Source organism: Dermatophagoides farinae, chromosome 3 (assembly GCF_024713945.1).
Source record: "Dermatophagoides farinae isolate YC_2012a chromosome 3, ASM2471394v1, whole genome shotgun sequence".
Classification (NCBI taxonomy): Eukaryota; Metazoa; Arthropoda; class Arachnida; order Sarcoptiformes; family Pyroglyphidae; genus Dermatophagoides; species Dermatophagoides farinae.
The window spans coordinates 260,592-504,384 of record NC_134679.1 but is presented as its reverse complement, the minus strand read 5'-3'; the positions used below and the strand labels follow the sequence as shown (position 1 = coordinate 504,384).

At 29.8% G+C, this 243,793-nt stretch overlaps 38 protein-coding genes and 1 pseudogene across 53 annotated transcripts; 20 read left to right on the top strand and 19 right to left on the bottom strand.

Annotated features, from left to right (window-relative positions):
- Nucleotides 1-7,974: 7,974 nt before the first annotated feature.
- LOC124498613 (uncharacterized) lies at nucleotides 7,975-14,292 on the top strand. 3 transcript variants are annotated; one of them, XM_075729586.1, is made up of 3 exons: nucleotides 7,975-8,751; nucleotides 13,218-13,703; nucleotides 13,782-14,292. In XM_075729586.1, exons 2-3 carry the CDS (start codon nucleotides 13,625-13,627, stop codon nucleotides 14,042-14,044), a joined length of 342 nt encoding a protein of 113 aa, XP_075585701.1. In that variant the 5' UTR covers nucleotides 7,975-8,751; nucleotides 13,218-13,624; the 3' UTR covers nucleotides 14,045-14,292. The 3 variants fall into 3 exon arrangements, with proteins under 3 accessions (XP_075585701.1, XP_075585703.1, XP_075585702.1); XM_075729588.1 differs by lacking the exon at nucleotides 7,975-8,751 and adding an exon at nucleotides 12,593-12,718; XM_075729587.1 differs by lacking the exon at nucleotides 7,975-8,751 and adding an exon at nucleotides 12,605-13,049.
- Naam (Nicotinamide amidase) lies at nucleotides 14,254-15,780 on the bottom strand. Its single transcript, XM_047062394.2, has 2 exons — nucleotides 15,323-15,780; nucleotides 14,254-15,251 (listed from the first exon to the last, which is right to left on the bottom strand). Exons 1-2 carry the CDS (start codon nucleotides 15,343-15,345, stop codon nucleotides 14,444-14,446), a joined length of 831 nt encoding a protein of 276 aa, XP_046918350.2. The 5' UTR covers nucleotides 15,346-15,780; the 3' UTR covers nucleotides 14,254-14,443.
- A 97-nt stretch (nucleotides 15,781-15,877) lies between these two features.
- Nucleotides 15,878-17,638, top strand: LOC124498607 (lysosomal phospholipase A and acyltransferase). Its single transcript, XM_047062393.2, has 3 exons — nucleotides 15,878-16,140; nucleotides 16,225-16,602; nucleotides 16,675-17,638. Exons 1-3 carry the CDS (start codon nucleotides 16,029-16,031, stop codon nucleotides 17,454-17,456), a joined length of 1,272 nt encoding a protein of 423 aa, XP_046918349.2. The 5' UTR covers nucleotides 15,878-16,028; the 3' UTR covers nucleotides 17,457-17,638.
- On the top strand, nucleotides 17,565-19,027 carry LOC124498610 (uncharacterized). Its single transcript, XM_047062396.2, has 3 exons — nucleotides 17,565-17,816; nucleotides 17,871-18,346; nucleotides 18,410-19,027. The coding sequence occupies exons 2-3, from the start codon at nucleotides 18,128-18,130 to the stop codon at nucleotides 18,914-18,916; spliced, it is 726 nt and encodes a 241-aa protein (XP_046918352.1). The 5' UTR covers nucleotides 17,565-17,816; nucleotides 17,871-18,127; the 3' UTR covers nucleotides 18,917-19,027.
- A 1-nt stretch (nucleotide 19,028) lies between these two features.
- LOC124498612 (peptidoglycan endopeptidase RipB) lies at nucleotides 19,029-19,771 on the bottom strand. Its single transcript, XM_047062399.2, has 2 exons — nucleotides 19,619-19,771; nucleotides 19,029-19,542 (listed from the first exon to the last, which is right to left on the bottom strand). The coding sequence occupies exons 1-2, from the start codon at nucleotides 19,662-19,664 to the stop codon at nucleotides 19,136-19,138; spliced, it is 453 nt and encodes a 150-aa protein (XP_046918355.1). The 5' UTR covers nucleotides 19,665-19,771; the 3' UTR covers nucleotides 19,029-19,135.
- A 135-nt stretch (nucleotides 19,772-19,906) lies between these two features.
- On the bottom strand, nucleotides 19,907-20,702 carry LOC124498611 (uncharacterized). The gene is made up of 2 exons (XM_047062397.2): nucleotides 20,509-20,702; nucleotides 19,907-20,440 (listed from the first exon to the last, which is right to left on the bottom strand). The coding sequence occupies exons 1-2, from the start codon at nucleotides 20,700-20,702 to the stop codon at nucleotides 20,026-20,028; spliced, it is 609 nt and encodes a 202-aa protein (XP_046918353.1). The 3' UTR covers nucleotides 19,907-20,025.
- On the top strand, nucleotides 20,074-23,738 carry LOC124498368 (clotting factor G alpha subunit). Of its 2 annotated transcripts, none has more exons than XM_075729585.1 (4): nucleotides 20,074-20,856; nucleotides 21,462-21,577; nucleotides 22,246-22,754; nucleotides 22,811-23,738. In XM_075729585.1, exons 3-4 carry the CDS (start codon nucleotides 22,496-22,498, stop codon nucleotides 23,581-23,583), a joined length of 1,032 nt encoding a protein of 343 aa, XP_075585700.1. In that variant the 5' UTR covers nucleotides 20,074-20,856; nucleotides 21,462-21,577; nucleotides 22,246-22,495; the 3' UTR covers nucleotides 23,584-23,738. The 2 variants fall into 2 exon arrangements, with proteins under 2 accessions (XP_075585700.1, XP_075585699.1); XM_075729584.1 differs by lacking the exon at nucleotides 20,074-20,856 and adding an exon at nucleotides 20,889-20,951.
- Nucleotides 23,739-24,196: 458 nt separating this feature from the next.
- Nucleotides 24,197-71,818, bottom strand: LOC124498272 (uncharacterized). 4 transcript variants are annotated; one of them, XM_075729582.1, is made up of 11 exons: nucleotides 71,711-71,818; nucleotides 70,099-70,266; nucleotides 69,454-69,979; nucleotides 60,167-60,312; nucleotides 59,790-60,105; nucleotides 58,286-59,710; nucleotides 31,775-31,986; nucleotides 26,012-26,144; nucleotides 25,490-25,936; nucleotides 24,823-25,422; nucleotides 24,197-24,759 (listed from the first exon to the last, which is right to left on the bottom strand). In XM_075729582.1, the coding sequence occupies exons 6-11, from the start codon at nucleotides 59,121-59,123 to the stop codon at nucleotides 24,626-24,628; spliced, it is 2,364 nt and encodes a 787-aa protein (XP_075585697.1). In that variant the 5' UTR covers nucleotides 59,124-59,710; nucleotides 59,790-60,105; nucleotides 60,167-60,312; nucleotides 69,454-69,979; nucleotides 70,099-70,266; nucleotides 71,711-71,818; the 3' UTR covers nucleotides 24,197-24,625. The 4 variants fall into 4 exon arrangements, with proteins under 4 accessions (XP_075585697.1, XP_075585696.1, XP_075585698.1 ...); XM_075729581.1 differs by lacking the exons at nucleotides 60,167-60,312; nucleotides 70,099-70,266; nucleotides 71,711-71,818 and having other exon boundaries at nucleotides 69,454-70,048; XM_075729583.1 differs by lacking the exons at nucleotides 60,167-60,312; nucleotides 69,454-69,979; nucleotides 70,099-70,266; nucleotides 71,711-71,818 and adding an exon at nucleotides 62,637-62,757.
- A 14,778-nt stretch (nucleotides 71,819-86,596) lies between these two features.
- Nucleotides 86,597-88,775, top strand: LOC124498539 (putative spastin homolog spas-1). The gene is made up of 2 exons (XM_047062304.2): nucleotides 86,597-87,191; nucleotides 87,247-88,775. The coding sequence occupies exons 1-2, from the start codon at nucleotides 86,699-86,701 to the stop codon at nucleotides 88,632-88,634; spliced, it is 1,881 nt and encodes a 626-aa protein (XP_046918260.2). The 5' UTR covers nucleotides 86,597-86,698; the 3' UTR covers nucleotides 88,635-88,775.
- LOC124498185 (protein Skeletor, isoforms B/C) lies at nucleotides 88,738-89,219 on the bottom strand. The gene has a single exon (XM_047061905.2). It carries the CDS (start codon nucleotides 89,161-89,163, stop codon nucleotides 88,762-88,764), a length of 402 nt encoding a protein of 133 aa, XP_046917861.1. The 5' UTR covers nucleotides 89,164-89,219; the 3' UTR covers nucleotides 88,738-88,761.
- A 440-nt stretch (nucleotides 89,220-89,659) lies between these two features.
- LOC124498553 (uncharacterized) lies at nucleotides 89,660-108,050 on the bottom strand. Its single transcript, XM_075729579.1, has 10 exons — nucleotides 107,488-108,050; nucleotides 104,862-105,976; nucleotides 103,868-104,335; nucleotides 94,222-94,423; nucleotides 92,754-94,157; nucleotides 92,199-92,682; nucleotides 91,392-92,137; nucleotides 90,249-91,316; nucleotides 89,971-90,193; nucleotides 89,660-89,907 (listed from the first exon to the last, which is right to left on the bottom strand). The coding sequence occupies exons 3-10, from the start codon at nucleotides 103,911-103,913 to the stop codon at nucleotides 89,827-89,829; spliced, it is 4,254 nt and encodes a 1,417-aa protein (XP_075585694.1). The 5' UTR covers nucleotides 103,914-104,335; nucleotides 104,862-105,976; nucleotides 107,488-108,050; the 3' UTR covers nucleotides 89,660-89,826.
- Nucleotides 108,051-109,863: 1,813 nt separating this feature from the next.
- Nucleotides 109,864-110,803, bottom strand: LOC124498578 (cleavage and polyadenylation specificity factor subunit 6). Its single transcript, XM_075729580.1, has 2 exons — nucleotides 110,549-110,803; nucleotides 109,864-110,037 (listed from the first exon to the last, which is right to left on the bottom strand). The coding sequence occupies exons 1-2, from the start codon at nucleotides 110,609-110,611 to the stop codon at nucleotides 109,864-109,866; spliced, it is 237 nt and encodes a 78-aa protein (XP_075585695.1). The 5' UTR covers nucleotides 110,612-110,803.
- A 174-nt stretch (nucleotides 110,804-110,977) lies between these two features.
- Nucleotides 110,978-112,771, top strand: l(2)37Cd (general transcription factor IIIC subunit l(2)37Cd). Its single transcript, XM_047062317.2, has 2 exons — nucleotides 110,978-111,426; nucleotides 111,493-112,771. The coding sequence occupies exons 1-2, from the start codon at nucleotides 111,083-111,085 to the stop codon at nucleotides 112,499-112,501; spliced, it is 1,353 nt and encodes a 450-aa protein (XP_046918273.2). The 5' UTR covers nucleotides 110,978-111,082; the 3' UTR covers nucleotides 112,502-112,771.
- A 132-nt stretch (nucleotides 112,772-112,903) lies between these two features.
- LOC124498551 (uncharacterized) lies at nucleotides 112,904-114,203 on the top strand. The gene is made up of 2 exons (XM_047062318.2): nucleotides 112,904-113,421; nucleotides 113,491-114,203. The coding sequence occupies exons 1-2, from the start codon at nucleotides 113,210-113,212 to the stop codon at nucleotides 114,053-114,055; spliced, it is 777 nt and encodes a 258-aa protein (XP_046918274.2). The 5' UTR covers nucleotides 112,904-113,209; the 3' UTR covers nucleotides 114,056-114,203.
- Nucleotides 114,204-114,385: 182 nt separating this feature from the next.
- Nucleotides 114,386-116,335, top strand: LOC124498174 (uncharacterized). The gene is made up of 3 exons (XM_047061893.2): nucleotides 114,386-115,444; nucleotides 115,521-115,799; nucleotides 115,873-116,335. The coding sequence occupies exons 1-3, from the start codon at nucleotides 115,215-115,217 to the stop codon at nucleotides 116,153-116,155; spliced, it is 792 nt and encodes a 263-aa protein (XP_046917849.1). The 5' UTR covers nucleotides 114,386-115,214; the 3' UTR covers nucleotides 116,156-116,335.
- On the bottom strand, nucleotides 116,253-120,020 carry LOC124498523 (hexokinase type 2). Of its 2 annotated transcripts, XM_047062283.2 has the most exons (4): nucleotides 119,379-120,020; nucleotides 118,793-119,284; nucleotides 117,420-118,231; nucleotides 116,253-117,350 (listed from the first exon to the last, which is right to left on the bottom strand). In XM_047062283.2, the coding sequence occupies exons 2-4, from the start codon at nucleotides 118,823-118,825 to the stop codon at nucleotides 116,711-116,713; spliced, it is 1,485 nt and encodes a 494-aa protein (XP_046918239.1). In that variant the 5' UTR covers nucleotides 118,826-119,284; nucleotides 119,379-120,020; the 3' UTR covers nucleotides 116,253-116,710. The 2 variants fall into 2 exon arrangements, with proteins under 2 accessions (XP_046918239.1, XP_046918240.1); XM_047062284.2 differs by lacking the exons at nucleotides 118,793-119,284; nucleotides 119,379-120,020 and adding an exon at nucleotides 118,300-118,572.
- A 1,826-nt stretch (nucleotides 120,021-121,846) lies between these two features.
- On the bottom strand, nucleotides 121,847-124,420 carry Spg7 (SPG7 matrix AAA peptidase subunit, paraplegin). The gene has a single exon (XM_047062282.2). It carries the CDS (start codon nucleotides 124,365-124,367, stop codon nucleotides 121,920-121,922), a length of 2,448 nt encoding a protein of 815 aa, XP_046918238.2. The 5' UTR covers nucleotides 124,368-124,420; the 3' UTR covers nucleotides 121,847-121,919.
- A 5,276-nt stretch (nucleotides 124,421-129,696) lies between these two features.
- Nucleotides 129,697-131,980, top strand: LOC124498598 (uncharacterized). The gene is made up of 3 exons (XM_047062382.2): nucleotides 129,697-129,971; nucleotides 130,031-130,792; nucleotides 131,687-131,980. Exons 1-3 carry the CDS (start codon nucleotides 129,697-129,699, stop codon nucleotides 131,937-131,939), a joined length of 1,290 nt encoding a protein of 429 aa, XP_046918338.2. The 3' UTR covers nucleotides 131,940-131,980.
- A 469-nt stretch (nucleotides 131,981-132,449) lies between these two features.
- On the bottom strand, nucleotides 132,450-133,506 carry LOC142597398 (uncharacterized). Its single transcript, XM_075729365.1, has 2 exons — nucleotides 132,801-133,506; nucleotides 132,450-132,731 (listed from the first exon to the last, which is right to left on the bottom strand). The coding sequence occupies exon 1, from the start codon at nucleotides 133,380-133,382 to the stop codon at nucleotides 132,840-132,842; it is 543 nt and encodes a 180-aa protein (XP_075585480.1). The 5' UTR covers nucleotides 133,383-133,506; the 3' UTR covers nucleotides 132,450-132,731; nucleotides 132,801-132,839.
- A 263-nt stretch (nucleotides 133,507-133,769) lies between these two features.
- On the top strand, nucleotides 133,770-134,651 carry LOC124498548 (gamma-glutamylaminecyclotransferase). 2 transcript variants are annotated; one of them, XM_047062316.2, is made up of 4 exons: nucleotides 133,770-133,969; nucleotides 134,041-134,186; nucleotides 134,244-134,476; nucleotides 134,581-134,651. In XM_047062316.2, the coding sequence occupies exons 1-4, from the start codon at nucleotides 133,855-133,857 to the stop codon at nucleotides 134,609-134,611; spliced, it is 525 nt and encodes a 174-aa protein (XP_046918272.2). In that variant the 5' UTR covers nucleotides 133,770-133,854; the 3' UTR covers nucleotides 134,612-134,651. The 2 variants fall into 2 exon arrangements, with proteins under 2 accessions (XP_046918272.2, XP_046918271.2); XM_047062315.2 differs by having other exon boundaries at nucleotides 134,244-134,619.
- HemK2 (HemK methyltransferase 2) lies at nucleotides 134,581-135,592 on the bottom strand. Its single transcript, XM_047062314.2, has 4 exons — nucleotides 135,417-135,592; nucleotides 135,267-135,356; nucleotides 135,038-135,212; nucleotides 134,581-134,899 (listed from the first exon to the last, which is right to left on the bottom strand). Exons 1-4 carry the CDS (start codon nucleotides 135,542-135,544, stop codon nucleotides 134,648-134,650), a joined length of 645 nt encoding a protein of 214 aa, XP_046918270.2. The 5' UTR covers nucleotides 135,545-135,592; the 3' UTR covers nucleotides 134,581-134,647.
- A 263-nt stretch (nucleotides 135,593-135,855) lies between these two features.
- On the top strand, nucleotides 135,856-142,724 carry LOC124498530 (uncharacterized). Its single transcript, XM_047062295.2, has 3 exons — nucleotides 135,856-136,957; nucleotides 140,807-141,716; nucleotides 141,783-142,724. Exons 1-2 carry the CDS (start codon nucleotides 136,840-136,842, stop codon nucleotides 141,706-141,708), a joined length of 1,020 nt encoding a protein of 339 aa, XP_046918251.1. The 5' UTR covers nucleotides 135,856-136,839; the 3' UTR covers nucleotides 141,709-141,716; nucleotides 141,783-142,724.
- Nucleotides 142,725-143,975: 1,251 nt separating this feature from the next.
- Nucleotides 143,976-145,451, top strand: LOC124498529 (uncharacterized). Its single transcript, XM_047062294.2, has 3 exons — nucleotides 143,976-144,447; nucleotides 144,511-145,244; nucleotides 145,327-145,451. Exons 1-3 carry the CDS (start codon nucleotides 144,024-144,026, stop codon nucleotides 145,399-145,401), a joined length of 1,233 nt encoding a protein of 410 aa, XP_046918250.2. The 5' UTR covers nucleotides 143,976-144,023; the 3' UTR covers nucleotides 145,402-145,451.
- Nucleotides 145,404-146,526, bottom strand: LOC124498527 (sterol O-acyltransferase 1). Its single transcript, XM_075729576.1, has 3 exons — nucleotides 146,461-146,526; nucleotides 145,679-146,396; nucleotides 145,404-145,606 (listed from the first exon to the last, which is right to left on the bottom strand). Exons 1-3 carry the CDS (start codon nucleotides 146,506-146,508, stop codon nucleotides 145,404-145,406), a joined length of 969 nt encoding a protein of 322 aa, XP_075585691.1. The 5' UTR covers nucleotides 146,509-146,526.
- A 1,359-nt stretch (nucleotides 146,527-147,885) lies between these two features.
- LOC124498526 (Y+L amino acid transporter 2) lies at nucleotides 147,886-151,643 on the top strand. 3 transcript variants are annotated; one of them, XM_047062292.2, is made up of 7 exons: nucleotides 147,886-148,008; nucleotides 148,767-149,780; nucleotides 149,847-149,877; nucleotides 149,945-150,059; nucleotides 150,321-150,567; nucleotides 150,630-151,327; nucleotides 151,394-151,643. In XM_047062292.2, the coding sequence occupies exons 2-7, from the start codon at nucleotides 149,284-149,286 to the stop codon at nucleotides 151,444-151,446; spliced, it is 1,641 nt and encodes a 546-aa protein (XP_046918248.1). In that variant the 5' UTR covers nucleotides 147,886-148,008; nucleotides 148,767-149,283; the 3' UTR covers nucleotides 151,447-151,643. The 3 variants fall into 3 exon arrangements, with proteins under 3 accessions (XP_046918248.1, XP_075585689.1, XP_075585690.1); XM_075729574.1 differs by having other exon boundaries at nucleotides 147,914-148,125; XM_075729575.1 differs by lacking the exon at nucleotides 147,886-148,008 and adding an exon at nucleotides 148,200-148,542.
- A 2,071-nt stretch (nucleotides 151,644-153,714) lies between these two features.
- Nucleotides 153,715-171,792, bottom strand: LOC124498242 (uncharacterized). The gene is made up of 7 exons (XM_047061967.2): nucleotides 170,246-171,792; nucleotides 166,503-166,726; nucleotides 165,015-165,159; nucleotides 159,872-159,991; nucleotides 157,574-157,870; nucleotides 154,454-155,009; nucleotides 153,715-154,376 (listed from the first exon to the last, which is right to left on the bottom strand). The coding sequence occupies exons 1-6, from the start codon at nucleotides 170,895-170,897 to the stop codon at nucleotides 154,468-154,470; spliced, it is 1,980 nt and encodes a 659-aa protein (XP_046917923.2). The 5' UTR covers nucleotides 170,898-171,792; the 3' UTR covers nucleotides 153,715-154,376; nucleotides 154,454-154,467.
- A 1,649-nt stretch (nucleotides 171,793-173,441) lies between these two features.
- LOC124498245 (uncharacterized) lies at nucleotides 173,442-174,016 on the bottom strand. The gene is made up of 2 exons (XM_047061969.2): nucleotides 173,920-174,016; nucleotides 173,442-173,851 (listed from the first exon to the last, which is right to left on the bottom strand). Exons 1-2 carry the CDS (start codon nucleotides 173,924-173,926, stop codon nucleotides 173,553-173,555), a joined length of 306 nt encoding a protein of 101 aa, XP_046917925.1. The 5' UTR covers nucleotides 173,927-174,016; the 3' UTR covers nucleotides 173,442-173,552.
- A 2,299-nt stretch (nucleotides 174,017-176,315) lies between these two features.
- On the bottom strand, nucleotides 176,316-177,331 carry LOC124498244 (uncharacterized). Of its 3 annotated transcripts, none has more exons than XM_075729577.1 (3): nucleotides 177,193-177,331; nucleotides 176,774-177,118; nucleotides 176,316-176,721 (listed from the first exon to the last, which is right to left on the bottom strand). In XM_075729577.1, exons 1-2 carry the CDS (start codon nucleotides 177,281-177,283, stop codon nucleotides 176,778-176,780), a joined length of 432 nt encoding a protein of 143 aa, XP_075585692.1. In that variant the 5' UTR covers nucleotides 177,284-177,331; the 3' UTR covers nucleotides 176,316-176,721; nucleotides 176,774-176,777. The 3 variants fall into 3 exon arrangements, with proteins under 3 accessions (XP_075585692.1, XP_075585693.1, XP_046917924.2); XM_075729578.1 differs by having other exon boundaries at nucleotides 176,316-176,701; XM_047061968.2 differs by having other exon boundaries at nucleotides 176,711-177,118.
- Nucleotides 177,332-178,745: 1,414 nt separating this feature from the next.
- LOC124498606 (ABC transporter G family member 23-like) lies at nucleotides 178,746-181,324 on the top strand (annotated as a pseudogene).
- Nucleotides 181,325-181,621: 297 nt separating this feature from the next.
- On the top strand, nucleotides 181,622-185,973 carry LOC124498382 (uncharacterized). The gene is made up of 4 exons (XM_075729573.1): nucleotides 181,622-181,847; nucleotides 181,929-182,468; nucleotides 182,866-183,501; nucleotides 183,534-185,973. The coding sequence occupies exons 3-4, from the start codon at nucleotides 183,089-183,091 to the stop codon at nucleotides 184,477-184,479; spliced, it is 1,359 nt and encodes a 452-aa protein (XP_075585688.1). The 5' UTR covers nucleotides 181,622-181,847; nucleotides 181,929-182,468; nucleotides 182,866-183,088; the 3' UTR covers nucleotides 184,480-185,973.
- Nucleotides 185,974-186,040: 67 nt separating this feature from the next.
- LOC124498381 (carbohydrate sulfotransferase 1) lies at nucleotides 186,041-189,031 on the bottom strand. 2 transcript variants are annotated; one of them, XM_075729571.1, is made up of 3 exons: nucleotides 188,435-189,031; nucleotides 187,632-188,348; nucleotides 186,041-187,566 (listed from the first exon to the last, which is right to left on the bottom strand). In XM_075729571.1, the coding sequence occupies exons 2-3, from the start codon at nucleotides 187,873-187,875 to the stop codon at nucleotides 186,386-186,388; spliced, it is 1,425 nt and encodes a 474-aa protein (XP_075585686.1). In that variant the 5' UTR covers nucleotides 187,876-188,348; nucleotides 188,435-189,031; the 3' UTR covers nucleotides 186,041-186,385. The 2 variants fall into 2 exon arrangements, with proteins under 2 accessions (XP_075585686.1, XP_075585687.1); XM_075729572.1 differs by having other exon boundaries at nucleotides 188,762-188,800.
- Nucleotides 189,032-189,302: 271 nt separating this feature from the next.
- LOC124498380 (T-cell immunomodulatory protein) lies at nucleotides 189,303-192,310 on the top strand. The gene is made up of 2 exons (XM_047062123.2): nucleotides 189,303-189,904; nucleotides 189,957-192,310. The coding sequence occupies exon 2, from the start codon at nucleotides 190,025-190,027 to the stop codon at nucleotides 191,840-191,842; it is 1,818 nt and encodes a 605-aa protein (XP_046918079.1). The 5' UTR covers nucleotides 189,303-189,904; nucleotides 189,957-190,024; the 3' UTR covers nucleotides 191,843-192,310.
- Nucleotides 192,311-195,040: 2,730 nt separating this feature from the next.
- On the top strand, nucleotides 195,041-198,433 carry LOC124498388 (uncharacterized). Its single transcript, XM_047062130.2, has 11 exons — nucleotides 195,041-195,532; nucleotides 195,604-195,999; nucleotides 196,064-196,507; nucleotides 196,582-196,713; nucleotides 196,781-196,823; nucleotides 196,921-196,977; nucleotides 197,050-197,163; nucleotides 197,414-197,451; nucleotides 197,538-197,693; nucleotides 197,776-197,817; nucleotides 197,890-198,433. The coding sequence occupies exons 3-11, from the start codon at nucleotides 196,499-196,501 to the stop codon at nucleotides 198,172-198,174; spliced, it is 876 nt and encodes a 291-aa protein (XP_046918086.2). The 5' UTR covers nucleotides 195,041-195,532; nucleotides 195,604-195,999; nucleotides 196,064-196,498; the 3' UTR covers nucleotides 198,175-198,433.
- On the top strand, nucleotides 198,421-200,648 carry Schip1 (Schwannomin interacting protein 1). Its single transcript, XM_047062128.2, has 4 exons — nucleotides 198,421-199,609; nucleotides 199,684-199,879; nucleotides 199,947-200,046; nucleotides 200,113-200,648. Exons 1-4 carry the CDS (start codon nucleotides 198,998-199,000, stop codon nucleotides 200,123-200,125), a joined length of 921 nt encoding a protein of 306 aa, XP_046918084.1. The 5' UTR covers nucleotides 198,421-198,997; the 3' UTR covers nucleotides 200,126-200,648.
- On the bottom strand, nucleotides 200,113-200,825 carry LOC124498389 (homologous-pairing protein 2 homolog). The gene is given in 2 exon segments (XM_047062132.2): nucleotides 200,113-200,470; nucleotides 200,472-200,825. Coding segments are annotated over 2 exon segments (654 nt in total). The 3' UTR covers nucleotides 200,113-200,170.
- Nucleotides 200,826-201,039: 214 nt separating this feature from the next.
- Nucleotides 201,040-202,914, top strand: l(3)07882 (Nucleolar protein 14 homolog l(3)07882). Its single transcript, XM_047062122.2, is given in 2 exon segments — nucleotides 201,040-201,681; nucleotides 201,683-202,914. Coding segments are annotated over 2 exon segments (1,824 nt in total). The 3' UTR covers nucleotides 202,865-202,914.
- A 60-nt stretch (nucleotides 202,915-202,974) lies between these two features.
- On the top strand, nucleotides 202,975-204,564 carry mRpS22 (mitochondrial ribosomal protein S22). The gene is made up of 4 exons (XM_047062126.2): nucleotides 202,975-203,341; nucleotides 203,397-203,567; nucleotides 203,628-204,185; nucleotides 204,254-204,564. Exons 1-4 carry the CDS (start codon nucleotides 203,048-203,050, stop codon nucleotides 204,362-204,364), a joined length of 1,134 nt encoding a protein of 377 aa, XP_046918082.2. The 5' UTR covers nucleotides 202,975-203,047; the 3' UTR covers nucleotides 204,365-204,564.
- Elp5 (Elongator complex protein 5) lies at nucleotides 204,190-205,644 on the bottom strand. The gene is made up of 2 exons (XM_047062127.2): nucleotides 204,581-205,644; nucleotides 204,190-204,519 (listed from the first exon to the last, which is right to left on the bottom strand). Exons 1-2 carry the CDS (start codon nucleotides 205,477-205,479, stop codon nucleotides 204,390-204,392), a joined length of 1,029 nt encoding a protein of 342 aa, XP_046918083.2. The 5' UTR covers nucleotides 205,480-205,644; the 3' UTR covers nucleotides 204,190-204,389.
- On the bottom strand, nucleotides 205,639-208,926 carry LOC124498387 (purine nucleoside phosphorylase). Of its 3 annotated transcripts, none has more exons than XM_047062129.2 (3): nucleotides 208,674-208,926; nucleotides 206,508-206,677; nucleotides 205,639-206,444 (listed from the first exon to the last, which is right to left on the bottom strand). In XM_047062129.2, exons 1-3 carry the CDS (start codon nucleotides 208,682-208,684, stop codon nucleotides 205,747-205,749), a joined length of 879 nt encoding a protein of 292 aa, XP_046918085.1. In that variant the 5' UTR covers nucleotides 208,685-208,926; the 3' UTR covers nucleotides 205,639-205,746. The 3 variants fall into 3 exon arrangements, with proteins under 3 accessions (XP_046918085.1, XP_075585685.1, XP_075585684.1); XM_075729570.1 differs by lacking the exon at nucleotides 208,674-208,926 and adding an exon at nucleotides 206,743-207,252; XM_075729569.1 differs by lacking the exon at nucleotides 208,674-208,926 and adding an exon at nucleotides 206,740-207,050.
- Nucleotides 208,927-243,793: the final 34,867 nt, after the last annotated feature.

Below are 243,793 nucleotides of genomic sequence, written 5' to 3'. Positions count from 1 at the left end.
TCGATCGATTGATCGATTCGAAATGAAAAAAAAATTTCATCTAAGAATTTTATTTAACAAACAATTTACATTACACTTTCTGGATCAAAAAAAAAAATCATTGAAAATACGAATGAAAAAAAATTGTTTGTTTGTCGAACACACACACACACAAACACATTTTTTTTATCCATCCAAAAAAGATTCAAATATTACACTCTTCTTCTTTTTCGAATGTCCCAAGAGTGTAATTTTATTTTATCGATCTATAACGAAAAAAAAAGAAGTGAATGAATGAATGAATGATCATAATCGAATGGTAAAAAAAAAATAAATAAACACTCAGGTTTATTGGCGTACAAATATCATTTTCATTTTCACACTCTCATCATCGATTTCATTGTTCATTATTTCAACAGTTCTATCTCAGAATCAAACTATAGCATGTCAAATCAATATTGAATTTCATCAAAAAAGTAGAAAAAAAAGAATCAAAATTCTCGATAACAACAACAACAACGACAACAATCGATTGATCGATTGGCCATTATTCAATGTGCGTGTGTCTATGTAATTGTATTGAGAATCAAGTGTGGCGTGAACAAAAAAAAAAAAATTCCATTTCAATTTCAATTCAAACATAATACACACATTTGTATTTCTATTTTGTTACCATCATCAAAGTCTTAAAGTTTTCTGCAGCCAATATCGTTGTTGTTCTGTGTTTTCAATAATCTCTCTTGAGATTTTAATGAAAAAAATTGATCTGTTCCGATGTGTGTGTGTGTTTTTTTTTCTCACTCTTCACATCAATGTTTGTTTGTCATTCGATCATCGAAAAAGTAGGCAAAAAAAAAAACGCCAAATTACCTGATTACAATGGTAGATTATTATCACTTTTTTTTTGATTCAAGAAAAAAGTGAAACAGGAAAAATAAATTGAAATGAAAACAAAAAACACAAACAAAAACAAAAACAAAAGTGATTGATGAAGTAATTCTGTACTACTGAATTTCAAAAATAAAATGTAAACACGTTTTTCCTCCCCCTTCCCTCTTCTTCTTGATGCAACAAACCAAAGATCCGCATCAACAAAACAACATTGTTACAATGTTTATGAGTGTGTGTGTGTGTGTGTGTGTGTGTGGAAAATGAAAGAAAATGACATGGCTCCCAGAAACATTCATCATCACGTTTTTTTTTTCGTTTTGTTCTTCTCGATTCAATGAAAATGATTGATAATGTTCCATGATGACGGTGATGATGATGAAACATTTGTTTTTTTCAAATTTGAATAACGTTTTTCTTTTTCTTTTTCTTTCATCCAAATTCTTGATCCACTATACAACATAGACAATGATAGGCACGAATAAATTGAATGTATATGAGATGAATAATTTGAATTTTTCTTTTTTTTTTTCTCTTTCTCTCTCTCTCAACAATGACAAAGATGACAATGATGAAACATCTTTCAACATTTTGTGCAATGTAATTCCTGAATGCTGTTGTTGTTTCATGAAAATGATAATGAATGGAAGAATGAATGGAATATGGAAGAATGAAGAATAAAGAATGATGAGGAATAAAGAAACAAAATCTGTTCCAAATCATGATGAAACATTTTCTTCTTCTTCTTCTCTATATTGCAAAAAAAACAACAACAAATAATTTGCAGATTCAGTGAATGAATGAATGAATGAATGACTGATATTTATCATTATTTTTATTTGCCAGAATTTGATGATGATGATGATGATGATGAAAAAAAAAACCAAAACATTTATCAGGTATGGGCGGTAATGCTAATTTTTTCTGTTTCTCGTTCATAAATACTATGTATACACATTCATATTAATTTGCAATAATTCCACCGAAAAGAAAAAAAAACACGAGACTTATTACCATATATTGGTGGAGATGAGAAAACTTTTTCTTTTCTCCTTATTCACCATCATCGTTGACTTTTGTTTTTTTTTTGTACTTTTCCATTTATTGCTGCTCTCTGTTTTTTTTTTACGTTTTATACGTTCATCGCCTGTTTTTGATGATGACGATGTCGAAGATAATGAAATTTTCAATGTGAAAAGAAAAATACCATATGCTTTTTTGAGAAAAACAAAATGTTTGTTTGTTGATCTTTTGGTAAGTTTTTTTTTCTTATACAACAAAATAATAATAACGACGATGACAACAAATGAGAATAATCCAGAAGATTGGTGAATTTCGTGTGCGTGTGTGTGTGTGTGTGTGTGTGTGTGTGTTAGATAAGAATACCAGAAAAATAATAGAGATGCAAACTTGCCCTTTGGCATAAATTTCGACGATGATGATGCATTGAATCAAATGTAATCATCTATGCATCTATGGTTTTTTTTTTTTTTTGTATTCTATGCTATGAATGATGATGGAAATTAGTTTGCCACGTTCTTTGCTGTTGTTGTTGTTGTTTTGCAAATTTTATAATAGATCTGAAATTTAACACTTTCTTTTCCCGTCCTATTTCTCGCCGTTGTTGTTATGTTAAGATTTGAAATTAATTCAACAGGAAAAAAGAATTTTTATAATTATGATGAAATGATGATGAGTAAATATAAAATGAATTTCAGAGAAATAAAAATCCAATATCACCACTGATAATATAGTGTGTGGGTGTGTGTGTGTGTGTGTGTGTGTAGGTGGATGAATTCTCAGATTCTTTTATTGCCATTAATTTAATGAACTTTTCGTTTGGCCATCGCAATTTATGCATCTGTGGCTATTAGTCTCTATAGAGATTTTACTGTTTTTTTTTATTCTTTTTATTCTCACAATCATTTTATGAGGTCCTTAGTGTATAATGAAATAAAACAAGAGGGAAAAAAACGATGAAAAGATAGCAGTAGTAACAGGGAAAGAATATTGAAGAATTTTAGCATCCCAATAAAATTAATGCATTATATGTGTATTTATTTCTATGAGCCCGAGAATATTCTTTAGTCTGATGGATTGATGCAACATTGTCATTGCCATCGTTTAGATACACTTTATGCAATGTTTTACTCGGTGATGGTGACACATTATTTAATTTTGAAATTAAATAAAGTAAAAAAATGATGATGATGATGATGAGACCCACACAGATGATGCTATGAAGTAAAATAGAGTGAAAATTAGATAAACAACAAACAAGGCAATGAACCGATAAAAATGGACGACAATTTTCTTTTCTGGTTCTGGATTCCACCTTCTACAAAATGAATACGGAGAAAATGTCTTATGGGCAATTTTGTTTGTTCAGGATGATTAGTCTCTTCATACCAGCACACACACACTTCAACTACCCATATGAACCATTGATGATGATGATGATGACGATAATTTAAATTAATGATCAAAGATAATTTGGTCTTAACGTTTTTCTTTTCTTTTTTTTCTGGCTTACAAATGACTCTCATATCTGGAGTATACCAGAAAGTATCTGGATATACATTCATGGATCAATTTTGAAGTTTTCTGTATTCCAGAAATTATTATTACTACAGAAAGCAAGTATAAAATGACTATGCCAAACACTAATAAGCATCTGACCAAAAAAAAAAAACCAGATAGCCAAACCGATCTAACATGAATAAACATGATGAACGGCAATGACTAGAATTCTAGATTTTTTGAGAGAATTTTTTTTTTTGAAATAAAATAAAATTTATGGCCATATTTTTACCATCAAAACAGGATTCTCTCCAGAATCGATGACAACAACAACAACAACAACAACTACAACATTGATGACTTTTTCATATTGTTGTTGTTGTGTGAATGAAAAAAAAGTAATAAATAAATTTCAGATGTTAAAACTTCCGATGAAAACATTTTTCACGTTTGTTTACACATCTTTATCCGGTTGTTTTTGTTCGGTTGGTTTTCTTTTTTCTCTATTGATTCAAAAAAAAAAAAAAATTCAAGTCGTTTTTCATAAAGACATTTTTGTTTTTTTTTTTTTGTTTTTGAAAATTTCTATATTAACTCTGGCCGCATCTAACTGTGGTAACCACATCAAATGCGTCACCAAAAAAAAAAAGAAGAAGACTTGAATTCCCCAGCAAACTAATGATGATTTTTTCTTTCACATTTCCTGATTAATATGTTTATTTTTTTTTCTCCTTTCGATTTTTATCGATAAATTGTTCACCACTTTTTTTTCTGTTGTGGTATATTTTTATATATCGATTTTTTTTCCTGCTTTTCGAGCAGATCAATTTACTCTTTGATTTTTTTCTCTCTCTCTCTTGCTAATTATCAATCATTAATAATCATCATCATCATCATAAGAGATTCGTGTGGAATTTTCTTTTTCTCGCCACATGAATATTTTTTTTTTTTGGTTTAAATGGAAAATTAATGATTCAACGATATACAATCTTACAATCACATCATTCATCAATTTATATTTATTTATAATCAGAAAATCAGACAAAATTCGCATGAAAAAAAAATTTCCTTAAGTGTTATTCAATGGTAATTAAATTATCTCCAAAATGATTTTCATCACAATGAAAGTTTGTGTGAATAAACAATGTGATTAGTCACAACAAACTGAATTTTATTTTTCCATTTTGTTGTTTTTCTGAATCACGAATAACAAGAATGAAAAATCTAGATTCTTCAAAATGAATGTATGAAATCATGATTATCAAGTACGTGTGAACTATGGGTTTCAATAAAAACATTTCATTAGTGTAATTCGTGTGATCTGAAAGATGTTTAATGGTCGAATAAATGTTGATAACATTTGTTCGATTTGTGATGATTGCCTCGAGGTAAATTTTCACTATTCTTCGGCCTGCATGTGTGTGTGTGTGTGAAAGGTGTGAAAAAGTTTATTTATTTATTTTTTTTTGTTTTTGGTATTTGAAATTGCTGAAATCCAATTGTTGTTCCAAATGTGACAAAATATTTGTTTGTTTGTCTCTCTCTCTGTATTCTGTATAGTAAAATTACCAATTCAATAAAATAAAAAACCCAAGATAATTGCATTTTGTGATGTCGTTGTCGTCGTCGCCGTCGTTATTCGGTTGGTGATATACGCGGGTAGGTAGATGCATTATTCCATAAAGAGAAATCGTTAAAATTGCGTTAATCTCATTTGTCAATCATCATCATTGTTGTTGTTGTTGATTTTTTTTTCTTTTTACAAAAAAACATTCAGACGTCCTCAAAATAAAAATTGTGAGACTTTTTATGGATGATGAAAACATTTTTTTGTTGCTACTGTTGCCGTTGTGTGTTAATGTTTGAAACGCAAAATGTGAATGAATGAAAAAAAAACAAAAAGAAAACATCAACAGACTTTTTCAGACCAAAAAAAAAGAATCGCGAACCATAATGATGATGATGATTCTTGAATGAATTTTTTTTTTTTTGATTCTCCGCCGTTTGAATAATGAATGAATTTGGGAATAATTTTTTTTCTTTCTTTTTTTCATTTGGTTTGCATATGAATATAAATGCATCATGATTCACATGAATCGCGTATCTATGACTTGGTGTTTTTTTCTTTGCTTTCGTTTTCGTTTTCGGTCTTTGAATTTTCGTAGTAATCACACACACACACCCACATTCACCACACACAGAAATTTTCTTTTTTTTTTGTTCTTTCACGCATCAAATCACAAAATTATATTTGATTCATTATCATATCAAATGGCCATTTTATTCTTTTTTGATTTGATTTGATTTGATTTGATTTTCTCATCCACAGTGTACGTATGTTTATTCAAAAATGATTTTTTAGATTTCTGCCAATTTTCATGAATGAATGATATGAAACGAATTATTTAATGTGATGATTATGGTGTTTTTTTTCTACATTTGAGTTTAATCAAAATTCATCCATCACTTCAATTAACTTTTGTTCATTACAGATTTCAATTTATTTCATCCAAAAAAAAAAAAAAAAAATTCAAATTAAAGTCAGAATGGCAACAGAAAAAAAAAGAAAACAAATAAAAATTTATTGGCAAGAAAAAAAAATGCAAGGAATAAATGGATTTTGTTCATTTTTTTCCATTTTTTTTTTATTTTCGTTCATCATGATTGAACAGTAGAATAAAAATAAAACGAACCAAGATGGATATGCTGATGATGATGATGATGATGAAAAATTTATGATCTATCTATAATCAGCAACAGCAGTAGCAGCAGTATCCTTCGATACTGTTGATGTTGATGTTGATGATGCAGGTTTTTATTATGGTCTTTTTTTTTATTTCCTTGGAAAATTTTATTCATTGACTTTTTTTTTGGATGATGTGAACGGTAAAAAAAAAAATTTTCCATTTTTTATTTATTACTTTTTTCTCGATGATGTGATATTTTACTAGTAGTAGCAAAAGAAAAAAAAGTAACGGGCAAAGCACATTTTGACGGTTACCATGGTGGCGATATTAGTTGATAATGATTTGATGTGATGAACAGGAATTTTTGTTTCTTTTTTTTAAAAAAAAATTTCCATCATTTCAGACACAAAAAAGAACCATACGGGTATAGAATATATCCGGTATGAAGAGAATTACTGCTGTCTGTCTGTCTGTCTGACGACTTGTTTCCTGTTTCATATCATCTGAATAATTTGAATCCAGCCAAAATAATTCTTGGAAACAATGAAAACAAAAAACTAGATTTTCCATCAATAAATATTGATGCATGAATATTTCCAAATTACAATCACACAATCAAAACATCAGATTGTCAACATTTATTGATATGAAACAACTGCAGCTGCAACAACAACAACAACAACAACAAAATACATTTCTCTGACATGTATATTTTTGGACATAAGAATCACATTGAAACTTATTACTTTCGATGACCAAACAACCAAAAATAAAAAAAAATATCCATTTCCAATAATAATATTCTGGTGTTTTTTTTTTTTTTTTTGATTGTCATTTGTGATTTACATAGTTTAGTTATTTGGATAGAATCAAATTCTTTATTTTTTTCTGCTGATATATCATTATGATAACAAATAAAGTGATTCTGATTCTGATGGCGATTCTGTAATCATTGTCGTACAATATTAGAAAATTCTACGAAGAGAAAGAGAAAAAAATCTTTATCTTTTTTTTCTTGGCTTCAAACATTTTTCTTTTTTTTTCATTTCATGAATTTGCTTTGATTGCATTTTTTTTTCTCCATTCCATTTCTATTTTTGTTCCAATTGGAATTTATTATTATTAATCTTTTTTTTCCATCTTCTATTCACAGGTAAAAATGAATGGTTCTATGTGTGTGTGCGGTGAATTCAGATTTTTTTTTTTTTTTGGTTCCCGTTTCGAAACCAATTGATTGGTCCGATACAATTATTGTCAAATTTTCTTTTTTTTTTTTTGTTCTTTCGTGTTTGCCACCACCACCACCACCACAACCTTCCCAATTACACAATCATCATCATCATTATTTTTATTTTTATTAATAATAATTATCAATTTGGCATTTCGTTTCTTCCTTCAAAAAAAAAAAAAAAAAAAAATGTTTGATTAATCGGATAAAAAACAAATGTTAATGCCAAAAAAGAAACGAGAATCCATTATCTACAGATTAGATTCTGAATTGTTTAAAGAGAAAAAAAAAGAAACACAAAACTAAAACGACCAAAAGAATTACAGAATTAGAGAAATCGTTTAATATTATTTCTTTAAATTTTTTTTTCATGTTCTAGAAATAAAAACAAAAATCCAACCTTTTTTTTCATAATTGTAATATGCGATCTGTCTGTCTCTGTGTGTAATTGTATGAAACTGAATGAATGAATCCGTAATGCGCATGCGCATCAAGACAAGCCGAATTTTAATTTTATTCTCTTTCCATCTGTTGTAGCGGTATTCTTATGTGTGTATACTGATGTTTATGTCGGTATTATTATATACACATACATTGTTGCTGGAACAATCATCATGGAATTTTCATCATCATCATCATCATCATCATTGAGGATTGTATTCTGGAACATAATTTCTATTTGGGTTGCTTTGGGCTTGTGTGTGTGTGTGTGATATGTGGATGACTATGAAAGAAAAATTGAAAGTTTTCTACTGAAAAACAGAGAAAAAAAAAGTCACAATATGAGATTCTCTATTTAGATATATGATGAAAAAAAAGCCAGAATCGACGAAAAAAAAAAAAATAACCACCGCTTATCTACTTTTTTTTTTGCTATATTCGTCAATGTTTGAACAAGACAAATAATTTCGTCGATTAGATTCAATATATATATACATTATTATTATTATTATTATTTCGAAATGTGAAAATATAAAGCGCGCATAAAAAACATACACATTCACACACACACAAATAAAAATGATCATTGATTGAGAATATTCTTATTCATTGTTTGTTTAAACATCATCGTCATTATAAACATTTGTATCAATATATCACAAACATTGTGTTATATTAGCGATGAAATGAAAATAAAATAATTGTAAAGAGACATAAACCTTTTGTTGTCATTATTTTTATTTTGTTTTTATTTTTTGGACTCGTCCATTACTCGAAAAAAAAAACGACCATCAGCCAGCCAGCCAGCTGCAATTTTTTCTTTGTTTTTGAACGAAAATAGAAAAAAATTTTTTTTTAGTTATCATATCATTCAAATATGTGAATTTGTCGTCAGCAACAAATCCAAAATAACACAAAAAATGTAATCAACTGATTCTGCAATTCATTGTGTATATGTAACAAGGAATATTCTTCTTCGTTTTTAAATTATTCAACAACAATCAAATGGTAAGTTTTTTTTTTGTTCCTCTGAGACATATTTAGAATTTGAATTTTAAATTTTTCAATAACCAAAAAAAAAAAAAAAAAAAAAATGATTGACAACAACAAATAAAAAAAAATCCTAAATCTTGGGCCCTTGAGCACATTGATTTTTATCAATTTTTATGCATTCGTTTTGTGAGATTTGTGTGATCATTAAAAAGAAATTTGTCTTCCAGATTTATTTTTTCGTTCGTTGAACATTTTTTTTCGTTTTTCGTTTTTCAAACTCTAACGATCATCATCATTATATATATTTGGGTGAAAAAAAAGAGAATTCAAAAGTCTAACATCAACAACAACAACAACAACAACAACAACTGCTGAAAAAATATCAGAAGTCAAGTTAATCTTTTTTCAAGTGAAAAAAAACGACACTGATAACAACAATAATGTTTAGCTATAGCGAAAAACGAAAAGTAATATTCCCGGAATAGAATATTTCCAGGAAATTTTTTTTTTACTAAAGTTAATTTGAAACATTGTAAATAATGGAATTTTTTTTTTTTTTTTTTGAAAGTCAAATGATGATGATAATGATAACATGTTATTGTTGACTTAACACTTTGTCTGCTGCTTTTTCATTGCAACTATTGTTTGGTTGTTGTTGTTTTGTATATTGAAAACCAAGAAACAAAAAAACAAAAAAAAAAATCAAAATTTCCCTTCTCTGCTGTTGGTTGTTCGATGTTATTCAAGAATCAAAGCAGAAAAAAAAATTCTTTTAAAAATTTATATTCAAAACTTTCGGAAAGTTTTTTTTTCCATCCATAACAAACAATTCTTGTCGTTGTTGTTGTTGTTGTTTATTAATAATGAAGTTGGCGATGATTCTGATTCACCTATAGTGACTCTGTTGTCATCATTATTATGATGTGAATATTTTAATTTTCTAAACTTTATTCAACATCAAAAACCTATAGTCGCTGTTGGTTGTGTGTGTGTGTGTGTGAATAAAAGATGCTGCACACTCACGCACACACACACACACAAACACACAGCAGATGTTATTTGATAAAAGAGAAAAAAAATTCAAAATTTAAAAATACTGACAAAATTGAACATGAATCTACGTGAGCGAAAAAAAAATGAAAACAAATCTGTCAACATTTGGTTGTTGTTGTTGTTGTTGTTGGAAAAAAATATTGACGCCAAACAGGAAAAAAAATTGAATACTTTTGCTTCGAAAATGAATGTATCCCACACACACACACACACACCGACAGACACACGTAGACACCAAGTGTTCCAAGTGAGACTTTTAAAATTCAAATATGAAAAAAAATAGTAAATAAACAACATGGACTGAAAAAAAAGTTGTGATTTTGACTGCTGCTGAAAATAAACGATGTTGTTGTCGACGAGAGAGAAAACAATATTCATCCACATATCACACACACACACACACACATGCACCGGTATAAAAATTTCTTGGCCAATTTTTCTTCTTTTACTTACCGGAATTGCATTTCAAATTTCAATTTTTTTTTCTTGACTTTTCTCTTGTTTTATTTACTATCGTGCAATAATAATAATAATAATAAAGTGTAGGAGTGTTTGAGATTCTGTCCGTTACGTTTCTTTACAATAATGAAAACATCTGTGAATTTTTTTTTTTGGTTTGAAATAAAGAAAAAAAAATTAAATAAAATGAAAAACCAATTCATTCGTCGTTTGGTAACAAAAAAAAAATGTTTGATTTCTGCTTTCTCTCCATGTGTGTGTGTATGTTTTTTTAAAATTTTCTTCAAACAAGAATTTTTTTTTCCTTCTCTTCAACCAATTCTTTTCCATTACTGTTGTTATTTGGTTGAAATTCTATCCAACAACTTTTTTTTATTTTAAAATCATTGAATTTGCTGATTCTATTGGTGTGTGTGTATGTGTTTGTGTGTGTGTGTGTCTATGTTTACTGTGTGGATGTGATGTGAATTGAATAGTTAAAAAGTGTTGGCGGTGGTGGCGGTGGTGTTAAACAGAAATATATGTTTTTTCTCAATTTCTTAGTGTGTGTGGGGGTGTGCGTGTGTTGGAACAAATCATTTTTGTCTCTTTCATTTTTTTTTTCACATTTTGTTGGTGTGTTCAAATTTCATTGATTTACTATTCACAGAACCAAAAGAAAAAAAAAATTTTTTTTTTCATGTTTTGTGTATTGAAATTAAAAAGTTTTTTTTTATTCCCATTTCCATTCTTTCTCTTCTGCTTGATGACTTGTAATTTGATCTTGGCATCCAGTCAAGGTTATCTGGTCTTCAATTTTTTTTTCACCATCCAATATCTTTGATTATTGATCGCTTTCGATGATATATAGAGAACAAAAAAAAACAACAACAAACCAAATTCCAAACTAAATATAGAAAAAGCGAAAAAGATTAAATCAAAATCATCCAAACATTGAATGAATGGAACCAGATATATATGGTATATTGACATTATTTTTGGTTACCAATGTAATTTTTGGATGTTTTTTTTTCTTCATTTTGCAAATCGGATTCTTCTATTTTGTTCAATGATTCTGTGTGATTTGATTCTTTTCCACTTGATTACATATTTTTTTTTTTTTTTTGATGTTCATCTTATCCATTTTCTTCTTTTCATTATGTCCAATTTTTTTACGGTATTTGTAATCGATTATTCTATACATGTTTGGTCTGTGTGTGTTGTAATCGGAATTATTGCGAAAAAAAATCTAGATTCCATACACACACACACACACACACACACACAACGAGTACACTTATCCATTCATGTCATTTATTTGCTACGTCATTGTAATGAAATTTCGTGATAATAATTATTCGTACAAGCTTAATATTCTGGCATGTATTTTTTTTTTTTTAATGTATTTTTGATCTTTTAATTTTTTGGATTTGTAGTCGTTTTTTTTTTGTTACAATACAATTTTATTATGGACCGTTAACATAAATCATGATCATGGCCATGAGAATTAAGCCTATTTTCATTATCCAAGATTATAAGAATATTCTGCTCATCACAATAGCCAAAAAAAAAAAACATTCTCTTGCAATATCCACTTATTGTATAATAATAATAACAATTTAAATCGATTAATCCGATTGATTTAATTTTTATTTTCAAATTAATTTAATTATCTTTTCGCATCAATTTATTGATTAATTTTGCACGAATGAAGAAAAGAAAACAAAAACAAAATTCTCCATGTTTTCTGGTTAAACAAAACAAAACAAAAGAAATTTTGTCTGGACATTTTTGACAAGGCGAAAACTTTTTTCTTCTGCATCGATGATGATTATAATTGACCCTGTGTGTGCGTATATGATGTCCATTCAAACGTATCGAAAAGTATTGATTGACAAAAATGTAATAATAATAAAAATGGAAAAGTTTTTAGTGAATGAAAAAAAAAGAAATTAACCAAATTAGATTGCCTGGTTTTTTTTCTCATCTTTTGATGGTGGCAAATATTATATTTCCAATTTTCAATACGATGATGATGATGATCATGTGTGCCATTCAATGTGTATGGATTAATTTCATTTTTTTTTTCGTTGTTTCATCAGAATAAGAATATGAGTCATTTGTTTTACATCAGTAAAACAATGACGATGACGACGGATATCACATTACGGAATTTTTTTCGTTGTTGTTGTTGTTGTTTATTCTGTAATGTTTTTCTTTTCATTTAATAATTTCAATTCAAATATAATACATCATCATCATCATCATCGTATGAAATATCTGACTATTTCTCTCAGTCTGTGTGTCTGTTTGTGTGTTTGTTGACACTATGTACACACTAACATGTTGTGTGCTCTATAGAGCAAGAAACGAGAAAAAAAAAAAAAAAAAAAATAAAATACATTTTCCTAATAATGAAACATTCTTCTCTTGGTTCCATTTGACGTCATTCATTCATTCATCCATTCTTTAATCATCAGTGTTTCAATCGGTAGGGGCCATTAAAGAGATGATTAACCAGGCTTGTTCGAGTTTAGCCAGACAAGATTGAAACACTGGATAATCTACTACTCTCTGGTTTGTGTGGTGGTGGTGGTGTGTGTGTGTATGCAGCAGAATGGCAATAAAACAAAAATTTCATTTGGTCAATTGTATTTTGTGTTTTTTTTTTTTTTTTTTTTGGTTTCAATTTTCATTTTATTTTCGAATATATCCATTTATTCAACATTGAAGAAACAATAAAAGAAAACCAATGACAACGACATTATGAAATAGAAAAAAAACAATCGTTTCTAGATTGATTTGAAAGCATTCCGATTATTGTAATAATAATAATAATAATAATTGTCCCGAATCGGTAGTTTTCCAATACAAAATAACCACAATGAATTTAAGTCTTTTCTCCATTACCAATGAATTGATTCAGTACAGGTCCAATTTCTGCTTTGATTAATTGAATTTTTATTTCGTTTATTTCGCTCACCACAAAGATTTAGATTTTATTTTGGGCCACAGCAAAAAAAAAAAAAATAACAATTGATCTTTAAAAATCAAAACAAAAAAAGAAATGTCATACAATCAACGTATGTACACGGTGATGATGCTATTGTTTCATTGTTTGCATCATTCACTTCGTTCTCCATCATACGATTGTCCGACATAAAAAGCAAGTTCATCAACAACATTCAATTCATCAATCCATCATCAACTATACAACGACAACAGAATCGGAAAAAATTATTTAATTGAAAACAAAAAAAAAACAAATTGTAAATATCATTTTTGTATTCACAAAAAAAAAAATACATTATCAAACAATCCAATCCAATTCATCAAATTCACCAAAATCAAGAATAAAAAAAGAAAAAGAAAATCAACAATCAAATCACGATTACAAATGAATAATATGCGTGTTGTTTTTCTATTTGCCACCACTGTCATTTCATTGGTCTTGTTTATAGTCCTCGTTATGCAGGGTAATGCATTCAAATTGATCAATGTCATCAATTAATATTGATTTCATTATGTTTTTTTTTTCATTCATTCATTACTAGGTGCACCGTGGAATAATATACAAATATTTTTCTTATCGGTCATTATCATTATATTGATAGCAAGTTTAGTTGGTTTTATATTCGCTGCCATACGTAATTATTGTTGGACAACAACCATATCATATAGTAATCCAACACCAACAACGTTGTATACAAATCCACCACCAATTGGATCGGCTGAAGCTGAATTTCAGAATGAATATATACCTGTATTTCCAATGAGACAATTACAGCCACGTGTTGATCTTGATAAGCCTTATTAATGTGTAAAATCTACATACCAAATATTGAAGTCGCCGACAACAACAACAACAACAACAAAAAACCAAGCAGCACAACAACAACAACAACCACAAAAATCTGGCCAAATCGATATAATTCCAGCGTCCTCTTCTTTTTTTTTTTTTTTTTTTTTTTTTTTTATGTATGTTACCCTATCTCTATGTCTAAGATTTGTGTAAATTAATTCTTGTTATATTCATTAAAAAGCGATTTTTTTTATTCAATCAAATAATTTTTTTGTTTTGTTTTACAATCAATAAATTAATCAATTAAAAGTTTCACATAATGCAACAACAGAAATTTGAAGATATAACTACGAATGGTGATTGTGAGAGAAAATTTTAAAATCATAATCATCACCATCATCATCATCATCATCATCATATTGCGTCTAATTTCAATATTTTTTCTTTATGTATCAATACTGATTGTATTAATCGATCGGTAGTTATCATTTTAACATCTATTTCTAGAAATCTAAGCGGATGGAATGGTTTAACACCTCGACTAGCATCCACTAATACGAATGTTTCTTGTCGTTGACAAAAATTTCTTGCATCATGACATGTTTCACGTACACAATAATCGGTAGCAAGACCACAAACAAAAATTTGATCGATTTTTTCGTTCTTAATTATTTCTTGTAATGTTTGTGATGATTGATGTAATGAATGTTCGACAAGTGTGCCACGAAATGCAGAAAAACATTCTTCATCACGTTTTAAACCTTTCATGATGGAAATTTTTTTAACCGTAGGATTCAATGATTGCGGTTCTGTTATGAGTCCAGCTGCATATTGTGCTCCCCATGTATTTTCCACACAATGTTCGGGCCATTTTTGTACCGGTGCTTTCGGTGTTACCGAACTTGAAATAAATGAACAATGATCGAAAGGATGACAATCACGGCTATAAACGATAAGATCAAATTTTACATATTGTAAAAGCCGATTAATGGCTGGTATTACTTCGGCAGCTTCTTCACCATTGAAAAAATTCTTCAATGACATTGATCCATTAACAAAATCATTTTGTACATCGACAATGATCAATGCCCAACGTCGAACAGTTTGGCTAGCTTGATGGCCATTCGTAATATTTGGTTTATCCAATATAGGTGATACGGCATCCGTATCTTCAAGATAATCTGACAACACAAATGGTGTATAATAATCTTTAATATTTTTACTACATACATAACCAAATGAATCAAAAATTAGATTAATTTTATAACAAAAAAAAAAACACATCATACTTACCATTGATCGTTGGAATTTTCCATGGTGAAAAGAAATACTATTGGTAATAATAAAATAATAAAATAATACAATAATGAAGATTCAATGTTATTTTAAAAAAAAACTTGATTTGTTCGATTGATGTTGCGATCTCACTTGACCATCATCAAATACTACAGTTTGTGTGTATAAAACCGGTTGGTTTCAAATAATTTCTATTTCGATACTCGGTAGCTACACAATTAGAAAGAACCAGACAATTAATTAATTTGTTCAAAATTAATTCTTCAATATATTGAAGATATTACTGTGACAAAACATATGTCATATGATATATCGAATTATTGCTCATGTGCTGTGCATGTAAAATTAAGTGGATGCGACATCTAGTGAATACTAATAATAATAAAAAATCACCAACAGCATCGCCATCTATTCACAAAAAAATAATTTATCTGGAAATTTAAAAAATGTTTTTTCTGTTATCAAAAAATGAAAAAAAAAATCTTACATAAGCATAATTTATAAAGAAAAAAAAATTATCAAAATTACTTAAAATATGCTTTCATTTGCAGAAATAAATCATTCGATTATTCATCATTAGCTGCATTGATTTTGTTCGTTCACGATCATTTGTTTTGGACACAGCAAAAATGAATTGAATTGAAGTGGATTTGGATTGTTTGTTTGTTTATTTTTCAATTAGATAATTCTTGAAAAATCCGGAATGATTGCATTGGATAGTGAAAAATTCTTCGTTTTCACCATCATCTTCGCCTTGATATGGACCACCGCCAACGGTGGCCAATCAACAATGAATTTGACACCGATAATATTGGGCAAGTATGATGATTTATAATCATTGATCATCCATATGTAATGGTCAAGTTTTTTTTTTGCTGGTTGTGTGTTGCAATTTTTAGTTCCAGGTGATGGTGGCAGTCAATTGGAAGCTAAACTGAATAAATCAAGTGTACCACATTATTTTTGTGATCGTCAAACAATGGATTATTTTAGTGTTTGGCTGAATCTTGAGTTATTAGTACCATTCATAATTGACTGTTGGGTAGATAATATGAAATTAATTTATGATAATCGTACCCGAACAACACATGATAATGATGGTGTTCAAATACGTGTACCGGGTTTCGGCAATACGACTACAGTTGAATATGTTGATCCAAGTCGTTTACCAATTTCTGGTTATTTTGGTCGAATGGTTGAACATTTTGTAGTGGATTTTGGTTATGAACGTGGCCAAAATATACGCGGTGCACCATATGATTTTCGTAAAGCTCCAAGTTTGTTATTTAAATTTTTCATTTTTCTAATATTAAAAAAAAAATCTTAATTCAATCAATTTTTTGCTCTAGATGAACTACAAGATTACCTGAAATCGGTAAAAAAATTGATTGAACAGACATATCGTATGAATGGTGAACGACGTGTTGCAATCATATGTCATTCAATGGGATGTTTGGTCATGTTGAAATTTCTAAATGATCAGCAACAAAAGTGGAAAGATCATTATGTACAATCATTCATTACACTAGGTGGACCATGGGGTGGTTCGGTGAAATCAATCAAAGCCTTTATATCGGGTGATAATTTCGGTGTTATTGTTGCACCATCATTAACCATCCGTGATGATGAACGTACATTTCCAAGTCTTGCCTATCTTTTACCAAATGATAATGTTTTCGATACCGATCGTGTTCTAGTGGAAACAAAGCAACGAAAATATTCCATAAAAAATTATCAACAATTATTCCATGATATTGATTACAATGTTGGTTATAATATGTGGTTAGATGTACGAAATATTACCTATGATCTGACCGCTCCAGGTGTTGAAGTTTATTGTATTCACGGCATTGGTCATGATACGATAAATAAATTAATTTATGATAAAAATCAATTTCCTGATCAACAACCTGATCGTATTGAATATGGTGATGGTGATGGTACGGTGAATGAAGAAAGTTTAAGTGCATGTAAACATTGGCATCATAAACAGAAACAGCCTGTCCATTATCTACCAATTCATGATATGGATCATATGCGTTTATTAAGTGATCAAAACATTATGGCCAATTTTCATCATGCATTAAAATCGTCGAAAAAAAATTCCGAAAAAAAAGAAAAAAATCAATGATTGATTGATCACGAATCGAATTTATTTATTTATTTATTTAATTAGAAACAATAAATTATTGCTTGTTTTTCACAAATAACGTGAATGAATGTTTCGATTTTTTTTCCCATTCTCGGCATTGAAAAATTATGAGAATGTTAAAAAGCATGTTTTTTCCACATCAAATTTAATTCAATTTTAAATTGTTCCATTTTATTCATTTTCTTTAATTTGTCAACGTTTAATGATGATCCAATTTTTTTTGGACGGAAAACGATGTACTACTAACCTAATAAAATTTAGCAGAAAAAATGGATGTTTTTTTTTGTTTATTGCCAAAAATGACCGGTATTTTCTGTGGTTATTGTTGACGAGTACGATGTACGATAGACCTTGGCCCAAAAAAAAAAAAAAAAAATTAAGTTTCCATTTTAGTTTTGTGTTTCAGATTTTATTATTATTTTGGATCCCTCTTTTATCTCTACCATGTGTGTGTTTTTGGTTGTTGCCGTAGTCGTGGTAAGAACATCCTTCGATCAACAAAAAAAAAAAATGAAATTTCAAACGTTTTATTTTTGCTGCTGGAAATTCATATATAAAGACCCATGATGATGTTACAGAAATCAATCTGATCAAAACGATTCAAGAATTTAAAACAAAATTTGACAAATCAATCAATCAATCGATAAAAAATGAAATTTTTTATTGTAACCATCTTAGCCATCACCGGCACCATTGTTTTGGCCAATGAAAATCCATCACCATCTTCAACATCGGGTAAATTGAATATGCAACAAGTGGAAGCATTGCTTCAACAAATTGAAAAAGATGAAGCTCGATTAAAACCCAACGTGCCGAATGATCCAACCGTTACGGTTGCATTGCAACAACTTTTCACTCAATTTCGTCAGGTACAGGTCAATTTTTGTTTTTGTTTTAAATTAATTTTTTGAAATTTATATTTAAAATTCTAGCTAACTGGTGCCTATGTTGATGTATTGAACGCAGTGAATAAACAAATTGGCCTGCCTAAATATCCAAAATTACCCGGATTAACACGTTATCGTCGTGGTATTCGTGAAACAGCACCATTCAAACAAATTATTGAAAATGTCGAGCAATTAGGTACAAGTATTTCAGAAGTTGGCCAATTAGTTACACGTACCGTATCAAGTATTAGTGATGATTCACGTAAAACCGTGATGAAACAATTTCAACAATTCACTGATTTATGGTCCAGTCAATTGAACGAAATTTCACGTATGTTTGATCCATCAGTAATGGCAATGTATAGTGCTAATGAATTACAAGGACGTGATGATAATGCAAATTTTGTTGATGAAGTACAACGTCAAGTACAACAATTGGTTAAAGATATTCAACGTTATGTGGATAATTTTGTAAATAGTATCCGTAATCGTGTTACAGGTTTAAGTAATCAGGTTTTTCCTGGTGAACGTAGACCAGTTTTAAGCATTTAAATTAATTAATTAATTTCAATCGAATCAATCATCTGAACATTTAACACTCATATTTCCACTTTCGTTATTATCATTTGAATTTGAAATTAAAAAAAAAATTTGAACTTATTGATTGATTGATTAATTGTATCTTTTATTTATTGGCGCATTTTTTAACAATTTTTTTTTGGCCATCTGCTTTTCGTACATACAAATGTGAACATGGATAGAAAAAAAAATTTACCAACATCGAGCAACATGAGAAATATGATAACTCCAAATATTTTCTTCACGAACTTTAGTACCGGGTTTAGGTGCATTGACCATACGACCATGTGCCGATACAATACCAACATGATAGATTGGATTACCGAAAAATACCAGATCACCTGGTTGATGACTACCGTATGCAACATGATGACAATGGTTATCATTATATTGTGCTGCAGCTGTACGAGCAATTGTTTTATGTGTTCCCTGATAAATGGAATATTGTGCCAATCCAGAACAATCAAATCCAACGATATTTGCACCTTCACCAATACCTTTGGATTTTCCATGAATACCACCACCACCCCATGAATATGGTACACCAATTTGTGATCGTGCTGCCTTTACAATATGTGAACCATCACCATAAACATGGTCTATGTTTGTATCGAATAAAAAAAAAATGAAAATTATTGATTAATTCAACGACAACAAATGTATAGTAATACTTACTGATGGCCAAAGCACAGAATAAAGTTAATGTTAAAAAGAATTTCATGATTATCGGCGATTATTATGATCGAGAAATGATCGAAAATTGAATGAAAATAAATTGGAAAAAATTGTCATTTATATATCAATCACACATGATGATGATTAATGTACTTTTTTCTTTTTTGACCTATAGATCAAAAAAATCATAAACACTTGTGATTTCATTACCAGATTAATTTAGAGTTAATTAATCACATGTGGATATTTGATTACATTGTTTTTTTTTGTATTTCTTTGATTCATACCTGAGTGTCGCAAGAAATTATTATTTTCAAATAATTTATCGTAAACATAGTGTAATATATCAGTAATGATATTGATATGGATTTTTTTTCACTTGTAAAATGGCTTATTGATTAATTAATTTATCTACGACGACGATAACCTCCCATCATTTTACCGCTGCCACCACCACCACTTCGATTGTCGTGTCTTCCCATCTTATTACCACCACCGCCAATTATGTTGTCTTGATATCCACCACCACCACCACTTCGGTTGCTGTATCCTCCCATCTTATTACCACCACCGCCCATCTTGGTGTCTTGATATCCGCCACCACCACCACTTCGGTTACTGTATCCTCCCATCTTATTACCACCACCGCCCATCATGTTATCTTGATATCCACCACCACCACCCATCATGTTGTCTTGATATCCACCACCACCACCACCCATATCACCACCACCATAACTCATCATTCCTCCTCCTCCTCCACCTCCATACATCATATCACCACCATAATTATTGGCCATCATCATTGGCATTGGCATCATCCTAATTAATGAAAAATTTTATTTTTAAAATTTCTAATTTTTTTTCATAAATTTTTAAAATACAATTACATAGGCATCATCATCATACCGCCGCCACCGTAACTATTTCCGCCATAACTATCATCGCCACCACCACCACCACCACCGCCACCAATAATGATAAGATGTCCTTTATTTTTGCTACCACAATCGATTGATGATATATTCACAAGAATGATGACCATCGTAAACACAATGATAAATTGAACAAAATTTAAAGTCATGATGATTATTCAAGATGATCAGATGACATACAACACAGTGTTTACGAATCTTGTGTTTACAAACAATGGAATGTGATTTACCGATTTCGACTATTTATACTGAGGATAAATTGAGAGCAATGAAAACAAAAAATTCAATCACTCCAAGAAAATAGTGAGTATCGATTCGGTCGATTAAATTCTTTCATTTAATAATGATAATTTGTCTGATCAAAAAAAACATTTCAATCATGAGAAAACAACAATAACGTGAGTAAATCAATTAACAGAACAACAAAAAAAATTCTCACACTACATGTTAATATATCTATAGAAACCATTAATCAGATAATCAAGCTATTAATTAGAAAAAATTTCATCCAAAGAAATTTCTGGATGATGTTGGCCATTATTTTTAGTAACCCAGTTATTTGTCTGTTGTTGTTTTTTTTTTGTTGATGAAAATATTCTCATTAATTTTATTTGATTGATTTTTTATTATTGTTTTTTTTTCACCACCATCATCATCATCATAATCATCATCATCGTTCAAAGTCTTACCATTATCATCAAAAAGCCATAAATTTTATCATCATCATTGGAGATGAAATGAAATCATAATGATGATTTTTTTGATATCAACATGGAAAACCACAATGTTTTTGTTTTCCAAATGGCAAAAAAAGCCTTTGTTTTCAAATCAAATCAAATTAATTAATTATTGCATTTAATCATTAATCATCATTTTGCATTTTGTTTCCTTTTTTTTTGGTTTTTTAGTCTCATCACCACCACTACCACCAACACTACTACCGCCATCAATAATAATCATTGATTAAATGATGACAAATCAATCGATTTGAATCGATATGTCGATAATAGTGATAAGAAAAATGGTAAGTAAAATTAAGTAGGGTTTCTCACACACACACACACACAACTTGAATACGGAAGTAAATCGAGATGATTTTTTTTTCTGTTTGTTTGTTGTCCGTTTCCCATTGTGTGTGATAATAATCAAAATTGAATTTGATTCAATTCATTTCAATTGGTAATCCACAAAAAAAGAGAGAGAAAAAAGTCGTTCATCAGGATTTGCCTTTTTTCTCTCTCTAGCTCTCTAGTTTTCATTTCATCAATCCACTCGAACTTTGAATGGGAAGAAAAAAAAAATAGATGAATGAATGAGAAAAAAAATAGAGTAGCAGGGTAGTAGGGGAATAACATGATTGAATGACGCCAAATTTATACATACACATGCTTTGATGATGTTGATGATGATGAGAGAAAGATAAAAATTGTTTGACGTCCGTTTGTTGCATACACACACACACACACATAGAACAGAGAGACTACATTGGTCATGTATATTTTTTTGGTTAATTTCAGTTTGGTTCGTTATGAAATGTTTCAAGACGGATATCTATAATATATAAATCACCGGCCAATTATCATCATCATTATATGACATATATCGACGATCTATATGTCGTATTTAAATCAATTAATTAATGATATTGTTGTTGTTATTTGTGTCATTTTTTTTTTTTTTTTTTTTTGGTAGTGGTCATTTTTTTCAAAATTTAATGTTCTGTATATATGGTGTACGTGCGTAATGATGTGGAAGAAACAAAATAGTGGGAAAATTTCCCAATTTTTTTTTTGTTCTTTCATTCATTTTTTTTGATTCATAAATAACCACAAATCAAATTTGGCCAAATGTGATCTTGATGGATGATCACTACTATATATCATATTTTGATTGAAAACAAATTTTTTTTTTAAATATTCAATGTGTTGTTTGATGTTCAATAATGTCGATCGATCTCATAAATTGTGGATTTCAGTTGAGGAAATCAATGTATATCATCATAATCATCATTCTATACATATCATCATTCATAATGTACGGATGTGAAATGAAAAAAATTCCTTCAATTGATAATGATAACGATCAATGGATATTGATTGATGATTTTAATTTTGATAATTTTATTGTTGATAATCAAAAAAAATTTTGGCATCATAATTCCGATTGGCTAGTGGATGATGAACCAGAAAATCTTTGTATGGGTAAGTCAATGATGAAATGGATTTTTTTTTGTTTTGACTTTTTTTTTAAATTTCAGGCATGAATATCTATCAATATAGCTGCCATCGTAAAGAAAATGTTCAGGTGAATAAAAAAGGTTACCTGGAAATCATGGCCAATATTAATAAACATATAAAAACTGGTTCTCATGAACGTTTCCTATTTAATGGTGGCATGATTTCGACCAAGAAAAGTTGGCTTTATGGCCGTTTTGAAATGAGAGCCATATTACCTGAAGGTCGATCACTTCGTTCCGTTTTCATTCTTCGACCGGTGAAACCAAAATATTCGGGTGATTGGCTTTCGAATGGCCAAATAAATGGCCTGGTTTATGCACAACAACATAGCGCTATTATTGCCGGTATTCATTATAAAATGCCTGCTGGACAATCATATATGGGACGTAAATTATATACACAACGTAATATAACTCGTTCATTCAATCATTATACGATTGAATGGTCTGAACAATCGATTCGTTGGATGTTTAATGATTTTATATTTTTTCAACACAATGTTTCGAAACCATTTGATCAAAAATTCAATATAATACTACAATTGGGCGTTGGCGGGCCAGAATTTGATACCAGATCCGGTGCTTTGCAACAAGATGATTCAAAACATTGGCATAATAATCGTTTTATAATTGATTATGTTCGTATTTATCAACGTGCATCGAAAATTCAATTTTATTCACCATTATCATCAAGATCTTCTTCATCGTCATCATCAAGATTATCATTAGCTAGAATGTCGTGCAATTTATTATTAATTTTAATAATCATTTTACTTCGTAAATTATTTATATGAAATATAATTTTCATTATTCATTTTTTTTATTATTCAAATTAGTCACCTTGGTTTTGTTTCTTTTTTAGTGTTTTATTTTTCCACAAAAATTATTTTTTTGCTCATTAATAAATAAATTAATGATGATGATGATGATTTGTCAAAAAAAGGTAAAATTTAATCATTGGTTCATCGGTATGTTAACAGATGGCAGCACTTTCATGAATTTTGAATTTATAATATCATTTCAAAACACCACGTTTACTAAAAGAATTTCAATAGTTTGTAGCCGATCCACTGTATATATCAACAAACCATATATAGGGGCTTTGTTTTAGTTTATATACAAATGTGTAGAATAAGATTCGATTCGATCCGATCCGATTCGAGAATTATGATCCATAATCTTTCTTTTTTTTTCCTATTCATTGATTCTGATTTCTTTCCATCATCATCATCATCATCATAATTCTTTTTTCTTTTCGTTATGTTGCTATAATCATCATCCTAATCGAAAAACAAATATTCCAGAAATATTCTCTTTCTCTCGGTTGTAAGTGTGTGTGTGTGTGTGTGTTTGTGTTTGTGTGAGATGTTATTGCATGAATGAATAAATAGAAAAACGAGAAAATGATACAGAATAGATAAATTGTATTTACGTTCCGTTTTATAGTTACAATAATAATAATAATAATAATCACAAATAGAAATAGCGAAAAAATAAGTGAATGTGAAAAGGAAAAAAAACAAAAATGATGAATAAATGATTCAAACAAAGTAAAAGTAAACGTAAGTAAAAGAAAAAAAAAGAAAAATGGAATAATACAGAGAGGAGATGGATAGATGACAATAAAACAACATAAAAACAAATGGGCAGGCAGATTGATCCAGTAGAATGGTGATGCTGATGATGATGATGATGACGATGGTGAGAATTTTATTCGTATTCATATGATTTCATTGATGATAAAAGAAAGAAAAAGTTTTTCCATTCTTTGGATAACTTTATAGAAATAATAATAATAATGATGATGATACAGAATATTCTTTTTCGCATGGAATATCAATGAATGTTGAGGATACAAGGAATGGAAATTATTATCATAAAAACCAATGAATATAATTGCTGTATAAATAACAATGATGATGATGGCGATAATGTTGTTGTCGTTGCACCATTTCCAATAAAACTTTTCACTAAGAATCAACAAAAAAAAAAAGAATTAGGTAAGAAAAAAGAGTTAACACGAATACACATACCAGCTTCAACAGAATTACCATGATTTAATGATTGTTCCAATTCATGATTAGATCCACTAGAACTGGATGATGATGATGATGTACCATATAATTGTACAACTTCACTACTAACACTAATTACATTGGATAAAATTTGTATACATTCAAAATGATAGGAATCAATAGTCGATTGTTGTTGTTGTTTATCTATCGATACAACAACATTTGAATCATAATTAAGATTCGATGATGATAACTGCCGTTTATTATTCCAATTAACATTGTTGTTATTGTTGTTGTTGTTGTTCATTCGTTGTTGTCCATGTTGCCGTCGTTGATGTTGATGAGGATGACTGTGTAAATTACGTTGATGTTGATGACCATTATTGTCATTATTATTCTGTCCACCATTCAATGGATATTTTAAATCTAAACGTATGAAACCATTTTGATTGAAATCACTCTGTTTATAATCTAAATATTGAGCATCCACATGTTGTCCATTCAATAGCCAATATAATTCAGGCATTGGTTTATATTTGGATGAAATACAACGTAATGATATCGGTTCACCGAGATTATATTTTTTCTTAAAATTTTCGATTCTTGGTGCTAAACGATCTAATTGAAATGAATCAAAAGATGAAAAATCTTCATTTAACCAAAAAAAAACAATGAATAAATTTACCTTGAAGATGATTATTATTAATGTTATGATCCAATACCGGTACATATAACGTATGATTATTGATTGGATCAATTTTCCATTCAACACGTAGACTAGCCGTACGATTATAACGATGTATAATGGATGATGTACATTCAAATTGATTAATACGTTTGGTTTGTAACCATGAACCGGGAAATTGTACATTCACCGAAGTGGATGATTGACCATTTTCAAAATGACGATAATAAGTACGCATTATGACTTGATTATTTTTGATTACATCATTATCATTGACATTGACATTATTGTTACTATTGCTGGCAACCAAACTATTTCCATTCAAATTGACAACTAAACGTGCAGCTGGTGTTGACATTGGTGATGTACATGTCAAATTAACCGGTTCATTAGGTCCAAAATGTGATTTTTTACCAACAATTATTGGTTGACCATCACGTGGTATATCTATAAAAATTTGATATCAAACGAATGAATTCAACAAAAAAAAAATCAATCAATCAATCGTCACTAATAACTTACAATAGACACGAATTTTTTTGATTTGAATAGCCGTAGTAAAATCATTTTCAGCCAATACTTCACAACGGAAATTTGCTTCAGTCTTGAAATCGGCATGTAAAATGTAAAGATTTCCATAATTGGAACGAGATTCCTATTTATTTGATCAAATGAAAGCAAACCAGAAAAAAAATGAATTAATAAGTGACCAGTAAGCGAAAAAAAAATACACCACTAAACACACAGCGATCAGAAAATTTCCCAGTAAACAAAAAAAAACGTTACAGAAAAAAAAATATTGTAAATAAATCAAATTAACTTCATCATCATCATAATGTTTACTCTGATGGTTTAGTAATTCTTTCATTTTTCAATAAGAGAAATAAAAAAAAATTGCCTGAATCCTATCGAATGACTTTCGTATTCCTATTATAACAGAAAAAAGTAGAAGAATCTAAAGAAAAAAAAATTTTTTATTTTCTAAATGAAAAATGTTACACACCAAATATCACCATTCTGCTTGTATGCTGCTTTTTAAAGGCAAAACACACATACACACACACACAAAGAATCGTCGTATCGAAAATAATAAATAGTAACGAGAATCCACTACATAACAAACAGAAAATAAAAGAATTGTAAGAATGAAAAGAAATTGATATATCGAAAAATAAGAAGTTTTTCCAGAAAAAAATGTGTGTGTTTGTGTGTGTGTGTGTGTGACGGGCCAGAAAAAAGTTTCACATTCAGAGTTTATATTCAAGGCGCTACCCAGAGTTACCAGAGAGTTCCAATGTGTGTGTGTGTATTCCGTATTCGGATCCAACTAACGACATATATCGATAAACACACAGCCTATTGACATAAATGATGATCAATGTGAATTGTGTGATCATGAAATGTTGGAATGTTGGAAAGAAAAATAAACAGGAAAAAAAACGAAAAATTGAATCCGAATAAAACAGAATCATAGTAGTTGAAACGAATGGATACAAATATTGAAAGATGGACGATGATGAGCAAAAAAAAAACGAAAAAAAAATTCCAATATGATTTACATATGTGCAAAATGTTTATTTGATGATTGGTTTTAATCTAACTGTACCGAAATGACAATTATTTTTGGAAAAACACACAAAAAACAGTGGTTTGTTTGACACAGGAAAATCCGGTAAAAATACGTTTTTTTTTTTTGCTGGTAGTGGTGTTATGATTAATGATTCTATCTATCTTTTTTTTTGGTTATTTTGGGCAAAACAAAATTCTAGTGTGTCAAAACAGCAACAAGGTCAACGATATTTTGTATTTTTTTTACGTAGGAAAAAAACATGACAGGAAACGAAAAAAAAAATTGAAACGCCAAACAACGCCCAAACATAAAATTAACTTCAAAGATCATCATCATCATCATCATCCAAAATGCATACACATTTCAAATCGGATTCTGTAGGCCGTTTTTATTTCATTACATTATCCCATTGTTTCGTGTATCCAAAAAAAAAAATCCAAATCCAAATACAATAATGTCATCTTTCATTCATTCGTTATAACGTGAAATCCGAGAAAGAATCTCATCATAAAAAATAAGATTCCACACACACACACACACATTGACAAAATTCTTTTTCCTAAAGAAAAAAAAAACAGAATCGGATTAATAATACCGTTTTTTTTAGCATTTGACATTACCAAATTCTTTATATTTGTCCATTTTGTATATCAATAATTTTTTGGAGATTTCTTTTCACTCTCAACAAAAAGGACAAAACTATATTGAGAAACAATAAATCAAAAAGGAAATCCAATTGTGAAACGAATTCGAGAAAACAAATACCAAACGATCACCAGTCATATTATTATCGTTGACCGATTTCAATTAAAGTTGATATCGTAGTGAAAAAAAAAATAAAAAATAAAATATTGGACAGCGAATGAACGAAAAAAAAAATCTTAAATCAATTTTCATTTTCATTTGAAAGCAAAAAAAAAATTTCACATTAGCAGTTTTGTTGCAAAGATCCAATTATCATCATCAGTTTCATTTTCGAGTAAAGAAATGAAAAAAATTTCGATTTTAAAGTTTTCTGTTTTTTTTTCTGAAAAGAAATGTTTGGAAATTTTCTTTGAAAAAATTGATGGAAATTTATTCTTCACCAAAAAAAAAGTCGAATGAAAGAAAATTTTAAAAGTTCAATTTTTTTTTATTTGTGACCATTTGGTCATCGAATGTGAATTTTAAAATTCGAATTCCATTCCATTATTCAATGAATATCCATTTTCAGTTACAACGGAAAAAATTTGTGTTCATTCTCATCATCATCAACAACAACAACAACAAGACAATGATGATTTGATCTTAATCTTGTTTTTGTTGTTGTCAGGCAAGTGTATCAAAGAAAAAGAAATCCAAAACCAAAAAACAAAAAAAAAAACAACAACAAGAGACCTAGACAATGATGATGATTTCTTAGACAAACGATGATGACTAGTAGTAGCTAGAATGAAGAATCTTGTTTCATTTTGGATTTTTTTTTTGCTGTTTTTTTTTGTTTTTGTTTTCGTTGATAACAACCATGTTGTGATGACCAAATAACAGTAAAAGCTGAAACGATTTGTATGGAAACTTTTGTTGTTGTTGTTGTTTTTTTTTGTTTCCATGATGTTTCTTTTCTTGAAAATAAAACAACAACAAAATGAAAACAGTGGTTTTCAACCGTTTTTGGCTACAATCGATGTGGAAATTTTGAATATCGATTATATCGATATATATTAAATTTATGATGACTAATCTATAATACCAGTCAGAGATAGAAAAAAATTATCTCTTTTTTGGTCTCTATATTCATAATGATATTCTGTTTGTTTTTTTGGAGAATATATTGGAATTGAAACATAGAAAAAAAACGCATATACCGGTTCCCAAATGAACAATAAACATTGCGCCCATGTGATATGCAATACAATAATTTATGATGATAATGTGAACAAAAAAAAACAACGGCAAAAATTGAGCCATACGAAAATAAAAATGAATCTTAATATTCTTTATTATGAACCAAAAAAAAAAAACATGACCAACGATGGACAACGTTGATGATGATGACATTGGAACAATAAATGAAAAAAAAACGAGAAAAAAAGTAAACACATAAAGAATATCCAAATGTCCAGAATATTGGAATTTTTCATGTTTCATGCAAACAAAAAAAAAAACAGAGAGAATAAAAATGACAATATACATTTGTTGTTTGTTTGCTTGTCTGAATTAATTTATTTATATATTACACATAATGACAACCACGACAACCAAGGAAATTATGAGAGGGTGGAAAATGAAAAAATAAGAGATAAAGACCAAAAAAAATCTCAGGTAACAGAATCTAGAATAATGAAAAAGATGATGATGATGATGATGTTAAATACAAATGGATTTAGGTCAAAATAAAGGTCAAACATGCGTGCATTGGAATGGAAGGAAATTTGATACAATTAGTAAATTCGCAAAAAAAAGAGAAAATCTTCAACTACAATGTTATAAAATGGGACAAAAAAAAATTTTTTTTTTGTGTTAATTAAAAATATGAAAAATTCTGTTAACCCTTTCATTTCTTTGCTGTCGTCCAGAATGATTCTATATATCTGCGATTCTTGTTCTTTAAATCAAAAGTGTGGGTGGATGGTTATGTTTTTGTCTCAAAAATCGACTATTAAAAAACCTGGTTCTTTAAAAATCAGATGCATCAACGGTGTTTTGTTGCGACCTCTTTCTCCATCTCACACACATATAGTGTGTCACTAGGGTAATTAAAATTAATTGGGTTTCGCATTTTTTTCTTTCGCTTCTGCCGTTATTCTCTGATAATAATTGGTGCCCAAAAAAACACATATACATCCCTTATCCTTTGGTCGTCGACCTGAATATGAATCGAGTAAATGAAACAACAACAACAACAACAGCAGCAAAAAAAATGATAATGAGATTTTCATTTTCACAACACGATATAATATTCATGGATGTTGTGCATGATGTTCTGATCAGTATGATGATGATGATGTCGAGCACATTTGTTGTTGTTGTTGTTGTTGTTCTTGTCTGTCTGTCTGTCTGTCTATTACTTGGATGAAAATGAAAAAAAAAAAAATTTGTTCAAAACGAAAAATTTCAAAATATGCAAAATACATGAATGTGTGTGTGTGTGTGAAGGGCGATTTTCAAAATTTTTTTTTTTGGCCCCATCTTTCTTACCACACCGCCACTACCAGCTGCAGTAGCCTGGCGAAATTGATGACAAATTTTTTTTTTCGTTCATAAATTTCATGAATAAGAAAAAAAAACAGCAATTTCTGTTCACATTGAGTAAATTTTCATTTTTTTTTTTGATTGATCGATTTTTGAATATTTCATTCGATCATCAACATCATCATCATCAGGATCATCATGATCATCATCCCACCACCAACACTACATAACGAAGTGATGTTTGTAACAGGCACAAACACACACACACACACACACAAAATGTCCACATCATATAAATATTCATTGCATTTTTCATTTCTCGTATATCGATATCATCAAATGACTACACATCATAGATAGATATAATGTCATGGGATATCGAAAAGAAAAAAAAACGACGATGAAGAATCGATAACGAATCGATAAATGACAAATTTTTAAACTTTTGGACTGAAAAAAAACTTTATGATCAAAACCCATCAACGGAAACAAACAAACAAACAAACGAAAAAATTCCACATAGAATCGATCGCGGAAAACACCATTTTCCAAATCTACAGGAATGGATTTTGCATTTTTGAATTTAACGAATTGACGGCGAGGGGATTAATTAAAATTTTTTTTTCCGTTGCATTTTGTCGAGTAAATATTAATTTGAAATTTATCAACTGAACTGTAATACTATAGTGAATTTGAATGAGATGAAAAAAAAAATTTCGTAATTAAGTTTGTGAATGGTGGGTTTGTGTTGAACTTTTGGCCAGCAGAAAAAAAAATCGAAATATTCATGGCTTGATTCAGGACGTTTTTTTTTGTTGCTTCTGGAATTTTTTTCTCATGAATGAATGAGATGGTGATGGAGAAAAAAAGTCAAACAAATAACCCGTTACTTGTCGAATGTTCATTTCGGGGGGGGGGGAAGGCAAAAAAAGGTTCAATTTAAAAAATTGTAACTTTTGAAAATAAACGTAGTCGTAGTCGTTGTCGTTGTTTTGGTTGCTGTTTTTTTTTATTCACTCATGGTTTTCACAAAATTGGAATTGATTTTTTTTCTTTGTTCTGCCAGTGTGTTTATTCGTCAGAGAAGCAAAAAAAAAAAATAAATAGAGAAAAACAGAATGAAGCAAAAATCCAAGCTAATTGACTCGTACAAAAATTTTGGAACGTGAAGTGTTCCAAATACACAAACACAGAGAGACAAACAAAATGCAATCAGGTTAGAATTTGTGATTTTACATAATATTTACGTATACAATATGTGTATGGTATGCATGCTTGCACATTGCAATTAAATTTGAAATAGAAGAAGAATGGGAATATTGAATTGTTACAGAATGGAATTTATCACTATCTCTCTCTGTGCGTGTTTAAGAATATTGTCATTATCATGAGTAGAATAAAAGAATTAAAGAAAGACATTGAATACACACACTGACACTATTTGTTTCTTCTGAATTGAATCATCAATGAATAATAATAATAAATTTTCATCGGCGACAAAGAAAAAATACAGAATATTCACAACAAAATTGTGTATTACTTACATCAATAACAATACCGGGTGTATCGTAAAACGTACGTGGCGATGTTTCATCAGCCGTTATGAAACGATACATTTCATCATTATCTTTAAACCATTTGATTGAATATATTTGATTATAATCAAGATCAATTACAGAACAATTGAGCCACATTGGATCACGATAGAATATATAATCAGGTGCCATTATACGTAATGAACGGATTGCATTTACATCTACAAATTAATGAAAAAATGTAATTTTGATTAGTTTCAACATCAATCAATGAAAAAAAAAGAATAAAAAATTGTCAAAAATTGAAGATGACAAATTATTGTCCCCAGAATCGATCGTTGAGGAAAATTTTTCTGAGAAGAATTTATTTGTAAAAAAAAATTCCTCATCATCATCATTTATTATTAGGATAGCTTATTAGTACATGGACCAATTCGATTGATCATCATTCATAATTTAATTGGCGAAATCAGATTTATTTTTGTTTTCATTTTTCTGTCTTGTCTGCTCTAATTAGGCGAATGATAATCCATAAATAACGTGATGTTTCACAAGTTGATGATTGAAAAAATTGTTTATTTTTTCATCATCGTCATCATCATTAATTTCAAAAAAAAAAAAAACTAAAAACTCAACAAACAAACAAACAACAACAATATGTTGAACCAGATTTTTTCCATCATCATCATCGTCATCATTATCATGAATGTCAATTTAATCCGAATGATGAATCAAACATCGTCCAAGATGCTCATACTCGACCACCCAGAATATTTAATCGATAATCAAACAATTTATGGACCATATCAAGGAATGATTTCCATAATATTCTTGAATCAATCAATCAATAATGTTACAATGAAATGTTATCATCCAAATCAATCGAAAATCGCTGTAAATTCATTTATGGATCAAAAATTTCAATTATCAACAACAACATATCATGTCAATCAACAAAATAATCGATCAATTATAGCTGCTGTTACAATGTTGACAATAAAAAATATCAGCAACGATGATTATGGTGTTTATCAATGTAACAATGATCGAAAATTTGAATTAACGGGGCGGCCAAAAATTTCATTATTGAAAATCGATATGGGAAACATGATCAGCTGGAATGTCACATCACATACTGTGATCAAATCGCAACGTTTCATCATATGTTTAACTGGATCTGGTTGTCGAACAATTTCGATACGAAAACCAACACTGAATGATTGTAGCCTAAATTGTCAAATTATTGCTACAGCTGATTTCAGTGTGATACGAAATTCACATAATAAAACAATAAAATTATTTCTAGAATTGACGAATCGTTTTGGCCAAACAAAAAGTCAACCATTTCAAATACCAACAACAACATTGATCAGTGAAGATGATAATAATAATTCCATGTTTACAAGCATCACTGATGATAATCAAATAAAATTACAATTAATCTGGTCAAGTATAATTATCTTGATTTTGATAATTGTCGGTATACTAGCATGTCGTCAACAACAACAACAATTTGATTCGAACATCGATATTGATGATGTAATGATAACAACAACAACTTCTGTAACGAATTTGATGAATTCGATACAGAAGTCAGCGAGAAAAACATCATATCATCAAGAAGAATCAGATCGTGATGATGATTAACAAGAACAAAAACAAGAGATCCAAGATCATCATCATCATCATCATCAATGAGAATGGCCAAATAAATAGCGAAAATTTTCTTTTGTCCATCTATTGTGTGTGTTTGTGTATATTGTTGTTGTCCATTGTCATTGTCGTTAAAGTTTATGATGATGATCATTATTGTTGTTTACTGTTGTATTTTGTTGTTGTTGTTCCCAGTTGTTTATATGATATATAAATGTAACATTAGAAAAATTAATTGATAATAATAACAAGCGCGCGCGAGTCTTTGAGGAAATAAAATCGTTATATATGAATGGATAAAAGTATCACACACACATTGATAATGATAATAAAAAATTCAATTCATATTTTCTGTTGTGCTAGGTCTAGTAATCGTGAATGAATTGTTTTCATTTTGCATTGAATTCTATCATCATCATCATTATGGGAGTTATCAAAAGAATCATGTTTTTTCATTCTCGGTGAAAAAAAACGAATATTGTTGTTGAATGATATTCTGGTACCTCAAAACAGAAATGAATTCAACCAAAAGAAAAGCCGATTTTTGATTGAAAGAATCGGATTCAATGAAAAAAAAAATGTGAATGAATAAATTTCAAAATGAAAATTCACTGTTGTTGTATACAACAATAGTAAACTTTAAACAGAATTGTTCATTGACTTTGAATCATCATCATCATCATCATTTTTTTCCGAATGAAGATGGTGATGATGATCGCCACATTTGCCACAAATAACAATGATGATGATAATGATTCGTGACCTCAAAAAAAATAAACATCTTGTTGGTGGTTGGTTATTTTTTTTTTTTTTTTTTTTTGGTTGTTAATCTCATCACCATCATTATTGGTCCATTTATTTCGTTTCATTCTTTGATGGTTACCCTGATGATCTTCATGATGGTGATGAGTTCTCTGAAAAAAAGAATTACAATTGAAAATGATGATGATCATCATCATCATCGCCTATAGAATATATTCGGTGATGGAGTGAGTGAATAATAATCGAAAAAAATGAGTTTTATGTTTTGTGTTAGATGAAAATGGTAAGAAAAAAAAATGATGATAAACAACAACAAATGAAAACAAAAACAAAACGGTTTCTTCCTGCATAAGCATCCTGTCTTTTGTTCTGAACATTAATGTGCACATAGAATTTGAGACACAAAACATCTAGTTTGGTTTGAATTTTCATCACTATCCTCATCATCATCATTATCATTACCATCATCATCAACAGGGTGTGTGTGTGTGTGTGTGTTAAATGTGTTAATAATGATATTAAAAATTAAAACTTGAAACTTTGAATATAAAAATCGGTGATTTTGTTTTTTTCCGTAAGTTTGTTTCTTCTTGATGATCATCATCATTATCATCGTTTTAGTTTGATATGAGCAACATTTTTTTTTTAAATTCCGAACATATGATTTGCATTGGACAAAAAAAACTAACGTATGGTGGTGAATAAATCGCCAAGTTTTATTTGTTTTTTTTCAAATTCTACTACTGGATAATTATTCTGGATTGAAAATGACACCAAAGTTGACAACAACAACAACAAAGAATGAAAAATAAGTTTAGGACGTTTTTTTTATAATTTGAAAAAAAATAAAACAAAACAAGAAAATAATGATGATGATGACTTTTTTTTTGAAGAAAATAGAAAAAAAGTTGTTAATTTCACAGTCAAATGAATATCAACAGAAAGAAAAAGAATTCAACAAGCAATCACTAAAAAAATCATGAATCCAGAATCTAAAAGAAGAATCCAAGCAAACAAAACAATAAAGTAGAATTAAAGTTTTAAGTTTTACGTTTGTTTTTCTTTTGTTTCAAGAAAAATAATTGGAAATGAAAAAAAAAATTCAACAATACACTATGGATGGATAGAATATTCATTCTTTCAAGTGTAAACCAAAGCAATGTGATAGCAAGACGACAATTCATCATCATTATGTCAACAACAACAACAACAACGAATGAACGAAGACAAAAAAAATTGGCCATGTCTTTTTTTCAAGTCAGTTTTTCAGGAAGAATTCTGGAAAAAAATGGTTCCATTTTTTTTTGTCCCTGTACACAACACATAGAGAACACATTATGTGATCATTTCTCATTAGCGCCATACACATGATGATGATGATGACGACAACGATGGCTGCTGGAATTTGATTGATCCAGATTGCCAAAAAAAAAACCCAAACACACAGAGAGATAGAGAGAGAGATTATTATACTTGAACATTTATAATTTCCAAGTTTTATTTCGTTGAATTGAATCAACTAGAAAATGAAGAAAAAAAAAAGAAATTATCTTTTTCTTTCCAAAACAAGAAATTGGCCTATAACAATACAAAAGAAGAGAGAGAGAGACATGTTTCACATACTCACACACACACAAATAACATGAAAAGAAGAGGCCAATCAAATATAGAAAAAAAAACACTAGCACTTTATAAGAAGCTTCACGTTATATAATCACATCAACGTGATCATCGTGATGATGATGATGATGATGGCAATTATTCTCTGTGTTTTGTTTTGTTTTCACAGTCATTTCATCATCATCATCATCATCGATGTTTATACCCCAGACTAAATACATTTCCGAAACATGAGATTGTCTTGAATTCGGAAAAAAAATTCTTGAAGTAGAAAAAAAGTGTGAATAATAATAAAAAAAAAAAGAAAAAAGACCACACAAAGTATCTCTGGTGTGGAAAAACGAGAAGAAAAAAAAATTCGATCAACAATGTAATCGATCAATCTATGAACCAAATTAAGCGCCTTTTTCATCACCATCATCATCAATATTATTGAAATGAATACTAAACGAATAAGGCAAAAAGGAGAAGAAGAGCAGAATTTTTTTTCATTGCTTGTCACCTTGCTTGTTTTTTTTTTCTTTATAAGAAAAGGATCATTATCATTATTGTTTCAGATTTTTTTTCTTCGTTTTTTTTTCGTCGTTGATTGTTTGTCAACGAAACTGTTTTGTTTGGTTGTTGTTGTCATCGATAAGTAAAGATTTGCTTCATTTTTGGATCATCATCGAATGGTGAATAAATCTTTCAAGCTCATCGAGTTCGTGTTGTTTTGATTCACCAGATCGAATGGAAAAAAAAATGAAAAAACAAATTTGTGATTGATGTTTGGACATTTTTTCATTTTTTTTTTTGTTTGTTTGTTGTGAAACATGAAACGATTCATATTTGACAATCGTAACGGAGTGTTTTGTAATGAATTTCAAAATTCCTAAAAAACACCAGAATTCCATTGCCTTTTGATTCAATTTTTTTCATCATTAATCTTTCTTGCACCATTTGATTATTACCGGATTCTATAATTATGCAACACACACACACTCACAAAGTAGTCAATAAATTGACGGCCCAAAAAAAGACAAACCACTCTTTTTCTGTTTTTCAAAAAAAAAAAACGTGCGACAAACAAAATATTCATACAATTCGATTCTAGTTGATAATTTATTGATGAATAAAATGATCATTATGGCCAGGTTTTGAAAACAACAACAACAACAACAAAACGATGAGGAAAAATAGGGACAAAAATGGTAAAAAAAAATCGAAAAGGAAAAAAACAATATAATGAGGTCGTACGATCAATTCGAACCAAAAAAAAAAAAAAAAAAGAAAATGAAAACATCGAAAAAACATTTTTTTTCTCTTCGAAATCACATATGGGACATACACAAATGCATAACGATGAAACAAACAAGAATAAAACGAAGATGGAGAAATATGGTGAAAAAAGTTTTTTGTAACCAAAAAAAAAAAAAACGAAATCCAAAAAAAAGATGAATTATTAATTTTAATAGACTTTTCTCATTCTGTCCGTACGACATTAACAACTGTCTTGTCGTTTTTTTTTTGTTTCGGAAATTACCAAAAAAAATCCGTATCCAGATGACAATTTGTTTTCGTCAATATTCATCACACACACACACACCCACAACCACATTCAGAGGTTAAAAAGAATTTTATAGAAAACAAGGTGTGAATTATTCATTCACAAATTCCAATTCCAAAATTCAAATATCAAACAATTGAAAAATGTTTCCCATTCACTCACTCACTCACTCACATCAAAATTGCACCAAACTCAAAAAATTTTTGTCTTTCCACTGAAAAGTTTGAAAAAGTCCATTCCATTCATCATCGTTGCACCAAAATCATTATTGATCTCTTCATACACACAAATAGGTAATCAGTGTTTCAAAAATGGAAAGAATAATGGAACCGAAAAAAAAATCTGGCCTTTATTATTCAATAAATAGTGAAAAATTCATCACAATGAAAAAGAATGAATCTCATCATCGATAGAAAATCGTTATGGTTAGTCGGTATTACCGATTATAAATGTGTGAAAAATGTTGATATTCAGTTCAATAATAAGACACGATATATAATAGGATTAATATAATATATATCGCAACACATTGTGACTACTCAAGCGTTAGAAAAATTTCCCACTAAAAAAATGGATTGAATGAGAACAATATGGTTTTCGGGTGACAATCAGTTTGACTTTTCTTCAGCAATAACAAAAAGAAAAAAAACTATAATCCACACACACACACACATAACTTTTATATAAAGCAAGAGAATAATCAAGTGAAAAGAACAACAAAAAAAATACCGGAATGGTGTGTGTTAATTAATGATGGGGAAAGAAAAAACTTTTCATTTCCAGTGAAACAAACAAAAAAAAATGTATTAATTGGAAAAAATTTCATTCAATTCAATCGATTAAAAGAGCAAAACGAGAAAAAGTTTTCCGTAATGAAATACATACATAAAATGGAAAACAACAACAAAAATTGACAAATTCGATAATTTTCAAAATAAAAAGAGAAAATGGTTATTTCTTAACGTGAATTATTAGCTTCCATTGTTTATTGCAAACAGTTATTAATTTGTGTGTGAAAAAAAAAATTTATTGAAAAAATTCCCTAGAAAAGTTTTTCGTTTGAAGAATCAATTGATTCCAAAGTGAAAATAACTTTTAAACAACAACAGATGACACACACACACAATTTTCCAAAATATTTGCCACCATTATCATCATCATCATCATCAGAAAAAGAAGAATGAAACATTCGATTTTTGTAATATTTACAGTGACAAAAAAACAACAACAAGCGATTTAAGACAAAATTTTCTTTATTTTTTTTGTTCCTGGATCATGACGATCATCGACATTGTGTGTGTGTTGTGAATCGTTGTACAAAAAAAAAAAAAAAACTCGAAACCCTTATGATGATCATGATCATCATCTGTCTGAATGTTCTTTTTTTGTTTAGGAGCAACAACAACAACAACAACAACAAAGAAAAAACTTGAAAAATTTGCGTGACTTGCATTAATTTTGTTTCACGATTTTTTTTTTGAATCCTCGATTCTTTTTGTGGACCATCGTTTGTTTCTTTCTTTCTTTTTTCTTTTGTTTTTGCTTTTTTTTTGGTTCATTCATTGTAAGACTTTGGAATTGAAGCAATTGAGGGGCCAAATTGTTTTTCAGTCACACACACACACAAAGTGTTTCCAATTTTTCCATTTTCATTCAGATTCTTGGTTTATGATTGTTTGTCCTGTCATCATCATCATCATCATTATGATTTGTGAGATATGGTCACACACAAACACATTTTGAACATTGAAAATTAAAAATCAATTTTCAAGAACGAAAAAAAACCAGAAAAAAAGAATTTCAAATCTTTGAATATTATTGGGGTTTGTAACAGAAAAAATTTTTTTCTGGTTCCAAATTCGGCCCAATCAAAATGACCAAATAAAATATATAAGAAACGGAAACATCATCATCAAGAAGAAGAATAAAAATGCAACAGCAGCAGCAGCAATAATCAATTCAAAGTCATAAAGAATTGTTCACAATTGATCAAATCGATGATGATCTGAAATGAAATGAAGCACGAATTGGTTGAATGTTTATATACGATGTTTTCCTTTTTTTTGAAATTTGTCTTTCTCAATGTTTTTTTTTTTTATTTTGGATTTGATTTTGCAAATAATATATCCGAGCAGTAAAAGGAAAGAAATGGAAAATTTTACGATCTCAAGATCCGGGTCCGACAACGAGCATTCAAGCAATCATTTCGAATATAAATAGGTCTTTGTTTTTATTTCTGGTAGCGATTCGGGTCTTTTTGTTGATTTTTTTTCTTTTTTTATCCTCAATCAAATAGGGCAGATCAATCACATACACACACACCAACAAAATTCATTGATTCAGTAATTCAAAAGTTTATATACAAATTTTTTTTTGGATTGAACCGAAAAAAAAGTGGAAAACAAGATCACTACTCCTATAGCCAGCAATTCGATCCGTATCAAAAAAAAAACATTCAAATCGAGGACGAAATGGAAAAATATTGAAATTCTTGGATCATGTGAAACGTGGCATCAAACTTTGCCGCATTTTTTGCCCTTTTTTTCCACCACCACCACCACCACATGTTTACAGTATAAATTCAGACTGTTGAACACAACGAATTGAAATGATTGAAAAAAAGGAAAAAAAAACAAACTTTCTTTTTATTGTTTTTCTCTACGAGAAAAAAAAACATTAAGTCCATTAAAAAGAAAATTTTTTTTCTACCTCCCCAGAACAGAAATAAACCAAAGAATTTTTTGTTTCTACTTCACATTCTGATGGTTGTTGTTGTTGTTGTTGTTGTTGTTGTTGTTGTTGTTGTTCGTGTATGATAGCTTCATTGATTCAGAAAAACCAAAACGACAAAAAAAGTGACAAGAATCAATTGGCAAGTTGCAAGTGGTGGTGGTGTGTATGAGTTTTCTTCACTTGACTAACCAAAAGAAAAAAAATATACATCGATGATGGTTGAGAAAAAAAGGGGGAGGGAAGAAAATGAAATGAAAATCAACTTTTGCCAAAAAAAATCGAGATCATAAATCAAAATATAACTTTTTTTTAAAGAATTTATGTAGTGTTCACCAATGGGACCCAATTTTCTAACTCTCTCTCTCTCTTATCGTATGAATTTTTTTTGTTCAAGAAAAACTTTTCCAAGTATCAAGTTTGTTGTTATTGTTGTGGTTACACATTGCAGCTTCTTTAAATGCCCCAAAAACACACACACACACACACACACACAAATTCCTGGTTTGTTTGTTTTTGTTTATTTTTCCGATGCAAATTATTATTTTCAAACGATGACGACGAAGAAAACGTTATTTTTGTTAGATGAATGACAAGTTTGCAAAAGCAAAAAAAAAAAACTTCTGATTGAAAACAATCGATTCACACAAGCCCTTAAGACACTGTGAAATTGTGTCAAATTCAACTTTACAACAACAACAACAACAAAAAACCAAAAAATAACCATCAAGAGAGATCAAAAGCAAAAAAAAAAAAATATAGAATATCGTCACATCATCATTGATTCGATTTGATTTCGATCGAATTTGAATCGATCAAAATCGATGACGATCGAAAATTGGATTTAAAAAAATCGAAGACGAAATCGTAACACTCACAAACATAAAAAACCGTGATCGCTTTCCGGGTCATATCAGTCAAAAAAAAGCGAAAAAAAGACCCTGAAGGACTGTATTTCCTGTCTCGATCATCATCATCATCAAGTTTTTTTTATTATTTTTTTTTCTACAATAAAAAATTCAAAGAATAAAAAACAGGAAAAAAATTCAAATTCTTATGGATTAAAGTATATATGGAAAAAAAAGAAAGAAAGAATAAGACGTCATCATCAGAATCATCACCATGATCGAGATTCTGTGGTTTCCATTTCATTTCATTTCATTTTTTTTCTCTCAATCGAAATCTACAACAGTAGCAAAAACATTGCTAAATCGTAGAAATCCCCAGTTGGTTACATTCATGGAAGACGATGATGATTATGATGATCAAGATAGAAGTCTCTCTCGCTCTCTTTTCCAGTGTGCATTTAATATGAGGATATTTTAACGATTGAATCGATCACCAACAAAACAAAACCACCACCGACAACGATGAATTGGTTGATGATGATGATGATGATGATGAAGACAACAACGATCAGTAATAGAGAAAGAGAGAGAGAAAGAAAAAAATGAATGAATGAATGAATTCACTCCATATGAATTACATAAATAAATTATGATAATGAGAATTGTCATTGCAAAACAGAAGCAGCAAGAATAAAGAAGAATTGAATTGAAGATGATATTCTTTCTACAAAAAACAAATCGAGAATCGACGAAGAGAGATAGAAGTAAAGTAAATTCTGTCAACATAAACTTGGGTTTTTCTTCGCAAAGATTTCTCTCTCTGTGTGTGTGTGTGTGGGTGATTTTTGTTTTTCTAGGTCAGATAGAATATCATCATTGCATGGAAAATATTTTTTTTTCTTTTCCAATTTCCCAATTCACATTCAATTTCGTGTAAATATTTGTCCAGTGCAACAACGAAACGATAAGAAGAATTGTACGAATCAAAAGTGGAAAAGATGAAAGTTTATCAACATTGATGATAAAAAGTTTGTTTTGCCATTATAGACAACAAACAACAACCAAGACTTTGCATCCAATCTACAAAACAAAAAAAAAAACAGAGCGAAAACCAATAGATAATGTTGATGGATGGCAGAAAATTAAAATTATTGGTAGATAATTACTAGAATACAACAAGTTTCACCATTCAAAAAATGATGAATCTGACAATGATGATGATGATGATGATGAAAAATTCATTTCATTCACATTAATCAAAGTGATTGAGTGAAGTAATAATTGAGACCCGAAAAAAACGTTGGAATTCCTTGTTTTTTTTTGACATTTTTTTGTTTCATTGTCGGAAACAACAACAAAAACAACAAAAAAACAAAAAAAAAACAAAGAAAGAAGAAACAAATTATAAAATGTGCACATGATTCTTGTGAACAACAACAACAGCTCTTCGTTTTATTGAAATAAAGTAAAGTGACACGCAAGAATCAAACGAATAATAATAAAAATAACCAAAAAAAAAAAAAAAAACTGAAGAACAACAACAACGAGAAAATAATCCTCATCAATCAATTAATTAATGGCCACATAGACATTAGTGCTTTTTTTTCTTTCTCTAATGATTATATTCTCATTCTCTCTTTCTATCGTTCTTAGTTACTTTATATTTCTGTTACGAAAAGAAAAAAAAGAAAAAATCCATAAAGAAAATGCTTCATATACAGGATATGGACAACAACAACAACAACAACAACAGCAAAAAAAAAGAACAAAACAAAACAAAACAAAAAATGATTGAGAGTTTCAATATGGATGTGGCCAGCAGCAGCAGCAGAAGAACAAAAAATGTGGCGCCATGGCGTGTAAATGGGAAAATGTCACGCCATCATCATCATCATCATCGTCATCATATCAAACGGCAATAATTTTTACCACCCACTCACTTGCACACACACAGACATAAACTCAGAGACTCTTGATTCGATTATAAAGCATAACCGTAAGCGCAAAAGTATGAAAATCTTTTTCTTATTGTTGTTATTATTATGGAACAAAACAAAAAAATGAAAAAAAATGTCGCCATTTTGCCAACAACAAAATTCATTCACAGAGAATGTGAAATAAAATAAAAAAAATTTCTTCTCTTTCTCATTCTTGGATGGCAATCATCATTTCCGAAAATCCATGCGAAACAAAAATGTATTTTGACAAATCGATTTTGGATTTGTTTTTGTTTTCTCTTTCTTTTGGTCTTGGTTGTTGGTTGTTGTTTTTTTTTTTTTTTTTTGCTTTTCAAGACGCATCCGAACCAGATTCGGTAAAAAAATATAAGATGACCGGAAAAAAACTTAACAAAAAATGAAATGAAATTCAAAAAAAAAAAGAAAAAATAAAAACGAAATATCACACACCAACGCGATCATATTAATTATTGAATTTTGTAATTTTTTTTAATCATTTTCAGTGCCAAAAATAAATCGGATTTTCGGGCAAAAAACGAATCGGTTGAAACAAAGAAAAAATTTCTTTTTTTTTATTCCGGCCACCAAAAAGGCATCGAATGTTGGTATGATGCCGGTGAAAAAATAAAGAATTTTTTTTCGTTGCTTTACAAATGAGAAAAAAATATATTCTTCAGCTTCATCAACAGATAAAAATGCAGGCAGCAGTAATACATTTTCGATTCACGATTAATTTGGTTTGTTTGTATTTTTTTTTTCCATTGAAATAAAAACTGGCCACTAATGACACAGTGGACAATATTTGTCAGTGTTTATGATAAACGCTTGAATGAATCTTTTTTCTTTTGGTTCACGAATAATAATAGTTCTTCTAATCTGGTTTGACTGGAAAAAAAACTAAGAAATTAAAAATCTATGGATCCATAGATTAAATAATCATGTGTGTGTGTGTGCGATTCAATGTTTCAAACTGACCAACAATGGACACAATAATAATCTATATATGTTTTTTTTTCGTTTCATTAAATTTAATTGATTTTCACATCATCTATCCACCCACCCACACATACACATTGAGAAAATTTTCAATGTTTCTCTTTTTGTTTTCATTTCATTTCATTCATTCTGATTTTTTTTTCTGGGTGAATGCCAAACATTCCACACATAATCATCATCATCGTTGTGTGTAATGTACTGTGCCATGGCAAACATACACATACACACACACACACACACGAAACAATCAAATTTATAGAGCAAAAGTGATGAAAAAAACAAAAAAAAAAAAAACATTTTTTGTATGTATTTAATGAAGACAAGAAAAACCTAAGAATGAAAAAAAATAAGAAAATTTTAGACACACACACATTTTCACAATTGTGTTTTTCATCATCATCACGCGACAATTATTTAAGATTTGTCATCATCATCATCATTGTCAGTTGTTTTTCCACATTTTCGGTTATTCTAGCCACAAAAAGAGACCATATCAAATATCTGATAATTTTTTTTTCTGTTGGATGTGTCAATTGTCTTTACAATTTTCATTTTGTTCATTTTTGTACCATCACCATTGGCTGTTAAACTGTCATTCAAGTCAATATGAACAGAATATAGATGACTGGCTATGAAATGAACAAAAAAAAACCGATACATAATGATGATGACGATGATGTGGATGTGGATGTGAAGCAATAACAATGAATAATGAATAAATCAAAAAAGAAAAAAAAATGTCGCAACCCAAAATGATTGACAACAACAACAATGTCAATGGAAAAAAAATTCTGAATTTAATGAGCAAAGTTAATTACAGAATCTGTCCTGGCACACAGGTTTGACATGCAGAATTTTAAAAAATTTAAAATTGAAAAATCGATACAAAATGGCCATATTGAATTTGTGCGTGTGTGTGTTTGAGATTATTATCAAAAAAAAAAAAAAATTTTTGTTTGGATCATCAATTTTTGTTTTCTTCTTCTCAGTCATCATCATTATATAATAGTAGAAGCTTGTTGAAGCTTTATGATTTATGATACAGGCAAGCAGACAACGACAACTAAAAAAAAAACATAACTGAATTGTCCTAAAAGTTGATCAATGTTTTTTTTTCTTGCTCTTCTCTCCAAGTTTTTCTCCGGTTTTTTTTAGTTTGTCAATTTCATAAAACCGACAAGAAAAAAACCGAAATTGAGCATTTTCTCACCATTTGTATGTGTGGAAAACCTTCAATGATTATGATGAAGAAAATGTTATGTTTCAATGAAAATTTTCAAACGATCCAAAAAAATGTATATGAATTATGATGAAATAATCGATTATTATTTTTTTTTATTTTGTCACTCAATTCATTCGTTCACATAGAAATAATGAATAATATCGCTGTCATCAACGTCATCATGATGGTTGTTGATTCGGTTGGGTTCTAATTGATTCCTCTTTTTCACCATCGCCACCACCACCATCGACAACAAAAACAACAACAACCAGGCCCATTATCATTATCATCATCATCATCATCATCATCATCATCATCATCATCATCTTTAATTTTTATTTTCAGTCAGCATTTATTATTATCATCATCATATAATAATGACAACAACCAAAAAAAAAAAAAAATTATGAATTGTGCAAATCAATATTTGAATGAACAAAAAACATTCATATGGCAAATAAGAGAAAAAAAGAAGCGAAAACAAAAAAGAAAAAATATTGAGACAATTTTGAAAGCAAAAGCAAAATTTTAGAAATGACCATTGTCCATCCTGTATTGTAGTTAGTAGTATCGATAAAGACAAATCCGAATCCATTCATCTTGTTATTGATTTTTTTTTGTTTTTTTTTCTTTTTTTTTATTTGTTGTAATGGCGATTGAATATACCAATGTGTGGATGATGTACCGATAGTATACATACATCGGACACAAATGAAACGGAACCAAAAACGAAAAAAAAAACAAAAAAAAAGTGAACACAGAAAAAAAAGACATGAAATAATGTGCTGGTTAACAAAAATAGACAATAACAACAATAGAAAAAAAATGGTCATATTTTTTTTTACACTGATTCATTCACAATGTATGTATGTATGTATGTTGTGGCTTTTTGGTGGTTTCATCTGAAGCATAATTGATGCCTTTATTTTTTTATTTTATTTTACAGACAAAAGACATGAAAAAAAATCGACCATAATATCACATAGAAAAAAAGTATTGTAATAATAAATTAAATAAATTAATTATCGATTCTGTTGTGGAATGTGTGTGTGCGAGTTTTATTCTTCTTGTGGCTTTAGATAGACAAAAAAAAATAGCGCCTGAATTCAATGAATGACTGAATTCAAAAGAATAGCGAAAAAAGATTTGTCTCTTACAATGAAAAAGATGGAGAAAATCTTTAAATCTCATCATTATCATCATCATAATCGATTGATAGATATATAAAATGAAATTAAAAATAGCGACAGATAATGGGAAAAAATGGCAAGATTACGAAATGAATCGATGGAAAATAGATTTATTCATCAATTGAAATTGAAAAGAGTTGGCCCTTATGAACATTCGATGGATACACAAGCACTTGACTTCGATATTTTGATATATGCCGACGTAAGTTGAAGTTGTTGTTGTTGTTGTTGTTGTTGTTGCTCTTTTCAGTCAATAGTTGCTTATGTTAGCGAATCATATACATCATTGATTGGACAATAAAAAAAAAGTATCTTTACAAGTCAAACACCAACATCAATCACTTATGTTGTCATTTTTTATTTTTTTTTTCTTGGTGTGTCTTTTGATTGACCACAAATTGTGGAAAATTTAGGAATTTTTTTTCCAGAATTTCAGAAAAAAAATTTTTGAAATGGGAACAAATCGTAGTGATGGTAAAGACATCAAAAATTTGAAGAAAAAAAAAGAAATTATCTCCGGTAAAAAGAAAAAAAAACAACCGATCGGAAAAATGTGATGATCATCATCATCAGGATCATTGGTGGTGCAGCTGGTGCCCGAAAGAATCAAATTTCTTGATCAAACCAAAAAAAAAAAAAAAAAAACTACGAAATACGGCGACGGCGACAAACAGAATAAAGTTGAAACGAAATGAATTTTTTATTGTTTTTTTGCTGATTCAGCCCATACAAACAAACAAACAAACAAAGAATAACAACAATAACAACAACAAAAACAACAAAACCGAATGAAATGATTCTGTTTAGTTTTTTTTTTCACTCACTCACTCACTCAAATGATCGACATATGTGCGTTACATTTGTCGGATATTCAACTCTACAACACCCACTATTTGCAACTGAATGAATGAATGAATGAAAATTCGATTCATCATCACTTTTTCATCATCATTTGTTCGTTTGTTTTTGTTTGCCACAATGCCAAAACAAAGAAGCCACTTGACTTTGACTACTGTAGTATTTAGTTTAGTGGATGTAAAAAAGTGATGTTTTTTTTCCTCCAAAAAAACAAAAAACACAAAAACAAAGACATTTCAATTGGATAAATATGTTGAAAATGCCAAATAATCTAATAATTACATAATCAATATAAATTTTCTGGCAATAAAAAAAAATCCGTTTTTTTATTTTACCGGGAAACTTTCCCAGTGTGTGTTCACACACACACACACATAATCCATTATTTTGTCAAGATTTTGCATTTCAACCATATATATGGTCTAAATATAACCGATGAATGAAAGAAAAAAAGAAAATATTTGAAAAGAACAATTCAAGCTGAAAACAAACAAAATTTTTTTTTTCGAAATCATTGAAAAAAAAGAATAAAGAAAAACGATTCTTGACAAGATTCTTTAGATCAGAATTTTAAGCGAGAAAGAAAAAATGATAAAAATAACACCTTTTCTTCTTGATTTCCATCACCATTATCATCAACAAAGGTGTGAAAGCAATGAATGAATAAATTTGTTATTCTTGTTCTATATTATTAAATTTATTGTATGCGTTTATATAAACTATAATTTTTCGATTATTCTGTTGTAACAACAAGAATTTTTCTTCTCAGTTTTGTTTTCTTAGTGCCAAAAATTCATTCCTTTTCATTTGATTCAAACAACAACGACAACCAACCATACACAAAATGACAAACAAATCACAGTTTTTTTTCCCATATTGGGTTTTTATTTTCCGGCCAACAAAAACAAAACAAACGGCGTTTTCATGAAAAATTATGATGGAACAAGCAGAGAAAAAAATTTTCATAATTCATTTGAAAACAAAACACACACACACACACACAATAGAAAATGTGATGGATCATCATTCAGGATATAATATAGTAATAATAATGTTTGCAAGTTTTTTTTCTTTCACACTTTTCGCCACAATGATTTATCACACATTCACATAAAAAATTGTACAAAACATTTGTGAAGATGAACCTAAACCTGATAATTCATATAATTCATATATACATGATAAATGTATATTTCTTTATGGAAATAAAAGGTGCACATTTGTTTTGTTTTTTCTTTTTGTTCCATTATTATTCAACATTTGCTCAATTTTGTTATTTTTTCTCTCTCTCTCTCTCTGTGTGTGTGTGTGTTTGTGTTTGTGTTTTGAATTAGCAGGTTTTTTTTTCTATATCGTATCATCAATAAATGAATCTTTGAAGGTCTTTGTATAAATTTAATTATGTTTCTGATATCGACATGAACCGTGTTTGTCGATAATCAGTGAGCACAAAACACTATAAATTATTGATTGGAAAATTGGTTCGTTTTTCGAGTTGAAAATTGACTACATTGATAATAATTTAGCTTGTTCACTGTTCTATTATAATATATCAGTGGTGAATAAAACAATTCAATTAGCCATATAGCGTATGGATAGAATTCTTTGATTTAATTTGACAAATTATGTGTACAAAGTTTATTTGAATCATTTACGTGTAAGGTTATCACACACACACACCAAATCTGGGATTCAAACAAAAATCCATTTCAACCATAGATAAAATGGACAATTCCAGAATTTTTGACATATGAAACATCATGAAATATACACAGGGATTATTATGCCTCATCAACAACAATAGTAACATTGGCAAAAAAAGATGAAAACTTTTACAAAGCCAATCGAAACTGTAAATTATGATCAAACTAACAATTATAATTTGAAAACACATCCACACACACACACACACACACTCACAGCCATGTTGTTGTTGTTGTTGCCCAAATCGAACAAACAACGAAACGGAGATTTCAAAAGGTTTCGACTTTTGACATCTCATTACTTACACACACACACACACACAATGGATGAGTCCAAGTGTAGAACAAAGGTCAATTTCAAATTGTAGAAAAATAAGAAAACGAATACAAATACAAGAATATTATTGAATTGAAATGAAATGAAAAAAAAAATATTTTCCAGCTGGAATTTCGGTACAACAACAACAACAACAACAAACGTTTTGTGTAGAAACAAGCAAGGATGAAAAAAAAATTCCAAAATTTGTTTGATGAAAAAAAAGAAGAAATTTAATTATAACGTTCCTCATGATGATGAGCACAAGCGAAAGCTGAAAAATCAATCGATTCTCAATCCATTCTGTTCGTGTCGTACACATTCATACACACACACACACACATCGGCAACAAAGATTCTTTTTTCATCATTTCTTGGTAAAATTCGTAAATCGTGGTCAATTTTTTTCTAGATAAAACTGCAATGAAACATATGTAGAGAAAGAGAGAGAGAGTGAAAAAGAAAGATAAGGAGGTGAATTTCTTTTTCGTAGAAACAGCAAAAAAATGAGCTAATCAAGTTAAGTTTTTTCTTTCGTTTCTTCACTGCCAATTGTGGATAACTGAATTCAATTCGTATGAATGAAATGAAAACGAACAAAAAAAAAATTCTAGCTAAAAACAAGAGCGATAAAAACTAAATGAATGGATGTGATATTTATGACTGATGATGATGATGATGTTACTTTGTTAGAAACGAATGATTTTGATGAGTAAAATTAGATTAGATTACAACCTAACCTAAAAAAAATTCTTAGGTTTCAAAAAACGGCCAATGAAGATTTACAAGAAGATCATGGATTCATTCTCATTATTATCTGAAGACTTGAATTGTTTGAAATGAAAAGTTTCACAAAAAAATTGCCTGAAAAACCGGAAAAAAATTCCAAAATTCTTTGGTTATCAATTCCAAATGGGAATATCTAAAAAGGAAAAAAATGACGAATTTCAAATAAAAGTTTGCATCATCATCATCATGAAAAAATGATCAGGGTACAAATGGTCATTATAACTTGAAATGAATGAAAAGAGCCATTATTTGGATCAGTAAAATCAGATTCTGAATTGAAAAACTTTTTTTTTCATTGAAATTCATTGTTTGTACTACATGTGAATATCATACATTTATTTAATTCGATCGAATCGATCGATTATTTTCGATTGGTAATTCGAGAGAAAGAAAATAATTATCATAATGATGAAAAATAATCGAAAATTGGCAAAAAAAATTGCGATAATTATCCAATAATCACAAGGTTACAAAGGTGGTTCCAGAAATTATCATCATCACCATGTGACACATCCAACACGAACCAACAAACCATATTCATCATTAAAAATGTATTGATCGACAATTAATTTCGATTGAATTCCAAGTTTGTTTCAGGAAGCAGGATCATTTCATTTTTTCATTTTTTACGAATGGAAAAAAAAATTCAATAAATATTCTTCCAAAGACCACATGCTGATTTCGAATTGAATCGATAATAGAAAAAAAACCATATGATGACCGTCATCGAAAATGAAGACAAAGAAAAAAAAACTTTTCAGACACGTTTCCCTTTTTTTGTCAGTGTGTTCAAGTGTTCAAACAAACAGAGAGATCCGCAAAAATTCAAGTGTAAAAAAAAGAACACAGAGATCAAAGTAGATTAATCTATCATTTATTATCTTGGATTCATATATTTTCTAGAACTTTCTACATTTCCAATGTTTTTCTCTCTTCGATCGTTTGTATATTTTTTTTCTTTCTTGGTGGTTTGTGAAAAATTTTTCCCTAGAGCCTTGAAAAATTTTTCCACCGATAACTATCGATTGTCTAATGTGATAGTGTGGTGGTTTACTGGTTCATTTTCCACCAAATTCTGGGGTTTTTTTCATATTTTTCTTTCATTCAAATCAAACACGTTTTGGTGATTGAGAGAAAAAAAAAACATTGTTTCCTTCCCCTCCTCAAAGCAATGTACAGAATCGCGCTTGGCAACAAGAAAAACAAAATCCAGAATCTAGTTTGTTTGTGGTAAATTCGTGAAAAATATTTATTCAGAATTCAGAACCGTTTTTTTGTTATCAAAACCATCAGAATCAATCAGAAAAAAAGATCTACACTTGCTAAATGAACTGGATATGGGAGTAACAAAAAAATAAATATAGATAAAATTCACCAAGATTCACCAATTCTTAACATAATTTTATGCTAAGACCGCGAAAAAAACCAGAAAACTTTCCCAATGAAAAAAAAGTAAGTCTATCTTTCTCTCTCTCTCTCTCTCTCTCTCTCTCTCTCTCTCTAGCTTAATGATAATGATGATGACTTTTTTTTTGTTTGGTTTCGTTTGCCTATTTCTCACCATATTGATGATAATCATGGAGGAAAGAAAAAATATCCAGTGTTCAGTACTCGGTTAAATTAAAATGATGAGCCAAGATAAAAACAAGGAAAACTCTTTCACAGTAAACAAAGGAGAAAAAAAATCACACATTTAAAGCGAAAAAAAAAGTTGAATCATCAAGTAGAAGAAGAAATTTATTTGTGATAATTGATTCGATTCGAGAAATATTTCCAGGAAAAATTGGAAAAAAAATCTTTTTTTCTCGTTAAATTAGAAATGGTAGTCATTTTCTTTCTATTCTTGTTATTCAAAATTTTTGATGCACATACAGAAAAATCATTTGTACGGCTACGAAACAAGCACACACATTAACCACAGAATTATTATTATTGATTCCACATCAAGATCACTGTTGTGTGATTCTCTTGAGAATGAGAAAGAGAATTGAAAAACGAAACGAAACGAAACACAAACCAAAGATGATTTCCTGTTATTCTGATATATGCTCATTATTAGCATCATATTCTCAGCAACTGTAAAGAAGAGAATATGATCAAGATCATCATCATTTCGAATGAATGAATGGCTAATGGCGAATAAAAGAAAAAGAGATTCATCGATTCCCAATAATACAATAATTTTCATAGGAAAATTATCCAAATATTCAATTGAATAAAAATAAATAAATAAAATAGACATTGAAAAGTAACAGAAAAAGAAAACATTACACCTCGATATCATAGAAAGGTGGGGATATTATCAATTGTGGAGAATGTTCAGATAATAATAATAAATGAAGTAATGGTGAAAAAAAAGAATAAAGAATCGAAAACGATTCGAAATCTTTGGTCATTAATCTTGACACAAAACGAATATTATTATTTCGATATATATCGAAATCGATGATAATGATGATGATGATGGTCATCATTTATACATATAGGATAGAGTTACACCAATGAATACCACACACAGACACGCACACGCACACATGCACAGACTTAATATTAGCATCTTTTCTGTTCTCAAGGATTATCGTAAAAGTTTTTCTGTACGTTTTTCATAATACCACTGCTAATAAGAGAAAGAAATTGACGTAATGGCAACTTTTTTAAAAAAAAAGAAAAGAAAATTGATGAGCATCATCATCAAATGGTTAATTTTTTGTTTTGCTTCACCACAATTTCAAAAAAAAAACGGAACAGAAAAAAATATGGTAATGATGCATGAAAAAAAGAGCGAAAGAATTCAATTTTTTTTTCGCTGTAAAATTTCTATTTTCAGTCTTTCTCTCTTTTTTAAAATCAAATCGAATTTATTTTCTGCCACCAATTTTTTTTTTTGATAATGATGATCAAGGTACAATAATAATCATTTGCTATTGTCATGTGGATATACGGTTTATTTTGGTTCGATGAAAGGAAATAAAAATAATCCTTTCGTGTTGAGGAAAATGACAATTTTTATCCCCCCACCCCCTCCAAAAAAAGAATCCGAGAAAAAAAACTTATCAAATTTCCATCAAGATTGATAATTTCCACATTCAAATATTGACACATAATTTGTTCATAGATGATAATAATAATGACAACGGAAAGAGAGAGAGAGAGAGAAATAAATTTTCAAATATTTATCTTTCAAATTATCATCATGATCATCATTCGTTATTATTCAGCAAAGAAAAACAAAACCAAAACGAGAGAGAGAGAGAAAAAAAAAAATTAATCGATTTTCATTTCCAGAAATCAACACACCAAATGGTTTAAAATATCAGTGAAAAAAACATCCACGAGCCAATAAACCAAACATCGACCATGATACAAACACCATTCCGTGTATTCATTCATAAAAAGTGGAAAAAAATATGTCAATAAATCACAACTCGTGTTTTAGACACACACACGTATATCATCATCATCATCATCATCATTCAATGGATCATGTATGTATGTGCTGCATATGCAAAATTCATCCATACATCAAACACACACATACACACACACTAATAATGGATATAAAAAATGAATTTTTTCATTTTAACCAACAAAAAAAAAAGACATTCAGTAGTAATATGGATGGATAAATGGTTGGGAAGGATGGAAAAAAAACAAAAAAAAAAATCAAGTCAACTAGGCAACCAGGATTTTTTTTTCTCGTCTTGATCTAGTGACTAGATTCTAGTCTGATGAAAACAACAACAACAAGTCTGCTCAAATTGCAATTTCAATATGAGACACATACACAAACAATGTGAAATGCATAAATCATCATCAAAATTAACACACTTGAATGACAAACAAACAAACAAATTTTTTTTTCTTTCATTCATTTGAGTTTTTGATTTAAGTGATGCCAAAAAAAAACCAGAGAAAAATGGCGTGTTTGAGTCAATGTGGATTTCCGTTGTTGTGTTCTGGTTGTTTTTTTTGTGTTTTCCGTTGTTCATTCAATTCAATTATAGCTGAAGTAAGAAAAAAAAAGATCATAAGAATTATTATAAAAGTGTGTGCATGTGTGACAACAAAAAAAACCACAAAACCTAGAGATAAAAATGAAACATTTCCATTATTGTAATCCAAAAAAAAAATGGAGAATATCCGGAAATCAGGAAAAAAAACAGGAATCGGAAATCCAAACAAACTAAGAGAAAGAGAGAGAGAAAATGATTGTCCATCACAAAATCAAAAAAAAAATAATGAATAAATTTGATCAGATAACATCACCATGAAACAAGATCAGACTAAATTATTTTCTTCATTGTTCTTGCCTCTCTTTCTCTCTTGTAAGTAATAAAACAAAACAGGATGATTTGACCATAAAAAACAAACAACAAACCAAAAAAAAAAAAAACAGAACAAATAACAGGAATCATCATCATCATTGATCAGAATATCAAAATCTTGATTATTAGGTTAGATTCTTTGGATGTGAAGCAAACAAAACAGAAAAAAAAACAGAAAATTGGATTGTGACCATATCACTTTCCACTTTACGAACCAAGAATGAAAAAAAAGTCAATTGTAATTCAAGTTTGTTTTTTTTGTTGTTGTTGTTCTTTTTTCATCCCATCATCATCATTATTCCATCCAATTCCGGTGTGTGTGTGTGTGTTTGTTCAAATCAAATGAATGAATGAGATTGAAGAGAGCAGAATGGAATGACACAAAATGAATTCGATGAGGAGAGAGAGAGAGAGAGAGGAAAAAAAGATTGTAAAATTGTCAAATTTTTTTCCAACTGAAAAAACATCATCATCATCATCAAATGAGACAGAAAAAGATAAATAATTCAGCTGATGATCAGTGGGTCAATGAGAAAAATGAGTTTTTTTTTGTTTTGTTTTGAAAAATTGATGAAATTCTGGAACAAAAAGTTTGATAAACTAAAAATTAATCATTATCTACTACTAATACTACTACTACTGAAAATTTGACATCGAGAGCAAAAATTTTCATGTAAAAAAAAACATTGATACACCAGAAACATCAAAGAAAAATGTACATCTCCATGTCCATGTCTTTTCTTTCGGCTACAAATTGATTTTTTCTTTTTCATTGTTCCATTTGGTTTGCAATGTTTACATTACAATCTTATTATTATTGTTCATCATCATCAAAGATCATTTCATGATCAAACATGATATGGTATGGAAAGAAAAAAAAATATATGATGATGACAATGTTCAGCATTGTTTTTCTTTTCACTGTCCAAGACAATTTTCGTTCATCCAAACATGCCTTTAAGGCAATGGAATTTCAGTTATCACTGGATTTCGATTTTTGGCGTGTCATGAATTTGAATCTATAGATAAAACTATTGTGATTTGAACATCAACGAATAAAAATAACCGGCAATAATCTGAATATATAATAGTGAAAATAACTAGAAAAACAATTTGAAATTGCAGAACAAAAAAAAAATATGGACATTATGAAAACAATAAAAGTCACTGAAAATTTCAATTGAATAAAATTTCAATGAAATCACAAATGGAAAAAATTTTTGTCCATCGATTCATTACGTATTCATTCACTTTATCGATAACCAATCGAGAGCTACACAGTAAACTAAATCTACAGACTATCATCATCATCATCATGTAGAATCGCCATAAATTTCAACTTTTCCTGTTGTTGTTGTTGTTATTATCATCATCATTATTATTATTACTGTTCAACAGAATGTTACTTAAAGTGTAGACAGGAAAAAAAAGAATCGAAAGAATTCAATTTTCAACAACAAAACGAATATATATTAGTAAATGCTGCCTCACAAACAAACACGACAACAGCAGCAGAAAAAGAAATACTTGACTTTTTTTTCAAACGAAGAAATAAAAAAAAAATTCAGCAAACTTGGCATTTAATTTTCATTCATTCATCGGTAGATATAAAATGTGTATAAAACATGTAAATAAGATTTTGCCGATACACACACACACACACGGAGATAGTGTTAGAAAAACGAGACAAGAATTGATCATTGGGTATTTTTTTTTCATTTTCAAACTTTCAAAAAGAAAAAAAAAATAAACATTGAACGTTTGTTGCTAGAAATCTGAGATAAATCCGAATCTGAGTGAGTTGCTGTTTGCAAAATGTGAAATAGAATTTGAATTACTTTTTTTTTGATTCAAAGTATATCTGTGTGCGTGTGTGTGTGTGTATTTGGTGTTTGATGACCGATATCGTTATATTTGATTCAATTTTATTGTCCGAAATAATGTTTCAACGATTGTGTTATAGCCACCAACCACCACCACCACCACCATGTGTGTGCTTGATCAAATTTACAAGAGAAATGTGATTTATTTTTTTTCTTCTTCTCATCAATGATCAAACTGGAATGGTCAAACTCAAACATTCAAGTTATATTCGATAACGAATGAAAAAAAAACACATAAAAAAATTCAAATCACCAAAATCAATGAATAAATGAATCTGGGGAAAGAAAACAAGAAAAGAAAAGAAACTTTTGATTTGGATTAATCATCAGAAGAACAATTCCGAATCACAGAAATAGATAAAGTGGACAATCAAACATTATTTTTTTTTTGTTGACCATTGAACCACATCATCATTGTAAAATTATTGAGGATTGAATTTCTTGGATTCTATGGTGATGTTGACCCAATGATTATTTCATCATTTCATCATCGTAATTCGTAACAACAACAACAACAACAACGACAGCAACTCAAACATAATAATGTTGTTGATTTTTTTTTTTGACTTTTGTTTCCAAAAGAATAAACAGAATCTCTTTTTTTTCTCTTCTTGAATTCATATCAGTTTAAATGATGGTCATGGCGCCCATCATAAAGATTATTATTATTATGATGATGGTGGAATCTTATCATCACCATCATCGATTGTTCTTGTTCTTTTTTTTTATTTTGTTTGCCGTGTGGATCGACTACAAACAAAAACAAAAAAAAAAAACAGTGAGAATCGGACAAAGAATTTTTTGTACGAAAAAAAAAGTTATCCAGCCATATGAAGAATAAATATATGTGATGATATGTGATTTCATGAAAACAGAATGAAAGAAAACGAAATCATTCTATAATGAACATTGCTTATTATTATTATTATCATCATCATCATCATTGTTTTTTTTTATTTCAGAAATCTTATATAAAATGTTTGTGTGTGTAGAATAAAAGACAATGATGATGATGATGATGTTTATGACGATGACAATGACAACAGCAATGGGCAAATATCGATGAACGACAATAATAATCATCATGGTTATTATAGCCTTTCATCAACAACAACAACAATGACAACAATAATAAACGAAGAAATACACAACAACAAGAACAAAAATCGAATCGAAAATGAAATGAATAAATTTATATATGGGCGTCATACAGTGAGAAAGAGCCGCCTTTAACATCATATCGATACTGAATGATGATGATGTTGATGAGACCAGTTTGAATAGAAGCGAAACGGAAAAAACACACACACACACAAGAAAATGATCACATCTTTTAATCGTATTCATTCATTCAGTCATTTTTTTCATCACTGGTTTATTGTAATTTCCGAAAATCAAGGAAATAATAAACAATGATTATATTCATTGTCATCATTCGAAACTAAAAACACACACACTCTTACAGCCAAAAAAAACCATTAAATGATGGACCATTTTAATCATTTAATTCCTGACCAGTGAAAAAAAAATCGGACAAAATTTGAATTGCTAAAAAACAACAACAACAACGAAGACAGTAAAAATGAAATAAAAACCAAAATAAACATCTCGAATAACCAACATAGACATTTTCATAAATCAATTAAATATAACGAGAACGACACGATCGAATCAAATCGATATGATCTGATCATCAACAACAAAAAAAAGGAAGGAAAAAAATCATCATGTCTGTTAGAATAATTCACAGCAGGATATCGAATGCCGGTAACTTTTTTTTCTCCTCTTCGATTCCTAATAAACATCATCATTTATAAATAAAAAGCAAAGCAGAAAAAAAACTCAATGGTGGCCATTCTGGATTCTCACAAAAAATGTATCCACTTCTGGTAATCGTTATCATCATCATCATCATCATGATGATGATGACACATGGGGTGAGAATACACACTACAACAAAGTTATTGCTTTTTTTTCGATTGAATTTGATTGAATTTCAATTTTCACACATGTCAAAATAGTCGAACACCAATGTAGTGGAGAAAAAATAATATAACTAAACGGTATTAAAAATCAATTTACAAAAAAAAACAAATGGAAAAAAAAATTTTTTTTACTTACATTGAACATTCATAGATGTAGTTGATAATAGCGTAAATATTAATATGGTCGTATAATAAATGTATAGATTCATTGATGATGATGATGATGATGATTTTTTGAAGAATTTAGGTTTCAATGATAAATGCTTACAATGGCGATTGATTGAATGTGTATTCTGTGAATCATGAAGTTTATTTACCACCATCGTCGTTGTCGATGTTGTTGATGATGAATGACAATCACAATGTCCATCATCATTATCGATTATGGAATTATTGAAAAATATCTGATATCTTGAAAATAAATTTTTAATAATCAACATCTTCATCATGTATTTTGAATAATAATCCGATAATGGCCTCAATAGTGATGATGGTGATGACCAAATGTTTCTTAGTCTATCGATTTTGTCATCTTCATCATCATCATTATCATCGTCATAATTATCATTCCAAGATGGTGTTAAATTATTAACACCGTCATCATTATCATCATCATCATTATTTACACATTTATATAAATCATCATCAAATGTTTCATTTTCTTTCACTACTTTTGTTCGTGGTGTTAACGATGATGGTAATCGATTATCGATATTCATTTTTTTCATATTATCATTTCTATAGTTAAAAAGCTGTGAAATCAACTGTTGTCGTTGTCCATTGATGATGACGATACTATAATGATTTTTTTCCCTATGGTCATTGTCATTTGATAATAATGTTGAATCATAATCATCATTAGCTAATAAATATAAATATTTCATTTTTGAACAATAATAACCATCATGTTGTTGCTGTTCTGGTTGTTGTTCCAATTGGAACCTTGAGGTGTTGTATTCATCACAAGACTTCATTATATAATGGTGATTATGTCACTATTGTTATCATTAGAAAGTATGAAATTCGGACATCACACAAATACAAATATGAGCACGTATATAAATAATTCGTATCAATTTACACGATGATTATTAGATCGGTGGGAATAGAAGAAGAAGAAGAAGACGAAGAATCAAAACCGTAGGCGTATTGTAGTGAAGAATATTCACGCTACATACATACACAAACACACACACAGACAGAATGTATGAGAAAATGGAAAACAAGAATCAGAGAGAGAGAGAGAGAGAGAGAGAGAGAGAGAGAGAGAGAGAGAGAGAGAGAGAAAGAAAAAAGTATGAAAATGTCTTTAGGCTAAAAAAGGTTTCACATTAATATTATTTTGTTCGTTCGTTCGTTTTTCTTCTTTTCTTTCTTGTTATTATGATAATAATTCTGGTCTTTTCGACTTATTTTTTTTTCGTCTTCTTTCTTCTGGAATGACATGAGCGACAAACTTCGATTTTTTTTTCGTCGTCGTCGTTATAGTAAATTCTTTAGAACTTGGATTTTTTCGATCCAAAAACAAGTGAAATCCAAACACCAGATGAAAATGAAAATTCTATAGTGACAACAACAACAACAAGTATGGAAAAATTTTTGTTTGCCCATTTGAAATGAACACTAAATTGGATACTTACGTGGCTTGTTGTTGTCGCTGTTGGTGTTTGTGTGCGTACAAAATCGATCAATGTTTCGGAATTTTTTTTCTCGGGAAATTTTCCACCAAATGAAAAAACGACATCAAATCAAATTTTTCTTAAATTTTTTTCAAAATTTGATTCAATTGATGTGTGAAACCGAGAAGAAAAACGACCAATGGTTGAATGAACCCAAAGACCGAAATGATGCATGCAGCGAGAAAAAAAATTGATTACGAAATTCAATTTATTTGTCATCAACGACAAAAAATGAATTTTTCGTCGTTGAACAAATTTATTTTTTCCTGAAACGAATCTAAATATGAAGAAAAAAGAAATTGAAAAAAATTACCACTGTGTTTTCAAAGAATTTTCACCTATAAAAAAAAGTTTCAATTTTTTTTCGCTGTTGTTGTTGCCAATTTGATCCGATTCCAGTGTGTGTGTGTGTAGAAATTCGATCAAATTAATACACAGCAAGAGAATCAGTCACTGAGAGAGACAGAATAAATTATCATCATTACTATGGGTGTGTGTGTGTAATCATATCAGATGGGCACATTTGGTTTTGGTGGTGGTTGTAGAACATCATCATCATTGATTATATGGATATACCTTGGAGACATTATCGAACGTGATGATGATAATGTTTCAATGTTTCGTTGTGAATGAAAGTCAAAAAAAATATGACAATTTGGGTGTATGACCAACCAACCAACACGATACATAGACAAAGAAATCAAAAGAAAAATATAGCCCCTAGTAGATATGATGACGATGAGTGAAGGGCATCCATAGATAATGTAATTCAATTTTTTCCGTTCGTTCCATTTGTTCAAAATTGGGTACAGAATAAAATTCTATTCATCGCACAGACACAAAACACACACACCCACACACACATATTTTATTATTTTCAATCAATTATTGATTGATTTCATATACATTATTAGTGATGAAAATCAATTGATTTCGGATATTTGCAAAAGAAGGAGAAAAAAAACAACTTTTTCTTGTTTTTTTATTTGTCACTAAAAAAGCGGAAGTAGAAAATTCATCATAATCATCAATTTAGGATTAAAAGTTTCAAATTAATCAAACATGAAGGAAAAAAATTGAAAAGTTAAAAATTTTTCCCAGAAAAAAAATTTCAAGAACAACAAGAATGTTTGGCAAAAGTTTTAGTGCAAGTTAGTTAGTCGAATGATTCCATTGAAAATTCAGAATGGAATGCTACCATCAGATGTCAACCAGATTTTTTTTTGCCATTTCTGTCACAAATAGTTTGACCTCATAAAATTTACGGGATTTTTTTTTCTACTTTGAAATTTTTGAAAAATTCAAACGCGTGTCATTTATGTGAAATGTTAAAGGAAGAAAAATTCTATTTTTAGAGCCTACCAAAAAAAACCATTTCATCTCATTGATTTAATGACTCGTTCACACCAAACCAACTAATCCACCATCACCACCACCACCACCACCACCATAAGACAATGTGTAAGAGAATAATAAATTCATTGCATTCAAAAAACACATTTTCTATCGTCCGAGAAAAAGAAAAAACCCCATCATCATCGTAATAAAATTCGTCAACTAGATTCTAGTTTAGCTGCGCACAAGCTCAACAAGTTTTTTGGCTATTTTTAGATGGTAATAATAATGACCAACAACTCACAGACAAAAATGAAATCAAAGGATAAGACTGAGTAAAATTATCACACTAAATCATGCTATTAGGAGTGGAAACCAAAAAAAAAAAAAAAAAAACACGCTAAAACGGGATTAAAAATCATATAAATGATGATGATGATGATTTGGACCACTGCTGATTATTATTATTATATAGCCCATAATAATCCGCATATAACGGTGACCAATGGTTAATATCACAAATTTACAGGATTCAACAACAAGAAATGATAAAAATATGAAACAAACAAACAAATAAATAACAAAACAATAATCTAAATCTTTCATCTTTCAAGCAAAGCAAAAAAAAAACAAATCTTTTCCAATAATAAAACTCTGCATAATCCATCCATTCATTCATTTACACAATAGATTATTATTGCAAAGTGAACAAATAACAAATTCAATTCAAACAAAATGGAAAATAAAATAAAAAAAAACATCTTTACGATTTGCGCATCTTATTACTCAATCATATAATCACATTTTATTTTTCACACACACACACACACACACAAACACAGTGATAGATAAGAAAAAAACATTTTTTTCCGTGTATTACCCATCATCATCATCATCATCATTTGAGATTTACATTGAATTTGAGAATCAATGAAAGAAAAACAACAACAACAACAACAACTGGTGATTACCAAATCAGTGAGTGAGTGAGTGAATGAATGAATAAAAACATTTACACAAAATCTCAAACAACTTGTAACGTACTACCCAAGAAAGAAAGAACAAAAAAGAATGTAGATCATCATCAGATCACAAAAAACAGTATTTTTTTCTGGCTGTTCCATTGAAATTCAAACAACAACAACAACAACAACAAGATAATATCCTGAATATAAAGGGAGAAAAGCCACTTCAACTTCTATCTCGGTGTGTATAGTGGGGAAGTAAAAAAAAACAAGATTCCAAGAGTGAAGAGTGTATTCAATCAAAAAACACCATCATCATATTCATATTCATCAAAAGATCAAACTTTTTTTTTTGGTGGCCAAAACAAAGAAAAAATATGGGCAAATTTTTTGTTTTGTTTTTGAATACAAACACAATATTCAAGCTGTGATGATGATGGAACATGATGAAAAGAATTTTTCCCCTTGGAAAAAAAGTAGAACATTTAAATTGAAATTGGGAACATACACACTTACACACAATATCTCCAAACAACAACAAAAGAAAACGAAACTTTTGTTTTAAGTTGATTCGTTGTTCGTTGTTATTTTCCACTTTGCTAAAATTTTTTTTGGCTAGACAAAGTCATTGATGAAGATGATGTTTAGAATTTTTTTTTTTGATTTTTTCTGATTTTTTTCAGTGGAAAAAAAACATCAATAAAGTTCATTATCGTCTATCTCAAACTGCAATCAATATTGATATTGATGATGATGATCATCATCATCATCATTGTGTGTATGTGAAAAACTGTAGGTACAAGTTTTTTTTTCTGGGTACAAATCAAAAACTTTATTTTTTGGATATTGCGGAAAAAAATCGATTCAAATGATCGAATGATACACAAAGTCCAAAATTTCGAATCAAATGAATGCATGTCATCGATATATGTATAGTCACATGGACAGCGTGTTTGATTCTGGAGAAAAGAAAAAGAAATGGAATCAATAAATCAAAAATCAAAATAAAAAAAACGAATTCTATGAATGAATGAATTCAGCATCGGCAATTCATCGGAAAAAAAATTTGAGACATTCGATAACAACAACCGAACAATAACCGAACAACAAAAAAAAATTGAATAGAATGGTTATATAGAAAACTTATCGAATTATTTGAATTGAATTGATTCAAAATGAAAAGAATGGACACAAAAAAAAGAAAAGGATGAACAAAAAAAAAAATCTAAAATGGAATTCTGAATATATATCAGCTGTCTAAATAGCTTGACATTCAAGAGAATTTAGCATTCTTTTCTATAAAATTCTTTGTATATGAAGAGAGAATAATTTTGACATGTTAATTTGATCACATAAGTTGAAATGTAGTGATAAAAAAAAACGGAAATCATCAACGAAAACATTCAAACACGCACACACACACACATTGATCAAACTAACAAAAATAAAAAAAGGTGAAATATTGAAAATTGATTCGAAAAAAAACTTGAAGAATCCACAAATCACCAGTAAGCCGAGTTGGAAAAAAACTAGGTCAAAAAGAAATGGAAAAATTGAAATTTTTGATCTAACTCAAATGTTTTGTTTGCTTGTTGAAACGAAAAATTTCATCGATTTTTTTTTCGTTTTTCTTTCAACAAGGATCATCGTCTTTTTTTTCTGAGGATTGCGACCATTTCAAGTACAACCAAAATATGCTGACAACTATTGTAGAAACAAAAAATCGGTTATCGGCAAATTACAGAATTGAAGAATATGAAAAACAAAACAGAAAACGAAAATTAAATCTTCCGATGATGATTCGTATGGGAAAAACGACAATAAAACAAAATGAAACGTAAAATTCGTTGTTGTTTTAGACATTTTCTCATCAACAATATTGCTGTACGTGGGTGGTAGTGTATAGCAAACAAACAAACAAACAAATCGACCGACCGACCGACCGACCGACCCGATCGAACGAAATAAGAAATTAAGTTTCAAGAAACAGTGAAAACAAATTCTTATTATTCAGTGCAAAAAAAATTTGTCTGTCAAATTTTTTTTTGTTACACTTCGATTCTGTCAATCTATTTATTCAAACTGTTTATCGTATAGTTGAATATAAATTCTGTCCAAAATGTCAATGATCAATGCATATTATCCAGCAACGAATTGATCTATCGATTGATTTTCATTTCGTAATCTTTTTCTATCTTATCCATATGTTTCTGGCAATTGACATTTATCATCTTCAAAAAAAAAAATAATAATAAAAAAATAACACTATTCTGAGCGGCACGTATTATCAACCAACACACACACACGTCAAACATGAAAACAAAATGTGGAAATTTACAAAAAAAAAATTCAACATTATTTCATCATCATCAATAAATTCATAAGAATTCATTTTTTTCCTGTCAATAAAAAATACCAGAATTTTCACTGTGTGTGTGTGTACGTGCAAAGTGAAAAAACAAACAAAAAACTATCGTAATTCATTTTTGACTTTTGGAATAACAAAAACAACCAACACTTTTTGACCACAAGAATTGTACAAAATTCTGGTAGCAAGAAAAAAAACATTCCAAAGAATTGAATCTAATCTTTGTTCTAGTGTGAGAGGCAATCAAATATATAAAATGAATTTCCACATTTCGGGTGGTTTAAATAAAAACCAGAGGAAAAAACATATAAATATGATTCATTCATTCATTCATTCTACAAAGATGATAATCATCATCGAAAGCCACTGCCTAGATTATTTATAATGATGATGATTATCAATCACGAAATCAATGTATATTTACAATGCGAAAAAAACCCTTGAATCATTACGATGATGATGATGATGATGAGAACTTGGGCGTGTCATAACATTGAAATCAAATTAAATCGACAAGAAAAATGAAAATGATGATGATGACAAATATGGGGCTTTCAACAATATAGAAAAAAAACAAAGTTCAATGTCATGACAAATATATATAGGGTAGCGCAATTGAATAAACCAAACAACAACAACAAAAAATCGCTATTATCATCATGATCTGAATTCTCTCTCATGATGATGATGGCCATATGTCGACCACCATCACCACCACCACCACATCATCAAAGTTCAATGAATACTAATGATGATGATGATGATGAATTTTTTTCATTTTCACCATACAATTCTCACACACAAAAAAAAATGTTTACTAATTGATTAGCAAGTAATAAAAGTAACAAATTAAACATTATGATGATGATGATCATGATGATCATTAGGATGACGGGTAAAAATTCTAAAAATTCAAAATCTCAATAATGTCAGATAAAAAAAAAATTGTAAAAATCGACTAAAGAAAATAATTTATAGAGATAGACCACAATAACAAAAACAACATTGTATCATTATTGATCATCATCATCATCATTATGTGTGTTTAATGTAGAGGGAGAGAGAGACAGAAAAAAAATCGATTTGATCGATTCACCACCACCATCACCATTATCATAATCATCATCATTAGATTAGATTAGATTCAAGCTCATCATCATCATCATCTATTTGATCGATTCGATTCGGGCATCAAATTTTTTTCCATTGATTGATCATGTGAATCCATAACTCACCACTATACCACCTTTTCATCATCATCATCATCAATTCATTGAAAACAAATAAATAAAAATGAATAAAAATCAATCAAAATTTTGATTAAATGAAAAAAAAACTCTGACTGAAAAATAAATAAATGATGATTGGGTGAAAATGAAGAAAGACGAAAAAAAAAAATTTCACCATGGACTTCAATCATCATGATGATCATGGGTCAGGTATACGAATTTTTTTTTTGTTTTTCATTAAACGAGAAAAAAAATGATGATGATGATCGATAACGAAAAAATTACATACACATCAAATTTGGATATTTAATATGTCGATTATTTATTCAACAACAAAAAAAAACCTCGAATAAAAAACAAAGTAATTATTATTCAATAAAATGATGACGATGATGATAGTGGTTGAAGAGAGAGAGAAATGTAATATATTTCAGGTATGTTTCTAGGTGAGTGTTTTTTACCTTACTTATCGTAGATGATCAATTTGTTTTTTTTTTTTTGAAAAATTATGAATTATGTCGACGACAAAGACGACATGTTGTACCTGTAAATGTCTGTCTCGGTGTGTGTGTGTTGAGAGATAACACAGAAAAGTCTGTCGTTCATCAAAAAAAAAAAAAACACCAGAAAAAAATTAATCAACTAAATGGCAGCAACAGCAGCCAAAAATACACACGAATTAGACATTAACATCAACGACGACGACGATAACGACGATGACGACGACAAAGATAAAATTCTGGGACATATTGAGAGTTAGACATTGTCACCTTGTTGTCCATTTTATAGATTGGAGATGAATTTTTTTTTGGAAAAAATTGCAATTGATTTGCATCGATGAAATGAAATGAAATGACACGAACAACGAAAGAATCGTATGCTCAAATCGACAATTCGCCTACCCTCTTTCCCCTTTGACATGTCATTCATGTCATGTCAAAAAATAAAGGAGAAAATATTTGGCCATTTTTTTCTATTTTGGTTGTTGATCATTATCAACTGGCCACAAGCTGACCATTTCTGACAACAGCAAACACAATGGCCACGAAAAATGAAATCATTTTTCTTTGATCTCTCTTTCGCCAATTCATTTCAAAAAAAAACCAAATGACAACATTATCATCATTTGGTTATCGAAAACATTTTCGTTGGTTGTCGTGTCATCAACATCATCATCATCATCATCACAGATGTTAATGTCATATTTTCAACATTTGCATCAATGATTGTTGATGGTAAGAAAAATAATAAACCACAACATTATTAACAAACAAATGGAAAACCGAAAAATCAAATCAAATCTCAGAAAAGAGTTAGTTATTGTTCAAAGAAGTGATGATGATGTTATCGTTATTCTTCTTCCATTCTCTCTTTCTCTCTCTCTCTCTCTCTCTCTCTCTCTCTGTCTATAGATGTGTTTCAATTGTCTGTACACAAGAAAGAAAAAATTGCATTATCAATTGCACGAGATCTTGGATTCGTGGAGAAAAAAAGCTTTGTTTTTTTTTATTGTGAACGAACGAAATACAACAACAAAAGCTAAATATAAAAAAAAGAGGAAACAATCTCCAATCCATTGAGAAGGATGATAATAATGGGCAAAAATTCTGGCGAATGAAAAAAAAACGGAAAAAGAAAATATGTACAGAATACAATCATCATCATATTATATAAATCTTATTCACCGTAAAAATAATCACCATCTTCGTAGCCGTAGTTTTTTTTCAGATTATTATCATCATCATCAAGCATTAAGCATTTGATCTGATTGCTTCATCTTGAAAGAGATTCATGACAACAGCAAAAAAAAAATCAAGTGGGCGTTCAATAAGAACAAAAGAATTCCTTATCATCGTATTGAAAACAGAATAGCAGCAACAGAATTGAATCAAAATTAGTCAGTTCTTGATCAGATTGTTAGATCGAATAAAGAATAGGATTATAAGCAGCACCAAAATCAAAGGAAAAAATACCAATTTCCAAAAAAAATACTCGAAAACACAAAAAAAAATCATTTCGGAATTGAATTTGGTTTGTACCGATAACCGCCATCAGAAAAAAAAACATCAAAGCCAACAACAAAAAAAAATCAATTAATCGAACTGCAAAAAAAATCGGTATTTTAATATAATTAATTACTGGTTTGTTTTTGCTTGCTTGCCTGTTTGTTTGTTTGTTTGGTCCATCATCAAAATGCAATTTTAATGTGGTTCACATGTGTGTCATTCAATCACAGACAGGCAAGCCAGGCAACAAAAAAAAACGAAATATCGGTGATCGATTCAACAACAATCAAACTGGATACTTTCAAATAGTAATCAGTGATTGGATACTTTCAAAGTATTAATTATTTTAATTAAACATTGCAACAACAATCTGATTGAAAATCAGATTTTCATTGCATATCTAAAAAATCACAATCAAATGAACATAAAACACACGGAATGTGTCAATCAAAGAGAAAAAAAAACACTATTCCCATTGTATTCGACGGTAAATAGTATTGCTCATCATCAAGGAGTGGTATATAACTCGATTCGTGTCATGGCCACATCTAACAAATGCCGCATCAATTTAAAATGAGAAATCAAATGATGATGATGCTAAAATGATTACAGCATACATACACACACAATAATGGTATTCAGAATTGCAGAACAACCAAAAACAAAAAACAAAAAACGACCGAATCGGTGATGCTTGTGGTTTTTTTTTATTCACTTTTTTCATTCATTCATTTATTCATTCATTGAATGAATGGTTGGCTGAACCGAAATGTTAATTAAGAATAATTATCGTTTTTGCCTCTTTTGTTGATGGCTCCAAAAAGACAATGGAAGCCAAGAAAATTAAGAATAAAAATAAAAAATAAAATAAAATGGAAAAAACGACAATGCCTGTTTCTATAACATCTATACACTACTACCTATTGCATTTATGACATTTTCGACGAAGACAAAAAGAAAAAGAAACAAACAACACACCGAGAGACACACCCTGCTAGAATTCTAATACAATTCTCGTCTCGGGGATTAACTTACAATAAATACAAGGAATTTTCCGTTTTTTTTTCTTTTTTGTTGTTGTTGTTGTCGTTGCTATCGAATGATTATAAAAAAAAAATCAAGATGTTAATACACACACACGTATACAGAGAACATTCGTTCATTCACATTATGCCAAAGATTTGATGTCATCACTTAAACAAAATGACAAACGAGTTTGTCATCACAACAAATATAAAATGATCAAATCAATCAATCGATCAATCAATCAATGATGAAATAATCGAAAAAGTGAATTGACAAACTTTTTTTTTCTACTAGTTAAATGTTAATAAACGAACGAAAGGTATGGTTTGTTGTTGTTGATTGAACGAATGAACAAAACGAAAAAAAAATCGTTCAAAATCGATCGATCAACAGTCGTTATATTGTGGAATCAGAGAGAAAATGAAAAAAAAACAAAATTATACAGATATATGATGATGGTGATTGGTATATAAAAAAAAGATAATTTTAGGTTTTCGAAATAATGAAAAAAAAGTGTCCAAAAGAAGTACCTAATGAATGAAACTTTTGAATTTGCCAAAAAAAAAAAAAAAACAAAAAAATTGTCGATCGAATGAATGAATGAATTGTGGCAATTTTTTTTTATTTCCAATTCCTATCAATCGAATCGAATTGGAAAAATTTTCAAACGTGACAACAACAACAAAAAAAACTCACACGAATAACATAAAATATTCCACCACCAACAACAATGGCAATATGATGATGGTGATGGTGATACAACTTGTTGATGAAAGTGTCTGTTTTTGGCTTCTCATTGAAAACAACAAACACACAAATCAAGATGATGATTGATACAATTCAATCATACACACGCAATAGATTCATGATGATGATGATGATGATGAAAAGAACGGAAACATTTTTCTCACAACACTATAATCGATGATCGATAAACAATTTGTTTTTCAGTTTTTTTTACATTGATCACAACAAATATACAATGAACAAGAAAACCTGATTCACAAGTGAATTTTCAATGAATGAAAATTTTCATGTAATTCCACAGATGATTCCAAAATGAAAATGATTTTTTTTTGTTCTTCATCGAAACCAAACCAAACCAAAAAAACGGTAATCATTTGAAATTGTGGCTGATCAATGTTGTTGTTGTTGTCGGCACCATGTTTCAAACCAGACTGTTCACAGCAGCAGACACTGTTGTTGTTGGCTTTCTAAAATTCTGAACACACGCGAACAACAAAATCATATACAAAATAGTAAAATGAAAAGAGAGAAAATGATGAACAAATTTTCGTTTCGACGCACGCAATCAACACACACACACATTGGAAAATATACCGAAAAATTCACTGCTGCAGTATACAAAATTTAGCACATGTGATGCTAGCAGCTTGAATGCAAAAAAAAAAACAATCTGTTATCTCTGTTGTAGCGGTTTTTCTTCTTGTTGCCTCATCACGGATGCTAACCCAAAGGTTTGGTTGATGAAACGAAATGGATGAAAAACTTGATATGAAAATTCAAAAAACAAAGAATTAAATTTTACTTTTTCAAAATTTATAATTTCAAAAAAACTTTCTCTCTTTATTATTGTTGTCGATATTCATTCAAATTATCTGAACAGAAATCTAAAAAGGGTTCATGAGTTCTGACTGTTGACCCTAGGTCACACACATGCACATAAAATTACCAGCTGGTCATTTTAATGGCGGGTGTCGGTCAATGTGTATTTTGAATGTGAATGACCGAATATCATTGAAAAACAGCTGAATTTTTTTTCATTTTTTTCTTCATTCTCAATCATTTATTCATTCAAATTTTTTTTTATTGATTATCGATCAATCGATCGATTGAAATGAAATTTTATGAAAAAAACAAAAATTATTAAATTATCATCATAAAAACACACCGAATAAAACAATGGGCCATCATCATCATCATCATCAATGATGAAACCGCATCATCGATAATAATCGTAAAATAACAGAAGAAGCCAGAAAAAGGTTAAACATGGGAAAATCGATCAAAACAAAAAAAAAAGACAATGGACGAAAATAGGAAAATTTTATTTCCCTTTTTTTACGAAAATTGACGCCTGATCATCAACATATCATATAATTATTAGAAATCAGAATTATCATTGATGATGTCGGGGGATAATAAAGATGTTTTTGGGATTGGTCAAAAAATTAATGTGATCTAAATGATGATGATGATGATGTGAACGCATCACTTTTTTTTGCAAAGCTTCTGAAATCTTATGGGCAGATGTTTCTTCATCTTGATGATCATCATAAAAAAATCTAATGCATATCATCATGAGTGTGTGTGTTAATTACACTTATTCTTAACTTGGACAAACAAAATAACCTAAGCTCTACATTTCAAATCTAGATTATACAACAAACAGCAAAAAAAAACAAAAACAAATACTATAATTATATGTAAAGGACATTATCATTGTAATCATGAACAAAAAAAAAAGTTTCAACGTGAAAACAAAACACACACACACACAGACAGACACTGAAAATAAACTTATAAATTACAAATGGACATCATCAAAATGTACACTAATTATAAAACAATGAGTGTGCACTGTACAAACACACAAAAGTCAAAAGATTTGAAATGAAAATAATAATGTCAACTACAAAAAAAAAACTAGATGAAATTCTCTTCATCATCGTTATTATCATATCATTTTGAATTGCAAACAATCCAAAAATTAGACAAAAAAAAGATTCTGATTGTCAACGACCAGTGAATTTGAATGACAGTTAAATGGCCATCAACAATTTTGTTTGGAGCTTTATTTTAAGCGGTTCAGATCGTAAATATTTCTTATTCTCAAGGTATAGCTCTCATCAACATTATCGTCGTAAAATGATGGTTTGGGTTGAAAAAAAAATTGAATCGTCAATATGAATTAACGAAATGAATCAATCACATGTCACGAGTCGGAAAAAGTAATCGGAAATAAGTAATGCATCTTGACTAATAACACTAATCATGTGAATCAATTTTTTTTTCTTTCACTCGTTTCAATCATTTTTCATTATTAATTTCATAATATATTTCATGGTCGATTTCACATTTTTTTTAGTGTATAGAAACAGATGCTTTGGCCACCACCATCATCACCACACCACCACCACCACCACCACTACACACATGAACATTGTTAATTTTTTTTTCATTTAATTTAATGGTGATGATCCTCATCATCATCATCATCATCCAAATCCACATCCACATGGATAGAATGATGATGATGATGATGATTAAGACTCGATTAAAAATGATGATTATTATTATGATGATGATGAAATTAAGGATAAAATTATAGAGGATGTACAACAACAACGCTTAACCATCATCATTACCATTATCATCATTATTATCATCATCATAATCATTAAAATTACCGCAAGCCAAAAACAGCAACAACAACAACAACAACAACGGCGATGGTTATATAATTATCGTCTACTCGTGATAATTTGAAACAAATGAAAAATTTAAAAAAAAACTTATTTTCTAGTTTAGAAAAAAAAATTTAAATCCTTTGAAACCACCAACACCACCATAAACATTGAGTTTTTCAATCATCACCAGTGATTGTTGTTGAATAACAAAAATAGAAAATTTCGCAGGGCTTCCATCCGAGAATTATGGCATGCATTTATGCAGTAAAAAAAAGATGGAAATTCTGGCCTTTTATTTTTTTTCTGTTTGGTCCATTTTTCCATTAAAAATTATCAGAATTTTTGCTTGTTTGTTTGTTTGTAGCCACCATAAAACGATAATAATATTATCATGATGATATTTGTTGGCCATAAAAACAAAAAAAAATTGAATTTTTTTCCAGGATTATAAAAAGAAAAAGAAAAACACAAATTGAATCACGAATGAAAAAAAAATTGGGACACTGTTTTCAGTGTTCCATAAATCCATCTGATAATAATAATGATATTATGATCATTTGCAAATGTCAACCATTTGGAAAATGTGAAACCGAAAATAAAAAAAAAATCATGATAACTAAAAATCAAAAAGCAAAACAAGCTTCCGGTCAGAGAATTGCGTGGGTTCAAATGTTTTCATCATCGTATAATCGGAGGAGATAAAAAAAAAATTTTGTTTCCAATCAAATCGATAGCTAGTGATCATCATCATCATAATCATCAATTATGATTATTAAAAATAAGCAAACAACATGATATCAACGAAAAAAAAAAAATTACAAGATTGTAATTGAGAGAGGGAGATGGGAGAAAAAAAATTCAGCCATTGAACATGATAATGATGATGATCATCATGAACGAATTGGATTTATATTTTTTAAATCTGAATGTTTATGTTTTTTTTCTGGATTTTAATTTCTATATCAATGAAATCTATTTCCGAATGAAAAAAAATTTGGAACGAAAATAACTAAGTCGTCGTTGTTGTCTTATTTTCCCATCAAATAATGATCATCATCGTAATCATGGAAAAATCAGGTTTTTCGATGATTACAAAAAAAAACAAAATATGAACAAGATTCCACCATGATGCTCAGTATGTGTGTGTATGTAATAAGAAAGCCAAAAATAATCACACAAGACATGTTCTTTTTTCTTTTTATTTTACATTCAAATGGTGATAATTGTTTTGTTGATTAAAAAAGAAAGAAAATGAACATTCATGAAAACGAAATAAAATACTGAACTTTGGCCAAATCCGATAGAAATTGTGTCACACAAAAGTTTGGTTTCGGTTTTTTTTATTATTATTGAAAATGAGCTTTTCAAATTCATTTTTGGTTTCCATTTTGCAATGGGCATATAAAACAACGAAACAAAGTCTATAAGTATATGTTGTTCATTCATTCATTCATTGCCGTTATAAATAAATAAATCAATCGATTGAATTGGAAATCGTGCACAAAAAAAAACGAGAGAGATAGAGAGAAAGACAGAGTGAAAACACAATTTTCTTTCTTTTCTTTTTCTTTCTTGTTTCCCGTAAAGATGATAATTTGAAAACTTAAGAAAAAAAAAATAAAATTAAAACTCATTTTAAAACGCACACACACATAAACACAGATAGAGAGAAAAAAGTCATAAAAACCAAGAAGAAAAAAAGATCCGTTAAACATGATCAAATAAGATAATCTTGAGATTTTTTTGTTGTTATTGTGAAATTTCAAGCATAAATTAGATTTTTTTTTCTTCTAGTTTTTGGTTCAAGTAAAACTAGATTTTGTTCTCTCTCTCTAGAAACATTTTCATGACCAATAATCTTATAGATTATTCCTTAGAATCGATGATCAATTGACGATCAATGAAAAAATTTTGTAAACTGATATATGGCACACACACACACAAGATTAATCAATCAATTAAGCAATGATGATGAATATCATCAACATCGTAATTAGAAATATAATCCATGCAATGGTCAATTTGGTCATTTCCATCATCATCATAATCATCGCCTACACACATACATTTTTGGATCATCAAAAAAAAAAAAAAAAAAAAATCCAGATACACACACACTCAAAAGCAGCATTGTAAAACTTAATCTTTTTGAGTGATACTTGACCAAAGAAATAAAAAAATTATCATCCTTTCCGGGTTAATCATCAAAAACCAGCCAAAAAAAAAAAAAATTAAAACCAAAAAAATGATTATCTAATTTCTCTCTCTCTCTATCTCTCTGGCGATAATGGATATACTTCAATGAAAAAAGTCACAATTCTCATCATCATCATCATCATCATAGTAATCATCACCGAAATCCAAATCCAAATGCTTTTAACGTCTTAATTACTTGGAAGCAACACACACCATCATCACAAGGGCACAATATGGTCGAAAAAAAAATTTCTACTTTTAGATAATTTCAAAAAAAAACGACGACCCTCAAAATCCGATGGTGATGATGACATCAGTCACACACATAGACAGAGAGAAAATCGACATTAAAATCCAGTGAAAAAAAGGCGAGATAATATGCAAAACAAGACTAAAGACTAAAGATGAATGGCTATGTTTTGCACGATTGCATAATCTTGTCTAGCAAACGAAAATCTTTTCCTCATCCAGATGATGATGATGATGATGATGATGAAAACTAATTTTCAACATACGACATCATCAAAGTCGGATCGGTTATTCAAAACGGAAAAAAATTAACAAATTTTCAATCTTGAAAAAAAATTTCCCCTGAAAAAAAATCCAGCGATGATGATGAAGTTCATATCTTTGAAAGGTGGAATTTTTTTTCAATTTTCAATTTTACAAATTGAATTTTTTTTTCTTTCGATTTGTCGACAAATTTTTCTTTTTTTGCTGAAAAATTTTCATCATCATCAACGGTGATTAAATGGAGAAAAAACATTTCAAGTTTTTTTTACTGGTGGATAAAGAAGAGTTAGTTTCTGAATGATTGGATCATCAACGATAATTAACAATAATTAGCATCTTCGAAAAAAAATGTTTCCAGAAATTTGTTTTTCGTTCAAGTTTGAAAATTTTTTTTTTCACTGAACGACGATCATTAAATTCGAGGGAAAAATACTGTAAACGGTATTTTAGTTTGTTGAACAAAAAAAAAAAAAAAAATGAAAATTGCTTGAGGGCTAATAAGTCAGTGTTTTTTTTTAATCGGAGCTTCAAAAATTCTCTCAAACCAATTAATTAATCGATTTATAATTGATCGATTGATTGGAATTTTTTTTCCAATGGAAAAAAAACATTGTACCATTACAAATGGCTGGCAAAATTATGAAGAAATTTTCTCAGAGATACAAATATCAACAACGACAAAAAAAACTGATGATGACAAATTTCCAAAACGAAAAAAATAAAAATTCTGCTGACTGATTATCATCATCGTCATTTTAGAATGAAAAAAAAGTTTCGGTGAATATTTCTCACATGACATTTGCATTACCACATCATTTCAAATGTGTGAAAAAAGAATATTCACATCTTCTAAACGAATGGTGTGAATGTCCATTCACACACAAACACAAACGATGGTCATGCCTTAATTTTGATTAATGAAACCTTTATTATCATAAGACCAGCATTTAAATTTTTTTTTACTCATTTTTGCTCAATGATAATAATCCAAAATCGATTTTGAATACAAAAAATGAATCCCATCTGACCATGAGAAACATTTTCATTAACAAAAAAAAAAACACACACACACAGAATGAATGAATGAATCAAAATTGGATTTAAAAAAGAAAAGTTTTTTTTTACTCGCAAAAATTCTTTTGTATCTAACAAAAGAATACAAACTTGATCATTTAGTGTTTTTTTTTGTTGTTGGCTGTTTTCAATACCATTTATTCTATGAATGCAGAGAGAAAACTTTTTTTTCCAAATCAAAAGTGTAACGGGTCAAAATTTAGTAACAACAATGATAATGATTTTTGGCCAACACTTGAATCTTTTTTTTCATTCGCTGTTGTGTCTTGAAAATCTCATTAAATTTAGATTTAAAAAAAAAACAAGAAGATAACCAATTTATTAAAATATATGGAGAAGTTGTTGTAAATGATGACGACAAAATTTCTTTTCATCGTTTTCGTTCGGCTTTTCTTAAAATCTTTAAATTAAGATTATTATTATTACTGAAAAAATGCGGTGGATTGAAAGAATTAAACTCACACGACCTAGATACTGATTACAATATTCAGAAAACAAGATAATTATCGATTAGATGACCTATGGATAAGATTTTTTTTCCATAAAAAAAACAGAGAATTTCAATATTAAACAGCGGTTGTTGTTGTTGTTGTCGTATTGTCAATATCTCCAAATGAAATGAAAAAAAACGTTGATTCACTTTATTCATAAAGTTTGTGGTTATATATGCACAAACAAACAAGCCAGAATCAAAAAAAAAAAAGTTTATTCTCTGGAACCAACAACCAACAACAAACAAACTATCAAGATAATAATTTCCAAATCTGTTTTTGACATCGACAGAATATTCACAAGCAAACATACCGGCCGGATTTCAATAAAGCCATCGCCACCACCACCAGCAGCAACAACAACAACAATAGAGAAAAAAAATTTTTCATCAAAATTCGACCCAAACAAATAAAATTCCATGAATGTATTATGTTTGTAAATTGGGCAAAAAAAAGTTGAACTTTATTCTGTGTTTACGGTCAGTGTTTTTTTTCTGTAAAAAGAAAAAAAACCAATATAATGGCCTTTATCGATTATCGACAAAACTAAAATTCAGAATCGAATCGAATGAAGATGACATAACAATAACAAAGGCAATCTATATTTGTCACATGTGTGCGTGGGACAATCACAAAAACAGGCTGGTCGTACCCTTTTTTTTACTCAAAAAAAAATCGGTAAAAGTCAACTTTTTGTGAAAAATTGCCTACCACCACCATACGTAATTTGTTTCAAGTCAAGAAATTGCCAAAAACAAAACGAAATGAAAAACAAAAAAAAAAAAATCGAAAAAGGCGGACAAAAAATTCTGGATCGAATGGACAACAAAAACTGTGCATGTGTTTGTGTGTGAACTGAATCTATTCATTATCGAACACCAACAAAATGTAAACCAAAAAATAAAAAAAAAAAAAAAATAAAAAATATTCACTTGTCGAATACAGACTTTCAATGCGAGATATTCACATTAAACGTATACCAAAATACAATGGTAAATGGTCAACAGCAAATGTTGGTAAATTCACGAATAATGAAAGAGTTAACAAGAAAACAAAAAATAAACAAAACCATTCTCCAGATTATCATTATTTTTGGCATAAATTTAATTGAATTTCAAATTCATTACACGAAAAACGCAAAAAAAAAATTTATTTTTGATGAATTTTTCAAGAGAGAAAAAAAACGAAATTAATTAGTCAAAACACCAAGAGAGAGAGAGGAAAATTGAATTGTTGTAATTAAAAAAAAAAAATTTCAATTTGGAGAATTCAAAATGAAATAGATTGCGACACATGATTCATTTGAAAGAAAAACAAAACAAAAAAAAAAACAATAACGATTATTATAATGAATTTCTCTCGTTTTTTTTTGGGTAAATCGAATCATAATTGAAAAATCAGAGGAAATTTTTTGAATTTCTGAAAAAAAATGATGATGAGATTTGAGAGTTTTGAATATGAATTTGAATTGGATTCCCCACTGGGTATCCATCACACACACATCCATTCATTTATTCATGTGGGTTAATTTTAAGAAAAAAAATTAGCCAATTTTTTTTTCTCTCTCTCGCTCTGGAAAAAAAGGATTTAAATTGCATTGAACCACCACAAAAAAAGCCAAGTGAATTTTTTTTAACTTTCGACATACTGCCGACACTACGAAACGAAAAACATCAATCATATCACAAGTGAAGTGGAGTGAATTGATAGGAAAATGAAAAACAGCCAAGAAATTGGATTCAAATTTCAGCGAAAAATAAAAAAAATAAAATTTAAAAAACCGAAAAAAGATTTCAGCCACACACACACACACACCATTCATAGAATTGATTGATTCACTGAGGTCTTTTTTTCGTCACTAATTTGATTCAATCATTGATGATTTTGCCATTATGTTTCGTAATTTTCTTTTGATGAAGCGAACGAAAACGAAAAAAGAATTCGGCCGCTTTTCATCATCGTCATCTAGTTAGCATAATTCAACTAAAAATTCTGTTGTCGATTCTGTCGTAAATTGGCAATGGAACTCATTCACATCATCATCATCATCAACTTGGATGGAAAAAAAACCGGAAAAATCACGATATTCAAAATCGTAATGAATAATTTTGCTAATTTACACGTTTCAATTGGCCGAATGAAATCAATCGATTGATTTTCAATCATCTTGTTGTTTTGTTCGAGCATCAATTTGTCGTTTGTTTGAAAAAAACGACAAATTGACAAAACGAATCTAACCATATTATGATGATGAATGGGAATTTTTTTTCTTTTTTTGTATCAACAACAACGAAATTATCAGAAAAAAATAAATGGATAGAAAGAAACAAACAGACAGAATAAAATTTCTCCATCAAGGTCCATTTATCACCTTGTTATATCATTTTTTATTTTGTTTTTCCAACATTATAAATTACGGATTTCAACGCTGAATCTGTTTTTTTTAGTTTGCCCGAGCGAATGAACGAGAAAACAAAAAAGGTATCCATCGTATACACACACACACACGCCAATGTTCATTTCACAATCTACACACAGACACAATTAACTTGATTAAATCCCAGGTAATTATCGAAATTATTAATATCAAAACTCGCTCTCTCTCTTTGTTGCACACAGACACACAAAGCAACAACCAGTGACAATGACAAAGGCAAACATGGCAAACATTTTGACGACGACAACAAAAATTCAAAAAAAAGGTTAAGCTTTTTTGATTGAAAATTCAGGTCAAATGAATATTCTAAAAAAGAAAAAAAAATTTTGTCAGTTTGAAAAATGTAAAATAAAATTGCACACATATCAGAAACAAAAATGAATAATTTCAGACGAATTTCAGAGTGGATTTGCATGTGTGTTTTTTTTTTGCTAAAAATCAAAGTCATTCAACAACAACAGCAACAGAAAAGAGATTTACCTGGTTCATTAGACAGACAACAGAAAAAAATGAACTATTTATCTATAAGTCAGGATCATCATCAGAATCATCACTGGCCTTTTAGACACAAACACACAAATCAAATTCAAAATCAAGACAAACAAATCAAGTAGAAAAAGAAATAATGAAGATGCAACAAAAAAAAACCGAAATGTTTTTTTTTTTACTTTACAATCGCAAAAGATCAATTTGTATTCATCATCATCAGGAACAATTCATTTTTTCATCTTCTTCTTTTCTATAGAAATCACAAACATACACACAAAAAAAGTAGCCATCGGGCAATCATATTTTCTTTTTCTTTTTCTTTTTATTTTAGCCAATTTACTTCCATGTCTAAAATGAAGCAACGAAAAAAAATATGAGGAAAAAACAGCTCAAAAAAGTATAGCAGATAATAAATGAAATGAATATGATCCCGAGTAGATAAATGAAAATTAGTTTAAACCACCATCGTTTTACCATCATCGTCATCGTCATCATCATCAAGGGTCAATGACAATGACAACAACAATCATAAATATAAAAAAAAAAAAAAAATACAAAAGTCTACCACCACCAAAACCATCAAGAATCATCATCAATCAATTCATTGAAACTTTGCCTAAACAAATATAACTGGAAAACAAAACAAAACAAAACAAAACAAAACGAATGGATGTTATCTGGCCATTATTTTCATTTGGAATATAAATGAATTTATGCAAGTGTTTCATGTATGTGAAACAAATGGACAATAGTAGTGGACATACAAAATGAAACAAAACCAATCAATCGATTACGACGATCCAATCGTGTATTATAGTTTTTTTTTTAAAAAAAAAGAGAAAAAAAACAGAACACAAGCCAAGAGAGTATATAAGATAAAATACGAGTAGTATTTAGATGAATGGCTAGCAATTAATCTATTGATAAGTGTTCAGTCCATGTTCCATTTTTGCCAGGAAAATTCGTTTTTCTTTTTTTCTTGTTCCTTTCTTCTTCTGCCATTCTCTTCCCCCAACCACTTTGTGAATGAAAACTAAATATCATTGTATATTATTATTATCATCATCAAAATCATCATCAATCTGCGGTGTTTGTGCGTATTGGTGGCATATACAATCCACACGAACCAGAAAACAACAACAACAACAAAACCAGAAAAAAAACACGATAAGACAAAATACACACATGGATTGTCGTTGTTGTTGTTGTTGTTGTTTTCTGGTTTATTTTGGAACCCTTCGCAAACCATTATACTATCATACATTCATTGGTTTTATATTTGTCGATTGATAAATGGATCAAAAGAAGAAAATAACATACACACAAACACACAGGGCAATATCATTATACATCACAATGGCTCAAACATACATACAATGTATATGATGGCCAATTAACAATTTTCGACCATTTTAACTGACCATTCTGACCGATTGACCGAATGAAATTGAATCGAAAGTTTTTTTTTATTTTCGTTGGAATTTTCTTTTTGTTTTGCATTTTTCAATGTTGTTTCACACATTTTTTTTATTCTCGTTACTACCGTGTGTGTGTGATTGGGCGTTGGTTGATTTTATGAATGTGAATGAATAAAACAACCAAGTTCAGGTTTAGGATAGGGTACAGTTACACAATCAGCCGACCGAAATAAAATAAAAAAAGAAAAGAAAACAGAAGCCAGAAAAATTTTTCTTCATAAATTATTCCTATTTTATCATCAATTTTAACCCCAAATTCACCTTGAAACAAATGGAAAATCATGTTTTTTTTTGCAGAATTGCATTCATTCTGCTGGTTATTTTCCTAGCGGCAGCAGTAATGACACGTGCCACATTCATAAAAGAAACAGGAAACCAAAATCAACAAAGAATCGAATGCTGGAAGTGAAAAAAAATCCAAATCAAACAAAACAAAAAACTAAAGAAAAATCAATTTTTTTCTGGCAAGTAAAATACGAAAAACTAAACTTCCGGCCAATGACAATGACAGAAATGAAAAAACAATATATCTAAAAGTTGATAATTTTTTCACTATATATATAGTGTAGTAAAAGTCAATTCAAGTCAACCGGATCATTTGATCAGATAAAACATTGAATAATGTAAAGTTTATCATCATAATCATCATCGTCAGTCAACCAATGACATTCTGAATGCTAAAAACGATGAAATGAATAATAAAAAAGAAAACACAAAAATCAATTTGTTGCTACTACACTCTACTACCGACCAACACAGACTATTATTATAATAGGGTGTTGATAATAATAATGAAAATGATGATTATTTTATTCACACATATAAACTCGGGTGTGTTGGCACGTGTTTTTCATTATTATTTGCCCATATATAATCTATAATTATATAGCGAAAACATTCAAACATTCACGTTATTATTATTTATACAAATTGACACACACACATCATTTTTTCATTTGGATTTCTATTAATTGATTTCGATTTTGTCATTTCAGTACAACAATTTTTATAATACGATGGTTCAAAAAACTGACAAATTATCATCAATCAATTTTAACAACTTCAAATTCGTCAACTTGAAATAACGAAGAAACAAAAAATTCAAGACAAGATAATTTCTGTCAGCGAAAAAAAAAGATCAGACAAAAAAGTCAACTTTTTGTTTTGTTTTGCATATACCGTACATGTTTTTTTTTTTGATATGATATAATAATGGCCCAAGGTCAATGATTTTTTGACTATAGTAAAGTGAAGAAAAGTGACCAGGTATATCGAAATTGTCATCGCAATTATCTCATCATAATCATCATCATCATCCTAATGGCTACCCAATAATTGTTGTCATTCATAGATGATGGACATCTTCACAAACACACACACACACACAGATTATCCGTGTTGTTGATAGTGGTGGCAATTATAATCGTTTCGAAAATGACAATTTTCTTCAATCATTTTAAATTTGATAAAACAGAGAAAAAAAGGAATCGCCTTTCCGTTTCCGTAATTTTTATTATTTTTTTTTTGTTTGCAATTATTCATGAATAATGGTTCTATTTCTATAAACATAAAATGTCATTCGTTTGAGTGTCAAACATTATTGAAATGCGAATGAATTCAATTATCAACTCCAAAAAAAGTCACAAAAATGAAACAATTAAACAATTTATGACACACTGATTTCACACACACACACACACACACACACACACAAGAAATGACATCAACACCCATATCCCTAATACCAAAAAAGTATAAGAAAAACAAACAGAGAATATTGCCATTTTACGATGTTTTTTCACGACATTTTTATCTTTTTTTTCTCTCTGAGACCATATGACACTTTTTTTTATTATCAACATAGAGTGAGAAAAGAACCAAACGAAGAAAAGTTTTTTTTTCTTTCTTTCCCAAATTGTGACAATATTATATGAATGATAATCATAAATTTTCCCAAATTCGGGATCATCGTTTGAAACAAAAAAAAAAATTACTGGACATCACCATCATCATCATCATTTGTGATAAACTTTAAGGATTTCTTTCATCATAAAATATGATGATAGTGCAACATACATACACACTGTGAATGGCGATAAACATAATTAAATTTTCTTCTTATCATTGTCTCATCATCATCAACAACAATGTTGGGGACCAGTGTATCAACATAGTAAAAAATACAAAAAAAAAACCACAACAGCCATGTCCCAGTTTATTTTCATTTTTTTGCCATCTATAAATTGATGATGATCACTGAACAACAACGAGTAATAAATGGACGAAAGAAAAATTTTATAATCTTGTAAAAAATGACCATCATCTAACTATAAAGTTGGATATAGAATTTTTTATGATTATTAATAATCAGATATGATATGATATGATATGACCTGGTTCTAGAAACGAGAAATTGACTTTTGTCATTGTGGAAAAAAAAACACTAGGTTGATTTATCATTTTTGATCAGTTGTGAGGTAATATAAATGGATTTCAAGAATTTTACAACAGAATCGTGTATGTAACGTAGATGATCGTAATTGGTCAAATAAGAAAACCAAAAGGGACCAGTGTCTCTATGGTTTTTTTTATACACTATTTAGGTAATTGTGGTCAATATTTTTTCCTAATTCAATTCATCCCAGTACTAATAATGATTGTATGGATTATCATAACAAGTTTTTTTTTGTTTTTTCAGAAAAAAATTGGACAAGAAAGAATAACAGCAACAACAATTAATTAATCATCAGACAAAAAATGACATCTTTTGAAGATAAATTACACACACATACACACAGAGAATTAATAGAAGTCAAAAGTCAAAACGAAAGAAAAAGTGAAAAATTATCATCCATTGAAACAAAAAATATTAAGTTATTATAAAACATACACATACATACACACACACACACTGGCTCATATTAATTATAATGATGATGATGATGATTATCAAAAAACATTATGAATTTGTCATTTTTGTTTTTGGACACATAGTAATTCTAAAATGAAATTCATTTTTCATCATCATCATCAAATTAACCCTTTATTTTTCCATTGGTCACTTTGTGTCCACCAATTGTGTTGTAATGACATAGAAAAAAAAGACAACATGACAGCCTTCATTAGGCAATATTAATTCTAGTAATTAAGCAAACACAAAATGATGTGACATATAGGATACATTTGAAATGATTAAACAAACAAAAAGAGAATTTTTTTAAAAAAATAAAATAAAACAAATGCATTGATAATTAGACTCTAAGGATTTCAATCATATTGATGATCCCAAGTTGATTTCGAAAAGTTTCACTGAAAAATATCATGAAATTTTTTTTTTCATAAAACGAAAAAAAGAGGATCAAAATCTCACAACATTCAAGACAAGATTCAATGGAGAATATATGATATTTGTGTTGGTTAATGATAATAATAATAATTAACAACAATGGATTTTGTATTTGATTTTTTTTTTGAAATGACAGAATTGATTCGGAATCTACTTTTCGGTTCACTGGAATCGGATTGTCCAGCAGTTTGTCTTTGTTATAGCAAACAAAAGTTAAATTCAAGTTTTTTTTCAAGCTAATGATCTCTCTATCTCTGGATTAATATGGATTGATTTCGTTTTTTTCTCATGAATTGAGTGGATGTGATTGTTTTCCAATCACAAGAGCTGAAACTTTGTTCCTGTTTATAGTTATTCTGGCCATAATTATTTTTATCATTTGAAAATAATTTACCAATGATAAATGTGAATTCACAAACATAGACACACACCTGGACATTTCTATTTTCATTCATTCATAAGTTTTCAATGAAAATAGAAATTTTTTTTTGCACAACACTAACAACAACAGACAAACACGCAAACAAAAATTAATGGCAACAAATGTAAAATGTATTTAAGAGATATATTGATGGAAAATGAATGATGATAATAATGATGATCATCATTAAGTGATAGTCATGGTAGAATGGGTGAAACCTTTTTTTTCTCGACAAATACAAACACACATAGGGTACATCATCATCATCATCATCATTACCATATACATACGCCCTTTTCTGTGTGTTCAGAGGTTGTTGTTGTTCAAAAAGGACAAATTGTCTAGGCAAGCAAAAAAAAAAAAAAATTATCCATTGGTTTTTTTGGTACCAATCGAAAAAAAGCTTTGAATACGTGATTAAGTCTCGCGCGCGTAACCGAATCCATAGTTATGCTAGCTATAGTCAAGAGAACCTGGCGGTGGTGGTGGTTCAGATCAATGGGAAACCAAACAAAAAAAAAACTGGCTGAAATTTTAGATATTCATGCTGGATCGCAAATGGTAGTGCGCCGTTTACCATCCAGATGATAAGCAAAAATGAAGATAATTCAGAACACACACACACAAACACAAACGAACCGAATAGCCCCAAAATGCTAATAACAACAATACAACCAGAACACGTGCCATTTCACAGGAAAAAAGTTTCAAATTACAGCACAGCGCACACATAATAAAAAAAGACATCTAAACAAGCAAGGAAATTGTCGATGTTTGGACCATGGGTTTGCATTTTTTTTTCTTTTGATCATTTTGCATAAATTCAAAAGTGAATAAAACTGAGCTTTATGTAATGTAATGTAATGACTGATTATTATTATTATTATTTAAATCGTGCCAAGATAATCTTTCTTTCCTTCTTTTTTCGCTATTTATCAAATGGATCAATTCGCGTGTAACGGTTTTTGTTGTTGTTGTTGCTGGTTTCAAGTCATCAGTAATAATAACCAGACAACACAGATACAAACCAAACAGACAGATGATGAACAATTTGGTCTTTAGGGCAAGTTAAACAGACATACGAGTTTTATGAGGGATTCAAATATTATGACTATTTTTTTGCCTGCATCTATTTAACCGATTGGCATATGGTCATGGCCAGCAAAAAAAAAAAAAAAAACATTTGGAAATCATTGTTGTTGTTGTTGTTTTCGGTCAAAATAGATTGAAAATGTTTTTCAGGATCATGTCCCAGAGTATGCACTTACCCAAAATAATATGGTATTCCATTCATCTGGTATCCTGGTATATTTTAGGTTTGGTTTCAAACACGACACATTAATGTCTAGTTGATTTGATAGACTCATCATCATCATCATCATCATTGTTGTTGAGGCCATTGTTGAATCGTTTATTCAATATTGAATAAAAATCTTGTTGCGAAAAAAAATATCAAGTATCACCACCACCACCACCACAACAGCCAGAACATTTTGGATTTTGACTCAATTGAGTTGAAAAAATATTTTCACACACACAATAGTGTCAGATACAGAACAAAAATGTCAGTCAAATCCATCAAATACACAAACACACAATTGATTGTCTATAAATGGATTAAATTGTATTTGTAAATTGAATTATTTTATTCGATTCGAAATGACAATGACTTACTGATTCAAAATGGCGGGAAATTGTTGGCTCGTTTCAAGTTTATATGTTGATCATCATCATCATGGATAGCCAATACAAAAGAAATTCATAAATTCAATAAATATGACATTTCAAAATTTGAAATCCAAATTTTACATCGACCATTGTTTGAATGTTGACCAAAAAAAAAAAAAAAAAAAAATCATTTCCAATCAACACCACAAAACACAAAAGGAAATCATCACAATGAGCTCATCATCATCATCATCATGATCGGTATCGATTGTATCGCGATAGTTGTTTTGGTTCTACTCTTTATTTTTTTTGATGATGAAAAGGCGCGTGTATTGTTCGAATCATTTGAATTTTTGACATTTGACAAAATTGAATTTCTATTTCTGTGGATGGAAAAATGGATTTTGAATTAGAATATCGTTATGCTTTGGACTGTGAATTGAATAATTCAGAAAGAAATTGCAATAATATTCGTAATCAATTTTTACAACTTGTTGCTTTCAGACAATCATTGCCGAATGCTTCTTATCATGAACGTTTGAAAGATTTACTTCATGAATATTCGCTGGAAATCGATAAGAAAAACGGTGTGAATACATTTATTGATTCAGCATTTGAAATTGTTCAAAATGAATCGCAACATGATGAATTTTTTGTCGATAAATGGCAAAGCCGTATGAAAAAGAAACTTGACAATGGTGTCCAAATACGTTCTCGAATTTTTCATAAAATGAAAGAAATTTCCGATAAATTCCGTCAATATAATGAACAAAGAATGATACCGTTGTTAGAAGATGATGAAAATGGTCAATCCATTGTAATACCAGAGCAAGATGATGATGATGATGATGATTCAAATTTGGAAAATGTCAATTCTATAAACATTCAATGTAAGTTTTCAGTATTTAAAAAAATACAAATTTTATTTTTAAAATCCCTTTACAGCTTCTCAAGATTTCATTCAACAACTACAACCGATTATGGTAAAGAATTCACCAACACGAGTACCGGGATTATTTCGAAGAAAATCCTCAAAAACCAATGATTTTGCTCGATCATTATTCACTCGAAATTCAACAGATTCACAAGAATCGAATAAAAGTGATCAATATAGTGAATATAGTTGTAGCCAAGAATCGAATAAATCTGATCATATAATGCCTATAACCGAAGAATCGATTGATAATAATGAATGTGTTTATAATAACAATCAATCACAACAACCAAATGAAGAATCAACAAAAAAATCTGCATTCATTACCGGATTGGAAAAACATTTGGTTGACAAAGTTGTCAATAATGATTTGGCGAAAGACGAAGCAGAGGAAATTATCAAAAATGTACGCAAGGAAAAATTGAACACATTTAAAGATCCAATGATGAAGAAAAAATCACCTAATAATGTAACGAATGCAACATTATTGATCAATGATGAACGATTGAAAGGAATTGAACGAGGTATGATTGAATTGATTCAAAGTTCAATTATTGCCAATCTTGATGTTACTGATTGGTCAACTATAGCTGGTTTAGAGTCGGTAAAAACAGCCATTCGAAAATGTATCATTTTTCCATTGATGCGACCAGATTTATTCATTAGATTACGTGACCCACCAAAAGGTATACTATTGTTTGGACCACCCGGCACTGGTAAAACACTGATTGGCCGATGTATAGCATCGCAGATAAAGGCAACATTTTTCTCCATTACATCAGCTTTATTGACATCTAAATGGGTTGGTGATGGTGAAAAATCTATGAAAACTTTGTTTCAAGTTGCACGTTGTCTTCAGCCATCAGTTATTTTTATTGATGAAATTGATTCATTATTAAAATCACGATCAGATACGGAACAAGAATCGTCAAGACGAATGAAAACGGAATTTCTATCACAATTCGATGGTTTATCGAAACAAACAAACGAAGGTCTCGTTGTTATTGGTACAACAAATCGACCACATGAATTGGATGATGCTGCACGACGACGTTTTGCCGTACGATTATATATACCATTGCCAGATATATGTGCTCGTAAACAAATGATTATCAATAGTTTGAAAAATGAAAAACATTCACTTACCGATAAACAGATTGATCAAATTGCCGAGCGTACTGAATCGTTTTCTGGATCAGATATGAAAAATTTATGTCGTGATGCAGCAATGTATTCCATTTCAGAGATAACTGATCGTCTGACGGAAATCAGCCAAGAAGATATAAGGGCAATTTGTTTCGATGATTTTCATCAAGCATTACAATGTGGAAAGCCAAGTTTTTCTCGTGATGATCTAGCCAAATATGAAAGCTGGAATCAAGAATTTGGAACCAATTGATTTGAATAATGGAGAGAAAAAAAAATTTTCAATTTTCAAAAAATTTGTTTTTTAATTTCAATTTTTTTAATTGTCATTTTTCAACATATTTTTCAAATGAAACTTGTAATCATTTCATGATTAAATTTTAATGAAAATCAATTTTAACATGACCAAAATCAATCTGATAGGCGCGGCACCAAAGACCAAAATGTTTTATATCACGTAGTGTTTTACCAGCTGGCATTTGTAGCATAACAGTTGCATTACGATAACCTTTCAGTGGTTTTAGTGAACCATTTTCATCTGGAATCGGTGTACCGGTAACACCGGGTTTCGGTGTGGTTCCCACCCAGAAAAAAGCATCAGGCGCTTGTCCATCATAATTCAGATTTCGTACGACCAATGTATGATCATTTAGAGCGTAAACTTTACCACTAACACCGTGATCATAATTGGGCAGATCACCAAGAAATGTTTCTTGCTGCTTCTGTGCAATAGCAGTAGAATGGCAAATGAGTAAAATTGGTAAACAGATTTTCCACAACATTTTCAATCAATCAATAAAAACCAAATGTTGAGCAAATGATGATTTGACAACAATGAATGATTGATTTATATATAAAAATATTCATTGGCCATCAACAATCATCACTATTACACCGACCAATTGTCAACGATTCGACAATGACATAGTTGCAAGGTGCAATACTGCACGAACAAAAACATACTGTTTTTTCTTCAAAAAATTTCAATGTTGTCCATTTTTTTTCTTGAAGAACACTTGAAATTGATTGTATTTTTTTTTTGAAGAAAAAAACTTTGTTGGATTTGATTAAAAATTATCCGAGTTTATATTGATGAAAACACATGGCCACTTTTGTTGAGTAGTTTGACTTTTTTTTTTTTACTAAATCTCATTGACAATGACCAATAATGACGCATTGATAAACGAACTTGAACGACGACGATAATGATAATGATGATGATGTTTTCTTCCTTCTTCAATCAAGGATAACCAGGCCAAGAATAGAAGAAAAAAAAACTTGAAAATTTAAATTTTCTATTTATTGTTATTATTAACAGTTTGATTATATGAAAATATTTTTTCAAACATTTTTAGTGGGCGATTGGTGTATAATACAATAGCAAATTTATGGAAAAAATTCATGATGAAAAAACATTTTGTTTTTTTTTTTTGGTTTGTTCTTGGTCATTTATCACATTTACGTATGAATTCAAATTTATATTCCACAAATGATGAACCGGCCTGTGATTCGGGTAGATTACATGGCTAGATAATGAATTCAAAGACAGAGAAATTATGAAGTTTATTTCAACATAAACAAAAACATACCGAATCAGCAATAACATCACGTGCAAGTATACGGAACATATAAGAGCTACGTTGATAGATACCGATTGGTAGACGCCAATGTGGATTCGATTCCGGTAATAGGATATGATCGGCGGCTTTTTTATATGATTGTGGCAGATTCTCCACACCATAATAGCCGGATGAACATGACACGGGTTTTTCTTTCATTTCACAATGATCCACTTTCATTTCTTGATTCAATCTATGGACAACATTATTAATTAATTGATGAATTCGATATATTCCTGGAAACTTACCCAAATTGAAGTGTAACATATTCCAATTCCATATATTTTGATATAGGAATTATATAATGAAATCGATTACCAAATCCTTGTGTACATTGTAATTTTGTACAATACGAATAATCGATAGTGGCATTCAATTCTAATAATTTGATCATCTCCACCATACGTGCTAGATCTTTTTTCGGATATGCACTATACATATTATTCTGTGTGATTGATGATTTACCCGTTTCACGACGTTTGCGACGTTTACGACGAAATTTTGAATCATGAAAATCATTTAAATTATGAATATCTTGAATTGAACTCGAAGACGATGAATGTGATGAATATTTACCATCACCAAAAGACATTCTTTTATCAGTTCGTTTTTTCTTATTATTCGATGAATTTGATTCAGTTGGATTAAATTTCGAATGATTTGGATTCGATGATGAATTGATTGTTATCGTCGATTCTGAATCTGAAGAATTTGTCATGGTTGTACCATTCAAGGAATTGTTGTCCAAAATTGTTTCATTCATCAAACTAGATTCTTCTGCAGGATCATTAATTTGAAATTTATGATGATGATCAATAAAATGAGATTTATTTGTATCTTTAAGATCATTATTATTATTATTCACCAGATCAATATTGGAATTTAACTGATAAACATGATAATTTTCATCATTACAACAATGAATCGGACATAATGATGATGATGATAGATAATCGTAACAGCCATTTGGTGCACCAACTACTTGTGGCTTCAGCACAGGTATAGCTGTTGGTCTTGGATGTTGTTGGTTTCGATCCAACCTATTATCATCATCATATTGTTTATTATCATTTATCAATGAATTTGGATTATTTGAATATTGTTGTTGTTGCTGCTGCTGATGATGATGATTGTTATTTACATTCAAATATGGTGAATGTTTAAGATCAAATGATGGTTGTGATGATTGTGAATGATAATTATTATGATGATCATTAGATGATGATAATAATGTTGTTTGATGTATACTAGTTGCCGATGAAGAATGATGACGACGATGATATTCCAATATATACAATGTCGCTATCGATGCAAGGCTATTTTGAAGTGAAAGAGGAGAAAAAAACAATTAGAACTTTTGCTGAACACATTGATTTTGAAAATCAACTCACCAAAATGCCATAATAAAAATGAGAATCATGATTAATGTTTGAAAAAATCTATTATTACAACCACTGGGAACTTGTTGCGTAGAATTTGAACAAGATTTATGATGACGATGAGATTGTCGATGACTATTATTGTTGTTACGATAATTATTTGAAACACATGTAATCGTACTACCACTAGCACTGGATTTGATTGAATCAAAACGATTGAATTTACTCAATTTTGTATTCATACGTTCCAATTCATCGATACGTGTTTCAAGATTATCGGTAACTTTACACAGCTCTTTTACGGCGCCTAAATTTTCAATAAATATCCGGTCTTTGTTGACGACAAGAAAATTTTCAATTGTTTCACCATCCGATAATACGATATCACCAGTTTCTTTCACTGCTTCGGGAAGAATTTTCTGCACTTCTTGTGCCAAAACACCGGTACCCTCTAGTTCATTGTGGTCGATACCAACTTCTTTAGCGAATGATGGTTTAAATTGATAACGAACAATTCGCATGTTGGAAACATTTTTCAATTGTTCACGTGTATCCACCTCTTTGATATTGGTTTTAGCACGTTTATCTGATGGTTGCATTATGCTGCCGGTAACTTTGGCATTGCCAAACACCACCAATGATTCATCTGGCCGATCAGTATTGATTCCTACACGTCCAGTATGGAAAATGGTTTCTGGCAAGACTCCTTTTTGCCAAACTAATTCCACATCATTTTCAAATTGTCCCGGATTCGATGCCTAATTTGAGAATTTTGATTTTTAAAAAATTTTCACAAGATAAATTTCTAAATACACGTACCCGAACGATAATTCTTTCAGAAGCTTGTGCTGCAATCTGATAGATTTGATCACCAACATGTGCACAAAGTGAAACTACCAGATAAAAATATCTTTGATCCGGATTCGGTTTACCCTTTTTGCGCATATTATTCGACGTTGTTTCACTAAAATGTAAACGTCCAACGGTCATTTTGGTCACATGGTCACAACTTAGTTCGATTCGAACCGGATGAAATGCTTTTTTACTTCTATCCGATTGTGATTGTTCAACTTTTATCGTTTGTGTTGGTGATTCCACTTTTACACCGTAAAAATGGAGATAAAAATTGTCAATTTTTTGAAACACATCAGTCGCTGACAATGTTTTCACATAGAATGGATCAGCAACAATCTGTATATGGACAGTAACTTGAAAGTGATTTTTTTTCTGACAAACAAATGCATCATCTGCATTACTGAAATTGAAACCTTTATCGGCATCAACACGATAACTTATTGTTGGTCTATTCATTCATGAGAACAAAAAAAAAAACATTTGAAATGAAATTGAATTGGAAAAAAATGATAAACTTACATTTCTTTAAAATTCAAATCATACAACGGACAAGAAAGATTCGTATTGAACGGAGTGAAACGTATACACTGATAAAATGAATCCGAATACATTTGACTATCTGGTCCGTAATCACCATAGAAATCATCAGTTGATTCACATTGTTGTGTTGAATGTACATTATTGCTATTATGACTGCCCGATCCGTTTCCATTATCATTCGAGCCATTTGGATGTGAAACAGCAGCAGAATCCGGTGATAGACCATTTGGTTCTTGTTTGATATAAATATTTGTTGTGTTTGTATTATTGTTTTTCGATTCAGACATTTTACGTTTCTTCCCACTACTATTGTTATTATTGCCCATTGAAACAGTAATCGGTGTAACTGAATTGTTCGATTGTGTTGGTGGAGGTGGTGGTGGTGGTGTTGAATGAATTTGTTGCTGTTGTTGATGTGGTGTGGTCAACGTTGTATAATGATGATGATGATGATGACAATCAGGTGGTGTAATTGCGATCCGACTTAGATAGCCATTATTTGGATCAATAATCATTGGTGTGGACTGTGGATTATGTTGATTTCCATAGATGTTATTATTTTGATGATGATTTGTCGTTGGAATCATTGTAGTAGATTGATTGTTACCACCACCAGTTGTTGTAAGTGAACTAAGATTATGATGTATCATACTGACAGAATTCACTGTTAATGGGCCAGTTAATGATGGAACCACCGTTCCTGTGGCAACACCCAATGTAACCATTTGATGTGATTCCAATACCGATAATTGAGTATTTGTCGTCGTGTTTGATGACGGAATTGTTGGTTGCGGTATTGGTGGTTGATGATGAATTGAATGATGATGATGATGATTAGCTGGAATGATTGGTTCATGATGCTGTACATGATGATGTGGTGGTGGTGGTGGTCCATGATGATTATGAAATGAATGTTGTTGGTGATGCTGTTGTTGCGGTGGTTGAGGTATATGATGATTTAAGCTTGTTGTTTCAAGCTTAATATTATTATTATGCTGATGATGATGATTATTATTCAGATGATGATGATTTGAATAATCATTATTGATAAAATGTTTCATACTATTTTCCATATTGTTATCTTGCTGTTGTGAATTGTTATCATTTGTCGTTGATGTTTCTTGCGTTATTATCATTCGTTCACCATTGGATTTTGGTGAAAATGGTGGTTCGGAACCCGAATCCGGTGGTGAATCCGGTAAAGTGACAATTGAATTTGAATTATTGCAATTATTATTAACAATTGTTTCATATGATTGTTGCTGAAGATGATGATATTGCTGCTGCTGTTGCAGTATATTCGGTGGCGGAGAAGATGTTGTACATTCCGAAGATGATGATGTTGATGAAGTGATCAAAACGTTCGATTGATCTTGATAATATCTATGGATCAAGAAGCAAAAGAAAATTATCAGAAATTATTGATCTAGTGAAATAATCAACATACAAATTGTTCTCATTTTGTTGGTGATTGTGATGATGATCATCCACCTGATTAATATATTCTTCCAATTGGCTAAAATCTAATCCAGCATTATCGATACCGTTATCGACATCATCATCATCACCTACAACATTATCGACAGTGGTAGCAGTGGTGGTGGTGGTGGTGGTGATGGTATCCCCAAAATCATCTTCTGCCACACGACCTATGAAAATTAATTTGAAAAGAAAAAATTAATAACATCATTATCATTATCATCATTATAATTAAAAAATCTAAGAGTTCATAAATCATTTCATTAAACAAAACCAACAAAATTTTTTCATCCACAAAAATTCTCTCATTTCAACAACGATAATAACAATGTCAGTGAATGGGATCGATTAAAAATCAAATGATCAGAAGGGAATGAGAGAGGGAGAGTTCAGAATTCATTAATTTGAATATTTAATCTTCAAATTCAAATCATAAATCGAATGATGATCATGGTGATTATACCAATCACTAAACGATACAAGAACAATCAATTACGTGGGCGAGAATTTTTTTTTTTTTTTTTTGCTTTTGGTTCACAAAAGTATGACAACAGTGCAAACATCTGAATTCAATCAACGATATTTTTGTTTTTGATTGATTAATTGAATTTTTTTTCCATTTCCATTCAATGATGAATGATCATTTTGTGTATAGTACACACAGATTTGTGTGGGCTAATTTTTTTCAGATTGTTTAGATTGTGGATCAATCAAGAACGAGATCAACTTTTTGATTTTGAAACCAAAATGTTTGTCCTGTATTGTTGTTGTTTCTTTCTCCCATATATTGATTAAATCAATCAAACAAACAATTTTGATCAATCAAAATTGAAAAATTTTATTTTATCTCTTTTTTTTTGATTTCATTGATTCAATCAATGAATTGTGATAGTGATGATGATGATGATGATGATGTGGTTGTAGGGAATTTCGAAATTCGAATGAATTCAGCCAGAAAACTTTTTTCACTTTGAAAATCAATTGATGAAAAATCAATTCAGGCGAAACAATTTCTTTTTTTTTGAATTATAAATTGTTTTAGCATTATCAGAAAAAAAAAAAGGGAAAAAAAGTGTTTTGGGTGCGAAAACAAACACTTTTTTTTGATTATAGCCAAAGCGAAAAAATGATCTTTGATGATGTGAAATTCCAAAGTATATATGTGTGTGTGTGTCAGAAAATAATCCTTTAAAATTGAAACCCTTTGTCAACGGTTTTTTTTCTCGAAAAAAATAAGATGTTGTCTGTCCGGAACACACACACACACAGAGAGAGACAATGACAAGTTTCAAGATTCACATTATAATTCATTCCAAGTTAGAGATAAGATTAATCATCAAGGGAATGGAGAAAAATCCAAGATTTCAGCGGTGATATAATTTGCAATGAATTTACAACAACAACTACAACAAAGGAAACAGAAAACATGATAATTTTTTTTTGTGATCACAATTTTGTTTCATTTGTTGAATGAAACAAAAAAAAATCTACTAATTGGAAGAGAAGAAAAAAACAAAAATCTAAAATTGAAATCTAGATCAACCAAAATGATGATGATGATGTGTGGACAAATTTATGGAAATTACCCTACTCTGGATGAATATTTTTTTTCTATTCATAAATTTTAATAGGCAAGATTTGTTGTTTCAAATATCTGTAATATGCAAATGCATGGTTGTACATTTTTTTTTGTTTCTGTGAAATTTGAAACGCATATCGCAAAATGGTCGGTTGATTTTTTTCCCTCTTTATCCAAAACAAAACAAAAAAAAACTGCATGATTTCGCAGTAAAATGCTGAACATTCACAACAATATTAGTGGATGGACAGACAATTATTATTCTGTCTAAAAGTTTATCAATTTGGATTTGTGTAACGATTAACCGACAAGCAATGTGACGATAATGATCATTTAATTGATAACCGGGTATTATCATCAGCCATAGATAATACACACACCGATTCATTAAATAAGGTGGTACAAGCTGATTCACTGATGATTTATTTCATTTTTCAAATTCAAAATGATGAATGGACATTTCAACAAATTTCTTTCGTTCTCTTTGCCATTAAAATGATGGACAATGTACATTCCAGAAAAATCAAAACCAAAATCAAGTCTAGACAAAAATCTTGATTTTTTTCCCAAAAAAAGAATGTTGAATGACAGTTTTTTTTTGTTTGGAAATTACAAATCATTACGGCTAATGATAATGATGATGATGATGGTAATAAGATTACAGGCTAAATGAACCAATTAAGAGCGTTTAAATTTTTTTTAAAAAAAGATGTCTCAATACCAAAAAAAATTGACAATTTATTTTTCTGCCATTTTTGATTTGTTCAAAATAAATACGAGAATTCGAGCAATTTCTCATCATCAACCAAAACAAAACCATCAATTATCTATCTATGTAAATACATTGTCACACTATGAACAAAAATGTGTCTAGGTTTAGATTGATCAACAGTGTTTTTTTTCACCATTTTGATAGACATAATCATCATCTAGCAAAAAAAAAAAAAAAAAAAACAAAAAACTCCAAAATCCGTCAATCAGTCAGTTCAGTGTCACAAATCAGTGTTTTTGTTTTTGTGTAAATAATTTTTCTAGCAACCACAAAAAAAATAATTGAAAAAAATCCACATCGCATTTCCTACCATGATATCCACCTCTCTATCTTGGTTGACATGTGTTTAATTACAACCTGGAAAAAAAACACCACAAAAAATGGATAGATTCGGTTTCAGCTTTCAAATATTCAAAGTGATTCATACTGGCTAAAATAATTATAAAAGCAGCGAAAAAAAATAAGCCAAAATTTTTCAGCCTTAGTCATCATCATCATTCAAATTGGAATTTACAGAAAAAAAAATTCAAATCAACCGGACTAATAATCAACGAACCAGAAAAAAATGACCAAATTATTGTTCTGTTGGTCAATTTGGTCATTTCATCATCATCAAGTGCTAAACTTGAACAAAGATGATTGAGAATAATAAAAAACAAACAAACAAACAAGTTGAAAGAAATAAAAAAAAAAATGAAGCCATCATCACCATCTTTTATCCGTTAATTTTTTTTTATGGGAAATTGAAAAGTTTTTGTCATTTTTTTTTCATAATTTACATGTGAAACATTTCATTTTGTTCACATTTTAATTACTCTTTCTATGCATGTAAATGATTGAGAGTTAATTTTTTCATATATAAATTAAATTCATATATTCATAATATACATACGTGATACAGTTTCATATTTATCATCAAACAAACAGGCAAACGATAATAATAAATGTCATCTAATGTCGTTATGAATTATTTTTTTTGATCTTGTTTTGGCTTTGATAAACCAATTTTAAAATGAAATTAAATGAATGGGAGAAAAAAAAAGAATTCTATCTAATCTAGCCGAATCTTTTTCAGAAAAAAAAGAAAAACAAAAAAATCTGATAATCCAAAAATGAATGCAAAAATCAAACACCCGGTTTTTGGATTTTCAAATGAAAGAATTGGACATTTTTTTTCTTTAATTTTGATCGTTAATTCGTTAATCGTTAATTCATCGTCATCATAATGATGATTATTTGACAATTGAACAAACAAACAAAAATGCATGTTCGTGATGATGATGATGATGATGATTACAATTTTTCATCAGCATTTAATAACTCACTGAACAAGCGAATGTTTTGTTTTGTTTTTTTGTTTTTCATTCCGGATTTTTTTTCTCATGAAATTTTTATTTGTTTTTTTGTTGGAATCGGACACATTTCAAATATTCACGCAAACCTATTCGCGTTTTAATAAGAGGCCGGTTTTTTTCCATACAAAATGAGAACAGAAAAAAAACCTCAACCTCAAAAAAAAGGAAATGGTTTTTGAAAATTTTTTGAGCAAAAAAAAAATTCTTATCAAAATCTGAAATCAATTTTTTTGAACGAAAAAAAAAATCAAAATTCAAACTATTGGCCACCATGTAAAAAAAAATTTCTGCTATAATTACCTTGTGATTGATGATAATGATTTTTGTTGCACAAACAAACAAATAAATATTGATCACAGATAACGTAACGGACAAATGTAAACCGTTTGACCAAAGGAAAAAAAATTCAGTTAATTTCCAGTTACTGGAATCGTACACGATGATGAAAACACAAAAACAGACACACACAAGTCGAACAACAACGATGGAATAAAATGAAATGAAATGAGCAGGAAAAAAAACAAACTTTAAAATGATAGAAAATACGACACCCGGTATTTAATTTTTGTGTACTCGAATTTCATTTCAAAACATCATCAAAATGTTTAAAATTCAAAAGATTACGTAAAACTATCAACGATGACGGTTTATGGAAAAAAAATGTCAATGTAACCCTTTTTTTCAAGGAAGAAAATAAAAGAATTTGTCACATTCGAACAAACGATAAACACGCACGTAAACACACACACACACAAACATGATTAAAGATTGTCGTCATCCCGAAACGGAAAAAAGAATTCATTCATTACATCATAACATCATCATCGTATAGTGTGGGGTGACGAGAAAGAAAGAAAAAATGTCACACACACACACACAACAATGGTATACCTGTTGGTCACTTCATGACGAAAATTAGTCAAATAATTCAGTCAGTTAGTCAGTTGGTCTTTTTTTTCCACTGGATATAATATTTCAATTTTTTTTGTTACTTTTTTTCTTTTTACACAATTAACGCAAAGTGGTGGTGGTGGTGGTAGCAGTGTTAAAGTGTGCTATTATCATTCCACCATTTCATTCAGTTGACATATGTTGTTGTTTGGTGACATTATTCAAGTCTATGAATGTCTTTGTCGAAAGGGATAGAGAGCTATCTCTTTTTTTTGGATTTCTTTCTTTCTCATTTTTTTCGGGTTAAACAGAATGATTCGGAATTTTTTTCTTTTTGGATTTACCTTTTTTTTCTCTTTTTTTTTATCCATTTTGTTTCATCCTTACTGACGATTCAGTAGAGCAAAACGACAACGGCAATAACAGGGAAGAAATGAAAAAAAAGAGAGGAAAATCTGTCAAAAATCACAACGACAAATGACAAATCTTTTGGAAGAAAAGAAAAAAAAACACTGGATATATAAATTTTAATTTTCATCTTTTGGAAGTAAACAACTTTTTAGAAAGCAGATAATGCAATGTTTGAAAAAAAATTGTCATTGCTTGTCATTTCAGCATCTGAATAATTTTGAACGAAAATTTTTCTTTTTTGGAATTTGAAATTTTTTTCAAAATTGGCGCCAAAAACTAATTTTCAAATTTCCTTTATTTACCGTTTTTTTCGTTGTTCATTCGGATTGATTTGACGGTGAAATGATTTTTGTTCTCGAAATGGAAACTTGTTACTTCGAAAAAAAAAAACAAAACGACAACAACAGCAAAAAAATTGAGAAAACTAGACATTTTTTCCACTTGATCTAAAAAGTTGACAATCAATCAACAAAAAAAAAAAAAACACAGGAGAAGAGAACTTTAGCTACCACGAAACCGCAAATTAACCAACCAACCAATCGTTAAATTTTTCAAAAAAAACAAAAAAAAAATTTTTTTGTTTTTTTTTGGCAACAAGAAAGTGATTTTTTTTTCTTTCGAAAATCAAACTTGCTGTTATAACAATTTATATTATAAAAAGCATCGATTTGCAGATCCATATCGATACAACAACATATTGATACAGATATTGGCAACATTTGAAATGGAAAAAAAAATTCGGTCATATCCAATACGAACGAGTTCAACACCGAACATGAACATATTCACCAAGTTCAATCTCTGTGTGTGTGTGTGTTTTATTATCTATCGAAACTAATTAACTATTTGGTGTTGAACAACCAAACATTTCATTCATTTAGTCGAGATATTCTGATCTCTTCTTCTTCGGCTTTTTTCCAATGGAATAAAAACTTTGTAGCAAAACTTTAATTATTCGAAACAACAAAAAAAACAATGGAAAAGAATCTTTGAATAAAAAAAAGCATGAAACGAAAATTGAATTGAATTAAAAAAAAACGAAAAGAAAAATTAAAGTTTGTCAACGCAACAAAAAACAAAGTGAATACAGCACACACACACATAAGATTGACATCAAAATTAAAGTGTCTCTAGATCGATAAATGTTCCAGTTTTTTTTGTGTTTGTGTTCTGATTTTATTTTTTTTTTTGATTTGATTTTTTTTCTTTGTGTCAAAATAAAATAAGTAAAAAAAAAAATAAATCAAATAAGGAAGTGTGAACGCGTGTGCACTATATGGATTGTGAATTTTTTTTTTTTTTTTTTTGGTTGTTGGATCAATTCCAATTGGCAAATCAAAAATTGATTGATTGATTGATTGAAATGACATGACAAATAAATTAATCAATCAGTCAGTCAGTGAGTCGATGAATAATTGAAAAAACATTCTTTTTTTCTATGAAAATTTTGGAAAATTTTTTTTTCACTCGAAAAACAAAATTCAAATAACCAACCCATCTTGGCCACAATATGACAAATTGAATCATTTTTCTGAGAACAAAAAATCATTCAATTTGTCATAAGCGGCGACAACAATAACTTGTACGGCAATTTGTCGCCAATTTCGTCTAGATAGAACCGCCTAAACTATGATTATTTCATTAAAATTGGATAATTTTGTCAAAAAAATTTTTTTTTTTTTCGAAAAAAAGCCGACCATTATGATGATGATGATGATGACAATAAAATAATGGAGCCAAATTGATGTTTTGTCTGTGTGTGTGTGTGTTCAACCAACCTCACAATGAAAAAAACAAAAAAAAAAAACGAACGAACACGCGTGTTCATTTCACATTTCTCTCTATCTGAAAACATTAACTGATTCCCAGCAATGTGAAATCATTTCATTCGAGGTTTTGTGTTTTTTTTTTTTTTTTGAATAAAAATAATTTAATTTCATAATTTTTAAGAGAAAAAAAAATTTTTCTTTTTCATCTTTACATTCGATTAACATTGAAAACATTCATTCATTCATTCATTGTCGGAATAATCATCAAGAGAGCCATTAGATTATTCACCGACAAAAAAAAAGTTGAAAGAAAAAAATTTTTTTCAAGTGAAAAAAAAATCTTTGTGGAAAAAATAACCGATTCTTTTTTTTTTGGTGCACGGGAACCACTACTATACGACAAATGGAGCATAGCCAACAGCAAACAACAATCGAATAACGATTGGTGGCTGCTGATTTGAATCCAATCATCAATAGAATCGAATAGTGATCGACGAGGATTTCGCACGATTTTTCCACTCGTTGCCACTGAACAAAACAAAACAAAAAAAAAGTCAATCCAAAATTGAAAAGTGTTATTTATCTCCTCTAAATAAAGTAACAACCACAATAACCAGACGATTTTATTGTGTTTGGGTCAATCGCGGGTTTTTTTTACTTAAATTCAGATTTTTTTTCAATTCAATTGAGATGTGTGTATGTGTGTGTGTTTCAGAGCGAGTGTAAAATAAAGTCTCCGATTGAACAATATAACCGATTGATTAGAATGATTTTTGATGCGTGAAATCATACACACACACACACACACTTATCGGATCTGGAAAAAAATAGATCCAAGGGAAATTCCAATTGGATTTTTTTTTGTGAATTTCCGGAAATTTACTATACACAATAACAGTGATATAAGAATGCATAACATGATTTCAGTGGCTAAATCCAAATGAAATGAATGTCCTTTTTTGATGACATTCTAATGAGATGTTGAAGATCATAATCATCATTTGGACCTGTTTTTCAAATGTGATAAATTAGAGTGACCACGAATGTAGAAAACAACCACATTAAGATTTATGATTTTAAATCAAGTTTCATTCATCATCATGAAATGAAAAAAAAAATTCATTAACAGGTGCCATAAATTGTCATCAACCAACCAACCAACTTTCAAATGGTCGTCACTGATGATGGATATATAATTATCGTTGGAAAAAAAATTTTGTTATTTGTATCATCTTGATGATAATTATTTTGGCCAAAACATCGTACGAATTTAGCGCATATTTCCTATGTTATAAAATCAAAAGGTAAAAAACAAAAATTCAAAAATGAACAAACAATGGCGACACCCAATGGATTGGAATGTAACTACCAAAATGAACAACAACTACCTGTTGTCAAACATGAAACAGACAAATGTTTTTTTTTTCTTACAGAAAGAAATTGATTGATCAAAAAAAAAAACCTGTTGCCATCAAAATCCATACACACAAACACAATAATTAATTTATTCAAAAAAAAAAAAACCATAAACCCTTTTTCTTGGCCCGAAACTAATGAAAAATTATTTTGAGAAAAAAAATTTTTTAAAATCAAATCTTATCTTGATGGGCCGGCAAGGAAAAAAAATGCACCCAAAGCAAAACCAAAATAAAAATTCGTGAGTAAAATTGGGAAAAAAAATTCAACTGAAAACAAAAATTATACGGTCATCATCAAGATTTTTTTTTCAATGATAAACATGAAATGAAATATGAATTTCATTTCTCTGCCAAATGTTCCAATCAACCATTTGGCCATCATAGGATAACTTTCAAATAACGTTTAAATAAAGCCAACGATAGAGAAAAAAACAAGGATAACATTCATGTTGATGATGATGATGATGATGACCTTATAGAATTCAGGTAACATTCAAGCAACAGCAATATGTGTGTGTATGTGTTCATTGTGTTACATTTTGGTAACACATATCATTAAACCTTAAGAGAAAGTTGAACGAACTTTTGAACGTGAAAAATTTCAACGACTAACAACAACAACCGCCAGCCAGCCAGCTACTCACTATGGCTGAATGAATGTTTTGGTTTGCTGATGATGAAGGTAAACGAAAGAAAAAAAAATGAAGAAAATTCGATGCTATGACGATGATGACCACAGTCTGTCTAAGGACCGCAGCTGCAATAATTCGTGGTTTGGTCCATCACTGGTTGGTATATTGATCATGGTCACCTGTCATCAATTAATTATGGATTCGCGTGCAAAATGATTCATGAAAATGAAACATCTAGTCCATCATAGACATTGTAATGTTGATATTCATCCAGAATTAGCATATAAAAAAAACAAAACAAAAAAACTTGATGTCCATGGTGACGATGACCAACAATAAATGGCCATTTTGTAGCATAATGTTGAATCAAATAAAGTTTGACCTTTCGAAGGAATAAAAAACACAAAAAACAGAAATACCAAATACCTTATGATGTAACACCTACGGGCAATAAAGTAATAACATTCAATTGTGTTGAACAACATCTGTGTCAACAATGTGTGTGTACAATACAACTATCACGACCCTAGAGAGGTTGAAATCTTTAATTTTGAATGAACAGTCTAGCCCAGGTCTGGTCAGTGACCATTTGGTCAAAATAAACAGGTACACAAAGCTTAAAGAAAAAAAAGAAACCTTCACACAATAACAAGTTCAAGGTTGTTTCAAGAAGGTCATGACATGCATGTCATTTCAAAGAAAGATAGAGAAAGATGATTGAAAAAAAATTGAACTTGGATTTAAAATTTTCGAATGTGCAAAAAGAAAACAAACAGAGAAAACTTACTTAAAACAGCTTGTAATGTTTGATCTTCAATTAGAATTGTATCCATGATGATATGGCATTCATTTGGGATTAATAATAATAATCCTATCGTGGGGTCAAAGGTTGCGAGTTAATTACGATATGGCTTCATCATCATCATAAAAATTAGTAGAGCATGAGTTTGAAATTGGTTGATTATGGAATCATTGAGTGATCAAATGTCAATGTCAAATGTGAATGTGATGAAAAAGTCGATGACCGTAACTATCGATTATGTCGCAGTCGTCGTGGCCATTTCCATAAAATGTCGTATGTTTAAATTGAAATTGGTAATTTCGAGTAAAAAAAATTGATGCAAATAATGATAACACAAAAGCAGCACATCACATCACCGGTTGTCATATAATCACTCGACAATCAATCAATTTAGGTAGGGTTAATATGGTCGAAATGGTCGCACATGTAATTTGAATTCAAATGTTTTCTTTACTACAACAAGAAAAATAAAACACTTGAAAACGAGAAAATACCGGCGACGAATTTTTTAAAAATTTAGCAGAATTTTGTCACAATTTCAGAAAAAAAATTATCAATTTTTTCAATATCAAACACAATACAGATCATCATCATCATCATCATCATCGTCGATTTGGCCATTCATCAATGATGATGAACTTTATAGAAATCTGGAAAAAAGAAAATTTTTCCATTTTTTTTTCGGTAATGAAATGAAACTAAACAAAATGGAATTGTTGACTGTTGTGTGTGTGTGTGTGTATGTGTGTGGAAGAAGTAGTTTTACAACTTTCGTTCAATGCCTTCGCAAATAAAAATGATGATGATGATCGTCAAAATCTATACAACAAACTACCGCCAACAATAACGATGATAATGAACAATTTTTTTTTTATGAGCGAGAGTTTTTCTGGCTCTCTGACCAAACCCGAACACAAGGTTTGCCATTAACAAATGATAAAATAAACGGTTCCTAGCTGCTGGCTAAAGCTGGTCATACCAGTAGTGTTTTGGTTGTTGTACAACGATGGCATCAACTACCACCACGACGACCATTACCTAAACTTTCAATCATTCGTACACAGACGCACGCACAAACACATCTTGAACTTCAATGTTGATTCGGTTTTTCTTGTTCTTTATGGCTAGTGATGATGATGATGATGATGATGATGTTATGGATGGCTGATGTTTTGTATACCCAAATAACAAGCAACAAGTTATATGGCCAATTGTTCCAGCAACAAAATGACCTTTCCGATTCATTTTTTTTTCATTTCAGGTTCATTTTATGTTCGTTTTGGATCATTTGTTGTTGTTGTATTTGATAATTCCAAATGAGAAAAAAAAATGATTCATTTGATTGATTGTTATTGTTGTTTTTTTTATATACACAGCAACAATATTTATACAAATTCACAATATGGATTTTGTTTCGGAAAAGAACAAAAAAAAAATGAAATAATCATGACAGATGGATCGAAACAAACAAAATTACATGTTACAAATGTGTTTTTTTTTTATATTACACAAATTATAATAATTCAGCCAGTCAGCCAGCCGGTTTCAATCGTTTTTTGTTGGTTGATGTTACAACAAACCAAAGAGATTTTTCTTTATAACATGAAACACACACACACACAGACATATATTTGCAATTGGAAAGAAAAACCAAATCAAATAACCAGCCAAGAAAAATTGAATATTTTTTTTTATATCAATTTATGCACGCACAAATAAAATATTTCATTGTCATCGTCATCATCATCAAATCAGTGGACATTTCAATTTCATTTTCAATTTAAAGTTTAAAAAGACAAAATTTTCAGAAAAAAAATCAAGTTCAAAAATCAAAAATGTTGACAAAACGAAAAAAAATCCAATTATTATTATAGATAATAATGGTGTGTGTGTATGCATGTTATAATATCAATTGAAATGTATGAATTATCGTAATGATTATGAATAAAATTATGGTGATGATGATGATGACAAATATTCCGGATCCAAATGTGGCTCAAAATAGAATTCTAGTTGCTCTGATGATGTCCATCGGTGTCAGAAATATTCGAATCAAATTGAAAATTTGTTCCATACAATACCCATGGATTGAATCTATAGATTTAAAAACGAAACGAAAAAACAAAATCATTAGTTTAATTTGGGTTCACAATTCAAACCAAAAAGAAGAAAAAACCGGCACAGAACCAAATGCTAACCTGTATAACCAAAGATTAAATGACAAATAAATCAATTATATATACATTTGTGAATAAGATGTTTATTAAGATTTTTCTTTTCACATTTCAACGAAATTTGACAACAAAATTATCAAATTGACTATTTCATTTTTGTTTTTAAAAAAATTATCACAGCAAATGCGTTAATAGAAATAAAAAATTTTTCCAATAAAAACAAACAAAACAAAATATCAAAGATGAGATCAAAGACAGATCAGATTTTTTTTTTTTTTTTGAGTGAAATTCAATTTCAATTTGGCCATTATAATAATAAAAAGAAAACATGTGTGGCTTGACCATATAAATAGTATAATAATTTTTCCTAACAAGTAAAAGTGTAAATAGGACAAGTGTATTGTAAAATGTATCACACACACAAGCTCATGGCTTACATGGCCATCACAAACAAACCCTACGAAGAAAAAAAAATTTTTTTTGACAAGAATAAAAATCAATTAATAATAAAATGATGTGATTAAGATAATGATCATCAACAGAAAATCAAATCTTGTCAAATAAAATGAATAAAATGTCTAGAATATATATAAATGACATAGGGATAGGGCCTGTGGGTGGTGGTGGTGGTAGCAATGGTGATGATGATGGCAAGAATGGAACAAAAGCAAATGCATTTTTTTTTCTGTAGTTGTTGTTGTTGGTTTTGTTGTTGTCGTTGTTATTTTTGTATCAGAAAAAAATGGTGCATAAAAATAAATTTTTGAAATGAAAAATTTTACAAAGAAAAAAATTGAAAAATAAATAAAAACTATCTTTTTAAATGAATCATCATTCGCACACATTAATCTTGTCACAGGATGTGTTTTCGTAGTCAGGAAAAAAAATAAAGAGTAAAGGAAAATGAAAGAAATAGAGATATAGAGATTTTAAATGTCGAAATTGATAATGTACAGGAAAAAAATTTTCTGTTTGTTTGTATTCGTTATATATGGTTGACAAATTTATCATGATTGTTGATCTGACCATCATCATCATCATCATCATCATTAAAATCATCATCATTGATCATTGATCGTTAAATGTCATGTATATGAGAAAAAATGTCAATAAAAAAAATGGACAACGATATCATGGTCGTCCATAATTGTCATCAGTGGAGAAAAAAAAATTAATAAATAAAATGAATTAATTAATTGACAAGTGGAAAGAAAAAAATCATTTGCAATACCAAAAAAAACATGAGAAACATGACATGAATATATAAATTTTTGAAGAAAAAAAAATCTCAGGAAATGAATGACAACACAATAATAATTATTAAATTATAAAGTAATGATTGAGAATCACCATAAAGTGAAAAATTCAAAAAATGAAAATCGAAGTTCAAACACGAATTTTTTACAAAAAAAAAATTCGTTTTCTACTTACTTCAAACAAAATTTCACATTTGGGGGGAAAACATTGATGATTTGACAAATTTTTTTTTGCGTTGTTGTTGCTGTTTTTCAACTCTTCCATTATTTTTTTTGTTGTTGTGATTATTACATGTATAAACATCATCATTGATTGATTGATTGATTTAGTACATTGAAATTCTTTTCTTGTGGACATGGTTTGGATAAATGTTTTTTTTGGGAAACATTGAGATTATTCTGACGATGATGATGAAATAATTTGTTTTCTCGATGCAGATGATAATTGGTTGGTTGGTTGGTTGATGATGATCAATAGAATGAAGCATAGATGCTAGATATATGGAATTCAAATATAAAATCGAAAAAAACATATGCAGCCAAGAGATTAGTATTATTAATAAAATTATGACGATGATTATGAAGTTGTTGTTGTAATTGAAGATGATGATGATGATAAAGTTGGATGATCCATTGGTAAGATGATTATGTTGTTGTTGCTGGTATCCTGTTCGAGTGGTGATCCAAATTGTTTTATTCAATTTTCTCAAAGAAAAAATTAATTTGATTCATTCATCAATGTCGACCACGATGGTCTCGATCGCGATCTTTATCACGATAACGTTCTTCATAATGTGATCGATGATCGTCATGATAACGGTCACGTGATCGTTCTCGATAATCACGTTCACGCGATCGTGAACGATCACGGCCACCACCTCGTCCACGATCTTTGTGATCTCGATCTCTACTACTACCACTACCGCCACCACCACTACTACGATGTGATGAACTTCCGCCACCACCACGATGATCATCTCGATCACGTGATCTTGAACGCATTAAACGATGATCAGATTTATTTCTTGATGATCCACTACTACAACTTGAGTAGGCTTTCTGTTTGATACCTTGTAATGTATCTTGTAATGTTGATATAATGATTTTGCAACGTTCATCTTTCGATACACGTGAACCTTCAATCAACGATATGGCTGTAGATAGTTTATCAATAGCAGACGAATAATCACCTATTAATTTTTTTTCCAAAAAAGGATAAACATTATTAAATTGTTCGCTACACTAATTTCATGTAATTCCATCATAATTGAATAATTACCAGAAGCTGCATCGGATACCGCTTGTGAAATAACCGTGTTTGATAGATTTTTATTTTTATTCAATATTTCTTCAAATTCTGCTTCACTCATCTGGTGATGATGATGATGATGATGACCTATAGAAGACAATGGATCTAATGAACGATCACCAAACAATGAATGAGCTGCAGCAGCATTCTGGCCAAATGATCCAACACCTAATGATGATGATATTCGACTCGAGAATAGATCACTTGCTCCCGGTGGTAGATTCAATCCAGATTGTGATGCAAACAATGCAGCTTGTACTGGAGTCATCTGACCATGTACACCAGTAAGGCCAGCTAATGATCAAGATAAAATAAAGTAAATCGTCAATAAGCAATTGGATAAAAACAATTAGACTCACCTGATGATAATTGTGAACGAAGATCCAATGACGATTGATTACTCGGTGCATTCAATAATGGTTGGTTTGTAAGTGAACGGTGATTACCTTGATTCAAACGTAACAATGGATTCAATTGATTCGCATTAGCCGATTGTAATGGATTATTACGCGGGCCATTCGACATTAAATGATTATTCCAAGATGATTGATGATGATGATTACCGGATTGATTGGAACCACCACCACCAACAATGCCACCACCAGTATTACCGAATGATAATGTTGGATGTGGCATTGACAATCGGGGTTGAGAATGACCACCACCAACAGAACCACCGCCCGTATTCGAATGATGACTCAATAATGGTGCATTTGGACGCATCGGACGCGGTATTAATGGTGGTCTATGTGATGATTGTTGATGCATTTGATTCGAATTCTGTTGATTATAATTACGATTATTTTGCATCATAAAATTATTCTGATGATGATGACTATTCGATTGTTGTTGTTGTTGCTGCTGTTGGCTACCAAGCCCACTACTACCGCTATTACCACCAGAACTAATACCTCCACCACTATTACCCGATTGTGGTTGTCCATTCATACCAGGTTTACGGCCAGCTTTTATTTCAAAATTATTCAAATTTTGCCGATTACATAATGTTACCATTGGTGATTGATTATGGATGACACTGAAATTTGAATTTTTTTTTTCGAAAAAAAATGTTAGGTTATTGCTCTTCGAAATCATATCAGTAAAACAATGAATAATCGACTATTTTAATTAACCACAAATTAATTTTTCAATGTTATGGAAGAAATAGTTTATTGTTTTACGAAAAAAAACTATTTCTAACGAAAACATTGACATGATCACAATAGTGATTCAACAATTCACTTACGTTTGTTTCATTTTTTCCAATGCTGTACGAACAGATTGTTCGGATTGAAAATAAACCGTACAAAATCCTTTGGATTGACCATTGGCTCGATTTTCAAAAAATTTCACCTCAATCACATCATTCACATTGATGCTATTTAAACTTTTTATTACATCGTCATCGGTTGTCCACTATTGAAAAAAAATCATCAATATTTATATGGCACATGAATTGATAGAGAAATCAAAAACATACCCATGTTAGATTACCAACATAAAGAGATGGCCGTCGAATTGAGCTACTGCTATTACCACTTCCTGATGATCCATAATGATTCGATGATTCATTACCACCATGTCCAAGTAGACTAATACTTGATGTTGATTGATTATTAGTTCCGGAATTATTTGTTTGTGAATTTGACTGGTTTAAATTTGAATTATTACTGTTGTTATTGGAATTATTTCCAGTGCCATTCATATTCTGTTGTTGGCCATCATTATCGTCATCATCATCATCATTAGTATTATTAGTGTTGCCTGAAGAATTATTTTGGTCTCTTTGATTGGATGAATTACGTTTAGCAGAAGAATTTGATGTCAGAACATCATCATAAAGATCATTATCATTATATTCCTATACATTCAATGTGGGTAAAATGAGAAATGATTTTTCGGAACAAAAAAAAATCAAAAAACAAACCTGTGTAAATTCATCACCAATATCATCGGCATACAGATCTAATTCCTGTCCATCGGATGCCATTTTTATATTATTATTCAGGCGGATTTATATTACATCAAAACCAAATATGAATTTCATTCAAGAATATAATGCAGAATATTCTTGAAGAAAAAAAAATAAATTTTTGATAATTGGAAAAAATTGAAAAAACAAAATCATGAGCCACACATTGAAACACCAAACACACTCACACACACACACACACACATAACAAGAGACAAAGAGAAATGATAGTGGCGCTGATAATATATCAAGTTCGAAGCTCATCAATTTGAATGAGAAACATTCGCGATAAACACCACCACCACCACCACCACAACACTCACAAAGACAAGAAAATGGCTCCGCGGATTATTTTGCTATCACGCATGTTCACGATCACCAATCGGTGAATATTCTGCCATCTGATGGATAAATTATCCGATAGATTGTTGGAACACATTTTTTTTTGCAATCAAATTGTTTTGTTTTTTTTTCTTATTCAATTGAATAATGGATCCGAATCAAAATCTGCAGCAAATGTTTGTCATCGATAGTCCAGCGAAAATTGTTAATTTACAAAATTTTTATAAATGTTGTGGTGGACTTAATCAGATTGGTCAAACATTTAAAAATGAACGTGAACGTCTTCGTTTTCGTTTTCGTCCAGATGATCCAAATTCGATACCATTATTTTCGGATCGTAAACAATCAAAAGATTTAGTATTGAAAGTTCGACGTAAACGTCGACCTGATGGTACATTCACTGATTATCAATTCGAACCATTTGGTATTGTGAATACAACATTTCATTTTGAAAATTCGATTTGTGACATGCAATTGTTACCCACTTCAAGGTAATATATATAACTAATTGATTTGAATACAAACAAATTGTTAACTTTACATTTAAATTCATTCAGTGATCTGCGCAATGAATTCATGAAATCGGATTTCATTCTAAATTGTGATCCAGATTTATCCATTAAAAATGATGAAAGTATCACGATGATTAAACAATATTTTTATTCACGTTTTTTTCAACCTAAACAATTGATTTCAATGATGCGTAAAGATGTTGAAAAAGATGACCAACATCAAGATTTAATCCGTAGACTTCGTAAATCACGTAAAGTGAATTTCACCGTTGTACGATGGGATGATGAATCAGTACCACAGTCATTACAAGAAGAATATCGAAAGGATTTTGATAAAAATTTACTGCGTTCAGAATTGGCACCTAAAGTTAAGGAAAAATTCCAGGAAAGACCTTGTTGGTCAAGATATGGCTTGATTTGTCATCTGAAATGTTCATCACTGTTATTACGATATGTTCTGCCTTATACAACTTATTATTTTGAAAACGGGCCCTTTCGTGCCCTATGGATTCCATATGGCTATGATCCACGAAAAGATCCAAAAGCGAAAATTTATCAAACAATTGAAGCACGCGCTAATCGTAAAAGTGATAATACAATACACGCTATCAATCAAATACCTATGAATCAAAAAGGACCAATATTCAAAGATAATACAAATTCATTTCTTGATAAATTTGGTACAAAGTCTTCTGCGGACAACAACAACGAAGATAATAACATTGATCCGAGTTATTTATTTCGTCCCGGACAATTATCAACATTGAAACGTACCACATTTCAATTGTGTGATGTAGAAATTGATGAAGTACAACAAATTATACATGAAAATGATGGTCAAGAATATGAATGTACCGAAAAAGATGGATGGCTATCGAAAGGTTCTGTAGATCGTATTCGTGCTATTATGAATCGTGAATTGAATCTTATTATAAATGATACAGAGTTATTGAATGAACATCATGTACCAACACTGGATATTGTGGATGTTTTGCCTGAAAATATTGAAATTAGTGAAGTTTATGATGATGGTTTAGAGATTTATCATCGTTGAAAAATTCAACTCTTTGTGTTTACAACAATTAATCAATTATTATCGTGAAATCACAAGACACAATACAAGTAAGTGATCAACAGAAAAAACATATTAATCAAATGGTCAAAAAAACAACAACAACCAAATGTTGTATCTTCATTTCCATCCATCTCTAAACTCAAGTTCTTCTTCTTCTTCGACAATAATTAATTTTTACCGCTGAAAACATGTTTTTTTCTTGCTTTACTCTAATGATCAACGAAATAAAATCTTGTCATTTTTAATCATTATCATCATCATCACGATTATTGATTTTTTATCCAAAAAAAAAATGAATCAATTCATCAACGTCATCAACAGGTAATATGTGAGATGAATGAATGATCCGAAAATGGGATTTTCCATGATCTCTTTATTTGCATTCCACCATTCATTGGGCTTTACAATCTGTTCAAATTGATAATTCATCAATCATCATTTTTTTCCATTATGACGTCTGCTGATAAGCAAATTCAACAATAATCATTATTGATGATTCGTGATAGAGATGGTATACTTATATCGATGAATCGTATACCAGAAGTATGAAGAATTGATCATTCATTCATTTATTCATTCATTTCTTTGGAGCCAAAACAAAAAAAAATCTTTATATATAAATACTCGCTACACCTTATTTGCCATTTGCATTGATCATTGATTTTGGATTCAATTTCGGAAACATTAATGATGAGATTACAAACTATTCTGCTTCCATTGTTTTTCTTTCTTTTTGGTTTTTCAATTTGTGCGGCAAAAAAATCTTTGTTATTAGATAAGCCTGAATGTACACAGAAACGACTGCAAGAAGTTGATCGAAATTTTCTACGTTTAATTGCCATCGGTGAATTTGGACGTAAATTTCCCGAAAAACATTCGGATTTACCGAAATTTTGCAAGTAAGTTTTATATTAATTGCGTGAGATTTCAAATTTGTTGATTTTATTTTTTTTTTTGTTTTTTTCTAGAGAAACAAATCGATTAATCGATTCAATGATCAAATTCATTTCTGATTGTTATCCACCAGATGAACAGAGAATATTTAAAATTTATTTTTTCAGTGCCAAACGTACGGTTAAACCATTTTGTACGAAAAAACGAACAAAAAAATTGCAACAGTTATTAGAATTGGGTCCTTGTTTAAATACGATAATCAATCAGATTGATTGTCTCGATCAACTGACTAATAAGACACGTGAATTGATTCCCTACCAAATTGGTAGAGATAAAATCAATTATGCTTGCTGTTATTATGTGGATGCATTAAAATGTGCTGAAAATGTTCTGAATATTCAATGTATGACAAATAATGCAAAAGATGTTGTCTTGGATCTAGTACGATCGATTGGTGGTGATATGGTCAATTTTGCTTGTGGTGATTATACGGAATCTACAGATCGTTGTGATCATATTGCACCATTACCGAAAAATAAATTCGATAAATCAGTGAAAGTGGATAAAAAACTTCGATCAATTGCATTTGCACAGATTGGTATGGTGGAATCAATGGATGGTTTCAGTGCAGAACCTTGAAAATTTTTGAATTTTCGTAAAGAATTCTTTTCTAGCCATTTTAAATAATTGATAATGATGATAATGATAAATGAAAAACTTAAAATTTGAATGATTGATTCTTATCGAAGAAATTCAAAATGAAATAATAAATCATTTGACGTGATAATTTTTTCTCCATGTGTACATGAAATGTCTTGCGCTCGTGACATTCTTTGATTATCATTTTTTCTGGAATTTCAAAAAAAAATTGAATAAATTAATCAATCGTAATACACACAAATTACGCCATGTTTGTTAAACATAATTTAGAATGGAAAGAAAACAATTTTTTTTTACAAAAATAGAAGCTGTAATTTTCTCTCCATTTTTCGTTTATCTTATGGATAAACCTTGAAAAACCAACTTTACATCAAGTTTTTTTTTGTCGGTTGATCATCATCATCATCAATGTGTTTGTGTTCGTGTATGTGTGTGTGTGTGTGTGTAAAAGGAAAAAAATTGATCATTTGGAAAATTATCGTTTGAAACGAAAAAAAAACAAACAAAAATTTTCATTGTCAAACCAAACATTGGAACAATATATGGATGAAAAAAAAGGCAAACAAAATTGACCGAAAAAATAATGATTGAATGTTTGGCTTGACAATTTTTTTTTGTCAACACACCAATTGATTGTTGTTAATCACACACAAATGCTTTGAACGACCGATCGAAGTGTCGGCCATAGTCATATTTGCAATCAAGCAAACCTTGTTTTTTTTCGTTAACCATCATTATCATCATCAACATCATTATCATCGTACTACAGCCACCACCACCACCAGCAACAAAAACGATAATCTGATCAAACGAACTAATGAACGAATGAAAGTAAAATTTTTGGTTGAATGAAACACATGCACACACACACACACAAACATTGATAAAAAAAATTGATTTTAATTGCAAAATTAATACAGGTTTTCGTGTAAGCGAGAAAAGAAAAAATACAACACAAAAATCGTACATCGTAAAACGAACGTAAAAAAAAAGAAAAACGAAAAGCAATTGATCATTGGAAAATTCAAATCTTGTAACTACTGCATTTAGAAAAGTTGTTAAATTCAAAACTCTGGTGTGTGTGTATGTATGTATGTGTTTGTTTTATGTGTAGTGGTGATGCTTGTAATCCAAAAACATGTTCCAAACGAATAATGCCATTCAACTTTTCACAATTTTCGTCATCATGTTCATGATGACGATGTTTGTTGGATCGTCAATCGAACAGCAACATCTTATATTGAATAAAACGATATGCAATGATAAACGTATTGAACATGTGGATAGACAATTTATTCGTTTGATTGGTATCGGACGGGGTGGCCGTAATTATCCAACGAAAAAAGAAGATGTCGGACCATTTTGCAAGTATGATGTATTTTCAAGTTTGAAAACGAATGAATTGAATCATCTTGTTTTTTTCTTCTTATTGAATTGAATCAAGGGAAACTGATCGTATAACAAGTGATGTAGAAAAATTTCTAAATGAATGTCTTCGTGATGATGCTTCTAGTGTAAGTAAAATTTTTCTTTACAGCACTAAAAGACATTGGAAAACATTTTGTAGTAAAAAACGGCAAAAAAAACAACAAAAATTATTACAAGTTTCCAGTTGTTTCAATACGATAATCAATCAAATCGATTGTCTAGAAATATTTGCCAATCGTACACGTGATTTAATACCATATAATATTGGTACTGATAAAATTGATTACATTTGTTGGTAAGAATCTTTTTCTTTCTTTTTTTTTGACTTTGATTTTTTTTTTCATTATTCAGAATTTTCTCATTTTCAGTAATCAAGTGGAATTGATGCGTTGTGCTGACCGCTCATTAACGATACCGACTTGTATGACCGACACTGGCCATGAAACATTAATGGAACTATTTCGTTCAATAAAAGGTGATATCGTTAATTATGGTTGTGGTGATTTCAATGAATTCACTGATCTTTGTGATAAAATGAAACCATTACAAAGGAAACAATTGGATAAGACTATAGAAATTAATCGAAAATTGAAATCATTCTTTTTCGCCGTATTCATGGCAATTGATTCTATTCAAACGAAAAAAAAGTAATCACTCATCATCATTGTTTTTTTTTTCTTTGGAAATTTTAAATTTTTCAATTCATTCATTCATTCACTCAACAACAACAACAACAACAACAAATTCATTATTACACAAATTTCATTCAAATTTTTATCTTTTTCAACATAAATTCCTAAATCATTAAATAAATTTTTTTTTTAAAATGACAAATCAATAAGATTAATAAATGTCTAGAATGGAAGATTTTTTTTTTAAATTTTCCATCATCAATGGTTCAGCAAAAAGAAAATGACACCGAATGCAATGCATATGATTATTATGTTTATGAAAAATAAAAATAAAATTAAAAATTAATCAATAAATCTTGACAATAAAATGGAACAGAGGCAAATTAAATGATGACCAATGATGATGGTGATGAAGATGATGACGATGATACAGAAAGGAAAACCAATTGTTTGTCAAATATGAATTTTATAAATTGAAAAAAAAATGGTCAACAATAAATTCAAATAAATTGATTGATTCTGATTGTTGGTGAAATGAATTATGAGAAAAATACTTTGTTCCATTTTGTGTGATTCAATTCACAATTTCAGCATTATTATTATTGGTAGTTGTTGATTTATTGCCATTATTACCATTGACCAATGGTTTCATTGAATCGGGAATCGGTGTAATTTTACGAAAACGTCCTCGTTTACGTAGTTCTTCTTGTTGACGAACGGCGACAGCAGCCACCAATGCAGCACCACGACCACTACCATCTTCAGATAACATTAGCTCAAATTCTACGCCTGGATTAACTAATTCCAGAATTTTTTCATTCATCACAGTTTTGAAATTTGGATGATATTTAAACACCGAACCATCAATACCAACAGTTGTGTGTGGTCGATTCAAACGATTCAATAAAGTAGCAATTGCAGCCGATGCTAAATGAGCTGCACGTAATGAAATACGATGACAAATCATTTTGATGCCTTCATAATCTTCCTTAGTTGCATGCGATAGATTCATTTCTTCACATGCTTTAATTACATTGGTAAAATCACCATCTGGATCACCTTCGATAGCCGATACATATGCTGATTTAAATAAATGTGGTGTGAACAGTTGTGTGGATCCTTTACCACCAAACAGTAAGCCACGACGGCAAAGATCGGCGGCAATACTCCGAACTAATTCGCCCATATACATGCCGGAAATCATTTTTTCAAATCTAGATTTAAATTTAAATTTCAAAAAAATGGTAAATTCTCAAGTTGAACAGATTATTATTACAACTTACAATTGTCGTCCTTTATTCAATGAATACGTATTCACTTCATCATCCCAATCGGTACGGAAAAAATCCAAAACACCATTATCACCGAAAGCACCCCATTCAGCGTTGACAATCACCTGATCAGGACCGGGAAGATCTTCATGGAATAATTCAGCATTTTTTTTATGTTCCATATAACAAGCATTGAAACCAGTGCCAATAATAACACCGACACGACATTCACGATTTTTATGTGCACATGACATCAACGTTCCGGTAGTATCATTGACAACAGCCATTACATCGATATCAATATCACCACGACGTTTTACAGCTTGTCGTAACAGTGTGACAACATCTTCGCCTTCAACACCGGAACAACAAAAACCTTTTGTCCATGATACTAATCGGGCTTTAGTTAATCCTTCTTGACGGCATGGAAAACTAAACGTGAATCCCAATGGTAATTTCATATCTTTGATATTTCTTTTCGTCATAAATGTGGACATACAAGCAGCAATATGATCAAATAATTGTTCACCAGTACCGGTCATAATTTCCACTGGAATCGAATAGATTTCATTATCCATAGCAAATTTTTCACCATCAATATCGATGACTAATACACGAAAATTTGTACCACCAAGATCGAGAGCCATAAATTTTCCTTTCTCAGTGCCATCGGGTACATCACGGACAAATGTTGGATAACATTTAACACTTGCAATTGGATTTGTTTCACGCCGTAAACCTTCATTGATTTCATTGAGTAGAAGATTTGAAATTTTTGATATCTGATCGTTGGTCAACACCAATGAACGTGTGGCAAGATCAATCTGTTTTTTTGAAATGAAAAAAAAAATTTCAGAAAAAATTAGTAAATAATTCATGCAAACAAACATACAGCATTTGATTTGGACATTTTTATTTATTATTGCACTTTTTGAGAATAAAAACAAACAAACAGAATAAATTCCTAGAAAAATGTTTGACCACAATGTCTGGCGGTTAGTAACCGAATGCGGCAGAAACTTTCAAGAATCTAAAATCGAACCACAACCACAATAATACTAGGGGATTCCAAGGTTGGACGTTTGACATTTTAGAATACATTGGCAAACTCAGTCTACTCACTAACTAACAGTCAAAGAACCAAAGAATCTCGACACTACTACAACTACACGGAATCGATTCATTATATAAACACAATCTGTTGTATGGGCTATACAGCAGCAGTATATAGACAGTGACCGTCTGAGAATTGAATGATTTGATAAGAATTCTGTTCTGTTTTTGGAAACATAGTCCTTGACTTTGTTTTCGATTAAAAATTGGAAAATTCAAATTTGTCGGGAGAAAAATGCTAATAAATAAATTAAAAAAAAACAAAAACAAACCTTTCGTTGAGCATCGGACATTTTTCCAGGCATCAGGATATACAATTGATGAAGAAATTTTTCGAAAATAAATTAATGGATGATGATTTGTTGTTGTGGACACAAAGTATGAATAAATGAATGAATGAAAATTGCAAAATCAAAGTCAATAATTTCCTATACAATCAAGCAAACACACACAGACAGACGATTAAATAAATTTTTTTATTTGATGATGAATGAATGAATGACGAATCGTAAATGATTGTAAAAAGATGAAAAATTTTCAAATTGATTTTTTTTGTAGATGTCGTCTTTATCATATATATACCGTTACGCGTTACCAACAAAACAACGATTTTTTTTTTGAACTAAACATCCAATAAATGAATGAATGTCTTGTGACGATGATGATATGATTATATTGGGTATATGTGTGTCTTCTTTTTAATCAAAAAAAAAAAATTTTGTTTTCGAATGAATGATGATGGTACCTATGTATGAATTTTTTTTCTATACAAAAAAAATGAAGTAAAAAAAATCGTATACGTCATCATCAATCAATGTGATTGTCTTTGAATGAATATATAATGGAGAAAATTCTTACCATTTAAAAGTGATTTCTAGAATGATGATGCAATTGATCATCAATGTTACTCGAATCGAATCTAATCGAAATGATAAATGATTGAAAATAAATCAATATCTCACCATAAACACTATTGGGATTAATTTTTTTTCAGAATGAATTTAAATTATGATGATGATGATGATGATGATGACGTCAAAATTTCCTATATGCAATCATAATCATCATCAGATATGACAAAAATTGTTGCTTTGATGACGACAAAAAAAACGGAATTCAATTGTCTGTGTGATGATGATGATGATGATAAGGATGATGTGCCACAATTCAAATACAGATGATGTTGTACTCAGTTCAGTAAGATTCTCTATATAGAATCTGTGGCTCTAGAATCCTCTATATACGATAGAATTTTGTTTGAAATGACGATGCATATTTTTTTTTTGCTCGATTGTCGATGGTAAAAATGTATAGGAAAAAAAATTGGCGCCACATCAGATGCAAACAATAGATGATGATGATGAAGATGATGAAATGAAAATCAACCAAACAAACGAAAAAACAGGCTCAAAGAAAACAAACAAACAAACAAAAAAAATGATCAATGCCACAAAATGCCTTTTCTCTCATTCTCTTGCTCAAACTTAATGGTTGTTATATGTGTCTGTTGAACACATTTTTTTTCAATACCGGATTTTCAAATGATGATAATTTACAATGGTAGTAGTGGTGTGGTGTGGTTTGTTCGGTGACCACCACCATCATCATCATCATCCGTATGGCTATGGTATATGAAAATTTTTCATTTTGTTCTGTCTGTATATATTATATTGCCAATTTATTGGTTTTTTTACTTGTTTCGCTTACTATGTGTGTGTGTGTGTGTTTGGTATGAATGTCATATTCAAAGTTAAAGTTTATTGAAAATTATCGTTGGTTGTTTCAAGACAAAAAAAAACAACCATAATTACCATGTACACGCGTAAATTTTAAAAGGCATGCATGCATTTAAATAATTTCTATACATTTGTATCTTGAATCTTGATTGATTTCAATTGTCGATTGAATGGATTCGTTTTTTTCTCTTTGTTTGTTCGTTCGTTCGTTTGTTGTTATTATTTTTATTGTACAGGTAGTACACTTGACCTTTTCACTCGTGATTACGAAAACAATAACAACATTGATAATGAAAAACATGACGATAAAGCAAACAAACAAATGAATGAATGTAAACGGTAAACAACGTGAATCAGCAGAATATTTGTCTGCCTTTATTAGAAAATCAATCAAAAAAAAAAAGATTCATCAAACACGTCATTGTTACGTATCGAAATTCATCCATATCGATCAATAATGTCGAATGATCATCTGATAATCTGGATAGATTTTTCAAATTCATTTTATTAGTACCACAATTTTTAATCGATTTGAATGTTCATGCAACACATTCATTTAAATTTATAAAATCTTGGTTCTTGTTTTTAATCTAAATGATTGAAATAGTTGAAACAATTCGTTTTATATATCAAATCTATTAATAGACAGACATTTTTTTTTGTTTACGTTGCTTATATGCCGGTTTTTTTTCACTTCTCTCACTCATCATCATAATATTCGAATATTTCTTCTATAGAATCTAGATATAGAGAATGGCAACAACAACAACATTCTTGATGTTGAATTTTTTTTTTCCTAACAATAACATTGAAAAAAATCATACGATTCATTCATTCAAAATAACAATCAAATTCAGATTCTGCGCTCAAGCGAAAAGAATTTGACCCGCGAATTAATAACCGGTATTATTATTGATCCACCATAACTGACGCAATATATGGCCAATGATTGGTGCATATTTCATCATCAGCTGAAAAGAAATTTCCGCATTTTTTTTTGTTCTTGAAATATTTTCATTGAATGAAATGAAATTATTCAAAAATCAAATCGTATCATGATTTTTTTTCTATCTATCTATCTATCAGTACATTATTATCATTCGATTGCTTGTTCGGATCAATCAAATCGAATCAATGTATGACAAGTTTGATATCATATCATTATGGTGTACATATTTTCACTATCAATGTTCGGCTTTTTTTCTGATTTTAATTAGTTTCAATCTTAATATGAAATATTTTCGTTGTTTTTTTGTTGCCAATAATTGATTTGTGCCTAAATTGTACTGCAAAGTTCAATTTTTTTTTTACTTTTTTTAAATCACAAAAATCGCTTATCAATCAATTATCGATTCAGAAATCAGGCATATCGTTTGTGGGGTCATGTTTCGTCGTTACCTCATCAGAATTAAACAAACAAACGAAAAAAAAAACATTTCACTTTGGAAACCAAGGTTTCACCCTTTTTTTTATTTCCACACACACACACAGACAATTTCAACAATTTTGTTTGTCGATTTTTTTCCGTTTGATTTCCGATGAAAAAGACAGACAGACAGCCAATCGATGAGGAAGAAAAAACCGGATATATAAGATAAAATGAAAAATTTATTTACAATGAACGGAAAACGGAAATTATTTATTTATCACTATCACTATCTTGTTATGTCGAATTTGATGATGACGATGTTGGATCAGATTCAGATGATGATGATGATGATGGTGACGACGATGATGGCGGCATCTGATTTTCAGATTTTTCATCATTTTGATTTGTTGCTGATGTACCATCATCATCACCACCGCCACCACCAGATGTCGTATCAATCAATGAATTTAAATCCAATTGTTCAACAAGATTTTTTTTACCATACGGTGGTTCTCCAATCAATCGTTCGATATCAGTGTAATTTAAAACTTCTTGTTTCAATAATTCTTCAGCCATTAGCTTTAATTTATCACGATTATCTTGTACTAATTTTTCTGTATCTTTGTAAGCTTGTGCAACTAATAATCGGGCACGTTCATCAATTAATCGAGCCAATTTTCTGCTGAATGGTTTACGACCAAATTTATTCTCTTCATAATCAAAACTAACGTTTCCAACCAATGGATCCATACCGTATACCTGGATTTTTGTATAGGCTAATTTTGTCACTTTATTCAAATCATCCTGAGCACCGGAACTAACATGATTGAATGTTAGTGCTTCAGCAACACGTCCACCAAGGGCCATACACATTCGTTCATATAATTCTTGTTGTGTATAAAGTTTACGATCAGATGGTAAATAACGTGAAAATCCCAATGCATTCGTTGTACGTGGAACAATTGAAATCTTGAGCAAAGCATCTGTATTCGGCAATAGCCATCCGACCAGTGCATGGCCACATTCATGAAATGCAATGATACGTTTTTCTTGTGGTCCCATTACATCGGTACGTTTCTCTGGGCCACCAACAACACGTTCAATAGCAATTTCAAGATCATCTGATTGTACTAATTTTTTGTCAACACGTGCAGCATGTAATGCAGCTTCATTGCAAACATTAGCAATATCGGCCCCAGAAAATCCAGGTGTTAATTGTGCCATACGTGTAGCATAGAATTTGGGTTCTTTTTCCGATTTTATCGATTTAAAGTGTGAAATAAATATTTCTTTTCGTTCTTCTAGCGTTGGATAATCAATAAGAATATGACGATCAAATCTTCCCGGGCGTAATAATGCACGATCCAAAATATCGGCACGATTCGTTGATGCTAACATTATAATTTCATCACGTTGACTCATACCATCCATTTCAACTAGCAATTGATTCAATGTTTGTTCTTCTTCACCACTAGATCCACCACCAGCGATACGTTCACCGCTACGTTTACGGCCAATTGCATCGATTTCATCGATATAAACAATACATGGTGAACGTTTTCTGGCTTCAGTAAACAGATCACGTACACGAGCTGCACCTAATCCGCCGATCATTTCAATAAATTCTGAACCATTTATAGCCAAGAATGGTACCGATGCTTCAGTTGCCACAGCTTTTGCGAGCATAGTTTTACCACAACCAGGTGGTCCTAAAAGTAGTACACCTTTCGGAATTTTTGCTCCTAGCATTTTGAATCGCTCAGGTGATTTTAAATAATCAACAAATTCCATTATTTCAACTTTTGCTTCTTTCAGACCGGCTACATCGTTGAAACGAACACCTTTACCATCGCCGATTAATGGATCGACAATAGTGAATTTGGCACGTCTTAGATTGGAAAACATATTCGTTCCAATCATCTGCGATTTTGAACTATTACGCATAAACATTGACACAATTGCACCAAAAACCAACAATGAGAACAGAGCGAACCAAACATTTTCTTGATTTCGTTCATAAATAATCTGAACGGATTGATCAGGTTTAATTCCCAATCGAGCTTCAGCTTCACGTAATCGTGCTTCAAATTTTTTCACGTCAACGATATTCATATGATATTGACGAAATGGAGCCTTTTTACCCCGAATAATGGCATCTTCATGCAAGTAAATGGTAACTAAATCTAGATCCGGTTTGACAACGATTAATTCCACTTCTCCTTTCGATAACATTTGATAATAGAACTCATTCCATGATACGAAACGTAATACATCCGGTTTATTGGATGGTGGAAACATTAATGACACAAATGTTATTATCGTATAACCGAGGGCCATCCATACTAGGCCATATGCCATCAGTTTTTTATCATCACGATTCGGATCATCTTTATCGTTGTTGTTGTTGCTGCTGCTGTTGCGATTATTATCACCGCTTGATTGTTGTCGACCACTTTTATTCGATTGTCGATTGCCATCGTTGTACCGAATTAACGATTTTTGAAGATTATTTAATAATTTGATTGATTCGGGCCACAAGACACGTTTCCAGGCATTCAATTCCTGATGAATTTGTTTTTGTCGTTGTTGTTGACCATTAAAATTTGAATCGATAAATTTCATCGAATGAATCACGGCATAAAAATTTTGATTCCTTTTTGATTGCAGAATTTTCGCCGTGATTGCAAGAATTCTGTCCATTGCAGATTGTTGTCGTGATAATAAAACAAGATGATGTAACATTTTTGAAATCAAAATCACATGAATTTTCCAAAGAAAAAATCGAACTAAAAAAACAAAACAGATGATAATTCTGTGCTGCCATCTATCAGGCCAATTATTTTCAATTCGAACATCAACCATTCTTTCTACAATTAATTAGCAATTTGTATTGAATTACACGAATACGATAAATCCATCGAATGAACGACAACAAAGAAAAATGAATTTCAAAACATCACTATCATCATTAAACGGCTTAAAACATTTTTGTTCCATCATCATCATCATCGATAACAATGATCGGCAAAACTTTGATCTTCATCATCATCATCATCACTGCCATTCACAAAGCCAAGTATTTTTTTTTGTTATTTGATCATATATTACAATTAACATGGTAAAAATTACGAAATTCAAAAATTTTTCTCATCCTTTTTGATCATCATCATTATCATCAGAGTATACAGAACAGTGTTGAGCATTAATACAATTAAATAAATTCTAGTGAATTTTAATTATATAAAACACATAGATAGACATTTCATCGACACTTGCACAAGAGAAAAAAAATTATTTCCATTGAAATTTACTGTTCAAAAATTGGTGTTAGTTACAACCATGGGTGTTAGTCTCGATGTTAAGGATCAATTTTTGTTTGTTTTTTTTTCTTTTACTTTGATGATATCATTCATTTGTAATTTAATGACTATAACAAGTCTATATATATCTACTCTATATTGAAATTGAATTGGTGCTTTTTTTTCTCTCGCTCGAGATTTATTATCTATCAAATGATGATGATGATCATGATCATGATCATTATAATGGAATCTTCTAAACATAATAAGTGTGAAAAATGTTTTTGTAATTGGAACACACACATATATTGATTCTATCGATTCCAGCAACAACAACAACAGAATCAAAAGATCTTTTTGAAAAAAAAATGTAAATCTTCTTATAATGAGATGGACTTTTGAGAGTAAAAACATTTTCCTTCTTCTATTGATGCAACGTTATTCAAAAAGCTTTTCGATTCAAAATCTTTTCCTTTGTAGTTTACTTGCTTGATTCAATCATTCATCCATCGATGATGATGATAATACATCCAAGGTGTTAATGATAGTTTCACTTTTTTTTTTCTCTCTCTCTCTCTCTCTCTCTCTCTCTCTCTGTGTGTATTGGGTATCATTTTCGTTTCGCTTACACTTATACTTGATTTGTCACCAATTTGTCAATTGAACGAAAATTGAGCAATGTGACATTCTATTATTTTCATGACGATGATTGTGTGTATGTGTGTAAGTTTTTAATAATTTTTGTTGCATGCAATAAGCCAACAGATAAAAAAGTGATATATTTAATAGTTTAAAAAAATGGTCAAATTTTTTTTCTGAAAAAAGCTCTGATTTTTTTCAATTTTTTTGATCAGATTTTTTTTCTGTCTCTGGCTCACTAATTGGAACACACACACACACACACGCACAATTGTATTCAGCCTAATTGTCTGTTAATAATGGGATCGTCGTCGTTGTTGTCATTGTGAATTAATAAAAAAAAAACTACTCGACGACCAATGTCAAGTGATGATGATGAAATCCGCAATGTCAATCATCATCATCATCATATTCAAACAACAATAACAGCAAAACAATCAACAACTAATTAGAAAGTAGAGAGTGAAAACTTGTTCAATTTTTCTTTGTGATTCAGATCATCATCAAAAAAACGCTTGAGGGTAATAATTTTCAATTGTTCATTGATGATGATGATCCATATAAATCAGCAGCAATTATATGGCCCATATTACTGCAATATGGATCTTTTTTACTCATCATCATTGATGTGTTCCAGAAATAGCAAGGGGGTGGTCAGTGTGCACACTGGTGCCAGTCATTTCAATTTGTTCAGATCACTAGTGCTTGATGATGATGATATATTGCTTCAAGCATTAATCATTCTCAAATGAAATGGAAAATGGAAATTCTGAATTCAATTGACTTGAAATGAGAATGTGAAAACTTTTTGTTTTGTTTCGTCCATTATGGATATTGTTGTGTCATATGTCATCATCATCATTAGTGAATTTTTAGGGTTTTCAAACTAAATGCTGCTGTTGTTGTTGTCGTTGTTGTTGGAGACTCTTGACTCGTTGATTCACATGAATGTTTTTTTTTCCATTGCCCAGGACAGAATTTCTGGTGTTGTATCGATTTGAAATGAATTCGAATCAATTTCGTCGTTTATTAGATTGCTGATTTATTCTGTTGTCGTGATATAAATAAATTGATTTATAATACATTTCATTTCATTTTGAAATTTTCGATTCTGGAACAAAAAAAAATTTTTTTTATTTTTGTGATTCAATTTTGTTCATGGTATCACAAAAATTGAACAACCAGGATACCATTCATTCAGTTTCAGTTTTGTTTTTGTTTCAGACAAACGAACAAAAAATTGAAAATGATTGAAATCAAAATTTGATTTACTTATTATGATCATCATCATCAATTGATTATTATTGTAGCAGATATGAGTATTTTTGTTTGCAAAAAAAAACTAAATTGAATATGTTTTTTTTTTGGAAAAAAAAGTAAATTGTCTCTCTTGCTCTCTTTCCGAATACATTGTTTGCCCAATTTGATCATCATCAATTTTGATTCAATTTGTTGTTGTTGTCGTCGTCGTCGTCGTCGTATATCCAATCATCATCGTTTCGATCAAATCAATCGTTTGTAAACGTAAACGTACCCGTTTTTTTTTGTTTGTTGATACAGTTTCTCTGTTCCATTCATAGGGCCTACCAGTGACTTTTTTTTGCGTTATTATTAAACAACGACAACAATAATGATATATATGATAAAAGTGAGTGATGAAAACGTGCCTAAAGCATCGAATGATTGAAAATTGAGCAGGAGAAGAGAATCTTTGTTTTCCGGTAATTTTTTATTCTATGAAACATTGAACATTGTCTTTTTTTGACAAAATAATGTCACAACATTTGTTACCTTGACTAATAATGATGATATGAAACAAAACAAACAAAAAGAAACATGAAGAGCTTCGACAAAAAAAAGAAAGAAAAACTTGTTATCTGATTTGTCTCTTTCTCTCTCTCTTTTTCTACATTCTTGATTCTGTTGTTCGATTTTATTATAACACAACAGCATCATCATTATTATTAATAGGAGATAGAAAAGAATATTCCTGTTTACTTCATGTTATGTAATGTTAATACGATGATGATGACAATTCAATTATTTAAAAACGATTTTGAATACTCTGTTGTTGAGACTAGTGGATGATCAATTTTTTTTCTTTGGCCAAAAAATCAATAAATCACGAATTTTGTTTTTGTTGACGAAAAATGAAAAAAAAAATTCTTGGAATTTAAAACTGACAAGCTGCAACAATAAATTCATGAAAGGTCAATATTGAAAAAAGATTTGATTCTTTGTAAAAAACAAACAAAATAAAACAAATTGAGAAAAACAGACAACAAATTTATTCTTTGAACCGAATTTTGTGTTTTTGAAATTCAACACCATTTTATTTCTGTGAATGAATGAATGAATAATGATTATGATGATTATTTGTACTTAAATGGACCAATTACTGGACCAATGAATGAATGTATGTATTAGTTAGGATTATCGCCCAAAAAAAATGATGATGATGATTGTAATATATGCAAAATGGAAAATGGAATTTTCGTTTGGTTCCATGAAAAACAAACCGTTTATTGATGATGATGGAAAAAAAAGGTAATTTGAGTAGCCAAAAAATGGCAAAAAAAAAAAATACTAATGATTTCTAATAAGCTTCATCATCATCAAACTTTTTTTCTATTTTCCAAATTGAGCCATTGAGAAGATTGAGTTATTATCTCATGGATTAATATATGAAAAAAATGGATCGACAGAAAGATCAATCGTTATCGTTTATATATACTATAGATGTAAACGTAAAATCTACAATCATCATCATAATTGATTGTGTCATAATTGTGTGCCACATATAACAACATGACCCTTGACATGACCTAAAATTGACGAAAAAAAAACGATGCAATTTATACATGTGTGTAACCTGATATCAGTTTGTAAAAGATTCACATGGGCCATTTTTTTTCATTTACGATTGCATGTGTCATACAATCATTCAAAATGTCGGATAATGTGTGTGTGTGTGATTCACATCAAATGACAAATTGGCCATTTAAAAATTTCATTTCATGTTTTTTTCTTGTTTTTTTTTGTTGGTTCATTGATTGTTGTTGTTGTTGTTGTTGTTGGTTCCCGTGAATTCAAGATGTATATAATACATAGAACCATTTCATTTTTAATGGCCTAAATAATTCGTTTTGATGATTGTTAATGTTTGACACATACAAACACAGTCCATAGAGAGACAAGATTTTTGATGTTCTGGGTGCTTAGAAGAAAAAAAACCAACCACAAGTGTGTGTTTTGTGTGTGCTGACCAATTTGGATGACCACATACTGATGGCAATGTTTGTTGATCCAGAAAAATTTTGGAAAAAAAACAAACAGGGAAGAAAAAAAATCAATCAATTCCATTAAATGGGGATTATTTAAGGAATAAGCGATATTTAGTGATTCTGAAATGAAATGAAAATTCCGAATCGATTGATATTCTTGAGGATGATGATGATGATGATCATAATTTGTTCATATTTTTTCTCCAAAAAAAAAGATTCATTCGAGTAGAAAATTTTTTTATAACGCGAAACACGTTTATAGGGTAGAATTTTTTTCCATCTAAAATTGATCATGTAAAACACACAGTGACGAATGAAAATAAAACAAGGAATGAACAATGTGATAATGAGAGCCATATAGTCAGTCAATTGTCATCTTCTATATATAAAACTGACGCTGTAACAACGAGAACAAATTACATGAACAAATCATTCTCCTTAACATCTCTATTTCATTGTCATTATTATCATCATCATCATCAATGATTCAATGATTCGTCGTCATCGATTCTGTGTGTGCAATTTTGCCATCATCCAAAATCGATGATCGACCAGTTTTTTTTTCGATGGAAAATTTATTCAACAAAAAAAAACAGTTAGACGACAATGATGAACAGACGAGTTTGGGGCGGTGACGAACGATTCAATCGCAATCATGCTATATGAATCAAGTATTTTTTTTTTTTTTTGGAACTTGAAACACACACACACACAGATTAAATGATCAGTCAGTCATTTATTCTTGCTTTCATTTTCATTTTTCGATTCTTTTAGATTCAAACATTCAAACAATCATCATCATCATCATCCATGATCAATGGAATTTATCATCGTCATCATCATTTCGTAATGGATTTATTGTTGAATGATACGAATTGTAAAATTTTAAATAACACAAAGAACAATAATAAATTATCATCGACATCGCGATCATCATCGACAGCTGAATCACCACCGCCATCATCATTGATTGATCCATTGAATCGAATTGTAAATCATCATCATCATCATCATCATAATAATTATCGATTATCGAAAATGGCTGTGGCATCTACAACATCCATACCATCATCATCATCAACATCGTCATCTTTTTTTATTAAAGATATTCTTTCATCATCATGGTTTGTATTTTTGGTGCATTTTTTTACTGATTGTTTTGAATATTTTATTTCACAAATAGCAAAGCAAACAAAATTAAATTTCGTTCATATAATCATCATGAATCAATGACCAACCAAACAAACGCATCTCGGTCACCAAGTCCAGTGAACAATCAACAACAACAACAACAACAATCACAAGTATCAAAGCCATTATTATTGAAATTGGATCAAAATTGTTTGGAATCTATAACGTCAACTCAATCATCACTATCGTCGACATCACCAACACAGCAACAACAGTCGAATAATAATCGTTTTGATTCAAGTCCAATATCGAATCAGGATAGTATTGCCACGGGATCAGGTGGATCCAATGGTTATAGTCCAATATCCGGTATACAACACTTTGGTGTTCAACCATCATCATCGACATCAACGGATGCTGCTGCTTCTGCTGCTAATTCACATACACAAATAGCAGCAGCAGCTGCTGCTGCCGCATTTTTTGGTGGTAACAATTCATTAGCCGCTTTTCTTCAGCATCATCACCATCATCATAATCATCCACCACAACATACAACAGCCGGAAATGGTACACCGAATTTTTATGTTGGATCTTCAGCAGCTACCGCTGCCGGAGCTCAACATTCACATCATCCTCAACATCATCATCCGCATACACATCATGATCTAATTCTACAACAAATGCAACGTGCAGCTGTTGTTGCTGCCGCAACTGCATCACATGTAGCTGCTGCTGCGGCTGCTGCTTCTACACATCGTCGTCGTAAAGCAAGAACCGTATTCTCTGATCATCAATTACATGGATTAGAAAAAAGGTACGTCATTTTAATGAATCCAAATCGGACCACCCTTGATGATGACCATTAATACATTGAATTATTATTTAATTATTACGAATGAATATTGTCATCATCATCATCATACCCTTGAGCCAACTTGTGAATAGTTAGTACAATTCATTTATTTGTCGAAAAACTGAATTCAATTAGTTAGTCAGTTTTTTAATGATAATAATGATGAAAAAAAAAAATGAAGAGAGAGCGAGAGCGAGACAATAATGAATAATAATTGCACCGAATGTTATTTCATCATCATCATCATTATAATAGTTTTTACATTGATGAATAGATCAAGAATGCAAGAATCATTAGAGATCTTTTATATCTTTGATCATCGAATGATTCTTTTTTTCCTTTATTCTTGGGTACATTCTATTTTTTTAAAAAATTTTCAATTCCCTTGAGGCAACAAAAAATGATCAACATTTGAAATGTGGAATATAATCATCATCGTCATTTCAACTTACGAAACGAATAAACGATCATAGATGATTATTTGACTCATTCATCGATGATCCGATCATCGAATGAATATATGTTTAGATCTTTGAAAAAGAACAAAAGAAAAGAAAAGAATTATTTCTTCCATGAAAAAAAATGAAAGATTTGCTTAGAATAATTTTTTTCTCGCATGGATCAGTAAAAGAATCCATAATAATAATAATAATAATTGAACTGAAAATGATCCATAATCTTGAAGAATCGTTCTTGGCTTATTATTTTTATTATTATCATCATCATCATCATTAAACACAGAGAAAGTTTTTCACTTTTTCTCGTTTTCAATACAAATCCATATCGATTATCCCACAATAATAATCATATCCAAAACACGAGAGCTGATAATTTTGTTTTTGTTGTTGTTTCTAGATTTGAATCACAACGTTATCTATCAACACCGGAACGTTTAGAATTGGCAACAAATTTAAATCTAAGTGAAACACAGGTTAAAACATGGTTTCAAAATCGTCGTATGAAACATAAGAAATTATTACGAAAAAATAATCAATCATCATCGATTATCAATAATAGTGGACAACAACAACAATCATCAATTTCGCCCACATCATCATCATCATCATCGATATCGACAGGATCATCGAATATATTGAAAATTTCTTGATTTATTTAATTCATTTCGTTTCAGAATTTTTTTTCTTTCTTTTTTTCGACATCATAATCTATTATATAGTGTTTGTTTTCATTGTTTGTGACACCTCCAAAAATTCTTGTATTTACACTGAAATCCTATCATTTTGAATCAATTAAAATGATGTGAAATTTTTTTTTTGTCAAATTCAAATTGAACAAAACAGAATTCTATTGCAGCGATTGTCAAACTTTGAATTGAATTAATATAGACTCCACCTTTTTTGTGCTTGTTTTCCTGTTTTTCTTCACCATGTATTTGTTGACTGCATGGAACGCCCTGGGTGGGATCAAAATTCATTCATATATATGGAATGTGTTGTGCTGCTTGCTGTGTTCAGAGAGCAATTGAATTGAATTGGATGGCGCGTTTTTTTTTTTTTTTTTTTGGTTTCACGATGATTCACTTTATTTTATATATCAGGAATAAATTAAATTATTATTTGTTATGAATAGCGATTGATGGACACACACAATTGCTCAATTTATTTTTATTCTTCTATAGAATTTTTATTTCTGATTCGATTCTTCACAATTCATTCATTACAATGCATTGATTTTGGAATAGCAACTTTCTATTAATTAATGATTCATTCATTCATTCATTCATTCGTTGATTGATTTATTGATCACCAATCACAAATCACCATTGAAAAATGATCGATTGAATTGATGTTTTTCACTTGTTATCGTTTTGCCAATATTGATTTGATTAACATTGAATTGAATGTGGAAAAGATAAATGGGAAAAATAAATAAATGAAATCTTTGTGTGTTTATTGTGAAAAAAAGTTGGAAAAATTATTAAATTATTGAGACAAGTGAAAATAATTACATTATTTTTGGACTGTTCGTCATCATTTTTTTTTTAATTTCATGAAGAATAGAATCGTATTACGATCATAAAACCAGCAGCAAATGCTAATGATGATATAATGAATATAATACCAATCAATGGTAATGATAATAAATGACATTTTAATGATCTTTCGGGATAATCTGAGCACAATTCTGTAGTCACATTTTGTTGAAAATCACGATAAGCATTGCTCATTATATCACCAGTTTTTTTACCACATTGTTGACATGATTCAATGGAGATACATTGGAAAAAATCCCATAAATAACAGCAATGATCTTTACGATTATCAACATTAGTGAATATCATTTCATATAGATAATCAATCATTTTCACTGAACAATCAGGTAAATTTTCTTCCAATTGTTCCATTTTTTTCGTATGAATTATCGATTCATTCAATTTCCATTCTTGAGGCAATTCTTTGTCGATACAATTGAATATTATTTCATTCCAATGACAATCTAAATCTTCTTCGGCACATTGATTAATCATATGAATCGGACTAGTCAGCAATGAAATAAATAGCCAAAACCAAATCCAATCGTATTGTGTCATGGTTGAATATATTATGAATTGATTTTTTCCAAACAAAAATCGATGAAAAATGTTGTATTGGATCAAGGAGAAAAAACTAAAAAATCGATATTGATGATATTTTTTGTCTAAATAACATTGATTGATTTTGATGATGAATCAATTAAATTATTGTAATTGCAATCTTGATTCTCATGCTAATCAAAAAACACTTTACATGATGATCCGGGTGTTCTGATATGGATTGCAATGATAAATCCTTGACATTTATCATTAATCATCAATTGATTTTAGGAAAATTTTTATCTGAAAAAAATCAAATGAATCTCATTTAAATTCATTGCACATTATGCCATCTAGTGTGTTGAACTAGAGTTTCATCAAATTTTTTTTACAGTTGTTCGAATCGAGTATTGTTTATTATCTTCAACCATTGATTGATAATCGATGATGATGATTATGATGAATAATCCGATCATCATCATCAGCAACGATGGCTCCACCAATAATCAATTCATCAATGAAAATGATGATGGATAAATTACGAAAATCATTGGCCGATGATTGTTTGGAACATTTGGTTTTTGTTTATGGAACATTGAAAAAAAGTTTGTCAATTGTGAAATTTTTTTTTTTGCTTTCTATAAAATTTCTTTTAATTTAATTTTTCTCAAACAAGGTCAACCAAATCACCCCGTATTGGTGGAATCGAAAAATGGTCAAGCTAAATTTATATGCAATGGACAAACATTAGATCGATGGCCATTGGTCATTGCATCACAATATAATATACCGTATTTGTTGTATAAATCTGATACTGGTCATGTATGTTTATTCATTGATTTGATTCAATAAAAATTAACATGTTGTTTTATTCCATAGAAAATTCAAGGTGAAATCTATGCAATCGATGCTGAAATGTTGAAATTCCTAGACGAATTCGAAGGTCATCCATCATATTATACACGACGACAGATGCCGGTTTCAACTTTAGAACATGGAACCATTGAACCATGGATCTATTTTCTGAATCAATATAAATTAGAAATGCTTCAACTGCCAATGTATGCAGATTATAATAGCTATGGTCAACATGGTCTTCGTTATGTTGAAAGGTGCGATCGTCAAGGTCCAAATGCTAATTGTGGACATACAGAAAAATCTCAAGTGACTAATGATTGTTAGTAATTCATTTTTTTTCTATTTTCATTGATACCAGTGAAGAAACAAAATGCTTGGACGATATTTAATCATTTAATTAATTGAAATTAAAAAAAATTTATACATCAATTATGTTGAAATTTAAGAATAGACAATTTTTCGATACCACATTTACGTGACAATATTCTTTGGCAAAGAAAACCTTTTCTTCGGGCGTGATTGATAATATCATCGATTCTATTTTGTTCCAATACAACCAAATATGCCATTCCATTGGGTCGATTTAGATCATTCACTAAGGTTTCATTGATGAAACGATCAATTATTAGACGACCATTTTGACCACCTGCCCATGAAGCTTCAATATCTGATTTTATCTATGAATGATAAGAATTTAGATTTTAAATCCAATGATAAAAAGCTTTTTACATTTTTTTTTTGCTTTCAATTCAATTGTTTCAAACTTACAGATAAAAACATTCATACGGTATTATTATTACGATCATCCAACGAACCTGTTCATTTGTTGGCACGTAAGGAGGATTGAAAATGATTAAATCGGGTAAAAGTCTCGAATGATAAAAAGCTTGTGATAGATCACAACGAATTGGATGTAAATTATCGGTCCGAGTATTGTATTGGAAACATTTTCTTGTACATTCTAAAGCCTGGCTATTCAAATCGGTTGCTCTGCAAATTTTTTACATTTTTTTTTTGCTTTCAATTCAATTGTTTCAAACTTACAGATAAAAACATTCATACGGTCCAAGTGTTTTAGCCAATGATGTGATCACAGTTCCAGATCCTGAACCGATTTCCAAACAAATTAATGGCCTAGAAATGGATTAGAAAATTATTTGAAAATTTTGTTTTTAGTTCGAAAAAAAATCTCACTTTAATCTCGTGATTGATTCAAGATCCTGTTCTAATGCATCCAACAATAGAAATGTATCTTCAGCTGGTTCATAAACGTTTTGAAAATATTTTTCAAATTGTTCTAGAGGAAGTTCTGGTGTTTCCATTCTGTTATCTGGATGAATTTAAAAAGAGAAAATTCAATTTAAAATCAATTTTTTTTTGGAATATCATTTTTAATCCTTTCATAAAGAACGTAATCAAAAAAAAAATTATACATGTGTAACTTTAAATGTAGAGTAGAGGTATGAAAATCTATTGAATGACAAGAGTATAAAAGACAACTACTACCATAACAAACATAATCAAAACTACTACCACATTCAGATGAAACCTTTCCGTTGGTCAATCCAGTGTGGTAACCGCTGTTCTCATTTTCAAGTGTGTGTGTGTGTGTATATGTGGTGAGAAAAAAGTTATTCACATTTTAAATATTGCTGCTAGCACAATATATGTGAAAAATAGAGATAGCAACTAGTGTGTTCGTGTAATATATACACACTTTTTTCCTTATTCACATTTGATTTTTTTTTTTTGGCTGAAACCGTTTTTTTTTCCAAAATTGGATCGATGATGATGAATTGTTGTAGTTGAATTCATCATCATTTGATTTAATTGCTATATATCTGTTTGTGTTTGAATTTTGATATATTAGTGAACAACAGAAAAAACAAATCATTTGTAGTGTATTTTTTTTTTTGGAATTGACTAACAGACAAAAAAATGTCTCAAATCTCTCCTTATCACCATCATCACTAATTACTAATCATCATCATCATCATAGTTTATTATTGTTATCATTGTTGCCATTAGTTACAATAAAATTGAAAAAAGAATCAAGTTCAAAACTTTTCAAATATCAAACGCGTCTGTTGCCGGTTTATATTATTATTCGTTGTGTTTGTGTATATGTTCATCATCATCATATCTTTGAACAACTTTTTAATGCACGAAGTATAATAAACGAGAACACACACACCAAACACAAACACAAACATAGTCGATGACGACAACGATAACTGCAGAACGAACTACGGTGCCGCCAATACAACCATGATGATGATGATGAGCAATAATAAGCTTCATAAAACATTCACATGATTCATGGTGATTTTTTTCCAGATTTATTTTCTGTTCAAATCAAATCAAAAGAAACTTGACTAACTAAACCAAATATTCAATCATCAATCAATCAAATAAGTCAATAATCGAAACAAAAAATTGAGTTTCACATCTGGTCAAATTAAACTTTTGAAAATTTAATTTACCACCATCATTCATTCATTCATTTTCTCAACATTCTCGACAATCGAGCTTATTTTTTTTTCAACAATTACCATTTGGAATTATTTATTTTTTTTCGTTTCTTCGAGCTAAAGTGATTTTATAGAAAACAAAAACAATGACCGACGTAGCCTATTACCGGCAGATTCTTAAAGATCAAACCGAATTATTGGATTCGAATATTGAAAAATATCTGAAAATTTTAGATGAAGAGCTTGATCGATTACCAGAATCCGGTAAGTTGTCTATTTTTTTTTTGTTTCTGTATGATATGTGAATTTTTTTCGTTTGTTTTTGTTTTGGCTCATTTTCCAAAGATTCGATTTGCTACATTTTTTTCAAAGAAAAATAACACAAAATATCATTATTGACCATTGATACCACACCATTTATTCATTTCTCGGTCAAAAGTGAGCCGAGTAAGTTCATAGTTTTAAAATCTCACAAACTAATAATAACAATAACGAATATAACAAAAACAACTTGTATAAATCTTGCACACACACCATATATGTAGTCAAGTTGTTGTTTTTTCCTTCTTCCCAAATGGCTGATGAATTCAATAAAAAGCTGTGTGTGTGTGTTTGCGAGAGAAAGATGTGAAGCGGTTTTTTTTCATTCATTCACTTGTTTCCCGTTTCAATATTTTTTTTATGATGATGATGAAATGGCAGACACACACACACATTCTCTTTGTGTTCCGTGTGGATTTGTTATGGTATGAAATCGTTGGATGTAGAGAGTTTTTGAATTTTGAATTGAATAGATTGAAAATCTCGATGTGTGTGTGTGTTGGGTCGATCATAATTGATCTCGGTTGTTGGATGAGGAACTATAGTGTTTGGTTGGTTGGTTGGTCGATTTTTTTTTTTGTTGGCCACCACCACCAACACCATCATCAGATAATCATCACAATTGTTAAGAATTGAATTGACTTTCATAGGTCAGAGATAGTCTTTTTTGTTGTCTGTTTGTGAGTTTATAATAGATGGAATGGATGTGTATTCGATTGTGCCTCTATTCTCATATATCGATGATGTTTTATTTATAAAAATGTGTGTGTGTGTGTGTGTGTGTGCTGTGTTTATATTATCAATCAAAATCAATCGATCGAATAGATAGATTGTATTCGATTTATAACAAAAAAAAATGGTGTTTGTGTTTGACATGCATCATAATCATCATCATTATTATTATATCTTATCATAGACACATGACCAAAATTTTTTTTCTTTAGCTTTTTTTTCTTGTTGTTAGCTATTAAAATGTGTGAATAATAGATTCAAACAAAAAAAAAATAAAGGTGGATTACGATTGGATTTTTTCCATGTTTTCTTTGTCTGTTTATGATCATCTTTCTCATTCAACAACAACAACAACAAAAAGAATGGATTTGATTTGATTTGATCCCCTCCATTGTCTTTGGTCAATTTTTTGTTTTCGGTTCAATCTGACGATTTCTTTGTAATCATAAATCATTGAAATATGATTATAGTATGATGATGATGATGATGGTATTCTTGATCATGACATGAATGATATAACTGACTTTTTAGTCAAAAAAAAAAAATAAATGAATAATGATTCTAAATTACCTTTTTTTTAACCTAGATTTTGTTTTATCCATTTGATCTAGTTTTTCTGCTTTTATTTGTGATGAATGTCTAATGTATAATGATGAAGAATCATTTCCTCGAATGTCATTATAAATATGAAAAAAAAATGATAATAATGTACTATGATCATTTAAAAATGGACTGTGTGTTTGTGTTGTTCATGTTATGAAAATTATCATAATGTTCTTTTGATGTTGACGATGATCTCCGAATAGTTATAGTGAACAAGAAAAAAAATGAAAGTCAATTATGATGATAAAATACAAAATGTCGGTTAGATCAGAAGCAAAAGTTGTGATTTGGATTTTTTTTGTTGTTGTTGTTACATTTCATTTCAACAAACAAATCCAAATTCGGCAATTTTTTCATTTTTATTCAAAGATTTAGTTCAAATTGCCTATTTCGTTTAGTTGTTTACCATGTGTAGGTTTATCTTCTGTTTTAATTGATGTGAAATAAAATGCCAACTGCATTAATAATATCCAGATAATGATGATGATGATCGAAAAGCAAAACTGGCTAGTTTTGCTTTTCATTTATTCAGAGTTTCAAATGTGTAAGTATGAGAGAGAAAGAGAGAAAGAGTGAATAGACGAATGAAATTTTATTTTCTTTTTCTTATTCGGGCCAAAATGACGATATAATTAATAAAAACGATGTCTCTATTATCATCATCATTTAGATTTTTGACAATTAAAAAAGCTGTAAATGCCAAATTTTATCACACCCGTTGTCTGAGTGTGTTTGCAGCCACTTTTAATGGCCTGTATGGAGATAATTTGGCCGAACAACGGAAAATTTCCTGGATTTATATATGTTGGAATAAAATGGTCGTGTGTTGGTGAGAAAAATGCAATAATAATAATGTTTGTGTGTGTATGTGTGTGTTAAACGGAAATGAAATGCGTCCTCGGTTCCCTAGGTAATATCCGTTTTAATTATGATTGATTTAGGAATATCATTAAATATGAATTTCAAACACAAGCTCGAATCATATATGAATGATGAATGGTTTGGGATCAATGGCCCCGCTGTATATTATATTCTATCAATTATGTGTGTTGTGATGAACACACACATTTTCATTGACCAAACCGAAAAACGAACGAAACAAAACAAAAAATTATTGGTGTCGATAATGATTAACAAGATTGGTGGTGTTATTCTTGGTGTTTTGGTGTGTGTGTGCGGCGATACATAAACCCACTAATTTTGATTGCCAAATTACAATGTAAACAACACAATAGGAATGTTTGAGAAATAGTCACCTTTGATATATTTTTTTTTTGAATTCAATTACGATTTTTTTATGTAATAATAAAACTGGTTTTGTTTTGTTTGATTGAAATTTGGCAATTTCCTTTTTTTGCCAAATTTCAATAAAACACGCAAACATGAAATAAGTTGGATAGATCCATAAAATTTGTTGGTGTGTTTCATGACTGAAAAAAAATCAATTATCCAAATGGAATACATTTTGGTGGTTGTCATAGTGACCAAATAATAATTGTGGTTATGACTTTGGTGACATTATTGTTTTTTTCTCCCTTATTCCAGAATTATTATCATTAATAATAATGATGATGATGATAAAGAGAATCCAGGTCGTTGCCATTTTTATCATCATCATCATAATAAACATATGGTCATAATTATCATTTCTTTATTATATACATGGTAGTAGTATTTTAATTTTGACTACAACAAAAATAGAAACATTTTCATTTTGTCTTTTTTTTATTTGTCTGTTTGTGTGTGTGTATGTTTAAGATTGTTGATCATCATCATCATAATAATACTATTATGCATAATTTGTTGTCTCTTTTTCTCTTTCCCTAATTAAGAAACATTTTCATATCAAATATTGTCAATCATTATCATATATAGACAATTTGTTCTTTCAAATCATATGGTTGCCTTGGTTGAAATCTTGGTGGTATGGCCAAGGTTTTTATTTTTCATTTTGGCTTCCAGGCTTTTTTCCATTTTAGTTTTATTTTCTCTGAAAAATTGAATAAATTATGATTTTTGTTTTGTTTTGTTTTAAATTGAAGAAATGAATGAAAAGACGAAACGGGAAATTTTTTTTTCATGTCCCATCAAGTATTTCTCAAATAAATCCCACTTGATCCTAGTGATCTATATTTTTTATTTTTACTTTTGATAATTCTGAATTTTTCAAAAAGGATTTTTTCGAATAAATCCTTTTGTTAATCCAACATGCTTAACATTTAATACTTTTGACTAATCTTTTGAGGATTTAGAGGTTTTTTTTCACAGAATTTGTTTTTGTCAAGTGATACGTGACACTTTTTTTTCATAATCCCTTTTTTATTATTCAGCTATGTGAAATTCTTGATAGAGCTTTATGACCGTAGAATTTGCTCATATAGGCTATTTATTTGTAAAATTTTTTCAAAATCACTGTCTGATTCATTATTATAATAAATATTGTTCTATTTCCCACAGTGGTTGGACAAATTCGTCTGGTAATCGGACAATCCCGTTTGTTTATCAATGAACGTTTTAAACAATTTTCCGGTCTTGTTGATGACTGTGAATTGAAACGTGGCGAAAAAGAGATTAAAGTTGAAGATTTGGCCGGATTTTGGGATATGATTAATTATCAGATTGATGATCTTAAATCTAAATATGCTGAGCTTGAACAATTACAATCGAATGATTGGCAACCAATTGATGAAAAGAAACCGGTGGTTAAAAAAATAACAAAAAATCAAACACCAACGATAAGAAAACCATTACAGACAGTCATTAATAATGGTGGTGCTAATGATGGTGGGAATCGTACAACAACAACAACAACAAATGGTTTTGCAAATAAATCAAATAAAATGAATGGTCATAATAATCATCACCATAATGGTAAAGATTCAATTGATGGTGGTAGTAGTAATGCACAAGTAATGAAAAAAGCTCCAATAAAATCAAATTTTCGGGAATTTTTAAAAGCCAAAAAACAAGAAAAGCTTAATACAAAAACAATGAATTCAAATGATAACAAATTGAATAATGAAAATGGTCATCATGAAAATAATGCAACTACCTCTAAAAACCATAATGATGAAGATATTCAAATTATGATATTAGTCAACCACAACAACAACAATAATAATCATCATGATCATGATGATGAAGATGATGTTAAAAAGAATGGTCATGTTACTAATAATGTTAAATCTGATGATGATGATAATAATGATGAATGTTCAACAACAACAACAACCGAAAATAATATCGTGATAAATGGTGATGATAATGGTAATGATAACACCAAAAGTGATGAATCGAATGAATCTTCTTCTTCGGAATCAAAAGAGAATCGAAATTCAATTCAAGTATCGGTTAATTGATTCAAAAGGTTTGTGTGTGGAAATTTTTTTTGTGATAAATTTTTAATCATTTATTTTTTTACTTTTTTTTCTAGTCTATAATCATCATTTTCATTGTTCATTTTGTCGTTATTCTTGAATTCTTTTCTCCGTTGTTAATTGATTCACAGCATTCATGGCATGTGTCATCATTTTTATTATTATTATTATTGTGTTCGTTGATAATATCATCTGTATAACCAAAAAGAAAAAGAAAGATTCAAGCTTTTTATCAGAAACATCTCTGAAATGTCTTTAATTTATACATACACACACACACACACCATTTATTAAACTATGTTGTTCTTTAAAAAAAATCCATAATCAGTATTTTTTCAAGACATGTGTGTGGAAAGAATTTTTTCTTAATTTTTTTTTCTCAAAAATTCACTTTGTCACACACACACACTATACACGCCTTTAAAAATAAACTTTTTTATGTGATTGTGCATAATATGATTACACAATCATTTTAATTGCAAACAACAACAACCTGTAACATAGTAATTTGATTTACAAAATCATCACCAAATATAATTGTAAAGCAATTAGGATTGTGATTATGATGATAAAATGGAAATTTTCAAGCCAAATATTAGATGTGGGAAAAATTGGCCTAATTCTTCCTCTACTCATCCTTTCTCAAGAATGGATCAAAATCCGGTCGACCGCTATCAACATTCATCTAGACTGCTTGCAATTTCAATGGGCAATGCCATTGGCAGAGTGGCTGACGGCACATGAATTGCATGGTCGGTTATGCGATTTTCAAAATTGGAAAAAATTTGGAATTTTTCGTCAATCAAAATTTTTTGTTGATTGAAATTTTTGAATTAAAGTCTGATCATCAAAGAATAAAACGAGGTCATATACGATGTCAAAACATTAACCAAATTTTTGTGACAGTCGTTCAAAAATGTTATACAAAAAAACGACACGACTTTTTCCCAAATCTAATAAAATGAAATAAAATTTGTCAATATATTTCTCTATGTAAATGTGTGTGTGTGTTTGTTGTAAATTTTTAGAAAAAAAATGAAAATTTAATTGCCAAAAAAACAAATGTCAATCCCCTGATTATATGGTGATCACATAGGTCACCGACATTTTTTTATTGGCCATTTTAGAATAAAATTAATTTAAATTTTTAAAATTAAAAACAATGAGTTTATATCGTCGACAATATTTAGCCCACACACACACACACACACACACAGACAATTATAATCAATAAAAAAAATTAACCTTGTATTGCGGTGTACCTTGAATTCTCTTTTCATTCGATCGTTATCATCGTTTTTTTAATGCCCACCAACAATAAAAGGAAAAATCAGTTTTTAACGATAATTTTCATCAGTTTTGTCGAAAAAAGTTGACAAAAAATGTTCATTTTTCTCTTCAATGAATCGATTTTTGAACCATCATCATGGTGAGGGAATATATGTTGCTGTTGTTTTTTTCACCGAAAAAAAAGAACAAAAAATTCCCTAGAATAAATTGAATGACTATGGTTTTTTTCATTGTCATCATCACAAACCACAAGCATTAAATATTTTATTATATAATGGTTTGTGGCACACACACACACACACACTGAAATTTGTTTGTCAATAAATTTGTAGTTGCAGAAAAAAAATTCCTCGTGATGGGACGCGTACCTCATTATTAATTATTAAGTTGTTTTTCACTTTGGTTTCAAGAAGATTGTAGAAAACTATTTCTGAAAATAATTAGATTTTGATATGATAATGGAAAAATGTCATGTCAGACCAAACCAAAGAAAGAAAAAAAAATTTCACAAAAATTTGACGGATTGGTTCAATCTCGTGCTCGATGTTTAAATTGTTTTTTGATATGAAATTCCGAATTCATAGTCATACTTCAAAATTCAAATTTTCTTCACCCAAATTCAGAATTGACAAAAAAAAATGAAATAAAAAATTCGCTTTTCATACACCAAAAAAAGTACGATGAACATTTCAGTCTTTGATAATTTTTCGTTTAAACATGACCAGTATCTCTGTCGAAGACAACAATAACAATAACAACGGCATGAAAATGATGAATTTCAAAATATTTCGTCCATGTCTGTATCAGATGCGTTTAATTGTTGAAAATCATAATCATCGATACTATCGTTATAGACACCGGTTCAATATGTTTATATTGTTTTTTTTCTGTTTCGTTTATTTATAAATCTTGTTTCATATCATTTTAGTGGTTTGTTTGATGTTTGGTATTATGATCCGTTAAGTTTTTTTATTTATAATTTAAATGAAAAACTTTATACAAATTATATGATATTATTGGCAATCGTTACAATATTAGGATTACAAGTTCAATATAGTTTTCACTTTAAACCAGTGGACACTGATTCATTCATCATCATTTATGAATTGACCGTGAAAACATGGCAACATTATCTTAAATGTAAATGTTCGGATAATGAAAAATTGATGAAATTTCAAAGTTTTTTGCGAAAAAATCCACCACCACAAAAATTACCATCAATACCATTATTACGTTCAATTTGTCGTCATTATCATTGGTTATTATGTCGAATAAAATTTGAGCTGTTTTTCCATTATGTTGATAAGAAAAAATTGGAATCACAACAATTCGCATCGATTAAAACGATTCTTTCATGGCAATGTCGTTCTGCATTAGTATTGGGACAGAATATTTTTGAATTTATATTCTGTTACATCATGGTTTTTTCTTGTAAATATTGAAATTCTTATCAAATCACAATCTAATTTCAATGTGAAATTTTTTTCCCCTTAGCCTTAATATTGATTGGTTTTCCCTTCAGATTCTATCATTCGATTGGTGAAGCATTTCAATTTTATCATTGGAATCGCGTACCATTTTTTATGATTGATTCATTGTTTATTTTCTATACATTTTTCATTATGATACAATCATTTACATTTGGAGTGTATTGTAATCTGATGTTTTTCATATTTCATTGGTTTGAAATTGAACGTATGCAACGTAGTTTTATTCAGATAAGAATTGAAAGTCAAAGAACCAATCGAATCATTCTGCTAGATCGTATCGCTGTTTATCGGCCAACATTACGATATAGTTTGTTGAATCAATTAAAAAAAAATTATCGTGAATATCATCAACTGATTACATTGTATCGTACTGCATATACAGAAATATGGGGTCGTGTTACATTTGTTTATCTTGTCATTAGTGTACCATTGAATGGAATGTGTGTGCTTACATTGAATACACCGGATCTATTTTACGATCAAATGGCTACCGTATTGCTTATGCTTATCTGTCATAGTCTTAGTATCACCTTGATGATGTTTGGTATTGCTATGCAAACAGAAACCTTACATATATTTTCCAAATATCTCGTACCTATTATTCAATCGATTGGCTATCGAAATAGTCTGTCTATTAAATTTAAATATGAAGATTGGTTCAATCGTTTATTATTTGGACCTAAATATGGCCCAAATCTTACAATAGCCGGTACATTGACATATAATTCCATTGTTAAAGTAAGCCATTTGTTTTCATGAATCACTTTTATTTATTTAATTATTTTTTGAAATTACAAATAATCCATTTATTATTCTATAGGCGATAATCATTTATATTGGATTTTTAATCTACATTCTTGATCATTTCCATAATGTTTATGAATATGATCAATAAATTCATTTCAACGTTAAACAGGTGATTATTCTTGGTATGAAATATTGTAAAATTGATGATGAATTCTCCGGACATTCAATTCGTGCAAGTACTTCAACAAAATATCCTAATGTCATCAAACCGAATCCTAGATAAAATTGAAATATAAACAACATATTCTGCCATCTTTTGTATTTTAGATAATGATTTATCATGTCTAAAATGACTATATAAAAAAAGCAAAAATTTGAAAATTAATAAAAAGCTTCAAGAAAAAAAAACAAAACAAAAAACTTACAGCCACAAAAACCGAAACAAAGGAAAATCAATGGAAAACAGAATCGTAAACTTATTGCGATAATATATTCATGCGCAACGGCCGATACAAATGTCACCATAATCGTTGTAATCCAACGATTATTTGTCCATTGATTAATCGGTTTATAAGCATAATGATAGACCCAATCCTGAACGATTAGATTCCATTGTCTATAAAATTGTTTCAATGAACGTGCATTCCAAAATGCCTCGTAATAATGACGATCAGCAAATCTTAATAATTCACCAGTAATATTATGCCATAAATGAAATAATGTATAGAAAAAACAATAATAATTGAATACACCAACGATCCATAAGGTGAACAAATGGCCATACAAATCACGCCAATAATATACGTGTGAACCAATTCTATGCATATGATGTTTGACCGTACAAGACAGTATAATATATACCCAAACAACTAGAATGAAAATCATTTGACAGCAATAATTTAGAACAAAATTCCAACGAATCATTTTGGTTCGTACATATGAATTTCGATATATTAATGTTGGAGCAAAAAGAAAGTAGCAAAAAGCATTGAATTTTGGTCGTGATTGCCAAACGCTGAAAATTTTAAACCAATTTCTAGATTGTATCAATTGATTTTTGATTAATAGCTGTAATTCTTCTTCCGATATTTGTAAATCACGATTTTCCACATAAAATGAATGTGCTTTCAACGTCAGACGAAACTATTAATAAATAAATAAAATGTATGAATAGATAAAAATTTAAAAATATTTCAAATCACAATACCATTTCAGCCATAATCAATATTGATCCAATAAATTGAAAATCATACATCAATATGGATGCGGTAGAAAAAACAATCAAACCAATCAATGTAATTAACATATAAATTATATCGATCAATAATCGTTGATATAATCGTGATTGTTGTCTGGAATGAAATTGTTTATACAATTGTCCAGTACCGATTGTTTCGCCATTTTCAATTGATGATCCACTATTTTTATTTCGATTATCATCAATTATTTGAATCAATAATTGAAATTGATTAAAATTATTGATTAAAACCAATGAATAATGCAGGGAAAAAACAACGGTGTTCATAATGATCCATACAAATAAACCATTATAAATGTCCACTACGTTTCTTTGAATGATTTCCATTGCAAATTTGAATTCTTCATCATATTTTTGTGCATTGAATAAATAATCACCAATTTTTGTTGCAGCATAAACAAATGAACAAAGCCAACAAAAATTATGCAAAGTACGTACTTGTGGATCATTGTTGACTAGAATTCTAAATGGTATGTGAAGAGAAAAGAAATTTACATTCAATTATTAATCATTTTTTTTCACCATCAAGAATCTACACATACGTAACTAAAGAATCACGAATTTGAAATTGTTTCGTTGCACTAGCAAGATTATTGGCAATCATTTTTCGTTGAAAAAAAATTTTCAATTTTGTTTTCTATCAACTTATTTTGTCGACCAGTATCGAACAATTTTCGATAATCTAATGGAGACAAAATACATTTTTTTTGAAATTGTCCAGATTGAAAAGAAAACCTATAATTTTTTGATTTATTATTATTGTGGTTTTTCACTTGATGACGGCATTTGAAACATTTTTTTTTTGTTTTTCCATCGTTGTCGTTGTTGTTGGTAAAGATTGAGAAAAATCCCTGTCCATCCAATATTGTGGATATGATTATGAAAAAAAAGTACGTCATTGTTTTGATGTGATCAATTGTTTTGATTGATTATTTCATTTGAACGATGTTCATGTGTGCAATGAAATGAAATGAAATAACGAGAAGTTGATCCATCCGGTTTTTGTTTATTATGAAGAATAAAATTTTATGTAAATTAACTTGTAAATATTCAATATTAATCATCATCATCCGATCAGGAAAGTGAGTTTGTCTTTTTCTGTTCAATTAATGATTTTCCGGTATATTCTTGTTGTAAAAAAACATTTCCGGAAAATTATTATTGCAGTAAAAACATTTCACAATTTTTCTGATTCGTTAAAAAAAATAAGAATGAATTCCGACACTTGATACTAGATGGCATCGTCTAAAATCCGTTTGAAAAAATAACATGAAAATTATGGCAATAAACTCCGAATCATCATCATCATCTAAGGTTCATATTGAAACATTATTATGATGATTTGAATATCTGAATATTGATTATCATGTTACAATCAAAATATCGATGTCGATGATGATGATATGGCAATACGTACATTTTTTCGTGATTGTTTGTGGTTTGATTAGCTACCAAAAATGAAAAAGAAAAAAAATCCAAACAAAAAAATCGTCCAAGGTAATTGTAAATTGAGAAAGAAATAAAATTGTTTGTTTGTTCACATCTATTGTCCCCATTATTAATACACACACGGTGTATTTGTGAAAATAAACAAAATACTCATCCACTCATTCGGTATACAAACATGTTTGTCAATCTAATCAAACCTTTGAAAATTTGATACATAAACGAAATAAAAATGAAAATGAATTTTTTTTTTGGGTGATATTTTCGTTTTTGAAGAAAAGATGATCAAATGACACACACATGTGGTTCATATCACAAAAATAATCATGATGATCACACTTGATTGTACTTTATCGTGTTGCGACTGTGTGTGTTTATGGGCCCAAAACACTCAAGACATTGACAGCGGAAAAAAAATTCAATTCAAACCAAACCAATCAAATAAACAAATATTCCAATTTTTTTTCATTGCTGCTACTGTTTTCGTTATCACACATTCACAATCGGATAATTTTTTGTTTGTTTGTTTGTTTGTGTCTGCCTTCTATTTCGATATCTTTTCATCATCATATCTATATCTACCATGTATGCCTGAAATGTAATATATCTGACAAGAAAGAAAGAAAAAGAAAATTCAAATTCAAATCATCGTACATTTATTATTCTGTTTTCATCATCATCATTCATCATTTATTATTCATCAACATATCATTTATTACACACATACACACAGTCAATTTTTCCAACCAAATATCCCGAATCAATCAAAATTATTGAAATAATAATTTTTTCTGTTTTTTTTTCTCTAGGTGACATTTTGTACATGTTTTTGGCAATAATAATTCAATCGATTTTTCTTATTGATTTTCAATATGTCAATTGATGGTGATTCACCTTGAATTTTTTCTTTTTATTTATTGGTCTCATTCTCATTGGTCTGTCGAGGACAAGGAAAAAAAATTCTGAAATTTTTTTTATGCAAAAAAAATAATTATCGTACAAATATACATAGCTACCGAATGAAAAAAAATTTTTTTTGTGACAAAAAATTGTGCAACAAAAACAGAAAACAAAGAAGAAAAAACCGAAAATTATCGTTCGATCATCACGACGTTGATAACCGAAACGCCATCATCATCATCATCATCACCAAAAAAAAAAACACCACGACAACAGACATAAAACAGATACACCGATTGCTTTGTGAACAATTTCTTTTTTTTCTTACTACTTGTATTTAGGGGCTGGTGTCTGGTGTCTAATATTTTCTTAATATTTATTTGTCATCGTTCATATATATAAAAAAACATCACAATCATCACCATCATGACAATCATATTGTTGTCCGAAAGCAATGATCATCATCAAACACCATCATATGGTACGATGGATTTTCATTCGGATTCGTCATTAGCAAGAAAACGTACCATCATCAATGATGATGATGATTCATTCGATATGCAGAATAATAATATTCAAAGGAAGAAAAATGGTGGATCATTCATGAACAACAGCAACAACAACGATTCACCATTTTCATCATCATCGAAAAATGAACAGATTGCATTGAAAAAAGAACTTGGTCTAATGAATGGTGTTGCAATTATTGTTGGCATTATTGTTGGCAGTGGAATATTCGTTTCACCACGAGGTGTATTACAAGAAGCCGGTTCCGTTGGTTTCTCTCTGATTGTTTGGATTTTATGTGGTGTACTATCAACGATTGGTGCATTATGTTATGCTGAATTAGGAACATCCATTCCTGAATCTGGTGGTGATTATGTCTACATCCAGAAAGCATTCGGTCCCCTGCCGTCTTTTTTGTGAGTTTAGTTTGTTGAAATTTATTTCATGTTTGATTTGCTCAATTTTTTTCTCGTTCATTTTAGATTTCTATGGGTATCCATATTAATCATACAGGTTTGTTTATCCGTTTTTTTTGTTGAATATTAACTGACCGAAAAACGATTTTTTTTCGCTTTAATAGCCGGCTGGAAACGCCATTGCGGCCATGACATTTGCCAATTATATTTTACAATCCATATATCCAACATGTAGTCCACCGGCAAATGCTGTACGTTTGATTGCTGCAATCGTTATCGGTAAGTGTGTGTGTGTGTGTGATGTGTACTAAAATAATTGCAAATTCAGCCAAAAATATCATATCATATCCAATCACTATTTAACATTGGAAATTTGATATGGCGATATGTCGAGAAAATGAAAACTTGCTTAGTAAAGTAGAGAAAAAAATCTCAAGTTTGGTTATAACCTAGTAGTACTTTTAGGTCAATGTTTTTCCGTTGAAATTTATGTTTGTTTGTTTGTTGATCAATAATCGTATTTATCGTTTTTTGTTTTAGTTTTATTGATATTCATCAATTGTTTCAATGTAAAATGGTCGACTCGTGTACAAGATTCATTTACATTTGCCAAAATCATTGCCCTATTAATCATTATTGGTTGTGGTGTGATGCAATTTTTCAACAAAGATAATGCCAACCAAATCGATCAAACTTTATCGTATCCAAATTCATTTGAAAATACATCCACATCACCCGGTCATATTGCATTGGCATTCTATTCTGGTCTTTTTTCCTATGCTGGATGGTCAGTATGATTTTGTCAGAAATGAATTTTTTATTTTAAAATTTCCATTTCATTTCATCTAGGAACTATTTGAATTTTGTTGTGGAAGAATTACGTGATCCATTTCGAAATTTACCACGTGCTATTTACATATCGGTTCCATTGGTGACATTAATCTATCTATTGGCTAATATTGCATATTTCACTGTTTTGACACCTGAAGAAATATTAACATCAAATGCAGTTGCCGTTACTTTTGGTGATCGAATTCTTGGTTCATTTGCATGGATTATGCCATTATCGGTTGCATTATCAACATTTGGTGGATTGAATGGTGGTATATTTGCATCATCAAGATTATTTTTTGTCGGTGCTCGTCGTGGTCATCTACCAGATAGTTTAGCAATGATTAATGTTAAATATTTTACACCAATGCCTAGTTTAGTATTTCTTGGCCTATTATCGGTATTATATTTAACCACAACACAGGTTTATGTTCTTATTAATTATGCAACTTTTGTCGAATCATCATCGATATTGGCATCAATTGGTGCATTGCTCTATCTTCGTTATCATGAACCGGAACGCGAACGTCCAATCAAAGTTCATCTTGCATTACCTATACTATTTTTCGTTATCTGTCTATTTCTTGTATTATTACCATTCTATGTTAGCCCAATGGAAGCTGGAATGGGTATTATTATCACTTTGACCGGAATTCCTGTTTACATGTTGACTATTTATTGGAAATCTAAACCACGAACGTATAATCGTTTTATAAGTGAGTAATAATGTCATTCAATTTTATTTTATATATATATTTATTTATTCTACTTCTTTTTCACAGATGGAATAACCATTTTTATTCAAAAACTTTTTTATTGTGTCTCAGAAGACTAATGGTGTATGGATACCTGAAGTAGTAGCCTCTTGAATTTTCAAACGAATTTGATCATGTCATTAAATAAATTATTTTCTCTTCTTATCCACATTACAAATATTATAACATTTTTAAATACTATATATATAGAGAGATATAGAGATTACTTTGTGTGATAAACATTTTAAAAAAATAAAAAAAAAATTTATCTATTCCACAACGATAGATGGCGCATTTGTTTGTTTTTTTGATTATTCGAAAAAAACGAAATTAATCCATTTGATGATGAATTAGATCAAATCGTATCGGAATATTGGATGCGTTGTTTTTTCCAACAATCATTATCAGCTGTTTTTGTTTCTGCTATACACTACTAACTAACTAATAAGCTCATTAATTGCCAGCCAGTTCTAATTAATTTGTTGAATGAATAATTATATTTAGTTTGTTTCTCGTAGTATTAAAGTAAGTGATTTCTTTATGCTTGTTGATTTGTTTATTATTAACCGGATTTACTTTTCATACAAGATACATTGATTTTTTTACATATTCATTTTCGATTAATTGGTGCTGTTGTTGTTGTCGTTTTTTTTCGATACCATTGGATTAATAAAATTGATATGAATTTTTTTTTCCATAAACGAAATGTTTTCAATGGAAAATGAATGGTAAGAAAAGAAAATAATAAATAAATTTGAATTGCAAATTCAAATTGATGCCAATGATTATCATCATCATCATCATAATAATAACTCTCTTTCTTTCTCTCCATTTCTATAGATAAATGATCGATCAATCTTTATTTTAAATTTAAATGTTATTCACTTTGGAGAATTTTGTGTGTGTGTGTGTGGTGAACAATTCCACTTTCATATTCAAAAGTCTCATCTGTTTGTGTGTATGGACACTTTTTGAATTGTGCACATTCAAATATTGTCAATGTTATTGTTAAAAAAGAAGACCAAGATAAAGATAGAATGGCCAGTGAATAATTTTCTTTTTGATTCTCATTATGCATAATAATAATAATGATGACGATTTCTTCAAGAATCCAAAATGATTATGAGAGTATCAGACAGACAAGAAGATATTCCAAGATCAGCATATTCCATGAATAAAGTTTTTCACTTTCATTACGATCCATAATTTTCTAGCCAAATGAACCAAACAAACGAAAACGAATTCTTGCATATGGTGTGCATTTATATGAATAGAAAATGAAAAGAAAAAAACCATGACATTTATACCCGCATTCTTTTCCGTCGGGTTTCGCGGTTCCGGCTCCATCACATCATAATGAAAAAAGAAAATAAAGTTGAAATCAAGAACCAACAACACCATCTCAAAGTTCATTATCAGCATATGATATATTCAAAGTTTCTATATATAAAATAACTATGTGACAACAACAAAGCGAAAGCCAACCACATGAAATCACAAGTTTAGGATTTGTGAAATTCATACATCCTGAAAGGCTAAAAAAAACTAGCAAGGGAAGCGGAAATCATCAACATCATCATTGGCATCACTACATAATGTGCATTTGTTTGTTTGTTGTTTGTTGTTGTTGTTTTTTCTTTCTCCTGAATGCTTACAACACATTAATTCCAATTACCATTCCAAATGTATAACATACACACACACACACACACACACACCGTCAATATGATGCGATCCAATAACAACAACCCAAAAATAACTTGAATGAATGAACGATATATGTCGTTCGTGTTTTTGTTATTCTCATAAAGATTTTTTTTTTTTTTCACCGAATTCTGGACCATATTTATTTGTTTGTTTGTTTGTTCCTATTATGGTGTTATGATGCGGTTTTATTTGTTGTTGTTGTTGTTGTTGTTTTTTTTCGCTGTTTTGCTTGCTGCATTAGATATATGATAATTTATATGAATCGAACACAAACACATACACAAAGTGTGGTTGAAATAATAAAAACAACGAAAAAAAAACGAACGACAACGACAAGAAAATGAACATTGGACCGAAAAAAAGGAAAAAAGAAAGAAAGAAAAAAACAACGAAACTTGATGCCTTGGAAAAAAATTATTATTATCATGCATTACACTAAAACACAGATACAGACAAACAAACACATTTTGGAAAATAAACTAATAATAAACCAAAAGGCTCCTCATCTGGTGAATTGACCATGAAGTTGTTATTTTCAACGATGAATTGGACCTAACGACGAAGTGGTAAATTTGCTTATGATTTTTTTTCCTGTAGAATCGATGATTTGACAGGAATTTGATTTGAAAGAAATGATAAAATTTGTGTTTCTGGTAAATAAGTTTATTTTTGTTTTGTTTTTCTTCAAAATAACTTGGCCACTGGTCATTGCCAATATGACACGCGCTCGTAAATTAAGGACAAATTACAAAATTATATCAAAAAAAAAAATGAAGAGAAAAAAATCAAAATCAATAAATGTAAATACATTGATCTGAATGTGATTGGCAAGAAAAAAAAACGAGAAAACTGAAATGTTTTTGTTTTTAGAAAAAAAGTGTATCGCTTAATAATAACAAATATAAAAATGAACAAATTACAAATTGAAATCGGTTATTAATTACACATTTAATCGATGGATAAGGATGATTCATTTTAATTCAATTCAATGATGATGTGGATGATAATGGAATTTCACTTCCAGTAGAGCGAAAAAAAAACAAAAAAAAACTTCTGGCAAAATAAACTAAAAAAAATTGATTTTATCGATTTTTTTTGTCGTTAAAAAAACTCTAACAAACAATTAGATCATATCGTTGGTTAAATAATTGAATTTTTTGAATGATGAAACGTTTTAAATTTCACAAGATCAATTATCTGATCGATAATTGTGTCTGTCTGTGATTATAGTGGCAATTTTGATGATTTACGATTACTGTTTACTGTTTGTCTGCCAACAAATGGATAGACAATTCTGGACAATCTGATTGTGATGAGAATAAAATGAAACAAAAAAAATCAAATTATTGATCAAATCAATTGAAATTTAATTTAATCAACCTTTTTATTGATCATCATGATGAATTGGCCGTTGAAAAGTGTACTTGTTGTTGTTGTAGACCGATAGACGATGATATCGGTACTGTTGTTACATGTCCATTACCACCATTACCAGTGGCTGTAGTTACAACAGTGGCTAATCCAACGGAATTTCCATTACTCATTTGATATGTTGTTGATTGTGGTGATAATTTTGAATTATTATTTTGGCTAATTGATCCACTACGATTTGGTAATGTTCCAAATCGTACATGTTGTGTAGGTGAACCTTGTTGCTGTTGTTGTTGTCCAGGTAACATAACTTGCTGTTGATGATGATTATGATTATGATGATGATGTGGTAATGTTGAAAAATGATTTTGATTCACATTATTTGGTAATGCTGTGTGCGTATATGAATTGACTAGACCACCACCGCCGCCACCACCACCACCACCATTTCGGGTGATTAGACCACCACCACCACCACCAACGGTTGTTGTATTTGATGCACCAAATGCAGCCAATGCTGTTTGTGTTGTTGTTGTTCCAAAATCTAATGATGTAATCATTGTGCCTGTGTAAAAAAGATTTTAAAAAGAAAAAAAAATTTTATTCAATAATTCATTGAATCCAAAACAAAAAAAAAGTGAACGAAAAAGAAAACAAAAATAAAATGAAATTCAATTCAAATGAAAATGTAAATTCACTCGGGAATTTTTTCTCTGACTTGGTTTCTTTGGCTGTTTTGTCTGTTTGTGTGTGTGTGTGTGTCAAAGTTTTTGGCATCATTGGCATTCTCATGTTCAGAAAAGAAAAAAAAATTTTGAATCAAATTGAAACATGAAGATAATACAAATAAAAAAACCGACCAAATAAACACAAACAGACTTGAAGGCATTTTCTTTCTGACTGTGTTTGTGTATAAAAAACTAGAAAATTATTATTATTTTTCATTAAATAAATGATGATGATGATGATGATGACGATGATATAAAAAAAATAAAGTAAATATTGCATTGAATTTTTGAATTTTAACGTTAGGGCCAAGCAAAAGTCAAACAACGGTTAACGGGAAAAAAATTTTTTTTTTTCAAGTTTTTATATATCATATACAATACATAGTATGAATAGATGGTCACAAGAGAATTGCTTGGTTTCTTGTCAACAACAATATCTGTATCAGTCCATTCAAAAAAAAGGCCAGAATTTTATCCGATTCTTAAATCGAATTTTTATACATAAGTAAACAAAGTTTTTCTCTTTCTTTCGTTCCATGTGATAGAATTTTTTTTTTATTGCAACGATGATGTCCATGGATTATCGACAATATAAAATGGGCTTTCAACTCTATGTTTACATTATTATGGTATATCAACATCATGCTGAGAAATTTTTTTTTTTTTTTTTGAGAAAAATTTTCAGCAATTTTTTTTCGACCAAAATAGATGATGATGAGAAAAGTTTCGGTTTAAAGTTGAGAAACTAAAATCGACTTTTGAATTTTGTGAGAAAAAAAACAAACTTTTTTTTACTGAAGGAGGTTGAGAGAAAAAAAATGGGCATGACGCGTATATTTTAGAATTTCAAAGATATGAAAAATATATTTTTTTTGAACTCTTGGAACAAGCTTCTTTTCATCATTTTTTTGGTAACACAAATTGCATTCATATCAACTCAACCATTCATTGATGTGTGTGTGAAAAGTAGTGGATTCAATCAACCAAAAATCAATGTCCATATGGTATGGATAAAGGGCTCCTATGTTTTTTTTTCATACAATTCACAGTGATGTCCAAGAAAACTTTATTTATCTGCGTTTTTTTTTGTTTGTTTGTTTGTCTGTCTGTCAATTTGATGTGACGATTTTAGCTATAGAACAACCATCGTCATCATTTTCAATGAGAATATTTGTACGGACAACAAAAAAAAATTTTTGTTGTTGATGATGAGTTTCAAGTTTCAAATGAAAACAACTATAGAATCTAGAGAACAAAAAATCTTTTCATTTCTTTTCACTTTTTTTTCGTTGATTTAGTTCCCAATACAATTCTCAAGATTTTTCTATTTTATTTAACAAAAAAAGAAAAAAAAACTAAACTGGAGAACAAACATCTTCATGAGAGAAACTGTACGTCAATTTTTTCCGGAACCTGATTACGGATTTCTTCGTCAGGGTTCGGTATCGAAATTCTAGTTGAAGACGAAAAAAAAAAATTGAAAATTCTATCAATAAAATCCATTGTCAATTGAATCGAATCAATTTGTCAATTTATCTAGGCCGTTCGGCTTTTTTCTTTTTCTAGATTCTGAAGCTGAGTGTGTGTGTTTGTATTGTTCAATTGAAATGTTGAATTTGAAACTTTAAATTGGAGAGAGAGAGAGAAAATTTGTTGTTGATAAAAACAAAACACAAAACAGAAAAAAAAATTTAGCAAATCACGTCGTTCGACGAATGATGTTGACATCAGTTGAGAAAAAAGTTTTGGTTAGTTGGTCTCGTCCTTTTTTTTTCATTGGATCCAAAATGAACATTTCATTCTTTCTCCTTAAGGATATAATGATGATGATGATGATGATGTGGATCATCGATAGTTGAATAGAATGGAAAATTGAATAAAACAACAACAAAAAAAAACAATTCACTCGGTTTTTTTCTATCTTTCTTGTTTTTGTTTGTTGCATTTGCAATTATTAATTTTTTTCTGCTCGATGATCTGTGTTTTGCTATTGGTTCACATCATCACATCACATTTAAATGGGTTCAATTTCAATGATTTTTCTAATTCGGCAACAGATTCTTTGGACAAATTCATGGAATCGACTATCAGATAGACAGTTGAATAGTTTTTTTTCTGTGTGGATAATAATGATAACAACAGCAAAAAAAAAAAAAATTGATTTCCAATGGTGATGACAAAAGACAACAGCCGAAAACGACAACAACAAAACTTTCTGTTGTCGTCATCATAGATTTGTTTTGTGTCATCTTTTATGGCAATGGCAAATATTGGAAATATCAATAAATTGCCTGATCAATGGCAAGAAATAATTTTCGATAATAATTTGAAATGAAAACCGGAAACAAATAAAAAAAAATAGACAAAAAATACAGCAAACAAACAACGAAAAATTACTTACAAACACCATCTAATTTTGTTTGATAAATAGGATTGAAATTATTATTTGGATGATGATGCACTGCTGTCATCAATGGTGTTGTACCCATATGATGTCCAGTATCATGTAATTGATATTGTTGTTGTTGTAAGGCCATTTGTTGTTGTTGTTGTCGTTGTTGAATCAGAAGACGTTCACGGCGACAAAGACAGAATGCCACAGATATTACACAAGCTAAACATGATACAAATATTGATGATACGATTGCGATGAACATCATTGGATCAAGACCAATTATTGTATCTGTTACTTCATTTTCTACACACAAAAGAGAAGAAGAAAAAAGTGAAAAAAAATTAGAAATTGTTAACTAAACATTCATAAATATCGATCGATCAAGTAATAAAAAAAAGGACACAAAATACTTTATCATCATTTTGATTTCATTACATTCTGCATATGCGACAATACTTTATTCTATGAAAAAACTTTTCATCTTTTTTTTCTCTCACAATTTTAATCCGATTATCTGTATATTTTTATTATTATTATTATTATTCGGAACGAAAAGAAATATGATGATGATTATCATAATCATAATGTTCGCCAAAAAAAATGACAAAGAATATTCCGAATAGAAACAATAGGAACATATTATATATGGTTATTATCATCTGGAAAAATCATTATTATGATTATTGTCACAATAATAATAATAATAAATCATCTATGATGATCATCTTGATGGTGGTAGTGGTTCTGAGAATATATTCTGTAAATTCTAGGTTCTAGAATCAAAAAAAAAACAAAGAGAATAGTGTATGGAAAGTTAACAATAACGAAAACGAAAAGAAAAAATTGATCTGATTAAACAAGTATATTATATACTGAGAGTTTGGAAAAAAAGATTTACTGTATTATTCTCTTTTTCTATCTCTATCTCTCTCTCTCTCGTACGCTCTATCATTATATCATTATTCCGCGTTGGTTTTCTTCGTTGTTTGTTGTTTGTTGTTGTTGTTGGACTTTATCGTGTAACGTTTTATGTAACAAGACCATGAAGAGAGATATAGAGATAGAGATACCGGCAAAATATGTATTTTGTTGGGAGATGGAAAGGGCTATATTGCAATAAACAAAAAATTTGAATCAAAAAGGAAAAAAAAATAAACCTGTACTACGCCTTAAATTATTAATCAATAATGTTTTGTTCGTTTTGGGAAAGAAAAAAAAATTGGTGGATTGTTTTTTTTTCTTTCGACCATAAAATTATTTTTCATCATCAGATCGATTCAAGAAATGTTATATACCTGGAATATTACTGCAAATATAAAGTATGGGTTTAATCACGCAAACATCTGGCTGCTGATTGTGTCGGTGTTTTTTTTCCTGGAAACTTTCATCTCTCTATTTCACAATTCAATCAAATTTATTTCAAGAATCGATTAATTAATTGATTGATCCAAGATCATGGCTCTAATACATAAAGGCAAGGTAGACATTACCAGGTACAAGAAAAAAGTTCTAATTTCTTTTAGCCGAAATGATAAATCTTTAAATCTCAGCTCACTGGAAAAAAATAATCATTATTCATTCTTTTAACCATTTTCAAGCTAATTAATAAAAAGTGTGCAAGAGACTAGCGAATAAAAAAAATAATCAGGGTTTTTAAATAGATCTTCAGATCTTAATTAAAAAAGATTGATGATTTTCATCATGATCATGAAGGCTCTTTTTTTGGTGTACCGCCTATTTTTTGTGAGGGATGAATTTACATTTTTTTTCTCTTCACATTGAAAAGACATTTATTTTACATGTTCATCATGAATGAACAACGACAACAACAACAACAAATTGAATGTCAGTCAGTTATAGCTCGATGAGAAAATGTCATTTGTTTCTCTCTGTATCTAGGTGCACAATTTAATTAGATATACAACAAAGATATAGAAACAAAATGAAAGAATTTCAGTTAGAATTCACTTTTTCTTGGGAAAAAAATTCTTGATTCCATTTTCAAGAAAATCGATTGTTCATAGTGAATATAATTCGTTTTTTTTTCATTGTTATTTCTCCTAGACAACCGAATAAAAAAGAAAAGAAAAAAAAATCTCAGGACGTCAAACCGGGTAATGAGTGTAGGAAAAAATTGAGAATTTTTGAATAAATTTTCAATGAAAATGGAAATTCTCATTCATTGATCGATTTCATTTTTTTTTGATTCGGCGAACAGAAAAAAAATGTTATTAAAATCGGCAAAAATAACAGAGAATATCGTCATGTTTGTCGTGTTGTTCATGTGTTGTTGTATTTGGTTACCTTGACAATGGACATAATAATGTTCATCACTATTGTCACCACAATGATTCACTCCATCACAGACCAGATCGCGTGATACACAATATTGATTGGCGCATCGATGTTCACGGCAATAGTTTTCTAGATATAAAAAAAGACACAAGAAAAAATGATTAGTTTCAATTGGATAGAAATTGAAAAATTCCAGTGTTTCATTCAATGTCATTCCATGTTGTTGTTGTTGTTGTCGTTGACGTTTTTTTCGACACATTTTTTTTGACATATTGGAAATTAATTTAACCGAGAAAAAAAATTGTGAAGAAAGTTTTTCTCTTTTTCTTTTTGCTTGCTTGCTTGATCTCATTGATCACACAAAGTGTTGTTGTTGATTTTATAGAAAAATGACAACAACAACTACAAAATACACACATTAAACCACGATCAATGAATTATTTTCAGAAAATCAGTGAAAAAAGACGGAAACGCCTTGATTTAGAATTTTTGTGAAATTTTTTTTCTCGGTTGAAAATTGAAGACGAAAATTTCTTGGTTATTGTTGTGGTACTGGTGGCGGTGGTGGTGTAAATTGTGATTGATTAATGTAAATTTGATGATTTGGATAATTTTCAATAACAACAACCAATTATAAATAACTAGGTAGAAGAAAAAGAAAAAATTCACACATTTAAGACATTTTCTTACCCCTCTAGATTTTCAGCAACAAACAATCAAACAAAAACAAAACTTAATTTATACAAAAAGGTTTTTTTTGGCAATTACAAATTACTATATATTGCTGTATGTGTGTGTGGGTGTATGACTAATTCGAGCTTATAAAATAAAATGAAAAGAAAGAAAGAGAAAAAAAGTCAACGTTAATCAAAGTAACGAACGATATAATGATGACAGTAATAGTGTGTTTTGTGTTTTGTATGTGTGTGTGTGTGATATATACCGGAATTCATCCATAACGAACGTTATTCTTTGAGAAAAAAAAAATATCATCTCTTTCTTGTTTCAATGTCGGATTGCTTTTTTTTCGTCGTACGCTCACACACAAGGTTTATATCATATTTTCTTCGTTTCGGTTCGATTCTTTTTTCAAAAAAAAAAAAAAAAAAAAATTCTTGCCACCGGATTCTCTTTTTTTTTCTTTCTTTTCACTGTATCAATGTCTTTCTGTGTGTGTGTGTAATACTACTACTACTACTACTGCATAGATATGTTACATTTGCGTGCAAAAATATTAAAAACATTCCACGTTGATAATTTTCTGGTCTGGAATTGTTGGGGATGGTCCATAGCTTATTGCGATAAGCGAATGAATGAGCAACAAAAAAGAGGGGTAGAGAGAGAGAGAGAGATTGACTTTTACTAATGGCGTGATGGTTGTTTCCGAAAGGAAAAAATTTTTGGCTTGTGTTTTTTTTCTGGTGGTGGTTGTACAGAATACTAATCATCATCATCATCATCTGGAATGAAACTTCATATAATAGACCCTTACTGTAATGGTTTTTGATTTTAACGCGCGTTGCTTGTAATGTTGTTGTTGATGATGATCAATTGGATCATATTTTCAATATTTTTGTTCACTGTTTTGTTAAATAATAAATTGATGATGATGATGACCATTATTCATGTTGATATAACAAATATAGTCTAGTTGAGAGGTTATGACCTCGTTCCAGAATGAATGGAATCGAACTGAACTGAACCGAATTTTTATTTTTATCAGTGCCGTGGCTCTGTCGTATGGAACAATGTTGAAAAATAACAAAGATTATCTACAATTTTTTTCCCATTCAGCTCATTTATCAATGAATAAATGAATGATAATGAATATGAATGAGAACATGTCATCCGGAGTCAAGCTATAATGTTGTGAACATGGTCATTGGTGTTTTTTTTTTGCTCCATAACCTAGGCCAGAAAAAAAGCAAGTGATTACATAAAAAAAATGAAAATGGAAATGAAATTCTATTTTGAAAAAAAACCGGAAGGTAATAAGGGAAGGATTATCGCCATTTTTCAAAAAAAATTAAAATTAACCCTTTTTTCCATATCTTTAATTGCATTTATATTTTATTATCATTTTTCTCGTTTGGAAAAAGAAGAATAAAGAAAAAAAAGAATTCATTTCATTACCACATTCAACAGCAGCAACAATATGATGATAATGGTTTCATAAATTCAATCTGTCATTTATGTCAAGTGTTTTTTTTTCTTTTTCAATTTTATTTTTATTTGTTTGATCTAATAATAATCATTGCCAGAAAAAGACCATCCTGGTTCTGGTGATGATACACTAGAACCAGAACCAACAGTAGCCAACACACACACACACACACAGCAAAAGAGATGATGATGATCATGCACTATTTAGCAGGAATAAAATTTAATTATTAATCCAAATATAAATTGTATAATGAAATGTGAAAAACCACCACCACCAAAAAAAAAATATACCGCCCAAACAATAATAATGGGCGAAGAAAGAGAGAGTGAGTGGAAAAATTTTTAGCCATATAAAAAACAAAATGGACAGAAAAAAAGAACTTTGCCCGTTTCATCATTTGGACTTTGAATGATTAAAATTACACGAATTACAATTGCACACAATTGCACAACTGATCCAAAAACAACAGTATCAGACAGTGGAAAAGTTTTCATAATTTATGTTTTGTAGTGAACAATAATGATAAATCAATGATGATCATCATCATCATGAATTTTGTGAGAAAAATTACGATTTTCAGCTTGAAAGAATTTACGATGTTTTATGGTCGAATTGATTCAGTTGAGCAAGAGAAAAAAATATGGCGCCATTGAATCGAGAATTTTTTCGATGGAAATAATAAAATGAATACTGAGATTGCTTTTTTTCTCTACCACGTTTTGTGTATGTGTGTGTGTGTGTAATTCAGCCAAATCTCAAGCCACCAAAATTGAAAAATGCAAATTATTAATAAATTTGCCTTTTGATTATATGACAGCAATGATGATCATGATCATCATCATCATACAATGATAATTTCAATAGATCCATATGGATCTCTCGACTATCACTAATTCAAACACTATGTGGCCTGATCTTGAGACGCCCACCATGAACGAAAAAAAAGGAAACAAAAGTCGTTTTGCAATAGCAAAAAAAAAAAATTTTTTTTTTTCATTTCATTTCATTGAATATCGCTATTTTTATTGGTTCGCCTGATATTCACTTTTGGAATGTTCCCATTGGAATACGAAGAAGAAGAAGAAGAAGAAGAAACGAAAACCATAGTTTTACCAGTAGACACTCTATTATTATCGTTATATTCATTTTCAAATTATTTTTCTCCAATATTATTGAATTTGATTCGAGAGAAAACTAACTGAAAATGCATTAAAATCCAATGTAAATGAATGAATGAATAAAACACATTTATTTTATTATGAAGAAAGAATGAATGATGAAAAAAAAATTTGATAAAACACTCGACGAATACATTTGAATGAAGATTATTATACAGAAATTTTGCAAGAATGTGGGCTGACCCAAAAAAGGCCACTATATTTGAAGATAATGAAAGAAAGATAATGATTTATATCTAACCAAGAAAATTTTATGGCATCCAGATTTTTTTTTCATCGGAAAAGTTCTGGAATGAAAAAAATTTGTTGTCTTTGTTCGGGTTTTTTTTCAGAACCAAAAAAAAAAAAAAACGAAAGGAGTAAACCAATGGGGAATTTTCTCGCACATCCAACATTCATACGACGACGATGACAAAAAAAAACAAAAGGAATTTTGATTGCAATCGTCCATGGCCATGTTTTCTCTTTTTTTTCTCGAAAAAAATGATAATAAATTATATTTTAATAAGTTTTTGCTGTCTATCCCTCTCTAGTCTTTTCATAATATCGTCACGAATGCAAAGAAAAAACTTTCAAGTTGAAAAAACCAAAAAAAAAAAAAACAAAATTAATAATAACGTCGTTATCCTCAATCATTTCGATAATCCAAGTTACAAGAGAAAAAAACTGGCCAATTGTATCAACTTTTTCATTCTTTGCCAATTTTATCTCGTTCTCTACTCACAAGTGGAAACTTGATGCAAAACTAAATAAAAGAAAAAGATAGCCTCAAAGGATGTGAAATGAAGAAAAAAAAATTTCTGTTTGCATGAACTAAAGTTGAAGTGATCCTAAGAAAGAAAAAAAAATTCTCGATAATCGCCAGCCAAATATGATTGTTGTGGTTGTGTGGCCCTTGATTATATTGAAACCCATAGGCAACAACTACAATCGCCATCACCACCACCACCACCACTACCCATAGACACATCATACATCTCAACAAGCAAACCAAACCAAACTGTCAGTGTGATAGTCAAAATGACTGTCGACGATTTATTAGTTTGGCCATTTTTTTCCTGTTTGTTTGTTTGTTTGGTTGGTTAGAACTTGGTATGCACATTTTTTTTTGTTATCGCAATTCTACAGTAAAAAAAAGTAGAATGTGGAAAAAGTTGATTTGGCTTTTTGCAGATTTGATGATGAACGAACCAAAACAAAAAAAAAAAAAAAAAAAGAAGAGAGATCGAAAAAAAGTTTCGGACATTTTATTCGAGGAGTTATCTGAATGTTTGTTCGGTTGGTTGTTTGTGTGCACACACACACACACACAGAGAGAAAATAACTGATAATAGAATAGAAATTGAAATCTAATTGAATATCTTTTTTACTTTTCTGTTTTTTTTCAGAGTAGCCTTAACTAAACGATAAACTGAAAATGAAAATATGTCACTGCATTCAATGATAAAGAAAAAAAAAATCAAGTTGTCAGATTGTTTTGCATTTGCAGAATTTCGAAATTGATATAAACGAGAGAATCAACATAAAGAAGAAAAAAATACAAGAATCATATTGAATTTGCGAAATTAAAAAAAAATGAAAAGCATAAAAAATATTTAGATCAAATATTGAATTATCGGCTACAACGACACACACTCAATGAATAAGCAAACAATTTTTTAAGGACAAAAACACACATGGATTCAATTTGTAGATTTTTTTTTTGATTTGTCTTGCAGATACATTTATCATCCATGTGTGTCATGTTTTTTTTGTGTATCGAGAATTGTTTCATTTAATTTTTTTTCATATCAACAAACAGCACACTTACTTGAATCTTTATAGGCAGTGATGATTAAACGGAAACCATTATCAGCTTTGGAGTAGGCATCCGTTGTATATCGAAGTGTTAGAAAATTGCTCTGTATATAGATTGTGCCCACTTCGGCTCTTGTACTACGACAGGATAAATCAGCCTGTGTAAAAAAAATGATGAAATGAGATTTTAAAGAAAGTGAAAATTTAAAAAAAAACAATAATCAAATAATTAGTCAGTCAGTCAGTGAATTGAATTGTATTTGGTCGAGATTTTCATTGTTTCATTTTTTTCTGCCTATACTGCCATCGTAATGATCAGATTGATTGTAAATGGAAAACATTTTTTTTTTTGTACAACACAATCCAATATTGCCTAATCCCTGTCTATCGATGTTTGGAATCCATTTCAAATACGTTAGTAACAAACTAAACAAAACAAAAAAAAATTTCATTATCGATTCTATATCATATATGAACAGATTAAGACCAGGATTAAGCTGATCCTATTATGATTATAGTGCACCGTAGAAAAGATGAATTCATTTATTGTTTGCAATTGCACTGTACACGAAATGAATTTTTCGATTGTTCATCATAATACTATTCTCTTCTATTTGTTGGTTATCAAATTGTTTTCGGCTATTGGATCATTAATTTGAGCCAGAGAAATATAGACAAATTTTTTTTCAGAACCATTTACCGTAATCGAATTAATGGATTAGTGTGTATTTTTCATTTCATTTCATTTTTTTTTTGGACAATTTTCTTTTCCTGTTGTTTTTTCTTTAAACTTGAAAAGAAAATTTTGAAATTCAAACTCAATTTTCTCATCTCATGTTTGGAATCGTGAAGGAAAAAAAAAATTCGATAATTTTCCATTGCCATCACTACTGCAATGATGTAGATGCCTATAGGCATAGTGTTTCATGGTTTGTGGCTTACCCGAATTTGGTTTTTTTTAAGAAAAAAAAAGTTCCATTGCCACTGGTAATTCATTGATTCATTTTGGTCGATAATAAATTTTTAATATTGATTATTCTTTCGCACATACAGAAACACAAGTGGTGCAATGGTTTTTTTTTCATTCAACAAGAAACGATAAAATCGGTTATTATCGGTCGTCTTCGTCGTCGTCAAGAAGAAGAAAAAAAAAGTTTAGTGTTTGAGCCGGAACCCCCCACACACACACCGATATTTAACACTTGGACAGTTAGAATACTAGATCTTTATTATTTTCAGTGTGCACAACTGTGTTTTAGTTTTTTTTTCTTCTCTGTTCAAGCAACCAACATTCATGAACAAGAATACTTTTTCTATTCATTTCTTTCACATTCCTAAACAATTCAGATATGACGATATGAGAAACCTGAAATGAACTTTTTGGTTCCGGTCTCAAAATATTCAATCAAATAATGATTTTATTCATGACTGAACTTTGTTAAACTTTGAAGCGATAAAAGAAAAACTAAAAAAAAATGACAGAAAAAAAATGTACACATACCTTATGATTGCCGATAGTATGTGCACCATCATAAATATAGAGATGATCATTACAATCCAAGGCCAATTTTTCAAAACGTAACATAAATTTTTGTAATATTGTATCCGTTTGAAATGTAATTGTACAATCAAGATTATTTTCCGCTTTACTAGTGATGACGGCACCATCAATTTTTTTCGATAATGGATGTACACGTTCACGTAGACATAATGCTGATATGTGATCTATATATGTTGATGATGATGTATGTGGTTGTCGTATGGAAAGAAAATGAAAAAAAAAGAAAAAAAAAACAATGAATATCATTAGTAGTGAAAACAAAATCAGACAATATCAACCAATCAATCAATGAAGAATGATTGATTTTTTTTCTAGTTTTATGAGGCACAATTGAATGAAAAAAAATTGACAATAATCAATCAGTAATCATTATTGTTATTGTTATTATTATAACGGCATATCAAAAATGTCAACCTGAACAAAAATTGTCTACATTTTTTTTCGATACATATGATTATTATATAAATTGAGTCCAATAAAAAAAAGTGACAGTGAAACTGTTATAATCAAGGTGAAAAAAAATCGTATTACACCGGCGATCTAGACTAAAAATTTTTATTATTATTGTTGCTGCAAAAAAAAGATTGATGAAAGAGCTTAACCTGGTGAGCGAGAATCTACCTAGTTGATCAGAAAAAAAATTGTTCAACACTATTTATTGACGCTGAAATAATAATGATAAATAAATAAATAAACAGATTTTCATTTGAGTGATGTTGAGAAGAAGAAGAAAAAAAAATCACATTATCATTCTTACTCGATTTGATTCTATTTATGCATGAATAACAACATACTTATTTCTGATGGGAATTCTGTGTGTGTGTAGAAAAACAAAACAAAAACTAAAAACCCATTGTCTTTATCGAATGAATGGTAAGCTAATAAAAATCGTGCAAAGAAGAATAAGAATAAGAATAAGAATATGGACAGGGAAAGACGAAAAAAAACAGCCGGTTAAAGAGAAAATGCAAAAGCAAAAAGCAATTTAAAATTTGATCCATAAAAGAAGTTTTTTTTTCTGCCGATGAGAATGAATGAAAATCACAATCAAAAAAAAAATGATACAATTGCAAACGCGCAAAACACATCCGATAATAATAATTCTGAACATCAACAATGGTAATAATAATAGCAATTTTGGTTTCACAACAACAACAACAACAACAACGAGAATCGATCAACGACAATAGATTCGATCAACCATGTTTTTTTTGTTATTTTGCTGAAAAATTCGTTTATATATGTTGAACAAACACAGCTGCTAGATAGTTTTTTTGTGTGTGTGTGGCAAGTCTTGTTATTTCGAAAAATCTGAAAGTGTTTGATGATCGAGAAAGAACCTGATTGAATCGGTATTTTATTTTAGTAGAACGAATTTTCATTTTTTTGAAACAAACGATTGAATCGATTAATTTTTCTTTTTCTCGTAGATGAATTTTTTTTTCACGCCCAAACTAAATACAAGGCAATTTTTGCATCAAAATCAATATTTTGTGGTTTCAATCTGAACATTTCAGCATCATTTTGCAACATAAAAAAAGTAGATTTAGTGGAAAAAAGTCAATTAATTTTTTTTCACTTTTTTCAATTTACAAAAAGAATGTTGACTTGGCAGAAAATGCGAGAAAATTTCCGGAATTTTTTTTAAGCACCAAGTTCAAATTCAAACGAAGGAAATGTTCTGGAAATTCATTTAATTTGCTGTTCATGTTCAAGCTTCGTTGATGATGATATCTTTCTTTTTTTTTTTTTGGTTGGATTAAATTTTTGAAAACAAAACGAAAAAAAACCATTCCAATAGATGGTCAGAATGTTTATAAATTTTCATGACGAAGAAAAGAAAGAAAAAAAATTGTCAGAACAGCTAAAAAAACAATAATCCAGTAGTAGCAGCATCATTTGGGCAATTTAGTTGTGAAAAATTTTTTTTTCTGAACTAAAAAAAATGCTCGAAATTTAATTACTTTTTTCCTTGGTACATACAAGTCAATTGTTTCGACAAAAAGAAAAACAAATGCTTTTCTTTAATAATAAAAATCCGATTGCTGATAAATTCATTATTTGTGCCAAGCATCATCAACACACAGGAACCAGTAATATTGATTATTTTTCTATTGCAAAAATTTATAATCTAAACTTATTTTGGGCTATTTTTTTGCGCATTTTAATATACTAGTTATTCTATTGTCAACCGAAAAACAAGCCGAATAGAATGATGGTATGTCTAGTTGGATAGAAATAATAATGACAAACAAAAAAAAAACAAAATTGAATCAATCAATCGAAGAGAGAAAAAAAAGAACTTGAATCACTGGAATCACTAATCAAAGAGAAGAGATGAGATGATGAAAAAAAAATTGGAACCACGTTTTGTAGAGTTGCAATTCGGTTTTTTTTCATTATGTTCAATTCTTCTTCTTCTTCTTCTTTATTTCCAAGTTTAATTTGGTTCTCAACAACCGTCGATTCTTATTGATTAATTCATTGTGTGTGTGTGTATTGTACAAAGAATTGCCTATTTCCAATAGACATTTTACAATGTCTAGTAATAATAAATTCTTTTTAGTCTCATCAAATGATGAAGAATATATTCTTCACATAAACAACATATATATAACAATTATTATGATGAACATCATCGACGAAAAAAAAACCATAAAAACAACAACTTTTCATCATCATCATCCAAAAAAAAAAAAAAAAAAAAATTAAAGTGAGATGGCCACTTCAAACAAACAGAACATATATGTGTGTGGGTCATAGAAATTAGCTATAAATATTTGAAATGTCTCTGTGATGCGGGAAAAACACTTCAATTTTCAATGATATTTTAGCATCAGAAAAAAATGCCGAGAATTTACCATCGATTCACATTGCTCTGGTTGTACAGTGGTGTGGAACAGTAATTACAATTTTTCGTTTCTTTCGTTTTTGCCATTGTTATTCACGGAAAATTTTGTTTTTCAACAATTTTCTTTCCATCGTCATCATCATCTAACTGATGGCTTGATGATGGTGATGAACTTTTGTTGTTCCAATTCGACAAGGCAACGAAAAAGAAAAAAAATTCACTTCAATTCTCATCTCATTGAAGCATATAGAGAATATACACTAATAACAACAACAACACCGTTTCTGGTTTCGACAGAATTGTACTGTTGTTGTTGATGAGAATGAATTTGCGAATACTACATGTGTGTGTGTGTGCATGTGTTTCTGTATAAGTGTAAAATGAGAAAAAAAACGAATCAAAAATTGGTTTGGTTGTTCGGAGAAAAAATTGGAATCGAAAATTGAAAAAAATTCAAGAGTGTAGATATTCTCCAAAAGAAGAAGAAAAATTCTAGTGAAAATGGAATAATGATGATGATGATTATTATTATTGTTATTATTTCGTAGTATGGTTTTTGTGATTCTAGTGGTGTAGGAATACCGTTGCGAAAAAAAGAAAGAAGCAGAATTTTTTTTTCTTTGAAATAAACGAGAATCAAGAAATGATGGATGAATTCTTCATTTGGTTCAATTCTAATCATATATGATAATGCTCTGTGTATGTGTGTGGGTCCCAATACAATAACATCATCATCATCATCACCATCCATCGTTTGGATCCAAAAGAGTTTTGTCGAAACCAAAACAAAACAAAACAAAACAAAAAAATGCGAATGAAGAAAAAAACTTACAAAAACGATTTCGATCACAATGAACAAAACGATGATGTTGAACGAATAAAAAATGATCGATAATTGTCATTATAAATATTAATAAAAGGCATCTTTGTAGAAATCGTTGTAATATTGATGAACTATTTTCATGTTGATGATGATAAGAAAACATTGATGATGACGATGATGATGAATATTGTCTAGTTCTAAATTTTTTAAATAAATTTGAATCAAGTGATGATAATGTTGTTGTTGTTTCTATTGCTATTGATGGTGATGGACGAAATTTCGATGATAATGATGATGATTGATAGGCACTTTGACTATTGTTGAATTTATTACCATCATTTGTTGATGATGATAATGAATGATTTGATAGAATTGGAAGATTTGTTGTGAATGATGTTGATGATGATGATGATGATGGAGCAATTATCAAAGGTCGAGGACAACTATATCGACAGTGATAATTATTATTATTATGGTGATCATGATGATGATGTAACGAACACATTCGATATTGATATGATGTTGATGATGATGATGAACATTTCATCGTCGTTATTAATGCCGAAGATTCATCATCATCATCTGGACCAGAAGATGATGATGATGACGATTTTTGTTGTTTCAACATTTTAATATCGTGAATAGTAACCATACTATTCATGATTTATACACACCGGACACATTGAGATACACAACAAAAAAAAACCACATATTGAAAACACGTAAGCAAATATAACATTTAAACCAGAAATTGAAAAAAAGCAGCACCGAAAAAAAAATTAATAAAATTCTGGAACACACAAACACATACACACACTGAACATATTTTATGGTCAAAAAAAAAAGAACAGCAGTTTTTTATTATTTTTATTGTGGTTCTGGATCCGTTCTATTGTTTTGTTTTTGTTGTTGTTGTTTTTGTGATATTATTATTAAAATAAGCTGCTCGATGATAAATGGCTGCGGTGGTAAAAATGAACGACGACCACAACAGTGAAATAAGAATATATATGGTGGATATGATGATGATTATGTTGATAAAACAAAATAAAAATGAACTATGAAATGTCAAGTTTCTAAAAACACAAACACACACACACGCACATACACACAAAAGATGAAAATAGAGAATGGCAAAATAAATACCACATTTAGTCCATTTTTTGTGGAAGAATTTTCGTTGTTGTCGATGATGATGATGATGAATTCTAGGTTTCTATATTCCGGCTTCGAAAAAAACCATTTATTCCGTACAAGGTTTAAGCTATTAACAATTAAACAGGAATTGATGATGATTGACACACACACACAATTTGGCTGATGAAATGATGAAAATGGAATCTAAATCATTCATTCACAGTAAAGTAGTAGTGGTGAATGGCTGTTACCGAAACTGATTGTGTGTATGTGTGTGTAAAAGAGAGAAATAAAAGTGAAAAAACCGACCGACATTCGCCGATCCTAATAACGAAAACAATAACAACAACAGAAGCAGCAGTCCCCCAGAAAGAAATGAATGGCGGATCCTTTTTTTTTGATTCCAATTTTTTTTTTCATTGAGCCATCCACACCACTCTTACAATCATGAAACAAATGAAACCAAACGAATAAGACTAGACCAGACCAGAGTAACAACAACAAAAAATGGATAGTAGAATTCTACATTGAAAAACAGTAGTGGTATAGGAAAAAGGTTCGGTTGTTGTGTACTGGCTGTTTCCGATCCATTTCGGTCGTTGGCTCTACAACTAAAATGCTCGAACCAACGAAATAAACAAAAAGAAAAACACAATGAATTCCAAATCTCGAATCCTCATCAACATCAGTATTATAGAAGTGGTATATATGAATGAAATGGAATTCATTTACCAATCAATGCAACTTTGGATCCAAAGAATCCAGAGAGAGAGAGAAAATTCATTCTGGTTTTTTTTCGTAGCAGCATTTTGTATGTGTGTGTGTTTGTGAAGGTTCCAAAATGATTTTTTGCCATCATGGATAGTTGTAGCAGGTAGTAGTGGTAATAAATTCAAAATGTGGATCTTGCGTAAATATTTCAACAAAAAAAAATTTATTTTATTTGCTCCATCATTAACATCATCATCATCATCATCACCATCCGCATGTATACATCAAGTTTACAAGTCTCAGGCAAAGTTCCAGTAACCAGAAAAAAAGAGCCGCCAAAAAAAAGCGTAGGCAAAATGAATTTATTCGGCTAAAAACTACATACATACTACACGTTCAGATAGAGAGACAGGCTAAGCTAAACAGATTCAATTCAATTCAATGGAACTCACAAAAAAATCGACTTTGTCAAACTTTAATTTTTACAACAACCACTGCCACTATTATCCTACTACAATCAGAAATCATGGAATGCAGCACCTTTTTTTTCATTTTTTATAGAAATACATTTTTTTCTGTTTTTGTTGTTGTTGTTGTTGATGTTTTTTGATTCAAGTTTATTTTCACTTTCCAGTTGTAATCGATGATTCCAACTGACTGACTGAATTCACTCTTATCTATCATACCATACGATTTGAATGATGATGATAAAGATAATTCACAGACAGACAGACTTGAGGCCAATTATTATTCGCTGTTTTTTTCTGGATTCTAGATCCTTAGACACCAATGATGATGCTTTCTGATTCATTTGATTCTGATTTGATGATGATGTTGATGATGAATAATCAAATTGGTGATTGAAATTCTTGTTGTTTAGATTGATTTGAAGTTAGAAAATAAAAGAGAAACTTTTTTGCCTTCTACTTTTTTTAATGTCTGCATATTGCAAAATAGAAAGAGAGAGAGAGAGAGAGAGAGAGAGAGTGAATGAACAAATTCCGTTTCCTGTTTTATAAAAACGTATGGAATTTGTGTGTGTATTGCCTACATTAACTACTACTGCATCATCATTTGAACCAAAAAATCATTCGGTTCAGTGACACTGGGAGCGCGCAAGACGGTTTTGATTAAATAACATCAACAACAACAACACATTTCTGGATCGATCCAAAATCATTGCCGCTACTACTACTATATATACTTGGTTTTTCGATAACATGAAGGGGTGGTGTCACTTTTCGTTTATGAAATTTTCATTCATTCATTCACTACAATGACCATAGACCTCATGAATGAGAATTATTCAAATGCCACACTTTCAATCATTCTTTTTTCAACATTTTCATCATCATCGTCATCATTGGAAAACAAAAATTGAACAATTTATTATCTGATTGAACGAAAGAAACAAAGCAAATATTCAAAAAAAGAATTGATTGACATCATTCGATTCATGGAATTCGAATTACAAATGATGAACACATTTAGATGTTGATTTGCCTTCACATGCAATCACTGAAATACATCCTTTAACATTTTTCGCTGCCAAACAATTGATTGTTGGCCCTACACAATGTTTACACCAATCTTCACCCATACAAGCTAGAAAATGTTCGGCTTTTACGCCAAATTTTTTCACTAATTTATAATATTTGTGTATAGTTTCTTTCGATATTCCGACTTCCAAATCTTCTTTAGCATCAGCAATCGTCATCATCATCATTGTACCAATGATGACCAAAATGGTGGCGATGGCAATGTAAACTGGAAAATTTACAAATTTTTTTTCATCAATAAATCACACAATTTAGAAAAAAAATGACAAGACTTACTTTTCATTTTGTTTGATAGAAAAAAAAATTTTCAATGAGAAAGATATGTTTATAGCGTCGTACTTGATACAAAAAAGCATCCAAACCTCGTGATTTTATATCATTTTTATCAAATTATTTAGCAACAATTATGGTAATTAATTAGGAAATTATCATCGTACAACGAAAAAATACTTGAGATTTTTATTGAGAAAAAATCGTACGATGACGACGACGACGTCAATGATGTCGATGAGTTAAATAGTTGTAATCCACAAATGTTCCAGGAACAGCAATAATCAGCAATAAATTAATTTAAAAAACAAAGTAAATATTTAAAAAAAGAATGGATTGACATCAATCGATTGGTTCATGGATCGAATGATGAATACATTTTTAATGATTGTTATGCCTACACCTTCAATCAATGCAATACATGACAAAACAATAAAAAGGTTGTAGGTTAAAATCCCGAAAACAAAAACCCCGAAAACCGAAACGCCGAAACCAAATGACCGAAAAAAAATTATCCCGAAAACAAAAACCCCGAAAACAAAAACCCCGAAAAAAAATTATCCCGAAAAAAAATTATCCCGAAAACAAAAACCCCGAAAAAAAATTACCCCGAAAACAAAAACCCCGAAAACAAAAACGTAGAAAATGGCTTGTTCCCTTAAACTTTAAATGAACGGAGATTAACACTATTACTGTGAGAAATTTCATGTACCGGATTCTACGAAAAGAAGTCATTAGATCTAGTTTATTCATCATACAATCACCACAAGTTTTAAATTTTAAATTAATATCTAGATATTCATGATGATATTTTTTAATTTGTTGTCAATAATCCATAGATTAAATGAAATTTCATTTTTTGTTATTTGGGCCAAATTTTCTTCAAAATTTATCTTAAAACCGCCTTCAATCAATTTTCGAACAGATATCAAATTTGAACTGAAACCTCCATAGGCCACATCTTTCAATTTGGTTTTGGTTCAATAACAACATTACCAATTTTTCTCTGATGTAATTGTATTACCATTAGCCAATTCAAATTCAATCTGTTTATCTTCTTGATCCATAAGTAAATTTTTATCAATCGTTGTATAAGTACATCCAGAATCAAGTATCCAGATATCTGATAATTTTTCAGCACATTTCAACAACAACGATTTTGCAGCTTTCTTCTCTTTTTTGTTATTTGATTTCGTGAAAATGATGAGCTAGAAGAAGATTTATCATTAGATGATGTTGATGGAGAAACTTCTGTTTTATTGGAATCAATTTTTCGTTTCATCCAACATCCTTCAACTTTATGTCCAATTTTATAGCAAAATGGGCATTTTATATTATTTTTAAACTTTTTCTTAAGATTGAGATTTGGCCTTTTCATCATATACAATGAATTCATTCATGATGTTGTTCATTGTACCATTCTGGTTCATCATAATTCGATCAGCCAGTTGTTCAAATTTTGAATTTGATCGTAACATGCTCATAATAATCACGCAACGATGTTTATCAGTGTATTTACACGATTCTGATTCAATCGATTCAAATTTGACAATAACTGTTTCTAGCCTTGTTCTCAAAGAACTACTTTTATATGAACATGTTGTAGTGAGAATCAAACGAATGCAAAATGAACAATATTTAATAATAAATAAAGGTTAATCGTAGCTGAATAACGCTACTCTTATAAATATTACACAAACATAATTGTTAAGTAATTACATTACTACAACAGAACATTGGCTCGCTTCAGTAAAATCAGCATTTCGAAGTTGTGGTTAATAGATCAATAGATTTCAAACTATGTTGTAAATTTTGAACCGGAATTTTAGTTTGTCTTTGCTCAATATCCATAATCGATGTGGTTATGATAATGTTCGGTTGCTAGCTTATATTGTGGACATTCGTCACAGAAAACTGAATAATTGACATTTAATTCAGAACTAGACTAATTTTTCTTGTGTTGATTCCACCACAAACAATAAGCACAACTAAATAATTGACTAGATGAAGTGTATGTTCTTGATTCATGATTACCATGGCATTTTGAGCAGACTAGAGCATTTTTACATTTTCCAGTTTATGGTCAAAACGTAGGCATTTGTGACATTGTCCTATAGAAATATTGTTCTTTGCCGTGCAATATTTAATTGGGTACCATTTTTTCGGTCAGTAAAATGAGGGGTTGTTTTGCTCAGTTGAAAACGATCGGTAAATATATCAATTTTGGTCAGTTTTTCATGTGAATGATCAGTTAATTTAATAAATTGTCCGTTTTCAAACTTGAGGTGAAACATCCAAAATTACAAATTTCGCTCCAACACGATCTTTTTTGAGAAGGCAAATTGATGTCAATTTATCGTCAATACGATTCATTGACCGAATCAATTAGGATTCGAATTATATAATTTATATTACATTATATTATTATATTATTCATTTATATTATATAATTATCACCATTTGTTCGTTTAAAATTGGAAATTTAAATCCAAATTTCACTTATTTATCTTTGATTCTATTCAGTTTGGTCGAATAATTCTTTAAGCTTTAAAGTTTAAGGGAACAAGCCATTTTCTACGTTTTTGTTTTCGGGGTTTTTGTTTTCGGGATAATTTTTTTTCGGGATAATTTTTTTTTCGGGGTTTTTGTTTTCGGGATTTTTGTTTTCGGGATAATTTTTTTTCGGGATAATTTTTTTTCGGGGTTTTTGTTTTCGGTCATTTGGTTTCGGTGTTTCGGTTTTCGGGGTTTTTGTTTTCGGGATTTTGACCTACAACCCAATAAAAATCTGGAATAATTTTGTAATAACTAAAATTGTCATTTATTCAATAATTTTTTAATTATGTTAAAATTGAAATACATCTTCAATAAACGCTTGCCAATGTGGTTGAATTAACATTGAATTTTTCACGTAAAAGATGAACACATTCTTTGCCTTCTTTACATGCACAGACAAGTATTTCAATGCAACCGATAACATTACGTGTTGCGATACAATTCACTACTGGATCGACACAATGCTCAATAAATTCTTTACCCATACAACGTAAAAAGAATTTAGCTTTTTCACCAAATTTTTTCAACAATGGATGATATTTTCGTAAACTTGCTTCCGGTATTTCGACTTGCAAATCTTCTGCAGCCGGTGCAGCATCAGCAATCATCATCATCATTGTAGCAACGATGACCAAAATGGCAATGTAACCTGGAGAATTGACAAATTTTTTTTTTCATCAATAATTCACACAATTCATTTTGAAAAAAAATGACAAGACTTACTTTTCATTTTGTTTGATAGAAAAAAAATTTCACTTTTAAATTTCCAATGAGAAAGGTATGTTTGTAGCGTCGTAATTGAATGGAAAAGCATCCAAACCTCGTCATTTTATATCATTTTCATCAAATTATTTAATTAACAACCAAATTATGCCATATTGGCAACAGCAGCAATAATGTGATAATCAATAAAGAAAATTTGTACAACGTCGATGACTTGAGTATTTGTGATCAAATGCTCCAGGAACAGCCATAATCCTGAAATTAATCTATTTAACCCTCAAACAAAAAAGGATTATTGCCATCATTATTGTTGTTGATCCTGTGATTTGAAAATGCAATTTTTTTTGTACCCAGTTACACAATCCAGAAATTAACAAACAAAAAAAAACAAAACAAAACAAAAGAAATACCAGAAAAAATTTTCAACTCGAGTTCGAGTTCCATTAATTTTGTTGAGACACAAAATTATTATGTTCAGAATGAATGTTCAGAATTTGTAGAAATAAAAATGAATGGTAACAAATGACACAAAAAAAGATAGTGAGTAGAATCAAGAAAAAAAACATTAAAAAATCATTAAAATTATTCCACGAAATATGAAAAAAAAATTCAAAATTCTTAACAACAATCGCTTTGGATTGAAATTGAAATGAATTTTTCTTTTTTTCCCCCCACCCCCCATTTCTTCCTCATCGCTCATTTCATTGTATGAAAACCAAAACGAACTGTATAAACGGAACCAAAGAATCATTTCATTTTTTTTCTGAATCTTGAAAAGTTTGTTGTTTTTTTTTCAGCATCCTCGTTTGTTCTGAATAAAAAAAAGTTTTTTTCTTTCTTACTTTTTTTTTGTTTCACATTTATGCGTGAAAAAATTTTTCAACAAAAGTCTACCCGCATATTTGGGTTCGTTTGTTGTCGAAAAATATTTTGCCATTATTCCCCCGATCGTGAAAAAAAATGAAGAATCGATCAATTGATCAGATCAGTACATCATCAATGCGTATTTTGTGTTTCGCATCTCAATATTTAACTGTTGATAGGAACATTTTCCAAAAGAAAAAAAGAAAAAACTTTTCCAAAACTTTTTTTTTTATTTTGCCTCCCACATGCATCATATTTGGTTCCATCGGAAATATTTGGGGCCGGCCCACCAGAATACAAAAACAAGAATCATCATCACCAATGGACAGTATTTATGGTAAACCGAGTTTTTTTTTCTTTGAATTTTGTCAACAACAAAAATTCCATTTACATCACAAGAACATACCAGAAATAGAAAACCAAGAAAGAGAGAAAAAAAAATTTCTATAAAAAAAAGAATCAAAAGTAAACAAATCTTTTGGGAAGGAAAAAAATTCTTTTTTCCTCATTTTTTTTTTTTTTGATTTATATTCACTCCAAACAAGTATCTGTGTGTGTGTGTGAGTGTGTCATCATTCATATGTTGATGTTATTTGCACATCTCGCCCAATTGAAATAAAAATGATATATTTCAATCCTTTTTTTTGTCAACCAATAAAACACAGCCATAAATTTTAAAAATAAAAACTTTTCACAATCACCAGATTGATCATTTACTACTGATCCAAACTGATTGTTGATTAAATGGCCATGAATGACAAATATACAAATGACAAATATTTAATCAAATAAAGTCAATAATAAAAAAAGGTTGTAAATTGACGGTGGAAAAAAAGAAGAAGAAAAAAATTAAATTCTACTCAGTTGCAATCAAATCTATTATTCGAAAAAAACATTCAGATAAAACTCATCATCTTCATCATTCTCAAAGTGTGAATGTGAATGTTTTCGAAAAAAATGGCCATCAACATTGATTCGGTTATGTTTGGTTATGGAAAAACCACCGATACATTGAATAATGTTTCCATTCATGTTCCATATGGTATTTTTTGTCACTAAATAATTTGTGTGAATTAACTTTTTGTTTTTTGTTTTCCGGGAATAAAAGGTGAAATATATGCACTGCTGGGTCCAAGTGGTTGTGGTAAAACAACATTGATCAATATCATCAATGGTTGGTTACCGCCACGATCTGGTACGGTTCAAGTGTTTGGTAAACCACCGGGACCGGCACTTAATCATCGAATCGGTTATATGCCACAAGAATTGGGCCTAAATCCATCACTACCGATTCGTGAAACATTTTATTATTTTGCCCGCGTTAATCATGTGAACAATGACCAATTTATTCGTGAGCAAATTGATAAATATCTGAAAATTCTTGGACTAAAGAATCCGAAACGACGTATTTCACAATTAAGTATTGGACAAAAACGTCTAATCTCACTTGGTGTTTTATTGATCAGTAAACCAAGTCTTCTGTTGCTGGATGAACCAACCGTTGGCATTGATTCAATGATTCGTCAACAAATCTGGAGTCATCTACGACAATTATGTCGTATGGAAGGTGAGTTTTAGCAATTGAGACAAAATCTTTGAAAATAATGCCTCAAACAATCAATGAATCAGGAGCGACTGTATTGATAACCACACATTATATTGATGAAGCAAGAGAATCTGGTCGTGTTAGTTTTTTACGTGATGGTCATCTGTTGGCGGAAGAATCACCAGAATTATTGTTGAAAAAATTACAATGTAAAACACTGGAAGAAGTTTTTTTTACATTAAGTAGAATTAAAATTGGTGAAGAAACGTGGCAATTATTACAAAATGAGAAAACAAAAACATTAACCAATGATGCGATCGATAATTCGATTGATTCAAAAGCAACTTTGATCCAGAATCACAATGATTCAAAATGTTCAAAAGAATTTCTCAATTATGATCATCTTTATGCATTGTTTTGTCGTGATTATTTCTATTTTACACACAATCTTCATCTGTTTATGCTTTATATGTCGATACCGATTATAACATTGACACTATTCAGTATTGTATTGAATAATGGAATACGATCAATACCGATAGCAATTTATAATGGTGATCAAAGTATTTATGATCTTAATCTCGGTCAAAATCATCGTTTATCGGATTTATTTATCAACGAATTCAATACAAGTATGGTGGCATTAAATTTTTATCAAAATGAATATGAAGCAGAACGTTCCGTGAAACTTGGCCACAATTCTATGGTCATTTCATTTCGATCAAATTTTTCACATTTATTTTTAAATCGTTATTTCGAACAACAATATGATGATCATGACAATGATGATGATATCAACGGTGATGGTGAAATGCATATTTATTATGATTATACAAATTTACCAAGCATTATGAGTGTTAATAATTCAATATTGGTATCAATGAGACGAATGATACAAAAATATTGTGAAATACGAGGATTAAATCCACAAGCATTCGCCATACCAATTGAAGAACGTGAATATCTATACGGAACAATTGATGAAAATTTTTTAAATTTTATATTTCCAATGGCATTAATCTATTCACAATATCTGGTCAATGTGGCTAGATCAGCATTTGAACTGCTCTATCTTAATGATAATGGATGTATGAATCGTGATCTAATACAAGGTGTACGACCCGTCGAATTAATATTGGAATTGATTTTGGCATCAATGATATCCTTATTAGTGCAGACATGTTTGATAATGATTTTTACATTCGGAGTGCTTGGATTTTTAAATGCCGGTGATTATTTTAGTCCATTCATGATAATTTTCACAACATCCGTACAAGGTATGGCCACAGGTATTCTGTTGGCCATCGTTATTTCCGATAAAGCAACTGTTATGGTAAATAATAATCATTGATTGATTGATTACAAATCAAATTGTTTTATTTACCATCTTCAAATTTAAAGGTTCTTGCTGCCGGAATGATGCTTGCATTGGGCTTTACATCGGGTGCTTTTTGGCCAACCGAAACATGGCCAACATTTTGGCAACAAGTTTCACAATACCATCCATTAACGTTACCGCTGAAATCATTATCATCGTCAATGACTCGTGGTTGGCATTTTCATAATATCAATGTTCTCAAAAGGTCAATTGGTTGGTATCGTTTATTGTTTCATACTTATTTCTGTAGCAATAATTGTATTTCAGTTTAAAAATAGACGATTTAAATAATTTGAAAAAAAATTCCACTTTTTCATTTAAAAATAAATTAGAAAATTTTATTGAAAAAAACTTTGAAAATTAAAATAAAAAAAAATCATAGTCACCTATTACGTCCACTGTGAACAATGGCTTTGTTTTCCGCATCGATTTTCGCGGAATTTCTTTGTTCGATCTGATTCTTTGATCGAAAAACAACGCTATCAGTTAAGGTGTGAATGAATTTTTTTCCCCATTATGATGAAGTTATGAATATGAATTGAGCTAATTTAATTTAATTTTTCTCTTTTTTTGTGTTTTGAACAATGAATCAAAATTCAAAGTTTTGTGTGTGTGTGCGTGTGTTTTGCGCGCTTGAACAAATTTGAGATATTCTCTTCACCAAATATTCGCATTTTAAATGATAATGTTTCTTGTAAAGTTTATTTTTCATCTTCTTTTTTTTGTGATGTGAAAAAAAAATTTACCCGAACACACACTTGGTTAGTCACAAAAAAAAGAATAGATGAAAATCGATTCATGTAAAAAAAACGTTTTTCACTTTCATCACATCCACCACCATCGCCAATCCACTTGAAATCGATTCTGGTATGTTGTAATTTCTTTTTTTATCTTTGTTTATTATGTTTTTTTTTCGTATAAAAAAAACCTACAAAATAATAACAACAGCAGCGACTACAACGATTCTTCATCGATTCTTCTCATTCACCACGGTGTTGTAGAAAGAAAGAGAGAGAGAGAGATTGATTGATACATCGTAATGCTGCAAATTTTACATTAAAAAAACGAAAAACAATTCGTTTCATTTGTTTTGGTTAGATATTTTGCTGTGTGTAATTTTTTTTCACAGAAAAAAAATGTTGAAAAACAACCAACAAAAGTTCATTGTTGTTTGTTGTTGTTTTTTTTCATTCGATTTTGTGTGCCTGAATACAAATTCGATTGTTGTGGATATAAATGGCCATCTAGACCGTTTAGGCCATTTCGTTCTGTGCTGGACTCGGAGTCTTTTTTTTTGTTTTGGAAAAACCATCCATATTTTTTTCCCCATAAAAAAAGTCATCAGAGCAAAAAAAAGGAGAAAATACATTAATTGTTGATCAATAAATCGGTTCAATCAAATTTTTGCTGTTCAAACTTTTTCTAGTCATCATCATCGTCATCATCATTATTTTTTTCTGGGTTTCCATTCAATTTTGTTTTTCTTTGGTAGGTTCATTATTTATTATTATTGTTTGAAAATTGACTCTTTTTTCTTTTCTTTTTTTTCTGCTGTTTATCATTATTTCGGCTACCACACCGCCACCACCACCCCCGCCATCCATTCAAATATTTGCCTCAAACTAAATTCAATGAATTTTCGTGTATGGTGGGGGGATGGCAATGTACAACAACAACAACAACATTTTTTTATTGTTCATCATCATCATCATTACTGGTCCACCACCACCACACCATTTATTGATTGATTCTATTTATTGATCCATTTTTGTTTCTGTCCTAATCGAATCAAAAAAAAAATTCCAAATTTCTCATCATTTTTCCATGACCACCATCAACAACAACAATGCGAATAATTTCATTTGTTTGTTGGCAAAAAGAACAGCATTTGCAATACAAACTACTGCTACCGATAAAACGAAACAAAAAAACGAAAATCCGTCTTGATCCTGTTTCACAAGAATTCATTTGAAGGACGAAAAAAACAACAAAAACAAAGTGATTAATTGTTTTCCATTGAACCGAATCGGCTAGAAAAAAAAAACATCATCAAAAAACAACAGGAGAAAAGTTTCAGTCTTGCAGACTAATTATTCTTGATATACACCATGTATCAACAACAACAGCAGCAGCAACCAAGAAGACGATTCATCATTTATTTGATTTCTAATCATAATGACACGAATAATAATAACCAACAGAAACAACCGATTGGTTTGATTCATAGTCATGAGATTATCGGTGGTAATAATGACGAACGTAGAATTGTTAATCACAATAATTCCAATGAACACCGTCTTCATATACAACCATTTGATGAACAACATCCAACCAGTGTTGAACTTGAACAGATGATCAATCGAAATGATTTCAATGTAATTCATTTTGAATCGAAAGATGCTGATCGTAATATGCTTGAATTATCGATGGATAATGATCTTGGACATCATTTTCATTGGCTTTTACGATCACCATGTATGATATTGATCAATTCGATTATTCGTTTGCATTTGGATTCAGGGTCTATAGAAAAGCTGCTACTGCTGCCGACAGCAATGTAATAACAGGAATGAAAGAAATATTCCTCATTAATGATGCTCAATTATGCTTTGAAAGTTCTTCCTTTCATTCTCGTTGTTCATTTTCTGTTGATTCTCCGAAATTTGGTGGCATAATTAACCTATACACCAAAAGTAATTTTGTGAAACAAATCACATCGATTGAAAATAATCAACAACAACGACGGCAGCAAATTGCCTCAATATTTTATTGTTCATCAAATAATACCACAACAACGATAGCAACGAATAATAATGGTGGTGGTACTGCTGCTTCAAATGTTAAAAATATTGTAATCGGCAATATTCCAGAAAATTATCCAAAATCAACATCATCATCCGTTGGTGGTGGAAAAAATGAACCCGATTATCTCATCTATTATGATGATAAACATCAAACAAAATTGGTGGCTATTGTTTGTGGCAAAATTGAACCATTTTCACCGACAGATTCCATGAACAATAACAACATTGTGACTGAATTCAATCCTGGTCAAATTCTTCGTATGCCTGACACAACATTGGAATTACGTAATGATCTTTGTAATGAACAGAATCGAAAAGATTGGTTCTATCTATGTAAACATTCATCATTGATACGTGTACGATTTATGGCGAATGTTTATGTACATAGTTTACAACCAACAAAATGCTATTTCAAATCATCACTAACCGTACCACCGAAAAAATTTTCAATCGTAATTGCCGGATATGTAGGCATAATCGGACATCATAAACCGACAGTCCCGGATGATTATTATAATGCATCAAAAGTCATTTCCGGCGGTACTAGAGATCATTTAGTAGAAATTATTGTGGATGAAGATTGTCTCGTATTTATTGGCGATCATTTTATGTTGCTTATGGCTAAAGAATCACGAAATTCTACTACTGCTGCTGCTGATAATGTTGTATTGAAAATGGAAATGAAGAACAAATGAAATTAAATTTCCTATATTCTCCTTTGAAATTAAAGCTAAAAAAAAATTCTTTTAGAAATACTCGAAAAATCATTGAAGAATCACCGCTGTATCCTCTAAACTTTTGAACAAAACAAAAATTAAAATTCAAGATGTTTCGTCTGTGTGTGTGTGTGTATCGTTATGCAGTGGATGAAAGAAAATAAAAATCAGGTCTTCAGAAAAACCAAAACCCAAAAGAAAAAAAAATTCCGCCAACGTCAGCGCTCTTTCTCTTAACATTAGTTATTCCGTTAATGAACGTGAATTCCTTTGAAAATCTTTATTTTGCCGACCAAAAAAATAGACCACACAATTGACCGGATGTTTTCTTTCTCTCTCTCTCTCTCTCAAATAGCCAACACAAGTAATAATGACAAAAACTTGAGAAGATCAAAAGTTGAAGTGAGAGAGAAAAAATGTTTAAAATGTTCTATTAGTTTCGTAGCAATCGATGATATACCAGAATCAGACAAATTAACAAATCGTGTTATTATCACTAGAGTGAATCATTTGAAGAAACTAAATATTTTCTCCACTATTTTTAATGGCCATTTCCGAAAAAAATGATAATTGTGATATATTAGCACAGCATTCATTCCATCGAGATGAGTACTACCTCACAAGAATTGACCAATCTTCTCGATTCATTCGAAACAAGAGAAAAAAGTTTTCATCTCGAAAAAAAAGATTATGATTACAAGCGATGAAGAAAAAAAAATATAACTCAACTCCCAATGCGACAATATCGAGAAGAAAAACAACAATGCACAGTGCATTTAATAGTTGAAAATCCATTTATTTTCATTTTATCATCATCATTGTGTGTGTGTGTGTGTGTAAATGAGAGAGTGAAAAAAAAGATATCATTTCATTTGATTCGATTTGATGATCATCAATACATGAATGGCCTTTTTTTATTATTATAAACAATAATGACCGAGAAAAACGAAACGAGAAACCCGAAACGGTTATTAAGAATCGACGATGATATTTATAAAAAAAAAGAAAGTATTGATGATTCTGTTTTCTCACCGATTGTGAATAATTGATCATTGTCCAGTTTTTTTTTCTTTGGTGCCAACCGATAATTGATTCGATTTCGATTTATGAATCTCATTGCAAAGACAGCCGTAAACGAATCGTTTTATTGAATGAAATGGCTTTATATGACACACGATACACATGGCTTGAGATTTTCTTCAATCAATTTTTTTGAATTTTTTTTTCGTAGAATAAAGGAAGCCATGAAGCTTATGGGAAATCGATACGCCATATGAACCATGAATCGGAGTCGAATTCCATTGATGATTGAACTATTCGTCGTTTTTTTAAACATTCATCAATATACTTGTTCACACACACATCACGACGACGATGACGATGACGATTGTCATAAGTTCATTGATCCTGATCTAATGATTATTGATTTTGGTGATGATGGTGGCTCCTTCTCTCGATCCAGATCATCATCATCATCATCATCAATAATAGTAATCATGATTGCTCTCGTTTTCATACTTATAATGGTACATTGATTTAATTATATTACAAGTATATTTTACGTTTATTTTCATCAAAAAAAAGAAAAAAAAATTCATTTCGATAATAATAGATAGATTTTAGCAATGATCGTACCAATCGTACCAATGATAAAAAAACGTTTAAATAATAATTTGGAATAATATAACAACGTTAACTATACTATATATTTGTGTTTATCACAGTGATCAGTTATCTCCGGTTTTGGTTATGATTTCGTTTTGATTCTTTTTTCTTCTTTCGCCATCATATAATGAATTCGGAGAACCATTGGTTATGAAATGCTAAAATATTTGGATATCACAAAGAGCTTAAAATTTTGGTTTTTTTTTTGATCCAACAAATTTCATTTGGTGGTGGTTGTTTCATCATCAACAACATCATTTGAATTAGTAGTAGTAGTCATTGATGTTGTTGCTGTCGTGATCATCGAATTTTCCATGATTGGTAATATGTTATCATAATTCAAACGTACAAGAACATCATGACAAACACGTTGTGCATATGCTAATTCCTCCTTATTCAATTGTTTAGTCCATTGCCATGCCGTGGATGTGGAATTGAAACGATATGTTGAATATGGATTCTTTTTATCTTTATCACGACGATGATGAACAGCCGTACTGCTATTTGTTGTATGTGTACGTAAAAATCTTTGAATATATTGTGAGAATTCTACGTTAATATTTTCAAAAAGTTTCCGAGTCTCATTATGTGGATTGGATGTGATATCTTCATAACGTACAAGTAATAGATTATTGCCTATGTTCGATGATTTTTTTAGACGATCAAAATCATTTAGATCTTGTCGCATATCATTACAGATATTGGTGAGATTAGTACATTGATCCGTATTACACCATTCCATTGATTTACGTGAATTATAAATGCCACGTGGATCACGTACCAGATAGATTATCTTCAGATTATTCGCAGTACCCATTTTTTGGATTAATGGTTCAATATCACGTATACGTAAACGAACCGTTTTGATAATATTATATCTCGATCGTATACAAACATCACTCATGAATTCATTATCATAACAAATGGCCATTGTACGAAATTTACAAATATTCCAGAAAAAACGATTCCATCTGATTAGAAATGTATGATTACGAATCCATTGATTATAATATTGTGGAATAGTATTGTTGGAAAAATCACAATTATAAACACCACTGATTAAATTGATGGCCTCAGTAAGATTTTGATGATCGATACGTGTTTGTCTGGTCATATAATTTAATGGTTCAAATGTGTAGAAACTTTTCCAATTCTGTTGCAATAAATCACCAATAAACGATGAACCAGAACGAAAATAAGCAACGATTAAAACACGTGCCTGATCATTGCCATTGAAAATTTTAAATTTTTCAATAAAATTATATTTATGACGAATTGCACGTAAATGATCTTTTTCTTTTCGTTGTTTTGAAACATCTTTTATTTGACTTTTTGCATTTGATGATGATCCAAATGTTTTGGATAATTGTCGTACCAATTTATCGTATGACCATTTAGATTCTATTTTTGATCAATAAAAAAAATCATTACAACAAAGAATAGAAATATATGCTGAAAATATTTACCATTTTGATGATTCTTGATTATCGAAATGGAAGAATTATATGATAATGATGATATATTGTTATTGTTTGCAACAAAATGATTATTCACTGTTGTAATCTGTGAACTTTGTTGTAAAAGAATAAATATAGCACCAGCTGCAATTAGAAATAGAAAAATTTTTTGCTTTTCCATTATGAACATGTTATGATTACTATAAAATCCAGTAAAAAAACGACGACTAATGATGTATCGATGACTGATCATTGATTCAAATAGATTTGATCATCAAAAAAATTTATTGGTGAAAAAAAAGAAAGAAAATTTTTTGACCACTTGTTGATGATTATTATGTTTTCACCCAATCATTATCCATCGATGAAATGATTAGTACGAAAAAAATGCATATATTTCCATTTTGTTTTAGGATTATGGCGATGATGATGGTGATGAATGTTTAACTGGTATTTTGATGTATGGATTAAAAATGATGAAAGATGATTATGATGATTTTAATCATCGATCAGACTTCACTGTTCACATGGTAATGATGGATCATAGTAAAATAATCCCAAAATACGAATCATCATCAATTGAAAGCGAAAACGAGTAAAACAGGGAAAAATTTACTTTCCTTTGACTTGCCGCTGTCTCTGTTATTGATTATTTTTTTCAATTTTCTTTTCAACTTATCAATTTAATGATGCACATGATCATTTCATCTTTATGCGTGATGGTCACTGCAAAATATTGAAAACAAAAAATATTATCATATTTTCATGGGAATTCTCTCTCTCTCTTTCTCATACATCATTCATACACATACAATATGGCTGTCCACTATATAAATTGTTGAATGTGTGTATACAACTGTTGCTTGAATCAACAAGTGTGTGTTTGTATAGCACAAAACAACAACACATTGATCATCAAACGATCATCGATAGCGATTCAACATCCTCGTTGTTGTTGATGATGATGATGACGACAACTAACAAAAAAAAAAAAATGATGATTATTTTTATTCACATCGTCGACGATGACCACCGCCGTTGTTGCTCATGCATTGAAGAGAAAACAACAAAAACAAAAATCGAGCATTGGTTCGATGCTCATTTCTCTCTTTCACACTCACCCATAAAAATAACCATACTCTTTTTTTATTTTTTTTGTCGTTGTCGTCTCGTTTTTGTCAATGTTCACATGGGATATAAATTTTTTTTTAAATTTTTTGTCATTAGTTTCATATCATATGATGGTTTCGAATTCAATTTGTTGTTGTTAGCACTGGACAAAGCAGAAAAACAAAATGAAATGAAACCCGGTGCCACAATTTTTTTTTGCTGCAGCAATGATGATAGATTTCTTTGGATTTCAATGCAAAATTTTGATATATTTAATTCTGATATAAGAAATCATGAAAACAAACTATTAGATATCCACAAAGATAGTTGATGCAAGAACTACAATTTTTTTTTTTTTTTTTTGGTTGCAGCATTGCAATGATTGTCTGACCTTGTTTGAAGTTCAAATTTTTTTAATCAGAAAAAAAAGTTTTTACTCTTTTCATTTATATTTGATCAAGTCCATTATCAACGATGGTCTGATTGATGAATGATGATTGCAAAAAATGAATTCTTTTGTCAAATTAGACAAATATCAAATATACTTTGCACAATGTGTGTGTGTGTATTCAAATTGAATTGGCTGGATGATTTTTATTGCTTTATGGCAACAATATTTGTTGTCATTAGACATGGTGGCCACCAATTACATTCTATTTATTGTCATCATCATGATGATGATACATGAACTGGTTGTGTCAATATCTCGTTTTTTTCTGTAATTTGATGATGCGATAAACTCCACCGACGACAACGACAACAATATAAAAAATGATGACAAGAGAGGCGAAAAAAAATCAATTGAAATTTCCTCTTTTCATTCGACATCGACAATGACAATTGATATGTGGAAAAATTGATTTGTTTCGCGCATAAAAAAAGAGTTGGAAAAAACTTTAAATTGATTGATGTGATGATCAATTGAATCGATAATCGAATAGTAATTTCTTCGATTAAATTGACAATGAAATATCAATGACAAATTGATGATGATAAAGCATTTTTTTTGGCGCAAAAATTTGAGTAAAAAAAACAATTTATTTTTGTAATTTTTTAACATAAAAAAAAAATAAAGTTTTCGTCCTCTATGAACAAGATTTTTGACCCGAATACAAATAAAAAAAAATTCTGTCCAACATGATCAAATGTTTGGATTTTCGTAAAAATATTTGGTTTGTTATTTAACATAAAAAAAGACGATTTTAATGTTTTTTTGCTTTTCAGATAATGAATGAAGATCGACCGATTCTAATTTATACAAAATACTGATCGAATAGAATAACAACAGAATAATGAATTTGTTCCGTAAATCATTATTTTTGTTGTTGTCGTTGTTGATTGTCATTAATCATCATTCATGTTTTGGAGCTGATAAACAAATACTATTCGATACTCATATCAATGGTCTTATTGCTGCCTTTAATGATTTTGATTCTGATCGTTTTACCGATATATTTATCATTACTGATAATGGTCATTCAATGAAATTACTTAAATCGCAAGAGGATGAACCTGATCTTCAACAATGGGATCAAATAAAATGTTCGTTTGAAAATGAAAAAATTACCGGCATTATACCGGCAGATTTTTCTGGTGATGCAATCATGGATGTATTGGTCATTACTCAGCCAGAATCAATGGAACAATTATTCAAAATATGGATTCTTCGTGGCAATAAAACCCATCTAGAATGTAAATCGACAAAAAAACCATTGCTCGATAATGCATTGGGCCATCCTTTGATACTTGATTATAATGGTGATATGATAACTGATTTTCTAATTGAAACCCGTGATTGTCCATATGAATTATGGCTAATGAATTCAAAACATTTTCGTGGTGATTGCCGTCGTAATCAATTTGGTGATACATCACTACGATTGCCACATTCGAATGCATTTGTCAACATTCGTAATTGTCTGCCAGATTCTTTGGATTATACGACTGATATAGTTATAACGAATAAAAATCATATTGAATATTGGCTAAATCGTGAAGGTTTTAATGTGGAAAATCGAATAAATATACGATATCCAGATGAATCTTTGTATACGATTGGTCAATCTGCTTATATCGATCTCAATATTGATGGTTGTATTGAACATATCATTGCTGCTTGTAAAAAAGTGGGATTCTTTCATACACAATGTTTACCACAGATCCTATGGTATGATAACAAACAAAATGAATGGATCAATATTGCTGATTTTACCAATCATTCGAAATTGTATTTTGAAACAATCGATACTCAATTTGGAATACAATTACCGATCGCCATTCGTTTTGGTGATGTAGACAGTGATGGTTATGTTGATTTAATTACTGTGATGAAAAACAAAACCGAATCCGGCCGAATCAAACAGATTGCTGTCATTCTACGTAATATTCGCGATGATGATCATCCTAATCGAAGAAAATTTGTACTTTTTTGGACAAGTGAGAAATTAATCCCCGATGATGATGTAGAATTGGTTTCATTTTTAGATCTACAAGAGAATGGAAAATTGGACATTATTTTGACGACGAAAAATTCATCAAATCATTACAATATACAATGGATTTTAAATACTTTTGTTGATAATTCCTGTTTCTTGAAAATACTTGTCACGTCTGGATTATGTTCAGAGTCTTCATGTCCAAATGAAAAAGTTCCATACGGTACAAATCAAGCTGGACCATTCGTGTGTTATGAAACATCCGACGTAAATGGCCATCTAATGAAAGGATGTTCAGCACAATTATCACAATCATCATATTTTGCTTTACAAATGCCATATTCAATATTTGGATTAGGTGAAACGCCAAATTTTGTTGAAACCGTTATTGCATCGATACCAAGTGGTGATAATCAACCGACTAGGAAATCAAAATGGACCCAAATTGTACCAGATGCACAAGTAGTACTGATACCATATCCACCAAATGAAACAATGTATTGGATTGGTAAATTATTCTATACACCAAGCAATATGATATCATCAACATTAGCTGCATTGGCCATTTTATGTGCTGTATTGATTGTAATAATATTCATTTTACATCGTAAAGAAGTATTGGAAGATTTAACCGAACATGAAGAATACAAAAGACATTGGCCTGAAAGTAGATGATGATAATAATAGTAATTTCTTTTCGTATTCATCAATGATGTGTTTATCTTAACAATGACTATTTTTTTCAACCAAATATTTTGTCCAGCTCTTAATAATGATATTGATCGTGAAAAAATATTCGTATTTCGTAACGAAGAAAAGTCTTTTTTTTATTTTTTGATCCAATTTCAACTTTATTCATCTATCGTGATTCAATTGGCCATTGTCTGATCAATGTCTGTCTATGTGTGTGTGGGACAACAGCAATTTATTTAATCTTGACATCGAAATTTTTTTTCCAACCATTATCATTATTATTGGATATTTCTACATTTAGGATTTCGTGAATGGCTCCTGTTGCTATTTATTATTATGCAGACTTTTTTTTTTTATCCGAAAAAAAAGAAAACTTTTTTTCAATTTGTAAATTGTAAATTTAACGATTTTATGATCCATAATAAATATAAATTGTGTGTTTGAATTGAATCATTTGATATTTTTGTTCAAATTGATTAATCTATCCAACAATTCGTTTCAGCCTAAAATCTATGACCCATTCATCGTAATCATATATATCATATATATAGAGCACGAACAGGTCAGCCAAAAAAAAAAAACTAAATCGGACGACTACCTTTAAATTCAATTTTACTTTCTATATCTCAAACAAAAAAAAAAAACAACAGCAACAATAAACAATTGGGACAAAATCTTATTTTCGTAAATTAGATATCAAAATAACCAATAACAACAACAACAACAACAGAAAACAAACAAACAATAATCATCTAGGATTTACAGATATTTATTTTGAAGGCCATTCTACATGCGTATTGCGTTATATGTGTGAATTTGAATATATATGACAAACAAATGGTGACATTTTATTTTAATTTTTTGTTTTTGCAATCGTAATAAATAATTACCCGAATTATTTTCGACATCCGAATGGAATCTTTTGTTTTTTTTTTGTATTTTGAATGATGATGATTGGATTGAAAGAAAGGCCTTTTTTTGTTTGTTTTGTTTAGAATCATCGTAATAATATAAATCTGGACAAACAGCGGAAATATATGTGGATTTCAAACAACAACAACAACAACAACAATTATCAAATTTTATGAAATAATTTTCATCATCATCATCCTCTCCATAATACAACAAGGATGTTTTTCATTGAGTGATAAACAATCAAAGCAAAAAAAACGGAAAAAAATTGTTCGTGTTTTTTTTTTTTTGCAAAAAAAAACCATTGTTTTCACTGTATATTATTGTCACCACATAATTTCAGACGTGATTCATAAATTATCATATACATGTGGTTTGATCGTTTAGCTTATGGCTGCTGCTGCTGCTGCTGCTGTTGGTTTTGGTCGAATGATTTTATCATCACCGATTAACAACAACAACAACAATGATCTTGGAACATGGAACGTTGTTCGTGGTAAAAGTTTTTTTTTGTTGAAAATAAAAAAAAGATATAATTCCTCAATATATTAGAGAAAAAAATTGAAATTGAATTTTTTTTTTAATGGCAATAATTATTGACAACAGCGACATCGTTGATTCATTAATCTAAATTTTAAATCTCAAATGATGTGATTTGTTTATATTGGTTGACTAAAAAAATGTCAAATCTATTAATTATTACTATATAGTGTTCTGTATTGTAGAAACACAGAGCACGTGTATATCCATTCAATGATCCGATCTGATTTATCGACCGACTGACAGACTGATCTCGATTTGAACAATGGAACAATATCTTTTTTTTTGTTCTCGGTAATAATTTCCTTAAGTTGCTTATATGCTTATATTTCCAATGAATATAGATGATGATGATGATGATGAATGTTTTTTATTAGTGTTTTTTATTAGTCATAATCATTTCAGCTGATCTATTGTCGATTTTTCTTTCTTTCTTGTGGTGGTTAATTGCTTTTGCCCTTTATGATGATGATGATTATTGCAAATCAACTTTACCAACCAAAACTATCCTTTGTTTATGAGTGGGAAAAATTTTTATTTCCAACCACTAATCAATATGACTCAATCTGGAAAACAAAATAAAAAATTATCTCAATTCATTGTATTTTTTTTTCGGTGATCAAATAATTTTCCAACATTTAAAAATGTGTGAGAAATGTATGAATCTGAATAGAATCTGATATGGAGTAAATTTTGTAATGACATTGCATTAATTGCAGAAATTTTTTTTTTGTTTTGCCCAATTTTCATCATCATCACCATCACCAGTGAATAGTTGTGAAATTGTAAAGTAATTTTTTCTTTTCATTTCATGTTGTAATTGTTCTTGTTAGTAGGTAGCATTTAATGACGGAAATGATCATGTTATTAGTGATGATTCAATCGATATATTTTTTTTCCCTTTCAATATGGTTGATTTTTATTATTCATAATAATAATAATAATGGGAATGAAGCAGTGATTGATTTATTTTCACATTTCGATATCAATGTTGATTCATATTACATGTTGATGATGATAGCCTTATTATTATTATCATTATCGTTAGTTATTTGGTCATTATATAATTTCCATATTTTTTGTTGATGTTTTTCTGTTTGTTTGTTTGTTTGAAGACCGTCCCTTATAATTTATCATCATTGTAATTATTGTTTTTCATCATGAAAAAAAATATCTTGTAGCTTGAAATTGATTTTTTTTGCCAATTTTTTTTCATCAGGAAATACCGTGTAACTTTGACTTTTTCATTCTAAATGAAAAATTATGTTTTTTTTTCGCTTCACTTTGCCCAAGGCCAAGAGATATTGGCGAAAAAAATGTTGAATAAGTAGCGGCCATCTCAGTCGATATGATTTAATTTTTTTTTCTTTTTCACCCATTTTTTTGGTCATTCAATTTTGTTTGCACTCATAAATCCATTATGATTATTTTTGTAAAGAAAAAAAAATCTGAAAATTTCCCATCTCTTTCATTCAAATGGACAATTTTTCTATTATTTGAAAAAAAATCTCAATTAATTGAGATCGATATATTTTGCACGTTTTTTTAATGAAAAAAAAATCTGCAATCGAACAATATGATAATGATGAAAATGATAATGACATGATGATGACACCTAGATTGTTAAGAGAAAGAGAGATGATGTTTCGAAATCTGTTGTAAAAGATTTTGACAATGAATCAAATCATTTCAAACTAAAGTTGGACTTGAATTACACTAACAAGAAACATAAGTTGTTTTTTATTAGTTTAAAAAAAATGACGATTGATTTTAATCGTATTACAAATTCGTGTTTCTCTCAATAAAATAGATCAATCAATCAGTCAATTGATTTTGACACTTGATCAATTTCCGTGATCGATATGAAAAAGTTTTTATTTTTCTCGTGATGAAATGAAAACCGTTGAAAATCGTATCGATTTTCGCTACCACTTATGATTATTAAATTCAATTTATTTCTCATTTTCAATCAACATTTTGGCAATCTATGAGAATTTTGTTGTTTTTGTCTTTATTTTTTTTCTTTGTTTATTCAAATTTAAAACTCGAAATCTTGAAATTTTTTTTCTTTTGTTCCAAAAAACCAAGTATATTCATGTACGGGTTCAAATAAAATTATCGGTTTTAGCCATCGAAAACGAAGAAAAAAATTCATCAAAATTGAATCACTATAATCATTATCATCATCGTCGTGGAACAAGGACAAACAAACGACAAATTGTAAGTCTGGAACGGTGAACTAAAAATTGATTAATTTTTGACCTTTTTTTTCTCTGCCTACCGGCCTATAGCTATAGCCCAAACAACAATTGTATTGGCACTAATTATTGTCATCCAAGCTACTGCAGCCAGAATTTTTTTTCTTCTCTAAATTCAAAACAAATTTTTTTCAAGTTTAACAATTTAATCATCATCATCATCTAAATACCCGTATTGCGTAACCAGTTTCGAAATAGAAAGAAAAAACTTGGATTTAAATAAATTTGAAACAAATTGAATTGCCAATTGTAGCATGTTCCAAATGGAACAACAACAACAACAACAACCGACCAACCTACCACTATTTGAATCTAAATATTGTCATTATTATTATTATCATTATTTTCGATTCAAAGAAAAAAAAGAGATTAATCATGAAAACAGCCCCTATGTATATTGTGGTTGGTGATAAAGATGGTGTGATTCAAGTAAGTCATGAATAAAAAGAGAAAGAGAAAGTGTCTTTTAATTTTCGCTTTCATTTTGTTCCAGAAAAACCGATCTCAATTTTCCAATTTCATTAAATGAACGAATGAATGAATGAATGAATTATTATCGCTTTTTGAAACCTTGCCTGTTTCATCAGAAAAAAATGGTCTCTCGTATCTTGTTTTTTTTTCTTCGGTCGATTGTCTATGATTCGAACTTTAATATAAATACTCGGACTCATATCAGATTTTCTATTTGTTACACTCACACGCACACACATACACACATAGAGAGAAAAATCATCGGTCCAATTTTGTTTGTGTAAAAAGAAAAAAAAATCAACTAATTGGTTTGTTGTCATTCGATTGTGTGTTCACGTGTTTGTGTTTTTGTGTTTCACCCAAGTTTGTCTGTGTTTGTTTGTTTGTCGGTCAACCTGAAAATTTTTTAATTTTTCTTTGAAAACAACAACATTTTTTTTTCTTCAACTTAAAAATAATGTACAAGGTCAGATTTGAATAGTTTTTATTCTGTCAAATTTTTTTTCTCTTGAATTCCGAAATTCTTTATGATTCAAATAGATTGTTCTTATTGTTGTTGTCGGTACGACCACTGTGTTACCGGCCGTTTTTGGTTACAATTATGGACAAAGTCTAAGTCATGCATATTCAAAAGGTGGTGGTGGTGGCGGTGGTGGTGGATATGATGATCATGTAAGTCATGCCTTTTAATCCAAAAAATTTCAATTTTTAATCAATTTTCGTTTTTTTTCAATTATAGTATGCACCACAACCATATAAATTTGGATATGATATTAAAGGTGGTAAGTAAGAGTTAAGTTTAGTTTAATTTAATTTATTTCATTTCATTTTTTATTGAAAATGATTTTATTTTTAATTTTTGCACTTTCACACACTAAGACTACGGCGGTGGTTTATACCAGAATGAGATGGGTGATGAATATGGCAACAAAAAAGGTATGTGGTGTTGTTTATCATCAAGCAAATGAAAAATGAAAAAAAATTGAAAATTATCTATGTTTAAAACAGGAAGCTATGGTTACACAGATAGTTATGGTATCTATCGTCAAGTGGATTATATAGCGGACAAACATGGTTTTCGTGCAACGATTAAAACGAATGAACCAGGAACGGCCAATGAAAGTTAGTGTTTTGTTGTTGTTGTTGATTATATACATACGGTCATTTACACGTTTGAAAAAGCAAAGAAAAAACTGCCTTAATTATGTGTATCACTACTGCTATTTGAAAAATGTAGGAAATCTCGGGATTTCTGAAAATTTGAAATAGCTCAATATATATTGATCTTATTCAATCGATTAAATAATAATAACTAACTAAGTGATCTAATTTTTTTTATCTACTTTATTATCAAATCAAAATAATAATTTAGATCCAGCATCAGTTTATATTCATTCGAATGCTCCAGCCGTAAGTGTTGTTCATTGTAAATCAATCAATTATGTTGACCATCATTAATTCATTCATTCATTCATTATTTCTAATGTGTTGTAAAGGTTGATTATACTTCTGCCGAAGGTGGTGGCTATAATTCAGCCGCCAATGGATACGGAAAGAAATTATCATCATCTGGTAGTCGTTATGGTGTTGGTGGTATGACTGCTGCAACTAGTTATATCAAATCATCATCACCATCTTATTCTGATGGATCAGTATGTATTTAATTTGATGGATTCTTTAGAAAATGAAAATAATTTCTTGTTTTCATTTTCAAATCTAATATTTTTAAAACAGAATCAAATTGGTCTATACAAATCGGCATCATACGCGATTCCGGTATGTTTTATTTTAGCCGAAATGTTTTTTTTTATTCATTTCACGATTTTTGTTTCTCTTTCTCATTATTAGCAATATTCATCAGCAGCCAAAACATTTCATCCAATGATCAATAGAAATAAAGCTTCGCAAGCCGCTGTCGCCGCATCATCATCATCATCAATATATCAGATGCCTGCATATTATATGGAACCAAAAACTGTATACAAAAATATTCCATATAAAGCTTCGGCATCAAATCCAGTACCGAAAACATTACATTTAAATGATAAACAAATATCACAATTATATGGTGTTCAAATGATTGCCAATCTACAAAAAGATTTTCAACGGATTAAAAATCGACAAAAATATTGATTAAATCGATCTAACAAATAATAAAATTAAAAAAAATCAATTTTGATATCTTTCTATCTCTTTTATGGCAAAAAAAAGACATATTATCTACACATATTATTTATGTATTCTGATGTCGCTCAATTAATCAATTATTTTCATTTTTTGCACATTTTCACACTCGCCACCTACACACACACACACACAGAAATCTTTATATCACAAAATGTTTTTTTTTATTTTTGACAAATAAAACCAACAAACCAAATTCATCATTTACATATATGTAAACCTGTCACCTGATTTCACAATATGACATGAATCAAGCACAAGCATCAAAGAATTGAATTGATCTGATCAGATTAATTAGATCACATCGGATAAACCAGTCATCATCAAAATGTTGAACAACAACAACATTATCGACAAATGATTAGACTTGTTTTGGCCAAAAATAACGATGACTTGTATTGCTTATATGTATTTTGTTGTTGTTATTGTTCGGTTCTCATTCATTGTATATAATATTGCGGTTCTCATTCTGCAAACATAAACTGCTACAACACTCGGATTTGGTGTCTCTTTGGTTGTGTTTTGTATGTCTGTTTCTATGTTTCTCTTCCATGGATTCAATTTTTGCTTGCTGCTTGCTCAATTCATGTTTTTGAGATTGTGCTGAAAACAGAAATCTATTTTTTTACGGTTTGTTGTCATTTTAGTTGCCGAAAACAAAACAAGTAGAAGAAAAACTCATCATAACATAGTCTTCCTGCAATCATAAAGAATAACGATTCTTCGATAAATTAACATTTGTATTCGAAAATCGATCTTATCATCAGTTTTCATGTCTACGACCAAAGAATCAAAATTACATAATAGTCAAATTGTTGATGCTGATAATGCTGAAAGAAATATACAGAAATTACATATCAATGAACATGATGATCAACAACAACAGCAACAGCAACAACAATCAGATAATCATCGATCATCATCATCATCAAGTTCAGCCATCCAACAGATCGGATCATCATCATCATCATCATCGAACGGTGGAAATAGTAGTAACAAAGAAGAGATACGAAGACGTTTAGCATTCGATGAAATCGACGATGATGATGATCCAATTGCTCAATATAAATTGAATCGAAAATCACAAAAAGCATCTACATTATCGGCACGTATACAAAATTTAGATAGTCTACAGATTTGTTTTCTAAATGAAAATAATGAAAATTATACATTTGGTGACCTGAATCATATGGGAAATGAAACCAATAATAATGATATTATAATGCAAAATCGTATTTATTATCTATTTAAAAAACTACAAAAAGTAAACTTTGATCTAGATAAAGTGGATCTATTTGGCGATATTGAAAAACCGAGTGATCAAACCAAATTCTCTGAATATCATTCAAAATTGTACACTGAAGCAAAATTGACACTTTCACAGGTTTGTATTTTCATTGAACAACAACAACAACAAAAAAAAATTCAAATTAACTTTGTGTTATTTATCAACACTAGATAAAAGAGATTTGTAAATTACGATTAAAAATTGAAAAAGAAAATGAAAAAGAAATATCATCAATCTATGATTTGATACATAATTTTCCACCAGATTTTCAAAAAGGTGTATCCAAATTAACCATACCAATTCTGCGTCGATTACGTATGTCTGAACTTCAATTGATTGTTAATGATCATTTTAGTCGCATTGAAAGTAAGTGAATACAGAAAAGAAAACATTCATAATTTTTATTCATTCATTTTAATTATTACACCAACAGAACTAAACACAAGTCTGGTAAAACTTTTAATCACAAGAGATGAATTATATATGGAACAAGATTCATTACTAGTTGATATTGAAGATCTCACGAAATTTTTGTAAGTAGAAAATTTTTTCTATTAATTAAATTTTGAATAATTAAATTTGATTTTTTTTCTCACTAGACTTTCGAAATGATATTTTTTACATCCAAAACTTCTTTGCTGGTGTCTTCATCTTCGCTTAAACATTCGAAGGAATAACAACATTATTATCGTCATCGGTTTCGATACCTACTTCTTCAAAAAAATCTTTTTTCTTTTTCGAATAATTTTCCATTATCGTATTAATTATTCCGGTGGCCATACGTTTACGTTTTCGCCATTCATCTACTAATTTTTTACGTTTCAACGTAAGCGTAGATTTCCGTTCAATCGCGGCATCCATATTTTTTTCGGCCGAACATTTTGATTCATATTCTTTCGATTGTAAACGAAGTTCATCAACTTGTGCCTGTAATCGGGCCAAACAATCTTGAAGTTCCTTCGATTGATACATAACTTTTTAAAGCATTCAATTTTTCTCGTTTCTCAGCAATCGACTTGTTTAATTCTTCAATCAATTGATTATGTTGTTCAATTTTTTCTTGCACTTTTTTCATTGATTCTTCATTGAAATTGGTGTTTTCTTGTGAAATGAAATATATTTTTTGTTTGCCATTTAATTTTTCAATCACATCATTTTGTTCGACCAATGAATCCAATGATTTTTGTATCAAAGATTTGTTGAATTTATTTTGAAAATTATTGGCCACATCTGTACAACTATATGGGCGATTAGCATGGATTAAGAAACGTTTCACCTCTAATTTAGCGTCATCGATATTACTTTTGGCCATGTTAATTTTTCAATGTTGATTTCAATGATGATGAAACTGAATGAAACTCAATGTTTTGACAAAAATTCTCTCGGATGAATCCAAACAATTCGAATGCTATTCAGTCACGTTGTTTGTGAACGGGACCAAAATAAAATCTGCTGATTGATCAAAATACACGTGCTTCGTATTTTTGTGAATTTAATTTTTGTTTATTATAAAAACAACAAAGAAAATGGCTAAAAATCAAGCGATAAAACGTTCAAAAATTGAGCATAAAAAAGCCGAAGAATTGCGATTGAAAAATGAAATGAATCCATTCGAATTACGACATAATAAGATCAAACACAAAGTATTGGGCCGTAAAATTGCCAAAAATGAATTTGGCAAACCGTTGATTAATCGTAATCGTGCATACAAAAAACGTGAACAGACATTATTGCAAGAATATAAAAATAAAAATAGAGCTGGCCGAGGTCTTCGTGATATGCGTGAACAAGATGCCAATGAGCGAATGATAGAAAAATACCGTCAGCAACAGAATCGAATCGATTTCGATCATAATGATGTCGTCGAATTAACTCATAAAGGTCGACCACTAGATGAAATGATTGACGATCGTATCGATTCAGATGATGAGCATTTGGATCTATTTACTCGTGATGATTATGTTGAATCCAGCCATTTTGGTGGTGGTGAATATGGACCATCTAAAAGTAAAAATGAAATTCTCGATGAAATTATAGCAGAAAAGGCCCGAATTAAATTGCAACAAGAAGAAACAACAATATTGACGCAAAAATTAGATAACCAATGGAATGAAATTCGAAATCTTATCCGCCATAAGGGCAGCAATCAAACGATGGATAAAAAACTCCGATAAAAATGACTATGACACTCTTCTACGACAATTGGTATTTGACGATCAAAATCAGATTAAAGAATCTAGCATATCCAAAAAACAATCAGCCACAACGGTACCTACCGATGATCAATCAACTCCTGATGGTCGATTCAAGGCTAAACTTAATTCTATCGAAAGTTTGAATGATATTGGCCAGATACTTAATACGATTAAAGAAATGATCGATCTTTTGAAATCAAAAGTTACACGAAAATCTTTCATACTTTTGAAAGATCGGCTCACTGCTGTCGCTGAGAAACAATTGAAATTCACTCCAAGAGAAATGGCCATTTTGATAGTTGGTGCCTATTTCAAAGAGCTCCAAACTTTTATTCATTTAATCGTTCTTCGAACATTGAATAAGATCAAATATTCGAATTTGAATGAAGTTTCTTGTGCTATATTTTTAAATAATTTTCTACTGAAAAGCTTATCTTCTGAAAAATTTTGTCCAGAATTATTCATTCACATTGATAATCTAGTTCGTCTTTGTTTGCCACAGGAAAAGACAAAAATCAAACTATTTCATCGAATGGAACATGAAACTGATTGTTTCTTAAATGTTACAAAATTTACCACATCAGATGAGGAAAATTCCAGATATATAGTTTCATTAACTAATCTGTTTGATGGAAGATTCAAATCAAACGAAGATTCATCAATAATTAGCTATAATCTAGCGATTCAAGTATTCAAACTAATATCAAATCTACATGAAAAATATTCATCATCAAGTAATATTCGATTCATGTCATCATCGACAATGGCAATGATCCGTGATACAATATTGCCTAATGTACCAAAACAAATGAAGAAATTTCTTCAAGAAATTCTTGATAAATTTACGGAAAAAACGCCCAAATCAGTCATTATCAATACGATACAAGCAAAGCCGTTCATTCTTCCTCTTTTGGAACCGAAATTTGAAGACGATCTTCGATTAAAACCAAAATATCAGTGTGAAAGAAAAAAATTAATGAAAAAATATAAACGTGAATTTAAAGGTGCACAACGTGAGATACGAAAGGATTCAAAATTCTTACGTGATACCTATCTGAAAGAGGTGGAAAAGAAAGATAGAATACGAAAGAATAAGGTGAAAGAAATCCTAAAGGATTTATCTATCCAACAAGGATTGTATAAAAAGAATAAATAACCTTGACATTTTTTTAACGAATAATAAATTAAAATGAAATTTTCAAAAAAGTGAAATTGTCCAACCAACAATCGATAGTAATCGAAATGTAGTCCTTCACCGCCTTTATCACATGGTATTCAAAACATGCGAGCCATATGTTTTGTTTGAATTTTTGGAAACAAAATTTTTTTCTCGAACAAAATGTTTAGGTTTCATAAACGTTTGCCGTGTCATTTATCGAAATTATTTGGATCACCAGAAAATCTTTATAGGATATCAAATTCAAAATGTTTTACAACGACCACATTTCTTTCGAATGAAATGAACAAACAACCGATCCGAAATGATATGGAAGATTTGTTCCTGGATAAACGTGTACGTTATCTACTCAAAGCATTAACTGGTTATGATCCAGTGAAAGTTTTTTCCACAAAATCAATGGAAAATCTCAATTCGCCTAAATATCGTTTCATGACTGACGAACAATTGAAAATGGTCAGTAGTAGTGAATCACTTTGGCTAATTATTTATTAATTATTTCATTTAACAGGAAACTGAACAAGCTGATAAACGTGCAGATTCATTGCTACAAATGCCTCCGGTAAAATACACGGAAGAATATGAGCCAAGAATTTTGGAAAAAGATATCGCCCTTCAAGGATTTCTTGATCCATCAATCAAATTGATTTTTATGGATGCAACAGCCAGTTTTTCGGATAATGTACGTTTGGTAATTTAGTTTTCTATAATAAATTAACGTTTTTTCTGGAATCATTTTCAGGAAAGAATGATTGTTGTTCGTGATGCTGATGGAACGTTACGAGAGGCAAATCGTGAAGAAAGACATCGTACTAATCAGATATTTTATCCGATAGAAGAACGTCATATCGATTTGCCGAAAATGTTCGAAGAACCACAGCTTACCGAAATGATGAAACGAGCTGCATATAAATTATTGTTAGATAATATATGTTTACATTTTGAACCAGAAGATCCCAAATATGAAGAATTATGCCATAAAATATATGAACATATTGCATCCAATAATCACTTTGATCATTTATTATCCACTCGACATTATGGTGGAATGGTTTTCCATTATGCATTCAATCGTAGCATAGATTCACTTTTATATCATTTGATCTCTGAGCAACGATTCAATGATGGTTATAACTTACTTATTTTGTATTATATCATTAATCCACGTGACGAAGTGTCCAAAATTGTCGATTTGAATTCAATCATAACACAAGAATCATTAGAATTGATAGCTGCCGATATTCATCGAATAGAAGCATCAAAACCAATACCATGGGAGAAATTCTTGGATTTATTCAAGGTAATTTGTTTTTAAAAAATGTTTTATTTTTTATGAAAAATTCATTTATTTTTGTTTTCATTTCCTAGACTTACATCAAAAATGATTCCAATTCCAGCATCAAATCTCGATTAGAATTATCATTGCAGAAGCTTTTAACAGAAATTCAAGGCGTTACCAAAAACGTGGCTGAAAATTGATTGCCATTTTTGCCTTCTAAATTCATCAAAAATCCAGGTCATCATCTGGATCTTCATCATCGATATCATCAAACTTGTCATATGTATAGATGATATTAAATTCAGGTGATCGTGTTGTTGCTGTATTGCTGTTTGTTGGCTGTGAATTTTGTTTTCTGTCAAAAAATTAGAATAAATAAAATTGTATTAATAATAAAAAATTAGAATTTCACTTACTTTATATATGGTAAAACGAGATTTTCTCTAGCCTCTTCTTCCTGTTTTGTTAATGTTAAACGAAATGATGATTGTGGTAATTGTGTCGAGTCATTATCATCTTTGTTTAATTTTTCTTGTTTCAATAAATTATCTTGGCTAATGAATTTGACCGTTAAATTTGTATCAATTTCAATATGTTCATGTTTCTGATCGTATTGTAGATGAGTTCGTGGATGTTTCTTTTTCGTAATCACATGACAATGAATAGTTTTTTTCGAATGATTATCATCTTTATCGAATATTATCAAACATTGTTTGAATGATTTGTTCATGTTATTTAATCGAAAATCGATTATCACATTTGACATGTATAAAACACTTGTTTCATTGACATCTTCAATCGATAAATCAAACATTGAATGATAGATTAGTATAATTTGTTGATAGTTTTTTTTAAGTCGTTGAAGAAATTGATAAAATTTTCGCACAATACCTCTGTCGTCATCATCATTGCCATCATTATCGAAAATAAGGAATAATGGATTTATACAATTAATGATCAATACATTCGATGAATCAATTGGTGCTAAAGAAATAAGTTTCGATTCGAATGCAACAGCTGTATCCGATAGCTGAAAATCATGTTCATTGAGAATTTGAATTTTTGTATTCGATTTAATCTGGGCATGTCGATAGAAATGTTGTTCATTAGTACCGAATGATAATAGGAAAAAATTTCTGGATGAATTTTTCAATACCAAACGATCAATGAAATGACCAAGAAATATTGTCTGTTGTGTCAATGTTTCTAAATCATCGATCAATGTTAACATTAATGGCTGTAAACGTGTCGATTCATCCCATATATCTTGTAATAGACAAGTTTTTTCGACAACAATTTTGTTTTTATCAGACATTGTAAAATCCAACAATTATTGAAATGAAATGATCAAAAGTTGAATGGTTTTGTATTCCACATGTGTTATTGTCACGTGGTTTGTTTTTTTTTGCCAACGATGGCTACTAGATGACGCGTCATCATTATTCTATCAACCATCGAATTCAAATCAATATGGTTTTTACTTTAAAAACATTTTAATTTATTCATTTTTTTAATAAGTTAAAATTTGTTCGTTTAAGATTTAACGATAAAAACTCAAAAATAACAATAAAGTTATCAATTATCAATTGTCATTTGCAACAATGTGGCCATTTGGAATGCTGGCTACAATTTCTTGAATCAAATTTTCAAAATCTTTAGATCGTTCTTTAGCAGCGGCCAACACTTCTTCATGATTGGCTTTATCGTCGGAATCATAACCCATCACAATTTTGTTGGTAATCAATGAGAATGCAATGACACGCATACCCGAATGATGTGCTACCATTGTTTCATGTACAGTACTCATGCCAACAGCATCACTACCAACCATACGAAGTAATTTGGCTTCAGCAACTGTTTCGAAATTTGGACCACCAACCATAGCGTAGACACCTTTTTGAAAATGTTTATTAATCTTCAATTTATCCACAGCTTCTTCGGCCAATCGCATCAATTCCTGATCATAACAAGTATTCATGGCTGGAAAACGGATACCGAAACGATCATCGTTTGGACCACGAAGTGGATTATTGCCAGAAAATCCAGGGAAAAAGATATGATCTTTAATCATCATAATATCAGTGACATTGAAATGTTCATTGAGACCACCGGCAGCATTTGTAGCGATCAAAGTTTCAACGCCCAAACCTTTCATAACACGAATCGGAAATGTACATCGTGCCAATGAATAACCTTCATATGCATGGATTCGTCCTTTCATACAAACAACAGAAGCTTTACCAAGGTGTCCAAATACTAGTGTTCCAGCGTGACCATGAACTAGTGATGAAAAATAAAAATTAACATTAATGAACTTGAATAAAGAAAAAAACTAATACAAACCTGTACTAACTGGAAAATGTGGTATATCTTTATATTCAACTGATACTGGTTCAGTAATCAGATCAGCCAATCCACCAAGACCAGATCCACAAATAATACCAATAGTTGGTTCGATTGATACTTTTGATTTTAAATACTTGACAGTTTCATCGATTTCTTCATGAGTGATGCTATAAGATTAAATTTAAAAAAATAATTAGAAAAAAACACTAGAATAACAAAAAAGATTCACAACCGATTTTCATGTAAAGATAAATCTGGAGAATTTTGCTGTTGATGATTATGATTATGATGTTGATGATGATGATTTTTCGATTTAATTGGCGATTTGGATTTAGCCAAATAAGATTTAATATTCAACAATAAATGATCCATTTATTCAACAACAGCAACAGCAACAACAAAAACAATAACAAAAATGAAAAATTCAAGTCAAGAAGAAAAGTTTATTGTCCTCAATTATCGTCAAACGTTCGGCTGGTTAGTGTGAATATTATCGTATCATGTATTTTGTAGACAATTTTTGAAATGTAAAAATTTTTCCATCTAATCAACTCTTAAATACTTGAAACTTATAAGCCACTACTATCTATCTATGTGTGTGTGTGTGGTGTGGTGTGTCTGTGCAAGTAATGTGCCAAAGATAATCTATCTATCTCCTTATTTTTCTAATTTTCATCATTTCGTCAATTTTTTCTCCATTCAATGTTTTTTTGATTAACTATAAACTAATAAACAACAAATGCAATGAACAGAAGAAATCGTTTTCTTACTAAACAAATCTAAGAGCAGAAGCAACAACAACAACAAAAGTTCAAATTCAATGGCCATGTTATCATCATCATCGAGTGGAAAAAAAGAAATATTTCATACAAAAATTCAACCAAACCAAAATCAATAATGACGATGGTCATATGAGCTAGAAAATAGAGATGAGAGAGAGAGAGAAAAAAAAAGAGTAAACAAATCCACATAAATTAAAACAAATGAATTGGAAATCATTCGATTTTTTTTGTTTTGTATCCTTCAATCAAAATCAGGAGGATGGAAGAAACCACTAATAGATTTTTGGATATTTCGGAGGCCGAATCCAATAAAAAAAAGAAGATTAACAAAATACAAACAAACAAGTGAATAAATGTCGAGATGAGATAAAACAGAATGTTTATTTTCAATCAAGAAAAAAAATTAAAAAAAAATGCATGAAATAAACGGCCACAACACATTTTGTTTAATATTGATTATTGATGAAGAAAATTCCATGTAGTGAAATGATATGATTATAAAAATAGAGGAAAACATTGAACATCAATGAACGTACAATTCAAATGATGAAATAGAAAAAAAAACAAAAATTTCGTTATCACACACACACATACAAACAAACAATTCCAACATGGACTTCTGGATTTTTAAAAAATTTTTCTTCTATTGCAATTTTGCATACGTGATGATAATCATTATCATCACGTAATATAATTGATTTGATTTCAATCAATAAACAAACAAAACAAACCTGATTTGATTTATTATTTGTCATTTGAAAAAAAGTTGCTCAAATTGTTTGAAATCAAATCAGAGTACAATTTATGTAATGTGCAAATAATGAGGGATGGTAAATGATAACAACCGATTTATCGCCATTCACTGATCAATCAGAAAGATCAATCGAATCGAATCGAATTATTTCCAAAAAAAAATGGGAGAAAAAGATAAAATATTGAAAATTTTTCTCTTATTTCTAAACTATCAAGTGGAAATTTTCTCTCTTCCGTTTAATCCAGATTAATTTGAGAGTAGAAAAAGATAATGAAAATTGAAATTTGTGCAAGAATCATGGTAAATTATCATCACCATAACACGTTTCAGTTTGATTTATTTTGATTTTTTTTTCTTCTTTCCCGGATTATTATCAGGTCGAAAACACACCGGTAATCTATTCATGAAGGTTTTTCTTATATTTGTTATCATTCAAAGTATTTTTTTTTAGAAAGAAAAAACATTGTAACTAAATATCTTATTCAACAATCAGATTAAAAAAATTGATGACCATAACATTTTTCGTCATGAAAATTATTGAATTAAAATTGAAAAATTTAAATTGATAAAACACTACTGAGATTGATGATGTGAAATTGAGAAAGAGAGAAAGAAAAAAACACTTACATGTATGCCATTCTGGTTTATCGTAAATTGAGATAGAAAGATTAGGAATATAGAAGGTTGAGCGAGCGAGTGAGAAATGTCAAAAAATTATCAAATAATATATCACCGAATGTGCAGTGAATAAAAATGATGGTGTTTTTCTTCGCTAACGATGATGATAGTAGTTTTGGTGGTCATCCAAAATGTAAAATTTGGAAAAAAAATTCCTTTTATAAATATCATATTTAAGTGGATATTTTTATAATTTTTGTAAAGTGTAAATTAATGATAATTCTTTGTAATATTAGCAAAAAATAAAATTGAAATTGAAATTTGAACATTTATGGTTATAAAATTGTAAATTATAATTATTTGGTTACCATAAAATCATCATCATTTTGTGCGCATTGTCACTTTTTGAAATGGAGAAAAAACCTTTAAAAAATTGTAAGAGTGGAGGTAAATTAGTTGTAATTTTTTTTCATAAGAAATGTAATGTTATTTCAAAGACTTTGGATTACAATATCGCTTTATTATGCATCAATAAAAAGGGTTCCGAGATGTGTAATCTAAAAAAAATGCGACAACAATTAATGAGACAATAAAATTAACAGCAAGTGCAGACAACAACAAAAAAAGCAACAAGACAAAAAAATATTGGTCATATTTTTTTCAGGTGTTTTTCAGCGAGAAAAAAAACGAGATTGACGTCAATTTGATAGAAAAACAACCAGAAAAAAAAATTACAAAAATGACCTTTTCATTTATAATAATCTCAGAAATTTTGATTCTAAAAATATAACGTTTTTCATTCTCTCTCTGAGCAAAAACAAAAAAATTGATTTTAAAAATGATTAAAAATTTTCGAGAAATTATCAAAAAAATCAATTTAGAGCCACATGAAGATCTAAAAAAAATAAAGAAAGTAGAGAGAGAGGAAAAAATGTCACTTAAACGCAAACAACGAATAAAATGTTATTAGTATTTGTCACCACCCAAACGGATCAAACATGCCAATGACATTTATCAACATACACAAACACAACCGAAACGGAAAAAACAATGAAAATTAGCTATTGTAGCCTCAATTTGATTTCAATAACGGATGACTTATGAACTATCAACTATACCAGTTCAATGTGTTTTAAGAATTATTTCAAGATGTTTTGTTGGTTGTTGTTGGAAACAATGTGCTATTTTTCATTAGCGACAATTCTGTTCGCACCCTATTTTTATATATTTACAAATCATCATTTTTTCGTGAATAAAAGATAAACTAGTATTGTGTTGATTCATAAGTGAATCCACTTTTTTGGGTGTGGATATTATTTCTGTTCAGGAATCACAATTGTAATAAGAAAAATATTATTACGTCATTCATTTGCTTTCATTTTCTGTTTTTTTTTTGGACCGCATTTACTGTAGATCCAACTTAAATCAAGAATAAAAACAGTCTTTTCATTTATGATTTGTATGATGTGTGATCGAGATGGAACAGCAGCAGCAGCAGTTACAAATGTTTAAAACGATGATGAATTTTCATTAACACATTCTCTATTTCGATAAAAGATGGCGATAGTTGTCTTGATAAAAATTATAAAAATCAAATTCAAACATGGTCTATTGAAGAAATTTTCATTTTTGATTTTCATGGAACAAGTCGTATTCAATTGATTTCAATTTAATGAAGAATTTCACTCCACCTCGATGTAAATACAAATTTCCAATTGATCAGCGCCTTTTTGTCCACCGAAAAAAATAAACAAAATCATCTAATGGTAATTGAATGTGAAATGATTTTGATTGTGAAATTTCATCATTGATGATCCGATCAAAAATCGGTAAGTTAAACCCGTTAAGCATACAAAAAAAAATTTCGGTTTTTAATCTGGCTAAAAATTTGCTCAATTTTTGTTTCATGAAAAAAAATGATAAAATTCTTTCAAAGATAAAAATTCTGCTGACTAAAACAAACGTTTTCAGATATAGCCACCAAAATAAAAATTATCAGTCATAGACAGTAATGAATTTGAATAAAATATAGCACCAAACAATTGACCGACCAAACCTCTATATAGTCATCAAACCTGTGGAGACATTTCATACAGATTGTCACCATTTTCCACAAAAAAAAGATTGATAAAAAAAGGTGTAGACAAATTCATATTTATCATTATTATTACTTTAACGACAACGAAAACAGCAATCCAATTGCAATTTTTTTTATCATTTCATTTACTACTCAAATATGTGGATATAACCAATTCATTCGGATGATTATGATGATGAAGGATGAAGCAAATGAAAACCAAAACAAAAAAAAACAAAACGCTAATCTTTTCATTGAACCATAAACTTGTGCGATAGAGTTATCATTCTTTTTTTTATATAACAAAAAAAAATTACAATTGTCGATTTCGACAATAGAAACAAAAAATGAACGAAAGAGTTATCTCGATTGCCCTTCTGTGTTATTTCTGTTTGTTTGTTTTTGTTTTTTCATTATCGTCATTCATTCATTGTCATTCGTTGTTGTTGTTGTTGTTGTTGGTTGTTAGATTTCAATACAAAAAGTGTTTTTCTAAAAATTATTCATCATGATTATAGATTTTCAATCATGAATTTGGAATTGGATTATCTTTAACTAGAGTCTGAAAAAAAAACAAAAAAAAATCGGGTTTTCTTTTCTCGTAGCCATCATCATCATCATCAAAGTCATCAGTGGTTTTTGTTTTTCCGTTTGGTTGTTCCAAAAGTTCCAACACAGAAAAACAGAGATAAGGAAACCAAAAATTCTCTTTAACTCTCAAATGTATAATAAACAAACAAAAACAAAATAGATACCATATATCGTTGTTGTTGTCTTTCTTGTCTCATTCATTCATTCATTTTCTTCAATTTAGAAACATTTCTATACATTCTATCAAGAATCATTTAGAGTAAATGATATCAAAAATGGGGGCGGGGTACCATATGAAACAAATGAAAGTAGATGGAAAGGAAAAAATTTGATGTTATCGGTAGTGAAAAAAATATGCTTTTTTTCATTTCTTTTTCGGGTTGATTTCCCGTTTTCCTTTTCATGATTGTGATAGATAGAAGATAACAGAATATCAAAATATTCTCTCTGTATGGAAGAATGTTCACATCATAGAATAGTAAAGTGGTGGTGGTATTTAAGAAAAAAAAATTTATCGACCTCAATAACCTTGGAATTCATCATTATCATTCAGAATATCGAGAATCAAAAATAAGCCAAAAGCAAACAAACAAGAGATGATGATGATCTTTACATTCGTTCATTTCATTTCAATACATTTCGATAACGAATCCAAATTAGTATCATAATCTTTTGTGCTTCCGGTGGGGAGGAAAATGGAACAAAAACAAGAAATTTTCATTTTTATTCGTCATCATTGAAATAATCGAGAAAAACAACAATGATTGTGTAGCAAGTAGAAGATTCAAATCAATATAATTCCACAATAGACTTGTGTAATAACTTTGGCGCCGTGTTTATTTTTTTCGATTTTTTTGTTTTGTTTTTCTATCGGATATCCATTTTTGAATCGAATGATAATGATGATGATGAAAAAAATGAGAAAGAATATCGACAACAACAAATGAAAAGCCTCAATATGATAAGAACCTCATTCATTTTGGAATAGTTAATTTGATAAAAACCAAAAAAAAAAAAAAAATATCAGAGAGAGGGAGAAAAAGAGATAAGCAAAAAAGTAAAGCCAACAAGAAAAAAAAATCTGATGATGATGAATATCGAGATATAGAGTGTGCAGGTTCCAAAGTGCATTCGATAGTCTCAACACAACATCCACATTCAGTTTTTTTTTTGTTCATTATCTATCCATCGATCTATTTATCTCTTATCGAATTTCAGAATGTATATGTTTTTTTCTTCACTTCACTCCACTCCACTACACACTATCAATTGATAAGAGCACAGAGATTTTTATTTGGAATTTTTTTGCTTTTCTTTGGAGACACATACATGGCACATACACACACACACACACACTCACTATTCTTATCTATACGAATGAGACAATCTTTTTTATCTGCGAATAGAGAACGATTTAGCTAATTTTTTTCAGTGAATTTCTCCTTTTGAAAAATATCTTTATCTAATAATTTCTCTCTCTTTCTCTTCATTTGGTCAAATCGAGAGTAAGATTTTTGATATTGATAATCGGTTTTAGAATGAATGAATGAATGAAAAAAATAATGTCGTTATCAACATTAATGACCATTTACCTAATAATAATAATGTGACTATCCATCCATCCATCCATCCATGCCACACCAGATATATATTTTGTTTTTTTTGGTAATTCATTTCGTTTCGTTAACTGCAAAGAAAACTACCCTTCCCCTTATCAGTTGCTCATCTCGAATCATCATCATCAACATAATGGTGAATGACAATTTTCATTTAGATTGTTTGATTCTAATTGTTTTCTGATCATCAAGATGTTGATGATAAAAGCGGATATCTAATCGCATTTTCAAATTCTAATCATTTTTTATGTATAAAAATTGGGTGTGTGTTTGTCAGTCTAAAAGCTGTTGATTCCTTGATAGATTAAATATCAAGACAAGATAAGATTGCAATTTGTGAAAGAAAATTGTCAATGTAAGTACGATGATGACGGTAGTGATCTATAAACAACACAACCAATATAGGGTGGTTAGTGAAGTAAAACAACCAAAATATCAAACACAAAAGGGTGTGTGTGTGGGTAGGGATTATATTTTTTACGATGATGATAATTGGAATTGATTTGAATTCGATGATGATGATAACATTCAATGATTTTATTCTAATCGAATCGATGATCAAAAAAAATTTTCGTCAATCAAAATAATAAAATGATTGTCAATGCCATCATCGTAGATCAAGATCGATATCATCTATCTATCTATCTCTCTCTCTAAATTAATGGAAAACTTACATGATTTTTTTTCGCCATTCTGCTATTCAGCCATATAAAACATTTAAAGCAACAGGTTCGAGATAAAGAAATCGAGTGATGTAGGATTTTTCGTTTTATTTTGTTTTGTTTTGTTCACATCACTTATAGATGAGAATTTCAGTTGGAATAAAAAACAAATCTTTTTTTGCCCAAACCATAATAATGTGATGATGATGATGTGAACCGTTATCTTTGGAAGATGATGAGAGATTGAAATTGACATATCACATATTCAGTAATTTATTTGTGCCATTTTTTTGCTGTTGTTGTTGTTGTTCTCATAATAAAATGAAAAACTAGATTGAAAAAGTGATGAATAAACTCCAAGATAATAATGAACAACAAAATAAATCTTGGATGAAGTAAAAAAAAACAGTTTTCATTCATCAAAACAGTAAATCAATGTGAGCCAATCTTGAAAATGAACCATTCACAAATCTAAGGATTTTTTAATACTTTGAATATTGCACACACAAAGGGTAGAAGACAATCAGATTTTTGAATTTGGATATAACGGAGAGAACAAAGAAATTAGGCATTGAATATGTGAAAAAAAACAACGATCCGTGAATTTCAAATTTTTCATTTTTTTTTTGCTGATATCATCACATTGATCACAGAAATCAGATGATTTCAATCTAGATCTAAATCAACATCATCATCATTTATTCACAAGATTTGAGGCCTTTAGAGAGAGATACATACTATCTGATAAATGTAAAGATAAACACACATAAATGCAAATGCATTTATCATCAGAAACAAAAACAAAGATTCTTTCAAATATTTTCAGGAAAATTATAAGAATGTGAAATAAATTCTCTTATCGTTTTTTGTTTATCTAATTTATTTTTATTCACAAAAATTTTATTACTATCACACGACACACCCTATGAACAACATCGATGGTCATGATTATGATAATGTGTTTGTGTGTGTGTGTGTTGCTGCAAGTGTGTACATCATTCATTTGAAAATAATTAAATATTACAAATTTGAGATGACTACCGGGGTAGTGAAATGCTAAATTAAGGTTTAAATATAAAAAAAAATTGAAATGTCAAACCATGTCTTTGTTGAACGAAAAAAAAAATTGTTAAATTTAACAGTTATTTTATTGATTATTTTGGTGTTGCTTGCCTCCCCCTCACCGAATGACAAAAGAAAAAACTTTTATAACATTCACCACAAATAAAATAGACCAAGCCCAGCTTTTATTTTTGATAAGAAAATTTTTTCGTTTTGACTACTAGGGTTTGGTGTCCTAAAATAATATGCTATGTCACAATATTGTGTGTGTGTGTGCGAGTGTGCAAGTGTAGAATGTCATGGTAGATTGGTCAATTGATGATGATGTTTGGTAAAAGTACAGGTTATTTTTTTATAAATGGAAAAGATAACTGTAACAAAAGTCATAGTGTAGTAGTTACCATGCTGTTTATGGTATTTATTTTTGGATCAAATATTTAACAATGGTAAAAAAAAATTAACAACAATTACACACCCAATTTTATTTAAGTGGATAGTGCGAACTATTCGATGAGGATAATGATGACGTGCATGAAACCAGATGATGATCAATGGTCTTGACTACAATGATATGAGATAAGCTACCGAAAATTTTGAGCAAAATAAAATCATCAACAACAGAGAATGAGATTATCATGCGACAATAAAAACATCAACAGAGAATAGATAAACGAAATGGCGCCCATTTGTAATGAAATGATCATCATCATTTTCAGAATAAATTAGATCATATTCTGAAGGATCATCATTATTTAATTTCTTCCTGATTTTCAATTCCTAAGTCAACATCAATGTTAGGCTGTGGTTCACATCATAAATCAATCTTGGTGATGGCTAAAATAATTTAATTGATGAATTTTTGCTCCATTTTTGCTCATTGTCATTAAAACAATGTATTCGAATTATGTGTGTGAATTCAAATAAAAAAAAATCATAACTACAGGAAATGATGATAAGAATTTAATCTATCTGTAGATTGCGAGAAAAAACAATCAAAACAAAATGGATGCCTGTTGCATTTATATAAAATATCCAATTTGAGAACCGGTAATTTAAAAACAAAAAAATTGAATCATTTTTTTGAGGAAAAGTTTCAAAAAAAAAAACAATTTTCACAAGACTGTGTGGATTGAATCAGCAAAAAATTGTGAAAACAAGGCAGTGAAATTCGTTTTCGGATCGACAAACAAAAAATTTGTTGATTCAATCCAGTCAATAATAATAAAAATAAATAAAGTGAAATATTCTGCAATGTTGAATGATAAAAAATAAAGAGAGTCAAACAATATTTACCTTTATTACATTTTTTTTAATATTATGATGATCTACATCACGATTATTTTCTGCTTTTGTTTTGTTTTGTTTAATCAACCAAAATGTTTCATATTTTAGTGTGAAAATTTTTTTTTTTAATTTTGTTATTGTTGTTGTTTGCCAGAAGAAAATGGCCAAGATTTTCTATATTTCAATCATGCCTATTTTTTTCTATAGTTAAAAGATAAGTAAACAAATTAGATTCATTGGAAAAAATAAGCAGAGAAAACGAAATATAATAAATTGTTAATTACACAGAAGGCGTTTCTTTTTTTTATTATTATGTTAGAAAAATCCGTTTGTCTTGTTGCTGTTGTTTTCGGATTTTATATCGATTTCATTTCATTGATTGTGATCGACACCACACACAAGTGTGAATCATCATCATTCTTTTAATCATATTGACTCTGAGTTGTAAATGTCAATAGAGTATTCATGCAATCAGGAAACCGATTACTTGTGTGCGTGTGTGCGTGCAACCGTTTGTGGTGGAAATTTTTAAAAATAAAATCTAAAAAGAAAAAAAAATCTAGTCGGGTTTCAAGTTAAAAAAAAATAAATTAAATCAAACAAAACGAACCTTTTTTCGTCACCAATCTAGGAAACACGTAAAACTTTATATATAAATTTTTAAATAAATACCAAAATTCATCATCACTTATGGCTATTACATTAATTTTGAAATAATTTTCACTCTCACACCAACATTGATTCGTCATTATATCGTCATTACTCGTCTATCCACACCCATGTAACGGACGAAAACACAACAGAACTGTTTCATCGTATTTTTTTTTTAGTAAATGATAACGAATAAAAAAAAATTTCTAAATTCTATATTTAAAAAACGACAACAACCAGAGTCTTGTATTCATGATCTACCGGTGGTTTGTTTATAAACAATACACTTATTGCCCCCCATTTCAATGAGATGTTAAATTCATGTAATGTAAACCAGATCCACGAATTTCCTACCATGTTTGTGTGTGTGTGTTTGTCCTCGGGTAAACTATTAGAAAAAAAACAGAAATAGAGAGCGACAATTCTGTGCAAACAACACACACACGCATAGAGATTAAATTGTATTGAGAATTTATCTTGTTGGGCGAATATATGGTCACAATTTTTGGGTGGAGACCATGATGATGTTGATGGTGATGATGATGAAAAAACCGTGGAAATATTGTCATTATAATCTATTTGATTCAAGTTGGGCGTTTATATTGACCAAAGTTTTGCACTTTTCTCTCTCTCTAAAGATTATTGAATCAAAAATGCGTGATGTTTTGATTCCATAGAACCAGTATATTTTTGTTTGTCATATATGAAAAAAAAATTACAGATGAATCAACAACATACAATCATTCTAAATTGTCATATTTTGATTCATTTGGATTTTGATTCATCAGCTGAAAACACTACTGTTGAGTGAATCATAGTTGGCTATTTTAAAACAATGAAAATCAATTTACACTGATTTCATCTGAATTTTTCGTTATTCAAGTTTTGGAATAACTTGTGTTATTTCTGTAATTGAAATCATTTCAATGAATCAATGAATTAAAATTCATTTTGGCTGTACTAATGTTCATGATCATTGATAAGGATCGACAATAATTTTAATGGAATTATTCAATGTATGAAGCCTCGTATCAAATTTGTTGAACAAATTTTTGTTTCTTTTTTTCTTCACCTTTTTTTCACTCACAGTGTGTGTTTAAGATGTGAATGTCATGTTTTTTCGTTGATAGTGATATTATCTTCATCTTCGTCATTTTTTTTCCCAACAAATTTCATATGATTCAATCATCATCATCATGATGAAAATGATTGATTCAAAAAGATTTTAATCAAACACAACATCTTTACCATCTTTATCAAAATTCAGTCATTCAAATATACGTCAAAATTAATGCTTTTAAATAACATCGATATCAATCGATCATCGATTGAATTAAATAATCTTACACAACACTAGAAACGAATGAATGCATCGAGAAAACAGTATAAAAATAAATTCAAGTAATGTGATGCAAAGATGTAATGAATTATCACACACACATACACATCCAATCATTTATCATTGATTGATCAGAATCATGATATATAGAATATGACGTCATTCATTCATTATCAAATCTAATAACGTATGTATAAGTTAAATATTTTTATTTTTTAAATAAGCTGGCCAATCGATTTTGTCAATCACAAAAAAATGAAATAAAATAGTTCATTTCATGATTATAAATAACCTGAATAAAATTCTCTTAATTATCACACAACGATCAAGTGTTACATTCAATGATGATATTCAATTTTCATATATTGATGATTTGCCGCCATCATTTACTGATTTCTTAGAATGATGCTGATTCGTAACGGATTGCAAGGTGTTGCCGAATGTGGTGAAGCGATTAGCGAATACAACATTATTTATCATGAGTCAACCCTTTGATTAAAATTGCACTCATTTTTGTTTTTTTTTTTGTTTTTGATTTCTTTCACAAGTTACGCTATAATTATTATTATGGTAGATAAAAAGATTGGCTTTTCATTTATTGATCACCCAATTGGATTTTGCGGTCACACACACACACACACACACACACTGATTAGTGTCGGTTGTTGATGTTGATCATCATTGTAATGAAATTTAACCGTGAAAAAAAAGTAAAGTGTTAGATCAAATAACATATTTTTGTATTCTGGTTAATTCCAAGAAACCATTATGATATTTATTGATTAAATTATCGAATACTTTTGCAATGGCAAATAATAATCATCATTATTACGGTCAAATATATTTATATTGATGATTTTATATTTAGCAAAATGGCAAGCCAAGCCAGAGAAAGATAACTTTTTTTTCAAGTAGAGTCAAATATATGCATTGATGCAGATTTCATCGAGATAAATGAATTTTTTTTTCATTTATTAAATAATGATAATGATTAAATAAATGAAAAAAAAATCAGAATGAAAATAAAAGCAAAAAGAGGTGAAATTTTCAATTCAATTTTCAAACGTTTGAACTCAATAACATAATGGTCTCGTATCATTATTTTGCAATATAAATATTCCAGTGGTGGTAATGAAAAAGATAAAAATTCACTTACCAGAATCTTATCGGTAAAGATTCGTCTTTTTTTTCTTTTTGGTGACTCTGTGAGGTTGAAAAAAAATCTATCGATTTAGGTAGTTTGTCGTCAATGATGATGATGATGATTATTATTATTATGATATCATGAAATGATGATCCATAGGCGATAAAAGAAAAAGAAAATGATTTAGATTTTGGTCATGTTTTTGCTTTGCTTCATCGTAGTCGTCGTCGTCGTCTTCGAGATAGTTTAGATAGATAGAAATGTTGAATAGATTATCGTTTGGCGTCGTTTTGTCGTCGATGATGATGATGATGATCTACATATATACCATGGCCGGATCTGAAAGTATGAATTTTTTGTGTCGTTTATCAGATTATTATTATTTAAAAGAAAATCATCATCATCACCATCATTTTTTTTGGTTATTAGATAAAAAAGGAGACAAAAAATTCAAATTCATCAGCCACATATCAGAAAATATGATGATGATGATGATGAGATCAGTTTTCAATTAAAAAATAGAAAAAAAAGTTCAACGGGTGTATCGCACGAAATTGTCACTATCTTCCGGTTATTTTATTTCATTTTTGGTCTGATTCAAAAGCCAAGATCATTCACACGATGTTGCGATGGATGCTGATAAATGGAGAATTAATTGAAAAAAAAACATGAAAAAAATGTCTCGTAATAAAATTTACACACATAGTCAAGGCAAGCAAAGGCAATTTGTGACATCAGGACAAAACGTTTACCAGCCAACCCAAAGGGCAATTGACATAGACGCATGATGGTGATCCAAAGATCAGATAACATTTTTCATCACACATCATGGTGTTTATTATTTTGAGATAATCATAATTCTGCTATATGATATTCTGTCATTTATTTACAAGTCGCGTGTCATCTGATTTTTTTTTATTATGGCCAGATATGCATACAATCATCATCATATTCTGTTGATGTTGCACAACGTAATGTATACTTTTATCGATGTTCTATCAAAACACACACTCAAAATGAGTAAAATAGAAATAAAAGAAAAGAATTCACATATAGGCCATCTATTTAAAAAAAATCAATGATGATGACAATCATAGATAATAATAATGTGAATGAAAAAATTTTCAAGAATCTTTTTGACAACAATAATTCTTGCTTTCTTTCTTTATTTCTAGTGATGATCAAATACTGGAATCCAGAATCTTCGAATCATTGTTATTATCAGTCAGTAGTATTAAGAGTCCAAGAGTATAAATAAATGTGAAATTTATATTTCGGGTGTTGGATAATATTTTTGGTGATAAAATTTCATCTCCCTCCATACGCCCCAAAACACCTTATCATTTCAACGAGCAATTCGCACATACACACACACGTCAAACATTTTTAGGCTTCGTCCAATCATCACCACTATTTTATAACTAGCAAAAAAAACTGTCAATTGTGTTTATTGTTCATTTGAAAATGATTGGGTCTCTCTTGATCTTTCATACCACCACCACCACCACAACAACCATCCCATCATAGAAAAAAGGAGTGTTGATTTAGTTTTTTTTTTGTTTTTTTTTTCATTATTTTTATAATTCTTTTGACCATTATTATTTAACCATTGTTATTTATTTATTTATTTGTGTTTTTTATCTATCGTTGAATTTTTTTTCCTTTACGTTTCACGCGTTCATCGTTTGATAAAGAAATGGAAAAAATTTTTTTTTGTTTATGTCGTTATCTTTGGTCGTTTGTCGATTTTGTTGTTGTTTGTTGAATTCATACTCTATATATAATATATTTGTGGATCGAATCAAAAAAAAAAAAAAAAACAAAACAAAACAAAAAAAACGGATAGATAAGGCACCAAACGTACACCAAAAGAAAAAAATACCATCTATCTATACATAGAGAGAAAGACCCTAGTGTGTGTGTGTGTGTAAGTGATAAAGATAGATTGAATAGATAGATAAACCTTTCTCTCTCTCACTATTTCATAGATATCGTATTCTTTGGATGACTTTTTAGTTTTCTCTCTTTCTCGCGTCCTGATTGAGGATGATTTTTTTTCTTTGGAATCGCATACAGCAGCATTCATTTCATTTCCTCTCATTGTACATTCTTGTATTTTTGTAAATACGCGATTTTGTTGTTGTTGACAATTTTCTATCTTTCTTGCTATCGCAAAAATTTTCTTATCTATCTTTGTCGGTTTTTTTTCGATTCCTGTGTTAGAATTTTATATTGCACAATGAATCGTTTGAATCGAAAGAGAATGAAAGAAAAAAAAAGATTAGAAATAGGTAGAAAAAAATAACAACAACGAAAAATAAATTATCGCCAATATTGATCAATGTGTCTCGCATACAATGAACCAAGAAATTCAATTCTTATCTGTCATTATTATTTCAGACTAATATTCTGCAATTCTATTATGTTTACTTATATGATTCGACAGATGAAAACAGAATTTCATCAAACCACAATGATGATAAAAAAAAATTCGATGTGAATCGATTTTCGATGTTTTTGTGCAATGGATTTCCCCCACCCACACACTACTTTTTTTTCATTTGTTTAAATGAATTTTTGATTAATCTTTGGAGAGAAAAAAAAACGAGATTTTATTTTCATGAATGGGTATGATGAAATTCGGATGTGATGGATTGATATTGATCTTTTAGTTTTTTTTCCATTTGAAATTGGTAGCAATTTTTTTCTCTTTTTCGCATTTTTCAATGTTACTTTTTCGATAAACAAAATCCATTTTTATTTAATTTTTCAGCCATTTCGACTCAATACAAACCAAAACAAAATAATACATTCAACAACCACAAAAACAACGTAAATTGCATGTATGAGAGAATTTCCTGTGAAGGAAAACAAAATGTAAAACCCACTAAATTCACTTGATGCAATGATGATGATGATGATTTAGATAACGATTACAAAAAAAAAACTTTTGATCATTATTATTTGATTAAATGAAAAAAAAACTTTGAACGAAGAACGAATCCCCCCATTCGAATGAGAAAAATATACTGAAATGATGATAATGATAATTAATCACCTTCCAAAATAAAAATCTAGAATTTTAACAAAAAAAAAGCAGAGATTTCTTTACGATTACACACGCACACATATTGCATTATTTATCATCAAATCACATCATCATAGTCATCACAAGAATCTACGACGACAGCGACAACGATGACAATCTTATCATCGCCCCGTTCATCTTTGTATCAAATAGTAACAAAAAAAAAAAATTTTACAAAAAATAGCCTAGCCTCTTCATCATCATCATCAACATCATATATGTGTATTAAGCCAAAAAAAGCCAATGCATTTTTCATTTACAATGAATCTAAAAATCTAACTAACTAAAAAGATATGTTTGAGATGATAATCGACTGATTAATGTTGATGATAATATTTTCATATGTATGAGCAAGGAGCTACTGGAAAAAAAAATTTCAATACACAAAACAACAAAAAAAAACAATGATGATGACGAAAAAGGTCATTGGGAAAATTAAAACTATCGTGATCACTTATCAACTTATCAGCAGCGGTCTACACTCACACACATACATACAGATTGTCTACTACCATGATCCCGGGGCTTTTAGATTTGGATCAAAAAAAAAAAATAAATTCAAAACAAAAAACAAAACCCCCCCACACTATTTATCCATTTTGCATAATTACAGAGAATAATTTTCATTTCATCTTTGAAAAAAATAATAATTATCTAATCAAGACTACTACTTCAATTACTATCTATCTGTTATCATGGTTAATTTCTATAACCACGAATTTCCAGAAGCAAAATAAAACAACAAAATTTAGGCCCAGAAATGAAAAAAAAGGTAATACTAGAAGTAGTGATGGATGAATGCCAAATATGAGAGAGAGAGAGAGAGAGAGATGTTTATCACAATTTCATTCAGTTCACATGAGCACACACCTGTTTGTCGAATATTCACACAAACACACAGATAGATAGATAGATAAAGATAGAGATAGTGAGATATATAGATCAAATGAGATAAAGAAAGACCACATGGCCACAGATATATACGACGATTGATATATTTGATATGAAAATGGATTTCAAAAAAAAAAAAAAAAAAAAAAAACAAAATTCGTAATTTGATGGAAAAAATACATTTAGAGAGAAAGAGAATAAAAAATAATCTTAACATGATAATCGTACATCTGATCTTTTTCAACCATTTTTCGTTGTGAAAAAAAATAAAGATTTTCTTTTTTCTCCTCTACATTCACATTTTCAATTCAGCTCATTTAGATCACTATCTCTCTATCTCAGTCTTGCTCTCATCACCATATAACCATTTTTATTTCATTTTTAAAATGGCAAAATGTTATTATGGAAAAACAGAGGCAGAAGCATTTCTACAAATGCATCATAGCAAAATTGATTCCGTTGATGATTCCGACGTCGAAGGAATTGATTTTTATCAAATATTTACAATCTTAAAATGGGAATGATGATTTTCACAAGTGATCCAATAGTGGAGGAAAAAGCACACCATTCGATCAATGTGTGGATGTTTGTGTGTGAATGGATGTTTGTGATAGATATGTGTATGCTTGGACCATGTGTGTGTGTGTGTGGACCATTTGAGAAAGAGACACGTGTCGAAAAAATAGCAAACATGTGTGTGTGTGTGTGGGTGCGTATGATGATTTGAATAACGTCGTAGATTTTTTCTATCTTAACGTAATATATGATTAGCCAGTTTATCTAACAATGATTCTGATCATGAAAAAAACAACAACAACAACAAAAAGGTTAATTCTTCCACAAAATTGAATAAGTTTTGTTTTTCTTCCCCAGCCATAGCTATAGCTAGCGAATTTGTGTGTATGTGTGTTTTGAATGCGATATCAATTTAGAGCCAAAAAAAAAATTATTTCATTCTCTGCCTCTCGATACTTATCATCATCATAATCAGAAAAAAAATCATACAACTGGTTATCTTTGATGAACCAGAATCCGGCATTTTTTCTTTTTCTATTTTCTTTGTGAATGTATGTGTGTGTCTGTTTGTATTTGTTTCTGGTTATACAAAATATTCGTAATGTTGATTTTGATGCTGATGATGATGATGATGATGATGATAATGATTGTCGAAATTGATTATCAATCGAATTCAATCTTCATAAAATTCATCATTCTACTGTTACCACTACCACATTATATCATATCAAATCATCATCAACAACAACGAAAAAAATTTCCTGCCAATGTCTACCACAATTCATTGCCGGATGTATATGATGAACAACAATGAAATGTGGCAGTGTAAATGTGACGTGTGCACCCCATCACTGATTATTCCTAGATATCGAGTGGAAAAAAACCCATAGAGAATGGAATGGTACACAACCAGACCATACATGAACAACAACAACAACAACAACAACAAGAATAGAATAGACCAAAGAAAAAGATTTTCAACATCGAAAAAAAAATAAAAAAAATTCTGATAGTGATCTCTTACTTTCAGACTTTTTTTTCTTTCTCTCTTTTGCTCTTCGACATCAGTGGAAAAATAAATGGCAATGAACCAACGAACGAATTTAGCTCTTTCATTTTCATTTTCACCATCATCATCATCATCATCATTGGAACATTCAAGATCTTTATCATTCTTTGTGTCATGAGCTGCTTGTTGGGCAATATCATTCCACATTTTTTTTCAATGATTTTCAATTGAAAATTGCACACACATTGAAACCATATCACTCATTATCATCAAACAACAACCAACCCAGAAAATAAAAAGTCATCATATATATCCAAAATGGCCTTCGATGATTGTGTGTGATCGTAATATGATAAAAAAAACTGATGATAATGATGATTATTATTATGGTTCTTTCTCAATCATTCTAACACATCCAATGAGTCATCCAAAACAAAACAGAAAAAAAGAAAATTGTCGAAAACGACACACACACACACACTTGAATTTATGGGTTGGTTTCGACAAACAAAATTCTCTACTATAAATAAATATATCGAGAAAAAAACAGAGGGGTAGCTACATACCCATGTTGTTGTTGCTGCTGTTGCTGTTGTTTTTTATCGATACATTTCAATCAGATTTTTTTCTTTTTCTTCTGGCTAGCTAGCTAGCTAGCTGGCTGGCTGGCAAGCTCGTAATAGTAATCGGGTCGTAATCACTTTCAATCTTTGAAACGATTTTTTCTTCTTTCTTTCTGTGTTTGTTGAAAAAAAGCCATTCTAAAAGATGATATCGATAGATGATTGACTGAATCTTTTTTTTCCGTCGTTGTTGCTTGCCATTGGTTCATTCATTTATCTGGTTCGTTGTTTCGTGGGTTCAAAAACATTTATCGAGCAGGGGGAGGTAGTGGTGGTGGTGCTGGTGATGGGTGGTAGATAATTCTTGTGTGGGGGCAAGAAATGGAGTTGGAATTTTTTTTTGATGCTTCAGAATTTTTATCAGTTTTGTTGTTGTTGTTGATTCTTTCATTCGTTGAATTATAGATATCAAAATGATGATATTCAATGGATTTTGTTATATCTGTGCGTGTGTATGTGTGTTATCAGTCCATTGAACATAATCATCATCATCGTTTTTTTTTGTTGTTGTTCACGAATTTGATTCAAACATTTGAAACACAACTATTTTTCTATGAAGATGATGACACCAGATGATATGAAATGAGATGATAGGAACGACCGAAAAATGGTATGAGATAACGAATGAAATGAGATGATGATTCTCTTGATGGAACCAAAAAAAAAAATAATTTTTTTTGCGTTTCTCGTTTGAATGGTAATCTTGATGTGATCTGTTTGAATTCTTGCTATATATAAATGTGATGGTGGTTATCAGTTTTTGGTAATTTTTTTTTGTTCTATACGTGTGTGTATGTTTTTGTCACTCTGTTGTCATCATCATCATCATAATCAATGGGTCATGTCTATTGTCCACGTTGTAATTTCTTTACTACTACTTTATATACACGCACATAACATTTATCTGGTGATATTCACAACTATGGTTATGATTTTTGATGATGATATGAACCAGTTCATCAAATTTTTTTTTTGTTGAAACAATCTATATTTGCATAAATGAAACAAAATTATTATATAGAATCATCCGGTCAAACAGAGAGATCAGATTAATTTGTTTCTATGTAGTTGGCAGCCTAACTGAAAACAAAACATTAAATGTCAGTGAATAGAAAGAATTTGAACAAATGAAAAAATATTTTCTTTCAGTGAATCATATGGAAAATTACCAGAATCATTGGACAATATCAGCTTGTGTTTCATATGCCATAATCGAACCTTGGAAAAAAATCTAAATGATTGAATGAATGAATCAAGAATGAGATTGATGCGATATGGAATGGAAAAATTTGATTTACAAAAAAAACAATTGTCCTTGTTGTTTGAAAATGCCACCATTCTAGAAAGAAAAACAATGATGGGTGATGGTGGTGGTCCAAAAAAACAACAACAACAACAACCACACATTAGAATCCAATGATTCAATTTTCTTGGAAAAAATTTTTTCTTTTTTGCTTTGAAATACATTTAAAGATCCATATCTTGCAATGTTTTTCATATCTTATGATCAATCTTTCTGATGATGATGATGATGATCATTATTGTTGTTGTTGTTGTTGCATTACGCCATATCATCATCATTTTAAATATTTGTCTGTGTGTGCATTTTAATAAATAGTCACGATTCATGGCTGCCGTGGCTGCTGAATGCAATAATTGCGACAATTGTATCAAATAAATGAATGAAACAGATAAACAAACGAAAGAAAGAAAGAAAAAAAAATGAAAAAAAAACTTCATGGTCCATAGAATGATAAAATAAAATACATACAGGTTGATTCTTGAAAAAAAATGGTGATGACGTTGATAAGATGATTGTCGATGATGATGATGAGATGCAAACGAGATACCTGGCAATATCATGATGATGAAGAGAGAAACAGACAAAAAAAACGAGATTAGAATTCATAATTTTTTCAAAAACATGAATTTCATTTTTTTTGTTGTTGATAATGATGATGATGATGATGACGGTATTTCATTTTTGGAAAAAAAAATTATCAATGAAAAAAATCTAAATACAAACATACACAAGGTACATACATTTAAATGATGGAAAATGGTCAAAAAAATGGAAAAAAAAAATTTTTTTGATAAGCATCAACATCACAAGGATTTTTCTGATGATAATGTCGTCGTTGTTGTTGTTTGATGAAGATGATGATGATTAATTCACTGCTGATGAATTTTTTACCATTTTTGATAACGATGATAATGATAATGTGATGATATTATCAACGAATACATTTCTTTTCATAAACAAAAAAAAATGGCAATGGTCATCGAACGGAAAAAAACCATTTGTTTACATTATTATCGATACTATCGATTATTATTAATAATAATATGCTGCCTTCATCATCAATTCATGAACATTTTCAATTTTTTGATTTTTGAAATTTAAATCCAATGTTTCATTGGAAACAAAAAATAATTTGCATTTACAATTTATGTAAATTTGAATTTTTTACTTCTTCTTCTTCTTCATGATGAAAGTTGATCTGTGATCTTTATCGGAAAAAAATCGTTGGCGGGCAAAACAAATTCAAATTTAAAATATTACAAGTTGGTTTTTTGTAAACGGCTATTTGTGTTTTGTATTCATTGTAACCCATTTTGAATTGAATTGATTCAACTTTTTTTTGCTTGTTATGTTGTTCATGAACTACCCAGATGTTTCTCGTGTTTCTTGTTATGTTGTTTACGTTTCTCGTATTTTTATGAGTTTTCGATTTTCTGTGGATCATCTCTTCAAATATCATTGTCATTTTTGTTGATAAACAATCAAAATGATCTTAACTTGTCTTCCATTTTTATTTCTACTCATAGCATTCTATTTGAATTCCGGTTTTGTTAATGAAGATTTCGACGCCGAATTGGATGAAGATTTCGAAGATGATTTAGAATTTAATGATGACGATGATGATGAAGAATTTGATGAAGAATTCGATGACGATGATGAAAATCATAATATCCCATTATTTGTGATCAATATCAATTTGATGCTTTTAATTATAATGATTTATAACTATATGGAAAAATTATCATTTCCTTAGAATGGTAATTTGCAAATTAAAAAAAGGCGAAAATTTTTTCAAAAACAAATCCTTGAATTTTCCCTTTTCATTGTTCAAAGACAATAGTAAAGTTTTGTTTTTTTTTTCATCATCATTTCGTCCAATTATTCCTTTTTTTTCTATTCATTTCAACAAAAATCGAATAGACAATGAAATTGAGAGTGTAATAATCATGGCGATTATGATTTTGAATGAATGAAATTCGAATTCAATTTTTTTTCCAATACTACTACTACTACTACCACTATCTTTATCCTTGATCAATATTTACATTCATTTTTTTTATGGCCAGAAATATTCGGCATTTCTTCACATGTCCATGTTTTATAATATTTGATTTGATGAGATAAATATTATTCTTGTTGTTGTTGTTGGCCACTTTTTTTCTTTTTCTGATTACGATCAAAAAAAAATGAATTCAAACAAAACAAAACACTGTTGTTGTTGTTGTTGTTGTTCATCATATAAATGACGAAACAAATTAAACATCATCATCATCCATTAGGGGAAATTTCAAAATTTTTAAATTTTCTTCTGTTGCTGCTGATGCTGATTGTAAACACTGTGAAACTAGATTGAATGAATAATGATGATGATGATTGCAAAAGAAATGTCGATTTTTGATTTGTAGCCAATGATAATGTTAACGATAAACAATGAAAAAAAAAAATAGACAGAGAGTGAGAGAGGGTATATGTACCTACCTATGTAGAGATATCGATCAATCAACCATAGGGGTCATCATTATCATCATCATTAACGAGAAACATCATTTTCGAAATTTCTTTTGATGATAAAATCGTTGAAGAATCGTAGCAAACAACAACAACAAAAAAGGGAAATAACTTTTGATGTACCATGATGAGATATGAATCTAAATTCGAAAGAAAAAAAGCATCAAACATCAACAACAAAAACAAAAAAAAAGAAAAAATTCTTTGAATTTACCTTTTTGTTTCCATCGCAGTCATCATCATCAAGATGATGGTAATCTTTTTTTTCGAGAGGAAAAAAATTCCATGATTATTATTGATGATAAAAAAAGCGGTTGTTACCATTACAAACACCGAACATGGTTCAATGTTTTTGTTGTTGTTATGGTTGTTAGTGTTGGATTGAATGTTAATGACCCAATTATTATTGATTATGTCAAAAATTGAAAAAGTTTACGAATGAAATGATAATCATGATGATGACAAACAGAGAGAACAGAGTGTGAAACAAACCAAAAAAAAAAAAATGGCGACATTATCAATATAAAAATACATTTTTCTTACCTTTGGGCTCAAAAATTGTGATTTTTGACGATTGATTATCGTGGCTAATTTTCAGTGGTTAGAAAAAAAAAATTTCATTTGATAACCAGTTTGATTGTTTTTGTTGTTCAAATTTTTTTTTCGTAAGTGAAATTTTTTTTTTTGAGATGAAAATCAATCAATTGAATTAATGAATGGTGTGATATATCATGTCATTGTACGAATGAGTGTGTTTTATTTGTTTTTTGTCATGTAATAAAACATGGTTCATCATCATGATGATCATTTAGAAAAAAAAATTATCTTTAAATCTTACCTTTTCTGATGATAACATAACATTCCGATTGATTCGGGAAATTTTGTTTTTGTTTCTTGTTTTGATTTCATAATATTTGGTAATCTGATGACAGAGATTGTAAATCACGAAGAAATAAAAATTTTCATTGTCAACAGAAAACTCAATTCGACATTTTGGGTAGAAATAGTCGAATCTATTGTTCCGAATTTTTGTTTTTTTTTTGCATCAAAAAAATTCTTCCACAATTCTCAAACGATTGATTTTGCTTTTTTCGTTTGTTTGTTTCATTTTCAATCAACAACAACAACAACAACAAATCAATTCGCATGCATGATATCTTCTTTCTGTCCTGTGTCTATGAATCATTGTTGTGGCCAATGAATATCACGTGCGTGTGTCCACACAACATACGATGAAATATAAGACATTTGCATGCATCGTATTACCTATGTTTATATATCTAAACATCCATTCATCTTGATCCGAAAATTCATTTTGAATTTTCTATTCTATAAATCACTTTGAATAATGTTTATTGAATCGTTCAATCGTGATTTTGACCAAACCAACAAGGATCCTTTTTGATTCTTTGCATTTGTATTTCGGTCAGTTTTTTTTCGTGATTTGATTTGTGATTGAATTTTTTTTCTCTTTTTTTTGAAATTTCAATTTTCAAATAATAGATTACCCTACTCCTGTATATCACCTTCGCCGTTGTAAGGAAATCGAAAGTTGTGATAATTTTTAAAGTGAAAAAAAATATTTTTTCACTGTCCCATAGTGGCTATATTTCATTCGCGAATGTTATGAATCAAATCGAACGTTTCATTGTTGGCCATTACTCAACCAAGTTCAGAATTCGATTACATTATCGAATTGAATGAATTGAATGCCAGAAATACCTATTTCGATCAATACCATTGAATCTGATCATCATTGTCATTCAAAAACCGAGAAACGGTTTTCTTCGATTATGGATTGATGTGATGATTTTGGATTTGTCGCAAAGGTAAGCCATTCAAACATCTTTTTTATCGTTCTTTGACCTTATTTGACTTGACTTGATTATTTCAATTGTTATCATATCATAACAAAATCTCTTTTGTGTTCATTCAATTCGTGTTATCATTCACTATCATCATTCTGATTAATCGATTCGAAAATAGGAAAACAACAACAACAACAATCATTCATTAAATCAATTTTTTGATTCAAGATTTTTTTCAGATCACATTTCATCATTTTGCTACTGAATTTTTCTCTCCTTTTTTTTGTCTTTTTAATGATTGAGAAAAAAACAAAATTCTCATTTGCTACTACTGGCTTTACACTAAACTACTAGACAGAGCCGATCCCATTTCTAATGAAATGTTGTCGATAGTGATTTAATTTGACCAACAACTAGAAAGAGAGAAAGAGATTAGCTTTTTTATTATCCATTTTTTTTTGACCAAGAATATCATCCAAATCTATCTAGATTATTGTGCCGTAATCATCATCACCATTGATTATTATTATTATTATCAAGGTGGAATTTATTTTTCAAATTTGATGCATTCCATAACTGGATTTTTGATTTTACAATGATCAATCAATTGATGATTTTATCGATTTGTTGTTTGTTTCGTTTCGTTGATGCCATTGTTTTTTCCCATTGTAACTATCGACGATGCACGTGTTTTGTGTTTGCATATGTTTTCATGATAATAACTAAAAGTTTTTATTAATCCACATAAATTTTCCAGTAGCAGCCGCAGTAGTTTGATCTTTTTTTCACTTTTATAATAATTAAACATTTTTTCTTTCACATTCTAATCATAATAAATTTGCATAGCGATAATCATGTATATTCACACGTGTTTTTTTTTTTTTTTTGTTTTTCGACACACACACACATTGTTGTAATTGAATCTTGTTTTTTTGATTACTTTTTCATCTCAGTTTTTCAGTTTATGGATTTTTTTTCTGCAATTTTAGTCATTGATTTATTGGATTTACATTCCGTTGTTGTGTTGTTGGTGTTTTATCTTTCTTTCTCTCTCTCTCTCTCTTTCTCTTGGATACAGATTGAATAATTTCGTTGTCGAAGAGAAAATAATAATGTTTTTCTTTTTTGAACTTGACAAGAAAAATTGTAATTGATAAGGTTTATTTTTTCGAAAAAAAAAACAAAACAAAACAAAAGAATCAGAAAAAAAATTTCTTTATGAATGTAATTTATTTACATCAAAATGATTTCGTTATAATCTCAGTTTTTTTTTGTTTGAAAATATTTTTTCGCTAGTAAGAAATGAACAAAAAACAAAATTTTTTTCAAACACAAACACAATCTGGTTGTTGTCAACATTGTTAATTTTCTATTTTCTAATCATCGTATCTGTTGTAACCAATGGCTGAAATTGTCTTACGTTGTTTATGGAAGGAAATTTTTATTTTGATTAGAAATTGATTGATTCGAAAAAAATGAAAGAAACAACAAACCAACAGACAATTTTTTTTCTTGCTTTCCGATGATGATGAAAATCAATGATTTGTTGTTATCACCCCTTTTTCAATAAAAATTGATCATTATTTTTTGTCATCATTACAAACAAAGCTCTTACACAACAAATTCTTAGATTCATTGATTGTGAATAATAACGGTATCTCAACAACAACAACCAAAAGAACGAAAAAAACGACACATCACCCCAATCGCATTTCAATCGCTAGTTTTTGGATCGATGTCGTCGTTGTTTATTTTTATTTTTTTTTATTACACTTTACTACATAAGAGAAATGAAAGAAAGAATGAAAAAACTATTATTATCGAAAAAACATTAATAATTGAAAATCCTCTTATCAGCATCAAACAGCAATGAATGAGAGAATGGGTGAGTGAGAGAGAGAGAGAAAAATGGATACCCACCATCATACTCTGCTGATGTTTTTGGATTGTTGTTGTTTGTTTGTTTGATTCTTGATTTTTTTTTCACTTCTCATCCAATCTCTTTTCCATCAAACAAACATTATCACTTTTTCTCGATCATCATGCCTACCTAAAACCAAAACAGAATTTATCTTTGATGCACAATTATTTATCAAGAATATTTGTCTTTCTTGATTCTTACCGATTTTAATTTTTGAAAAAAAGGATTATTTAATTTTTTCGCCCAATTTCCATCCATCCATTATGATGATGTTTGAATGACAATTATGACACACAAAATTGTGTATGTGTGTGTGATAATTGTGATTTATAGGCCAATGATTTTTATTCCCCCGATACAATTGATTTTTTTCCATTATCGTTATCATCATCATCAACATTGAAATCATAATCTTTCTCATACAGAATTGAGAATTGTTTGCTATTTCTCATGTTTGGTGTGTTTGTCTGGTTCTTGAGATATCGGCCATAATAATAATAATAATAGCCAAAAGCCTAATATATATTATTTGGACTTATAATAATTGTGTGTATGTTATAAGCAATTAAATTTATCTCTTGTTTACCATCACCAATACGAATGAACGAACCAACGATCAGCAGAAGCCAATAATAACCACTTGGTTTTTTGAACAAACTGTCATCGTATTTTGTTTCTGCTCGTATCTATCTGTTGTCATTATGTTTTTTTTTCTTTATCATTAAAAACATAACATTGTTTTGTGTAATAATAATGTTGATGATTCTCAAAACAACATAAGTGAAGAATCCAAATGGAAAAAAACTAGACTTTTATTTTTGTATATATAGAGGACAACATCCATATTCTGCTGTCCATTTCCATATATATTGTAAAAGAGAAAAAGAGAATGAGATATTCCTGATATAATAATGGTCGACGATGATGATTACAACATGATGATATAGAATATACGTTATTTGTGTGTCTGCGTATGTGGAAAAGGTTTATTGAATTTTTCTTTTTTTTTCGCTTCTGGCCACATCATTCTCAGATTCTCATTTTTTTTTTTTTTGCTTATCGCTATGAATCCAGAGAATGTTGATTTGAGTTTTTCTTTTTTTTTTTTGTCCATCATGATTCTTGTTGTTGTCGTTACATACACAATGTGTGTGTGGCCTGTTTCTTTTTTTTCTCTCCCTCTCTCGTTTTTCGTTTGTTATTGGCCGGCCAAATTTTTTTTCTCTGTCTGATATTTGTTTCTTTTCTCTCGACAGAAAAAAATTGATTATTATTATTGGCAAAAATGTAATAATGATGATACTCTTTTTCTGCTTGCTTGCTGGCTTGAGAGATTGATGACAAATTTCTTTTTCGTTCGTTCGTTCGCCACTTTTGCTTTAATCAATATCGATTGGTGGATGAATAGCAACGAATCATCAATGTATCATTATCACAGGGATCTTATAATCGAAAAATTTGACAAAACACACACACACACACATCCTTTTGCTTCAATGTCGATAATGATGAAAATTTTTTTCGTTTTCATTTTGTCTGCCAGGTCGATAACAACAACCAATGTCCGTTGTTATCTATTAGGAATTATTATTATTTCGTGTTTGAGAATTATTCTCATTTGAATTCAATGAATGAATGGATGTTAAGAAATACGTAGGATTTTTGATTTTTTAAAAAAAAATTTTTTTCCGTTTAAATGATATATTTGTCGCAATCGAATTACATTTGTTAATATCATTTTCTTATCTTGTTTTCACCCCGTTTTTTTTCTTACAACTTTTTTTCCGATTATGATGATTCCCGGTTCCTTTTAACGCCCTTTAGCCTTTTTTCTGATTTGATTCATGCCTTGTATATTAATTGTGTATGAATGTCAATTTTCATGTTTGCCTATCATTTGGTTATGCCGTGCCAATGCAATATCGATTTTATTATTAGCTTATCGCTTTTTTTTCTTTACATTTGAAATGTTGAAAATTTTTTATGATTGTTGTTGTTGTTGTTGTTGAAGAAATTCATAACAGCGATTAAAATGAACAAAAATTCCTTCATCATCATCATGAGAATCTGTGAAATGAATACTTCGTATACGTGTACATCATAGTATCGATTATAACGATCAAGTTTAACGGTTTTTCCTTTCTTCACACTTTTCATCAAAGCAAGAAAAATTTTTTTTTTCAAAATTGTTTTTTCCATTGAAATTTTTGAATTTCTTTTATTTTGCTTTTCAAGAATTTTTTTTTATTTTTGTGAAATTCTTCTTGATTAGTTTTCCGATTTTTTTGTTTGTTTTCGTTGTGTTTGTTTATTATTAGCAGAATAATAATAAAAAATGGTTGAAATGAAAAACTCTCCTAAACTAATGATGTATCACACACACACACACATCAGGATGATGATCAAATCCATAAAAATGGTTTCAAATGATCAGGAACTATCTTTACCTAATCTTCATCATCATCATCATCATCATCATTATCGTTGTTGGTTATTATTATTATAACGATCATAATGTTTATAATAATCTTAATTCTTTTATAGCATCTTATTGAATAGAGAGATCGATCTATTCGATTCGATGGATGAATGGGTTTTATCTATTAACACTTGGTGTGTTATTTCATCCGATTTTGCTTTTAAATACCGAAAAATAATTCTGATGATAATGATGATGGTTGTTATCGTTTGAAAAATTCTCTCCTTCGTTTCCTTATTTATGATTATGTTTTTGTTTTGTTGTTCAATCATTTTACATGATATGATACATTACTCTTAATAACGTGAATAGTTTAGGATTTATGAATGTTGAATTTTTTTTTTTTTTTTTTTTGATTTTCGATTCACTTTCTCATCATCATCATCATCGATATCGCTACCATTATTCTAGATTATATTTATTGTTGTTGCTGTTATTCTGTGTTGGAATAATTATTACCCTGAACAAGTTAACGATTCTCAGATGATAGATTCTTTTTATTGGTGATGATGATGAGTTTTTTTCAAAATTTATATTTTGTTATCATCATTGAATCATCATAATAAAATATGGCCGAAAAAAACGCAACAACAAAATACGATGATGATGATGTATAGAACGAAAAAAAGTGTTAATTATGGTAAAAAATAGCTGAAAAAATATGGTTATTATAATTTTCATTATTATGGCCCATTTTTATCTATAATTTTTTTGCGCCATTCCAAATGATTAGAAAAAAATCGACAGATGGAATTATCCACATTGGTCGATGTTTATTTAGTCTTTTGTTTTTCACTAGATGGTTAAACAAAACCGAATGCAATGAATGTGAATGAACAACGCGCGTTGAATAATTTTGGTTATCAATGAAAAAGAAAACCACAAAATGATGATGATGATGAGAGCATCACCACCACCAATAAACATTATCGCAGTCGATTTATTTGTTTCACAATTTTTTTTCTGCTTTGGTTTTTGTTTTTGCTATCTACGATTCGATGATGATGATGATGATGTATCCTGTTTTTTTTTTTTTTTTGGAAAAAAATTCCATGTTTTTTTTCATTCATTCATTTTATCATTTAATTCTGTCCGTCGTCGTTGTTGTTGTTGTTGTTGATCTTCTTCGTCAACAACAACGATGATGACAATAGTGTAAATGATACTTTAACATATTTTTGGATACCAAATGGTTAAATAATGATAAGGTTTTTTCTTTCTTGATTCATTCATTCATCCATTGTGGTCGTTGTTGTTTCTGCTGTTATTATTATTAAATCCATTCCAAAAAAAAGATAAATTCTAGATTATAATAATAATGTGTGTGTGTGTTGTATTCTCTACTCAGTCAAGTTCATTTCATTTCATTCAATTTTTTTTTCGTTTGTTTATTTGTTTCACATTTGTGATATTACCACCCGGTTTTTGATGTATAGTGATTATTGTCGGTTTTGTTGTTGTTGTTGTTGATATCATAACATTATGTATGTGTGTGTGTGATTCATTCATTCACATATATTCACATATTCTATATCCGATGTGTAATAATAAGGCTGTTTTTATGCCTAAACGGTGCAACTTCCGTTTTCCGGTTAATTTTTTTTTATTTGTAAACCAACAAAAAAAAATTGTTTTCTCTTTCTCTCTATCTCTATCGCTTACAATACAATATTTTCTGCGAGAGATTTTATCACTAGTTATGGCAAAAATTTGTTTTTCTTTCCATTTTTTATCTATCTCTTATTGTTGTTCGGTGATGGTTTTCATCATCACCACAATCTATTTTGTCGTACGACGAAAACAACAAAATTCATCCCGGTTATTTACAGTAATAATTGACAAAATGGATAGGAAAAAGATAGAATGACAATGTCATTTGAATTTGCAATCAAAAAATTGTTTATCATCATATCATTATAGAATGGTAATATATTTTTTTTTGATTTAGTCTGCAATGATCATTGCCAGTAGTAATAATAAAATACCCTGGAGCATTCCTTTTTTCCAATGATTTCCATGATAATGTTTTTTTTCGCTTTACAGAATTTCATATTTCGATTCTTTAATTTTGATATATTTTTTTCCTGTGCTAAAAATGACATATATAATATTCTCTGATGATCATGATTATGTCATTAGCGGGTGTGTATCACGATGATGATGATGAATATTGATTGAAATTTAAATGTTTCTTTCTCCATCTTTTCGATTTATCATCGCAAATATTGTATTGGTGAAATATTGATGATGATGAAAAACTTTTTCGTTTATTGCCCGTATGATGTATCCGTTTCTTTCGCTTTTTATCATTTTTTTTCTTGTTGCAATAATGTGATTATATCAATTATATAATGTTCCAAATTGGCTCCCCATTTAACAAAATGATTTTTTTTCTGGGTCCATGTCCCTTGTCATTCTTGATCACAATTCATTCTTGTTTCGTTACGGTGTATCAATGTGTGTGTGTGTGTGCATCCGACCGATCAAAACTTTATCTATGGTCCACACATTTATTTATTTGAATAGGCCAGAGGATATAACGATTAGTATAGTGCATAGCTGTATACAGATTGACGACAATTTGTTTGTCTCCCATATTATGAACATTGATTCCGGGTGATTTATCTTTATCTTTATTTTTCTTTTTTTGGGTTGCTATAACTGCGAAAAAAATGAGAAAGAAAAACTTGCTTTAGTAGTTACTTTGCTACGCTATAGTGATATTGTCCAATTGCTAGCGGGCAATTTTTTTTTTTGGTTTTTGATTTAAGTTTCGGTATCGATTCTGTGGTTACAAGTTTAAGTTTTTTTTTCTGCGTTTCGATATTCATAACTTTGTATCTGTTTTTTTTTCTTTCGTGAAAAAACCCACACAGAGAGAAATGAGAAAGAGGCAAAGAATCTAAAGAATAAGATCGAATGAATGATGATGACAAGCGGCAGATCGTCGTTGTCGTTGTCAGCATCGTTCCATCATAATCAATTTTTTTCTTTTTTCTTTCGCTTTGACTTTGAACAATTATCTCTCACTTTTTTTTTACTGAAAATTCTGTCCATAATCATCAATATCATTACTTGTTTCAAAGACTAAAATATTGAATTGAAATTCATTCTCACAAACAAACATCATCATCATCATCATTGATTTCAAATGGAATTGCCATGGCAACGACATCAAATCGATTTCAAACTAATCACATTGCTCGATTCTTTTTGCCCATTTTAATAGTTTTTCATATGTGAAACAAAATCAAATGAAATATAAAAGTTTTAAAGTTTTATCGAACCGTCATTATAGAAAAAAAAGGATTCGATCGGTCATTTTTTTTAAAAAAATACAGAATCTCGTTATACGAGATTTTCGTTTTTTGTTTCATTTCCTAATCACTTAACTCCATCCATGATTCATTTTGTGCGTTTTTTTTCTCCAATCAACTACAATCATTTAACTGATTTTTCTTCTGAATCAAAATCTAACAAAAAAAAAATTATTTTAATTTAAAAGAGCAACAAAAAAATTAGAATTAAACTTTAAAGCTTTAATTCGATTGATTCATCAATGAATCACTCACTTGATGATGATGATGATGATGGCTGTTTGTGTGGATGAAATCGATTCATTACACTTTTAAAAAAAAAAAACTCATCCCCAGCTATAGCAAAAAAAAAACTCGATTGACTCGCACGATTGAATCGTATATATTCCATTTAATTTGATTCAATTCATTGATTGTTTTTCGTTTTGTTTCTGTTTCTTTTCCCGAATGAACGCGTGTGTGTGTGTTCATTTAGAATTTCATACACACAAACGTTTTTATTACTTAATCTATTTCTTGATAGTTTTATTCATTGTGTGTGTGTCTATGTGTGTGTTCACAAGTGATTATCCAACTCTTTTCAAACAAAGCGGTAGCATCAATCGAATTTCATTCCAATGAAAACTGTGAGAGTGTGTATGAGATACAAATCGCGCTGGTTTTAGTTGAATTTTTTTTCAATTTTTTTAACGAACAAAAAATTTTTTAAATCATCACCAAATTCAATTGATTGTTTTCTTTCGCGTTGAAAAAAAAATCAGCCAATTGATAAGGATGTAATTTTCGATTTTTTTTTCGTTACTGCTCAGTTCACACTTCATCAACCCTAGAATGGATGAATGAAATCAAATCGATTACGAATTGTGCATCATCACCATCAATTGAATGAAACATTGGGCATTTTGCAAAAAAAATTGGCATTTGACATTTTACCCCAAAAGTGCGATGGAAATGATTCTTTGATTATCGATCCATTTCTAAATTCTTGTTTGATGATGAAAATTCATACCCATAATAATCATCATCATTATTATTGCCAAAAAATATTATGGAAAAAAATCATTTCAGATTTATTGATTGCTAGAAGCAAGATTTTTTTCTCATAAAGTGGAAAAAAATGAATTGAAATGAAATCATAATAACTATTTATCATTTGAATTCGAATCACGTACACAATCATAATCATCAATAACGTCCATCAGTAGTGTAGATTTCCAATTTCCTTATATATCGATTTATGTCAAATTCATAAATAGTGTGATGATGATGATGATCAATCATCAAATTGTTCATTGTCATTTGTAATTATTTATTTTTTTTTGTATTTATTTAAACACAAATAAATATCATGCACGTATTCACACAATGTTTTTTTATATGAAAATGAAAAAAAAATCCACTGCAACTTGATTTGTTTGTGAATTTCCGTTTCCTCTAGTTAAACGTTATTATCATCATCACCATCATTTTGGTCATCATTGGATGGTCATTCTTTTTTTTTTCTTGGCCATTTGTACTTTGATTACAATTATCATCATCATCATCATTGTTATTTATTGATTCATTTTCGATTTTTTTCTGAGTTCTGAGTTTTTTTTGGTTATAATTTATTTCCATCGTTTTTGTTTATTTTTTTTTTCGCCCGAATCAAAAATTTTTTTTTCATATCCGATTGCCATTTCCAATACTACCGTTATTTGTTGATGATGATTTCGTATCATCACTCTAGAGATTCACGTAGACACAAATTTTCTGTCCATTTTCACAATTCAAAACATTTTTGTTTGTTTGTATGAAATATTGGTATTTGTCGGTATCGATTTTTTTTTTCATAGAGAGGTGTACAAGTGTTGAGTGTGCTGTTATAATTTACAACCATTTGGTCATTTGTTGTTAAATAAATGGCCACGAGTTTTTATTTATGCCATTTTTTTTGTATTTCAAATAGAAATGAAATGAAATGAATGTTTTTTTTTTGCCGAGAACAGTGGTTTTCAACAACAGCAGAATATTTTCGACCTGGTTGATTGGATGGTTTGAAAACGGCTGTTTTTTTCACATTAGAAATATTTATATGGATAATTTGCCATTTTGAATGCGTTTTGCACTTTTTCTTCTTTTTCGTTGGATCTTTTTTTTGATGATTGATGTTAATGATGATCATCAATATGTACATCCTGATTTCTTTTTCTCTATTCCTTACGTGTGTGTGTGTGTGAATAAATCGTCATCGAATTCTGGACACTACACAATTTTCAAGTAAATCACTTTTTTCCGGTTATTTTTTTCCTTTCTTTTTCCATTTGGATTCAATGTTGAAGCTCGAGGGTGCAAAAAATTAGTGGATCCATTTCTAATCAATAATCGATAAACACGAGTAAAAAATCCCTAAAGATTTAGTTTGTTTTATTATTCATTTTGTTTCAAACGAATATAATTTCATAATCGATATGAAGCAAAACAAATGCACAATAATCATTATCATCAGGAAATCTATAGCTTTGATAGATTTTTTTTCTGGTAAAAAGAAAATAAATAAAAAATAATGATCAATGATGATGATGATGATGATGACTGTCGTTGTCGATGTATGTGTGTTTGTGTGTGTCCGGTTTTGATAAAATTTTACATTATTATTATGGAATGGAACAAACAAACAGTGAAAAAAAAATGATGACAAGAATCTTGTCGTTATCCATATACATCCACAAACACACACACACATACATCATTCACATTTGTTCCAATGTGTAATGTATATCAAATTCCATATCGATATACATTACCATCATCATCATCATCATCGAAAGAGAAAGTTTATAAGTTTAATAATGGTTGCTTGCTTGCTTGCTTTGTTTATGTCGCTGTTTATGTAATATATTTATTTTTCAATTCAATTTTCACTCGCTCACTTTCTCTTTCCATACTACTATGGCTCATATAATCTCTATCTATGTAGTAGTATGTGAAAATCACAGTTCCGGGAACACCACATACACATACCAGGAGTGAACGAGTGAATTGTTATAAATGAATGAATCAAGAGAAAAAAAAACAACGCGTTATCACTAACTGACCACTCGTCTATCATTTGTTATCGTCAATAAAACAAGAACAACAACAACAACAACAATAACAACACACGAATTGAGAAAAACAAAAATTGTGATTTTTTTCTCTTCTCTTTCTCATTTTTTTTCTGGTTTGTTTTTAAGGCTACTTGATTCGTGTTTTTATAATAAAATAATGATGACGATGATAATGATAATAAATACTGGACATCATTTGATGATAATGATGATGAGCTAAATTGTTATTGTTACATGGTTACAAACATTTTGGTTTGGTGTTTATCAGTGGGGAATAACTAATAATAATAATAAAATTTTTCCCGTGTAAACGAGTTTTTGTTTTTGCTTTTTTTTTTGGATCGAGTGTTTGTGAATGTGTCTGAATGTGTGTGTGTGAATTTTGTATTCCCGGATTAGAATTGCTCCCAATGTGATTATGATAATAATGACGACGATGAAAAATAAACTAGGCCCGAGTAAAATAAAATTAGATGGTCATCATCATTATCATTATATGGGTGATAATTTGAAAAGTTTTTGAAATTTTTGTTTTGTTAAAATTTTTTAGTTTTTGATTATAAAAATTTTAATTTTCAGTTTTTTTATCATCTTATTAATGAAAAGCTCCAAAAATTAATGGCCACAAAAATATCAATAACGCTTATGATAATCGATTTTGCCATCACAATCATCAAAATCATAAACAATTTTATTCAACAAAATCAAAAAAGACCAGAAAAAAATGTTTGAAATAAAAAATTCCTCAACAATGGCTACAGCTGTTTGTAGTTTTGATGGTGATCAATGTATTATCAATGCTGATAATTTGGATTCAAATGTCACAGTTCAAAATGACTCTAATGTCAACGAACCACAACAACATCAATCATCATCGTCATCAACGAAATCTAGGGTTCATATGAATGGCTTTAATGTCGATTTGACAAATAAAGATGATGTTATGACAACATCAGCTGATGATAATAATAATTTAAAAGAAATTAAACATGACATTCATGGTTTTCATGTGGTTAAAGAAAAAATTGTTGATAAAAATCAGGATGATAAGAAGAATAATGGCGATGAAATTATCGATAATGAACGATTATCATCTACGACAACAATAAAACCAATAATGGAAAAAAAGAATGGTACTTGGTTTGCAACGATATCATCGTCATCCGCGGATCAAAATCATCATTATCACCATCACCACCACCATCATCATCATCATCGTCATCGTAATCATGTTAAGGTACATTTTCATCGATCACAATCCTCATTGTCATCAACGACAACAACATCGACTTCATCATCATCATCATCGTCATCGCCAACACCAGCACAATCATTACCAGCACCCTCTTCATCATCATCATCATCATCGACGACGATGACATTACCACCGCCAAAATCAAATAATATTGGTCATTTAGTAACAAAAAAACGTAAAAATGGAATCATAATCCATCATCATCCTCATCATCATTCATTGCATCATCGTCATCATTATCATCATCATCATCATAATAATATTGTCAATAATCAACGTAGACGTCATACAAATGTCATTGATAGTGTAGGTGGTGGTGGTGGTCATCATCATACTCATCCTCATCACCATCATCATCATCATGGTCATCATAATGTCAATAATCAGGATCAATCCTTGTCATCGAAAACAAAGATGACAACGGTGAAACCGACAACACATACGACATTAACCTCTGATACAACAACCAATAGCTGCATTATATCATCATTCGGTATGTTGTCCATTTTTTTGTCTTAGTTTAATTTTCTTTTTTACTCTAAAAATCTTTCAAATTCCAATCTATCAAAATGTTGTTGTTGTCATTGTGAATGATCTTTTTACGTTTTTTTTCACAATCGATTTTTTCGTTTTTTCTAATGTGCTTGATCGATTGTTTTGGTCAATTTCATTGTTTAGCCTGTTGTTGTTTTTGTTTCAAAATCCATCTATCACACGCACACACACACTAATATTGATAGGATTCTTGTGCTCATTAGCCCAAAATCATTCGTGACATTTTGTTTTTTTTTTTTTGTCTTTTTTGGTCATTGTTTCACTAATCTATAAATGAATAAGAGATTCGAGTTAAGGAATTTTTTTTTTGTTTTTTGAATCAAGAAAATCGATTGGATAAA

What these genes read in the sequence shown, in the direction of transcription:
- LOC124498272 (XM_075729582.1), bottom strand. Translation starts at nt 59,123, where the DNA reads ATGAAGTCTTGTGATGAATACAACACCTCAAGGTTCCAATTGGAACAA. An exon ending in TAATAATAATCATCTTCAAG is followed by an intron (nt 25,423 to 25,489) that starts GTAAATTTATTC and finishes CATTTCAATTAG; the next exon opens with ATCGTTTAGCACCAAGAATC. An exon ending in TGGTAATTCTGTTGAAGCTG is followed by an intron (nt 24,760 to 24,822) that starts GTATGTGTATTC and finishes GTTGATTCTTAG; the next exon opens with TGAAAAGTTTTATTGGAAAT.
- LOC124498242 (XM_047061967.2), bottom strand. Translation starts at nt 170,897, where the DNA reads ATGAATAGTATGGTTACTATTCACGATATTAAAATGTTGAAACAACAA. An exon ending in ATACTATCGGCAATCATAAG is followed by an intron (nt 165,160 to 166,502) that starts GTATGTGTACAT and finishes TTTTTTACACAG; the next exon opens with GCTGATTTATCCTGTCGTAG. An exon ending in TTATTATGTCCATTGTCAAG is followed by an intron (nt 157,871 to 159,871) that starts GTAACCAAATAC and finishes TTTTGTGTGTAG; the next exon opens with AAAATGAAGTAACAGATACA.
- LOC124498185 (XM_047061905.2), bottom strand. Translation starts at nt 89,163, where the DNA reads ATGTTGTGGAAAATCTGTTTACCAATTTTACTCATTTGCCATTCTACT.
- LOC124498388 (XM_047062130.2), top strand. An exon ending in CATCTTATTCTGATGGATCA is followed by an intron (nt 197,694 to 197,775) that starts GTATGTATTTAA and finishes TTTTTAAAACAG; the next exon opens with AATCAAATTGGTCTATACAA. An exon ending in CGGCATCATACGCGATTCCG is followed by an intron (nt 197,818 to 197,889) that starts GTATGTTTTATT and finishes TCTCATTATTAG; the next exon opens with CAATATTCATCAGCAGCCAA.
- HemK2 (XM_047062314.2), bottom strand. Translation starts at nt 135,544, where the DNA reads ATGGAAACACCAGAACTTCCTCTAGAACAATTTGAAAAATATTTTCAA. An exon ending in CCGTATGAATGTTTTTATCT is followed by an intron (nt 135,213 to 135,266) that starts GTAAGTTTGAAA and finishes AAAAATTTGCAG; the next exon opens with AGCAACCGATTTGAATAGCC. An exon ending in ACGTGCCAACAAATGAACAG is followed by an intron (nt 134,900 to 135,037) that starts GTTCGTTGGATG and finishes TATCATTCATAG; the next exon opens with ATAAAATCAGATATTGAAGC.
- LOC124498382 (XM_075729573.1), top strand. Translation starts at nt 183,089, where the DNA reads ATGTATCAACAACAACAGCAGCAGCAACCAAGAAGACGATTCATCATT. An exon ending in CGTTTGCATTTGGATTCAGG is followed by an intron (nt 183,502 to 183,533) that starts GTCTATAGAAAA and finishes TGCTGCCGACAG; the next exon opens with CAATGTAATAACAGGAATGA.
- LOC124498612 (XM_047062399.2), bottom strand. Translation starts at nt 19,664, where the DNA reads ATGAAATTCTTTTTAACATTAACTTTATTCTGTGCTTTGGCCATCA. An exon ending in ATTCTGTGCTTTGGCCATCA is followed by an intron (nt 19,543 to 19,618) that starts GTAAGTATTACT and finishes ATACAAACATAG; the next exon opens with ACCATGTTTATGGTGATGGT.
- LOC124498380 (XM_047062123.2), top strand. Translation starts at nt 190,025, where the DNA reads ATGAATTTGTTCCGTAAATCATTATTTTTGTTGTTGTCGTTGTTGATT.
- mRpS22 (XM_047062126.2), top strand. Translation starts at nt 203,048, where the DNA reads ATGTTTAGGTTTCATAAACGTTTGCCGTGTCATTTATCGAAATTATTT. An exon ending in CTGACGAACAATTGAAAATG is followed by an intron (nt 203,342 to 203,396) that starts GTCAGTAGTAGT and finishes TTCATTTAACAG; the next exon opens with GAAACTGAACAAGCTGATAA. An exon ending in CAGCCAGTTTTTCGGATAAT is followed by an intron (nt 203,568 to 203,627) that starts GTACGTTTGGTA and finishes AATCATTTTCAG; the next exon opens with GAAAGAATGATTGTTGTTCG.
- LOC124498578 (XM_075729580.1), bottom strand. Translation starts at nt 110,611, where the DNA reads ATGGCATCCGATGGACAGGAATTAGATCTGTATGCCGATGATATTGGT. An exon ending in TTGGTGATGAATTTACACAG is followed by an intron (nt 110,038 to 110,548) that starts GTTTGTTTTTTG and finishes TTTTTTCAATAG; the next exon opens with TGGACAACCGATGACGATGT.
- LOC124498610 (XM_047062396.2), top strand. Translation starts at nt 18,128, where the DNA reads ATGAAATTTTTTATTGTAACCATCTTAGCCATCACCGGCACCATTGTT. An exon ending in TTTTCACTCAATTTCGTCAG is followed by an intron (nt 18,347 to 18,409) that starts GTACAGGTCAAT and finishes TTAAAATTCTAG; the next exon opens with CTAACTGGTGCCTATGTTGA.
- LOC124498598 (XM_047062382.2), top strand. Translation starts at nt 129,697, where the DNA reads ATGGATTTATTGTTGAATGATACGAATTGTAAAATTTTAAATAACACA. An exon ending in GATATTCTTTCATCATCATG is followed by an intron (nt 129,972 to 130,030) that starts GTTTGTATTTTT and finishes TTTCACAAATAG; the next exon opens with CAAAGCAAACAAAATTAAAT. An exon ending in TTACATGGATTAGAAAAAAG is followed by an intron (nt 130,793 to 131,686) that starts GTACGTCATTTT and finishes TGTTGTTTCTAG; the next exon opens with ATTTGAATCACAACGTTATC.
- LOC124498611 (XM_047062397.2), bottom strand. Translation starts at nt 20,702, where the DNA reads ATGACTTTAAATTTTGTTCAATTTATCATTGTGTTTACGATGGTCATC. An exon ending in GGTATGATGATGATGCCTAT is followed by an intron (nt 20,441 to 20,508) that starts GTAATTGTATTT and finishes TTCATTAATTAG; the next exon opens with GATGATGCCAATGCCAATGA.
- LOC124498523 (XM_047062283.2), bottom strand. Translation starts at nt 118,825, where the DNA reads ATGCCTGGAAAAATGTCCGATGCTCAACGAAAG. An exon ending in TGTCCGATGCTCAACGAAAG is followed by an intron (nt 118,232 to 118,792) that starts GTTTGTTTTTGT and finishes TCAAAAAAACAG; the next exon opens with ATTGATCTTGCCACACGTTC. An exon ending in TTGAATAAAGGACGACAATT is followed by an intron (nt 117,351 to 117,419) that starts GTAAGTTGTAAT and finishes ATTTAAATCTAG; the next exon opens with ATTTGAAAAAATGATTTCCG.
- LOC142597398 (XM_075729365.1), bottom strand. Translation starts at nt 133,382, where the DNA reads ATGACACAATACGATTGGATTTGGTTTTGGCTATTTATTTCATTGCTG.
- LOC124498553 (XM_075729579.1), bottom strand. Translation starts at nt 103,913, where the DNA reads ATGGATACAATTCTAATTGAAGATCAAACATTACAAGCTGTTTTAA. An exon ending in CAACAAAATGAGAACAATTT is followed by an intron (nt 94,158 to 94,221) that starts GTATGTTGATTA and finishes CTTGATCCATAG; the next exon opens with ATATTATCAAGATCAATCGA. An exon ending in ATTTTTATTATGGCATTTTG is followed by an intron (nt 91,317 to 91,391) that starts GTGAGTTGATTT and finishes ACTTCAAAATAG; the next exon opens with CCTTGCATCGATAGCGACAT.
- LOC124498244 (XM_075729577.1), bottom strand. Translation starts at nt 177,283, where the DNA reads ATGCTTTTCCATTCAATTACGACGCTACAAACATACCTTTCTCATTGG. An exon ending in TCTATCAAACAAAATGAAAA is followed by an intron (nt 177,119 to 177,192) that starts GTAAGTCTTGTC and finishes TCAATTCTCCAG; the next exon opens with GTTACATTGCCATTTTGGTC.
- LOC124498548 (XM_047062315.2), top strand. Translation starts at nt 133,855, where the DNA reads ATGGCTCCACCAATAATCAATTCATCAATGAAAATGATGATGGATAAA. An exon ending in TTATGGAACATTGAAAAAAA is followed by an intron (nt 133,970 to 134,040) that starts GTTTGTCAATTG and finishes TTCTCAAACAAG; the next exon opens with GTCAACCAAATCACCCCGTA. An exon ending in ATAAATCTGATACTGGTCAT is followed by an intron (nt 134,187 to 134,243) that starts GTATGTTTATTC and finishes TTTATTCCATAG; the next exon opens with AAAATTCAAGGTGAAATCTA.
- LOC124498613 (XM_075729586.1), top strand. Translation starts at nt 13,625, where the DNA reads ATGAATAATATGCGTGTTGTTTTTCTATTTGCCACCACTGTCATTTCA. An exon ending in TATAGTCCTCGTTATGCAGG is followed by an intron (nt 13,704 to 13,781) that starts GTAATGCATTCA and finishes ATTCATTACTAG; the next exon opens with GTGCACCGTGGAATAATATA.
- LOC124498539 (XM_047062304.2), top strand. Translation starts at nt 86,699, where the DNA reads ATGGATTTTGAATTAGAATATCGTTATGCTTTGGACTGTGAATTGAAT. An exon ending in CAATTCTATAAACATTCAAT is followed by an intron (nt 87,192 to 87,246) that starts GTAAGTTTTCAG and finishes ATCCCTTTACAG; the next exon opens with CTTCTCAAGATTTCATTCAA.
- LOC124498529 (XM_047062294.2), top strand. Translation starts at nt 144,024, where the DNA reads ATGATATTATTGGCAATCGTTACAATATTAGGATTACAAGTTCAATAT. An exon ending in TTACATCATGGTTTTTTCTT is followed by an intron (nt 144,448 to 144,510) that starts GTAAATATTGAA and finishes TTTTCCCCTTAG; the next exon opens with CCTTAATATTGATTGGTTTT. An exon ending in CATATAATTCCATTGTTAAA is followed by an intron (nt 145,245 to 145,326) that starts GTAAGCCATTTG and finishes ATTATTCTATAG; the next exon opens with GCGATAATCATTTATATTGG.
- LOC124498368 (XM_075729585.1), top strand. Translation starts at nt 22,496, where the DNA reads ATGTCGATCGATCTCATAAATTGTGGATTTCAGTTGAGGAAATCAATG. An exon ending in ACCAGAAAATCTTTGTATGG is followed by an intron (nt 22,755 to 22,810) that starts GTAAGTCAATGA and finishes TTTAAATTTCAG; the next exon opens with GCATGAATATCTATCAATAT.
- LOC124498387 (XM_075729569.1), bottom strand. Translation starts at nt 206,882, where the DNA reads ATGGATCATTTATTGTTGAATATTAAATCTTATTTGGCTAAATCCAAA. An exon ending in TCTTTACATGAAAATCGGTT is followed by an intron (nt 206,678 to 206,739) that starts GTGAATCTTTTT and finishes TTAATCTTATAG; the next exon opens with CATCACTCATGAAGAAATCG. An exon ending in ACATTTTCCAGTTAGTACAG is followed by an intron (nt 206,445 to 206,507) that starts GTTTGTATTAGT and finishes TTTCATCACTAG; the next exon opens with TTCATGGTCACGCTGGAACA.
- LOC124498381 (XM_075729571.1), bottom strand. Translation starts at nt 187,875, where the DNA reads ATGATCAGTCATCGATACATCATTAGTCGTCGTTTTTTTACTGGATTT. An exon ending in AATCAAGAATCATCAAAATG is followed by an intron (nt 187,567 to 187,631) that starts GTAAATATTTTC and finishes GATCAAAAATAG; the next exon opens with AATCTAAATGGTCATACGAT.
- LOC124498551 (XM_047062318.2), top strand. Translation starts at nt 113,210, where the DNA reads ATGATGAGATTACAAACTATTCTGCTTCCATTGTTTTTCTTTCTTTTT. An exon ending in GATTTACCGAAATTTTGCAA is followed by an intron (nt 113,422 to 113,490) that starts GTAAGTTTTATA and finishes GTTTTTTTCTAG; the next exon opens with AGAAACAAATCGATTAATCG.
- Schip1 (XM_047062128.2), top strand. Translation starts at nt 198,998, where the DNA reads ATGTCTACGACCAAAGAATCAAAATTACATAATAGTCAAATTGTTGAT. An exon ending in CAAAATTGACACTTTCACAG is followed by an intron (nt 199,610 to 199,683) that starts GTTTGTATTTTC and finishes TATCAACACTAG; the next exon opens with ATAAAAGAGATTTGTAAATT. An exon ending in TCATTTTAGTCGCATTGAAA is followed by an intron (nt 199,880 to 199,946) that starts GTAAGTGAATAC and finishes TTACACCAACAG; the next exon opens with AACTAAACACAAGTCTGGTA.
- LOC124498607 (XM_047062393.2), top strand. Translation starts at nt 16,029, where the DNA reads ATGATTGCATTGGATAGTGAAAAATTCTTCGTTTTCACCATCATCTTC. An exon ending in TTTGACACCGATAATATTGG is followed by an intron (nt 16,141 to 16,224) that starts GCAAGTATGATG and finishes TGCAATTTTTAG; the next exon opens with TTCCAGGTGATGGTGGCAGT. An exon ending in TGATTTTCGTAAAGCTCCAA is followed by an intron (nt 16,603 to 16,674) that starts GTTTGTTATTTA and finishes TTTTTGCTCTAG; the next exon opens with ATGAACTACAAGATTACCTG.
- Naam (XM_047062394.2), bottom strand. Translation starts at nt 15,345, where the DNA reads ATGGAAAATTCCAACGATCAATG. An exon ending in GAAAATTCCAACGATCAATG is followed by an intron (nt 15,252 to 15,322) that starts GTAAGTATGATG and finishes TTATGTATGTAG; the next exon opens with TAAAAATATTAAAGATTATT.
- LOC124498174 (XM_047061893.2), top strand. Translation starts at nt 115,215, where the DNA reads ATGTTCCAAACGAATAATGCCATTCAACTTTTCACAATTTTCGTCATC. An exon ending in GATGTCGGACCATTTTGCAA is followed by an intron (nt 115,445 to 115,520) that starts GTATGATGTATT and finishes AATTGAATCAAG; the next exon opens with GGAAACTGATCGTATAACAA. An exon ending in AAAATTGATTACATTTGTTG is followed by an intron (nt 115,800 to 115,872) that starts GTAAGAATCTTT and finishes TCTCATTTTCAG; the next exon opens with TAATCAAGTGGAATTGATGC.
- LOC124498526 (XM_047062292.2), top strand. Translation starts at nt 149,284, where the DNA reads ATGACAATCATATTGTTGTCCGAAAGCAATGATCATCATCAAACACCA. An exon ending in TATCCATATTAATCATACAG is followed by an intron (nt 149,878 to 149,944) that starts GTTTGTTTATCC and finishes TCGCTTTAATAG; the next exon opens with CCGGCTGGAAACGCCATTGC. An exon ending in CTTTTTTCCTATGCTGGATG is followed by an intron (nt 150,568 to 150,629) that starts GTCAGTATGATT and finishes CATTTCATCTAG; the next exon opens with GAACTATTTGAATTTTGTTG.
- LOC124498527 (XM_075729576.1), bottom strand. Translation starts at nt 146,508, where the DNA reads ATGTATGATTTTCAATTTATTGGATCAATATTGATTATGGCTGAAATG. An exon ending in TATTGATTATGGCTGAAATG is followed by an intron (nt 146,397 to 146,460) that starts GTATTGTGATTT and finishes ATTTATTAATAG; the next exon opens with TTTCGTCTGACGTTGAAAGC. An exon ending in TTGTTTCGGTTTTTGTGGCT is followed by an intron (nt 145,607 to 145,678) that starts GTAAGTTTTTTG and finishes TTTTTTATATAG; the next exon opens with TCATTTTAGACATGATAAAT.
- Elp5 (XM_047062127.2), bottom strand. Translation starts at nt 205,479, where the DNA reads ATGTCTGATAAAAACAAAATTGTTGTCGAAAAAACTTGTCTATTACAA. An exon ending in CTCGTTTTACCATATATAAA is followed by an intron (nt 204,520 to 204,580) that starts GTAAGTGAAATT and finishes ATTTTTTGACAG; the next exon opens with AAAACAAAATTCACAGCCAA.
- LOC124498530 (XM_047062295.2), top strand. Translation starts at nt 136,840, where the DNA reads ATGACCGACGTAGCCTATTACCGGCAGATTCTTAAAGATCAAACCGAA. An exon ending in TGATCGATTACCAGAATCCG is followed by an intron (nt 136,958 to 140,806) that starts GTAAGTTGTCTA and finishes TATTTCCCACAG; the next exon opens with TGGTTGGACAAATTCGTCTG.
- Spg7 (XM_047062282.2), bottom strand. Translation starts at nt 124,367, where the DNA reads ATGTTACATCATCTTGTTTTATTATCACGACAACAATCTGCAATGGAC.